The following is a 288,358-nucleotide window of genomic DNA, read 5'->3' on the forward strand; positions in this document are numbered from 1 at the left end:
GGAGTCAGCTTCTCCCTGTCCTCCCTACTTGTGCTTTCCGCTGCTATCTCTGTCTCTCTCAAGTAAATAAATAAATAAATAAATAAATGAATAAATAAAGTCTTTAAAAGTAAATAAATTATCAAGGATTATATACCTTTAAAATCAGTCTATATCCATCGAAAGAGACAGAAGGGGTATCTATATTTAACTTCTTAAATGTTTTCATTAAAAACAGAGTATATTAGTATCTGCAAGGTTGTCCATTTCATCAAGTGGGAGCACCCCTAAAAGCAAATGAGGAGGCCTTGTTTCAAAACTCTAATCTCTTCTGATGCCATATTTTCAAAGTCGTCTAAGAGGCATTGTAGAGAGATAAATTACCAATGACTTTATAAGGAATGATTTATAGAGTGTAGACAGATGTCTTTACAATGATTATCCTTCTGAATGCATCTGTTCAGTGTATTTCTTGCATTTCCAACAAAAAGGTGGCATTTGGGGCTGTAATTCTGTCATTTAATCACATGGAAATATGCCAATTCTTATTAACATCTTGACATTTTATTGCCATAAACTTATCATAAGTTCTTTTATTGTAAAATGGATTTAAATTCATGGAGTTGAGCTTTTAGTTACATATCCATTAAATGCCTGATCCTTTGCTCCTTACCTCAGCACAACTTTCAGTCAAGTAAATCAACTGTTGGCCAGAATACGAATTATAGATTAGGCCCTGAAAGGTTAACAGTTTGTTGTTTGGGATGCAATTGAAAAGCTAGAGAAAACAAAAAGAATAAATGTGTGTTAAACTCTTTCATATTAACTTCTACACCAGGTAACTGACATGCCAAGCTCCTTATATTTAGACATTACCCAGTGGAGGTGCAATGGATTCTTATTACCACAATATAGTCCTTCTGTTGCTTAACAGAAGGTGCTCACCTTTCAATTGCTACAAAATTAAAGGTTTAGCCTGGAAACCTATCTCTAGACAGAACGAAAACCATTATCTGAGACTGTAACAAAGCTCATCAAAAAGCGGAAAATGCTCCAGAGATATTCTCAGGAACATCAGGATATACTATAAGGAAAATGTCACCATGATATTTTGTCTGTGTTGCAAATGATTAGAGGACTATGAACTTAGTCCTAATCCAATATGTAATAGACTCATTGAATGCACCTCAATGAATGTATAACAAGATATCTTCTACCTAAAAGATCATCAAAATCTCTTCTAGGGCGAATTATATTTTCTCAACAATTTGTACTAATATTATCTTGGATAATTTAAAATAACATATTAAAATGCAGTATAGCACACTTACTTTTCTTACTCAGTGTCAAAGACAAAATAAGTTTGACACAAAGCTAGCAATTGATACTTATTCACAAATAAGTATGGTGAGGGAACCCTTGTGTTGCAGAGGTTCAGAGGTACTAGCAAGGAGAATACATTTTAAAATAAAAAAAAGAAATTTTGACAAAGGCTCTTCTAATTGCAGCAATTACTCTATTACGGTGGGATTTGGAGAAGGGCGGTATTGGAGGGATTTCAAACTGGTATTCAGGTATACTTGGTAGTCTTTGGCTGGCTGTATTGGGAGCAGTTGGGAGACATTTCAAAGGAGAAAGTGTTGTTCATTTTTGCTGGGGGAGGGGAGGGATTCGGATTTCTATGGCCAACCATTTCTTGTACCAAGTCAGGGTCATAGGGTGTTTCTGGAGGTCAAACTGTCATATCTGAGTATGCACTGACTGCCTTGAAGTTAGAAATTCATGACCATGTCTCTCTAAACCTGTTAATGGCAAGGGAACTTGCAATTAAATCAGATATAGAAAATCTTCTTAAAATCTACAACCAACAGGTGTTATACATATTGTGGTTATTGGAAGAAAACTTAAAAAGCATGGTTTTAAAATGTCTAACTCTTTAACTATTTTTATTTGCTATAAGCTAAAAATAGAAAATACATTTTGTCATGTACAAAAACTTTATTTTTACTCTTCACTAACAAAGGAAGATGGCCTACTATAGAATTACCATTTCAATCACCATTGGAAGAATTAAAATACAGCAAACTCGTTTCTTGAACAGCCCTTTCAAGTTTTCACATTCTTCTCACTTTTCCTTAGTGAGCAAAACTTTTGTTGTTGTTGTTTGTTTGAGTCAGGAAATTATAATCAGTGAGACAACAAATTCTTAGTGGCAAGACAGTTTGCTAGGTGATCTGAAAAATGGGAGTGGTCTCAGCTGTCTAGATACTTAAAATCTACCTAAAGACATACATGCACACACAAAAATAAGGAACAGTGAAAAGCAGAATGGGGCTAAATGTTACATGACTGTTCCAGCAAGATAGATGAGTTGAGAGTCCATGATAACCCCAAAGCATGAGTGACTGTGAGCTTGAAAGGTACATCACTGAGTGTAAGGTGGCTTGAAGTGGCTGTATGAAGTGGGTTATGAAGAGCCCAGTGACATCCTATGGAATCTCCTCAATGAGATTCCACTTACTAAGTGATTGTCTTGATAAACATGTGAATAAATAAAGGAATTGTTAGCTCGAATAATGTTGACATTCCAAGAGGACAGAGCAGGATGCTGGGGCGAGGGCTAAGAAGATGACATTTTTGTTTGAGACACATTAATCTGACTTATACTGCATCATGACATTGAATGGGACGATACTGTGGATGCTAAATAGATGAGGCTTTAACCAGGAGTTAAGGTTTATCTGTAGAATGTCTTTGTCCGTCAGAGCCTGGTTTTCTTTCATTTCACACTACTTGCCTCTTCTGATGATCCCCTCCATTGCCCAATCTTCAATTGTTAGTTATTCTATGTGCTCACAGGCTCCCATGTATATATCTCTGTCTGGTACCATTCTTTTTAACACTTAGATCTATAGGTAAGCACACAGTAGACCGTTCTATCTGAATGTCCTATAAATATTTCAAACCCAACCTATCCAAAAATATATATGGTATTTCTCTGTATGCTGTTTTTTTCTCCTCCTTTCTTTCTTATTTCAGTAAATGACAGACACTACCTAGTATTTGCCCTTGACTTTTGATTTGTCCTCACTCTCCAATCCAATGCATTATCAAATTTTGCCAATTCTATCTCCAACCTATGCTCCAAATCCATTAATTTTTTTCCGATCCCTCTGCCACAAATGTAGGCAGGGCTCTATTCATCTCTTGTATTGGTGACCATAGCAGGCTCTCAGCCTTTGAATCAGTCCTTCTACCTTCAATCTTGTCCCTCCCTAGTCCTTCTTCACACAACAGCCAGGATGATGTCCAATAACACATATCTCCTATCATATGCCTAGATTAATTTCAGAAATATTAAATATGGGATGTAAAATTTCCACAAATAAATTCATGAATACAGATAAGGATGATTATATAGAACTCACCCAAATTAGCCAGAATGGTCTTATCATTGCCCTTTAAGCCCTCCTTCCTTTATACTTGTTCAATTTTCCATTGTAATGCTTTTTTCTCCCAGATTTACTCATCAAATACTCTACTTTTTCCACCGGAATTTTTAATTATATTAACAACATTTAAAAAAATCACAATAATAGCATCACCTCAAATTTTATGTTTAATTCCCAAATGCTTTTCAAAAAATATAACCTGAATTAGTCATGAAAGACATCATGATGTGATACCTCAGAGATATTGAGTTTCCTGTACAAGGTCATACAGCTATTAAACGCCCACTCCTCCATTTCCCACCTCTCACCATGAGCTTTCTCTGGAGCTCTCTCTTCCCACTGGTTATAGCATTTTGTTTTTATTTTTTTTAATGGCACTTGATAATATGAACCCTTTACATTTCATACAGTGCTTTTCTGCTTGCAAAACAATTTTCTCATGCTAAATTCTAAGTTCGCTTTTTAAATACATATTTTATATTAAAATAGTTATAGATTTACAGAAAACTTATAGACAATATAGAGCTCTCATATGTACCACACTTAGTTCTCTTTATTATTAATATCTTAAAATTAATATCATACAATATTCACAATAAATGAACGCACATCAGTACATTATTATTAACTAAAGCTATGGTTCACTAAAACTTTCCATTTTTAAAAAATTTCCTTAGATTTTAACCTAATGTCCTTTTTTGTCCCATGATCCTATCCAGGATATCACATGGCATTTGGTGCTCATTTTTCTTTAGGCTCCATTTGGTTGTTTTAGTTTCTGAGAATTCCCTTTTTGTTGATATTGATGTTTTGAAAATATTGATCTGATTATTTCATAGAATGTACTTTGGCTGTGATTTGTCTGATGTTTTCCTCATGATTATTCTTGGCATTATGGTTTTTTGGAAGAAGAACACACAGGTAAAGTGCCATCTTATCACATCACAGCAAGTGTACCTACTATCAATATGACATCACTGTTGATGTTAATCTTGATCTCTTGGCTGAGTTTTTGTCATTGTTTGTCAAGCAGCTATAAAATGACTAATTTTCCCTTTCCATGCTGTCCTCTTTGAATGAAAGTCATTACGAAGAGCCCACACTTAAGGAGTAGGGAGTTATGCTGCACCTGCTTGAGTGCACAGCATCTACACAAATTATTTGAAGTTCTGCTGCAGGGGAGATTTGTCTATTGTTATTTATTTATTTATTTATTTATTTATTTATTTATTCATTCATTCAATTATTTATTTATGTCAGTATGGATTCATGAACATTTACTTTATACTTTGGATTGTAATCCATACTCGTTCATTTTTCACTCAAATTTTTCCAGCTTTGAGCATTGGAAGCTCTTTCAGTTGGCTCTCATTTCTCTTTTACTCCTACAACTGCTTGCAGAAGCTATATTATTCATTCCTTCCACTAGTATACTGTTGCTCTTCCTTAGTTTTGTGTAATATAAAAAAGTATAGACTATGTAACCAAGTTAAATCACCTTCATCCCCCAGTCTCCCCTCTCCTGTATCAGTCTCCAAATACAAAGGAAAGTAATATAAAGTAGCCCTTTACAGTTTAGGTGTTGCATTAGTTTTTATTATATTTTCTCAGTCTTCCTTTTTTTCGTATTAGCAAATCTTTGCCCTTGGATGTTGGAGTGTGTTATATATATATATATTTCTTTATTCTCCATAAACATCTGAGTGCTGATAAGTATTTGACCCCTAGGAGCATTTATTGATGTAAAAGTACAGAGAAATGAGTGGTGATACTAAGACGGAAATGAGACCCTTTGTGAATTTTATTGCAATGAACTGAGTTGGGGATCATATCATTAACTCATTCCTCAACAACACAGAATAAAATCGGTGATTTTCAAGCATTAGTATGTATCAGCACTATCTGGAAATCTTGGTAAAATAAAATTGCTGGGCTCCATCTCCAGAAGTTCTGATTCAATAGATTTTGTGTGAACCCAAGGATTTGCATATCTTATAAGTTCCTAGGTATATTGATTTGCTAGGGCTGCCATAACAAGATATCACACACTGGGTCGTTTCAACAGCATAAATTTATTTTTTTATAGTTCTGGAGGGTGGAAATCTCAGCTCAAGGTATTAGTGGAGTTAGTTTTTTCTGAGGCCCTTCTCATTGGTTTGAAGATAGATACATTTTTGCTGTTCCTTCGCATGTTCTTTTCTCTGTGCATGCAGCTTTCTCATTTCATTTTCTTATTAGGACACCATTAGATTGGATATGGGCCCATTCTCATGGCTTCATTTTAATTTAATACCTCCTTAAAGTCTCTATCTCCCCAAACAGTCACATTCTGAGGTACTTGGGGATTGTGTCAATACATGAATATTGGCAGGACATAATTTGGCCCATACCAGCTTATACTGATGCTAATGTTGAGAATCATTGGCTTAAGTCATCAGGGAAAGCCAAAGATGTGTGAAGAAAAGTTGACAATGGTGTAGATAAGTTATGATTACAATACCAGTGAAGATAAGACAGAAGACAACTTCCAAATAAGAAGTCTCATCTTGTACAGCATGGTTTAGGAATGGCAATCACACACCAGATGGATTGGGAAAAAGAAGCTGAGCTGTTGTCAGGAAAATGCTTTGTTTTTCACCTTCCATAGACTCCAAGTCACTAGCAAGATTGTATGCATGTGACAGATGTTCAAAGGTCCTAGAAGCTCAGAGCCTTCAAAAGTCTTTTATTGATTTACTGGTTCACGGCTTAATGTATTCTTTTCTGTTTCTTCCTTATAGCTTTCTGTAGATTACTCTTAAAGGTGTTTATGAATGGGGGACACTGAGCTTTCCAGACTTAATTACAATGACATTCAAGTTAGGAGGATTATATGTATCATGCCAATTAAAGAACACTTCATTTCATAGGGGTTTTCAGCATAATTGTAGCAGAGGTCTCTCCAGGGAGGTAAACAAGTATTTCTGCCAATTCCTAATGGATCAGAATTCATTTTTTTAGTTCACTCTCTGAAATTATTGGCCCTTGAGAATACATGTCAAATCCTGGGATCTCCAATTTAGCATTCTATCTTGCTCAGGGTTCAAGTGTCATACCTCTTCCTCACAGGAACAAGGCCAGATCCATTAAAGTCAGGCTCTAGGTCACTCAGAATAAACAAGAGCCACTGTTGCAAATTCTTTTTTTTTTGCCCTGACCCTGTGAATTTCTTTTCATTTCTCAGATACTCCATTATACAGTTAAAAGAAGATAATTGTGTGTATGCATGTGTGTGTGTGTGTGTGCATTTTCGTTTACTTTTTTATTTGCATTTGCTATTAATTTCATCCAACAAACAGATATTCTTACTAGAAGCTTCTCTGGATATCTAGTTTGTTAGTTTACTAAAAATGTCCTTATTTTCTTTACATTACTTTTATCATTGCCAAGTTTCTTGAAAGTAGTGTTTGTGCTTGCTGATTTGTCTTATTATCTCTGAGTTGATTCAGTCTTAAGTAAACTTAGAAGGGATCTTAGTGATATTTCAAGCTACACATATGATAATTTCAGAGATTGGCAGAAAATCCAGCATCACTGAGGCCAGGGCAAAAGAGGGTATTTCAGAAGAAGCATTTGAGAAACTTTTACAAGGGTCAAAGTGAAATCAATGAGAACTAATTTTATTGACTTCCTGATTTCCATTTCAAGTGTGCATGTGCACATGTGGACTTGTGTGATGTGCAGGCATGCTCATGGCAGGTGGAAGGAGAGGAATAATATGCCACCTAAACACTCTTCAGAGGCATTGCACATTCATCTTTCTTTGACAAGTTCCATATTCAATCAATCACAAAATATTAAAATTTAAACTTCTAGTAAGTTCTCAATCTAATGTTGATTCTTTGCCACAATTAACATCAACCTTACCAGAAACTATTGCCTTATCCCAGGTTTTTGCTTTTTCTCTTACATCAAGGGTCAGCACAATATCTCTGATTTGCCTGTTTTTCACTAAGCTTAAAATATATACCATCTGCCCCTGTTAAAAAAAAAAAGAAAAAAGAAAAAGTTTGCAGACACCTGGCATAGATCAAAAGTGTTCCTTAAATGCTTATATTGGCCCCATTTCTTGTCACCCCTAACTATTCAGTTTGTGGTCTACCACCTTAACACTGGATTCTTAGCTCTTTATCATGATCCGTGACACAATCGCTTGCGGGTAGCTACCCTCATCTGTGGCTGTATCTCATACTTCTCTCTTCTGCTTATTCTATAGTCTAATTCTAAACAATCTGGAGTCTGTGAAGCCATCATGCTCTCCATATGCACAATTCCTCAGCCTAAAATGTGCTTCTTCTTTTGCTCAATGTATAACATTCCTAAGTCTTTTAACAATCATCTCAAGCATTGTTTCTTCTTTAAAGTCTATGGATTTTTCTGTAAGGATAGTAAAGTGAAGTGGTCAAGAGCATGGACTCTGGTGCCACAGTGCCTGAGGTTGACTCTTGGTTTCACTATTCACTAGCTGTGTTACCTTGGGCAAGTAATTAAAAACCTCTAGTTTACAGTTAAAATAAGTAACTTCTAGTTACTTATTTTTCAAAATAAGTGTGCTCCAGATAAAGCAAACTAAAAAATAAATGCATTCGGTTTTAATTTTCTCTTCCTCTTTGCCATCAAATTAAATTCAGATATAGAAAATTAAATCACTGCATTGAGAAAACTACTTGAAAAAAGCAAACATATGTATCTTTGCAAAAACACAATAAGGACAAAGATAAGAAAAGAAACATGAAAAATATAAAAGAAGAAATTTCAAAATGTGACAATCTGTCAGGTAGATTCAGGTCACATAGAGAAGTCTTCAATTACCTCAAGTGAAAAATCTGTCTGAAGCATTACTTCCTCCCACAGATATGTTCTCAGTTTTCCATTTGAACAGTTGACCTTTCATTAATTTTTAAGCCTTGTGCTATGTTTATACTGCTATCTTCTCACATCATTTCTGACTGCTTTTAGACTCAAAATATTCACAGTCATATGATGGATTTAGTAGACAGTTGAATTGCTTTTTCCCTGTCATCTTAACCAATCTAAATTATTAAATATACTTTAATACCAAAATAATTAAGGAATTTTTCAGGAGTTCAGTTTCACAGAATCATTCTCTCTTCCTCTCACTTCATCATTACCATCATCAAAGTGTGTGTGTGTTTATATAAGTGTGTGGTGTGTATTATGATAAGAATTTATTTTTATGAGACAATATTTAATTATACATCAAGCCAAAGTGACAACAGAAGATATCAAAGACAGCTATAAAAGGTTATGTAATTGTGAGTAAAATTGAGCTCTTTTACTATTAAGCCTCAGTTATTTTTAAGTAACCAAAGACCTGATAAACATAGGAAATTATTTTTTAACCACAGAATTCTTAAACAACTTAAAAGGTAAAGAAAAACTTTTGTTTACGATTTCTGGTAAGAATTTATATTGTTGACTTTGCTAATATTTTTAAGCTGACCTAAAAAGATTTGTTGGTGACATCCCAACTTTGTTTGAAATAACTTTTTTCTTTAGCTGTTAAAAAAAGTGACATATAGTTACATACCCATATAAAATCTCACATAGACACCTACAAATGTATACATATGGTGACAATCACCAGAAGACATTACCTCTCTGGCTTTTTTGTGCAAGCTTAACAATTTTGTTTTTCAGTGCACTTGATCATGGGCCATGTCTGGCTGCTAAGCATTACTTTCCTTAAAGGAAATAAAAATTTCTTTGTTGTCTGTCTTTCAAATTTATGAACTGATGTAGCATCATTAGTATTATATAAATGATTTTTCCTGATGTGTATATAAATCATATTTTCCTGCCCATTGTTCTGTTTATAGGTTAGCATAAAAATCTATTAAGATGTACTGAAGTACCTCTCTGATCCCAGGACTTCAAATTCCTTCTTTTCAGTTGTTGACTTCCAATTTGGAACTTGGTTTCTTTCCTTTTAAACTGACATAAAAGAATAAGAACAGAGCTCCCACTCAGAAACATAAAAACCAGTAAGAAAACAGAGGGGAAATATCTCAGATATGGTGTTACAACCACATTTAGCAGAATTTGCGTTATTAGCTAGTGGTTTAAAAACATATTCCACTAATTTCTGTGGGAAACTAAGGGAATGAATCTGCAAAGAAATGAAAAGACTATCTTTAAAGCTTCTATATAAAACTTCAAATTTTTAAATAAAAAGGAAAGTGAAATATGTGATAGGTAATATGCTTCATCATGTTCTTTATTGTTGATACAAAGAACTCCAGTGAAGAATGTCATTAATTGTCAGACCATTAATACTATAATATCACTTAGCAGCTTTTTGTTAGCTTCATCCAAAGTGATTAGTTGTTTCTTCCCACTGCCAGCTAGGTGAATAGTTTATAAGAATGTGTGGCTAGGTGAGACTCCTTAAAAGACTCGTACTAAGAATACAAGACTTTGTACTCTGATTTACAGTGGCTGTAATAGGGTCACATATGGACAAAGGTCCTTTTGACAAAACTGACCCAAACATGTACATAATAGGCTAATAGAATAAATCTGGGTTCTCCAGAAAACAAAGCAAAATTAAGATAAAAAAAGGAGGAAAATATATTTTCACATATTCATTTGAAACCTTAGAATTATACTAGGCCTTTTCTGTATATTTGTCTTTTGTTTAAACATCATAATAAATTAGACTGTTAGCTTTCTCTCCAACTGCATGTTGTTGAAAAAAACCTCACCATTTTCAGCTTTAGTTTCCTTATCTGCCAAATGGGTTAATAATGTCTGTATTAGGAAGTTGCTGTAATGTTTAGTAAAATGCTAAAATTCAATGAGTGGTACATAAGACACCCTCAGAATGGTAGTTCTAATTATGACGACTGCTGCAGATAATTAAGTAGAGGTAGTTTATAGTGTAAATACATTTTATAATTTAGCAAATGGCACATAAAGAAAACATTTAGTGGAATTAGCCAAGTTCTCAACACTCTTCCCCACCTTCACATGACTTTGACATTTCCTATGCACTACTCTAGTATTAGAGAATTTAGCCACTAGAATTTAACTTCTTCTTCAAATTCTTACCCAAAAGCTTCACTCTCAATACAGCTCATCAGGATCAGTTGATCCCTGGGAATCCCTGGAGGCACCTTCAGTTATAGCTTTGTGGGCAGGTGTATTAGCTCAGGCTGTCATAACAAAACACCACAGACCATACGGCTTAAATAAACAACAGAAATGTATTTTCTCACATTTTTGAAGGCTTGGAGTCCAAAATTCAGGTCTTAACAGGTTTGGTTTCTTGTGAGGCATTTCTTTGTGGCTTATAGATGGCTACCTTCTTCCTGTGTCCCTACACGGCTTCTCTGCACGTACTGGGATTGCTTTTCTTCCAAAGATTGTGAAAAATAATGGTAAGAGCCAGGATTAGAACTTGGCAATTTTCATTCATAAATTTATTCAGCCATGTTTTCAAAGTCCGCTAGGTATATTAAGCTAAGTCAAGAAATAAAATGAATTGAATGAATACAACTTATATGAACTTCTAACTTGAACACTGGAGAGTGAAAAGAAAATGTATCATTTATTGCATTCTTCTCACATTAAAAAAAAGGAAAGAAAGAAAAGAAAAGAAAATTTTAACCTGGATAAATACCAGACATGGTTTGGATAAGAATCCTGCACATTCCTCAAATCTGTGCCAGCTCTGAGTTTAAATTGTGATTCCCAGAACAAGTGTGTATTGCCTCAATGTATTCTGATTCAGTCTGCATCCTTTAAAAAATAAAATAAATAAAATAAATAAAAATTCCTTTTAAGAAATACCATTTCTTTAATTACTATAAAAGACCTAAGCCAACTTACATACTCAGTAGCATTTTGAGTTAATGGATCACTAGAACCTAGAAGATATATTCTGTAAAATATATAATATGTTATACATAATATGATAGCATTCTTACCTAGGAGAGTATGTGCTGACACTCTTAAAATTAAAAAAAATCACATCCTTTTGCTTCATTTTGATGAAAACACAGTTTTAGTGAAAAAGCCAATGAGAAAACAGAAAAGGAGGAACATTATGTAAGCCATTGTTTCAGCACATTTTCAAACTATTGTTTATTGACAAACAGAACGGTTTAAATGAATCCTTTTGGAAAGATACTGAATTTGGATGATAAATATTTATTTTGCAAATGAAACTAGTTTAGCAAAAATTGTACTTGAACAAATGGCAAATTATAATAGGATAGAGACATAACTTGTGATTACTATGGAATCAGATGCTTTACTCCCCAAATCAAAAACAATATGACCTTAGAAAATACAAGTCTGAGAGTTTGTTTTTTTTAATAAGGAAGTACAGAGAAGTATAGGAATAATTAGCATTAACAGTTTGAAGACTGCAAGATGATTTTACTTTGAGTTAGACATTTCTAGCCCAATTTCCTGTTAGAAGACAGAAAGATTATTGTGGTTAGAAATTGAGTTCCATCTTTATATTAAACTCTATAATAAATGAAAATACATAACTTATTTTCCCTGGTTGTTAGGTGGCTCAGTATTTAGAGATCCTTAACAAATTGTGACCATCTAATTTCACAGTTGTAACTTAAAACTTTTAAATGTAGCTACTTTTCCCAGATTCATTCATTCTTATATCCAACCAACACACATTTATTTGCTGTTGCTTTTTGAGATGGCGTAGTTGACATTATATCACATTTCTAGAATAAGAGTTGCAAACTCTCATGCCTATAGAAGCTGGACAAGTAAATGAGTTGAAGTGGACCAGTACTGAACAAGGCTCTCTGAAGTTTAAGTACCTAGGAAAAACGACAACCTAAGGTTCAATAAGGTTATATAGGCACAGATATTTTAGATTTACCATTTTTTAAAGCGAGACTGGAAATGTGAAATTTTCTTTTTAAATATTCTGATTTTTAAGTCTCAACAAACAATTTTGTTTTAAAAATTATGTGCAAGCCAAACAAAATATGCTTATGGGCCTGATATGGCCTATGTGCTTCAAGATTTTTTCCACTAATACAGAAATTTATAAATATCATTGTAAACTTTAACTGTTAATCCAACGGCAATCAACAAACAATTGGCAATCAATACATGATACTCAGATTTGTTGTTGGTCCTAGAGTCGAGGGGGAGATTTCTTGGTTTTCTGTTTTAATTTGGATACTCAGTCTTTCTGTCCCTGACATCCATCAAATCAATCTTAAGTTTGCCTGATGGTAGCCAGTTAGAAAGGAAGAACGTTACATTATTTAATGCAGATCAGACTAAAAAAGGCAAGTATTCTGAGAAGAAAAAGGGATAATATTATTTAGGTAAAAAAATTACTAATGTATACATGATATATGAATATATATGTGCACATATACCAAATAGCAGAGAAGAGTCATAGGAATTAGACCAATGATGAGCAAACATTATGTTTACAAGAATCATCTTGAATGCTTATAAAAATTTGGTATGTGGTTCCCCTCCACAAGATACAGATTCTATAGTTTGGAGACAGGGCACAGGGCCATGATTTTTAAACACACTTCCATGTGATTTGAGGCTCATGTTACAAGGCTGACATTTTAAACACTGTGCTGTACTGAAAAACTAGTAAAGAATAAAATATTAATTTGCTACAAGGTTAACATTTCCAATGAGTGTAGTCAGAGTGCTAGTCTCCTTTATTTTACCTTCCAAAAGAATGGATATTGACTACGGAACCATCCTCCTTCCAGTGAGTGCTCTATGAAGTGGAAGATTAAGTAAACGTTTATTTCACATCTGTGAGGCAGAAGGCTGTGCTTATTGGCTGAGTTGTGCACTTACACCTTACAAATAATAATAATAGAGGAGCGGTTATAATTAAAAGAGGTCCAGTAGAAATCTTTAAAATGAATTTAGATGTGGATCCTAAGTTCTGAGATTTAAAAAGAAAAGAAGGGATACCTGGCTGGCTCAGCGGTTGGGTATCTGCCTGTGGCCCAGGGCGTGACACCGGGGATCCTGGGATCGCGTCCCACATCGGGGTCCCCGCAGGGATCCTGCTTCTCCTTCTGCCTGTATCTCTGCCTCTCACTCTATGTCTCTCATGAATAAATGAATACAATCTAAACAACAACAACAAAAAAAAAAAAAAAAAAAAGAAAGAAAGAAAGTAAGAAGAAAAGAAAGGAAAGAAAAGAAAAATCCTTTAAAAAAAAAGAGAGAAGGAGAGAGTAGTGGATTTCAAATACAGCTGAATATTAAAATTATTAAAATTCTAAACATGCAATATCAAGGTTCCAGATCCAGGTATTTTGATTCAGTAAGTTTGCAGTTAGGCCTCAAAATATGCAGTTATAAGAACAATTTTTAAATCTTCACATCCTTAAGCATTTTCACAGAAGGGGATCATTATCATTATCCTCATTCTGTTGAAGCTAAAGATGAAGAAATAGGCCACCTTGCAGATGCCACCGCTCGGGGCGCTGCCCAGCCAGGGGCACCCCCACCCCGTTCTTCCGCGACGCCCTGAGCCCTGAGCCCTGAGCCCTTGGCTTGTGCCTCCTTCGAGCTGTTTGCAAAGTTCCGAGGACAACAGGGAACTTCCTGCTCTGCGCAGTGCGGAGAAAGGCCTGGGTGACCAGGTCTCCTGCTTTCACGGGATCCTTCCGGCCTTTGTGCGCTTGACGGGCCTTGACGGCACTGGCGGCAGGTGCATCTGTGGGGAGAAGTTTGATGACGGGCATTTCGCCCTGAGGCACATGGGTCCTGGCACCTGGCACACGGCAAAGGCTGGCCCAGCACAGCAGGTCCCCGTCTGCACGGCTACGACTGGGTGCTCGCAGGGCGCGCCTGTGCTCTCGCACAAGGAGGGCGGCCGGGAGGTTGTGCAAGCCACGGAGGCAGCGGGTCTAGGGATGGCAAGGCCGGCCAGAGCACCACTGCTGACTGTGGACAGATCTGACATTTGACTTGTGTTTTATCTGACTTCCAGACCTTTCCTTCCGTAGCTCAGACGGCCCCTTCATCCCCATCCCCATCCCCATCTGCTTGCAGTAACTTATATTCTCTGTGCTCTCCCAGCACTTCTGTGGGATCCCTGGTTTGGTTACGCCCCTCCAAGTCTATCTAGCTGGATTACAGAATTAAGTTTATGATTATGAAATAAAAACTAAACAGTAAGAACAACAAAAGGGAGAAACAAATTAAGCTACTTGTAAGGTATTCAGTTTTAGCTGTTAGAAAAAAGTACATGACTTTATTATAAATGTAATAACTATAAATATTTAAATCAGGTATTGGATACCTGTGGCTATGGGAGATCTTTTAAAACATTGAATACATTTTATCATGTTAGTCACAGATTAGTAGTTAAATTGTCAAGATCATTTTACAGGAAAGAACTAATATTTAATAACTATCCTGGCATACACACATTAATTTTCCTCAGATAATCCTCACAACTTTTTGGGTTGTTCCCACTCATCACAATTTCATACCTGAAAATGTAAGTCTCCAAAGGACTAGGGACTTGCCCAAGGTTATACTGCTAGTCAACTATTTTTTTCCCATTTATTTGAGACAGAGAGAGAGAGCACAAGCAGGGGGAGTGGCAGGCAGAGGAAAAGGGAGAAGTAGGCTCCCCATGGAGCAGGGAGTCTGACGTGGGGCTCGATTCCAGGGCCCAGGGATCATGACCTGAGCTGAAGGCAGATGCTTGACTGACTGAGCCACCCAGGCACCCTGCTAATCAACTATTAAACCAAATTGCAAACACAGAATCCCCAACTATGAATCCTATAATTTTCTTCTACATTGTCTCTCTCCAAACTGAAATATTCCATAATAAGCATGTCTCTCCTCATCCAACTTCTTCCCATAGCACCACAACTATTTGTCTGGAACTGCAGGGATAGGTGATTTGTGAGCTTGAAAATCTTCAGTAACTTCCCACTTCTCGTAGAACTAATTCAAAATTTCTGGGCAGAGTACAAAAGGTCTTATGTAACTTGTTCCCAGTATTGCCTTCAGCCTCCCCTTGTTCCCTCTCCAGCTATGTGTCAATCAGATTTACCTGCTTTCCTAGATGCCTCCATCGCAAAGTTCTCTCTCTGGAATACCTTTAACAATCTTACCTCCCTAGTTCATTCTGAGTCTTTGCTGGGGTGGAGGTGGCAAGGGGGTGGGGGGAAGCCTGCCATAAGCACCCTCTTTCTGACAATGACAAAACCAATTTTTCCTCCTTTGTGATATCACTATATTCCATGAATACCCCCCGATCTAACCATATGTTACATGTCAGTGTCTGTGATTGAATTGTAAGCAATCCAAAACAAGATCCTAGTTTTATTTATCTTTGTGTTCTTGTACCCAAGTATTAGTTGGGGCACATTAAGCTTACTTGAATAAACAAAAGTGTGATTATAAAATAGTTAAGTCTTTTTGCCTTGTAATAAATTTAAATTCACCATGGATATGTCCTACATTTAAAATATAAACTTCTAAATTAACTATATATGGATGAAATTATAGTTCATTTTCATATTTTCATTAGCATGCCAAGGTATTTTCCTAATGAATAATTTAAAACGTTTTTGAAAAATCCTCCTTATCAAGGGCCAAGAGATTATTTATTATTAGCTAAATATGGCTTTGCCTGATATTTAAAATTAACAGTGGGTATATCAGCATTATTAACATGCAGGTATTTAAAAACCAAGAAGTAGATTACATCATGCATCTATAAATTTTCTCCCTAAACCATATTAAAAATATATCTTCATAAATATTTATAACTTGCATTCCTTTTTTATTACTAGCAAAATATGGAGGACAGAAAGTGTCATAGTTGAAAGAGGCCCAAAAACATTACTTGAATGACATGTTCTTGAGCAGAATGAGTAGAGTTACTAGAATGAATTTCTGTTCATTCCTCTGTGGAATGAATAAAAAGATAGTTTAATAAGTTTGTGTTTCGCCTTCATAAACAAATCTAGACCCTAATAAAAATGCGTCCTCTGAACTATATTATGCACACCTTGTATGCTTGTATATTTTTCTGGAGATGTGCATGGGGACTAACTAAAATCCTTCAAAACCCCTAAATCTGCGTTGATTATAGAAGGTTATGATGACTGAGGTTTGCTTTTGACATGCTTGGAGACCTTGTGGTATTCTATTTTCATTAGTAACAAACCTGCAATTTATAAGCAGGCACACTGGAACTCTAACACACTTTGTTTCATTAATTGTGTGTATACACACACACACACGCATATATTTTTCTAAGTATACTTGTAACTAGGTCATTCCTTTTTCACATACATATTTCTAAAACTCCCTCCCCAATTCTCTCTTCTATTTTCAAATCTTCATACCAGTTAGCCATTTTTTTTTAATACCCAAGTATGGGTTTGAAAACAAACAGTCCATGTGAGTTTTATATGTCTATGTAACACTGGGAAACTGCCTTATAAAAACTATATTATTAATAAAGCCTGGTGGAGTGGTTTACTGGGGTAATGCATTATTTCTAATCTCCTACCCTTATGTTTCAAGACAAAATCTTGACTGATGTCCCTGAAATCGCCTCTCCCAAGGCCATTTACAGCTACGACCTAGAAGTGATGAGTTCCATGAGGATTCTGATAATGCCAAAAGCAGAGGCTGGGTTTGCTCGGTCTTGATAAATGTGCCCAGATATTTGAGCTATTGGACTTCAGCAATGTACCATTCTGCAAAATCTGAGAAAACAAAACAATTTTAGAAGATAGCTATAAACACTTTCTAGGTACATCAGACCTTCCCAGACCCTTTCCAGTAGCATCTCAAATTAATTTAAACATCTTAGTTCAAAACCCTAGGCTACTGTATTGCTTTATGTGATAAATCATAGGAAAAGCCTAAAAATGCCGACTTTACAATGGAGAAAGTAAATCTTTGAACTGAAAAAAAAAAGAGGAAAACTCAAATGGCAATTTTAAATTTCATTTAAAAATAGAATAGTGTGCTTCAAGTATGCATACTTCATATAAGATTTTTCGCACCTTAAACAAATATGTTTAATTTATTTCCTTCTTTACTCTTTCACTAAAGGTGGGAGAATAAAAGCAATCCTAACTCATCCTCTGTGTATATAGATTACAGTGAAGTCATCCTTGGGTTATGAATTCTAACATCCTCTGCTGTCTATCCATTTCACCCGAATATCTAGCACTGAAACCAGAGATATTGGTTTCTTTTTCTTCATCATTGCGGGCCTTGCGTGTGCTCTCGTCCCTAGGTGGAAACTTCTCTGCAAGTTCAGAGCCGGAAGCACATGTCATCGTACAGGAGGCGCTATCTTGCTTTGCCTTCATTTTTGCCATAATTGTGTGGTATCCCAATGTTAAATTGTATTCTGCTCCTGAGTCTTTTAAGATAGTAATTTCCAGGGGCACCGGGTGTATCACTCAGTTGAGTGTCCAACTCCTGACTCTGGTTCTGGTGGTGATCTCAGGCTCATGGGAGGGAGCCCTGCCTTAGGCTCCATGCTCAGCGGGGAGTCTGCTTGAGAACTCTCCCTCTCCCTCTCCCTCCCCCTCTCCCTCTCCCTCCCCCTCCCCCTCCCCCTCTCCCTCTCCCTCTGTCTCCACCCTCTCCCTGCTCCCCTGTGTGCACATGTGCTCTCTCTCTAAAATTAATAATATTTTTAAAATAGAGAACAATTTCCTTTCTTATATGAATCTTTCATTTCCATCCAAACGTTGATGGTTTACTCTTTAAGCCATTCCACGTGAAGCATCTTAAGTCCTCTTTGAAAGTAAGCTTCCCATAAATCATTTAATACCTTTGAAGAAAACAACTTTTACATAGCCTATGCTGAAGTACTAGAGAGCTTTTGAATACTCTTCTGCCCCCAAATATTTTTCCTGGTGGCAACCAAAATTCCACCATTTTGAAACAAATGGTCACAAAAAGCAATACTTTCCTTCTTCAGCCATTCCGTGTGCATCAACTCATCAGATTAATTTCCTTAAGTGACGAAAGGGAGCAGGCAGCCAAGAAAGTGAATGCTTTTGTGGGGTAGGATAAAATGCAGAAATTACCAAACCAAACAACAAAACACAGAATAGTAGGGATATACTGGCATAGAAAGACACACTCCTACCTTTTTTGAAAATTGGCCGCTAGGTCAGTTGTCTCAGTCACTTAAGCGTCTGCCTTTGACTCAGGTCATGATCTTAGGGTGCTGGGATCCACAGCCCCGCATTGGGCTCCCTGCTCAGTGGGGTGTCTGCTTCTCCCTCTCCCTCTGTGCTCTCTCTCTCTTGCTCACTCTATGAAATAAATAAATAAATTTTTTTTCAAAAAACAAAATTGACCCCAACCCCACTACAATATAATGTCTTCCAGAAAGTACAGAAACAATGACTTACTTATGCTTTGTAGGCCAAGCAGAATGAAGATCACAGTGTAGCACCATGTTGAAATCTCTGCTTTATCTAATCATTTATCTTCACGAAGGCAGATCCATCAGCCTTTGCCTCCATGTTGCATTATGTGAAGCTATTTCAGACCAATAAGCAATGTGTTAATAATTTTTACCAGTTGTGGCAGCTCTTTAAAATTTTTCTTCAAGAGACCCACATGCATATTATTTTAGTGTTCAAAAGTGCTAGGTATGGTTAAAAATTTTAAATTTAGACAGCTTAATGTACTATATGTTTTAGATCATTATTCCAAAAAGTGAGCTTATTTATTTTTCATCTTTTGTTCACTGTTTTTTATTACTATTTTACTACTGGCCTTGGAGAATTTTATTTATTTAGTGGAGTTATTGTCTCATGTGTACCCAAATGTTTTTTCCAGATTGACTGTTGACTCTAGACTGCTCTTTGTTTTGGAGCTATTTTATTGCTGGAGTTACGTATCCAAAGTTTATAGATAAAGTCTGAATACTTGTCCAATTTCTATTTCCCTAGTAAAGCTTGACTGTGTACAGTTACAATTAATAATACATGAGGCTTTTCTTTGGACTCGACAGTATGGAGGACTAACTCAGTCCCTGGAGTACTATTTCATACAATGAAACACTCACTTTGCTTGATGCCCTGGTGACTCAAAGAATTAATACGTTTCTGAAGTGCCAAATTTAATCTCAGATATTAGGTCATGTTTTGGGAGACTATACTTTAATAAAAAAAGTTTAGGGCATAATAAGGAAATAATAAGTTTATGAAAGACAAAATGTTCTCTCTACAAAAAGTATTTTTTCCAAGAGATATTTGTCAAAAAGCAGTGACAAATTTATCAATCATGGAGTGCTCTAGGGCTAGTTCCATACTTACTGTTAAAAATACTTTTTGCAAGCTATAATTACAAAAAAAAACTAATAGGCAATTTTAGTTTAAGGAAGGTAGTTGAAATAAGAAGAGTTACCTGTTATTCAAGACTTCCCTGCTGTACACCAACATGGGAGCTTGTGAACACATCTCCCATTCCTTGAGGAACAAGCACAGCACTCTACCGGAAAATCAGAAAGTAAAGACCTTGTTCAATGCAAAGGAGACTATGAGTAAATGTTGGAAGAAAATAGTATAAACTTACACCAATTCAGTAATTTCTCTCATAGGATTATCTCTATTTAAAAACATGAGTTAAGTAAAGCATGAAATATTGAAGCATGCAACAATAAAACCTTATTCATCAATGATATGAAACAATTGGTAAAACTGATTTATTTTTTTTCTAAAATTATTTCTATTAATCGTGTAAGATTAACTGGAATTGAAAATTATACTCCAGGTATTTCCATAGTCCACAGAATCTTCACCATAATAAAGACCTCTACCTTATTTTTTCTACAGTATTTTACATATTTCATATGTAATCAAGATTATTATTAATCCTAGGGGTTTATTTTTTTATATGTGAAAATATCCATCTGAAGTTTCACAGTGGGAAATAATGAAATATAAATGGGTATGAACACAACATAAAATTTGCCAAATAAGAATGCTGAACCCAGAGTTGATTAAAAGCTGAAGGGGTGCTGGGCTACCAAAGGGGAAACCTTATCTTGAGTGACATCTAGTGGTCTACTGGAGAATGCCATTTTTAAAAATTGAAGCTTTTGAAGATTAGGCAGTTGTACAGATTAGGGAATCATTACAGATGAGGCAAATTAGTTATTTTGTCATATCATATGCTACATTTGTGTAAAAATTATACGCATACACTGAAAAATAACTTTGTATGATCAATAAGATTGTTTTAAGTAACAATGGAGGTGTAGAAAATTCTGTAAATGGAAAAAAGAAATATTTAATTAAAAATATACCTATAAATTCAATGCTGACATAATATGTCATTACTGAAAAAGTGTTTTCAATACTTTTAAGAGTCACTGAGAATTGGGGTCTTCCTACTTTGTGTAAATATAAAAATTTATACTCTACCTTTTTTGCTTTGAAACCTCAATGTTGGGATCCTTTAAACTTTTTTGTTTTGTTTTGTTTCTAAATTAAGAAGTTAAATTATTGGGCAGCCTGGGTGGCTCAGTGGTTTAGTGCCGTCTTCAGCCCAGGGTGTGATCCTGGAGACCCAGGATCAAGTCCCAGTTGGGCTCCCTGCATGGAGCCTGCTTCTCCCTCTGCCTGTGTCTCTGCCTCTCTCTCTACCTGTGTCTTTCATGAATAAATAAATAAAATATTAAAAAAAGAAGTTAAATTATTTTGTCAGAAACATGTATTTCCATTGTGTATCTTCCATTTCTTTGTAATTATTTGAGGAACAAAGATACACTATATTTTGTTAATAGTATCTTAAGGGGACATTGAAAGATTTTCCCATTGCTCCCTATCATTTTTTAATAATATGCAAAATATGTCTATTATTTATGACTTTTCAATTGCCTTATTTCTAATTAGCTCCCTTGCCTTTGAGGGTGTAGTGATCATGTACTGTTGTTGATTTTTCCATCTCTTTTCAAATCAAAACATATGTTAGTAAAACATTATTTGGTGCTTGACCTTCAATTTGTCCTAGTACTTCTTTGTATGAGCTTCTCTCAGTTCTGTTCTTTGTATGCTTTCTGTAACCTTGTTCAGCTCATCAGAATTTTCCTTTTTTGTGTCATTTACTTCATATTCCTTTTCTGAATTCTAAATTACCTCGCATTGTTCTTATCACCGTAATGCTCTCTGTCTGTTTTAGTATTTCTCACTAATCCTAAGCATTTTTATAAGAGAGAACAATTTTGTGATCTCTAATTATTTTCCTTAATAAATCCTTTGTGCTTTTATTCAAATAATGTTTACTTATTTTCCATATTCATTTTCCTACAGTTCCTACAGTTATAATAGAGTAATCCAAGAATGTAATTTTATTACCTCACTTTTAGAATTTTGATATTCACTTTTAGAGGGATTTCCCTAATTAGTTTTCCCACCATTTTTGGAAATAAACAAGCATTTACTGAACTCTTGGTTCAAGTTCTTTTGGAGTAACTGAAGAAAAATAGCTTGTTTTCTATTTCTCTACTCTTCTAATGAAATCATCACATGCAAAGCAACAACACATAAGACAATACATAATCAAGTACTAAATTTGGGGGTGTCGGTTTAAATGCAAAAAATTCAGAGCAAGTAAAGAGCAATGAGGTTTGTGAAGAAGGTAGAACTTATTTTAAATTATTTGAAAAGAAACTCAAAATACGTTGTATAATTTATTTTTCTCATTATTACCTATATTTTCTCATATAAAAATGGTTTCTCTAATAAACTGATTCAATAGTATTAATTTTTATATTTTTATCAGTTACTACATAAATAATAAACTTATATTTAGAATCATTAAAATTAGTTGAGAAAAGATTTGGAAAAATCTATTGTCATTTTCTAGCATCTTTTAACATCTGGTGTGATGCCTTTAAGATTCTTTGCCAGAGGCTACATAAAACAAAAATACAAATATTACATTTGTTGATGATTAGGATTCCACTTTAAAAGTTGATAGTTGATAGAAGGGAGGAAATTAGTGAGCTCAGAGAATCCAGGGAAGGCCTAAGAGCAAGGGAAGAAAATATAGATATGTCTTGAAAAAAGGTATAATGCACAACTTTAAAATCCAGAAGAATACATGGGAGAGTAAAAAAATAATAAAACCATAAAAATATATTTGAAATCATGAAAAAAATGTATCAGGAAAAAAAGAACATATGGTGGTAGATAATATATAGGGTGATTATTGCTTTCCACAAGGAGATATTGACTGTTATTGAGAGGTTGAATACCTTGATCAAAGTACTGTAAACATGCCATAAATCATGGTATGTATTGGAGAAAGGAAAATCAATAGACTGAGAGATCACTAAATGAGTGACACATACACTTGCTCTGAAATCTAGGTAGGCTTAACTAAGATGTGGCGTGGCAAGATTAGAGAAGCAGAGGTCAAGAGCAGAGACATTTCAAGAGGGGAAAGAAATGCCTAGTAAGTTGCTGAGGCTAATTGAAATGGTATCAACAAGGGTTTTTATTTGAAGCCATAAAACACAATTCTAGCTGAAAAATTAGGAGTTAATTAAAAGGCTACAGTGAAGCTACAGAATTATTTGGAGGACTGGGGAAGTAGACCCAAGACAAAACTTGAAGGAATGATATCTAAAAACTGGCCTTCAAAGAAACCTCACTTCTGCTGCTACTATGTGAGTACTAGCGGAAATGATTTCCTTTATTGCCTTGTTCCAGTGAAATAGATTCATTGAAGACAGAGACAGAGATAGACATTCTTCTGACCCTAATTGCAGTTTAAAAGGCTGGCAATTTTGCAAAATTGTCTAAAGGTGTTGACAAACATTTTTTAGAAGCTGGTTTGATCCCTTAAATGTCAAAAGAAAGTAAAAGCCAACTTAGAATTCTATATCCTTCAAAAATAGCCTTCAAAAATTAAAAAAAATAATAAGTGCATTTCTAGAGAAAAATAATCTGAGGGAGTTTTTACCAGCTGATAAGCACTAAAAAAAGTAAACACTAATTGGAATTCTTTAAGCAGAAGGAACACAATCTCATAGAAAAGTAGAATTGGCAAGAATGAATGAAAAGCAAGAGAGCAAATAGGAAAGCAAATATACTAGAATATTAACTGTATGTTGATCCTAAAGAATAATTTTAATGTCTTATGATGTTTAAAAATATCAAAAAAGCTACTACAGAATTTTGAAGAGTGGCTTTAGCATTTTATATTACCATCATGAGTGTATGAAAGGTTCAGTTTCTCCCCATCCTAGTCAGCATTTGGTGTTAACTAGTTTTTGTTTTTACCATTTTCATAACTGTGTAGTTATATGTCATTGTGGTTTTCATCTTTATTTCCCTAATGGTTGGTGCTATTGAGTGAACACCTTTCTGCTGCTTTCTTGTCACCTGCGTACTCTTTTCATTGGAGTATCTGTTCATGTAATTTGATATTTTCTAATTGGATTGTTTGTTTCTTTACTTTTGAATTTTGAAAGTTCTTTATAATTTCTAAATACAAGATCTTTGTTGGTTATATAGTTTGTAATATTTTCTCCCAGTCTGTAGCTTGTCTTCCCATTCTCTTCACAAGATTTTGCCTAGCAAAAGTTTTAAATTTTGATGATGTTCAAATTATCTTTTTTCCCCCTTATTATGGAAAACAATTTTGTTGTCAAGTTTAAGATCTTTTCTCTTAGCCTGAGTTCCTCAAGTTTTATCTGTATCTTTTTTCCCCTAAAAGTTATAGTTTGATATTTAACTCTGTGATCAATTCTGAGTGAATTTTTGGTAGTGTGTGAATATACTATCAATGCATACAATAATCGGATCAAATTCAACAGCATTATACCGAGTGACAAAAGCCAATCTTAAGTGGTCACAAAATGTGTGATTCCATTTTTATAAAATTCTTGAACTGACAAGATTATAGAGATACTAAGTAGATTAGTGTCTACCAAGAATTAAAGACTGAGAGGTGGAAGGAGAGAAGGATGTGGCTATCAAAAAGGATCCTTGTGGTAATGGAATAGTTCTATCTCCTGACTCCAGGGGTGGTTACATAAATCTACACATGTGATAAATTTGCATAGAACTAAATGCACACACACATAAGCATATGTAAATAAGTACATGCATATGTAATAAAATCAGAATAAAGTCACTGGACTATACCAATGTCGATTTTTAGAGACACTGTTTAAAATAAATAAATACATAAAATTTAAATCATTCTTTATATATTGTCTTAGTCCATTTGGGCTGCTGTAACAGAATAACATAGACTGGGTGGCTTATAAAAAAGAGAAATATATTTCTCATAGTTCTGGAGACTGGGAAGTCCAAGACCAAGATGATGCAGATTGAGTGTCTGCTGAGGACCCATTTCCTAGTTCACAGAATGTCTTACAATGACAAATGGGCAAGGAAGCTCTCTGAGGTCTTTTTAATAAGGGCATTAATTTCATTTTTTTAAAAATATTTTTTAAATTTATTTATTCATAAGAGACACAGAGAGAGGCAGAGACCCAGGCAGAGTGAGAAGCAGCTGCTGGGAGCCTGATGCAGGACTCGATCCCAGGACTCCGGGATCATGACCTAAGCCTAGGGCAGACAGTCAACTGCTGAACCACCCAGGTTCCCCCACTAATCTTATTTGTGAGGGCTTCAGCCTCATGATTTACTAATCTTTCAAATGCCCTGCCACCAAATATCATCACATTGGGGATTTGATTTCGATGAATGAATTTTGGGGAACACAAGCATTCAGTCAGGAAGACAAAGAAATCTAGCAAAGGAAGCATTTCTTAAAATCAAATTAAAACAATAATATTTCATTGCTCCTTATTTATAAGTTACTAACCAACTAGTAAAGTTGGGGTTAAGGATTTCTGAATGGAATGTGGGATACCTACATGGAAAGGCAGCTGATTACACAACTCCTTCCTTCTACTTGCCCAATGACTGGTTCTGACTGTGAGTGGCAGGAGTTTTAGAGAAAGAAAAAATTAAGTCTTGTGATATCGGAATAGTTGGAAGAGCAAAGATGATTTGAAAGGAGTATATATTAAATATAAGAATTGTGCAAATGAAGTTGTGCCAACTTTTATTTGAAGGGTGGTAAGTAAACTCTTACTAGTGAACACAGTTCATATTGAGAGCAGTGTGAAATTAAGTTTGCAAGGGATTGTTGAAGACAGGTACTGGGGTATACTATTTTTAGCAATTCTCTCTTACCAGCATACTGTTTTAGGCAAAGTCTCAAGGATTTATTAAATGGTGGGCATGATGGAATCGAATGTTGAAAAAAAATTTTTCCGATGTCAAGCAAAGTTGTTACTTCACTATATCACTTTCCTCTTTGTATCACGTCAGATATTACCTGTCTTCTCACTAGAACCTCAGAGATCTTCTCTATCTTCAGGGTACAGTGCAGGAAATTGGTGCAGAAGAATGTGTGTATGGGAGGATAACACCCTTTCTTTGTAAATTTCATGCTCCCAGGACTAAAAGCTCCTCTCCGTAGAAAGTCTGCTTTCATAAACGGATTAGAGTATACCTTTCATCTTCTAGAGCTCCATGGGCTGCATCTCTTCTTTCAGAATCTTAATATTATTGGTATCTGTTGAATTCTGGTCACTGAGTATATTTGTCTCAGTCTCCACCAAGAGTCTGTAGCTTTTTACAAGTGATTCTTCATTTTATTCTCAACTATCCCCACCTACCAATTAAAAAAAATCACTTATCAAGATTATTTTTAAACACAATATCCCTTTTCTATTATCCCTGGACATCTAGTGGAAAGATCACAGAACAGAAAGGACTTCATGCTTGTCTTCACATTCCCCTCCCCCTACTTCTTCCTGAACCCCCCTTCCCCACCCATGGGTAATAGGATTGTCTAAAGTCATTTCAACAGTTGGATCTTGAAAAGTTTTGTGAGTTTAGGGTTTTTTTTTGTTGTTGTTGTTGTTTTTTTTTTTTTTTTTTACATTATTTTATTTGCTATATAAAAGGAGAAGAAAAAAAGGAAAGAACATCCTTTTGATTCTAATACTCACAATAGACATCTTATTTCTAAAAAGTGAGGCTCTATTTAATAAAACCCATGCAAGGTAGAACTCTAGAACTCTGCTAACATTGCGAAAGTTATTCAATGTATATCACTCTTGATTTAATTCCAAATCTGAGATAAAAATGACTTAATAACTTGAACTACATTTCTCTTAATACACATGCTGAACGATTCCAAACTGCAACAACCTCCCTCGTTTATAAACAAGCAGGGATGTAGTCATCAAACGAGTCAGTCAAACATCTTTGAGGTTATCCTCATTGTTTAGTATAATCCATAGTGGTTTGGATGAAGAAAAGCATACCTGTTACATTTTGGTTGATGTTGTGTTGTGGACGGGTAGAATGCAATACATGTTTTGACGAACAACAAATGTTATAACCAAAATTAAATTCGGTAAAATGGAGATGTGTTTCAAAACTATAATGATATTCAATAGGATAAGTTCAAATCAATGCACTTGCAAAGGAGAAGGAAACAGAAGATAGGAACCTTTAGATACCACAAGACATGCAGAGCAGGCTCAGTGCGGGTGCTAGTGTTTCTTTCATTTATTCCTTTACTTACTATTGTGCGTGTGTGTGTACGTGTGTCTGTGCTTGGTGAGGGGGATCACACAAATTAGATTGAAGCTTGTTTCTTAGAGCCAGATGTTCCATGTTCCACTCTGATATTGTCTAGCTTTTTTTTTTTAAAAGATTTTATCTATCTATCTATCTATCTATCTATCTATCTATCTATCATCATCATCATCATCATCTATCTGAGAGAGAGAGAGAGAGTGGAGAGTGGTGGACGGAGAGCAGAGGGAAAGAGACAAATTGACTCCATGTCGAGCATGGAGCCCAATGAGGGGCTCATCCCACAACCCTGAGATCCGGACCTGAGCTGCAACCAAGAGTTGGAGGCTTAACGGACTAAGTCACCCAGATGCCCCTGCCATTTTCTAGCTTTGTGAACTTTGGCCAGTTAATAGTTTTCTGCTTCACTTACTCCATCTGTAAAACTATACTAATGGTTTTATCTTGTACAATTGTTGTAAATATTGAATTAACCAAATATTACATAAAAATATGTAGGAATCTCCAGTTCCTAGTATTGGGTTTGTCTTTGTTACCCTGCTTTACTATTACTGTCTACAAGGTCAACAACATTCATAGATAAAACTACTAGATGTTTTTAAGTCCATATTTTTTCTGGAACTGTTGATCATTCCTTCCAACTCTTGGCTACACTGACATCGCAATCGACAGTGTTTTTTCTCTCTTTTTAAAAGTATTTTATTTATTTATTCATGAGAAACACAGAGAGAGAGGCAGAGACACAGACAGAGGGAGAAGCAGGCTCCTCATGGGGAGCTGGATGAGGGCTTGATCCCGGGACCTCAGGGTCATGCCTTGAGCAGAAGGCAGATGCTCAACCACTAAGCCACCCAGGTGCCTCTACAGTGTTTTCTCTTATATGTCTGCCCATAACTCTGTTCATCCCATTCATAGGCTCTTATTCCTTCACTAAAACTGCATATATTTACTGTGTATTTATTATGAGCTGGGATTTCTGAAGACTACTGATAAAAGATCCTAGCCTCTGCCCTAAAGAGGCAGCTTCTATAGTGAAATATATGGAAAAAATGAGCAAAGATCTCTTGCCCAAACCAGAGAGACAGGCAGGATAGAGTAAGGAATGGGTCCATGCAGACAAGACAGCTGCACTGTAAAAAAAAATATTGGTGATTAACTAGTGATTAGTGATTATTAGGTGAGGAGGATGGCAAAGTGTTGTTCTGGTATAAAAAGAGATAGTGTAAAAGTTTAGTGTGAGTTTGAGGGACTGAAAAAGATTCCACAGAACTAAATTTAAATATTGTATTGTGATCAAGTGTGGATGAGAGTAGCAAAATCAAGGACATAAGATTGTGTGGGTAAGTCGGTACCAGTCATTCAGAATGATTTTTCACCATTTTGAAACTGTTATTTTATGCAAAAAGCAATGTGGAAAAATTGAAAGGTTTTACACACCATCATTGTTTCTGACTTGGATTTTTGCAATCATTTTCTGACTCACTTCCCTGCTTCCTACCATAGCAAAGTGATAAATATAAGAACTCAGTCTTGACCATGTTGCTCTGCTATTACATAGTTTTTAGTAGATCTTTAGTGTCTAAATCCTCTGTGCATCCTTCTTTGAAAATACTGTATAGTGGGACACCTGGGTGGCTCAGCAGTTGAGCATCTGCCTTTGGCCCAGGGTGTGATCCCAGTTTGGGGATTAAGTCCCACATCGGGTTCCCTGTGGGGATCCTGCTTCTCCCTCTGCCTGTCTCTACTTCTCTCTCTCTCTCTCTGTCTCTCATGAGTAAATAAAATCTTTAAAAAAAAAAAAAGAAAACACTATATAGAGGATGCTCTATGTATCCTCTGCATCTGCTTTTCCCACTCAAGACCATGGACCTCTTAAAGGGGATTATTAACCAGTGTATCATTTGCATCTAGCTTGACGTCCAACACATGGTAGTTGCTTATATGTAACAATGAATTCACCACTGGGGATGATTAAAATTTGAATTACAGAAATGGATGAAATAGTTTTAAGATCTTTTCAAAGCCATGACTGCACAACTCAAATGATTTATAATCAAAGTGTGATTTTTGTACCAGCAGCATCAGCATCATTGAAGAACTTGCTAAAAAGGCAAATATTGTGCCCTTTCCCAGGCCTACTGAATCAGAAACTCTAGGGGAGTGCCTGGTGACCTATGTTTTAATAAGCCCTCCAAATGACTCTGATGCTCTGGAAAGCTTAAGAATCATTGTCTATACCACTGATGTATCACTGGAGAGTGGGATTGTTTTACAACAAATTGGCCATAGCTATAACACTGCTGTTGCCTTCATTGGTCATTCTGCTTCAAAGTATAGATTGTGATGCTTCTTTTATTCTGCTGATGCTAATTGGGATGTATTCTGTGGGCTTATTAAGAAAGTCTTTTTTATACATTTTAAATTTGCAGGTTGAGTTAATTTATTTGCTCTCTTCCGTTATTATTCTTTACAAAACTTCAGGCCGAGTTAAACAGCTGATAAAGATTCAGAACCTGTTACCTTAACTCAGTTATTTATCGAACTATCTGTGCAAATGAATGAAGAAATTTGTTATAGAATGGTTTGAGAACTATTAATTAGCAACAAAACATATAAGGAATCAGAAATGACAATTTGGGACCCCGAAAGTAGAAGAAAACACACTCTGTTTTATTAACTCATGCATTCCTTTGACATCTGGATCAGTGAGTCAGATATAACATAAGTCATAACAATGATTTTATATTTTCATAACTAGCTAGGTATTTCTGGGTTTTATTCTTTGCTTTTTTTTTCTACTTAGGACAACAATGTGACTTCTTGTCCTCTTGATTGCTTTAGGGACATTGTTTAGAAAGCTAAATATGTTTAGATTAGATTAACAGAACAGTGTCATATTGAATGTAATGGTCAATGTCCAGTAACAAATTTTTATTTCACGGTGATTGTTACAGTTAGATAATTTCTATTCTGAAAAGTCTTTTCAAAATATGATTGACAAAGTACTTAAGGTTTCTGTTCAGTGAATATAAAACCAAAACAAACAACAACAAAGACAGCAGCCCAGATACTTTACTCTGTATATTGGTATTTACTTTTTAAAATATACTAAACTATAATGATTTAAATTAGATTTAATTTTAATGCTCAAAAAAAAAAAAAGAAATATTGGAGCACCTGGGTGACTCAATGACTTAGGTGTTCGACTCTTGATTCTGGCTCAGGTAATGATCTCAAGGTCCTGGGACTGAGCTCCGCATTGGGCTCTGTGCTCAGTGCAGAATCTATGTGTCTCTCTCCCTCTGTTCCTCCCCGTATGTGCTCACTCTTTTTCACTAAAATAAATAAAATCTTTAAAAAAACAAATTTTAAAACATAGGTTGTTCACAAATCACCCAGATGGACTCAAAGCATTTAGACTGGAAGATATCATAAAAATCTGCTTAAAAAAAAAAAAAGATTTTATTTATTTATTTATTTATTTATTTATTTATTTATTTATTTATGAGAGAGATAGAGCACAAGCAGAGGGAAGGAGAAGCAGATTCCTTGCTGTGCATGGAGCCTGACTTGGGGCTCTATCCCAGGACCCTGGATCATGACCTGAGCGGAAGGCAGACGCTTAACTGACTAAGCCACCCAGGTACTCCTCTCTTAGTGTTCTTAGAGAGCATATCAAACTTGAGTGTATAATATGTAATATATGATATATGATATATGATATATGATATATAATATACATACACTCACACATTTGGGTAACATTTCCCTTGAATTAATTGTTGGTTAAAACCATTGCACCAGCCAACCACTTTCAGTGGCCATATTCTCCATTGATAAGGTAAACTTTGAAGCTTGATGGTACAGAGCAAATAATGTGTGGCTACAGCAAATTACCTGTTTTTCAGATTTTCAGAGCTGGCCTAGAAGAGCTCATAGGGTTATTTGCTATCTAGACTAGATTATTTTACTTCTACTTAATGTTACTCCAGTGTAGAATCTCTAAATCAATTTTTAGAATTCCATGGATGCCAGGTAAAAACCAAACACTAAGATATAGACAGTATATTAAATATAGCCTCTCAGGATAGACTCATTGCTGATCAAATTAAAAAAACAAAGATTTGGCAGCAAATTCTGTCTTGTTTTATGTGTGCATGTGGAATGAAGGCCTAGAAGATTCAAATTAGATTAATTACAGAAAACTGGAATCTTATCTGAGACATAGCAGAAATGTTGGGACTCCACTTTTATATTATTTCAAGAACTTTCTTGCATGGATGTAAACATTGTTGAGACTTTGTGTCTAATAAAATTAGCATGAAAACGCCTCCAGAGAGCTGACCAGTCATATTTGTAGATTTTCTTTCTCATGACATACGTGTCACACAATATTTTTACTAAGGCATTTAAAAAACTAAGAATTCATTTTCAGAGCATTTTAAAGTTTACAGCAACATTGAAGGGAAGATTAGAAGATTTTCCATACACTCTCTCCTCCCACACATCAAAAGCCTCTCCCATTATCAACTTTCCCCACAAGAGTGATACATTCATTACAATGAATGAATCTACGCTGACCCATGATCATCACCCAGAGTCCATAGATTACCTTAGTGTTCATTCCTGAGTTGCACATTTTATGGGTATAGGCAAGTGTATAATGATATGTATCAATCACTACCATGTCATACAGAGTATTTTCACTGCCCTAAAAATCTTCTGTGCTCTGCCTATTCATCTCTCTCCACCCCTAATTCCTGGCAACTTTTAATATTTTTGTCTCCAAGTTTTGCCTTCTCCAGAATGTCATATAGTTGGAATCATATGGTTTACAAATTTTAAGATTGGCTTCTTTCACTTAGTAGTATGCATTTTAGTTTCCTTGATGTGTTTTCATGACTTGATATCTCATTTCTCTTTATTTCTGAATAATGTTCCGTTACCTGGAAGTCCCACAGTTTATTTATCCATTCACCTACTAATAGGTCTCCTGATTGCTTCCAAGTTTTGGCAAATATGAATGAAGCTGTTAAAACATACATGGGTGGGCTTTTGTATGGACAAAGAACATCAACTCTTTTCAGTAAATACCAAGGAGCACAATCATTGGATTGTATGGAAGAGTATATTTAATTTTCTGATAAACCACCAAACTGTCTTCCAAAGTGACTGTGTTTTTTTACATTCTCATCAACAATGTGTGGGACTTGATGTTGCTCCACATCCTCTTCAGCATTTGGTGGTGTTGGTGTTCCAGATTTGGAGCATAATAATAGGTGTGTAGTGGTGCTTTAATGAACATTTCCCTGATGACAGATGATGTGGAGCATTCTTCCATATGCTTATTTGCCATCTGTATGTCTACTTTTGTGAGGTGCCTATTAAAGCTTTTATGCTATCTTTGAGTTGGATTGTTTGTTTTATTATTGCTGAGTTCCAAAAGTTCTTTTTATATTTTGGATAACAGTCTTTTATTGCCAGTATTTTTTGCAAATATTTTCTCCTAGTCTGTGACTCAGTCCTCTCATTCACTTGACAGTATCTTTCACAGAGCATAAGTTTTTATTTTTTTTAATTTATTTATGATAGTCACAGAGAGAGAGAGAGGCAGAGACACAGGCAGAGGGAGAAGCAGGCTCCATGCACCGGGAGCCCGATGTGGGATTCGATCCCGGGTCTCCAGGATCGCGCCCTGGGCCAAAGGCAGGCGCTAAACCGCTGCGCCACCCAGGGATCCTAAGTTTTTAATTTTAATTCAATTTCTAGATTATAAATTTTTTCTTTATGGATTGTGCCTTTAGTGTTTCATCTAAAAAAGTCATCACCATAAGCCACAGTCATCTAAGTGTTTTCCTATGTTAACATCTAGAAGTTGTATAGTTTTCCATTTTAAAATTAGGTCTGTAATACATTTGAGTTAATTTTTGTGAAGGGTATAAGATCTGTATCTGGATTGATTGTTTTTGTTTTTTGTTTTTTTTGTTTTTTGTTTGTTGTTTTTTGGCATGCAGAGGTCCAATTGTTGTGGTGCCATTTGTTGAAGAGATTTTCTTTGCTCCATTGTACTACCTCTGCTTCTTTGTCAAAGATCAGTTGATTATATTTACATGAGTTTATTTCGGGGCTCTATTCTGTTTCATCGATCTATTTCTTTATTCTTTTGCCAATACCACAGTGTCTTGATTATACTAGATCATTTTTAAAAAACATGTTTCAACATAGTTAATATTACTCCTATATTTTATTACTACTCTTGAAAACTAGCATCCCAGAAGGTTGGAAAGGAATCTACCAAATACTTTCTTAGATGATAAAAGTCACCTGCCACCTGCCACATGGAGGTCACAGAAAATAAGGTGAATTTTTGAAATTCACCTAGGTTTGTCCCAGTTTTATCTTCACTTAAATCCAGCTACTTTTTTTTTGGACAAAAGTTCATGGACTATGTGCTAGAGGTGATTTCAGGTTTTTGCATCATGAATAGTTATACTCAAAATGAACTTTTGCCTTATACCCTTGGGAGAATTACTTAGACTCTTTAAGTCATAGGTTCATAATGATTATATCGATGTAATGATACTATCACATTTATAGAGTTAAAACAAATATTAATTGAGGTAATATATAATATTATAAACATCAATAGGATGTGATGCAGATTAAATGAAAGAATGCACATAAGTGATCACCCTAGTGTCTTGCATGTGGCCAGGACTCAATAAATACCTGTGATAATAAATATCTTTCTTGTTTTTTTTTTTTAGGATTTTATTTATTCATTCATGAGAGACACAGAGAGATAGAGGCAGAGACACAGGCAGAAGGAGAAGCAGGCTCCACGCAGAAAGCCCGATGCGGGACTCAATCCCAGGACTCCAGGATCACGCCCTGGGCCGAAGGCAGGCGCTAAACCGCTGAGCCACCCAGGGATCCTCAAATATCTTTCTTGTTAAATGTTAATCTTATTTTAGCACTTTAGACATCTTTATTTTAATTATTGGATATATTATCCAAATGCTTTTTAGAAATAAGATCTTTATTTTGTGTTCTTCTCAATTTAAATCATATAAATTGCTCAGTTTAAACCAGGCATATTTTATTCACAATATGCTGGCATCTGCACTAACCTTATGTTTGCAGAAAGGAAAATGAGGCCGGCCAAGAGAAGGATGATCTCCCAACCTCAGTCACATTGTTTTAATCACCAGGACAATAGTCACATTTCAGAAATGTGAAGATTTTTGCTTTTCCCTATAAATTATTACTAATATTACTAACAACAAACTTCTACCATTTAACACAAATTCAAAGGTTTTCAAGGCATTTTCACATATGATTTTATTTGATTCTCTTAAGAACTTTGTGATTCCAAGTTTACAGATGCTTTTCTGGGTGCATCTCTGGGTGAGTGGCCCAGAGATGAACAGGTAATAACCAGTGCAGCTAACATGAAAACCCTTATCTTCAGATTCCCTGCCTGGATTTCTTTCTACTATTACTTTCACTTCTCCTGTAAGAGGGGATTCCTGGCATCATCTAAGGACAGATTGAATGGGCTTCATTTTCTGAATGGTAAAGTAATCTGAGAATGATAGTCTTAACAAAATTGCAAACTTTCACAGTTTTCTCCAAAAGATACCTTTGTAGTTACACCTGATATCCTCAGATTGTCTTTGAATTGAAGGAAGGATATAGTAAGAATATACAAATTTACTGGGTTAAACTGCTGTGGTCATTTAAATCCTTAAGAAATTGTTAAAATGCTTATATTTCTAATATTTAATTGGAAACATATGTACACATATATGTGTATGTATATTTACTTTTAAATAAAAGCACAATGTAAGAAAAAGTATGCATATCTTTGAGTCTTCTTAAAAGATTTTTCAAACTTAATTAAGTTTGGCTGCTTCTGTAATTTATCCTCTTGCCTGCTCTGATACAGAAGCAGTTTTTCCCTCTCCACAGATTCCTTTGCTAAAACTAGTTGTTTCAAAGCAGAAAGATGAGGTTAGGGGTGTGCATATGTAAATTATAAAAGATAATTCTTGTTTCTAATTCATTTTAAATAACTGGCAGTGAAAATGCAAACAAAGGTACAGCTTAAACAGTTTGGATTGAATTTTATATGACACATAAACAGCTCATTGAGTGATTCAATCACAAGTTAGCCTATTGAAATTCTTAATTACAATCACTTCTAATGAAACATGGTCATTGGAGCTTAGATGTATTCCATCGATTGGAAAGGAGTGGAAGGAATTTAAACATTATGTAGGTTATGTGCTTTTTCCTCCTCTGCTTATATTTTTGCATGAATCACAATGCAGACATCTATAAACTGATTTTTGCCCTCAAAGTCGTTCAATAAACCAATTCTTTAAATAGCAGGGCTTCAAAGATACTCATCAACAATGATTCCATCAAATAACCTTTGAAAGAATAAACTATATAATAAGAATTAAAAGTTTCAACAATACCCATTAGGGTATCCTACTGCACCATTGATTCTACTATTATCAATAGTTTTCAGTTAGCTGAACTCTTGAGTATTTATTGGAAAGCACTAATAAACTACAATCAATTTTCTTTTCAACCTCACAAGGAGAGCTTGAATGAATTAAATGTTTTCTCTTCTTCCAACCCCCCTGTCCACTTCTTTCCATTTTGGACATATAGTAGGAATATCTTGAACATTATTTTTCTTTTCCCCTCAAGATAAAACAAGGAAGAACATATTAATAATCTTTGTCTGTTACAGAAATATTAACTTTCCCCCCATGCTTTAGATTATGATTGCACCAATGAAACTCTAGGGCTATGCATCCCTTTATTTCAGGTTCAAAAAAAAAAAAAAACAATAGGATCAGACTGTCAAATGCATTTGCTGTTTCTCATTAATTAATTCAATTCACCTCAATTTTATTGAGATGCCATTCTGTACTTTATTTTAAATAGATATAGATAGTTAGAGGGCTTATGTGCCCAAGCTCAAGTGCTCTCAGGTACCTGGTAATGCAGAGCAATATTGCTTGAAACCAATGATCCTAATCCTTTAATCTTTTGTTCAAAGCTATTCTGTCACCATTTAAAAATAAAACAAATTTATTAAATGTGATAAAATATTTTATTAAAATTATAAGAAGAGAGGTGTATAGATGTTATGGGAAATTGTTGATCTTATTTTCAATTCTAATTTGTTCTAAAATAATAATATGACTTTTAAGCACTAAACAAAATACTAAAAACACTTTTATAAAATACAAAAGAATTGGAGCAGAATCAGTTGAGCATTATTCTTACGTCTTGAATTATTCATCTTGCTTGAAGAATGTAGTTGTTGTTAAAGACTTCAATTATTCTCTGCTGAAGTCTAAGTGATGCCATTTTGTTGTATGTGAAGTACAGATTTTCTAGATTTACCTGGAGATCTTTCTATGAAAGTCAATTTTAAAACATGTTAACAAAAATGTTTCTATATTGTATGGGTAACTGTAAAACATTTTATTATTCTCATTATTATTATTATTATTATTATTTATTTTTAAGTAGGATCCATACCCAGTGTGGATGGAGCTCAGTGTGGGGCTTGAACTCATGACCCTGAGATCAATACCTGAGCTGAGGTCAACAATCGAATGCTTAACTGACTGAGCCATCCAGGTGCCTTTAAAGCACTTTATTATTAACAAATAGAAAACCTGACTGATGGCCATCAAACAAGGTACAGAATCAGTCAAAATCCTACCTAATACTTCTTGAAAGATAGACATTGGGTTCAAGCATCATTTTTGGGATTTGGATAGGTTGATTTTCACTTACTTTTCTGAGTTTAGAGAGCTCATCCTTTCCCAAATATTTATCCAGTGAATTTATTAGAATCTTGAAGTAAATTGGAGTTGCTCACTAAACTATCAAATACAAAATGTGAACAAATACAAAATGCATGTCTTTGAGGCCCAGAACATTGCCTGGTGCTCAGGCAATTCTTATTGGTAGCTATTGGCTTTGACCCTTCAAAACAGTGGTTATCAATGATACTTAAGAATTTGTGTGAGTGTGTGTGTTTTGAAGTGGTATGTTTAAAATAACATGTAACAAAGTATAATAGACTACAATTTAGAGTGTTTCTCCTCAGTAGGACACATTCAGTGGTATGGTAGCAAAAGTTTAACAACCAACGGCTCTACTTACCTCTTCCCTCAGACTGCCTGTTTTATGCTCAGAGTCCTGACCTACTGATCATATAGCAATTGATTGCTTATATGGATGTACAAGTAATAGATATGGATTACTTATATGAATATATATATCGCAATTAAAAGGTAGAACATCAGATGTAGTTATCAACATGAGCATATATTTAGAATGCCATTATGTATGCTTATATGAAAGCTGGTCTCTACTTAATGAGAGAAATAATACAATTTTTTTAATAACCTCTGAAGTATAATTACATGAAATTGATATAATTTATCAAATAAGTTAACAACTAACTCCAAAGAAAACTTTCAAGGACTTTAAACACACAGGACAAGGTTTACCACTGAGAATTTACTCATTGAAATTGAGAAACTTCATCTACTTTCCATAAATAAATATCACTGTGGTGACAGACAGAAAAGTAAATTTCTATCTAAACTGAAATAAGTCTTTAGGAAAACTGTCATTTGGTAAAATGTCAAGCAGTTCATTTAAAACGAACATAGTCTATGAGATGGTAATGTGTGAAAAGTTGTCAACAATTTCTTTAAAGACAAATTTATTAGTCTTTGGTTCTTCCTAAACCTTCTTTGTCCGTCTCAGCCACACAGACTGCTTCTGACCCTAGGGAAGAATATTAAGATGGCTACAACATCTTGAGTTTTCCAAGGAATAACTACTATAACAAATGAATGCCTGCAGTTAACCCCTCTCACAGTATATGTGCAGAAGGTCTTAATCACAGCTGTTAAAAGGTAATGATTTTGCCTCACACTTTTCAGGCCATGCCCTGCATATGGTCCCTTTTAATCTGTGTTGGCTAGCAACTCATGAACCACTGTAGCATCAGAATGATGAGTCTGTGTTGAGAAGGGGCAAAAGTAATAGTAACTAATCATCCATTTACTATCTTTAAATAAAAAGAAAATAAAGCTGAATATTCAATCTACTCCCAAATCCATTTGGCTGAAACTTACATTCAGGTATATTAACTCTTCTTTCTCTGCGGGATGTGTATGCATGTGCGCTTGCTCTGTGTACTTGTATTTGTCAGCATTTTTTTAAAATGACAAACTCAAAACAAATATCTCACAATAAATATCTCTGCTTCTTTACTTGTTTGCCTTGTTTCCCCACTTCACCCACAATAAACCCATGAACATTTTTTTTGCCTATTACTTGAAGTAGAAAATTAAAATCATAGATTTTTCTCCCCTATGGCTTCCAAGACAGTAATACCTCTGGTCTTAAAAATTGTCTTAGAGGATGTGTTGGAAATATTAGTTTTGTAAGTTAAAGCAATTGTCAGTATGTAATATTTTGAAAGCAAAGGGTCTAGAATAGTGCAACTTTGCCTCATCAACCAAGAAGCAGGCAACTTTTGCTAGTCTTCTCTTTATGCTTGGATTTAAGCAAATTAGCAAACTGTCACCACTATAAATCATTCATGATGGTTTCATAAAAAATGTTTATATTTTATATGAATAGATTAGATGTATTATAAGTAATATACAAAGACATAATTTCCTTGTGTATATTTTGTTTGATATCTTATAAAATACACTTATATTTTCATTGATTCTACAAATATATAACTCCTGTAAATTATGAGACTAGAGTAATAGATCACAAGGTTGTCCAATGGACCCTTCACACAGCCTGGTGTATAGAGACATGTGTAAATGAATAGTACAGGACATTGTGAAATGTGCTGTCAAAGAGTATATAAAAGTATTGGGCAGTATAAGAAGGCATGATGGCCACAGATGAGGTGGCACTAGAGCTGAGATTTTAAAGGGTATCTAGTTTTGATTTGTATTTCCCTGATGGCAAACGATATGGAGCATTTTCTCATGTCACACCAGTGAGAATGGTGAAAATTAACTAGACAGGAAACAACAAATGTTGGAGAGGATGTGGAGAAAGGGGAACCCTCTTGCACTATTGGTGGGAATGTGAACTGGTATAGCCACTCTGGAAAACTGTGTGGAGGTTCCTCAAGAAGGTAAAAATAGAGCTACCCTATGACCCAGCAATTGCACTGCTGGGGATTTACCCCAAAGATACAGATTCTGTGAAAAGCCGAGACACCTGCACCCCGATATTCATAGCAGCAATGTCCACAATAGCCAAACTGGAAGGAGCCTCAGTGTCCATTGACAGATGAATGGATAAAGAAGATGTGGTTTATGTATACAATAGAATATTACTCAGCCATTAGAAACAACAAATACCCACCATTTGCTTCAACATGGATGGAACTGGAGGGTATTATGCTGAGTGAAATAAGTCAGAGAAGGACAAACATCATATGGATTCACTCATATGGGGAATATAAGAAATAGTGAAAGTGATTATAGGGAAAAGGAGGGAAACTGAGTGGGAAAAATTAGAGAGGGGGACAGAACATGAGAGACTCCTAACTCTGGGAAACAAACAGGGGGCAGTGGTAGGGGAAGTGGGCAGGGGCTTGGGGTAACTGGGTGATGGGCACTGAGGAGGGCATTTGATGGGATGAGCACTGGGTGTTATACTATATGTTGGAAAATTGAATTTAATTTAAAAAATGTAAAAAAAATAAAAATGAAGGCAAAAACAAATGTAAAGGGTATCTAGTGTACCTCCATGTAGTCAAGTTAAAAAAAAAGAAAGAAAAGAAAAAACAAACAAACGTGCGTATCTCATACAGAAATTTTAGTTAGTTATCATCATTGGAGCCTGGGTTGAAAAAGACAGGCAGACAATCTGGAAAGAGAGGTTTCAATATAATTTCTATTTTGGACATAACACTATGGTCATTGGAGAACCAAAAAAAATTTCAATGAGAAAATTTATGTAATTAATTATCTTTATTTTAGAAAGAAATTTTAACACACAAAGTAAGTTTGCAATGGCAGAAAGAGTAGTTAATAAACTATTTTGATAGCCCAGAAGAGAGATCAACGTAGGTAGAACCCACAGAGATGAAGAAGAGTCTAGTGTAAGAGGTAAAAATACTGAAACTTATGAAAGAAGATGTGAGATCATAGCAAATGTCATCTTGCTTTCACTAGCAGGTAGAAATGGAAAACACTCAGTAACTCACACACTCACACTCACACACCTCCACACAATCAGGGTGCTGAAGAGGGGAATGAGGAAATTTGAAAATTTGAACAAAATTATTTTTGTTTCATTTTTCCCTCTAGAGAATACAGCTTTTTGTTCTAAAGTTTTATTCAAGCGTATGAGTGTTTATCATTAGTTTCCTATGTGCACAGATATGTTCTAGGTGTTGAGATTTAGAAACAGAAACAGAATTCCTAGTGAGGTTGGAATTGTCATCCTAGTAGGATGTCATTGACATTGCTTCACTTTAAGCCTGATTTTAGAAGGCTTTGCTCTGCAATAACAAAATAGACCTCCTTGTGACTTTTCCCCAAGAGAATAGTGATTTCATGGTAATTATAGAATAAAAAGTATCCTTAAATCCACTGTTGCATGTGAAAGATCTGGGAAGCAAATACTTAAAAGTCAGACAAAATAAAAGCAGAAATAATAATGTCATGATATTATTTAATACCTCAAAATTATCTTTGAAAATTTCACTTGTTAGGAAAGACAATTGTAAGGGAAACTGTACTAAAATTTCCCCCACCAGGTAGAAAGCATCTAGAAAATAAATCACCTAAATTCAGTAGTTTCACTGTAAATATTCAACTTAGGAGCAACTATGTTAAAAACATGCAAGCAAAATTCTAATCCATTTCTACTACAATTAATTAAATATGAATAAAACAATGTGCATATATGTATACAGTGTTATTTGATATATCTGTATGCACGTTTATAGACACACACACATGTACTCTGTTTTCTGATCCTAGATTTATGACAGATTTTTTTTTCAACTACATCAAATACAAAAGAAAAAAAAGTCATTTTTACAGACCTCAGGCCAGTGACCCAGGTGAAAAGAGAAATGAAACAAAGCTTCCTTGATGGAAGAATAAGAGCTTTCTCATCATTCTTGGACAAGCTTTAAGCCATTTAAAAAAATGATTTACTTTATGAGAAAAAAAAAAAACCTCCAAATTACTCAGTGGAGAAAACTCAATTTGGAAACTGGAATTTGGGGAGACAGACACCCAGAGGTATTTTGAATCATTATACATGACATGTCTAGATGTTAAGAAATTACAAGGAAATTTTAAAGTGTATATAGAATTCCCAACACTACTCCTTATTTCTCACTTGTTTTCATTGGTGAAATATATCTTTTCAAACATATTGTGGAGGCTTTTATATATCCTTGTAGCTAAATGTGATTTTGTTGCTACGAACTGTCAATGAGTACTTATGTAGACATGCCAAATGTCCTATAAATCTCATCCTATTTATTCTATTAACTACCTGACTTATTGAATCTGGAATCATTAGTGGATTTGTTCATAGGTCTTTACTCATTCTCTTGTCCTCTATACAGTATGTTCAAAGTTTGCTCCCATTCTCTGAAGAGTATCTACTTGTCTGCCACTTCTGTTCTCATGTTTCCAAATGAGTCAGCTGCCAATACCTAACCTAGGAAGATTCACTCATGTTGAAATGGGGCAAACCATGAACTGACCACCCAGGGGACCAGATGGTGCAAGCTAATCACTCATCACAATAGCAGAGTTTTTAAAATCCTTAGTGAAAAAAATTCTGGAATGGTACTTTGTACATATTTACACATGTTCGTAAAATAAAATACATGCAATGCCATGTAATTGGCATGCAGGGAAGTGTTTTCAGAACATGAACACAATGGAAAATGGAGGTTGTTCTTCAAAATGAAAGGGATCCCATTTCTGCTTGCCCCGATTTCTCTTCAGTCTTTCTTGATCCTAATGTTGCTTAGGTAAGTTTTGCCAAGAGAGTTTTGAAGTAAAACATGAGGCATGAGCACAGACATTTTGTGCACCACGGAATAGATTTTCAGATTAGTTTTGGATGAATGCTTTTTAACATGAATACTATATTTAGGTGCTTAGGACAAAAGGTCATTCCATAAGTACTGCTTGATATAGTGATTTGTGTCACTTTTAGAGAATTCAGAATTATCTTTCTATCTCAAATGACTTAATTTTGCCTGGCAATTCTACTATTAGACAAAAGGAAATTATACCCTTCTCATTATATCTTTAAGAGGCTAAAATTCACCACAGTCATGTTTTGTTCTATTTTATGTAAGCCCTGCATAGTTTAAATGCAACCATTCATTATAATTTTAGTTAGCATTTATTTAAAATCTTGTGCATATTTTTATATTTCGTGCAATGCCAATGATAATGACTGATAAGAAATCTAAATTGGGATCAAAGTGTATTCATTTAAAAATTGTTTTTAAATAATAAAGAAAACAATAGTGACAATATGAGTTTTAGAATAAATTTTGAAAGGACCACTCAAAGTAAAATAAAGTTAACAAGTGTTTTTGAATGAAAATAAAAGCATTTGAGCTTCTTTCATAAAAGGAGTTATGAGACCAATATGTCACCATGTCATTTATTTCTTTTATATGAGAGCTTCCTCTGTGATTTTGAAGAGGCTGGAACGAATAGAAAATTGAAGTACTTTTTAAGTCAATGTATTAAAAAAACAAGCTTCCTGAATCTACAAGAAAAGAGCTATAGATCTGGTGCGCAATACTGAGTTGGCTACTTGTAACTAGACTGTGATAAATCAAAAATTTGTGTGTATCTATGTCTCTTTTAAGTTTTTTTTTTTAAGATTTTATTTATTTATTCATTAGAGACACAGAAGCAGAGACACAGGTAGAGGGAGAAGCAGGCTGTATGCAGGGAGCCCAACGTGGGACTCGATTCCAGGATCACGCCCTGGGTTGAAGGCAGTGCTAAACCACTGAGCCACCTGGGCTGTCCTCCTAAGTTTTACTGGATGAGCTTCTCAACTGAGTAAATGGGTAGTCATCAATATAAGCTGGCTTTAGATACATGGTATTTGTTATTCATGCATATGTTTTAGTGTTTCACAAAGTACCTTGAAGTTAGTAAGTAGTCAATGAGTTTTTGTTTAATCAAATTACAAATCAAAGCCTTTTTCCTGGGGGACCTAGTGGCTCAGTCAGTTAAGTGTCTGGCTCTTGATCTCAGCTCAGGCCTTGATCTCAGGGTGGTTCAAGCATTGGGCCCCATGCTGGGTGTGGAGCCTATTTCAAAACAAAACAAAACAAAACAAAACAAAACAAAACAAAACAACACCCTTTTCTATTTTTAAATGCTGATCAAATCACACACAGACTTTAATTTTGTCCAGTGAACTCTTTAACTCTTATAAGGGTTTTTATACTGTAGCTGTGTGTGTATGTGTGTGTGTGTGCACATGTGCACAAAAATCTAAAATTTTACTTGCTATTTATGCTACATTATAGAATGTTCAATATCTAAAATTATATTCTCATAACACTTTATTTCAGGAAATTATTTTAAGGATCTAGATAAAATGCTTTTAAAATAACATTTAGTGTTTCCTGCTATGTTTTAAAAAATTAAGGTTGATAACAACTAAGGTACAAATTAAGGTTGATAAGCAACTAGCCAATGACAGTATCAGGTATCCTGATTTACAGTATTCATGATTATGCCAACATGTAAGTCTATATAATTCTTTTAATTAATTGAAGAATTAATGCTTTACTTCCTCTTTCTTTTTTTTTAAGATTTTATTCATTTATTCATGAGAGACACAGAGAGAGAGAGAGAGAGAAAGAGAGAGAGAGAGAGAGAGGCAGAGACACAGGCAGAGGGAGAAGCAGGCTCCATGCAGGGAGCCTGACGTTGGACTCGATCCCAGGTCTCCAGGATCAGGCCCTGAGCTAAAGATGGTGCTAAACCGCTGAGCCACCCAGGCTGCCTAACTTCCACTTTCTGACAATCATCTTATCTAGGTTTTCCTCCCAGGAGGTTGGAGTAATTCTAACTGATTCTTTTCCCCATCACATACACTATGAATATTCATGCTAAAGAGAGAACTAACTATTAAAACATAGCATGAATTATTTAATGCTGCCCAAAACTGCATTAGCTTCATGGAATATTTCTAATTCATCAAGGCTTTGAACATCCACCTAAGGTCAGTTATCCATTCATAATACATGATTCTAAAAATAATATTCTCAAAGGTATGCGATTTTCACTTGAAAAAGTCAATATAAATCTAACTGTAATGAATAGTATGATTGCATCCAGGTCAGAAAAAGGTATTTCTTCACTCTCTGAAGTTTTGGAATAGAATGGTGACTCCTGGACACAACTCTTGTGGAAGAAACAAGGTTAGATAGATTTGTAATTCTTACAAATGTGTAGGTTAGATAGATTTAAGTAATTCTTGTTTTGGGATGCCATCCTCACACCCATGATGTTTCCTAGCAGTTGGGAATTGGCAGGAATTATGTTCCATGCTGATGTTTTGATGGCACTAGTGTCACATCACATCATGACATGGTGGGAAAATACCAGTGGGACAGAAGTGACGAGCTTTGTAAAATACAGTTAGGGAAATTCTTCTCCCTTGGTTTTTAGTCAGAACACTAAATTAGACTATGCTAGAAACCTTCTCTTCCCTCTAGAATTAGTGTGGTACAGTGGAAAGAACACAGATCTAAAGTAGACTCATTTATGTAATTTTGTACAAATTAATGAATGTCTGTAAATTCTTGATTTCGTCTGGAATATAGCTACATCCTCGGAATAATAGGTATATGAAGTGAATTAATACATATTAGTCACTTAATAAACCTCCGGTAAGGCATTGTGACTTTTAGGAATTAGACACTTGGGTTCAAATAGTCTAGAGTATTTTGGTAATTTAGGAGAAGTTACTCTCAGCTATGAAATGAGGATAATAATAGCATCACGTAATGTGGTATTTGGTGGTGTGGATTAGAGTCTGTGCATGTATATATGTAATGTTTAGCATATATATATATATATATATATTTTTTTTTTTTTGCATAGTAAAAGCATACCATAGCCCTCAATTCAGGTTTGTTTTTATTCCATAATGATTGTTAGCTGGTTATTCTTATTTTTTTTTTCTTATGACTTATCTGGTGATGATGAGATTAAATAACTGGATTGTCAGGTAACATTTCAGTTTTAGGAGGAAGAAAATAGTTCTTTCCTCTGACAAGTTAATAACAAATATTAGGGGGTGCATAATAATTATCTAGGATGAATATTTGAAATTTCTACTTTATTTTAAATTTTAAATTATTTTATAGTAATGGTTATTCTAGATTATTGAATAATTATCCAAATATGTGCCTTAGTCTTTAAGAGATAATAAAAAATATGAAGACTGTTTTTGAACTTTTTATAGGACTAGGTTATAAGAAGAGTCTATGACAAATGGCAGTCACTGCTAATTCCTTAGCTAATCTCAATTTTATTAAAAAAAAAAGAAAAAGGAAAATTGTGTACATAGCACTTTGGTGGCAATATTACCAAATCAACTGTAGGTATGCATTCAGAGGAATGAGGCATAAAATCCAACTCATTTCTTCATTCCAAACTACTTACTGAGTGACTACTATGGGTCAGATATTTTTCTAAACTCTGAGCATGTAGCAGTGAACAAAATATACAAAGATCTTTGCCTTTAGAGATTTTCTTGAAGAAAACAATAAATACAATAAATAATGAAATACAGTGTAGGTTAGATAGATTTAAGTAATTAAGAGACAAATATAGTAAGAATGGCTGATAGAATGTGACATAGCAGAGGAGGGCTGAAATCTTAGAGTGCTGGGGAAACCTCCTGACAAGGTGACATTTGACAGAGACTTGAAGGAGGTAAGGGAGTGAGTGATGTGAATCTCAGAAAAGTGTGCTCCAGGTAGAGAGAGGGTTGCCAGTGCTAAACCTGCAGGGAGAGTGTCTGATGGCCTTTCCTACAGAATATACTTAGGACCACAGCCTTGGTAAGAGGAGTCTTCAAGCTGCCAGCCTTTGCTATCCACCAGTTTGACAAGTAACTGCTCATTGGTATTGGAAGCTTCAGTCTGGAAATTACAGTTTACTGTAACCTTCCAGGATATGAGCTCACATGGGGGCCATTTGCTTCAGCAACACCAAGGAATTCCTTCCTTCCTTTCTTCCTTCTTTTCTTTTTCTTTCTTTCTTTCTTCTTTCTTTCTTTCTTTCTTTCTTTCTTTCTTTCTTTCTTTCTTTCTTTCTTTCTTTCTTTCTTTCTTTCTTCCTCTCTCTCTCTCTCTCTCTCTCTTTCTTTCTTTCTTTCTTCTTCTTGGCTTTACCTGTTGTTTGTTTGTTTGTTTATTTATAATTAATTAATTAATTAATTTATTTATTTATTTTTCCTGTTGTTGCTTAATTGCTCTATACAGAGGTTCTACTACTCAAAACAGACGAGGCATGATCATGTTCTTGAGATTCTCTTATTGTTTATATGATCCTCCTTTCCACACACCAAGAATATTGCCTTTGTATGGGAGGTAAGCAGGAAAAAGAAACAGAAATAGCTCACAAGTAACAAGGGAGTAAGATTGAAGGCTGTTTCGACTTGTTATTAATGTAGTGATACAAGGATTATTCGATATAGTCTTATGTATCATTATTATAAAGAAGGAAGAAAGATATGAACATTTTGTCTTATATAGAGTAAAATAACTCACAAAACTGCAAAGCAATAGAGAATTATCAGTGCAAGGGGACTCCCTTTCAGGTAAAATGCTTATTAAGAAATTTTTCTGATATTATTATAATTAATATTCCATTTACTATGTTCCACAATTCCCACTCTTTACCAAATATGCTAATGATCTGCATAATACAGAAGTTTCAAATATGTTTCTTTAAACAGAGAATAAGTTCAAGTTGAAAAATAATATTTGGGTAAAAGCTTCGGAAGGATAGAAATAAAAACTCTTTGTGGCTATCTCTGGGTGGCAGGATTAGGAATGATTTTCTTCCTCTGCCTTTCTCGTCAAATTTCTCCATAATGGATATTTTTTAAAAGCATAAAAACAAATAATTCAAAAACTTTGTGTCAGAAATGTGAATGTTTAAGTAAGATTTAAATGTAAAGAAAAAATTAAAGTCATCTACATTATCCTACTCCAGATGGTATTCAGCTTGTGTCTTTTTTTGCGCACAGCCTTTGAAAGTTATGACTTTAACATAAAATAATGATAATAATAATTGTCATAACAACAGCAACCTCATGAGTTCTAGCTGGGTTATTTGAAAGCGAATGGCGGCAATGCTGGGTTTGTGCAATTTAACCGAGCAGTTCAGCAACCATTGTTATCACTGCAACAAGCAGATGTCACTGCAGACTGTGTGAAAATGTCAGAGAAAATGAAGCAAATCCAAGTAGTAGTCAAAATGAAATCTCACCCTTAAAGTGGCTTCTTTCCCACCCCGAAGATTGTCAATTTGAAGACTCTTTTGTTCGTTTGCAGCATTTACTCTGACTGCAACTCATAGTCTGAAAATATTTCCATTTATCTCGACCTGGAATTACAGCTTCCTTCTCAGGCTCATTAGGTTCTGAGGGGTCTCACCAAAGCCTGTTAACTGCAGAGTCTGATAAAAGGAGCTTGAAACCTGTTCAGGTGCCCATGGAGCCCCAGGGGTGGGGATGGGGTTGGGGGGGATGTTATTAAGTTGCAGAACTGAGTATGACATATTTTCTGGATAAATGGGTAGAGTAATGCATGTGCTGATCTCAGCTCTGCAGGAATAAAGTGCTTTTAGTTCAATCTGTTTTTCACCACCACTACAAACAAGCCTTCTAAGGACTTTTTCATTAAAAGTAAAGCCAACAATCTCTGAACTTAAGCTTGGAATTTGAGAGTGCAATCCTCTAAAATCAGACACTTTATAATACAAGAATGGAATCCTTTTTCTGGGACTAATTTTCTACCCACTCAGGGTAGAGAGTATTTAAGTTTCCACAGTGAAATACTACTACCTGGAAATAGACTCCTATTTTCTTTTTCCAAGTAAAAAGAGCTTAATAAAATGTTCTTAGGGTACATATTCTTTAAATTATAATTTTAAAACTAAACCCAATCTGTAATGTATGCATGTATCATTCATATTAATTTATTTTATCAATAACTAATTTGATCTCATAAAATATAATTTAGGTGCAATATCTACATACACCATATCTGTCAATTTATTATGATAACTCCAATCAAATTTTGAGGGTGCTAAAAATGTCATAAGTTGTAACTCTGGAGTGAAAGCAAAATATAATCTGAGGACAGATGAAATACAAAACTACAGCAAATCAAGGTATTTATAGAGTTCATGGAAGGTGAAGCTATAAAAATATGGAAAGAAAATTCATCTTCTCTCCATCAAATCATTTTTTCATAAGAAATTGATTAATTATAGATGCAATTTTTTAAAAATCAATTCTCTCACAGAATATTTCAGTGCAATAGTGTTGGAAAGAAAGAGCTGTAGAAAGCCCTGGACCCAGCCTGTCAGTTCCATTGTGCCCACTGTGGGTTCTTTGGCCACTCATCCAACCTCTCAGCATCCTCTTCTGCAAAATGTACCTCCTGGCTGTGTGCGACATCATCTGATCATAGGTGTACACATGGTTTGCAAACTGCTGATACTTTAAAATTTTTAAAATATGAAATATCATATGTCTAGTCTTTACCCCACTGAAAAAGAGAATGAGTTCGTGTCTTGGTAGTTGTGTACTAGGTTGGAGAATGTATGGCGTGGTCTACCTGCAAATCTGGCAGTGCCAGCTCAGTCTGTGGACCTTGAAGCTATGAAGAAGTTGTGTGTCCCTCGGACATCTCCCAAGGGGTCTTACTAGTATCTGAATTCATGACCTGTAGAGTTAAAAATAAAAAAAGAAAAGAAAAAAACAAAAGAAAAAAGAAGGAAAGGAAGGAAGAAAGAAAAAAGAAAGAAAGACAAGGCAAGGATTTTCGATAGCAATGAAGAAAGAGAAGTCTGGTTTTATAATAAAGGGCTTAGGTTCACTAAAACAAAGCATTTGAGTCGAGAGGAAGGAATGATTTCTCTCTTGTAATGAGGAAACCTAGTCCCCAGAAACTGGAGGGCAGGATGGGAATGAATATTTCTGATTCCTCAGTTTTTCCATCCTCCTTACCTCCCTTACCTTATAAATTAGCAGATTTGCATACATAAAATATACCTCAAAAAACTCAATAAAAGCATGGTTTAAAAATACGCAGCTAATTATATGAGAATGTTCATTTCTTTTCCCTATAAGGCAAATGAATATTTATCAAGTTAAATTCCAAGATACTTATTATCTCGCTTGCAATTTGAATATAATTACATCGGAAGGCAATTGTTCTGATGGGTGTAGGCAGAGATTAAAAGATTTGTATGCACTTCTTAAAAATGCAAAGTAATCATCACTTTTTTTTTGTCATTAACAAAGTAGCTCAACCCTTTCCTTCAGCTGAAAAATAAGTTAGCATTAAAGCATAGCAGTTCTAAAGATATTACATAATAAATGAAAGTGGGCGAATAAAAACTAGGTTGCAAGTATTTTTTGGAACCTAAATTTATAAACATGAGAAGAAATACCTGAGATATTTAAAGGGCTTTTTAATTTATTATATTAAACCTCAGATTTAAAAATAACTGCTCTCAAATTATTTCATTAATGTATAATCTAGGTAAATAATAATCAAAATGAACAGGACTTATGAAATAGAAAATAAGCTGCAATTGTCTTTAAATTAATGAAATTTAATTACGCTAAGGCAAATAAAATCAAGGTTTCATACATCTGCATGCATAAAACTTCCATAATCATACAAGGTTTTTTCTCACACTGCATTTTATAACAGCATCAAAATGAACTTCTCCACATATGTACCTTATTTTCTAATCTATAGCTAAACTTCCAGAAGATATAGATTTTGTATTGTATTTCTTTTTGATTCCAAACTATCAAAAGGGTCTTAAAGCTATTTGGTATCCAATAAATATGTTTACTGCTAGCAATAGAAAAGATGAGTTAGAAAATTTGAAAAATTATAACACACATTAGGTAGGAAACTGGATTTGATTAAACTACAGAACAAATAGCTGACCTATTATGTATGTTTTGTCGCATATAAAATCTATTTTATTGTATTCTTGTTCTTTCATATATCTCCCTGCCTGCTATCACAAATATTTTCAACATCTTTCCAGATGAAATATGGAATCTAGAAAATCAAAAAACTGTTTGACTCCAAGTATACTGAGCCTACTTTCATGTTTGACCAAAATACTTTGATAATTTTAAGCAGCAAAACTAAAATGTGGGGTGGTGATATTAGACCAAAACTCATATAACAACTGCCACTGAAGTAGTGGGACAGTCAAAATCTAAAAAAGGCTAATAAATTTTAACTGAGATGAGTTCTAGAGAACTTTATGGCCAAATAGGAATAGAAATACATTACTGCTTAGAAATGAGTTATGCATTTTGTAAAAATACTATATGTACATGTAGTTTGGTTTGAATTAGGGGAAAAGAAAACAATCTTTTGGACTCTGGAGCCCTTTTATGAAAGTTCTAATTAATTTTGATAAAGCCCTTTTAATATGGCAAGGAGTTCCACTTGGGCTTATCAATTTAAGAGTTATACTTGCACTCAGTGGACTAGAATCTGCCCTAAGCTAGTTATGCATAACACCTGCTAAAGTTAATAGATGTTCCACATGAGTAGCTGATTTGCCAGAGAGTCATGTGGAATTAACTAATAATGAAATTTGGCTGACAATATCTTTAGTACTTTCATTTAAAGAGTATTTATTACCTTGTACTGCCTCCTTTTATAATTAACTATTTTTGATGTGTACTCACCTTATTTCAGATGTGTCATCATTCTTTTTCTTAGATGCCATATAATCAGGCAAAGAAAATATTTTTAAAGTTTTTGTCGTCCAATATTCATTACAAGTCATGCAGTGGTGTATTATCACACACACACACACACACACACACACACACTCAGAGCATATGTTTAAGAAAACTCCTAAGGAGGGCACTTGATGGGATGAGCACTGGGTATTATACTATATGTTGGCAAATTTAATTTAAATAAAATGTTAAAAAAAGAAAACTCATAAATGGATGGATAATATATTATTTTTGGAAATCCTTTTGGGATCTCACAGACTAAATGAGCTGTCTTCTTTCAAAGAAATATCATTATCGATTTAATAAAGTACTAAAATCGTAAAAGCTGTTGTTCTCAGTAAAAAAAAAAAAAAAAGAAAATTGCTACACAGAATGGCAGGCGTGACTATTCTCAACTTAGTCACTCTTCCCAAACTAGTTTCCTTGTCTGTGTTCACATTTTGATTCACATGATTTGTCCTTCTTAGAAGACCTTTCCAAAATCTCTGTCAAACAGGATCTTTAGTTTGGGTCCCACCTCACATTTTTGGTGCAGTCTTTCCTCACCCCAGAAATTACTCTTTCCATCAAATTGTTACCTTACTTACTCTGGGTACTTTTCTCATAACGAACAAGGATTATATTCCCTGTTTGTGTGCCTTGTTTTCTTACTCAAACTGTAAGCTCCTGAAGTATCAGAGGAGTATTTGTAGTTAGACTTTCTTCCTAGGCTCTTATGCAGTGACTTGTACTTGTTTAGAGATGGACTAATGAAAAGTAATTTTTTAATATTGATGCAAAATGAATCCATATGAATGTGAATCCTAGATAAGGTATTAGTGTGATGAACTTGCTTTGCCCAGCAACACCAAGTTCCATTTCCCTATACGAGCATACTTTCTATAGGGAGGAGAATACTACCAGGAATATTTGTGGTGTGTCACTCGTTTATTGAAAACAAAGCTAGTTACTAAGATATATATTCTGTTATTTCTACTATGACAGTCCAGTGATTTCAGATGGAAATTTGCCAGATATTATTCTTTTTGTACCACTTTTTAGGATCCATATTTGTGTCATTTTATTTGATAATAATTGGCATTAATTTTGTATATGTGCTCTATATTCAACATATTAGAGGGTAACATGAAGCCAGAGTTATCATTCTCCCCACCTCCCACAGGAATTTTCAACTTGTTTGGCAAGATAGAAAAATTAACATCTAAGGACATATTACAATTATTTGAAACACAAAGATAGTGGGGATTTGTGCATGTGTCTATAAATAGTTCAGGGAAATGATGTTATATGCTGAGAGAGACAAGAAAAAGATTTTTTAAAAGGCATACTGGATTTCAGATGCAGATGAGGGATCTGAATAGAAATATCCTAGGCAGATGTTACATAGCCTCTAAAGAGAGGATTATATCAATGGGGATAGAAATAGAAGAGTCCTCAGCATATTGGTGATAGTTAAATCCACTTGAGTATACACACTGCCATAACAAATGTAATTGAAGAAGATTAGAGAGTCAAGCACTGTAAGTTCTGAGACAACCACTCTCAACAAGCAAGACAGGATTTAAGAAAAAGTAATCTAAGCTAAGAGAATGGGCAGAGAACAGAGATCTAGAAACTGATAGAGAACTTCAAAGTAATTGGTCAGGAGATATTCGCAGGTTCTGTCAATAGCCCTCTCCCACTATTTGTTATCTTCTTAAATTCTGTCCTTTCAAGCACTGCATATATGTTATCTTCATCGCAGATCTCTCTTCTGACTTCTAGACTTTCATGTTCAGGCACTTTTATGAAATCCTGTCCTGGACCTCCACAAGCTTTCAAACTTTGGTGAGTTGCTTAGCTAGAGCAAAGATAGCTACTTGTCTCTTGTTCCTTAGTAATAAAATATTCAGAGTATATCTGGACACGTGACCAGCAAGAGTAAAGTCAACATTCCCCGGGCCCTCTTGCAGAAAAGTTTGGTCTTGTGACCAAGTATTGGACTGTGGGATGGAAGGAGAAATTTTGTGTAACTTCCCAGAAATGTCTTTAAACAACATAGGCAAAACTTCCCTTACCTTATTGTTTTTCCTTCCAACTATTTTCATACATAGATGAAGTGTATATTTTATTTTGTTTTGTTTTCTTAGATTTTATTTATTTGTTTGACAGAGGGAGAGAGAGAGAGAGCAAGCACAAGCATGGGGAGTAGCAGGCAGAGGGAGAGGCTCATCAACAGGGAGCAGGGAGCCTGATGTGGGATCTCTGGATCCTGACCTGAGCTTAAGGCAAATGGTTAACTGACTGATACACCCAGGCACCCCTGAAATGCACATTTTATAGCTGGACATGGAGCTAGATAAAATATACTATATATGAGTTAGATCTGGAAGCTTAGGAAATGCAAGCAGAGCAACAAGATCAAAGGAGTCTTAATCTCCCACCCTCATGAAAAACTAAGCCAGCCATGGACATATAATTGGTTTTTGATGTGAAACAAGCTCTTGTCTTATTTAAATTACTATTATGATGAGCCTTCTGTCATTACCCACCAAAAATAATTCTAATTAATACAGTATATTTATCACAAATCTCTTTTTACTCTTATATTCCCTGTTTGTGAATAACATCATCAGCAAGTAGCCACTAAAAACAGAACCTTTCCTTTCTCCCTCACCCCTCATGACACCAACACAGGTGTGGCCTCTCCTGCCACTGCCTTAGTTATGCTCTTGTCATTTTTTTTGCCAGGATTATCCAAAATTTGTCACTTCACATGTCCAGTTTTACTCCTCCTCATTCCAATGTCTGTGCTTTGCAACTCAAGTGTTCTTTTTTACAAATTAAAAGTCTTATCTTGTCATTCCTTTGTTTAAATTCGTTTAATGAATTCATTTAACAAATTTCCATTCATTATCTATCAGTTGCTTCCTGATGTGCCTCCTGCCATGTCTGTAATCTCATTGTTCAGATTTCCATACTGCTCCCACTCCCCAGGCTCCAACCATGTAGAGTCTCTTGAAGAAACTCATTTGGCTTTTTCATGCTTTCTTTGGAGCTATTTGTTTCTTTTATGTGAAACTTCCTTTCTCTCTATTATTTAGCAAACCTCTTCTTGCCTTTAAGTCTGTGTTTAATAATGTCTTTCTCTTAGAGGCTTTTGGTGAAGACTGGCCCTTTATTCATTCCTGGTACCCCATCACACTCTGGGTGAAGTTCTTTTTCAATGTGATCTCATTTCTCTATACATTCCCTAATGTAGGAACCATCACAGTGTAAAAGATTATTTACTCCTCCACCTCCTTCATCTGTTTCTAGGATTTTTTAGAGAAGGACCTTGTCTTTCATTTCTGATTACTAATGTCTAATGGTGCCTAACATTCATTCGTTTGCTCATGCAGCTGATATTTATTGAACAAAGCTATGAATATGTGAAAGATCACGAGTAAGAGTTCAGCAATTACTATCCAGTTTGAAGAGTAGAGATCACATCGTATCTTAGAGGCAAAACACATTCATTACATATGAAGTAGAAGATAAGAAATCTGCTATAAGCAGACCTTGGAGATAGTGCAGGCTCAGTTCTGGAACACTGGAATAAAGTGAATATTGCAATAAAGCAAGTCAAATGAATTTTTTGTTTGTTTGTTTCCCAGTGTGAACAAGTGTTACATTGTACTGTGGTCTATTAATTGTTCAATAGCATTATGTCTAAAAAACAATGTACATAACTTGAATTAAAAAAATATTCCACAAAAATGCCAACCATCCTGTGAGCTTTCAGTGAGTCAATCTTTTAGCTAGTGAGGGTCTTGCCTTGATGTTGGTGGCTGCTAGCTGATCAAGGTGGTGGCTGCTGAAGGCCGAGGTGGCTGTGGCAATTTCCAAAATTAAGACAACAGTAAAGTATGCTGCATCAGTTGACTTTTCCACTCATGAATGATTTCTCTATAACATGTGATGCTGTTTGATAGCATTTTCCCACAGTCAGAGTTTTTTACAAAATTGGAGTCAATCCTCTTAAATTCTGACACTGCTTGATCAACTAAGTTTATACAATATTTTAAATCCTTTGTTGTCATTTTAGCAATCTTCATAGCATCTTCACAGTGAGTAGACTCCATATCAAGAAACCACTTTTTTTTGCTTATCTATAAAAAGCAAACCCCATCCATTCATGTTTTATCAAGAGATTATAGCAATTCAGTCACATCTTTAGGCTCCATCTCTAATTTTAGTTCTCTTACTATTTCTACCACATCTGCAGTTCCTTCCTTCCCTGAAGTCTTGAACCCCTCCAAACCATCCATGAGGATTGGAATCAGCTTCTTCCAAACTCCTTATTCATGTTGGTATTTTTTACCTCTTCCTGTGAGTCACAAATGTTCTTCATGACGTCCTTTATAGAAGGTTTTCTATTCACTTTCCCAGACCCATTAAAGGAATCATTATCTACTCTATCTATGTCAGCTGTAGCCTTAAAAAATGTATTTCTTAAATAATAAGACCTGGAGGTCAAAATTACTCCTTGATCCGTGGGCTGCAGGATGGATGTTGTGTTAGCAGGCATGAAAAGTACATGCATCCATTTATTCATCTCTATCAGAGCTCTTGGGGGACCAGGTGCATTGCCAATGAGCAGGCATATTTTGAAAGGATTTTTTTTTTTCTGAGCAGTAGGCATTAAGAGTGGGTTTAACATATTCAGTAAGCCACGTAAAAGCATGTACTGTCTTCCAGGCTTTGTTATTGCATTGATAGAGCACAGACAGAGTAGACTGAGCCTAATTCTTAAAGGACTTAGGATTTTTGAATGGTAAATTAGCATTGGTTTCAACTTAAAGATCAGCTACCCTAGCCCTAACAAGAGAGTCAGCCTGTCCTTTGAAACTTTGAGGACAGGTATTGACTTCTCTTTAGCTATGACAGTCGTAGATGACATCTTCTTCTAGTAGAAGGCCATTGTGTCTACAATGAAAAATCTGTTATGTTTGGTGAGCCACCTTCATTAATGATCTTAGTCAAATATTCTGAACAGCTTGTTGTAGCTCCTACATCAGCACTTGCTGCTTCACCTTGCACTTTTATATTATGGAGACAGCTTCTGTCTTTGATTTTTATGAACTAATCTCTGCTAGCTTCAAATTTTTCTTCTGCAGCTTTCTTACCTCTCTCAGCCCTCACAGAATTGAAGAGTCGTGGATTAGGCTTTGTTTTAAGGGAATGATGTGGCAGGTTTGATCTTCTACCCAGACTACTCAAACTTTCATCATGCCAACAATAAGGCTATTTTGCTTTTTTATCATTTGTATGTTCACTAGAGGAATGCTTTTTTCACTTCCGTCAAGAATATTTCCTTTGCTTTCATAACTTGGTTAACCGGTGCAAGAGGCTTACCTTTTGGCCATGTCAACTTTTGAAATACCTTCCTCACTAAGCTTAATCATCTCTAGTTTTTGATTTAAAGTGAGAGACATATAACTTTTTTCACTTGAATACTTGGAGGCCGTTATAAAGTTATTGACTGGCCTAATTTCAATATTATGTCTTAGGGAATAGAGAGGCCCAAGGAGGGGAAAAAGATGAGGAGATAGCTGGTAGGTGGAGCAGTCGGTACACACAGAACATTTGTCCAGTAAGTTCACTGACTTATGTGGGTGTGGCTTATAGTGCTCCAAAACAATTATAGTAACCTCAAATGTTATTGATCACAGATCACTGTAACAAATATAATAATAATAATAAAAACTTTAAAGTGTTGTGAGAATTACCAAAAGTGACACAGAGACATGAAGTGATCAAATGCTATTGGAAGAATGGTCCTGATATAGTTTTTTCATTCAGGGTGGCTACAAACCTTCAATTTGCAAAAAGGTGAAGTATCTATGAAGTGCAATAGAACAAAGCACAATAAAATGAGGTATGCTAGGACAAAAAATAAGACTCAAAGAACTCATGGCCTGTTCAAGTTCAAGTTTATTAATTAGTAAGGTCATATGTGTACAGGAGATGCTGTATATAAACATATATATATATTTGCTGTATATATGTATATATAAATATATATATAAAACAAATGTGAATATATATATTTCAGAAACCTGAAGACTAATGCATGTCGAGTGAAAATTATCAGGTATACTGCGCAAATAATTTGATTAACCTAGTTAAAAGCCCATAGCATTCTTCTCACTGATGGTTTTTCTATATTAATAAAACTTTAAAGAACTTATCTCAGTGATACCCTTTTTTTGGTCAGTGACATTCTAATCACCATACGTGTGAAACCATGCATGAGTAGATTGAGAATTTAAGAAATCCAAATAACTGTGTAAATATACATAGGTACTTGTTTCATCATTTTTAAACTGCTTAATTTCATCTTTATTTTTCTCTAGATTTGAGGAGAGTAAAGCCTTTTAATTCAGCTTGAACCTTTTCTTAGTATCAAAAATATTTAGGGTTATATAAAAAGTGTAAGTATCAAATGATGTAGAAGGTTTCCTTGTCTGGCAAAAATCTGTTTGTTATAGTCTTACATTTACATCTATGCACATGGGCCCAGCCTTGGTCCTTGGGACTTGCGGGCATCCTAGTGTCAAGAGCACTTCAAGATCCCTCTCCTTACCCTTTAATCTTTTCTCTAGATGGAGAGATTTGACTACTTCTAACTTAATAAGAATGTTGTATTTGGTTTACTCTGTAGTTCTTCCAATTAGCTTTCTGAGCTCCTTTTTTTTTCTTTTTTTTTTTTTTTTGGTGTGGAGGAGCCTTTAATCTTGTGTAAACTTGTGGAGAAGTAGATGAAGAAAAAGAACACGCTTATTTAAAAAATATATTACAATGAACTGTCAGTACACTTGGCTTAAACCATCTCATACTTTAACTATGTGGAACTTAGTTCAATTATATGATATATAACATAGCTTCTAAATGAGCATCATTTTATTGGAAATTGGCTAGAGTTTGAAATGAAGGGAAGTTCTATAATGAGACCAATGGGAAGAGAATTGTAATAGTCTTAAGTTTAAATACAGCATTCCTCGATAGTTCTAAAGCCTCTCCTTCAAAATTAATGCAGATTAAGATAGTTCCATTAAAGGTATCCCTTGCTTTCTGAACGTTTGCATTATGCCACTTTGCTTAATGAAAGACCTACATTATCCCTGTTTTCGATAACCTAAATAAATCTGAAGAGAATTTTTACTTTTATGAACAAAGCCATTACCATAATAATATAGATCTTTCTCATAAAAGTGAAAATCCTCTTCAGATTTCCTTAGGTTATTGAAAACAGGTACTAATATAGGTTTTTCATAAAAGCAAAGTGGAATAATGTGAACTCCAGAAAGCAGGAGATACTTTCTGTTTTCTACCATTTTGGCTTATAAAAAGTTTTATAAGAGCATGCTACTTTCAGAAAGTGGGGAAAACCTGTCTTTTTAAGACCTGCATGTACATATATGAACGTGCCCATATTTATATATTTCTTTTGAAGTATTAGGTGTTAGAGTTACAGTTTACATTTATCTTTGTAATCAGTAAACTGGAGTAATCTGATGCCTACAGAGTGTAGCCACTTACCTATGGCAACTTCATTAACTCTTTATAAGTACTAATATATAGTACTCCATTGTTCTGAGAATATCAAAGTAACTCTAACAATATCTCACAAACTTGTTTGATACAGAAAGGGCTTATATCATTATCCATTTGCCTCCAGGGACAGTTAATAATTTATATGTCAGGGCTTTAAGAAAACAACTACTTGATTTCTTGAATTATATTAACTCTTTCTTAAAATAGTTATAATGGCAGTATATAAATAAAATGCCAATTTGATAACCAGAAACATTTAACTTATTGGAGGTAGCTCAAAAAAGTATATAAATTCATAAGAACCAATAGGATTAGGAGCTTCAGCAATTGGTTAATTATATTTGCTGTAAACCATCCCATTTATTAACTAATAGAACTGTCTAGTAATTTATGAAAAAATAAATCAATATTTAAATACATTTTTCAGAGAAAATAAATGGAAATACACAGCTCTCAATACAAAGAATAAAGTCAATACCAGAGATTTGCTGATGCCAGGGAGAATCAGTGAATCTTGTACTTGAGTCCAGGTCTTATTGGATCTAGCTCAAGATAGGGCATGCATCCTCAGTTTGGCACGTGGTTGCCAGGTCTTACAATTACACTCTGAGGAGCTATTCCACCATGAAAAGTGACTCGTAAAGCTCCGCTTGTAGGCCAGGTGAATGGCAAAGACATCTGACATCAATCAAAGTCACGTATGGGAGAAATAAATCACTGGTGAAATATTGAAGTCTAGTCCTGTGTTATACAGAGTTGCAGGTTCCAAATTAATACTACAGTATGGTGCAGAAACTGAAGCCAAGAAATTAACATAAAACAGAATATTTACATCCCTAGGGTTCTTGAGGATAAGCAAAATCATCTGTCCAAAACCTTTCACAACTCAGGGATAACAGCATTCTCACAGAAAACAGGTCTCATTGAACAAGAGCTAACAATATCACTTAGGACAAAGATGACAAAAACTGATTAAAAAAATGAAAGGACAAGTGGTTAATGAAAATAAAAATATTAAGGTATACCTCCACAGAATTGGAGATGAAGGAACCGTTTGAAAACATGACAACATAGACATGCTTTAGATGACTCAAGAGATTAAATAAGACACGTGAATCAATAAGAAGAATAGGAGAACATGAAATAAAACAAGTAGCTTTGAAAAAAACTAAGAAAAGTAAATTGTATTTTAGAAACATTGTCATCATTGTAATAAAAAAAAAAACAGTAAGTCAATTACAATGAAAAAAATAATTAACGTCCTCAGTGGCCATATTACCCAGATTTAAATACAGGGAGACACAGATGTGGAAAATGCTCAAGACAGATCAAAAATATAATAATCAAAAAACAAAAAAGGTCTACTACATGTGTCTTAGAACTTTCAAGCATAAAGAAAAGGAGGGGAGAAGTAATACTTAAAGAGGTTTTTTCTGATCATTTAAAATGCTTAAAGAAAGAAACATGGATTCAAAAGGAAGTAGCACAGCCTGCCCCCCAAATTTAAATAAGCATCAATCTTCTACCCAGTCATATAAAGAAGAACTTAAAATATAGAAGAGCACTCTTTAAACCAACTTTAGGAAAAAAGGTGGATTTTCTAAAAAGAGATTGGGATTTGTTTTTTGTATATTTTTTATTGGAGTTCGATTTACCAGCATAGCATAACACTCACTGCTCATCCTCTCAAGTGTCCCCCTCAGTGCCCATCACCCAGTCACCCCATCCCCCCACCCACCTCCCTTTCCACTACCCCTTGTTCATTTCCCAGAGTTAGGAGTCTCTCATGTCTGTCACCCTAACTGATATTTCCCACTCATTTTCTCTCCTTTCCCCTTTATTCCCCTTCACTATTTTATATATTCCCCAAATGAATGAGACCATATAATGTTTGTCCTTCTCCAATTGACTTACTTCACTCAGCATAATACCCTCCAGTTCCATCCACTTTGAAGCAAATGGTGGGTATTCATCATTTCTGATGGCTGAGTAATATTTCACTGTATACATACACCACATCGTCTTCATTCATCTGTTAATGGACACCGAGGCTCCTTCCACAGTTTGGCTATTATGGACATTGCTGCGAGAAACATCGGGGTGCAGGTGTCCCAGCGTTTCACTGCATCTGTATCTTTGGGGTAAATCCCCAGCAGGGCATTTGCTGGGTCGTAGGGCAGGTCTAGTTTTAACTATTTGAGGAACCTCCACACAGTTTTCCAGAGTGGCTGCACCAGTTCACATTCCCACCAACAGTGTAAGAGGGTTCCCTTTTCTCCGCATCCTCTCCAACATTTGTTGTTTCCTGCCTTGTTAATTTTCCCCATGCTCACTGGTGTGAGGTGGTATCTCATTGTGGTTTGGATTTGTATTTCCCTGATGACAAGTGATGCGGAGCATTTTCTCATGTGCGTGTTGGCCATGTCTATGTCTTCCTCTGTGAGATTTCTGTTCATGTCTTTTGCCCATTTCATGATTGGATTGTTTGTTTCTTTGCTGTTGAGTTTACTAAGTTCTTTATAGAGCTTGGATACTAGCCCTTTATCTGATACGTCATTTGCAAATATCTTCTCTCATTCTGTAGGTTGTCTTTTAGTTTTGTTGACTCTTTCTTTTGCTGTGCAGAAGCTCTTTATCTTTTTTTTTTAATTTTTATTTATTTATGATAGTCACAGAGAGAGAGAGAGAGAGAGAGAGAGAGAGAGGGGCAGAGACACAGGCAGAGGGAGAATCAGGCTCCATGCACCGGGAGCCCGACGTGGGACTCGATCCCGGGTCTCCAGGATCGTGCCCTGGGCCAAAGGCAGGCGCCAAACGGCTGCGCCACCCAGGGATCCCCAGAAGCTCTTTATCTTGATGAAGTCCCAAAAGTTCATTTCTGCTTTTGCTTCCCTTGCCTTAATAGATGTATCTTGCATGAAGTTGCTGTGGCTAAGTTCAAAAAGGGTGTTGTTGCCTGTGTTCTCAAGGATTTTGATGGAATCTTGTCTCACATTTAGATCTTTCATCCATGTTGAGTTTATCTTTGTGTCTGGTCTTAGTTTCATTCTTCTGATGTGGCTGTTCAATTTCCCAGCACCATTTATTGAAGAGACTGTCTTTTTTTCCAGTAGATAGTCTTTCCTGCTTTGTCGATAATTAGTTGACCATAGAGTTACAGGCCCATTTCTGGATTCTCTATTCTGTTCCATGGATCTATGTGTCTGGTTTTGTGCCAGTACCAAATGTCTTGATGATCACAGCTTTGTATTAAAACTTGAAATCTGCCATTGTGATGCCCCTGGCTCTGGTTTTCTTTTTCAATATTCCCCTGGGTATTCAGGGGTCTTTTCTGATTCCACACAAATCTTGAGATGATTTGTTTCAAGTCTGTGAAGAAAGTCCATGGTATTTTGATAGGGATTGCATTAAATGTGTAAATTCTCTGGGTAGCATTGACATTTTCTCAGTATTAATTCTTCCAATCCATGAGGATGGAATATTTTTCCATCTCTTTGTGTCTTCCTCAATTTCTTTCAGAGTGTTCTGTAGTTTTTAGGGTAGAGATCCTTTCCCTCTTTGGTTAGGTTTATTCCTAGGTATCTTATGCTTTTGGGTGCAATTGTAAATGGGATTGATTCCTTAATTTCTCTTTCTCAAGTCTCATTATTAGTGTATAGAAATGCCACTGATTTCTGGGCACTGATTTTGTATCCTGCCACGCTGCCAAATTGCTGTATGAGTTCTAGCAATCTTGAGGTGGAGTCTTTTGGGTTCTCTATGTAGAGTATCATGTCATCTGCAAAGAGGGAGAGTTTGACTTCTTCTTTGCCAATTTGAATGCCTTTAATGTCTTTTTGTTGTCTGATTGCTGAGGCTAGGACTTCCAGTACTATGTTGAATAGCAGTGGGGAGAGTGGACATCCCTGTCTTATTCCTGATCTTAGGGGAAAGGCTTCCAGTGCTTCCCCATTGAGAATGATATTTGCTGTGGGCTTTTCATAGATGGCTTTTAAGATGTCGAGGAAAGTTCCCTCTATCTCTACACTCTGAAGAGTTTTGATCAGGAATGGATGCTGTATTTTGTCAAATGCTTTCTCTGCATCTAATGAGAAGATCATATGGTTCTTTTTTTTTTTTCTGTTGCTGATATGATCAATCACATTGATTGCTTTATGAGTGTTGAACCAGCCTTGCATCTCAGGGATAAATCCCACATGGTCATGGTGAACAATCTTCTTAATGTATTGTTGGGTCCTATTGGCTAGTATCATGTTGAGAATTTTCGCATCCATGTTCATCAGGGATATTGGTCTATAATTCTCCTTTTTGGTGGGGTCTTTGTCTGGTTTTGGAATTAAGGTGATGCTGGCCTCATAGAACGAGTTTGGAAACATTCTGTCCCTTTCTATCTTTTGGGACAGCTTTAGAAAAATAAGTATAGTTTCTTCTTTAAACAGTTGATAGAATTCCCCTGGGAGGCCATCTGGCCCTGGACTTTTGTGTCTTGGGAGGTTTTGATGACTGCTTCAAATTCCTTCTTGGTTATTGGCCTGTTCAGGCTTTCTCTTTCTTCCTGTTTCAGTTTTGGTAGTTTGAGGTTTTTGAGAAATGTGTCCATTTCTTCTAAATTGCCTAATTTATTGGCATATAGCTGCTCATATTATGTTTTTAAAATAATTTGTATTTCCTTGGTATTGGTTGTGAGCTCTCCTTTTTCATTCATGATTTTACTAATTTGAGTCTTTTCTCTCTCTTTTTAAAAAAGATTTTATTTATTTATTCATGAGAGAAGAGGGACAGAGGCAGAGACATAGGCAGAGAGAGAAGCAGGCCCCATACAGGGTGCCTGATGCGGGACTCAGTCCCAGGAATCAAGGATCATGCCCTGGGTTGAAGGCAGGTGCCCAAGACCTGAGCCACCCAGGCATCCCTCTGTTTTGTTTTTAATAAGGCTGGCTAATGGTTTATCTATCTTATTAATTCTTTCAAAGAACCAATTCCTGGTTTTGTTGATCTGTTCCACAGTTCTTCTGGTCTCTATTTCATTGAATTCTGCTCAAATCTTTATTAACTCTCTTCTGCTTGGTGTAGGATCTATTTGCTCTTCTTTCTCCAGTTCCTTTAGGTGCGAGGTTAGCTTGTGTATTTGAGTTTTTTTCCAATTTTTTCAGGGATGCTTGTATTGTGATATGTTTCCCTCTTAGGATTGCTTTTGCTGTATTCTAGAGATTTTGAATGGTTGTATCTTCATTCTCATTGGTTTCCATGAATCTTTTTAATTCTTCTCTAATTAATTTCCTGGTTGACCCTTTCATCTTTTAGCAGGATGATCTTTAACCTCCACGTATTTAAGTTTCTTCCAAATTTCTTCTTGTGATTGAGTTCAAGTTTCAAAGCATTATGGTTTGAAATATGCAGGGGACAATCCCAATCTTTTGGTATGGGTTGAGACCTGATTAGTGACCTAGTATGTGGTCTATTCTGGAGAAAATTCCCTGTGCACTTGAGAAGAATGTGTACAGTTATGTTTGGATGTAAAGTCCTGTAAATATCTGTGAAGTCCATCTGGTCCAGTGCATCATTTAAAGCTCTTGTTTCTTTGGAGATGTTGTTCTTAGAATATCTGTCATTTGCAGAAAGCACCGTGTTGAAGTCTCCCAGTATTAGTGTAGTATCTAAGTATGTCTTAACTTTGGTTATTAATTGATTGATATACTTGGCAGCTCCCACATTCGGGGCATAAATATTCATAATTGTTAGGTCCTCATGTTGGATAGATCTTTAGGTATGATATAGTGTCCCTCTTCATCTCTAACTACAGTCTTTGGCATAAACTCTAATTTATCTAATATGTGTTTGTGGATTGTTTCCTTGGACTTCCTCTTTCTTTTACAGAGTCCCCCTTCATATTTCTTGCAGAGCTGGTTTGGAGGTCACATATTCTTTCAATTTCTGCCTATCTTGGAAGCTCTTTATCTCTCCTTCTATTCTGTATGAGAGCCTTGCTGGATAAAGTATTCTTGGCTACAGATTCTTCTCATTTAGTACTGTGAATACATCCTGCCAGCCCTTTCTGTCCTGCCAGGTCTCTGTGGAGAGGTCTGCTGTTAATCTAATATTTCTCCCCATATAAGTGTGGGATCTCTTGTCTCTTAGTGCTTTAAGGATTTTCTCTTTATCTTTGGAATTTGTTAGTTTCACTATTAAATGTCGAGGTGTTCAATGTTTTCTATTGATTTTAGGTGGTGACCTCTCTATCTCCTGGATCTGAACTCCCCAAATTAGGGAAGTTCTCAGCTATGATTTGTTCAAATATGCTTTCTACCCCTCTGTCCCTCTCGGTGTCCTCTGGAACCCAGAGTATACATAGATTGTTCCTTCTGAGGCTGTCATTTATTTCCCTTAACCTTTCCTCATGGTTTTTTAATTGTTTTTCTCTTTTTTCCTCAGCTTCCTTCTTTGCCATCAACTTGTCTTCTATGTCACTCACTCTTTCTTCTACCTCATTAACCCTCATCGTTAGGACCTCCAGGTTGGATTGCATCTCATTTAATTGATTTTTAATTTCGGCCTGATTAGATCTAAATTCTGCTGTCATGAAGCCTCTTGATTCCTTTATGCTTTTTTCCAGAGCCACCAGTAGCTTTATAATTGTGCTTCTGAATTGGGTTTCTGACATCAAATTATAATCCAAATTCTGTAACTGCGGCAGAGAGTACTGTTTCTGATTCTTTCTTTTGTGATGAGTTCTTCTTTCTAGTCATTTTGCTCAGTTCAGAGTGGCTGTATGAGCTGGCTGTGTCAACCATGACCTTAGTAATTTTCACCCTAGATGATTCTGGTGAATTCAGAGACCAGAAATTGAAAAGAGAGATCAGAATGAAATAAAAGGACCACTAAAGTGAATAACAAATTAAAAAAAAAGTAGTAAAAAAATAAAAGGCCAGGAATCCTAAAGAAGAGGAGAAGAAAAAAAAAAAGAAAGAAAGAAACAGAAAAAAGAAATAAAGGGAGAAAAAAAGGGGGGGGGGAGACTGGGAGATGGTGGTGGTGACAAAGTTGTAGTGAAGTGAGAATGTAGTCTACCTGCGGGGTTCTAGAGGGTGATCCTCTTGGTTCTCTTTAAAACTCAGGTCAAATTTGTAGGTTTCCAGAATGATTTAAAAGTTATCTAGGTAAGTTGGTGGGGACAGGTGAGTTGAGGCACCTACTCCTCTGCCATCTTGCCCCACCCCTCCCCCCAGATTGGGAATTTGACATGAGGTAGACCTCAATAACAACAAATGACAAAAGAAAAGAGAATGTCTTGTGAAAAGGAAATGTGTCAATCTACAATATGAAATTCAATTACTCATTCAAGAATGGGTATGAAATAAGGTATTTTAAAAAAAACACACTGCATGATATCATTTGGATTTTAGGAGACTCTAAAGTCAGTATATTTATTTCATAATTAAATACAGTGTATATTTTCTTTACCTGATATGAAATACTAGAGTTTATAAATTTTATTTTTTTTTTTATTTTTTTTTTTGAGTTTATAAATTTTATTATCCATGTACCAAATCCTGCATGAATTCCTAAAAAGTGAATGAATAGATATGTTAAATCTGCGTGCCTAAGGGTAGTAGATAACTTGTAATGGATATTTTTGATGGATTGCTTTTAAAGGATTTATTTTTAGTATATTTCTTTAGCTGTCTTACCTTCTCATCCTTATTTCTTATTGTTTAAAACTGGTTTTAGGGATGCCTGGGTGGCTCAGTGGTTGAGCATTTGGTTCAGGGCATGATCCTGGGGTCCATTGAATCCCACATGGGCTTCTTGTGGGGAGCCTACTTCTCCTCTGTCTATGTCTCAGCCTCTTTCTGTCTATGTCTCTCATGAATAAAAAAATAGAACCTTTAAAATATGCAAAATAAAAAAAAAACTTGTTTTAGTTTATATTACATCAAATTATTAAATTCACTCATTAAATATTTTCCTCAGCTATATTTCTGAGTGAATAGTCTAGCTTTTGACCCAGACATCACTTTTATTTCATGACTCAATTATGAAACATGTTACAAGAGTATTAAAAACTTTTAGTAAAGAAATGTAGTGTGATAAAAACATTCAGTCCCACTCCTCTTGGTAAAATTAACTGGTAAAATTAGTACGTGGTCATTCTCATAAACTATTCTTTGGAAAGGCTGGATTATACCCAGGCCTAATTTGTCACTCTATTTTAGGTATGACTCTCCAGGAGGCACACCTATTCACATAGATCCAAGGTCACAAACTTAAAACTTGGTATAGGTGACAAATAGGTCCTATGAATGAATGAAAGAGGCTGACTGTAAAATACATTTTCTTTGCTCATTATTCACATTTATTATTAGAGAAAAAGGCACTAACATTTTTCTTGAGACCATGGCCTTCCTGGATCACCCTTTATTTCTCCACTCTTAAAGATTACTTCTTTTGTATACAAATTTAAATGCAAGAAGAGTGTTGACAAATAACAATTGACACAGAGCCACTGGTTAGGGTAACAGTAGGGGAGTAGTAGGATCTTTGAGGAAGTACATACCCCATAAAGGAAGGTACCACTATTTAGCTCTAACAAAGTGAGAGAATTACAGGAATGCAGATACAGATCCCAGTTATAACTTGAATGTGGAAGTGCTGATAGGACCCAACAAAACGTGTTTATTGACTTCTGGTTTGCATATCTTTCTTTAGGTCTTCAAGCAAAGCTTTAAGAGTTCTATTTCAGTAACTTACCCCAGAGGAATGTGGAGGCATCCCTAGGTTATACTATACTGGCCTGTAAGACATGATTTTATATTGAAGAATTCCAACTAACTTAGGTTTCTTGGTGCCTGGGTCCTGCCCATGGTGTTTTGTGTTTCCTCACTGTGGTAGTCAGATTAATACCCTTCCACAAATCCCCCAACAATGTCCACATCTTAATCCTTAGAATCTGTGAATATATTATGTTACATGGAAAGGAGAATTAAATTAGCAGGTTGAATCCAGTTTGCTAGTTAGATGACCTTAAAAAAAGGAGATGATCCTGGGTTACCGGGATCAAATGTCCTTAAATGTGGAATAGGGCAAAAGAAGAGTCAGTGTCAGAATGATGAGATTTGGTACTTTGGTGTCTTTGAGGATGGAGGGGTGTCACGATCCAAATAATGCAGGAAACTTCTCAGAGCTAGAAAAAGCAAGAAAATGCATTGTTTCTGAGAGCCTCTAGATATTTCATTTTAGATTAGTGAGACCCATTCCAAACTTCTGACATCTAGAGCTGTAAGTCAATAAATTTGTATGGTTTTAAATAACTATATTTGTGGTAATTTGTTACAGTAGCAATAGGAAACAAATACATTCACTGACATGAATTTGATCTTCCAGTTACTAACTTACCCTGACAATTGATCATTGACCTTTTCATGTGTTTCATCTGTTAGTCTGCATTATTGGAAACTGACTTGTCCAATTAGACATTTCTTTTTACCTACTCCTAATGGTCCTCAGTTATCTGAGATGGTCAGGTGTTGAGTTTAACTTGGATTTTGACCTCACTTCTGCCAATTATTGTCTCTTGGTTTCATATTTTTGATTTCATATTCTATAAAATGGCTACCTTATAGGCTTACTGGAGAGGAAAATTTAGATATTGCATGTAAAGTGAGTGCTTAGCATGGTGACTAACTTATAGTGAGATATAAAAAATCTAGCTGATTTTTTTTGTTATTTTGCCCTTAAATTTTCACACTGCTTTGTAAGGTGATATTACACACCTTAGTTACTACAATGCTGCCTCATTCTGGAATACACTCTGAGTCTTCGACACAGCCTTTACTCTGTTTCACACCATTCACGTTCATCCTTTTCTTCCATACTGACTTTTATATATAGGCCATCCTTTTGTGTTTCTGCTCCAGTATTGGCATATCTCAGTTGGCTCCATTCAGCAGTCAAAGGAAGCCCATGTCTGCCACCTTGACACTTTCTTATGTAAAGATCAGAGCATTAAAATGATCTTATCAGCATACGTATGAAACTGAATAAAGGAAATCTCATTTAAAATGGAGACAGGAGGCCAGAAGGGGCACTCTCCTTACCGTTGGTAGATGTACCTTGCATTCCCAACAAAAAGAACCCTACTTTATTGCTCCAGCAGGAGAAAGGAAGGATTTCTCTTTGCCGAGCAACAAGCGTAGCCAATAAGAAAATGTCTTAAATCAGTCATGACTTGAGAAACCATCATCACCCTCAACTTTTGCTTTCCCTTCCATGGATTTTCACTCAGAAGAGCCCCTCCTAACTTCCTCCCTTTGTCTATAAAAATATGTTCCTCTCTTTTGATCTCCAGGCTTGTTTTTGCTTTGTCATAGCATGCATGTCCTAAATTTTAATTGCTTTGTTATTCCCCATAAGCCCATTATCTGGTAAAATAACTGGCTCTTTTACTTTTGCGGTTAACAGTAGAAATTTATGTACTCAGAATGTTAAAGAATGATATACAATTCAACAATGTGTATACAATGAACCATCAGAGGTATCTGGATATTTTGCTTCCAAAACATTCATTACTTGTTCATTGTACCACTGTGGACTCAAGTTTTTGACAACCCTTGATAAAATTTTTGACAAAATACGTAATAGGATATCTAGTAGAGGAACCAAGGTCAGTCACTTCCATGTTTTTTCCCTGATTCTCCTTTTTTTAAAAAAAATAATAGAAGTGATAAGTAATAATAATAACACACCTTTACTGAATGCTTAGATTTTTCAAAATTACTACTCTAAGAGTTTGATTCATATTAACCCATTTAATACTTATTTAATACTTCTCTTTTGCAGAGGAGAAACTAAGTCACAGAGAGGTTAACTGCTTAGTACAAAGCCAACATAGTAAATTAAAAGTCCAGGATTGGAACCCAGGCATAAATTTCAGTGCTTGAACTTTTATTTATTTTTTTAAAATTATTTTTAAATAACCTCTATGCCTAATGTGGGACTTGAACCCACAATCCCAACACTTGCTTTGCATGCCCCACTCACTGGGCCAGCCAGGTGCCCCTCAGAGCTTAAACTGTTAAATGTTACATAATTCTAATAATATTCTCAAAATAATATTTATTACAAGTTTTTATGGACTGAATATGGACACAGAGAGGCAGAGACACAGGCAGAGGGAGAAGCAGGCTCCCTGTGGGGAGCCTGATGTGGGACTCAATCTGGGACTCTAGGATCACAACCTGAGCCGGAAGGCAGACGCTTAACTGCTGAGCCTCCCAGGCATTCCCCATGCAAAATTTATATTTAAAATAGTAACCTCCCATGTGATAATATTAGGAGTTTTTGGAGGTAATTAGGTCATAAAGGTGGAACCCCCATGAATGGGATCAGTACCCTTATACAAAGAGATATGAGACAGCTGGCTTATCTCTCTGCTCTCTGCCATGTGAGGATTCAACAAGATGGTTATCAGCAAAGCAGGAAATGGGCCCTCACCAGACATGGGATTGATCAACATCTTGATCTTGGACTTCCCAGTGCCCAGAACTATGAAAAATAGTTTATTATTTAAACTACAGAGTCTATGATAAATTGCTATAGCAGCCCAAACTGACTATGACACAGGAATTCAAAGTGATTGCATCTTACTATTTATTGAGGTATATGATTTTTATTTTCAGGCTTTTAAAAATAAGTCATCTCATCTAATTTTTATTTCAAGAGAAATACAGAGGCTCTATATTACAGAGTTAAAGAACAACAAACTCTAATGAGTATATTGAAATAGTATTATCATTATAAATAAGAAAAAAGAATAAGAGTATAAAGCAACACAACTACCTGACATAGTGGGATCTTGGTATTTTATTAGTTTTATTGAAATAAAGGTAAAATGTAAGCCTAGTAGCTATTAGAAAGGCTTAACAGCACAGATAAACATTAAGAAAAGTTAGGACTCCATTGGCTGATACCTTCTAACATTTTACTAACCTAACATTTTACTAACTACATAGAAAAGTTTTAAAAATCACTTTCCTTTTCTCTTTGAATAAGACACCAACACAGTTTTGAGTACAGATATTGTGAACAATTGGATTTATTCATCAATGACTCATTTCAGCTCTTGATTTTCTAAATGTTCTATTATTCAGTTTTCTACTAATTTCAAAAGGGAAAACTGTTTAAAATCCAAATTGAGCAGATTTTAGGCAGGTTTCATAGTTCAATCATGTATAGGGTAAAATGTACTTCCAATGTCAAATAAATGTATTTCCAACTGTCATCAAAGAGTTGTCCAGAAAATCACCAAGAACAACTATATATATGTATGTGTATATATATATATATATATATATATATATACACACACATATACACACACACATATATATATACATATATACATACATAAACATATATATACACATATACGTATACATATATATACATAAACACAAAAACATTTTATTTTATTTTTTTTTCACAAAAACATTTTAAAGATGACAGTCATCATGTTAACTTATGTAATGCTTCTAAATACCACTGTCTAGAAAAGTAGGATTTACTTTTGATGCAATATTAATACTGATAGAAAATTTGTAGAGCTATTTCCATAGAAAGAGATTTTGGTATGTGCACTTTGATAACCATGAAATGTGTCACTCTTTGTCATATGAAATAGATAATTACACAGTTAAAAAAAAGTCATATATAATGCCTTTAGGTAATAGAAGAAACAGTATATGCATGGAGATGCTTAGTTAGTTTATGGGATTCCTGCATTTCAGAAGTCCTTTTCTTAATCGCCATAGGATAGTACTGCATTTTATGGAGTTATGGCATTTATTTCTTTAAGGAATAACATCAAGAAATAGAAGCAAGGCCCTAAAATACAAAACATATCTACTCAACAGGGTGGAGATCAACCTTTCCTATGGACAATATTAAACCAATTATATTTTAAAACCAGAGTCCTTAATGTTAATTGCTAACATATTGAAAAGAATACAAACTTTGGAGTTAGATCTCTTTAATCATGGCCTTGACATTTAAGAATAGGCAAACATACAATCCACTTTAACTCCCAGAACATGATTTTCTGTGTATAAAATGAGTGTAGTAATATCTACAACAGCAGAAAATACGAATATTAAAATAAGTGTCTTCAAAAAAAGTCATGCCTGGGATCTAATACATACTGAAAAAAATGACTTTTTTATTTACAATAGAGAAATATTGTATAATATATTCTTGAAGAAATGCACATCATCTGGGCAGCCCTGGTGGCGCAGCGGTTTGGCGCCGCCTGCAGCCCAGGGTGTGATCCTGGAGACCTCGGATGGAGTCCCACCTCCGGCTCCCTGCATGGAGCCTGCTTCTCCCTCTGCTTGTGTCTCTGCCTCTCTGTCTCTCTGTGTCTCTATGAATAAGTAAATGAAATCTTAAAAAAAAAAAAAAAAAGAAATGCACATAATCATAAAATGAGTGGCAAAAAATAAATACAAAACGAATTTTTTCCACAGGAAATTTTGTTATATGTTAAGACTTTGAAATGTGTTTTAAATTATTAAAAAGATGTAATTTGTGCTTATCCATATAATTTATAAAAAGTAGAATGCACACACTTTATTTAACTGTGTCATAAGTCACCCTAAGTGGACAAGTGACGGCTGAATTGTTTCCTTGCAGTTCTCTATGAGGTACTATGTATATGAGTCAGTCAGTTTTTTGAAGACACTCTGTCGTGAATTCTACTGGAATTATATCAGAACCAGGTTGATTCTCTCCTTCTGATTATCTTAATCTTCTTTATATACGGTCTTAGAATCAAGCATCATAAGCTAGGCAGAAAGAGAATGGATTTGGTTTGATTTTAAATCCTTCATTTATGAATAAAAAATTGACACATTTTCCTCTGAGCTACGCCACAGGCATTCTTAAATTATCTTGGTGGATATGACCATAATATGTGCAATGGAGAGCAAAAGAGCAAATTTCACTAGAGCAAAATAATAATATTGAAAATGTATTAGGATTGGGAACATGCACATGGAGCTGGCCATGAGCCATTCCGGAGGCGGGGTAAGATGGCTGAAGAGTAGGGTCCCCAAGTCACCTGTCCCCACCAACTTACCTAGGTAACTTTCAAATCATCCTGAAAAACTACGAATTTGGTCTGAGATTTAAAGAGAGAACAGCTGGAATGCTACAGTGAGAAGAGTTCACGCTTCTATCAAGTACAGCTTGTTTTTGGCCACTCTGCACTGAGCAAAACGACTAGAAGGAAAAACTCACCACAAATGAAAATGTATTATGACTAAGGTTAAAAGCCTGGCAATGGGTCACATTATGGAGAGCTTTGTGGGCTAAAACGATGGGCTTAATTTAATAGGGCTGTCATAGAGAAATACTGATAAACCATATGCAGAGAATAACATGGTTAAAAGAATACTTGAATATTGATCCACTGGTGGGAAGCAGTATGGATTCTTAAAAGCTGTTTTCTCCATTCATTCTATTGTTTAATTATAAGAGTCCTAAAAATAATTGCTCCTTTCTGAAAATACACTTGCATTCTCTTAAGCCAAGGCAAAATTTACTCTTCTACCGAAAGACACTTCTAAAGTGCATTGATGTATGTAAGAAAAACATATCGAGGAAGAAAAAAAAAAGAATACTATTTTAAAGAGTAAACAGAAAAATAATGCCAGGTATAAATTACTTATATTTTACTTGAGTATGGCTGCATATTGTCATTGCAAACAATCGTCCTAACAACCTCAGAGAATTCAGTCTCAAATAAATTACATCTTGATAAGGTATCTACTCTGAATAATTCTGCATTTCTTTTTTGCTTGGTTATCCACAGAGATTCAATTCTGATACCTGAAATGGATAATAATTATGCTGAACATCCTATTGCCAATTCATATTTGCATGAATGGTAGCCTATAGAATTGTACAATAGTTCAATTCAGGGGGACAAAAGGACCTGGCAAGTGAGTCTCATGCTCAGATTACAGGAAGTCTCCTGTCTTTACAGGAAGGCTTCTAAGGGATTCTGTGCATCAAAAATCCATGAGTATCTATTTCCTACATAAAATGCTTCAAGCAGCTGCTTACTTTTTATGTATAACTTTCCTTTCCCATGTTCTTTCATTTTCTGATTACATTAGGGGAAATCCTTGATTAGGAGCCAGTGGTCTTTAACACCTGCTAATCTCCTTTTGAACAAAGAGAGTGTTTGCCAGGCCGGGCATCTGCAGGCAACAAAGGGCTAGAGTGGCACCAGGGGGGCAGGATACAGTGGGCATTCAAATATGCATATCCTGAATCTTTGAATCAAGAGGGTTTCCTTCATTGAACACTTGAGTGGGGTCTCCTGGCAGCTAAGGAAGCCCTGGAGATGTGTAATTAAAGGAATCCATTATGCCCTAAACACAGCGAGACTGTAGCTACTCTTAATTCCCATAGAAATGAGCCAGATCCTTGTACCCACTGCAGAGTGTGTGCTCATTCTCCAGGAAATGCCCGGCTGCCCCTCCACTGTGGGAAGGCAAGTGTGAAGGGGCTGTAGTATGTTTCCTTGCAGTGGAAAGCAGCTCATATATTGTTGAAAAGGATATAGTGTTGAAGCCAGCACCTGGGCTCTCCTAACATCCATGCCTGTCAAGCCTGGCTTAAAGTTTAATGAGGTCTTTTGGGAGAGGACATTCTACATATTTTTAGTACATGCCAATTCTAGTTCACAAATGAAATAAAACCCCCAGAACTGAGCTGCACCTTAGAAATGATTCCATGTACCTTTGTCATTTTCTCAGGAGGGAAATGTAGCCAAAATCAAGCTGTAGTTGCTGGAGGTTCTCAATTCTCGGTTTCCCAGATCTTTCATATTCATATCATCCCAAAATTCAATAAAAAATACTGATTGTTCTTGCATTATATGCTATACTCTCCGCTCCGGTTTGGGGATATAATGGAGAACAAGATAGAAATGGTCCATGACTCCATAGAACTTACTGGCTAACAGAAGATAAACAAGATTTAACCATTATAATAAGCAAAAAAGTTTCTATGTAAACAAAAAAATCAAATAAGGAAGAGTAAATAACATAGATTAACATCAAAGTTAGGCTTTTATTGCTAAAACAGTACATTTTTATTTTTTTAAAAAGATTTATTTATTTATTATAGACATAGAGAAGCAGAGACACAGGAGGAGGGAGAAGCAGGCTCCATGCTGCGAGCCGGACGCGGGACTTGATCGCGGGACTCCAGGATCCCGCTCTGGGCCAAAGGCAGGCGCTAAACCGCTGAGCCACCCAGGGATCCCCAAACAGTACATTTTTAAATTAAAATATAGAGCTACTTGTAAAATTTATGAAGCTATGCTGAAGAATTTGATTACTGAGACATAACATATCTTCTGGAAAGAATGTTATAAAACTTCAACAAAAATATTTTCCAACTTCAGATTTTTGTGGTTAAAGGGGCATGGGTTCATTAAAAATGTATAAATGAATGCATTAATTCAAACAAGTTTTCCTAGGTTGATTAAAATACTTTCACACCTTATAGGAGTAAGTATTCTTTAATTTTGCCTTTTTTAAAATTGTCTACATTGTGTTTCTTTTCTGTTAAATTTTTTACTATTGAGTAAAGAATTGCTTTCTGTAGGTGGTAAATATAATACTAAAATCATGCCTTAAAACAAAGCTGTAAAATACAATAGATGGATTGGTACTAGTTTAATCTTAGATCCAATGTATTTGATTATTGATTCATTTTTGAATAATAGTTTTAAAATATATTGGGGATGAGTAGAGTCTCAAGGCCTATTTAAATATCATATTAAAGCTCCAAATAACTTTCTTTAAAATATATGTACACCATTTTTCCCCAATAGGCTCCATATCCTGATCCAGAGAGATCTATAATTCTATAGCTTAGGTTTTGACACTGACCCTACCTTGTTTTTATAAATATATCAGATTATAAATAAAAAGAATTTAGCAAAACTATAGACTATTCTGAACAGAGTAGATAAAGTAAAATATCTTTGGTCATATAAAACAATAGACTCAAAATAGTAAGACTGAACATTCCAAAGGAAAACATATAAGGCTCTATATCTCTGTTAAAATAATCAAAACTATTTCTACTTATTTTCACTTGGGTATAACAACTCGAGTTCCAATTATAAGTATCAGTCCCATGTCTATAAAAGAGGATGGCAAAACCAGAAACATTAAGGTAACACTACAAAAGCTGATGAGATCTGGAAATAGTCACTGAAGCAACAATTTACTGCCCTACAGATTTCTAGCTTATAACAGAAACTTAGATGCACACATTCCTTCAAATACCCATAAGACTCTATCTGTGTAGAGGTCAAAATTAACAGCAATGAGAGAATTTTACCACTTGATTACAGGTTCTTAGAAACAAACTCCATAATAATTTATTGCTAGAACAATGCTCCAAAAATATTTGTTGAATAAATTAATATATTTTACTGGGAAGAAAATTACAAAATAAAGAGAAATGTTCAAATTACTATCTGAGAGAGACTAGAGCTGTCTGAGCTCACAGCTCTGGAAGTGCCTCAGTAGACACTAAATCATCATTTATTAGAACTGGAAGAAGAAATTCTTAAATTGGAGATGAGATACAGATAGATTATTTCTAAGTCTCTATTTAAATAGTTTAATATTCCTTTGTGAAGGGGACATTTCCTTTTCTTCAGGGAATATGATGGGCTAATATAGAAAAGCAGGAGTTCATTTTTCATCTAATAATTCTCATATTAAATACGGCAGTACTTCTATATCTTATAAACTTATGAACTTGCCAACACAACATACATTTAAATCAGAAAATCTTATCTTTTGGAACAGAGTGGTAAATTTCAATATTCTGTTTTTTGGAACTGTAGTAGTAATCACTACAATATCTCTCTAACTAATGGCTATGACTAACATACAATTACAAATTTATCGTCAGATGAAATTTCTGCAAGGACCCTAACTCTAGGAAATAATAAACAATAAACAATAAGCTCTATTAGATCTAGAGATTTTTGAGTCTAAAAGAAGATATTTAAAAATAAAACAAATGAAACTCACACAAATGTTAAAATATTTTTTTTTTACTCATGTAAAATCACAAAATAAGTTGAATTCAAAATTTTCTTCTGTTTTTTTCTGTTTGAATATTTCAACATGCAAAAAAACTAAAATGCAAGTATGTTTTTTTTAGTGGAGATCAATGAAATATGACTGGTATCACACTATTTGCAAATATGTCTTACATGTCAGCTTTCAATCCATGCAAATGTTTTATTTTGGTAGGAAGCATGGTTTGGGCCCATAGTTTATCACAATTTATGTATGTAACTGTGAGATTCTACTGCAAATCCTTTCAAAAAATGGTTTGGATCAATTCTATGCATAATAGAGAAAAGAAATGAAGAAATATTAAAGGAGAGGAGTCATCTTTCTGTAAAATTAACACATTTTACAGGCAGATAGCTAACCCAAATGATGATGATGAATAGCTTATCTAACATTTTTGAATGCCATCTGTAAGCTTATGCAAAGCTTATACAAAGAATGTGTTTTTATATTGCATTGTTATGTTTTTACTTTAACACTACTCAAAAAAGAGATAGAGTCCATATGTAACATTACATTAACATATGTAATGTTAAAAGAGTAACTACTAGATGGGATAAGGAAGGATAACTATGCTACCATATGTCTCTTAATACTTTCTGGTTTCCTATTTTTAATTATTGGACTTATTCATTAGAGATTCCATAAAGAAAAATTTACTATTTCTGAAAAAATACCATCTCTGCAACCTATAAAGCATAAAAATTTATTAAAAAGTTAAAATTTACTAAAAATTGTCAAAAAATTTAGGCTGCCATTTTATTTCAAGATGGCAGGTTGTAACTTGTGATACACAGTCTTCAAAACTCTTTTGATACTCAGTGTTTTGTTTTTGATGTTGTTATGTCACCTGACTTTTTAGGTAATCACTATAGAACTTTTATATAAACTCCAAAAACTAAATGATTGTGGTAAGAAGTAAGGACAATGAAAAATATTTGTTAACAAGCTGTTATATGCTTGGCAGTTAACCATACAAGTAAAACAAAAGAAGTAAAAACCTCAATTTTATTTGATAAATATTTACTGGCTTAACAGTTTTCTCATCTTAATTTGGATTCCCAATCAGAAAGAAGTGTGCTAGCTAATGAGTTGATACAAATTTCTGGTCTACTTTGCAATTATAGTTTTCAAAATGATTTAATATATAATTCTTCTGGATAATTAACCAATCATTTATTTTAACATTTTATTTGCATGAAGCTATTCATCAGAATCTACTCTTACTTGATAAACTGAAAATATGTTTCAAGTTTCTAAAGCTGATACTTGTATCACCGAAAAGAATAGACAGATAAGAAATAAAAATCTGAAGACAATAAATATATAGTACAGTGACATATTCTGGAATTCTCTTCTTTAATATCTATATGCCATTTAAAATGATTTGCTGTGCAAAGGATTATATATCATACTAGGAAATGATGATAACTTAGACAATGAACTCTGAAATCAAAAGAATAGCATGTGGTTTCCTTGGTGATAATTTACAGAGGGCTGTACAGTTTAAAAGGAAAACATATGCAGAGACGTAAATTTTATGGACATTTGTGCCTTCTGATCATATATCTTTTTAGTTTCCTCTCCAACCATTCCCACTGAACCTCTATTATAAAAATATGTACTCTTCCTGTCAAAATCATATTATGAATTCACAGAGAAATAACCAAACCTCTACTGAAATTTATAGCAGTGATGGCTGAAACATATGCCAAAGAATATTTAAAAAATATATAACCATGGTCAAAAATAAAATAAGATATATTTGTTTACCTAACATAGAACAGTGAGAAGCAGCAGAAGCCACAGATCTGCTGAACTGCGGATTAGAAAAAGGATGCAGAAACATCTTATAAATGGTGAGGAGAACCATGCTTCTGGGGAGAACTGGAACTAGTGTGGGTTCTCGTTGTCTATGAAGGACATTAAATGCCTACAATTATTCCTTAGGTTTACATCTAGCTTTAAGCTGCTGTTCCAGGAATAAGAAATTAAGAAAAGCCAGATGATCAGGACTATAGTCATACCATGCATAAGCTATAAAACTAAATCAAGAATAGCTCCATACAATGAGAGCCCTGTTTACCAACATAAAGTCAGAGTTTGAAATGGAAAACCATACTTGTATGTTACATTATACACTTGTATGGCAGAGGGAAGTATACTTCTAGATATGAAGGGGATGTCATAAATGTGAGGTTGGAGGGAAGGAGTTAATAAAAAAGAGGAAGAAGGAGAGAAGAGTGAGAAGGAACTCTCAAGATGAGCTTGCACTCTCCATTTCATAACATACTAAGAACACTAAAGGAACAAAAGCCAGAAAGTTCTATAAAGGGGTTGATTCATTCCAATGAATTAACTTCAATGAATTCATTTCAATGAGCAATCTGAAAAGGACATAAAATAAGTAGGATAGTGAACCCAGAAATATAAAAATAGAAATAATAGCTTAAAAAAAGAATCACAGTTTATAAAGCAATGAAAAGTAGACATAAATCAAGACCAGAAAGAATTGAAAAGAAGCAAATAGGAGATGATATAGATATAGTTATATCTATTTATATCTATCTTATCTGTATCTATATGTAGATACAATAAATTCTTTTTTATATGACAGAAGAGACACAGGTTAGGTTGGTCACAACTGAAAACAGAATTAATTATAAATAGAGATGAGAAAATTAAAACATGAAAATAAATTCGAGAAATGAAGAAAATGGATTGAGGTGTTCCAACAGATGTCTAATAAAAGCTCCAGAAGTAGAAAAGAAAACACAGAATGCAGAAGTGCTATTCAAAAAGAAAATGCCTGTAAGTTTTCAAGAATTGAAAAAAAAGTAAATCCTGAAAGAGAAAATATACATCCAGTATTGAAGAAAAAAAGTAAAACTACATCCAAACTCAGAAAGTTTGAATTGAAAATAAAGACTGTGATTAAAAAAAAAAAAAGTTACTCAGAAGGTAAAATGAAATTATCTATAGATGTTATTTATGCAATAGAATTTTATTAGTAAAAATTTTTTACAGAAAAAATGGATTAGTATTTTCAAATTGTTGAAGTAAAATAACTGTCAGTCAAGATAGTATTCTAAATTCTGTCACTCAAAAAAAAGGGCAGCATTTTCAGGTATAGTTTACCATTTACAGATTCTAGAAAAAGAACGAGTAAGGTATCTTGAATCTAGAAATTTAACTCGGAGGTAATGCAAACTAAAAATTAGTCAGAACAAGTTGGAAAATATGAATTTAATCATCATCAACATCATCATAAAATTAGTAGCTAATGAGTTAAAGGTAGATGAGATTCACATCTTTTGTTTTTTAAAGAGTTTATTTATTTATTCATGAGAGACACAGAGAAGCAGAGACACAGGCAGAAGGAGAAGCAGGTTCGCTGTGGAGAGCCCAATGCAGGACTCAATCCCAGGACCCCGGGATCACAACCTGAGCCAAAGGCAGACGCTCAACTGCTGAGCCACTCAGGTGACCCGAGGTTCACATCTTTTAAGAGAGGGGGATTGATGTACTGAGTATCCTTAAGTCCAACAAATTATGAAGGTAAATGTTTGATAAATTATTAAATGTAGTAGATAACATAATAGAAATAAAATCTGTAGTATCCAAATCAGTAAGAAAAAATCTGAGAGAAGTCTATAAAGGCATTTAAGAAAAAAATGATAAAAAGATGAAACATATTAGGGATAGTAGAAATGAGTGAAAATAGATCAGTAATCACAAGGTAAAAGGGCTTTAAGTTATTAATTAAATATTAATTAAAATATACAAATGATCAGAAGTTATTATATTTTATATTTTAGCAATATGATATTTGCAAAAAACATACCCTAAACAAATATGCAATTAATATGGAAAGAATAAAAAGGTAAAAGTGACAAATGCTTTCACCAGGCAAATGATAGCCAATATAAAGCTCTTATAGTTATATTACTATCAATAAAAAAATTGAATTTAAGGTAGAATCATAAAATTGTATGCAGCCAATGATACCATCAAAAATATATAAAAACTGATAGAAATAACAGAAAAAAATAGGTAATTTTATTCAACTTAAAAAGTGAAAGAAATACTACTGATGCATATTCATGGGCACTAAAATGGTAATAAAAGAATATTTTAAATCATTTTGTAATAAAAATGCAAATTTAGATGAAATACACAAATTTATTTTAAAAAATCTAAAAAATTGACACATGAAAAATTTTAAATCCAAATAACCCTCCATCTATAAAGACATTAAATTAATAACTAAAATTTTCAAACAAATAAAACTGGCCAGCAGGGTCCAAACAGGAAACACAAACCCTATTAGCAGTCTCCAAGCCAAGTTGCCTGCTCATTCTGGATATCCCACAATCTAATATATTAATAAATCCCCCTTTCAGTATTCTGTTGTCTATAATTAAGATACTTCACTGGTGCAATAGTGGAGGGATATAGCTATCCACAAAATTTTTACAAGAAAATTTGCCCTATCAGATATCAAGACTTGAACTATAGTATATAAAACAGGGTACTATTGCTTCAGGGAGTAAATGAAAGAGGTATCACAGACATGAATCCACAACTATATGGACGGTGTCCAAATGTGTAGGGATTGCAAGAAGAACAACAAAGGGAATTTTAAATCAATAGTTTGGGGTCCACTGGCTTTCTATGAGAAAATAAAGACATAAGATATTTTGGTACTTCAAAGCCATACACAGAGAAGTACACTACTTTCAAAGGGATGTCAATTAGGGGCACCTGGGGGCTCAGTCTGTTGAGTGTTGCTTTGGGCTCAGGTCATGATCTCAGGGCCTGGAATTGAGCATCTGCATCAGACTTCCTGCTCAGCAGGGAGTCTGCTTCTCTCTCTCTCTCCCTCCACCTCTCCCTACAGTTCTCTCTCTTACTCTCTCTCTCTCTCTCTCTCAAATAAATAAGTAAAATCTTAAAAAAAAAAAAAAAAAAAGGAATGTCAAACTTATAGCTGAGTACTCTTATGAGAAAAATGTAGGAGGAAGATTTTTCAGGTTAAGAAAAAAAAAAAGAAAGGATCCCTGGGTGGCGCAGCGTTTTGGCGCCTGCCTTTGGCCCAGGGCGCGATCCTGGAGACCTGGGATCGAATCCCACGTCGGGCTCCCGGTGCATGGAGCCTGCTTCTCCCTCTGCCTGTGTCTCTGCCTCTCTCTCTCTCTCTCTCTGTGTGACTATCACAAATAAATAAAAAAATTAAAAAAAAATACTATAAAAAGAAAAAAAAAAACCTTAAATAAGACCCTCCCCCACCAAAAAATAACACATATAGATAGCAAAACATGGATGATTTTATAATAATATAAAACATGCTAACAGCAAAATTACAGTTTTCTGTAGAACTGTACTGTAATAAAAATTGAAAATTATCTTTGAGAAAAGATAATTGTGATATTTTGACCAGCAATTAGTATACACAATTGTCTAAAGAATTCCAAAAATAAAGAGATAAGATGAAACCATCCTGTACCATAGAGTAAAAAAGATTTTCAAAGAAGAAATCGAAACTGCTGGTATGTACATAGAATGAAGTTCAAGCTCAAGAGTATTAAAAAAGATGGAAAATTTAGAAAGATCAAATCATCATGTCTAGACGTATGACTTACCCAGAGTTGATGACATGGTGAAATCGGAGCTTATTCAGTGCTTGGTGGGTATCCACATTGGCACAGACTTTTAATCCCGGTAGTGACTGGGCTTCTTTTTCCCTCTCAACTTCCCTTGCTTTGAAGTCCACTCTGTTAGAAATGCATGCACTTACCCCTGCTTTTGTTTGGTCAGTATCAGCATGGGATATGGCCCTGAATCTGTTGACTTTTAATCTAGACATGTCTTTAGATTTAAAGTGGGTGTTTTATGGACAATATATAGTCAGGTCTTGTTTTTTTTTACCTACTCTGATGGTCTCTTTTAACAGGGGCATTTAGACCATTGACGTTCAGAGTGATTATTGATATAGTTGGATTAATATCTACCATGCTTGTTATTGTTTTATTTTTGTTCTTGTTTGTAGGGTCTGTTTTTGTTTTTCACCTTTTCTCTGCTTATTGTGGTTTTTAATGAGCATATGATGATTCCATGTTCTTTCTTGTCTGAGCATAATCAGTTATACTTTTCTTTTTACTTTTTTTAGTGGTTGTCCTAACATTTGCAAAATACATTTGCAGCTAATCCAAAATATTATATCAAATAAAACTATACCACTTCATGGTTAGCACAAATATCTTAAAATAACAAAATATTTTTTCTCTCTTCTCCCATCCTTTGTAACTTATATATAAAAGCATAAATGAGCACATATGTGTATATATGCGAATAATATATATGCATAGAATATATATATAAACATACATAGTCAAATGCATTGCTGCTATTGTTAATTTGAATAAACTGTTATGTTAGATTAATAAGAAAATGAAGAGTTTTTACTTACCTTCAGGTATTTCTTCTTTGATGTTATTCCATACTTCATGTAGATCCGAGTTCCTGACCTATAATACAAGTCCTTCTCTCTAAAGAATTTTAAGTATTTTTTGCAAAGCAGGTCAACTGGCAACAAATTCCCTCAGTTTCTGTTTATTTGACAAAATCATTATTTCTTTGCTGTTGAGGGATAATTTTGCAGAGTACAGAATTCAACATCGGAGTTTTTGTTTTTGTTTTTGTTTTTCCCTCAGCACTTTGATTTGCATGGTTTCTGGGAAGTTAGATGTAATTCTTATCTTTTTTCTTTTGTAGGAAAGGTATTTATTCCTCTGACTTCCTTCAGGAATTTTTCTTTATTTTGAATTTCTTCAGTTTGGAAATGATATGCCTATTTAGTTTTACATATATATTTATGTGTGTATGTGTATGTATGTTGTATGCATGTGTATGTAGTATGTATGAGTGTATATGCATGTGTGTATGTATGTGTATGTGTATGTATATATGTGCATATATATATGTGTGTGTCCTTGGATACTCTGTTGTTTTGTGTCATTTTTGTTTTGTTTTGGTTTGGTTTTAGTTTTTGGGAATTCTATTGATATCCTCCTTTCGGTCAGAGATTCTTTCCTCAGCTGTATCCAGTGTACTTACTTAATAAGTCCATAAAAAGGCATTCTTCATTTCTGGTACAGTATTTTTTTATCTCTAGCATTTAATTTTGGTTCTTTAATAGGATTTCCATCTCTCTGCTTCATTGCCCATCTCGTCTTGCATGCTGTGTACTTTACCTAATAGAGCCCTTAGCGTATTAATCATAGTTGTTTCAAATTCCAGGTCGGATAATTCCAACATCCTTGTTATGTCTGGTTCTGATGCTTGTTCTTTTTCCTCAAAGTGTGTTTTTTGCTTTTGGTATGCCTTGTGATTTTTTTACATTTAATTAAAACAATTTTTAAATAGCCAAACATAAGGTATTGGGCAAAGAAACTGCTATAAATAGGCCTTTTAACAATGTGGTAGTTGGTGGGGAAGGAAAGCATTCTGTAATCCTTTGACTGTTAGGTCTCAGACTCCTAGTTAGCCTCTGCCTGTGGACTGTAAATCTCACAAGTGTTTCTCATCTTCACCACACTGAGGGGAGACAAGCAGCTAGAGTAGGTTGGAGCCTCTGTTCCAGGTAAGCTATGACTCCCTGTTTGCCTACATGTCTCTCCAGTCTTGGCAGCATTGGCTTGACCTGTGTCCCCTGTTCTTTTATGAATCCACGAAGAACTGTAGAGATTTAAGTCCACCAAGCTTTTTTTTTTTTTAATTTAAAAATTTTTTATTATTTGCTGTTAGGATGCAGTGGTGACTTCCAGGCTCCTTACGTATGGAATTGGAAACCAGATATGAGTAATAGCTATTAAAATTGGAAAACATTGCATGTGTCTGATGATCCTGAAGTCTAACTTTCATATTTATATCCTAGAGAAATCTTTCCTGATGTGTACAAGACTGTGTGTACAGAGATGTTCATTGTAGCATTATTTATAGTTAAAAAACCATAGGAATAACTTAAATGCCCATCAGTAAGAGAATGGGTGGAATACAGTTAGTGCATACTTGGAATACTTTGTACAAAAAAATTAAAAATAAAGTAGTTTTACATGCATCAAGTTGGCTATATTTCAAGAAAATAAGTGAATAAATCAAGCTGCATTAGGATTTCGCATTTTATAATATGTAAACAATCCCTCTTTGTATTTAAAGAAATATTTATACATAGACAAAATATAAATAAAAGGATTACAAAGTATTATATTAAATTATGACCGTCAACCTACCCCTCTCTCCTCATTCCTATGGAGAGATGGAATTAAAATTTTACTGGAAAGAAGGGGGTTAAAGATTATTTGCAATATTTTATTTTTAAGAAAAATTACATAAAGTCAAAATTGAGATAATCACTTAATTATGAAAGAAAGATACACAAGCTTTTAAAATGTTTTGTATTGTACTTTTCTGCTTAATAAAAATAAAATTCTCTCAGTTAATATATTCTAATTGTAGAAAATTTAAAATATGATAGCCACTGTGTTTGACTCTTGGCAGGCCTTTATAAAGTTTGGTTGAAATAAATGATATGGAAATTATCCCATATGTACAATACTGTGTTCTGTATTCCCCCCCCCACACACTTAATAGCATATTATGAGAAGTAGTGAAGAGTGGATTTTGGAGTTAGATTGCTTTTATTTGAACATCATATTGGTGGCTGGATAGTTTATTTAACATCTTTGTACCTCAGTTTCCTCAAAAGTAAAGTTAAGTAACCCCAAAGTGAGGTTGTGTAAAGATTACATGAAGTAATACATGTAAAATCCTTGGAACAATGCCTGGTACATAGGAAGTTTTGATATCCGTTAGACTTTGTTATTATTCTTCAGGACACTTAAAACTTTTTGAATATATAATATGAACAGCTGTATAATATTTTAATTTCATACTATTTTACAAGGTTTTATCTTTTACCACAACTTTTCTAATCCTGGTTAATAGTCTTAATATATGTTCCAATTAACTATGTTTATATCACTTTACTTTTAAAATGGAGGTTAAAGATGGTAGTAATTGTTGAACCTTTACATATTTAAGAATCTTTTTCTATTGGGCACCAAAGGAATAAGTAATTGGATCAAAACATTTTTTTCCTCAAATGTCTGAAAATATTTGTTGTTTGTGTTTAGTGAGAAATTCAGCGAAAATTTAAACAAGTTTTATTTTGTACTATTATACATAATTTTTGGTGGAAATATAAATTAAATAGAAGATATACATATGATACATGAGAAATGCATATTTTGTGTCTGAGTGAACTAAATTTTTATTGGCACTTAGTGGGAAATGATGAAAGCTTTATACCAGTCTTTTTCTTTCTCTTTAACTTTTTAAATTTTTAATTAAATTGTTTGGGTATTGCTTTTGTTGTTTTTTTCTTTTTTTTTCATGGATTATTTTTTTCCCAAGGAGTTCCTAACACATATTACACTCATGATTACTTCTTTTATGGTTATCTTCCTCATAACCGAAAGATCCATGAAAACAGAGATCGTCTTTTTCTCACTAGCAACTTTAAAGCTGAGCAACATTTTTGGAGCAAAGTAGGAGCTCCCCCTCAGTTTGTGCATGCATGCAGTTCCTGGCCTAGAAGGCTGTCTTTTCTCTAAGTTGTCATCATAACTCTTCTCCTTTGTTCTATAGAATGTTTGATAGTCTTTGCTAAGGACTGAATGTTTGTGTCTCTCCTTCCCCTAGATTTATATTTTGAAGTCCTAATGGTAATTAGAAGTGGGACCTTAAGGAGATAATTAGGTCATCAGAGTGGAGCCTTTATGAATGAGATTAGTGCCCTTCTAGGAAGAGTTACTAACTAGAGAGGTGATTTTTCTCTCTCCAATATGTGACAATGCAGCAAGAAAGTGTTCTCTGCAAATCAGGAAGGAAGTTTTTACCAGAGAGCTAAGCTGCTGGCACCTCCATCTTGGAATTCTCAGCCTCCAGAATAGTCAGAAATAAATCTCTAACATGTAAGTCACCACAGTCTATGATATTTTTGTTAGGACAGCCTGAACAGATTAAAACAAGCTCCATTTCAACATTTTTTTCATACTATATTAATGTGCACAGTGATGCATTCTTACAACATTATGAATTATTTCACCTTATCTTATTAGGCTTAATGAGGAAAAGCATCATTCACATAAGTTATATAATTAGATCATATATTGTTTGGAATAAATTCATATCAAAGAATGTTTTTTCAGTGACCTGCTCTACAAATTAAAACATGACTTATTCTTAGTAAACAAAATGAAACTAGCCAGACATATATTTATTTTTAGCTCAATTATAACCCAGTACTAACGGACATTGCTATCATGACTTCCTTCCCTTGTGTAGTCATGGTTTCCTTTAGTTCTTTGAATATATTTATAGTGGCTGCTTACAGGTCTTTGTATTTTAAATGTTGCATCCATTTGTTTTTACAGGCAGTTTCTAGTGCCTGTTTTTTCTGGTGTTCGGGGAATACTTGTTTCTTTGTATGTCTTAAAATTTTTTTGGTTGGAAGATAGACCTTTTAGATAATATAGTTGATCCTCATTTTTCACACATTCAATATTTGTGAATTTATCTTTTCACTAAAATTTATTTGTAACCTATACTCAAGACTCACCATGCTTTTGGGATCTTTCATAGATATACACAGAACAGTGAAAAATTTGAGTCACCCAATGTACATGTGCCCAATTGAGACCGAGCAAGGTGATTGATGCTCTCTCTTCGCTGTTTCCACTCTTATATTATAAACAAGTGTCTTTCTCAGAATTTGTTTAGAGCTGTGTTATTGTACTTTATGTTGGTGATTTTTGCTGTTTAAAATGGCTCCAAGCATAGTGCTGAAGGAGGCTGTGATGTTCCTTAAGGAGAAAAAACATGTGTTAGATGAACTTTGTTCATGTACGAGTTGTATGCTGTTGATTGTGAGTCCAATGTTTATGAATCAACAATATATATTAAATAAGGTGTCTTTAAACAGAAACACATATATGGTACGGTTGAACTGCATTGACAAAAATGTCATGACCAGAGGCTGAAAATGCAGGAACTTACTCCTGTATTTCTCCTTGGAGCAAAGGGTTCAGTATTCATTAATACAATGTTTGGGGTGACTTTGTAGAATATAACTACTATGAATAATGAGAATCAACAGATAATGTAGCAGCCTTGTGTTCTGACCTCCCCAACCTTCCCTCTCTCACTGGTTTGGTTATGTCTCAGGGCTCACATCCCCTGACCATACCCAACAGTTAAACCCACTATATTTGCTGGTTGATTGCAGTATTGTTTTCAACAATGCCTTCAGGTATAAATTGATTCACAGACTGATCCAGGTTTTAAAGGGATAGCATCTGAGGCCAATGGTTCCAATTTATAGAACCCAAGAAGGCTCCTTTTAGCTGTCTCTTTTATTCTTTCTTTCCACAGACTCACAGACCTACAGCTGATCCTCCATCTCCGAGGAGTCTGTCAATCTCCTTTTGACTGCCTTTCATTACAGCTTTCACTGTTTTTGAGTGTCCTTAGGGTTGATATTTTCCAAGTACCATTGTATAATTTACTTTAAGTCCACTTTTTTGGGGGAAGGATTGGGGCTCTCTTCTGTATTCTGCTTTTCTCCCCTGAGCAAGATTTCTGAGCCACTCCCTGGTCATGAGAACCATGGTATGTTTTTCTCTAAGCAACCTCCCACTTTAGGAACTGAGCACTTGGTAAATGGAGGGTGGGGGAGGCCTGGGCTTGCCTCTCTCAGTGTGTCACCCTAACTTCACTAGATGGGGCAAAGGTTTTCAGGACCCCACTATTCTCAGCAGTACTGTTCCCAGAATAGTGCTTGTCTACAAGTAGGAGCTGAATGGATGAAAGGAGCCCTAACCCTCAGCCACAGTGGCACAGAGCTTAGCTTCAGCAATGGGTAGCTGGGAGAGGATGAAAATTGCTGATGCCCTGCCCATCTTAGGAAGTTTGCCCTCTAACTGGGGGCTGGGAGTAGAGAGAGCCCTGTGTTTTTGGGTATACAAACTGAAGTGGAGTTTCTTTCTTGTTGAGCCAGGAGATTTGGGGGTGGGTATAGGACTTGTTTGGAACAATGCAGACTTTTGTAGTTCTTACCAAGTCTTAGAAGGTTTTCTTGAATAAATCTTTTTCATTTGTTATACTTCATTAAGGCTTACCTTAAAATATTTTTAAAAGCACATTGGAAAAAAAAATAAAATAAAAGCACATTGGAAATGAATGTTAAGATATAGAAATATAATGTAGTTTTTTTTTTTTTTACATTCCTCTAGCTATTTGGAGTTTTTTCTGGTTCTATATAAATCTTAGGAATATTTGTCCCAACTGAAAAATTTTGATGATATTTTGATAGGGATTGCATTGAATGTGTAGATTGCTCTGGGTAGCATAGACATTTTAACAATATTTATTCTCCCAATCCTCAAGAAGTTAAAAATAGAGCTACTTTATGACCCAGCAACTGTGCTACTGGGTATTTAACCCAAAGATACAGATGTAGTGAAACAAAGGGGCACCTGCACCCCAATTTACATGGCAACAATGTCCACAATAGCCAAACTGTGGAAGGAGCCTCGATGTCCTTTGACAAATGAATGGATTAAGAAGATGTGGTGTATAAAAACGATGGGCTATTACTCAGCCATCAGAAAAGCTGAATACTTACCATTTACATCTACATGGATGGAACTGGAGGGTATTATGCTGAGTGAAATAAGTCAATCTGAGAAAAACAATTATCATATAGTTTCACTTACATGCCGAATATAAGAAATAGTTCAAGAGACCATAAGGGAAGGAAAGGAAACAGAATGGGGAAAAATCAGAAAGACAAACCAAACTATGAGAGACTCCTAACTCTAGGAAATAAACTGAGGGTTGCTGAAGGGGAGGTTGGTGGGGCGATGGGGTAACTGGGTAATGGGCATCAAGAGGGCATATGAGGTGATGAGCAGTGGGTATTCTATGCAACTGATGAATTATTGAAAACTACATCTGAAACTAATGATGTAATATATGTTGGCAAATTGAATTTAAATTAAAAAAATTTGTAATTTACAATTTGGCTATTGTGGACATTGTTGCCATGAACATTGGGGTGCAGGTGCCTTGTATCCTTGGGGTAAATACCCAGGATTGGGTTCATTGGGGTGCAATTGCTGGGTTGTAGGGTAGCTCTTTTAACTCTTTGAGGAACCTCCACCCAGTTTTCCAGAGGGGCTGTACCAGTTCACATTCCCAACCCCAAACCCACATTGCACCAACAGTGCAAGAGGGTTTCCCTTTCTCCACATCGTTTCCAACATCTGTTGTTTCCTGTCTTGTTAATTTTCGCCATTCTCACTGGTGTGAGGTGGTATTTCATTGTGGTTTTGATTTATATTTCCCTGATGGCCAGTAATGCAGAGCATTATTTCATTTGCTTGTTGGCCACATGTAGGTCTTCTTTGGAGAAATTTCTGTTCATGTCTTTTGCCCATTTCTTGATTGGATTGCTTATTTTTGGGGTGTTGAGTTTGATTAAGTTCTTCATAGATCTTGGATACTAGCCCTCTTTCTGATATGTCATTTGCAAATATCTTCTCCCATTCTGACAATAACTTTGTAAGATAGGTGATATTATTATTTCCATTTTACACATGAAGAAATTGGAACACAGAATGGTTGATTAACTTGTCTGAAGTCATATGGAAAGCAAATGGCAGTTGGAACTCTGAACAACCATGAGTAGTCCTTTCCATACCAGTATACTTTCAGTATATGTCACTTGTGCTTGATTCTGCTTGTGTTTGGTTTGTGACACTTATAACCAAAATTCTCCTAATGTATGCCTCACACACAGTATTTAAAATGCCTTCAAAAAATAACAGGAGTAATCATAGCAGCAGTCTTTCTATCACTGGTGATTATTATTACTTTTTATTATTTAAATTGTGTTATTTACTCTATAGCATGGTGATATGTGTCAATATGTAAGACACTCTGAACTGCTTATAAGCAAGTTTTTATTATGTATATTTACAATGGAATTGAGTGATAAACCAACAACTACTGTATGATAACAAAAAGGTTAAAAAAGTGACACAAAATAACTCAAAAATCTGACTTAAGATATAAGCATATGTGTAAAGTAACTGAATAGTTTATGAAAAACTGTCAACATGTAGTCAGTGTAAGAATTGAATTAACTAAGTTTTAAATTTAAAACTGTTTTCAACAAGTAATTTTGTTTAGTTTTTATTTCTTCTTTATGTTTTCCTTAAATTAATGCAGAAATTCTTATATTTAGGGAGAAATGTACTATAAATTATTGCCCTAAATGTGACAACACATTTGCAAGTTATTAATGTGCTTATTAGAGAAACATTCTGTATTTCCTTTGAAAATCTCATAGTGCTTTTTTCTTGTTAAGAAAATCTTCAACCTTTTGCCTCAAGCATTGTTTTTCTGGGTGATATAATCCCAAAGAGCACTGGTGATGAACAATTTTAATAGAGAGAATAAAAATACCTTTTATAAAGGACATACTCCAACAGAAATAATTTCTTTTCTAACAGACAATATTTTTTCTCAGCCTCTTTGGTTTTATCTTCAACATCAAGACTGTAAATCTCACTTTGCCTTTCATCCTCTCCATTTATGGTTGTGTAGAGCTCTTGGTCAATCCAGTTAGAGTGACAGATAGATTACCAGCTAAAAGCTGCAAAAAGATTATCATGCATATGCACATACATGCACTAAAACACTATAAAGTTAGAGATGTCTAGAAGATAAGAATTTTAAATCACTTTTTTCCCTTTGTTTTATTTTCATTCTTTCAAATATTGGATTACTAACATCTCTGAGGATGTGAAGGTGGCTTATTTACAGGTATATCGAAATAGAAAACAATCATAAGATATAGAATCAGGCCAAAGTCACTACTCTTTTTTTTTCAAAGTCACTACTCTTTATGATGAATGAATGAGGAAGAATGAGTAGAATGGAATATATTTGTAAATTGTGAAGTATATTTGCATCCATAGGCAATATTAAGGACATTCCTTATCAAAAATATCAGTGAGGATTACCTCACTCTACTTTCACTGTTCTATTTTCCCCTTGCCAGCTTGATTCAATTTTTACTGTAATTCCTATTTATCTATCTATCTATCTATCTATCTATCTACCTATTTTTCCTTTAATAGTACCCTCTCCTCATAGAATATTCAAGAGAACTTTAAAGTCTTTAAATAATTCTTATAAAATTAAAATGGACTAAAAAATTTGAAGAATTTTAGGCTATCTCGAACAAAGACCTAAATAAGCATTCAAATAACTTGACATTCTTTACAGAGATATAATCTTTAACCGTTATTTCAAAATTTACAAATTTGTATATATTTGTTCTACATCTGGAACTTTCGTAAAAATGAGAGTTTTAAGATTATGAGAGCCAAGCTTTTGAATAGCTGTGTAATGAAACAAGTGGCTGAGTAGATATCTTTGAAACACCTCAGTTTTTAAAGTATTATCAGTGAAAGGGGTCACAAGCAAAATATATTAGCAGGATACATTTAAGATATATATATATATAGTAGGATAAATAAAGAAAACGTTCTGGTAGAACAGGAGTCTACATTTGGCAAGAGGCATTTATGTAATAAAGTGACAAGAATATAAGGCCTTGGGAGGGTGAACCAGACTTTGTGGCTTGTATAATTTAGTCACATAAACCTAGATCCAAAACATGTGCCACAGAGTATCCATGTAATTCAATTATTCTCTGTATCTCTTCCTCATTGTGAAATATAAAGATACCATGAATACTCAATATTTACTGGTTTGGTTAAGTATATAGTAATAGCATTTTAATTTGGTTTTACATATGCTGCTTTTAACAAATACAAGGCAATAGATCAAATTATATAGCTAACTCTGTTGTATCCCTTGAAAGGATATTAATAATAGATCCTATGTTTAAGGAAAAAAAAAAGAGAAAAGAAAAAGCCTAAGGTAGGAAAATTCTGTGAATAGACTCCAGTCGAGCCATTATTTGAATAATCTCACAGAGAACAGTTCCAACTCATGTGGAGACCTGCAGATAAAATATATAGAATTCTGGTTACTCTGAACTATGCCAGGGAGCTTCATTAAGGATAGGGTTCAAAATAAAGGTGTTATAGTCTAAACATGTGAAATGTATACGTGCACTTACCTCACCCCAGCGGAAATAAGTAATGAGGGCTGATTACTTGTGTATTTATAGTTCTGAGTCATACTGCAGTGGAATTAGTGTGTACATTTGATGATATTCTTGTCTTGGTGACTGATTCTAATATGATGGAAAATACACTAGACAAGGGGTATATTTAAAGTAACATCAGGTAAAAATTGAAATTCTGATCCCCTAGTAATGATAATGAAAAATTACTCAATCAACAATTAAACCGGGATCCTCTTGTTTGCAGAACTGCCTGCAGCCACGTTTACTTACAGAGGCTATGGTAGCAAATCAATAGAGAGCAATGCCCCATTTCTTCTGCATTGCTGGCTAATGAGGTGTTCCAACAAAGCGAATTTTCCCAGTGAAGTTTACCCTTTCAAAAAAAAAAAAAAAGTGTTTCTGAAAACCACCCTCTAGCCTGTGGTCTACAGATTGTCATCTGCAAGTTTGAAAAGTTTATTTCTAAGTTCAAAGTAAGTGTTTTTGAAATCTTTCTAAATAGTTATATTTACTTTTTTTTTTTTTTTCCTAAAAGAGCTATGGCCTCTAGAGAATAAAGAATTCAAAGGTATTAAACTCATAACTGTTCTCAGTTCTCAGGTTTAATCTAGATAATACCCACACACAAGGAAAAGAAGTTCTTATGTTTTCTCTTATTGGGATTTTTTTTTTTTTTTTCCCAAAGAGGACACTGGAGAATCAGCTGTCTGACCCTAGAGCTATGCTTGGAAGTATTTCTAGAGACCATTTTGGTTTATAAAGCTGGATAGTCCATACAGCTTCCTTAATCTAACCTCATTTTAGGATGGGGAAAGTGAGCAGCATTACTATATCCTACATTAAGGCTGGAAAACATGGCCTGCAGGTCAAATTCAGTCTTTCTTGTTTCTATAAATAAAGCTTTATTGGAACATCATCATGTCCCTTAGTTATATATTATCAATGGCTGTTTTCATGCTACAACTCTAGAGTTGATTAGTTGTAACAGAGACCAAACACAGAGATATCTGGTCCACAAATCCTAAAATACTGTTAGTCCCTTTTGGAAAACATTTGCTAAGTGCAGCCTTAAGTCAGCCCATTCACTGTCCAATATTTTTCCCATTTTTCCTAATACACAGTTTTTGTTTGCTGAATTTGCCTCATACATATGTACAAATAACATACAGAGGCCTGTGGAACCTGACAAAGGGATTCATGTATTAGTGCTTTGTCTACATGTCTGCTTCCACAGGGCAAAAAATATGAAAATCAGATTGCTTTAAACCAGAGTACTCTTAGAGAGCATATTCCTTTAAAGATACACTATGTCACATTGCTCCAGCCCAAATTAATGAGGTGGGAAGGATACAGAAAGAATATATCTCCCTTTAATCTTCTTCCTACAGTGCATGTTTAGATCATTTAGTCTACTGGAGGAAGAAAATATATGAATTAGTTGCTCATAAACCTTGCTACATTATTATTACAATAAGAAATTTGATAATAATTTTTGATGTGATGTATTTATTTATGAGTAAGTATAAATTGCACCTGCTTTAGAATTGAAAACTCATATAAATTCACTTATGACTAGAAATTAAAGGATGACTACCCAGTAAGTGTCCTCCCCCACCATGGCACAGCCATCTATATAGAAGCCTGGGTAATGAGCAAACTTCTGATCAAATTCAAAACACTTCAGACAAGGTTTCTCATGCTCAAAATACTGCTTTTAATTGGTTCTTAACTAAATTAATTAAGCTGGTATGACTCACTCTCCAGTCACAACTCAACTTGAAAAACACAAAGGAATGTGGCTGGGATAACAAAAAGCTAAGAGTCCTGAATTGCTCCTGATTTTCATATTAACAAGGGAGTTCAGACTAGAGAGAAAAAGGTTAATTTGTTTTTTAATAGGCTTTTGAAAGATGTGATCAGGTCTAGTGTGATAATTTATGGTTAATCATATGTTTAGAGGCAAAAGGGATTAATCTTTTAATATTAGAGCCGTTTTTGTCTAACATAAAACAAAGTTCTCTTCATAGTAACTTTAAAAGTCAGGTCAGACTTTCTTTTTGAACAAAGCTGCCAAATTGACATGAAAAATGAAATTTTGTCAGAGCGGCAACATGGTAAGAATGACAGACTTACTCCTTGAAAAACCTTATTCACACTCTATGTCCTCCATTTTGCTGTAGTTTATCTATCATCTATCTATCTATCTATCTATCTATCTATCTATCTATCTATCTATCATCTATCTATCTATCATCTATCTATTTATCATTTTGCTGTATCTTAAACACTATTTCCACTGTCTTATCTGTTGGTGGTACTGAACACGGACTGTGTTCTGGACCTTCCCAAGCCAAAGGAGAAAGAAAACAATGTGTCTCTGTCCTCTCGGTCAGTCATTATCCCTAAAATTGTAATTCTTCAGACAGAAGTTTTGTAAACTCAGTCGCAGTTACTTTACCACATTGGGATCTTGCAAGAAGCACTCACGAAGTAACATACCGTTGTGCAAAGACAGCGTATGACAATATACGTCCACAAACCATGTTGAAGTCTCTTATGGGGTTTTGTTTCCCCCTCAGAAAGATATATTAAAGTGCTAAGCCCCAGTGGCTCAGAATATGACCTTATTTGCAAATAGGGTCTTTACGGAGGTAAAGTTCAAGTTAGATGAGGCCAGTACAGTGAGCTGTCATCTGATATTTCTGGAATCCTCGTGGAAAGGGGAAATGTGGTCACAGACAAACATGCACACAGGAGAGAGAATAGGGAGGCACACAGGGAGCAGACGGCCATGTGACTGGAGGGAGGTATCTATAAGCCAAGGAATGCCAAGGATTACTCCAAATAGCAGAAACTGGAAGAGGCAAGGAAGGATGCTCCCCTAGGCTGTAAAGCTCTGCTGACACCTTGATTTCAGACCTCTAGCCTCTAGGACTGTGAAGCAATAAATTTCTGTTGTTTTAAGTCACTTGGTTTTTGACACTTTGTTACAGCAGCCCCAGGACACTAAGACAGGACATTAAGCACCATTTATTTCGTGGGCAGTGAAAAACTTCAGTAAAAGAGTGAGAAAGATAGAAACAATGCTATATTCTGTGAGATAAATCCACATCTTGAAAATTTAAAAATCGGTCTTATGTGGCTCGAGCAGCAGCACCGTTTCAGAGATGTGAGACCATCCCACTGTGTACATGTCCTCATCTTGATCCACCTTGATGAAACCTGACACTTTTGGTGTCATTTCTGTCATAGACACGTGCATCTCTCCTTCTTTTCTTTTCTTTAAGATTTTATTTATTCATTAGAGACCCAGAGAGAGGCAAAGACACAGGCAGAGGGACAGGCAGGCTCCTTGTGACTGGATCCTGGGACCCTGGGATCACGCTCTGAGCCAAAGGCAGATGCTCAACCACTGAGCCACCCAGGGCCCCTGACACGTACGTCTCTTATGAGTAGGTGGGATGTGTGAAAGCTCAGGCACACTGCTGCACTTCCCCTCTTGTTAAATGCCAGTGACTGACAGGGTGGCTACAGACACAGACATAGTTAAGAATCTGATCACAAAAGCTCCACTTGAAAGATCTTCCAGATATAAGTTGTGTCCTGAAGAAACAATATTAGGAGAAATTATTTATTGTTAATAGGGACTTTTAAGATGTGAAAGAACCTTTAAACTTGCCCTGTCTACACACCTTTGCTGAACACCACAGGGCTTTTTATGTAATGAAAAATGTAACTTCCTTTGGCAACCACTGCTCCAGTACTTCCCCTCTTAGCACTACTAGGACCACTGGACTGTGCCTGTATACACTGCTCCAGCCAGCCTCTGAGTTGGCTGATCTCCTGGGTCTCCCCCTCTCCCACAAACAGGCCTGACCCAGTTTAGATTTCACATTCTTGGCTCTGTAAATTTATTTTATTTTCTGCTCATTTAATTGTGTGAGTCTTCAACCATATCAAATGAGTCAAATAATCATGGCCAAAGTCTTTTCCTTTAGCTGCTGTGTCATCTGATCACATCCTGATTGTCTTGAGCATATACCAGTTTCAAGTTACCCTCACTACCAAAGAAGGAAAAACACATTTTTTTTTATCCTCAAGTGACAAATAAATATGATCTGTTATAAACTTAATTCCTGCATTTCACTTCTGAGGAAATTTACTAATGATCCCAATTTTCTTAGTTGCAATCTCACCTTTGTATCTTCTTCTTGTGTCCTATTTTTGAAAATCTCCCCTTTTTAGGTCCCTATAATAACTGATTAAATGACATCTTAGACATGTGCTAAGGGAAAGTATACAGATTTCATCCCAGTGGGACTAACTGCTAGCTTTATCCATTTCCAAGGCCAGAGACCACACACACATCATTACATTTGTACATAGAACCCAGCTAAATGTCTCCTATATTTAGTGTAATCCTGGTATTTTTCTAGAAGGACTATGGAGTCACACTCACAATTAGATTTTGTAACCCAAAATAAAGCATCCTATTTTGTTTTACATAAACAGTACTGACAGGAGAGATATCATATCAATAGCTTTCTTGTCCTCTTTGTTGAAAAAAAAAATCACTTGCTTGTTTTCTATGATCCAAAACAAAGGCATGGGTAGAAAATCTTTTAAAATAAAACACATTGCTGGTTAAAATCTAGTTGAATACACTGGGGCATTCAAAATCACCTTAATCAGAGAATTGAGAAGAAAAAAATCAAGTTTAGATAATTTGGAATTGTGTTATAACCAAACCAGCTTTCCTTGTTACTCAGTGCTCAGTATTCTGCTTTTGTATCATCACACAAGTTATCCGTCTCATAGGTATTAAAAGCCTCTTTTTTTAAATTGAGGTAAATTGGTAGCATGGTAACATGTGATACGTTTTAGGTGTACACCGTTATAATTTGATATTTGTATACACTACAGAGAGATCACCGCCATAAGTCTAGTTACCTTCCATCACCATAAAATTGAACCCCTTCACCTATTTTGCCTACCTCCCCCCAAATCTATTCCCCTCTGGTAACTACCAATCTTTTCTGTTTTATATATTTGTTTTGTTTTTTAGATTCTACTTATAAGTTGAAATCATACATGATTTGTCTTTTTCTACTTGACTTATTTCACTTAGCATAATATCCTTAGGGTTCAACCATATTGTTGCAAATGGCAAGGCCTCATTCTTCTTTGTGGCTGAGTAGTAGTTCATCATGTGTATATATATTGTTAGGCACCCTCCTTTATCTTCTGAACTTACTGTTCAACCTTGCCCTGGCTTTTGCTGGTTTTTGGACCTTTGTGATTTTCAATGTTAGGTCTTGTTAGGTCCCAGTTGTTGAGAGAGTGCCAAGTGCTTTCAGTGTTCCAAAGGGAAGGATTTCAGACACTGCCTAGTTTCAGGCTAATTGTAAGCAGGCTTCTCCGCAGCAGTTTTAAAGTATAAATATATACAGTCTTAGAAGTCTGCAGTTGTAAACCCTGCTCACTTCCAGACCAGGAGAGCTAGAAGTGTCTCCTGGATGACAGTTGCAAAGATGGTGGCTTTTGTGGTGTGTATAAGCCCCATTCTGGGAAGTCTCAGCAAGCTGCAGAGAGGCTGAAGGCGGAAACTAATCTGGTGCCTTCCCTGCCCATGTTCTCCGGGCGGGGAGGGTGCCTCTCTAGCCTCTGGATGTGTAGTTGACCTGAGGGCTGTCCTTCAGCCTGAAACTCCAGGACAAGAAATAGGCCTTTTTCACATGAAGATTGAGGGTATGTTTCAGTCTGGTGTTTGTTCAGTTGCCCTGGTGGCAATCTACAAAGGACTTCTCTGTGATTGTTTCAGACTCTTGAAGTCTAGAAAGACAATCGTCTCTCACCCTCACAGCCAGGTGCTAATAGGTCATGCCCAGTGTGGGCTGCAGGTGCCTGCTGGCTGCGGTGAAGTGGGCGAGGCTGAAGCTGTGGTGTGTGTGGGGGGGGAGACGGGTGGGGATGATGCTCCCATTAAAGCTCGTGATCTAGAAGGATGGTGCAAAAAAAATAACATCCACCAGCACCGGAACCAACAAGGCAGAAGGAAGATGTAAAAATGATGCCCGCTCTTGCCTCCAGCCCTGGAGATAGTCCCAACAGATTCCTACCTCTCCAGCAGACACATTAAGAATAACAAGTGAGCATCTTTGCATATGTTTTAAGCCCCTTCTAACTGTTGCTTTTGCACTGGGTCCCAGGGCAAGTGGGTCTTTGTGTGAGCCGGTTAAGGATATATTTTCCATTCCCCATGCATTATGATTCTCTTGGAAATAAGCCTCGTAAATTTTTAAGTTCAGATCCACGGAGGTTCGTTCATCTCTCTGGTGCAGCTCCTGAGGGTTGGGATGCCTAATGTAGGTCACAAATTCATTGCTTCCCAGGGACAAGATCCACAGTATGGGAATCCTCCCAATTGAGGGTTGCAGAGCCTGGACTGGGGTTTCTTGCAAGACTGTGTCTCCATCCTTCCTACCTGTCTCAGTGTAACCCTTTTAACATTTGCTGCCAAGGTGCTGTTCAGCTAGCTTTCAGGTTCTTTTCAGAGGGGATTGTTTGACGTGCAGCTGTAGATTTCTGTTCATGGGACAAAGTGACCTCAGGATCTTTCTTATCCATCATCTTCACCAAATCTCCCCAAAAGCTTTCAATTATCTGTCATTTGAAACAATCTATGGATATTTATCTTTATTAATTTATGTATTAACTCCAATCTCCCCTTTACTCGTTAAGCTGTGGGCTTTTAAATTCTGTAGCATACTGACCCCATAAATCCATAGTTTGTGAGAACTTTCACTGCCATTCTGCAATCCAGGGGTACCGCTTTGAAATTTGCAGACTCCCTAGACCTCCAGATAATACCATGATAGGTAAAGTCAGCTGATTGCTCAGGCCAGGCCTTGCTTGGGAGTTAACAGTCTCACAGATTCCCCATGACCCAGTGTTACTATTCAGATGCTCACTTTTTCGGTGTATACACGTGTGATAAGTCCCTCATTCTCAGTGATCACACCTAAAAGAAATTGATTTGTAAAGCCAGAATGCTAATAATTTATTATTGGGTAGGAGAACATGGCATCGGCTCACCAAAGTCCCTTCCAAGTAAAAAGGTTTATTCAGATAAATGAAGAGGTTGCCTAGTGAATACTGTATTATAAAAAAATGAAGTTTACTACTTTAAAAGGATTTCTTTATCCTAACTGAAAACAGTTTGCCTCCACTGTAGAAGAATTTTAGTTTAAAGGAAAGGGATCCTTCATTAGGAATACTACCGCACTTTGATGATATCAAGAAAACTAACAAAGCTCTAAGTCCTTACACTTCCATATCTCCCCCTTTGGTTGCATTTGACATTACATACCTCCATTTTCTTTCAAGACACATTGAACATTTATTTTGTCATCTTAAATTTTTAAAATTATGATAAGAAAACACATTAATTTTATTAAGAAGTTTTGTCAAAATTATAGCATGAATTATTTCTTTGGTTTCTCAAACACTCGATTCTAAATGTTGTGTCATTTGCTTATCCACACTTTTATATTCATTTATTCAAAAAAAAAGCATAAGAGTCTTGTTTGTTTCAAAGAGAATATATCTTTCTTCTTTTCAAACTTCAATTATTTCCTTCAATAATTTCTTGAATAATTATTAGAAGTACTTTTGTAATTCAAATTTGGACTCATTTTTTTTTAATTTTTTTATGTTGGAGTTCAATTTGCCAACATATAGCATAACACCCAGTGTTCATCCCGCCAAGTGCCCCCTTCAGTGCCCATCACCCAGTCACCCCAATGCCCTGCCCACCTCCTCTTCCACTACCCCTTGTTCATTTCCCAGAGTTAGGTGTCTCTCATGTTTTGTCACCCTCACTGATATTCTCACTCATTTTCTCTCCTTTTCCTTTATTCCCTTTCACTAATTTTTATATTCCCCAAATGAATGAGACCATATGTTTGCCCTTTTCCGATTGACTTATTTCACTCAGCATAATACCCTCCAGTTCCATCCACGTCAAAGCAAATGGTGGGTATTTGTCGTTTCTAATGGCTGAGGAATATTCCATTGTATACATAAACCACATCTTCTTTATCCATTCATCTTTCGATGGACACCGAGGCTCTTTCCACAGTTTGGCTATTGTGGACATTACTGCTATAAACATTGGGGTGCAGGTGTCCTGGCGTTTCACTGCATCTGTATCTTTGGAGTAAATCCCCAGCAGGGCAATGGCTGGGTCATAGGGCAGGTCTAGTTTTAACTCTTTGAGAAACCTCCACACAGTTTTCCAGAGTGGCTGCACCAGTTCACATTCCCACCAACAGTGCAAGACGGTTCCCCTTTCTCCACATCGTCTCCAAAATTTGCTGTTTCCTATCTTGTTAATTTGCCCCATTCTCACTGGTGTGAGGTGGGATCTCATTGTGGTTTGGATTTGTATTTCCCTGATGGCAAACGATGCAGAGCATTTTCTCATGTGCGTGTTGGCCATGTCTATGTCTTCCTCTGTGAGATTTCTCTTCATGTCTTTTGCCCATTTCATGATTGGATTGTTTGTTTCTTTGCTGTTGAGTTTAATAAGTTCTTTATAGATCTTGGAAACTAGCCCTTTATCTGATAGGTCATTTGCAAATATCTTCTCCCAATCTGAAGGTTGTCTTTTAGTTTTGTTGACTGTTTCTTTTGTTGTGCAGAAACATTTTATCTTGATGAAGTCCCAGTAGTTCATTTTTGCTTTTGTTTCTTTTGCCTTCATGGATGTATCTTGCAAGAAGTTACTGTGGCCGAGTTCAAAAAGGGTGTTGCCTGTGATCTTCTCTAGGATTTTGATGGAATCTTGTCTCACATTTAGATCTTTCATCCATTTTGAGTTTATCTTTGTGTATGGTGCAAGAGAGTGGTCTAGTTTCATTCTTCTGCATGTGGATGTCCAATTTTTCCAGCACCATTTATTGAAGAGATGTCTTTTTTCCAGTGGATAGTCTTTCGTACTTTGTTGAATATTAGTTGACCATGAAGTTGAGGGTCCACTTCTGGATTTTCTATTCTGTTCCATTGATCTATGTGTCTGTATTTGTGCCAGTACCACACTGTCTTGATGACCACAGCTTCGTAGTACAACCTGAAATCTGGCATTGTGATGCGCCCAGCTATGTTTTTTTTTTTTTTTTTAAATTCCCCTGGCTATTTGGGGTCTTTTCTGATTCCACACAAATCTGAAGATTATTTGTCCCAACTCTCTGAAGAAAGTCCATGGTATTTTGACAGGGATCGCATTAAATGTGTAAATTGCCCTGGGTAACATTCACATTTTCACAATATTAATTCTTCCAATCAATGAGCATGTAATATTTTTCCATCTTTTTGTTCCTTCCTTAATTTCTTTCAGAAGTGTTCTGTAGTTTTTAGGGTAGAGATCCTTTTCCTCTTTGGTTAGGTTTATTCCTAGGTATCTTATACATTTTGGTGCAATTGTAAATGGGATTGACTCCTTAATTTCTCCTTCTTCAGTCTCATTGTTAGTGTAGAGAAATGCCACTGATTTCTGGGCATTGATTGTGTATCCTGCCACATTGCTGAATTGCTGTATGAGTTCTAGCAATCTTGGGGTGGAGTCTTTTGGGTTTTCTATGTAGAGTATCATGTCATCTGCAAAAAAGGGAGAGTTTGACTTCTTCTTTGCCAATTTGAATGCCTTTGATTTCTTTTTGTAGTCTGATTGCTGAGACTAGGAATTCTAATACTGTGTTGAATAGCAGTGGTGAGAGTGGACATCCCTGTCGTGTTCCTGATCTTAGGGGAAAGGCTCCCAGTGCTTCCCCATTGAGAATGATATTTGCTGTGGGCTTTTTGTAGATGGCTTTTAAGATGCTAAGGAATGTTCCCTCTATCCCTACACTCTGAAGAGTTTTGATCAGGAATGGATGCTGTATTTTGTCAAATGCTTTCTCTGCATCTACTGAGAGGATCATATGATTCTTGTGTTTTCTCTTGTTGATATGATCAATCACATTGATTCCTTTATGAGTGTTGAACCAGCCTTGCATCCCGGGGATAAGTCCCACTTGGTCATGGTGAATAATCTTCTTAATGTATTGTTGGATCCTACTGGCTAGTACCTTGTTGAGAATTTTTGCATCCATGTTCATCAGGGATATTGGTCTGTAATTCTCCTTTTTGGTGGAGTCTTTGTCTGGCTTTGGAATTAAGGTGATGCTGGTCTCATAGAATGAGTTTGGAAGTACTCCATCTTTCTAGCTTTCCGAACAGCTTTAGTAGAACAGGTATGGTTTCTTCTTTAAACCTTTGACAGAATTCCCCTGGGAAGCCATCTGGCCCTGGACTTTTGTGTCTTGGGAAATTTTTGATGACTGCTTCAATTTCCTCCCTGGTTATCGGCCTGCTCAGATCTTTTATTTCTTCCTGTTCCTGTTTTGGTAGTTTCTGGCTTTCCAGGAATACATCCATTTCTTCTAGATTGCCTAATTTATATTGGCAATATGTTTTTAAAGTCGTTTGCATTTCCTTGGTGTTGGTAGTGATCTCTCCTTTCTCATTCATGATTTTATTAATTTGAGTCTTTTCTCTCTTCTTTTTAATAAGTCTGGCTAATGGTTTATCTATCTTATTACTTCTTTCAAAGAACCAACTCCTGGTTTTGTTGATCTGTTCCACAGTTGTTCTGGTCTCGATTTCATTGAGTTCTGCTCAAATCTTTATTAATTCTCTTCTGCTAGGTGTAGGATCTATTTGCTGTTTTTTATTCTCCAGCTCCTTTAGGTGCAAGGTTAGCTTTTGTATTTGAGTGCTTTCCAGTTTTTGGATGGATGCTTATATTGCGATGTATTTGCCCCTCGGGACTGCTTTTGCTGTATCTCAAAGATTTTGAATGGTTGTATCTTCATTCTCATTAGTTTCCATGAATCTTTTTAATTCTTCTCTAATTTCCTGGTTGACCGTTTCATCTTTTAGCCAGATGGTCCTTAACCTCCACATGTTTGAAACCCTTCCAAACTTCTTGTGATTTAGTTCTAGTTTCAAAGCATTATGGTCTGAAAATATGCAGGGGATGATCCCAATCTTTTGATATGGGTTCAGACCTGATTTGTGACCCAGTATGTGGTCTATTCTGGAGAAAGTTCCCTGTGCACTTGAGAAGTTGTGTATTCACTTGCGTTTGGATGCAAAGTTCTGTAAACATCTGTGAAGTCCATCTGGTCCAGTGTATCATTTAAAGCTCTTGTTTCTTTGAAGATGTTGTGCTTAGAATATCTGTCGATTGTGGAAAACGCTGTGTTCAAGTTACCAAGTATAAGTGTATTATTATCTAAGTATGTCTTAACTTTGGTTATTAATTGATTGATATACTTGGCAGCTCCCACATTCGGGGCATATATATTCATGATTGTTAAGTCCTCTTGTTGGATAGATCCTTTAAGTATGATATAGTGTCCCTCTTCATCTCTTACTACAGTCTTTGGGATAAACTTTATTTGCTATGAGGATGGCTACCCCTGCTTTCTTTCGAGGACCATTTGAATGGTAAATCATTCTCCAACCTTTTATTTTCAGGCTGGAGGTGTCATTAGGTCTAAAATGAGTCTCTTGTAGACAGCAAATAGATGGGTCTTGCTTTTTTATCCAGTCTGAAACCCTGCGCCTTTTGATGGGGTCATTAAGCCCATTCATGTTCAGAGTTACTATTGAGAGATATGAATTTAGTGTCATCATGATACCTATTCAGTCCCTGTGTTTGTGGATTGTTTCCTCGGACTTCCTCTTTCTTTTACAGAGTCCCCCTTCATATTTCTTGCAGAGCTGGTTTGGAGGTCACATATTCTTTCAATTCCTGCCTATCTTGGAAGCTCTTTATCTCTCCTTCTATTCTGTAGGAGAGCCTTGCTGGATAATGTCTTCTTGGCTGCACGTTCTTCTCATTTAGGACCCTGAATATATCCTGCCAGCCCTTTCTGGCCTGCCAGGTCTCTGTGGAGAGGTCTGCTGTTATCCTAATGCTTCTCCCCATAAAGTTTAGGGATCTCTTGTCTCTTGCTGCTTTAGGGATCTTCTCTTTATCTTTGGAATTCGCAAGTTTCACTATTAAATGTCGAGGTGTTCAATGGTTTTTATTGATTTTAGGGGTGATCGCTCTATCTCCTGGATCTGAATGACTGTTTCTCTTCCCAAGTTAGGGAAGTTCTCAGCTATGATTTTTCAAATACACTTTCTGGTCCTCTGTCTCTTTTGGTGCCCTCTGGAACCCCAATTAAACATAGATTTTTCCTTCTGAAGCTGTCATTTATTTCCCTTAACCATTCCTCATTATCTTTTAATTGTTTTTCTCTTTTTTCCTCAGCTTCCTTCCTTGCCATCAATTTGTCTTCTACATCACTCACTCTTTCTTCTATCTTGTTAACCCTCGTCGTTAGGACCTCCAGTTTGGATTGCATCTCATTTAATTGATTTTTAATTTTGGCCTGATTAGATCTAAATTCTGCAGTCATGAAGTCTCTTGATTCCTTTATGCTTTTTTCTAGAGCCACCAGTAGCTGTATAATTGTGCTTCTGAATTGGCTTTCTGACATTGAATTGTAATCCAAATTTTGTAACTCTGTGGGAGAGAGGACTGTTTCTGATTCTCTTTCTTTTGTGGTGAGTTTTTCCTTCTAGTCATTTTGCTCAGTGCAGAGTGGCCAAAAACAAATTGTACTGGGAAAAGGAGAAAAAGATAGAAAAAAAAAAAGTGTGTGTGTGTGGGGAACAAACAGAAAACAAAATACAAGGAGGAGTATCCTCTGATTCTATATACTGTAAATCCCTCGACTTCCCCTGTAACTTTCCAGTGCAGCTGGCCAATAACTTGTTTTTCCCCCGTCCTTCCAGATGGTGTTCTGGGGAAGGGGCCTGCTGTGCTGATTCTCAGGTGTGTGCACCTGGGGGAGCTGCCACTCCCCTTGCCAGGTGCAGGGTTCAGTGGGAGCTGCTTATTCTGTGAGGCCACTGCTCAGTCCCAGGTACAAGGTGACACCAGGAGGAACAGCAACAGTGGCGGCAGCCAGCTCTCCAGCTCTGGAGTCAGCTCCTGCAGTAAGTACCGCAGATCCCAGTCTCCTAGTCTGCAGGGTCTGGATGCTCTAGGGGCGGGGGACGCTGATCTGCACAGCTCAGGGCGCTGGCAGGAGGAGTGTCCTTGCTCTCCTCTGGGCGCAGTTCCTCTGTTAGTGCCCTTGGGAGCCTGAGGGCATCCCTGCCCCTCCTGGGATCCTGCCTGAGCTCCCTGCAAACATTTTTCTGTCTGGGAAGATTGGTAGAGTTCCGGCTTCTCTTGGACTGGGTTTCCCTATCCTGGGGGCAGTTGCTCCCCCCTTAGCCCGGCTCCTTGTGGGAGCCCCTCTCTCTGGATGCTTTTTTATGTCTTTATTTTTTTCCGTCTTCCTACCTTGATAGAAGCACGAACTCTTCTCATTGTAACATTCCAGCTGTTCTTTCTTTAAATCTTAGGCCGAATTCATAAATTTTCAGGATGATTTGAAATTTATCTAGGTAAATTGGTGGGGACAGGTGACTTGGGGACCCAACTCTTTTGCCATCTTGCTTGGACTCAATTTTTAAAGCCTATTCTGGTCAATTATGATATTCTAAAGAACATCTAACTTGATTGTAGGTCCCTGTTCTATTTTGTGTTTTAAGATTTTATTTATTTATTCATGAAAGACAGAGAGAGGCAGAGACACAAAGGGAGAGGCAGGCTCCTTGTTGGGAACCCGATGTGGGACTCGATGCCAGTACTCCGGGATCACGACCTGAGCCAAAAGCAGACGCTCAACCACTGAGCCACCCAGGTGCCCCTGTAGATCCCTGTTTTAAACTTTTGCATCATGGAGGATGTTTCTGGAAATCTCAGCTCTCAGTTGCCTGTCATTAACAGCAAGAGAAAATGAATGCTTCAATGAACCCTCAGAGACTGTTCTAAAATGGAATATGGATTTATCTACTGGTTCTATTCCTAGAGTTAAGACAAAGAGGTCAACAATATTATGAGGTTAATCAGCTTTAAAACATGAGCTAAATATTCCAAAACATGACAGCATACATCACCATAAAAATCACAGAGAATGTAAATTTTCTCAAGGATACAGAATCTGATTATTCTCCTAATCTTCTTACCCTTTTAGTTCTCATAATGGTGATTAGTTTTCAGTATTATATTTATGTTTTAATATATTTTAAGGAAGATGGAATATATCAAATTTTATCTCTCAAAGTCATACTAATTCTTCACAAATATAAATAGATCACCTATAAGGGCATATTCGACCTGTTTGCAACACTGTTGCAAACAAGATTGTTAAAAAGACAAGTAGGAATTGTCTCTCTTGACCTTGATAGGATTGTAAGCAGATCGTCCCTCTTTTCTGAAGTGTTATATGATAGTTTACTCTCCTCAGTCTAAGAGTTGAGTCACTGTATTTTCCAATCCAGGGGAAAGAACTGGACATGCTGCTGAAGAAAAAATCAAGGTTGGCTCAAATATCAGATAAGCACCTACAAAGTATAGTCTATCACTCTACGCAGTATGAGGTCTAAACTTAGAAAGTAGACTTTTAGATCCTACATTGTAGTTGATTTCAAACTATGGATTTCTAAGGACGTTATTCTAATGAGGTCGTGAGGGCTATAATAACATAGAATTAATCCGATTATATTGAGATTATACTTTCTAAAAGTAACACATAAAACAATTATATTACACGATGGGTGCAAGAAATAATGTATAGGTATGTTCTGTCTTTTTTAATGAAGCCTAGTACACAAATAAGTACACTTATTAATGAAGATAAATGAAGTAATCAGTTCTACAAAGACATTCCTGGCCAAACTCAAACAATAAGAATCTTAAGTACATTGAAATATTATTCAATTTAGAAAATTTTATTCATGTATATATTTTTTAGAAATACATCTAATTCATAAATGTAATTTACAAATGAATACAGAACTTGTCTGAGACATTCCTGGGCTATTTCTCCTTTGCAGTCATACAAACCTCTGATTCTTACAGAACAACTAATAATTTGTTTCTGTTTGTTTTATGTTTTTTTGGGGAAATCATTGGTATTTATAAATACAAGTACCAAAAAACTTAAAAATAATAAATATTTCAAAAAGAGAAATAATCATTAACCTTGCAAAATTCTTGTGAAATATTTTTGCCCCAATTGCTCCTAATCTGAAATTTCACGTGTCTGGTAGAGAAAAATGCCAACTGGGCCTGCCTCAGCAAAGGTAATGGGACTATGATTGAACTTCTTTTGTGCCAATCATGTATGCCCTAAAAAAAAATTAGCAAAAGAAGTGAGGACATTCCCTCTTTTAAGCAATCTCTAACTTGTGTTAGCAACGAGTGCTAGAACATCCCTCTGTGTGTGCCCATAGAACAAATAATGATAGACTCTTGGATATTTAAAGGAAGAAATTGATCTCCACAGTAAGGAAGATACATTCAGAAAGTATATTTTATTTTGTTTGGCATTGTCTTGAGATGGGTAATAGAGAAGATGCCAAGTTCTGTCTCTTGGTCTTTGAAATTTCTTTCTAATTGGTTTCAAAGGCTAATCCAAGCCTTCAAAATGATGGTATTCATTCATTTACTCTCAACATTCATGGGATGCTTATTTTGTGCTCAAGACTGGCCTATGCACCAGAGATAATAGTGAGTAAACCCCTCCATGCTTAAAATAAAATAATCTAAGCTTCTCAAAAACATCACACCTATGAATCAATTTAGTCATTAAACAGCCACAGGGACTGTATAATGTGGCACACAGGAAGCATGAGCCTGTGTTTGTGTCCGTGGAAGGGAGCTTTCACTCCAGACTCAGTCTGGAGCAAAGTCTCCTTGTGCAAACAGCTGGCAGGGGAGAAACCTCCCTTTGCAGTAGCAAAAGCAGATGATAGAGGCCATGATCAAGAGAGACCCAGAGAGCGGAGCAGAAGGAGGATGCGGATGGAGGGACAAGCGTTTCTTCAGGAGTACCTGGTGCTCCACCTTCTGCTGAGCATATCACAGGGAGGCAAAGAGTCAGCATTGAGTTACTACTGGTCTGTGCCTCCTATGAATATGTAGCAGTAGTACAAACACAGGCTGAGGATTTTCTGTAAATCACAGGGGCAAGCACTAGTGCAGACGAATCCGAGAGAAGAGTGGCGAAGGGATGCTACAAAAACAGCAGCAGGACCCGGTAACGGGACTCAGGAAAATACCGTTCACAGACCCACAAAGCAGATGAAGGGTTTTCTCTAGTTTTTTAGGGGATAGAGTTAACATTAACTTCACTGTTTTCACATTTGTTATTTGGTTTCTGAATACAGTGAAGTTTATGCTACTTAAGGTCTATTTTAAGCTGTGTAGCATTCCTACTCCAGAGGTCAGCTCCTTAATTTCATTAATACTTTTATCATATTCACAAACACTTCTCAAATAATTCTGCATTAGTTTTCACCATCATCCTGGGATTCTGTATTGTGGAAAACAAAACGGTATCAGGTAAATACAAGTATATGCATATGTATGTAGGTAGTAACCAACCTGGAAACAGACCGAATGACCATCTGTAAGAAAAGATGAACAACTGAAGTAACTGGTCTGTGAGTTAACCAGAAAGTAGTCAGGCGAAAAAAGCAAGGTGTAGGAGAGTGAAAAATATACACATTTGTGTAAAATGCCCAGTGGACCCCAAACCCATTGTACGTTTATGTGTATGCATGCAAGCATTTACAAAACATCCCTATTATGTAAGATTAAGCATGAAGAGAATAAGGAAAGGTCCATACTATGAGGATAACAAATTCCTGAGAGAGGCAGGGGTATAGAATGGTGCTGTTTTGAAGATAAAAGAACAAAAAAGCAAAGCCAAAAAAAGAGAAGGGAGAAGAAAAAGATTGTTCTTTAAAAAAAATATGGAGAGTACAACATTGTTTATGTAGTTACACATCATATTATGTTCCATGTGTATGAAGAACCTTAATTATAATATCAAAATTCAAAAAATGATGATTCTGTTTCAGACTGTTAAAAATATTAAATGGCACACAGGTTTCTTTTTTTACTTGTTTGTTTTATAGCTCTTGAGGTTTGAGCCTCATTCCAAAAAGAACATTTATTCAATTACTTTTGTTTATTTACAATGTAAATAGTATAGTCCAATCCCAATTTTTAAATGTAATTTGAGATAATTTCCAAAACAAATTTTCTGAATAATATTATGATACTCATAGAAAACAATAATATATTCAGACAAATATTTATATGTAAACTCTCCTAACATTTTCTAAATCTAATTTCCATAAGTTCTGAAGCATAACATAAAATTAAAATATAAAAGTTTTAATGTCCAAATATTAAATACATGTAAGGATGTTATCAGTACTACTATTTAGCATCTGACTGTATTTTATAACCTTTAAAATTTGTTTTACAAAATTAGCAATAAAGCATTATATATATATGTAATATATATGTGTGTGTACATATATATAAAATATAAACCTTATAATATCAAATATGTATATTTATATATGTATTTTATATATATATAATATAAACCTTATATATATAAAATGTAAACCTTAATTATAATATCAAATATATTATAATTAAGGTTTACACACACACACATTATATATATGTAGCTGTTTCCTGGTTTAAGTCTTGATTAAGTAAAGCAAAGATTTACTGTTCCATGTACAGCGCAGGGAAATGTCCTTTTAATGTTGAATCATTAAGGAATAGGAATGAAGTTATTATTTTTTTTCTGGAAGTCCTTTGATATTTTACTCTAATTGAATGAAGTAGATGAAGTATTTGTAATTGGCATATTATTTTATATAAGGGTTTTTTTAAAAGCTTAAAAAATTGGGGCACCTGGGTGACTCAGCCGTTGAGCATCTGCCTTTGGCTCACATGATCCTGCGGTCCTGAAATCGAGTCCCGCATCCGGCTCCCCAGAGGGAGCCTGCTTCTCCCTCCGCCTATGTCTCTGCCTCTCTCTCTATGTCTCTCATGAATAAATAAATAAAATCTTTTTTTAAAAAGCTTGAAAAATTTAAAAAAAAAAAAAAGCTTGAAAAATTTAACTCCCGAAAAATATAAATAATCTCCAGTGATATGTTGAATGGTTAGCAAAACTTTTTTTTTTTTCACTTTGTAAGAGATACATTTTGGCCAAACCCTAGAGATTCACAATTTTAAAGGTCCAAATTAATCAAGTGTGTTTGCAAACTTAAGTTACTATAAGAGTAAAAATTGTAGCTTTCTCTACACCCAGTATAGTCTAGTGAAAAAAAAAAAAAACTGGACTAACAACAAAATGTAAACTTCAAATGGAAGCAAGTACACTGGATAGAGCCCTGAAAAGTACATAAGAAAACTGAATTGGCACATTGTACTTCAAATTACCTTGATTCGGGTTTTTGTAAATTTCCTGATTTTTTTTAAGATTGATTGATTGATTGGTTGATTGATTGATTTATGATAGCCATATAGAGAGAGAGACAGAGGCAGAGACACAGGAGGAGGGAGAAGCAGGCTCCAGGCAGGAAGCCCGATGCGGGACTTGATTCCGGGACTCCAGGATCGCGCCCTGGGCCAAAGGCAGGCGCTAAACTGCTGAGCCACCCAGGGATCCCCCCATTCCCTGATTCTTAAAGAACTTAATACTAACTAATATTTATTGAGTGCTTTGTATGCCAGTCACTTAAAATAATTTTGTGAAATAGGAACTATTATTATAAGCATTGTATAGATGAAGAAAATAAAGCACTAAAAGATTAGGTACATCATCAAGAAATTCAATGGATGAAAAGAAAAAGAAATTCAATGGATGTAAAGTTTCAGTTATGCTAGATGAAAAAGTTCTAGAGATCTGCTTTACAACATAGTGGCTATAATTAACAGTATAATATTATACACTTCAGAATTTGTTCAGAGGGTAGATTTCATATTGTGTTTCTGCCACAAAAACAAAAGCAAACAGAAACAAAGGGACATAAGGAGACTCTGGGAGGTGTTGGTTAAGCTTGATTAGAGTGATGGTATTATGGGTGTTTGCATATGCTCAAACTCATCAAATTGTAGACAATAAATAATTGAAGTTCTTTGTATATTAATTACACCTTCATAAAGTCATTAAAAAAAAGAAGAGAAACTTCTTTAAGTCACTTAACTAGGATATGTAGAAATGAATTCAAAACCAGACGGATTATGCTCTTTACCATTACATTAGGGTTTCTCAACCTCCATACCACTGACATTTTGATTCAAATAATTTTGTTGTTGTTGTTGTTGTTGTTGTTGAGGTTGTTGTGCATTGTAGGATGTTCAGTAGCATTCTTGTCCTATACTTACTAGATGCCACCCCATGATAAAAATCATGATAATCAACAAAGTCTCTAGATATTGTCAAATGTTCCCTAGGGACAAATCTCCCCTAGTTGAGAAGCACTGGGTTACACTATTCAGAACATTAGGAATCATGACTTAATAGAGGAGGATAAATGAAAATCAGGGTTCTATTTAGAAGGGCAGAAGAAAATACAGATATTGGGTAAGTAATTTAAAGTATCCACTCACCATATAATAATTGCCTATTGGCCTTTGTCCTCTAGAATGAACATTTTTTTGAGGTTTTATTTTGCTTCTTGCTTTTCTTATTTCTAGTACCAGAAATATACTAGGGATTGTTATTGAATGGATAGATATATAAGTCATCCATTGTGGAAGGGATTTCTTTAGCACTCTTTCCATTCTACCCAACAATCATTCTATAATTCTGTCATTCTATTCTATAACATTCCATTGTCAGATGTCCCGTAGGGGAAAAAATTGCCTAGGCTGAGATCCATTGCACCGAACAGAGCCTCTTACTTGCTAATACATATGTATTCATTTTCATTGACTTGATTATTTAAAACTTGTATTAGACCAATTATTTGGGTTCTCTAACAAGAGTGAAGTATCAAGATAAGAAATATGGAACTGCTATCTCCTTTTTTCCCTCATAGCACTATGACATCCTCATACCTCATCATACCCACTCTCAAATTCTGGGTTCCAGGTAATCTAAGCTATGTGTTCTCTGAATGCAAGTCCTTGTTATTTTTATCTCTTTAGTCAGAAAGGTTCCTCTTCCCATCTTTATCTAGCTAACCCTATTGCTTCCTAGGACTCTTCACTCAGGATTGACATCTTAGTAACTCAACACTTCACTATAGCTTCTCATATGATTCTATATATCTTATGTATACCTCCAGCATAGCTTTATCACAAAATATATTTGTGTAGGTTTTTTCTTTTCCTTTTAAACTATAAGTTTATTAAGAGACAAGTGTATCATTATGTATACTCCCACTTCCCAGGACATAGTAAATCTCTACTTGTTGAATGGATGAAGATTAAAATAGAATAATTGGCAATTGATGAAGGCCAATTATTGAATGATTTACTCCCTCAAGAAAATTTTTTAAAAAGTTTTAAAATATAAGTTTAGATTAGCATCTGTCCCATAACTTTTTGTTGAGTTACTAGATGACTACATGACAACTGAGAACTCTGAAAAAAAATTAACACACTTAGAAATGCTACATAGTGTAAAAAAATTTTTGAGTGTCAAATCCCAACTTTGGTGCTTCTAACTGCTGTGTGACCTTGATCCACATCCTCTAAAATCTTTGAATGTTATTATCTTTATATATCAACACCTATGGGATTACATTAAGAATTAAGTGAGATATGTGCACAAATAGCTAATGTAGTCCCTAGTCTATGGGCAGGAAGACCACATTATTTCTTATACAAATCAAAATATTTGAAAGTGAAAGAGACTAGGGCAAAAAAAAAAAAAAAAAAAAGTCAAGCACTGTTTAGAACCCACTCAAGACACAGGATACTAATAAAAAGTAGTAGATTCTTTGTGGCCTATTCTGAGAGAAGTAGCAATGTACAGTATGCAGCATTGTGATTATAGCATGTAACCATACTGTTAAAAACATATTTTATGGTTCCTTACCCTGCCCATGTTATATTTTTTAACTGTTATAGCACTAAATTTACCTGAAATAAAAATGAATTCTCAGCTACTCTTTCTGTCATTTTGAAGATTGTTGTATTTGCCCTTAATGTAATCTGGCCTTCTTGAACAAATACATACATTGGTTCCACAGCTGTGTAGAACACAGTATATCCCTGGTGATTCTACTAAGAAAAACAGCTTCCGTTTTACCTCTGTTTAAATATGTGTTACATTGAGAAGGATGCTTTACGACATGATTACAAAAGCTCCGATTTTCATGGGCAGATGGCCCTGTGATTGAAATATATATATATATATATATATGAAAATAATTATTTGATTATATACTGCATTAAGTGGACACCCTGGTTTACACTGCACTATTTCATCAGTAACTACTCTTTAGATAATTTATATCCATGGTTAAAAATGACATCAACCAGAAGCTGAGAGGTCAGCCTGGATAATCACAACTTTATGTTTAAAATAAAAAACAACTTTTCTATAGAAAAATGTGACTAAATTTAATTATTCTTCAAAAGAACACTATTATACTTCTTTTACCATTTATAACTTTATGTAACCATCACAACACACTTTTATCTATGTGTAAGATATGTATCTGTGTTTAGGCAGTACTGACTCAAGTGAGCTAGAATCTAAGTGCATGGACCCAGATGGAGTTTATATTCAGAATGTTTCTCTTTAATTTTTATATATATATATATATATATATATATATATATATATATATATATATATTTGTTATATTTTGCTAAATTATTCTAGTGACTTGGATTTTCAAAGAAAATTTACAAATGGCTCTAAGCACATTTAAAGAGAAAAATTCTTCTGAAAGCTATCAAACAGCTCTTGATCGGTTCTCCTTACAAATGTAAGACTACCTTCACAACTCTATCACCTCTAGGTGATAATATGGAATATCCTCTATATGGATAATAACTGAGGGAAGATCATTGATATTTAAAAATGTTTAAATGTGTTATATGGTGCCATTATAGATGTGTTCTAATCCTGTGCATTTAAGGATGATGACACCAATCACAGCTCAGGAAATCTCCTGTTCACATGGGTATTGACCATCAAAATCTCCATTTACTTATCTGGCCAAGGTGTGAAAAGAAAGTGGTACTTGTCCCTCCTTCTTTACAATGTGGCAGACAAAGGTTTAAGATGAGTTATTCCAAATATGAATGTTTTTCTCTAAGAGGGTGAATTGAAGAAGGGAGAAATGGATCAAAAGGAGAAATTATATACAATCTGGAAATATTTAAACCATAGAAAGCTAATTATATGGCAAACAATTTAATTTTTAGTGCAAAAAAGCATCTGCTAATATTTCAATTTCAGTGCGACTCTCTAACCCTGCAACTCAAAACAGATCCCACTTCTGACTTTAGATACCCAATCCCAAATCTCTTGTTCTTCACAAGTGAAACTCCCAGGTAGAGTGGCTGGAATGAATGAATAAATAAGTCTCTGGCATATCATAAGTAAAATTAACATATACTATTATTTGAATAGAAAGTAGATCAAAGGTGACATGTAACTCTCAAATATGTTATAATTCTAGTTTTATAAACCTCTTATGAAGGAAAGCTTAGTTTCTACATATTGTAAAATCTCAAGAGTTGGTAAATGGATACCATGTTGTTAACATCACTTGTGACAGGATAACAATAAGTAAAGGATGGCATTATATCAATAGCAATAAAAGTAATGAAATTAAATAGCAGGGAAATATCAGACTAATGATCAAATGAATAAAGAAATATTATTTATTATTTGAATTTTTGTTAAGTGATATTGAACTTTCATTGTTTTCCTGTCACAAATAGAAATTTAATTCTTATAGTAGTTTCCTCCTTATAGACGGGGAATATGTTCTAAGACCCCCAGCGGATGCCTGAAATTGTGGATGGTACCAAATATAAATATATATTATCATATATACATGATATGTATGGATGTGATAACTTCTAATTAATATTAAGCATGTATTTTTTCAAGTACAGGACACTAAAGCAATCTCTTAAAAAGTGCATTGTAAAATAAAATCACTTACAATAACTGTTGTAATCTATCGGCATTTTCTCTGGGTAAATTTCTCAGGGTTGAGGAGTGAAAAAAAAAAACAGAATTGGAGAAAATAATCCTAAACCTATTATTATAGTACATAGTTTATTTCAGGTACCAATATAAGTTTTTTCCTTTGGTCCTTTTAATTAGTCTATAATATAAATACTATTATTATTCTTCCCATTTACCAATGAGAAAACCTAGGTCCAGGTGCGTTCAATGATTGCCCAAGGTTACAGAGCCAAGAAGTGACTGAGATTAGAAGCATGGATGGTCAAAGTTGACATAGAACTCTAAAAATTTACTATAATTCTGACTCTGGTTCCAGAATCTGTTTTTTTTTTTTTTTTTTTTTTAAGATTTTACTTATTTATGAGAGAGAGAGAGACATAGGCAGAGGGAGAAGCGGGCTCCCCAGGGAGCACAATGTGGGGCTCAATCCCAGGATCCCGGGATCATGACATGAGCCGAAGGCAGACAGACGCTCAACCACTGAGCCACCCAGGCAACCCAATCATACTGCTGTTTTGATTGTAACTAGAATATCTTATAATTATTTGTCCTATCCTTCTAAGTTAATACCACTCTTCTGCCTTCATTTTTTGTTCCAATGGAAACTATCAATAAGAGGACTTCTTTTCTATCATCTATGTATGAACGGAGCTAAGTAAAGCTCTCCATAGGCAACTCTCTCTAAAGCGAAATCCTTGAAAGATATGGAATATTTATCCTCTTTATTGAAGAAAGTATAATCTGTAACTTGTGTGCAAGGCTCTCTGAAGCAAACAACAGCATTGACACTGCGCTCCAAGTCAATAATTTGAGTTAAATAAGATTCTTTTCCCCCCAATATTTTGTTATGAAATAGCTAATTATATGATACACAAACAAATTACGAAGCAAAAGAAATAAAGCAAACGTGAACCCATCACTCAAGAAATAGGACATTTTAGTGCTGTTATTTAAGACCACACAGAATTTCTTATACAATTTCAAATAAGATTCTCTCATGCTGTTTAAAAAAATGTGCTGTGAAGCTGAATTGCTTAAAATATTTTAAAAATATTTTGATGTTTATATTTAATTTAATTAGCATTAATATTTAACTACTTATTTAAAAATATTTTTAAAAGTAGATGAGAGTCTATTAGCCTAAGTATCTTACATCCCTTTCTTTCTTGGCAGATGAGATAAACAAGTAAGCATAAAAGAAATTTCATACTATTTAAGGGACTCTAATCATACTTAATTAAAAACTTTTTAAAGTAAACTGAGAGTTGGGTCCTTGCTTATTTTTTTAAATTGAAATATGGTTAAACAATGGTACAGTAGTTTCAGGTGTTTACAACATAGGTTGATTCAACAAATCTATCCGTTATGTTCTCACAAGTGTGCAGCTACCATGTGTGACCATATCACACTATTACAGCATCATTGCCTATATACCCTTTTCTCTTCACAACTTATTCTTTTCGTAACTGGAAGCCTATACCTTCCACTCTAGTTCATCCACTTTTCCCAACCTCCCACCCTCTTCCTCTTTGACAACCATCAGTTTGTGTTCTTTGTAGTTGCAGGTCTGTTTCTGCTTTTTTGTTCATTTTGTTTTTTAGAGTCCACATATAAGTGGAATTATGTCGCATCTTTTATCTGTCTGACTTATTTCACTTAGCTTAATAACATCTAGGTCCATCTATATTGTTGCAAAGGGCAAGGTCTTTTTCATGGCCGAGTAATATTCCATTGTGTGTGTGTATGATTTGTATGTTTTCATCTATGGACAAACACTCAGGTTGGATAATGCCACAATAAGCACAGGGGTGCATATAACTTTTCAAATAAGTGTTTTTGTTTTGGGTAAGATAATTATTGGTCTTTGAATGAGGGAAAAATCTGGCAAATACATAATTTTTAGAACAACACAATTCATCACCAAAATCTAAATATATAGTAAAGATTATCTTGATACATGTGGGCTTTACTGATGGAAACCAATCTCCTCAGCTCTTCTAATAGAGAGATAGAAGTAGAGATAATAGAGAGAAAAAGGAATGTGTGTCTTTTTTTTCCTCTAAGAGTTTATCAAAGCAGGATTTAATGGAGGATCTTTGTTTTGGTTTTACCTTTCAGTGTAGCATTGTTAAAGACAAAAAATATTCTTTAATAATGGGAAAGTCTTTTTTGTACAAGTAGAAATATCTTCACAATGTTCTGTAATCAGCTCAGCTCCCTATAAGTTAAAATATTGTGATTTGTCTCACACCATCAGTCCTTATACATTGCTAAAATTAGCCAAAATAATTTGAGTCTATTAAATTGTTTTAAAAACTATTAGTGACTGTTTCCATGTAAATAAGTACTTTATATTCTAACACCTTATTGAATATCTAAGTTACATGTGCAAGAAAAAAAGAGTAAAAACACTTGCCTTGTCTGCAAAACGTTCTTTAAGTCCTCATAAGCCTATGAGTCAACTAACTTCAAATTTTATTTCAAAGACTTTTAAAGTTGCAGAGCCAAAATAGGTATTTTTGCTACACTGTTATTCATCCAGCACTAAGTCAGTTTCTATCTTGACATGATATTCAAAGTTTATTTTAGAAATATAATAAATGTCTCCTAAAATATGCCTTATTCCTTTATATAATCATATATCACAAAAAGCAAATCATGTATGCCAGAGCAAAATAGATTAATAAAAAAAATTGGTTATGGCATGGTGAGCTAAAATAGCATCTTATAGCAAATATTAGTGTTGTTCATCATTATTAAAGAAGGATAATCTTCATAAATGATTTCTTATAAATGTTTGATGCTTTCTCATTTTAAAGGGAAGTCTGAGAAAAAGATGTTTCCTTCTTATTTTCAAGCAAAATTAATTTATACACTATCACTCTCTCTAAATTTAGTACTATGCTATAATCTTTTGAAAATTTCCTTCCCTGTTTCTCAGAATTCATGCATCTTAATTTGTTTCTTTTCTGTGCTCATGAATAATATAAATGATAGTCCCCCTTTATCTTCAAATATTTATAAAATTTAAACACAAGCCAATATATATGATGTAAACTTTTGAAAAAGTGCACAATAATGATTTTCTGAAGCTATGTTTTAAATGTGGCCAAAAAGAAGTGATTTAAAAACAAATACAAGCAAAGCGACACTGAAACACCTGTTTCTGAAATGGAATTCTCATCATCCGTGTAGATTTAATCCATGTAGGTTCACTTATTCATGTGAACAAAAATGCCTTCCTTTAGCCTCTACTTCATATGTTGGGTTATAGGTATGAGGTTCTTCAGTTGACAATCTTCTTGGTTCTCTCTGTATCTACAGTGCCTCTTAAGAGTCCCAAGGAGAGAATTCTGCTAAGTCAGTGTTCACTGCACCAACAGAAAAGGTAGTAATTTAAACAGGGAATATGTATTTCCAAAGTTAATATTCTCAGGCATGCCCCAGCTAATGCAAAATGCTGATGAGTTTCCAATCATGTGGAGTTAATTTCTGGAGAGAGGCTAGAGAGTGACATCAGGTTTCATGAGGAAATCAGCTAAGTAATGACCATACATGAAACCTTTTCCTCAATTTAGCACTGCAATGGCCTTTGATTATCACTTATAGCTCTGCTCAGGCAAGGAAAGTAATATATCCAGAAACGAAGCTATAAATATGGTGAATGAGATAAATCAGTCAAAGATAAGCAATGTATAAGGTTATTGCACTTTTCTGCTTTAGGCTTGAGTTTTTTCACCATGAATAACAATGATAATTTAATTATTAGCTTATTGATAATTATCAGATATTGGAAAATCCCACTTAAAGAAAAGGATTTTTCCTATTATATGGATATTCTTTATCTTCCTTAAAATGACCATTCACCTGAGGTAAGGGATACTAAGACTCATATATCTCCACAAGGGAACATAGAAGTAAGTACTTCAGGAATTAGAGTTAGGATGTCTCACCACTTCAGAAATTTCATATAGTTTCAGGATTTTATAACCATTTGTTGTTGGAAGACATTACTCAAAAAATGTTAGTTTTCCTATGATGTTTTAATTTATCAATACTTAATTTTTGTCACTATATATAAAGAAAAGAAATTAATACCCTTAGAAATTAAAGATATTTTATAAATAGATATTTCGGGTCTTGGGGAAATTTTTAAACCAGAAAATTGATTTTCAAAATAATATTTTTAATCTGAGTTTAGATATAGCCCCTTTTCATATAATTTTCCTGTGTTGAAGTTTAGATATGCTAAAGTTTTGTAACTAAACAACAATAGGATTTTAGTTGGTATTATATAGTATGTAACCTTTGCAGGTTGGCTTCTTTCACTTAGTAATATGCATTTAAGTTTCCACAAAAAGCTGCAGCTTGGGACGCCTGGGTGGCTCAGTGGTTGAGCTTCTGCCCTCCACTCAGAGCATCCTGGAGTTCCGGGATAGTGTCCCACGTCGGGGTCCCTGCAGGGAGTCTGCTTCTCCCTCTGCCTGTGTCTTTGCCTCTCTCTGTGTCTTTCATGAATAAAGAAAGAAATATATATATTTTTAAAGTTGTAGCTTGATGGCAAGTGATGCAGAGCATTTTCTCATGTGCATGTTGGCCATGTCTATGTCTTCCTCTGTGAGATTTCTCTTCATGTCTTTTGCCCATTTCATGATTGGATTGTTTGTTTCTTTGGTGTTGAGTTTAATAAGTTCTTTATAGATCTTGGAAACTAGCCCTTTATCTGATACGTCATTTGCAAATATCTTCTCCCATTCTGTAGGTTGTCTTTGAGTTTTGTTGACTGTATCCTTTGCTGTGCAAAAGCTTCTTATCTTGATGAAGTCCCAATAGTTCATTTTTGCTTTTGTTTCTTTTGCCTTCATGGATGTATCTTGCAAGAAGTTACTGTGGCCGAGTTCAAAAAGGGTGTTGCCTTTGTTCTTCTCTAGGATTTTGATGGAATCTTGTCTCACATTTAGATCTTTCATCCATTTTGAGTATATCTTTGTGTATGGTGCAAGAGAGTGGTCTAGTTTCATTCTTCTGCATGTGGATGTCCAATTTTCCCAGCACCATCTATTGAAGAGACTGTCTTTCTTCCAATGGATAGTCTTTCCTCCTTTATCGAATATTAGTTGACCATAAAGTTCAGGGTCCACTTCTGGGTTCTCTATTCTGTTCCATTGATCTATGTGTCTGTTTTTGTGCCAGTACCACACTGTCTTGATGACCACAGCTTTGTAGTACAACCTGAAATCTGGCATTGTGATGCCCCCAGATATGGTTTTCTTTTTTAAAATTCCCCTGGCTATTCAGGGTCTTTTCTGATTCCAGACAAATCTTAAAATAATTTGTTCTAACTCTCTGAAGAAAGTCCATGGTATTTTGATAGGGATTGCATTAAACGTGTACATTGCCCTGGGTAACATTGACATTTTCACAATATTAATTCTGCCAATCCATGAGCATGGAATATTTTTCCATCTCTTTGTGTCTTCCTCAATTTCTTTCAGAAGTGTTCTATAGTTTTTATGGTATAGATCCTTTACCTCTTTGGTTAGGTTTATTCCTAGGTATCTTATGCTTTTGGGTGCAATTGTAAATGGGATTGACTCCTTAATTTCTCTTTCTTCAGTCTCATTGTTAGTGTATAGAAATGCCACTGATCACTTGCCATCAGGGAAATACAAATCAAAACCACAATGAGATACCACCTCACACCAGTGAGAATGGGGCAAATTAACAAGGCAGGAAACAACAAATGTTGGAGAGGATGTGGAGAAAAGGGAACCCTCTTACACTGTTGGTGGGGATGTGAACTGGTGCAGCCACTCTGGAAAACTGTGTGGAGGTTCCTCAAAGAGTTAAAAATAGACCTGCCCTACGACCCAGCAATTGCACTGTTGGGGATTTACCCCAAAGATACAGATGCGATGAAACGCCGGGACACCTGCACCCCGATGTTTCTAGCAGCAATGTCCACAATAGCCAAACTGTGGAAGGAGCCTCGGTGTCCATCGAAAGATGAATGGATAAAGAAGATGTGGTTTATGTATACAATGGAATATTCCTCAGCCATTAGAAATGACAAATACCCACCATTTGCTTCAACGTGGATGGAACTGGAAGGTATTATGCTGAGTGAAATAAGTCAATCGGAGAAGGACAAACATGATATGTTCTCATTCATTTGGGGAATATAAATAATAGTGAAAGGGAATATAAGTGAAGGGAGAAGAAATGTGTGGGAAATATCAGAAAGGGAGACAGAACGTAAAGACTGCTAACTCTGGGAAACGAACTAGGGGTGGTAGAAGGGGAGGCGGGCGGGGGGTGGGAGTGAATGGGTGACGGGCACTGGGGGTTATTCTTTATGTTGGTAAATTGAACACCAATAAAAAAAAAGAAAAAAAAAGTTGTAGCTTGATAGCTCATTTCTTTTTAATGCTGAATACTATTCCGTTGTTTGTATGTACCAGTTTATTTATCCTTTTATTTACTAACAAAAATCTTGGTTGCTGCCATGCTTTAACAATTATGAATAAAGGGCTTATAGACCTTCATGTGCAGCTTTTTGTCTGGACATACATTTTCTGGGTAAGTGCCCAGCAATTGTGCCCAGGAGCACAATTGCTGAATCACGTAGCAAGAGTATGTTCTATTATGGAAGAAGCTGCCAAACCGTTTTCCTAAATGCCCCCCCCCCCCACACACACAATGAACAAGAGTTCCTGTTAATCCACATCCCCACCAGTATTTGGTGTTGTCGGTGTTCTGGATTTGGGCTATTTTAGAAGGGTGAGGTAATATTTTCTTGTTGTTTTAATTTGCATTTCCCTGATGACGTATAATGTGGGTTATCTTTTCATTTGCTTATTTGCTATCTGCAGATCTTTGTTGAGGTGTCTCTTTCCTTGGCCCATTTTTTAATTGCTTTTTTTTTTCATTTTTGAATCTTGAGTTTTTAGTATATATTAGAAAAGAATCCTTTATCAGCAGTATCTTTAGCAAGTATTTTCTTCCAGTCTGGGACTTTGTCTTTGCATTCTCTTGTCTTTGACAGAGCAGACTTTTTTAATTTTAAAGAAGTCTAGCTTATCAATGATTTCTTTCATGAATTGTGCTTTTGGTGTTGTATCTAAAGGTCATCATCACACCCAAAGTCATCTAAGTTTTCTCCTATGTTGTCTTCTACGAGTTTCCTAGTTTTACATTTTACATTGAAGTCTATGATCCATTTTGAGCAACATTTCTTTTTCATACACATGAAAGGGACAAGCTTCACATAGTCAGTGACAATGCTTTAAAATAATTATAAGAGACTAAAGAATTATGAACATTTACTTTTAAAGAGCAATGATATTCTTTAAATATGTATAGTATGCATTTCCAAAAAGAGAATTCTAACAAGATTTACCTATATCACAGAGACAGAAATACTGGTAAAATTGTGTTACTTAACAGAAGAATTGTAAGTTTATCCAGTCATTGGGAAGCTATTATTTCTCTTCCTGAAATTCTGCATCCAAGGGGATTTGTAATATCTATAGATGATCAGAGTAATAAATAAAGACAGTGAAACACTGACAATTTAGATCTAAAAACCTACTTCCTATAGAAAAAAACTATAATCTCTATCAAATGATTAGTTTGCTAACTACCTCATACTATTCGAGAAGGAAATCTTTACAATTGTTGGCCATAAATATTTTGAAAATTCTATAACTTCTTTGAAAATTTTCCCAGCAGGAAACAGATTTATCTTTACCGTATTTGAAAAATGAAAAGGCTAAAAGGCAAACGTACTATTTCTTATGTACCTAAATTATTAAATGTAAATGTGAAAGCAATTGAAATCTCAAAGATAATTCCATTTCCTCTTTCTTCATCATCATACACTTTATTTATATGCAGTTATATAACACTTATGAGAGAAAATATTTTTATTTTTATTTTATTTTATTTTATTATTTTTTTATTGGAGTTCAATTTGCCAACATATAGCATAACACCCAGTGCTCATCCCCCCAAGTGCCCCCCTCATGAGAAAATATTTTTATAAAGCAACAGTAGCTACAATATTTATAGAGGTGGCACATGGACTGGTCAGAGTGACTTCTGGGAAGTAGATGATGTATCAGGAGCCTTATTTTTAATTAAAAGAAACGATGAATCTCTTTAAAAATCCCACAATATCTTTCATAATTAATTATAAATTTCGGCTGCCTTGTCCCAATAGCCCACATTTCACATAATTTTTTTGGAATGTTATGAGCATAACCAGTAAGATGTTCTAAGTAGTGGCATTATTTATTTTTTAATTTATAAGAAAATGTTATAAATATATTTTCACATTTAAATATATACAAAATATGCACATTAAAGATTTTGTGTTAATGAAGAATCCATTTTTTTCTATATGTCCTATTTTTATGGACTTCATGTGGCAAATTGCCCAATTCTTTTTTAAGAGTTATTTATTTACTTGAGATAGAGAGCATGAGTGGTGGGAATGGCAGAGGGAGAGGGACCAGCAGACTCCCCGCTAAGCAGGGAGCCAGACATGGGACTCCATTCCAGGACACTGAGATCATGACCTGAGCCAAAGGCAAACTTTAACATACTGAGCTACTCATGTGCCCCCAAAATTGCTCAATTCTTAAGAGTAGACTTTTAGGAAAATAATAACAAACTAAGAAACATTCAGAAAAAGGTAATCAGAATAGAATATTTTGTGGTTATATCACATGAGAAATTATGGAGTAGTAAAGACCACCAGTGCTTTCCAAGATACAGAAAAAGGACTGATGGGTACAAGTTAAAAGGAGACATTTTTTTTCATGTAACATACAGATAAATTTTTTTTAAGAAGTTTGATTTTTTTAAAATTTAAGTTCAATTGATTAACATAATGTATTATTGGTTTCAGAAGGAGGGATCAGTGATTCTTCAATTGTGCATAACACCCAGTGCTCATTACAAAACGTGTCCTCCTTAAAGCCCATCACCCAGTTACTCCACCCCTTTCTCCCCCTCCCTTCCAGCAACCTTCAGTTCATTTCCTATGGTTTAGAGTCTCTTATAGTTTGTCTCCCTCTCTGATTATGTCTTATTTTATATTTTCCTCCCTTCCTCTATGCTTCTCTGTTTTGTTTCTTAAATTCCATATGGGAGTTAAATCATATGATATTTGTCTTTCTCTGATTGACTTTTTTTGCTTGCTATAATACCCTCTAGTTCCATCCGTGTCATTGCAAATGGTAAGATTTCATTTTTTGGTGGCTGATTAATATTCCATTATATGTATATACCACATCTTCTTTATCCATTCATTAGATAAACTTTTTAAAAGTTGTATCTCCCTATAAATATCTTGAAAAAGTTATAAACTACCCATTAATAAAAGTGTTTGTGTATGAGCTAGATAACCATTTTTTTAGAAATGGTATAGGATTGATTTACTAACTAATGGTTGCATTAGGTGACCTCTAGGATTCTTCAAAATGCTAAGACTGGATCACTTAAATTTCATATATTCTAAAGATATTTTTTGGGGCAGCCGGGTGGCTCAGTGGTTTAGCGCTGCCTTCAGCCCAGGGCCTGATCCTGGACACCTGGGATCAAGTCCCAAGACTGGCTCCCTGCATGGAGCCTGCTTCTCCCTCTGCCTGTGTTTCTGCCTTTCCCTCTCTCTCTCTCTGTGTCTCTCATGAATAAATAAATAAAAATCTTAAAAAAATAAAAATATTTTTTGGAGATCCATTAATGTGTCTAAAACTGAAACACAAGTTTCAGACAAGATTAATGGACTATTAAATCATGTCCTATGGTATCTTTAAGCCCCGTGTTTTTTTAGGTTTATATTTAATTAAAAATTAAAGGCCATTTTTTGCTATTAAACCTGCTCTTCAATCAAAAAAACCTTGGAAAAAGGTAAGATTATTCACTTCTCTTGTTAAATGTTCAGCATCCATTAAACTTTTCATACTACTAGCCACTTGCTTCCAAAGTTCTAATTCTAGAGATCCATTTCATTTGCATAATACTTTTTCATTTTCAGAACAGTTTATGGTAATACTTTTACATTTAGGTAACTTCAAAGGCCATTACAATTTTAAACAGATATATAATCTATACATATAAACACAGTTTTTTCACATCCTCTTGTTAGGGTGATGTTTATAAAATAAATTCTTTATTGTGAACGGAGGAATTTGCAACTTTTATAATTTTTTTTTTCAATTTTGACTTGTATTCACACCTGGGGTTACATTGTGCTTAGTGTAATATGATCACTTGAGTAGTTACCAATGTTTTATATACAAAAGAAGATTCTGAAAATTTCTGTAATAATATTTTTAAGAGATTAGAGGGGATCCCTGGGTAGCTCAGCGGCTTGGCGCCTGCCTTTGGCCCCGGGTGTGATCCTGGAGACCCAGGATCAAGTCCCATGTCGGGCTCCCTGCATGGAGCCTGCTTCTCCCTCTGCCTGTGTCTCTGCCTCTGTGTGTGTGTGTGTGTTTCTCATGAAACACCTCCCCTTCCACCAGCCCTAGTTCGTTTCCCAGAGTTAGGAGTCTCTCATGTTGTCTCCCTTCCTGATATTTCCCACTCATTATTTGTCCCTTCCCTTTCATTCCCTTTCAGTATTTTTTTATTCCCCATATAATGTTTGTCCTTCTCCGATTGACTCACTTCACTCAGCATAATACCCTCCAGTTCCATCCACGTCGAAGCAAATGGTGGGTATTTGTCATTTCTAATGGCTGAGTAATATTCCATTGTATACATAAACTCTCTTTTTTAACAGGTTTAAAATTGAATTGTAAACAATTTGGAAATGAAAGAAAAAGTGCAACCAGCAGGATTAAATTTTTCAAAAGTCATAAAAGTCATTTGAATGTGTTAAAAAGTTTGAGTATTAAATTAGGAATATAGGAAATATTTCTCCCTTTCGGGAAATGCATAATTTAGCTGGAAAGACAAACTGTATGGTCCAAATTAAATATTATTCAGTTGGAGGTAATCTAGACCTCCGAATTTCAGAAAAAGAAAGCAGACATTCTGTGATATCAGTTAGCTTAGAAAAGGGGAATAATTGCTGCAAAATATAGTATTTAATATTTAAATAAATGTTCCTGGCTACTATCTTTTTTTAACATCATTTTTTAAAAGATTTTATTTACTTATTCATGAGAGACACAGAGAGAGAAGCAGAGACACAGGCAGAGGGAGAAGCAGGCTCCCTGCGGGGGTCCCCACCCGAGACTTGATCCCAGAGCGGGGATCGCGCTGAGCCCAAGGTAGGTGTAACCGCTGAGCCACCCACGCGTCCCTACCGTTAATTTGTAGCAGGGAAAAGAATTAACTGTTTTTTAATATTAAGGACTCGCGGTATTACTGCCTACCTAATTCTTTTTGTTTTCAGAGCATTACAAATAGCTCTCAGTCAACAGCTATTCTTATAAGTGCCAAATATTTTTCATCTTCGGTGTTTCGGAATTTGGGTCATTCAAAGGTTTTACATGGACTTCACGAACAATCTGACCAGGAGAGGGAGCCATTCTCTACAATCTAAAATTGAACCGGTAGAGGAGGCTCAGGAAAGTAACTGTCAAGAATTTTAAAGTCCGTTTATCAGTCCCTTTTTAAATTAAAATAAATGAGTGAATGAATGAACCACCTAAATAAGTTTAACTTTTTTATGTTTTAAAACAAGTTAAAAATCACGTTTATTGTAACTCCCTTTGATGCAGTAAAGAAATGAACACCTTTCATAATTTGCATTGTTTTTAATCTTGTCTCAAATTTATGAAATTGTCAGTAATACTAAAAACATGTATTTATAGCTATTATACCAATATTTACTCCCTTTCATACTATTGTTATATCTGTTTATTGTTTAGGAAAAATAAAAATTCCCACTACATAACATTTGGGGGCAGATTTATCTACATGGCCCTCATTTACGATATGTGATCAAATGAAAAGTTTTGTGTTCTATCTCCTAAAAATCTATGGAGTTTCTTCTCCATAACTATGAGACTATATTGGAAATTCTCTTTTGATAGGATGTAAAGTGTTTAATAAATTGTTTCTTTAAAACATGAAATACAAATAGGAAATCTCTGTTTGCCTAGATACTGACATATTAATAACATTAATGTGGTATTTAAAGTTCACATATAGAGGACGCCTGGGTGGCTCAGGGGTTAAGCTTCTGCCTTCAGCTCAGGGCTTGATCCTGGAGTCCCTGGATTGAGACCCCCATCAAGCTCCCTGCATGGAGCCTGCTTCTCCCTCTGCCTGTGTCTCTGCCTCTCTCTATGTGTCTCTTAGGAATAAATAAATAAAATCTTAAAAAAAAAACAAATTTAAAATAACTCTATAGCTAGAAGTCTCCACATTCATAGTCCAAAAGTTCAATTTGCTTCTCATTATGTGGTATGAATTAACACCTGAATTAACCAGAGAAAAATATCTCATTGAAAAGAGATATTTTTTACATTGAAAAGATATTTCATTAGAGATTGTAAATGATTCCTCACCTTTTCACAGTTCTTACTAGAACTGCTATTTAACACAGGTTCGCTTTACCAGAGTTATGATAGCCACACACCCGGGCCCTCATTTATATCAAACTCGACAGTCTAGATTAGTATTTCAGCAAATACGCAGGGATATTTACCTTGGCCAGGTACTGTGCTAGTAGTGATAATCACCAGATATAGCACCTGCCCAAACAAGCCACCACAACCACATCTTTAATGTGGTTTATGCAGCAAGAAGCCAGCAGTTAGTGTTTCCTAGGAAGTCAAGAGTCTATACTGTGGCCACTTAAAGTGTGTTCCCCTAGCCACTAGCACTAGCCTCCCTCAGGAGCTTGTTATAGCTCCAGACTCTAGGGCCCAGTCCCAGAGCACTGAACGATAATCTGCATTTTAATAGGATCTGCCGGTTCCTCGGTTCCTCAGATATGCGTTAAATTTTGAGAAGCACAGGTACATACCATCTCTTTGCAGAGGTTTCTCTGGGATGCAGGGGACCCCTGGACTTTTAGTGTCTCTAGTAATAAATATTTGTGATTTGAAACAATAGTTTTGAAAAAATGCAAGAAAGTTTTCTAGTTCTTAGATGTCCTGACAGTGCCTGGAAACTACTATAAATCAGGACTTGAGGGTGTAACAAGAGTGTTTGTGCAGGTTTACAGTGTGAATTTGATTCTGAAGTCACTGGATAGTTATTTTCTAGTTGTCATTTTTGACAGAAATACGTCTAAGAGTACCATCTATGTATTTTTTCGTGCTTTTTCTCATATGTCCATAAAACATTTCAATTAAATTGTTAATTGGAACAAAAGGTAGCTTTTGTACCTGTGGTATAATATGAAGTGAAAATATATTGGTAAGGTTAAGAAACCCAGTACATACATGTTGACACAACAAAGCAATGAGTTAAACGTCACTAGCTACTCCTTATGAACAGGGGAGGAGATTCATTCAGCCTGTGGAATATCATCCCCAAACCTGCCCCCGTACCTCAGCTGACAGGGTAATCACCCTCGAGTTCAGCAATTTTGGGGGCTTTGTTTGTACTTGGCCAAATTATATCTTCAATGTCACAAGCAATCTCAACTTTATTATGATATAAAATGAGTAAATGATGTAGGACTAGCAAGAAAATGGAAGCTTATGGCTTTGGATAGAGCTGACTTTGTGTCACTTGCAATATGAAGGATAATCTTAACCAGGGCATCCCTCCTCAAAGACTCATGTCTCATTGTGGCAGAGAAGCAGGGCTGTCGGTGGCAAGAAGTAGGGGGAAGGTAGAGGTTTCATGGCCTAAAGTGTCTTGAGGTTAAATACTCTTCTGTGTCATGTGTGTCGTGTGTGTGTGTGTGTGTGTGTGTGTACACAAAACTAATGTTCCCTCTTTCCCTGTCTTTTGTCCATGATCACAATTCACAATCTCCAGAGAATCAGTCACTTTAATTATAGATGTGAAAACTGAGGTTGAACGAGGCTAGGAAACTTGCCTCCAGTTAGTTTGCAGCAGGACTGGTAATTCAATCAAAGGTTCATCAAGGCCCAGCTTTTCCCCACACTTTCCTCAAAGACTGCATTAAAAAATATTCGGGTTTTATTTTGCCTTCGAGGCATCCCTCTTAACATAACTTTGCAATCGAGAAGATCAGGAAAATGTACCATCCATTAAGCACTCTGGGCATTTGGACTAATTTGACTGAATAAAGTTTTTAAGTGTCTACCATATTCAAGACTATTTGAAGTGGTAGGATACCTAGATGAGAAGATGTTCCCCTATTTCCACCGAGGTGGAGGTGTTACATATGCTTAAGCGAAGGGTTGTTACCAGGCTGCATGAACCGACCAGTTCTCTCTAGCAGGAGGCTACAGCAGCCTGTCATAAGCCTCAGGGGGAGAATGCACCTCTCTCCGCCTTCTTCACACCTATACCTAGAGGGCTGTACACTCCCCGAGGAATTACACAATCTCTGGGCACATAAACAGGTCTCCCTGACTTAAATGTGGTTCCTGCAAAATAGCAGACCAAAGTCACTTGCCAACTTTAGAACCTGCTGGTGCTGGAATTTGAAAGGAACAGACCATCAAACTATTGAAATTCTGATCATGGTATTGTCTTGTTGAAATTCCCTCATAAAACAGACTATTTCGTCAAACATGAGCATCACTTTATGCCTTTTATTTTGCCAAGCATTGTGCTTTGCAGAATTTTTTAAAAGCGACCTCAGCAATTTAAGATGTGCACATTATTTTTCAAAACTTGGTTTAAAACTGCAAATTAGAAAAAAAAAAAACCCTCAGTGTTTGGAATCTCTAATCTTATCTCTTTCCTCTGTTGACAAAATCATCAGTAGCAAGCACCAGCTCCCCAGTCAAATATACACATAAATCCTACTGTTTTTACAAGAGCATAAAATTATCCTTCTTATAGAGAAAATCATAAACCTTTTATTATATAATTTTCTTCCTTCACCAAAGTCAACTAGAGAATGAGAGGAAGTTGGCATTATTAGGGATTTTTATCTCTAAAAAGTGCCTCTATCTAGAATTTTGTTATTTTAAGTCATTCAGATGCACAAATGAAGAATGAAGCACAGATCATTTTTACACTCTTTTAGCATAAAGGATGAGTGGTTAGCCATACAGGGAAAGGAAAGAGAGGAATTGATAAAGAAAAAAGGCAGAAACAGTATAAAAGGATTACAGATGTCATAGCCATTTTTATGCTATGTATCTAATTTCAAAAGTCAGCAGTGCTCATGTACATTGCGATAGTATGGAATTCTATTGTAGATGCCACTATTATTTCTGTACAAGTCTAGTTTCTCATTTCCCTGACTGTCCACCCTCCTACAAGTTTCTCACTAGTCAAATCCATTTGAGAAATTGCCACATAAAGGTCTTTCTAAAAACATAATTTGTCACATAGCAAGAGTGTAAAACTAATCTGTGCCTGATTTTTCATTTGTGCATCTGAATGACTTAAAACAACAAAATTCTGGATGGAGATACTGAAACTTCTTTAGCATGTGCTGATGCACTTTTTTAGAGTTAAAAATCCCTAATAATGCCAAACTTCCTGTTTTAAAGTAGCTCTTCCCTGTTGCTTGTCGATGGGATAAATTCCACTTTGGCTTAGGCTTTAAAATTATCCACAAACTTGCTTAAGCTTCTCTTTCAAGCTTCGTGTCTTCTTTTTATTTCCCAAAGCCTCCCTCTCCACCTGCTTGCTTCAAGGTAGGACCTGGGACCTCACTTCTCTTGGGTTTTTCAACATTTCTCAAACAAGGTCTCATTTAAAAACTCAATTTTTTTTTCTCTATCTGGAGTGCATTTCCTTCTCCTCACATAGCAAACATCTAGTTTTCTATGCAAACCTTGACTTTTCAAGTCAAGCTTGTAAGAAAGGATCCTTGGTGAAGTCATGACATGTCTGATACCCCACAACATCTGTTCAGACAATTGCAACAGTTACTACATGGTGATTGTATAATGATTTACCAATTGTCTCCTCTACTTCTCATACTGGATCAGAAATTCTGGGTCTAGTCTACTTTTCTATTTCCAATTTCGACTACTAAACACAGTACCAGGCATATGGTCGTTTCTCAATAACTAATTGCTCAAGGGAAAGTGAATGAATGACCCTAATCAGATCGGGGAAGGACACTCATAAAATTAAACAGTGCACTCTTTCCAATTCATTAGCACAATACTTTGTGACTCAAATTATTCTTCTAATTTTATTTAAAGGTGCTACAGTTAATGTTTATTGGCTTTTTCTCATGTATGGTGTTTATTTCTTCTTTTATCCTAAAAACAGTGCTATTAAAATGTCTTCTTTCCTTTTAGATTCCTACTAGAGGGTCAGTGAGAACTTTTTCTGCTATTGTAAAATAAATGTCACATCAGTTCCTAGATTACTATATGCCTCCCTATAAAATTTTACAAAATTAGATTAATAAAACTCTATTGATGCCATAAAATATCCTGTTACATCTCCCCAAATTGTTCTACTCTAAGCACATGTTTTGAATTATCACCATGTATCATGTTGAAATTTCAAAAGAATTTAATTGAAATTATAAAGTTTTAACCTGTTTCGTTTGATTGCTGTTATAATAATATAAAGCTGATTTGCTTTGCAAAAGCTTATTGATCTGGTCATGTAATGAAGGGAAACACTAAACTTGTGGTTCATTCACCATTAGTGTAGATTTTAGAAAACTGGAGAACCTGCACTTTTTCATCAATACACTATGATTCACCTATCTGACATAAATCCAGGTTAAATTTTCTTAGAAACTTTTGGAATAAGATTGCTGTAGTAACTAAAGAAAATCATGACCACGAGTAACCACTATTGTGCCTGACTGAACACCACACCCTTAAAAAGTGTTTAGACAGATGTGGTATCTCTGTTGAGTAGAAATGTTAAAAAGAGACATCTTTTTCTTGTTCTCAATACTGAGATAGAGGGGGTGTTCAATATTTCCCCATTAGATGTGATGTGAGCTGCAGGTTGTTATATGACTCCCTACTTTTTGATCTGGAAATTCTAATAGCTTTTATCATGAATCAGTGTTGAATTTTGTTAAATGATGCTTTCTGTATCTACTGATATCATTATATGATTTTTAAAAATAGATAGATTACATTAATTCATTTCTGAGTGTTAAACCATTTTACAATCCTGGAATAAGACCTATCTGGTCATGATGTATTATCCTTTTTTACATTGTTGGATACAATTTACTAGTATTATGTTCATGAGGACTATCCAGTCTGCATTTGTCTTTGATGGTCATAGGCTTGACTTTTGTTTCAGGGTTATGTGGGCTTCAAAAGAGCAAGTCAGGTAGTGTTCTCTCCTTTTATAGTCTCCCAAAAGCTTCGCATGATACCATATTATATCTTCCTGATGCCTTATATAATTCATCAGTGAAGCTATCTATCTCTAGAATTTTCTTTGTATTTTTTTTAACTAAAAATTGTCAACAAAAGATATAGGGCTACTTAGATTTTCTATTTTTTTATTTGGATTTGGTAAGTTGTGATTTTTAAGGAATATGTGCATTTTACCTGTCAATTTTATTGGCACAATATTGTTATAATATTTTAAATATTAATATCATCAGTAATGATGTTCCCTCTTATTATGATATTGGTTACTGTGTGTGTTTTTCTCCTTTTTTATTTTTCATGATCAATTTTCCAAGGAATATAACAAATTTATTAACCATGTCAAAGAACTAATTTTGACTATTGATTTTATTTTAGTTAATATTTATCTATTTTATCTATCTATCTTTTTCAAATGGCAGCATGATTTGGTATCTTTTCCTTTTTGTAATAGAAGCATTTAAAAAAAAATATTTCTCTACAAACATTGCCTACCTGAGATTCCATAAGTTTGAAATACTGAGCTTTCATTATTATTTGTTTAGAAATATCATTTAAACACTCATTGGGTTTTATTCTACAAAACTATGACTTACTTAGGAGTAGATTGTTTAAAATCTGGTATTTGAAGATTTGCCAGATATTTTTTTGTCACTGATTTCTAATTTAATAGCATCATGGTCAAAGAACATACTCTATGTGATTTTGATTCTTTTAAACTTCTGAGAGTTGATTTATTGCCCATTCTTGGTGTATAATCCATATGCAATTGCAAAGAACCCATTTCCTGCTGTTTGGATATGTAATAATTTATAAATATCCATTAATGTGGCCTAAGCTTTTTTTCTATTGTGATTTCAGTGGAAGTCTAAATTGTCTCAGAACTCTTGGTTCTGGTATGGACTTTTTCCCAAGAGGAAATACCAGCAAGCCAGTTATCCCTGGTCAGCCTGAGAAGGGGTCAGTGTCATCACTTTCATTGTTTCTTCAATAAAGGAACATGGCCTATGGAGCCCCTTCAGTAAAATATATCTATCTCTAGAAATTAGAACAGAGGTGTGTGGGAAAAAATGTGAGAAAAAAAATCTATTGGTGTTTCCTAGTCTAATTGCTTCATGTCAAATATGCTCCTCTGTTTTAAAAGTCTATATATCATGAGTGCTAAATTTAATCAGCCTCACAAAAGATAGGAAGGAAATTGGAAGTTACTTCAACTGCAATGAGGTTTGATTAGTAATTCAGGACTAGCTGGATAAAATTATAGAATAGTATCTGTAAGAAATATTTGTCTATTATTTTTACCCTCCTCAACACGTACATACGGACACACACACACACACACACACATACACCACACACTCATATCTTCTTAACCTCCACATTAATAAGAGTCCAGAAATCACTAATTTCTGAATATAAAACAACACATTTATAAAGATATCATTTTATTCCTTTTAAAATTATCTTTGCATAAAAAGGTTAAAAATAATTTCCATTTAAATCTTTAATTCAATGGTCTCATGAAAGCACATTTTGTATTTTTTCTTTAATGAAAAGGCAAAAATAAAAAACCTGAAGAAAACACTTCACAAGGCTTCCCGTCAACTTATTTTTTCCTTCTTTGTTGTTTCAAGGATTAGCAAATGAGAGTGTAGAAATATTTCAACATATAACTAAATCATAGAAGTTTTTGCATTACTTTACAAAATAGATCTGTTGCTTCCCAAGGAGTTTATTTGCCAAAGTCTTTCTCCTGTAAAGTGCTGCAGTGGCCTTGAAGCTGTGTGAGAACTCTGTAACCAGAAGTGTTGTTGTTTGCTGCTGCAATATCAATTCATTAAGGTCCTTTAGAAACTGGGGTGTGGGTGTCTTCATTATTGAGTATTTTTTGTGTAAAAAATGTTTTTGAAAGACTGTTTCTTATGACAGAAGAGCCATTAAAATGAGATTTTCCAAGTGGGATAATTTTAGCAGAGAGCAGTGTTTGTTTTTTTTTAACTTGGATAGTTATAATAACATGTACATGTTTTTGCTTTACCATTTTTCATCTGTTTAGTTGTTATATTGATTTGTATGAGTTTATTGTCTCCTAAACTCCTATAATTAGGTAGATGAAAATCAACTCAGAGAAACAAGCTGGGAAAATTCTATACAAAGCAGTCATCATTTAAATGTTTTGGTGCTAATACCATTGAGGTATATACTTTTTTCTTTTGGAGTTAGTCTTACAGAATATCCAGAGTGGTAAAATTATGGGATTTTCCCCCAGCTTTGTTGATATAAAATTGACCTATAACATTATGTCATTTCATAAGTTTAAAGTGTAAAATATATGATTTAATTAACATATGTTGGAAAAGGTTTACCACAGCATGGTTTGTTAATACATCCTTTACCTCACACAATTATTGTTTGGCTGCTGTTGTTGCTGTTACGGTGAAAGCTCTACTTTCATGACAATCTTCTAGTATGTAATACAGTATTTGTTACTGGAGTCACTGTGCTGTACATTAGATCCCTGGATCTTACTCATCTTTTTTTAAAAGATTTTATTTAAATTCAAGTTAGTTAACATATAGTGAATTAGTTTCAGGGAAAGAATTTAGTGATTCATCAGTTGTATATAATACCCAGTATTTCTTACATCAAGTGCCTCCTTAATGCCTATCACCCAATAACCCCATCCTACCACCGACCTCCCTTCTAGCAGCCCTGTTTGTTTTTTTATAGTTAAGAGTCTTTTATGGTTTACCCCCTTCTCTGTTTTTATCTTATTTTATTTTTCCTTCCTTTCCCCTCTGTTCATCAGTTTTGTTTCTTAACTTCTACATAGGAATGAAATCATATGGTATTTGTCTTTCTCTGACTGACTTATTTTGCTTAGCATGACACATTCTAATTCTGTGCATATCATTGCAAATGGCAAGATTTCATTCTTTTTGATGGCTAAGTCATATTCACTACACACATACACCACCTCTTCTTTATCCATTCATCTAGGCTCTTTCCATATTTTGGCCATTGTGGACGTTGCTGCTACAAGCATTGGGTTGCATGTGTCCTTTTGAATCACTATTTTTGTATCCTTTGGATAAATACCTAAGAGTGCAATTGCTGGGTTGTAGGATAGTTCTATTTTTAACTTTTTAACATCCATACTGTTTTCCAGAGTGGCTGCACCAGTTTGCATTCTTACCAACAATGTAGGAGGGTTTCCCTTTCTTTGCATCTTCACCAACATCTGTTGTTTCCTGACTTGTTTATTTTAGCCATTCTGAGGGGCATACTGTGGTATCTCATTGTGGTTTATATTTGTATTTCCCCAATGATGAGTGATATTGAGCATTTTTTCATGTATCTTTCAACTATCTGGATGTCTTTTTTGGGGAAATGTCTGTTTATGACTTCTGCCCATTTCTTTACTGGATTTGTTTGTTTTGTTTTTTGGGGCGTTGAGTTTGTTAAGTTCTTTATAGATTTTGGATACTAGCCCTTTATCTGATATATCATTTGTGGATATTTTTTCCCATTCTGTAGGTTGCCTTTTAGTTTTGTTGTTTCATTTGCTGTGCAGAAGCTTTTTATCTTGATGAAGTCCCAAGACTTCATTTTTGCTTTTGTTTCCCTTGCCTCAGGAGACGTGTCTAGTAAGAAGTTGCTGCAGCTGAGATAAAAGAGGTTGCTGCCTGTGTTCTCCAGGATTTTGATAGATTCCTGTTTCACATTTAGTTCTTTCATCCATTTTGAATTTATGTTTTTGTATGGTGTAAGAAAGTGGTCCAGTTTCATTCTTCTGCATGTTGCACAGTCCAGTTTTCCCAACACCATCTGTTGAAGAGATTGTCTCTTTTCCATTGGATATTCTTTCATTCTTTGTCAAAGATTAGTTGGCCATATAGTTGTGGGTCCCTTTCTGAGTTCTCTATTCTGTTCCACTGATCCATGTTGAGTTTTACTCATCTTATAGCTGGAAATGTGCACCCTTTAACCAACATCTCCCCCACTCTCCCTACCCCTCAGTCCCTGGCAACCACTATTCTATTGAGTAGTAAAGAATATTTTTTAAGATTTTTAGTTATTTCAGAGATAGAGAGGCATGAGTGGGGGGAAAAACAGAGGGACACCTGAGAGGGAGAGGAAGAAGCACACTTTCCACTGAGCATGGAGTCTGATGCAAGACTCAATCCCAGGATCATGAGATCATGATCTGATCCAAAATTAGACGTTTAACCAACTGAGCCATTCAGGGGCCAAAAATAGTAAAATTGTAAAAGTGTTTAGAATTACAAGTTTGCTGCTATCTCACCAGGATTAATGTTGCATTCCAAAAGTAGTCTGGTTTCAAGAGACAGTTTGGAGACCCACCGAGACAGCCAAACTTTTGGAGTTAGCCTTGAGTGGCTGTGAAACATTTAGTGTATTCTTGTTTGCAAGTACTTTCATTAATGGGAGCAAATCTAAACAGCTTCCAACAATCATGTCATGAACTTGTTTAAACTTTGTAAGGAAAAAATATATTAGACTAAAGGCTGACTTTTGGCTTACTGAATTTGGCTGGCTAATCTCTTTCTTAACCACTTGAAATAATTTGTGCTACTTATTGTGCCACGTTGTATATTATGTAATTATGTTATTATTACATTAAAGAAAAGCAGACTGCACAAATGTGGTAATAACTGTTTTCAAACATAAATATGTGTATCTAGAGAAGATTTTGTGTTTGTAACAATACAGAAATAATTTCCTTTTTACCGAGATAGTCTTGAAAGTTATTATCTCCCTGAAAAAATTGTCTATAGTGCATATTTAGCAAATTTAGATATTCATTTGAAGCATTTCTTCTAGTGTGTGTGTTTTTGAACAAGTGAAACCCAGTGAAATAAGCACAGCAACCATACCCACTTTGCATATGATGAAACTGAAGACTAATTTGTTCATTATGCAAGTAAAACTAACATTTTATTACATATTTATATAAATTTATATTACTTAACATTTAGACCAACATTATGCATACATACATATGTGTACATATGTGTAAGAACAAAATAGACTAAGCCTGATCTCTGTCCAATATAACTTATATGAGTCCAAATACAGAAATATGTATTCCTCCATTGCTATTTCAGATGACCAGATTATGTATGGTTTGGAAGAATGTAGTTCAATTTAGAAGCACAAAGAAGCTAACTTAAAACTTACAATGAAATACATCACTTAAATTACCAGATAATGGGGAGATGTCTAACAAAAGTGTTACAGTGGTCATGGATAGTATGGCTTGCTAAAGACATTCCCAAGATATTTTTTTCTTCTGCAATGAAGGGTTCATTTTTGTGTAAATCAGCATTTATTCCTGTAGAAAGAGAAATGCATAGATGCATGAAGATAATGTAAATTTAACCAAAAAGGAGTTTTTGTAATCAGAGTTAGCAGGAGTAGGAAAACAGATGAGAAGTAGGAGCCATACAATTTTCAAGCCTAGATGCAGAAGCAATAAGAAGGGACTCCTACTCAAAAGCATTAATTTGGTTGCCATTTAGGTCTAAGCACATTAAGATTAGAGTCAAATGAGTGTATCTACTCTTATATCCTTGAATTTTCCCTGGATGGAATGACAACTCAGATTCATGGCAATAACCTCCTAGCTGATTTTGGCCTAGAGTCTTTCTAGTTCATTACCTTCCTTAGTGTTTTAAGTCTAGGGAAAACCAATTTCACTTCTATTAAAGAAATTCTTGCTATATGCCTCTTTGTCTCTCTCTTTCATTTTTTTGTAAGATTTTTTTCTTCTGCCTTATTTGAACATATTTCAAAAGACAACATCCCTTTTGCTTTATACTGCACTGCTTTGAAAGAGGTTGTATTTATACTATTATACAATAAATTACTGCAAGATTTCTGGATTATACAGTGCTATTCACAATGAAACTTTAACACTCAAAGGCTTTTGATTGGTTATTTACATTCACATTTAATTGGAATATTAGCATAATTGAGAAAGTTGTTTCTAGATTGTCAAAAATAATTATCTTACATGTATACTTTCCTCAAGTTATAGAAAATCAAAATCAGAGCATTAGCACCTTATTGCCAATTGCCAGTACTTTTCTACATATCCTACATCCTTGTCAGTTATTAAATCAGTGTGCTTCCTTTTCCCAGGGTAGACTGATACTATTGCACAGGTGATGTGAACAGTTGAAGCAACTGCTTGAATTTTGCCTGAATTTCTTAAATAATCCAAGTAGAAATAGAAAGTTTGCTTGAAGCACTATTGTTATCCTTCTCTTCACAAGTTGAGTCATCCCTAAGCCTGTCAATCAAATGTCCTCTCTGTTATATGGTTCCACTCCCTTAAACACCATTGCTCAAAATGTCTAGACCTCATACATTTTCTTATTTTATTCTCAAAAACACTTTTTAAATACATAGTGCTTGCTTTAGATAGTGTATGTGTGTATATGTGTGTATACACATATGAAATGAACTCTAACAACATATTGTTAGTAAATAAAACATCTTATTGCACATTTCTATATAAAATTTTCCCACCTTTCATACCAGATGATTAAATTTTCTCCACTGAATAAGTCATAATGAAAATAAACACGAAGGTATAGGGTATTGTGCATTTGTAAGTAAACATTAGAATCTCCATACAAGCACCTCCCAAGTAGTCACCTTTAAAGGTTGTGTGTTTATTCAGAAGTCACTAGTACTTTTCAAAAAGAGCATTTTGAATTTTTCTTGGAGAATTGGCCTGAATGTCTGTGATAGATTTGTTGAATTTCTGTGTCTTTACTCATAAAGAATATATTCATGTCATCACTGTCCTAAAACTCATCAAACATTCTTCCTTGTCAAAAATAGAAATTTGAGCCTGGCACCCCAGAGGGCCCTTATGTTCTCCATCCTGATCACAAACTCAGCTCTCCTTCCAAAATAATTACTATGGTGATTTTTTTTTTTTTTTTTGAGAGTGAGAGAATGAGCAAGAGAGCATGAGCAGGGATGCGGGCAGAGGGAGAGAGAGAGGATCTTTAAGCAGGTTCCACCCACAGCATGGAGCCTGATGCAGAATTCAATCTCCTGACCCTGAGATCATGACCTGAGTGGAAATCAAGAGTCTGGTACTTAACCCACTGAGCAACCCAGCCGCCCTCCACTCTGCTGATTTTTATCATCAGAAATGTTCTTGCCTTTCTTTATGATTTTTTATCATTCAAGTGTGCATTTTAGACATTATTGTTTAGTCATGCCCATTTAAATAATAATACATATTTTAAGTCTCTTTTAAGCTACAGGGACGTTTTCTACCTTTTTATTTGTCTTAAATTTTTTAATGTTAATCTTTAGGCCATTTGACCTGTAGAGTTTCTCACAATCTGGATGTTGTAGACTGCATGCTTTTTGTACAGTACAAAATGCTACTTTGTCCTCTGTACTTCTTGAAAACTGACCACTAGGTCCAGAGACCTGGTCAGGCATAAGTTTGATCCCTTTGGCAAGACTGTGGGTGGTGGTATGTGTGTATATGTATTTGTTTTTGTTTTTCAGGAGGCATATCTTAACTGGTTTGGATTCTTTTTGATGTTAGCATCAGTTGCCGACCAATGCCTAGATCCTTTATTTGATTGAAGGTTGCAGAATGGTGATAATGTTTTCATTTCATTTTCATTTACTAACTAGAATAATTTTATAAAGAAATGCTTTCCCTCACCTATTATTTGGTTGTACATTAGTAGGAAAAGCAGGATGAATGCTTGATTCCTTATTCCTATTTACCTAAAGTAGATGTGAGTGAATGTTTATAATTTAGTCAGCCTCTTGGTGACTAAAATCCCAAGGGCAGGAAGCTGGGCTTACCTCGTAGAGAAGGAGAAAACACATGGAAGCAGGGTTTGGGGGGAAACTTAACCAAGTACCAGAGGTGTGAGAGAGGCCATCCTGGAGCACACCCGGCCCACCCTCAACTGTCAGCTGACCTCCACTATATGAATGATGTCCAAAAGACCAGCTGAGTCCAAATTGTTAATCCAAAGAATTATGAGCTAATAAAATGATTACTTTAAGCCATTAAGTTTTCAGGTGCAGTTTCAGGCAGTGCAATAAATACCTAACACAATATATTTAAGATAAAATGTCTTGTGAGTTCATACTATTTTCCGTTCAAATTTGACTCTAGGCTCTAAACTCAAACTCGTTTCGAATATATCTGGATCTTCTTTCTTCCACACTAAGAAAAATGGTTCTGAAGGACACAGGAGATGATAATTGTTTGTTTTATTCGACATTGCCCATACAGCAGACTCAGAAAAGCAACAATAATACTATTATTATCAATCATGATTACTGAAAAACATTTTGATGTTTTTAATTTTAATTTAATTTAATTTAATGTTTTTAACATTTTAATGCTTTTCCACATGCTTTCCTTATTCTCCTGTGTATGTTAATGTTTTATTATATTTACATCATCAATTATATTCATTAAATACTATACTCTCTCCTATTTAATCTTCACCTAACCTTAGTTTTACATCTACGTGTGTATGTCTTACTTCTCTCATGTCTTTACATCAGTGTTTCTCCAGTCATTTTTCGACAGTTCATTTAGCTTTCAGAAGCTCATTCTCTACAAGCTTTATTCACATGTATTAGGAGAAAAACAAGGGAACTATAATCCCTGAGTTTTTGTGTGCTGATAACAGATTAGGACTTTCATAACTGGAGGTCAGCTTTACTGGATATAAATAGCTTATCACATTTTCTTTCTTTGAGAACCTTATATATTTATGCTATTTTCTTCTGAAATAAAGTTAGAAAGCCTAATAATCTAATTTTCTTTTCCACAAGTCACATTTTCCCCTTAGATATCCAAAAGATTTGTTTTCCTTTTGTTTAAATTCCAGAAAATCTGCTAGGTTGTGTGATGATGTCCCATACATCCATACATATACTGATGCTTATCAAGCCACCCCAAAACTTAATAGCCGAAACAACAACCATGTTACTAAACTTACAGATTTTGTGAGAAAGAAATTTGGAAAGGATTCAGAGGAGATAGCTCTTCTTTACTCCATGATGTTTTAGGACAGAAAACAGATGACTAAAATACCTTTTTCACTTATATCTGGTGGCTGGACATAGATGACTAGGGCCAGGATTGACTGGAAATGTTGGTGGAACATCTACATGTTCTCCCTAAGGACGAGGGTTTCAGTGCTTTGGATATCTTACATGAAGACAGAGGACTCTGTTAATCTCAGTGAATAAAAGGAAGGTGTAAGATTTAATACATTTTCTCATACTCAATGGTCAAAGCAATTACAAACCTGCCCAAATTGAAGATGGGAGATGTTTACCCAACTTGATGGGTGCTATCTTAATCTGTTGGGGCTGCTATAACAAATCACCATATTCCAGGTGGCTTTTAAATAATAGAAAATTATTTCTTACAGTTCTAGAGCCTAGGAAGTCTAGGACAGGCAGATTCAGTGTCTGGTGAGAGCCTGCTTCCTAGTTCGTAGTTCCTAGACCATCATTTGTGGTTGTGTCCTCAAATGGCAGAAAAAAAGAGGGCTATTTCTGTGGTCTCTTTTATAAATCCTATTCATGAGGGTTTTGCCTTCATGACCTAATCATGTTCCAAAGGCCCCCACTTCCAAATATCATCACACTGGGGATTAAGTTTACCCATTGGAATTTTGCAAGGGCACAATCATTTAGTCTATAGCAGGAAAAATGTCAAAAAAAATTATAGCCATGTTTTAAAAACAACTAATCTACCCTCTGTCTAAAACATTACATACTTTTTCTATCATTTAGACATTCATTTATAGAACTGCCTATAAATTCCATCTCTAATGATATTAGGCTCAGGTTCAAGGTTGACTTATCAATTTAGAAGAGCTCTTAGTGTGAATAAGGCTCCTGAGATTCAGTTTCTCTTGATTTTTACTTGCTTATCTACAATATTTTTTGTTTTCTCTCAAATCCTTATCTCTTCATTATTTTTTTTATTTTTACTTTTTTTTTCTTTTTAGCTTATATTTCTAATAGGGCTGTATTTGTTGTGTTTATTTCCTTTTTTGTACATTCTAGTTTAGTTTTCATATATAAAATGTTTTATTTCTAATTCATTTTTGAGTCTGCTACCTCATTTTTAAAGTTTTCTCATTTAAAAATGTTATGTTTTATGCATTACATCATTTTTCTTGATATTTTTCAGCTTATTTTGAAACAGTACAATATAGTTTTAGTATGTCTTTTGGGAGCCTTTCTGGTTCCCTTTCATTTGCTGTAGAGAACTTATTTTCTTCCTTATTTCTCTTTGCCTTACAGTACTTGGGTTGGATTTAATACTGACTTCTTTTGTTCATATTACATAATTTTATTTATTTTATTTTTTAAGATTTATTTATTTAAGAGAAAGAGAGAGAAGGGGGAGGGACAGAGGAAGGGAGAGAGTCATTGTTTTTTTATTTAAATTCAATTGATTACTATATAAAACTAGATCATTAGTTTCAGAGGTAGCAGTTATTTATCAGTTGCATATAATGCCCAGCATTCATCATATCACATGCTGTTTTTAGTACCCTTACCCAGTAACACCTCCCTCTTCCCTGCCCTCCAGCAACCCTCAGTTTGTTTCCTATAGTTAACAGTCTCTTATGGTTTCTCTCCCTCTCTGATTTTGTCTTATTTTTCCCTCTCTTCCACTATGATCCTCTGTTTTGTTTCTTAAATTCTGCATATGGGTGAAACCGTATGATAATTGTCTTTCCCTGATTGATTTATGTTGCTTAGCATAATAGAGGGAGAGAGAGTCTTAAGCAGACTCTATGTTGAGTGCAGAGACCGATGCAGGGCATGATCTCACCACCCTGAGATCACCACCTGAGCCAAAACCAAGAGCTGTTCGCACTACAGACTGTGCCACACAGGTGCCCTTATATGTAATTTTAGCTTACCTAAATTCTAAGAATGCTTGAATCAGATAGATTTTCTACCTTTACTTGAGTTTTGGATAGTGTTAAAAATGATAATGGCTTATTTTATGACATTTCCTGGCTCTGTCCCAAGCTCTAGTTTTTTATCAATAAGATCTTTTCATTACTTCATCTCTGCTGTTCCTATCCTGCTCGATTTCTTTCTACTCTAAATAGTTTCTACTAACTGTGGGCCCCCTTCTAGAAGAGAACACTGACTAGTCAGTTTCGAGAGTTCACAGGATATATGATGCTCAGCTAGCCTCAGAACTTTCCATGGACACATGCATACACATTCATTGGAATGAACAACAGCCCTTTCAGTTTTGGCCTCCAAATTCCAGGTGGTCGTATATGCTTTCCAGTACAAACTTGTTGCTTTTTGGAGGTTTTATGTTCTCATTTTCATCAGTCACCCATTGATTCCATTTGTTTTCTTTTGCACAAATGGACATAATGCATAGTTGTTATATATTGCCAATTTAATGCTACCTACTTACAATTTGTGGTTCTTAGGAATATCTTTTCATCTAGTTTTGTTATAAATTTTGATTAGATGTATTTAATATAATGTAGTCACTATGCTTATATTTGGAGATTAGGGAAGATCAAAAACTATGCTACCTTCACTGCTGTCATTTTCCAAAAGATCCTGAAGACCATATCTTTTTTTTTTTTTTTTTTAAGATTTTATTTATTTAATTGACAGAGAGAGGGTGCACATAAGCAGGGGGAGTGGCAGGCAGAGGGAGAGGGAGAAGCAGGCTTTCTATGGAGAAGGGAGCCTGAGGCGAGACTCTATCCCGGGATCCTGGGATTATGACCTGAGCCAAAGGCAGTCACTTGTTAAACTGACCAAGCCACCCAGGCACCCCCTGAAGACCATTTCAAAGGGTGTTTTCTAAATATTATTTCAGAAAGGGCAACATAACGATCACCTTTGAAAGGAGATCACTAAATGTATGTCTGGTATGTTAAAATCTGGCTTAATAATTGTAATCACAGATCATATTACAGGTATTTCTAATGAAAAAATGATGAAAGTAGTGTGGAGCTCAATGTCATTTATAATTGTAATCTTGGGGGAAAAAAAAACCCTACTTTCCTGCATACAGTCATTTCGTTTTCTAAAAAAGTCAGTAAGATGACTCTCTTAATTTGCAGAGTCTCCTTTTAATACAAGCTTTATATTGAATATGATGTAAAAAACATACATATCTTTAGACTAAGCAAATATGTAACAGCTTCTTGGGCACAGGAAATAATGTATTTTGAGAGGTACTAAGACCATTAGAGTATAAAATTGAAAGAGTTTCATGTTATCTTAAAGAATAATGTGAATCTTTTTCTCACTGCATAATTCTCTAGCCAAACTAGGAAATTGCTTGTAACCATGATCTATCCTTTGATCCACAAGGCTCCACACATGGCATTTCCACTTTGTCTTCAGATTAACTTTCTGGAATGTTTCTCCTTTTTGCTACGTTGTGGAAATTTGTAAAGACAGATTTTCTATACCCCTAGCTTATTCTGGGGGAGGTAGTATAATTATATTATTCATTATCGGTTCATTAATAATCAAATCCCTATAACAAAGATACTTTCCTCTTTGAATGTTAAGGTAATGGCTGCTAGTTGCATTCCCTATTCATTTCTAGAAGTTACTAAAAATCTACACATGGATATTTATCTTGTGTGATAACCTTGAGTAAAGACAAACACTAGTTAGAGGAATTTAATGTGCTTTTAAAGGTATTATTTCTCATAGTGAACCATAATTTACCACAGATTTTACAGATATAAACAGATACAGATATGTACAGATATGTACAGATACATATATATGTATATATAAATATAAATAACTGAAATATATCAATAGATAGATGATGATGATGGTAGATAGATAGATAGATGATAGATAGATAGATAGATGATAGATAGATACATCACTAAAAACTAAGCAATAAAGAGAGGAATTCTACATGGTCTCTCACCAAGCTACCAACCTATACATTCAGTATTCCCTCCTTGTACAAAATCAGTGTGCCCATCTACGATGACCCTTCCATTTGTAATGGATCATGACTACTCTTCACTCAAGGAAATCAATTCTGAAGTTGTTTCTTCCCCAGTGTCACCAATTTTCCCTTCTATTTTCTCAGTTTCATAAGCATTACAAATATGCTATAGTAATTCCAATTTTAAAAAATGTTCTTTCTCACTTCTTACCTAAGCTATTGTCTCAATTTCATTTCTCAGCTCTACCTATAGCAAAACTCCTCAACAAAACTGTGTATATTCATTATTTCCACTGTCTGATTTCCCATTTTCTCATGAATTCATTTGGTTCTCATTATTCCACTGAAATTGTTCTCCAATCACATTCACATTATCATGTTTAATGGTCACTTTCTCAGGACCTATTTTCTTTTTTTAATATTTTATTTATTTATTTATGAGAGACACAGAGAGAGAGAGAGAGGCAGAGACGTAGGCAGAGGGAGAAGCAGGCTCCATGCGGGGAGCCCGATGCAGAACTTGATCCCAGGACCTGAGGATCATGCCCTGAGCAGAAGGCAGACGCTCAACTGCTGAGCCATGCAGGCGTCATATCTCAGCACCTATTTTAATTCATCTACCAGCAACATGTTATTTTTTTCAACTTCCTTTAAATGTTGATATTTATTTATTAATTTTAATTTTATTTAAATTCAACTAATTAACATATAATGTATTATTGGTTTTAGAGGCATATGTCAGTGATTCATCAATCTTATATCCAGTGCTCATTATATCACATGCCCTCCTTAATGCTAATCACCCAGCTACCCCATTCCCCCAACCCCCTCCCCTCCCTGACCCTCAATTTGTTTTCTGTGATTAAGAGTCTCTTATGGTTTGTTTCCCTCTCTGATTTTGTTTTTATATTTTCCTCCCTTCCCATATAATCCTCTTCTATTTCTTAAATTCCACATATGAGTGAGATCATATGATATTTGTCTTTCTCTGATTGAGTTATTTTGTTCTTATCCTTCTAACCTCTTAAATGTTGGAATCAATTCATAGAAGCTTATATTTTTTATTTAAATTTGCCATTTTTAGGTTATCTAAACTACTTTTGGGCTTAACAGACTTTCTGTATGCCAAAGACCACCTCCCCCTCTGCCCAAGTTTATATCTCTAGCACAGTACTGCTTGGTGACTCCCATACACAATGGCATATTCAACATTGAAATTTTAGAAGCCTCAGAATCAGCATATTCAAATTTTGAATTCTTTACATAACTCACTTTTAAAATCTACCCATCCCTGGGTCTTTCTTGACTTTGTACATAGTGTCTGTGCTCTAACATGGACTCAAGCCAAAAGCCTGGTTACTGTTCTTGACCTCTCTCACACACATACCACATCCAATCTACCTGTAAATCCAGAATCTGGGTACATCTCTTCCTCACCACTCATATTCTACTCTCAGCAATTACCATATTTTGCATATGTTACTGAAATAGCTTCCTAGTAATACTCCTGCTTCCAGTTTTCAGTCCTTATTCTCTGTCCTCCCAAGGGCCGATGGAATAAGCATCATTTATTTAGTTGGTTAGTTATTCTTTTATTAATTCTCACTTTTTTAGCCTCTATGTTGAGTAATTAATAAAGAAATAAATTTAAAGTGGGGTAGAGAGGCCAGTAAAAAAAAAATAGCCAGTAAAAAAATATGGGAGTGACAGAAGAAAAAATATGTATGTAATTTCCTTGAGTAACTGAGGTACACCAGAAGATAATGGGAAAAGAAAGGGAGAATGTATTACAGTGAGATTACATTAACAAAATTATACAGAATTTAATACTGTATGTTTTTTTTTTAACAATCATATGATTTTCAACACATTACTTTTTTCTGAGCTATATTTTAATTGTGAAAGGTAGAATTCTATGATGGCCCGTGATTCCCATGCTCTGATGTATATCTAACTTCTCCCTCTAATCAGACACTAATCTAGGTGCTGCAGTGAAAAGATTTTGTGGCTGTAATTGAGATCCCAAATCAGGTGATTGAAAATAAGAAGTCCATCTGGTGGGCCTAACCAGATCTGGTTAGCCCTTAGAATAGACAGGGCTCTTCCAGGCATTGAAGATTTGATTCATAAGGGGAATTTTCTATTGCTAGCTTTGAAGATTGAGGGGCCACATGCCAAGGGATGAGGATGGCATGTAGGAACTAAGAATGAACCCCCCCAACAGCTGACTGCCTGTAAGGAAATGGGGACCCCAGTCCTGCAATCACCTGACACAACCACAGGACTTTGAATTCTGGATGAGAATGCAATCTGACCTAAGCACTAGTTTCAGCTTTGCAAAACCAAGAGCAGAAAACCTAGTCATGCTGTACCCAACCTTCTGACATACAAAGCTGTGGGGTGGCAAATATATATTGTTTTTAGCACATAAATTTGTGGTAATTTGCTATGCAGCAATTAAAAATGACTACATTATTCTCTAAAATGAGGATTTCATTTTATTATTTTATTTTTTTAAATATTTTATTTATTTAGTTGGCAGAAAGAGAGAGAGAGAGCACAAGCAAGGGGAGTATTAGGTAGAGGGAGAGTGTAAAGCAGACTCCCCACTGAGTGGGGAGCCTGACATAGGGCTCAATTCCAGGACCTTGAGATCATGACCAGAGCCAAAGGCAGACGTTTAACTGACTGAGCCACCCAGGTGCCCCTAAAATGAGGATTTTAGTACGATCATTTTTATGAGACCAAAAGGGGGTAGAAATTATTTTTTAAAAGGAATTTACATAGTACTTCTAAGTTTGAAAAAAGGAAATTGTAGAGAGAGATATCAGTAAGGCACAGGTGCTACGATGAAATATTGGAATAAGAAAGAGGAAGTGGTAGTTATGCTCTAAGGATGTTGATATGCACCATGGAGTTTCTGGGAATAAAGAACTACAGGAGCATGAATCTACATCCACCATTTAAATTCTATTTTAAGATGCATTTTTTTTAGTGGAAATTTCCTAAAATGCTTAATAAGCATACCTCTTGCAATATATTTTAAATTTTGTTTACAAAATCAAAAAGAACTACTGCTTTACTGAATACTGACTCCACAGTAGGAACTATACTAGATACTTAGAATTTCACACTTAATCTTCCCAACAAAAGCTAAGATTTAATAATAACAATCAAGGCAAAATTTGTCTTATGAGTACCACCACCAGTTATGCCATATATTTTAGTGTTCAAAGGAAAAGTGTCCTCCAATAAAATAAAAATTAAAAACTGTTCATTATAGCACACATTATAGCCCCGTTTTATGTGTAATCAATGAAATACTCTAATTTTATTATTTCTCACAGGTTGTACTACTATCATAACTTCTTAAAATTTTAATTCTTTTCCTTTGTTATGTCAGCAGACACTACAGGAGCATAATTTTTCTCGTGAGATTAAAGTTTATTTTCTTTTTTTAAGATTTTATTTATTTATTCATGAGACACAGAGATGAAGAGAGGCAGAGACACAGGCAGAGGGAGAAGCAAGCTCCATGCAGGGAACCCGATGTGGGACTGGATCCTGGGTCTCCAGGACCACGCCCTGGGCGGAAGGCAGCACTAAACTGCTGAGCCACCTGGGCTGCCCGAGATTAAGGTTTTTATTTTTAGCTCATCTCCATTAAGGATTTTAATTTTGGGGGATCCCCGAGTGGCGCAGCGGTTTGGCGCCTACCTTTGGCCCAGGGTGCGATCCTGGAGACCCGGGATCGAATCCCACGTCGGGCTCCCGGTGCATGGAGCCTGCTTCTCCCTCTGCCTGTGTCTCTGCCTCTCTTCCTCTCTGTGTCTCTCATGAATAAATAAATAAAATCTTAAAAAAAAGAAGAATTTTAATTTTTTTCCTGTGTGATCATGCGTATCTTAGGTAGTAGAATTGTTTTACAGAATTTGCTGCCATCCGTTTTTCTCTGGCATCCTACAGTTTTCGCAAGTCCACAGTTAAATGATTAATTTCTGAATTTAGGAGACCAGCAACATGGTATATAAATTGGATTCAGTATCAGAGTGTAACAAAAGGCAGGGGCTTTGATATATTTTTTTAAGATTTTATTTATTTATTTATTCATGAGAGAGAGAGAGAGAGAGAGAGAGAGAGAGAGGCAGAGACACAGGCAGAGAGAGAAGCAGGCTCCATGCACCGGGAGCCCGACGTGGGACTCGATCCCGGGTCTCCAGGATCACGCCCTGGGCCAAAGGCAGGCGCTGAACCGCCGGGCCACCCAGGGATCCCCGGCTTTGATATTTTTATCTTTTCCTACCTTTGGTAAACACAATGATCTAGACAGATGCAAAGTTTTGTTTTTGCTTCTTTTCTTTTTTGTTTTGTTTTGTTTTGTTTTTTTCATCTCTTCCTTGGATAAATGGAGTACAAATTTACCTTCTGTGTTTGGACTGGCCAAAACATATTTGATTTTCTTGGATATTGAAAGTTGAGCCCATCACCCCTACTGCTTATACCTGGTCCAGTACTGTTTGTGTTTATGTAACATCACTTTGCAGGATTCCCGCTCTGACTTTAAGGCCTCTCATTTTCTTATACTCATAGGTATCTTCTTTTGAGCACAATTCTATATGTTAATGGAGGGCAGTCCTCTCTCATCCATCTCACCATGTTGCTGGGACAGGAAATTGATATACGATATGGTCAAAGGAAATACAGTAAAAAGAGAATTTTTAAATTTAATTTTATTTACATAATAAAATTTTATTTATATATATTCACTTTGGCTTTTACTCTGATAAAATTTTCTCATTTTAACAATTTTAGCTATGCCTGCAATTGAGAGATTTATACATCAAGCTGGAACCACTTTAGGAAAGACTAAAGACCTAGGAAATGCTGAGAGGCTTAGAATTCCTTGAATTCTCATCTCACTGAACTAAGTAATAATACTGTGTGGCTGGAATCTTGACTTCCTCTATGTATAAGGCAGTCTCACTCTAAAAATATGGTGTCCCTAAAAGAGCTGTTAAAGTCTCAGAGTGGGCTTGATGGTCTCAAAAAAAAAAAAATTGTTGAGCATACATACAAAAATAAATCCTATTATTAGATAAGACAAAATTCAGATATGTGGCAAATACAATTTCCTGAAACATTTTTACAGAGGAAGCTACTTATGCCATTACGAAAGGCTGTTCCCCAGTCATTTATTCTTATTTATTCTCTATCAATATTTTGGTTTTCAGTTTTAAATGTAGTTAAAATATCCCATGCATCCTGCTATCTGGTTTCCGTCACACTAATGCTATGTTTGACTAATGACTACTTGTATAACTTCTTGTTTTACAATATCCTTCCTAATCCTAAATCACTCTCAAAGCCAGTAATAGGTTCTGATGTCATGTCACTCAGCATAAAGCTCCTCATGTATTTTTGATACCACTCAGACTATGGCAAGATAACTCTCAACATAAAATTGTTCCTATGAACTTTCTAAGGCAGGAACTTTTACAACAATATTTTCATAAATCTTTTTTAATCCATGCTGACTTCTGATGAATAACAATGCCCCTAACCCTTAGCAGTATCACCATTCTGTAAAGTTTACCTAATACAATCTTGCATAAACTATTCCCCAGTTATTTGGATTTTTAGCCTTCATAAGTTTTCAAATCCTTTATTTTAAGCACATATTTATATTAAATTATAATAGCTAACTCTGTAATTCCCTTGTATTTAAACTGATGTTGTCCAGTGGACCAAGATACTTTTATGCTGCACCTTACCACTAGGTTTAAAAACTCCTGAAGGGGCCATATATTCTTAGCATTTAAAAAAAAATTTACTCAAAGTGTCTAATTATGGCTAGCACTTAGTAGATTTATAATATGTTTCAAGATAAATGTTGTAAGATCCTAACTTGTTTGTCAAATATGTATAACAGGTATAATGAATCTGGAATACATAATATTGAACTAGGAGAATCATCAATTTATAATTATAAAAGTGGAATATTGCAACATGGCTTTGTAGATTTAAAGGACCATACTGGGAGAATCCCTGGGTGGCTCAGCAGTTTAGCACCTGCCTTAGGCCCAGGGCATGATCTTGGAGTCCCGGGATTGAGTGCTGCCTTGGGCTCCCTGCATGGAGCCTGCTTCTCCTTCTGCCTGTGTCTTTCATGAATGAATAAATAAAATCTTCTAAAAAAATAAAGGACCATAATGCTCCTAATGGAGTCATTGATTTTATGATGATAAAACATTTTAACTATTTCAATGGATTTCCACATCCACCAACCTGGTCAACTAGTTCAAAATCTTGTGTTATTCTGTCTTATAATGATAGCTCTGGTGATAAGAATTATTCTGGCATATAAAGCTTCAAGAAATTGGCCCAACACTCATCAATAGATAATATGAGGAATCCAAAAAGTCTGAACATTGGGATTGAATTTATCAACAGATAAGGCTAAGATTCAGACTCACAGGAAGGTAGAATTAAGGAGATCTCATAATGGGTCAGGAGTTTGGGAAAGGTCTCTAATTTCTAGAAAGAAGGGATTATATATCAAACAGAGCTATCAGTCCAGAAGAAATTATCACAAAAAGAGAATCAAACCAGAGTTTATTTAGCAGAGAGAATACCAGATCTAGGTACTGAGCAAGATAAAAGATCAACTTAACAGCTGACATAAGACTGATATGCCTCCTAGATTGCTTGTAGAGTCTAGGATTGAGGAAGAGTCTGTAGACTGGTTTTAAATTAAATCATCTGGAAAACAAGACACAGAAGGTCCACAATGAGTACTAGAGTCTTGTCATGTGATTGGCAAATGTTATGATCCTACAGAAAAGGTCTTTGTAGGGTGAAGTATGCACAGATTTCTGGAATCTGCTTATAAGAAATGGCTCACAGGTTTCCTTTTCTACCTGCCCCTTACCATCTCCCAAACCAACAATTTTCTTAAGAAAAAGACAGAATATATGAATAAAACAATATCAGCAGGCTGGCTATAAATGCGTGTTAGCTATAAAAGCATTTGAAGTTTTTAGCCTGCCAATGTATATAATTCTTAAAATACTGTTCCTAATCAAATTTGCTTTCAGATATGCACAAATCAGTAAAATTGCTTTAGGCCTCTGGATAAATTGTAAATTTTACAGGTAACTCTAAATATTAAGCAGCACACTAGAAAATTATTTGCATTAATCTACTGAAGTATAAATGGTTCATCTAATTAAACATTCATAAGGGAGAGTGTTGATAAAACCTCATTGACTTACCTCAATGTATTTTCTTAAACATACACTTTTTTTTGCTCAACTTAAATGTAAGTGTGAAATAATAAATAGAAGTTAAAAATAGGATTTATTCAGAAATTATAGAAGGCAAGTGTTTATAATCACTAGATTTTGTTGTGTATGAACCCGGAAAAGTAACCTAAAAATGCCTCCTTTTCATTCATACACTGCAGGAAAGGCATGTGCTCAATGTTGGGTAAGTTAAATTAGAAAGTTGATCAGAATTATATTATTTCCTCGTATAAACATACAAGTTTTATTTCAAAAAAGCATATCCTTAAAAAACACACAATTCACCAATCAAAATAACATGTCAATATATATTTTTAAATTTATTTTAAAAATAAAAGATATTTATTCCCCAGAACTGGACAAATATGTTAATATTATTTATGTGTAAAATCTATTTTTTTTTATTTATTCATGATAGGCACACAGTGAGAGAGAGAGAGGCAGAGACACAGACAGAGGGAGAAGCAGGCTCCATGCACCGGGAGCCCGACGTGGGATTCGATCCCGGGTCTCCAGGATCGCGCCCTGGGCCAAAGGCAGGCGCCAAACCGCTGAGCCACCCAGGGATCCCTATTTATGTGTAAAATCTATTAATTTACCCTCCAATCTAACATTTTTACATATAAGCTTCCACTCATTTTAGTCAATTTAAATTTCAAAACAGATGAAAATGTAACCAGGTAAGGTATAAATCAATCTAGTTATCTAAATATCCATGCATCCCTAGCCCATTCTCTTTCAGTTGTCTTATTATTTCTTAAAATTGGTCTGTCATTTTTACTGAATCATTCTATATAGATTTTGTTTAGCATAGTCTTTGCCTATATTAAACAAACAACCTGTGATTATATTTCTATTATTTTACTCAAGTAATTAAAAAAAAGAGAAACCTTTTGAAAAAATGTTCACAGTTTCAGCTGTTTAACTGAAAATAGTAACAACAATATACACAAACAGGACATTACAAATATTCATCCCCAAAGTTTACACTTTTCTTTAAAAAAATAATGCATAAATGGTGAAGAAAATAAAGATAAATTGTATTGAGTCCACATATTTAAAAATATATATTTACCATTATGCATCTGTTATTAAATACAGAACCAAATATCAATAATAACCAATAGATATTGTTAACTAATTGAATATAATAAATAACAAAGAAGTGAGCAGCAGAGATTTATATGTATAATCAGAAATTAAAATATTTTGACATTGAAGATGTTAATTAAAGTGCAATAACTGCCACACCTTAACATAAGCTGAGTCATTGGAATCAAGGACTTATCAACGAGACTTTTTCCTAATTCTGAGCCTGGATACATCTTTATCCTTTTGAAATCAGGGCAATGCTTAGGGGACCTTATTAAAGAGAATAAAATTGCAAAAATAATTAGTATGCCTGTGTTCACTTTATAAACTGAAATGTGTAGAAGTGGCCTTTAGCTAGAGACTCCAACACTTTAAATGCAAAGAAAAAGCATTTCTAGGTGGAGAGAGGCTTTTATAGTAAGTATGGATTGAAGAAACAAAACTGATAGTTGTTGAAAAGGAATAGGAGCTCAATGAAATATTCTATGCAGAAATGAGGTGAGCTGCTCACCAGTCGTGATTACTCTGGGCTTGCATGTCCTTCTTGTCCTGGCTTAGCTGGGTTGCAAATTTGTGTGAACTTAATTAAGCCCATATCAAAGATTTCCTAGACTATTCTACAATATGCTCTGAGTTGTGTTCCTCCTGCAATGTCCCAAATATTCCACTGCTTCAAAAGCCAATGCCAACACGACCATGATGATTAGCAGGTGAGAACATTACTATTGCTGCTGGCTGGGAATTAGTGCCATTATTAGCTCTGACAGGGGTTGAGGAGCTAGTACTTATGCCCAATCAATGCCAGTGGGTAATCCAGATTAACAAAAACCGTACTCACTTCCTAAGTGCCATTTGTGTTTCACATACTTCAACAACATCCACTTCTTTTCTCGTGATCCTTTCCTTCTCTCTCATTTTATTTTCATTTATGCGTGTAAAATTCTTCTTTCTTACCTTTCCTCTCAGATCACTTCCTGTGCAATGAGGAAATTACAAGGCCTACCTCTGCAGACCCTCCGTTTGTAATGTTTTCTTCATATGAGAAATTTAATATCAAACCTGCTCTGTTGGACATTGACTTCCATTTCAGACTCTACTAAATAGCTTGGGCAGTTGACCTGCTATACTTTCAAAATGTTATGTTAAGTTACAGTTAGTTAGGTGACATTAAAAGCAAGTGTAAATATCATCTGCCAATTACTATTTTGGAAGCTAAGGAAGGCAAAGAGGAAAGTGCTAGTATTGTCATGGAAATTAGTAAAATATAACCAGAAAAAAATCTCAAATTCTGTGAAGCCAAAACTCAAAAACACCACCTTTAAAGGAAATAAACTATTTTTTAGGAATAGAGTGACACAACAACAACAACAAAAACCTAAACTCTTGGTAGGAAAAAAAGAAAACCTAAGGCTTAAAAAAATCAGATGAACACTAACTGTTAATATAACTTTATGCTGTAGAAAAGTCTGCTTTATAATGAAAAAAAGGAAACGTATAGGTTGCCAAGACTGAAGTATTTGAAAGTGATTTCATATCTTTGAATATTAAATACTTTAATAACATCACTATATGAAGATACAATTAACCTCTCCTGACATCAGTGGCAGAGCTTTTTAAGGGATCTGAGGCATGAAAATAGAAATTGCAATTTAAAACTGACTCCAAATAAATTGAGTAGTTTGTATTAGTGACATTTTAAAAATAATGTTGCTTGTCTAACTATTTCCACTCATTTTGAAAATATTGCAAATGTGTGAACTAGTTATCTAAATTACCATCTAAAATATAATTTGGAAGAATAATAAAGTGTTCTTTTGTTTGTTTTTCTCCTTGACTCAAGTTAATTGTCCTAAACACTTTAAAATCTATTTATTTAGATATTTAAAACCATCTTCTTGCCCTGTTTTACATATTTAACATTCCATTTTTAGACATTGCAATAATTTATTATAATCATATTGCTATATAATGTGCACTTTGGGTATTTCCCTTTAACTATGGGGAAACCTATGGATTATTGTGTTGTTCCAAAGAATTCAAACCAGATATTGTGAATAATTTATTAATTTTCTACACTAAAACTGTAAGAATAAACCTAAAGAAAAGCAATAGTCACAAAACAAAGATAAACAAAAAGCAAGAACCTAAAATGTTCAATTCTCTCACCCAGTGTACATTCATTTGATTGTGTAAAATCTAAATTTGATTTGTTTGATTTAAACTGTGATTCATTAGAGATAAACTTCAACCAGAATATTTAATACTTATTCAGACAGTGTCTGAAACTGGTCTGTTGGCTTGCTTGCTAACCTTCCCATTTATTACTACTTTCTAAACTACAGTGGCTGAAGCAAATCTCTCTCCATCTCTATTTCTATCTCTATTTCTGTTCTTGCTAGAAATGCACTGTAACGATCATATATCCTACCTAATTTAGTGTTCATTTAGTGAAACTAAGGATCCAAGATTTTTTTAAAAATAATCTGCCCAAGTGTAATGCAACACACTCTTGGGTGAGTCACATCCAGAACTTAGGGCTCTAGAGTCCTATTCATTACGAAGTTGCTCCTTAATTACTAGTTATACATCAATCTCTAAGTAATTTTTAGATTATATATGAATGAGCTATGAACCATGAAAGAAACATGAATAAAGTTTAGAGTGATAATAAAACTCACAGCAAAGTACATTTTTCACACACTTAATGGTATGCACAATGCATACCCTGCCATAAGGCAATTGGGTATAAACAGTAAGAAAATATCATTTAAAAAGCACAATTTAGTCTCAATAGACCACAATAGTCAAGTGGTCAATTGCATTATTTTATCTCTTTAATTTTGTTAAGGCCTGAGTCTTAACCCTGATTCCAGTTTACCATTACCTGTGTTCAGTCAAGCTACACGTCAAAAGATTTCAAGAGGCGCAAACATACACAACCTTCACAGGAACATTTTGAAGGGAACCTCTAGATAACAGAATAAAGCAATCTATTCAAAAGCACCTTAGGGGTGGGAGAAGCCTCTGAAAATCCAGGACCATGGACTAAGTCTTATGGGGGAGTTAGAGCAGTCTCCAGCAGTGAACTATTTTCATCAAAAAGTAGTACAAAAAGTTTCTAACTTGAAAGAAAAAGTTGCTTGTTGCTTCAAGTAACAGAGCTATACCCACTGGGACCGCTGAGCTGAAGGTTAATGTAAAAGCACAATGATAAGCAAGGCAGCAAGAAGGAATTAAACTTGAAAAATACTAGAGCACAAAGAGGAGGCAAAGGGAAGGGAGGTTGAACCAGTGTGAATCACGCTTGCCTGGATCGCCAGGTCTTCAGGGTCGGAGATCAGTGCCGAAATGCATGCTTTGCTCATCTCACACTTTGATCCCCCTTAAAGTTAGAACTTCGAGGAAACAACAAATGGCAAGGTACAGGAAGACTACTGTCTGAAACTTGCTTCCCATTACTCTGGCCAGTTTTTATGTGCTGCAAGAAGATGTTAGTTTATTAGGAGTGTTAAACAACAAAAATTCAAAAATTTCAAAAGACCTAATTGCCTTTATTCATGGATTGGTGAATGGAGCAGCATCTTATCTAGCAAGTAGCAGAAAGCTTCAAAGGGTAACAAAGGGTTTTAAAGGTAAGAAGGGAACAGATGAAAGGAAATCATAGCAAAGAAGCCATTGTTTTAGGTAAGGTCACCGGCCTTTGGGGAATGGAAGGAGGCTATCAATACATTGCTTAGTGCTGACCAGGGAATTCCCATGTTGAGCCATTAAAGGTTATGGTGCGGAGGTGGGGTGGGAGCGGTTGAAGCTGCAATTAGGTTAGAGTGAATTGAATCTTGGTTTGCTGAGTGGTAGCTTTAACCTAAGTGGTTCCATATTGGTCCCATGGCTTTCTTTTTAACAGAAGAAACATCATTTCTTGCAGTTTGTTTGCTGCAACTTAAATAATTTGCCTGACTCTTTAGCAAGTGTCTCTAGTTTAGGGAAAAGTTGATCTTAAATGAACAGAGAGCTACAAAATAAACTGTAACAGTACAATTGTAGTATAACTATTATGGTGTTCAATGAGAGGAAAAGATTATTTGGGCAGTTTTTGACTGGTAATCAGAAATGTCTAAAAAGAAGAGGTAAAATACTGAAGATTAAGGATGAGCACTTCAGCAGAAATCATTTTAATTTATCATATTCTCTATAGTGATGCTTTTGTGTTTGTAACCTATTAATGAGTCATAAAATCAATTTAATGGATCACAACCAGCATTTAAATAGAAACTGGAATAGAATAAAAATATGACAGAAACTATCAAAGTGCATGATTTATAGTAAGGGTAAGTATCATGTGATGAAGTGTGTGTGTGTGTGTGTGTGTGTGTGTGTATTTTAGGTTCTCTGTGCCATTTGAGTCAAAAAACAACAAAAATTTATCAGCCTCAAATAAAAAAAATCCACAAATTTGAAAATCACTACCCTCTCCCCAAGATACAAATTGAAAAGGACTAATGTCCTTGAAGATGCAAACAATCCTTTACGTGGTAAAGTCGTATAACCCACCAGATCTTTACTTCTCAAAACCACTTTATTGTCTCTATGGAAGAGTCCTCCCTTCTTATCTTATTTCTGTTTTTCATTTTCTCTCACATACACAAACACGACACCTCAGTCACAGCTCTCACGAAGAATATTCCACATTATACTGATGAATGCTAATTAGTTCAAAAATTTTAATAGTTTGCTTTTTCCTCATAATTATATAAAATTGGTACATCTTTTTTCAGTTTTTCAGAAGTAATCTTTAAATATGATGACAAACTGCCTTCTACTCATTTTTCCTACTTTAATTTAATATAGCTACATCAAATACATACCTACCGATCTACATACCAACCACAGAAACTAGAGGAGATCTTTGGAAAATCATTATTATTAACAAGCTCCAAGACCATCCCTGTACCTATTTTCTATTCATAGATAAATGGGCAAAATAGCAGCATTCCATCTGTTGATTCCACTGGGTTTCAAATATGCCATCTGGCCCACTCTCCATAATTTTTTTTTTTTTACTCTCCATAATTTTATTCATCTTTTCCAACTACTTAAGTGAGTGCACAAGAAATCCTGAATCTTCCCGATTCCATGAGAAGTATTTATTGAAGAGTTATTCATTAAAGTCATGTTTTTATGAATCTTTTTCTGAATCGGGTTATTTTTAGGAGGTACTCCCCTCTGGGTCAATTTATTTTGATAGAATGAGAGTCACCACTGTTTAACACACATCACATGGAAGAACAGGCTTGCTCCCATCTCCATGCAATTAAAGAATGCAATACCAGTGCCATTGAAGTTGGAAACTCCTATGCGAATTTTAGGAGGAAGAAATGGTACACACACATATATAGCTATATGTCAGCATTTTGCCATATAAAATTATTCTACAACAGTAATCAAAACTAGACTTTTAAAAAGATTTCCAGTATAAAATTTCCAATCTGCATTGAATAGTGGCTTTACAAAAGATAAGCTATTCAGTTTTGTTATTTTTTACTGGTTGTTTTTATTTTCTCACTATCATAGCTTAATGAATAAAAGCAATAGTGAAACTTAATAGTCCTTTAGCCAGAAGAGTTTTCTATCCAAATTACTCATGGAGCAACAAATATGCTATGTGAGGGAAGTGTACAGTGGTAAGACTCAGAAAGCATAGCTCAGAGAGGCTTAAGTGATTCGGTGTGACTCAAGATTGATGCAAGCAATAATATGGATTAAGGTGCAGGTGGAGGTATCAAAGAGGGCAATGAACTTGTTTAATGGAGTGTGTTTTTCTTATATTACTAATGAGAGTGCTGTTATCTGCTGGTGCACATTTAAACTTTATGTTCTCTTTTGTTTCCTTATTCACAGAATTACAGTTTCTTAGAAAAATCACTGCACCTTAATATCAATGTTTGAGTCCATTTTTTTCTAGGGATTTAAGTACATGAATCTCTTTGAATAACCAGGACCATAACAGGAGACTAAACGTACCTATCAGATTCTTCAACAATTTCATGTCACGAGTTAAGGTTTTGTTATTCGTTTTATGGTGGCAAAATATACATAACATGCAATTTCCCATTTTAACCATATTTAAGTATACAGTTCAGTGGCATTACGTACATAAACACTGTTGTGCAATCTTCACCATCATCCACAACATTTTTAAAGTTCCCAAACTGAAATTCCATACTCATTAAACATAACTCTCCATTCCTTCCTCCTACTAGGTCCTGGCAACCACCACTCTACTGTGTGTTTCTGTAAATTTGACTATTCTAGATACTTTGTATAAGTGGAACTATGGTTTGACTTTTAGTGACTGGCTTGTTTCACATAGTACACTGTCTTCAAGGTCCAGTTCTATTGTATTATGTGTCAGATTTTTAAAAATCAAATAATATTCCATTATATGTATATATCACACTTTATTTATCCAGTGAACACTTGGATTGCTTTCGCCATTAATCTGTGAATAATGGTGCTATGAACCTCGGTGTATGAAGATCTATTCAAGTCTGTTTTCATTTCTTTTGGTTATATATCCAGAAGTGGAATTGCTGGATCATATGATAATTACATTTCTAATTGAATTGAACAACAGTGAGACTGACTCCTACCACATATATCCATTTGCTTATTTGTTTAATTTTAGTGTGTGTGTATATATATATATATAGTGATTTCAGAGTTATTGACCAGTACCTTTATGGGAAACAATTTTATCAACAGACTGCAGTACTTAGATACAGTTTCTTTTGCTTTTATAGATGCTTCTCATTTTCAAAGACATTTAGGTCAGCATCTTTATCCCCCATCTCCTTCAGGGAGGTTGTACATGTCTGTAAATAGAGATGGAGACTTTTCATACACTCCATGTTCCATCCTGGGATCCCCAGCTTTCCAAGTGTTTTGTTTTAATTAGTAGATTTACTTTAAGGTTTACCCCTTGTACTGTAAAGTTTTATAAGTTTTGACAAATGCATAGTTATATATCCAACTCTACAGTATTGTACAGTATGGTTTCACCATCCTAAAATAACTTCTGTAGTTCATCTACTCAATCCTCCCTCTCTGCCTGAACCACTGGCATCCAGTGATCTGTTCACTATTTCTTTGGTTTTGCCTTTTTCAGGTCTTATAAAGGGTGTGTACTGGGAAGATTAGTAGACTAGTTCTTTTTATTGTTCTTTTTTTTCTCTTAGCTATATGTATTTAAAATGACTCTATGTCTTTGCGTGGTTTGATAGCTCCTTTCTTTTTATCACTAAATACGATCCTATTCTATGCAAGCTTTTGTATGAACATGAGTTTTCAAATCGTTTGGGTACATATCTAGGAGCACAACAGTGGGATCATATGGTGAGATTATTTTTAGCTTGTAAGAAACTGCCCAACTTTCTTCCAAAATGGCTAGACCATTCACATCCTAACAGCAATAAATGAGAATTCTATTGAACTTTGGTTTTCAACCAGCAATTTGAAAGTTAAAGAGGAATCATTGGATAAAGTAATAAAACTGTATCCTGCAGTTAAACAATATGTTAAACACCCTCAGTGATTTCTTATGTCACAAATGTTAGTAATGCTATAGTAGCAAAGGTGAGGTTTTCACCATATATGTGGCTGTCCTCTCTGCACGTTAATTCTTCATCTGTGAAAAGAGAAGTGTAGCATCTCTCTTCCAAGCATTTTGAAAAGTTAAGTGAAATAATGTTAGCTGAAGACAAATGAAAGCATTGTTTTTCACCAAAATCTAGGGCTAATCTCTCTTGACATTTACTATGACTCTGCACTTCACTGACTTCTTACCCTGCACAATGGACTTTTCTCAAGTAACTTTCACACTATTTTAGTTACATTCCTAACTCTGGACTGTTAGTTTTTGGCAAATGCTCTCCTTTCACTTAGCAGAATAGACTCTCTGTCTCTCTCTGTCTCTGTCTCTCTCTCTCTCTCTCTATATATATAGTGAATAGATACAGTGATTTATATATATTAAATATATTTTATTTATATATGTATGTATTTATGTATGTACTATATATGTACACACATGTGTGTATATATATGTATGTGTTATATATTTATATACAGATTTGTATATATTAAACACTACTAGGCTAGGCTGGGTCTAGTACACACACCTGGAGTTCTCTTTCTCACGAATACTCTTTATTTATGACCAAAAAGAAGCTGCCTGTCTGTGTATCCAGAAACTGAGTGACAATTATCCCCTCTGCATTTACTATTTTACCAAACTCCAACACTGTCTTAACTATTTCTACACACATTCACACACATAGAGTCTCTCTCAGGATTTCTTAAAATTATTCCTGGTATTTCTGAGTATTCTGGGATTGGAACAAAGGAATTAAGAATAATTCCATTTCTTCTGTTTCTCTTCCATACTCCCAGGGAGTTGAGACATGTTGAGGATGCAGATAAATGAGGAGACTAGATCTCCTATCCTCCAGCTTTTCCATGTTCCCTTCTAGCCTCTAAGAGCCATGCCTCTGTAGCAACTTCTTTTCCCTTCTCCCTGCACACTTGTGCCTGGCAAGACTATCTCCAGTATTAACATTTTCTATCAAATATCTTGAGCTACCTGTTACTGACTTATGATTAATGCATTTGTAAAAAATTACTCTTTTGTATTTTATTCTTTTTTAAAAAAATATTTTATTTATTTATTCATGAGACACACACAGAGAGAGAGAAGCAGAGACACTAGCAGAGAGAGAAGCAGACTCCATGCAAAGGGAGCCTGGCATGGGATTTGATCCAAGGACTCCAGGATCATGCCCTGAGCTGCAGGCAGCACTAAACCACTGAGCCACCCAGGCTGCCCATGTATTTTATTCAATGAAGCCAGAAAAAGTGGGAGGAATAATTGCCACAAAACACTTTCAATGTCATCATTGTCATCATCATCATTATTATAATTTCATCACAAATATTTATGTATCACAAATATTCTCCACAAATATTTATTAAATCACAACTATTGTAGGGATTGGAATACAATGGTAAGAGAACACAAGAGATCTGATTTTTAGAAGTATGGATACATAAATAGCAACCAAATAAAAATGCTCTTGAAACTCTTAATCACACAGTCTCCATGCACCCTGGCTATCGGCACTTTCTCACCATATTCACTCTTGAAACACAAAAATCAATTCTAGTTCTCTAATCTACGTGCTGAGTCACTGTTAATATCATAATTACAGCAACTGCCTTATATGACATCGTTAACCATGTCTTAGTATCTGACATCATTACCAGATCTGAAGAGTTGAGTTTTTTCAGATAGCTATCCCCTGCTTGAGTTTTCTGAGGCATTAATATTGTATAGTCAGAGTGAGTTTTGATAAAATCCTTGGTGGCCACTTCTGAGTTTTGATGTCAATGGTTTCTATCAGTGTTCTTAGCTGTAGGCAACAGAATCTCTTGTGTTCTTCTGTCTTTAATGTCCTTCCTTTCCTCCCCCCTCCCCCACCCCTCTTCCTCAGTCTTTCTCAATCTCTCTCTCAGTTCTGTCCTCGGTATCCTAACACTTCTACCTTTTTCAGACGCTGGAATGAGAATCTGGCTGAGGGAAAAAAATATTGACATTATATAATCTGTAACAATACTCATATTTTACTTCTATGGTACTGGCTTCAACATGTGGAGGGTGTTGATGAGTGTTTGCTTTGTTTTGATGATCCTCTGATAGTAAGCTGAAGCTGCAGTTTGGTAAATGTCACTGCTCTCTGGGGTCTTGAATACCAGGATGCAGCTGGTTGTTGAACTCTCTCTGAAGTGATTGAATGAAGGAAGACAAATCTGGCTTTCCATGGGGCATTCTCTGATGACATCAACCAAACTGAAAATTCTTCAGCAAAGTATTTATAGAACAAAGTTCCTGGTGCTGATTTTGATATATTGGACCACCTTAGGGAGAATTTTACTTTTATTTTTTACTCTGGGAACCAACATTATAAATTATTCCAAAACTATTTCCTCTCTATCTACCATACTGTTTGGAATGTGTTCTGGAATGGGCAAAGTGACTGTTTCACCCTTCTTTGCATATTTGATGGAGTTGCCTGAATCTCTCCTAACTTAATGAATTTTCCATACTATGAAACTCATACAACGGTGCCTAACACAGAAGATGCGCTCATTAAATATTAGGTATTTTGGTAAGAGGTGGAACTTATCTCTTACTTGAGATTGAAAATGCCATATGATTGCTTTTCAATCTTTCTCTGCATCCAGGATGCATCAAGAACCTCGACTTTTACACCAGAAATACCCTCTACGGTTTCTGAATTGAAATATACTGACAGAAGAATGTTAAACAACCAACAAAACAACAAAAGGACAGCAAAGAATGAGTTTTGATGGGCAATGGTGGCTGTAAAAGAGACTCATGCTAATTTATGGAGCAACAGGAGCCACGTTCCCAGAGGCATTCTATAATGTCCATAGCAGCTTCATTCTCCAGTATGCAGTGCTAGGGATCTCTTCTGTTTTGTGGCATGATTTCGGCTAAGGTCCTGACTGCAGTCTAGCATATCCTTTTTCCTGCTCTTTTTCTGTACCTAGCACTCCAGGCTTAAACTATCCTTCTAATCTATTCATACTGTTTTTAAAAATGTATTTTCTACTTAAATAATAATCAGAGTCAGATTCTGTTGCCTACAGCTAAGAATACTGATAGAAACCATTGACATCAAAACTCAGAAGTGGCCACAAAGGATTTTATCAAATTTCACTCTGACTCAAGCATGGGAGAGCTATCTGAAAAAAAACAAACAAACAAAAAAAAAAAAACAACAACAACAACACAACTCTATTTACTCTTCAGATTTGGTAATGATGTCAGATACTAAGGCATGGTTAATTAAGGTGTGGATTTGGTGGATGAGGCCATGGAGAGTCAGATCCTGAATGTTGCCTGTGGAGATTGCTTTCCCAGTTTGATAGGGAAATGCCCAAGGTCCAAAGGCTACTCTCTTTCTTTCTTTTTTTTTTTTTTTTTGAGATTTTATTTATTTATTCATGAGAAACACACAGAGAGAGAGACAGAGAGACAGAGAGAGAGGCAGAGACACAGGCAGAGGGAGAAGCAGCCTTCCTACCGGGAGCCTGATGTGGGACTCCATCCTGGATCCCAGGATCACGCCCTGGGCCCAAGGCAGACATTCAACTGCTGAGCCACCCAGGCATTCCCAAAGGCTACTTTCTGATTGATTTTTAACAATGCATCCTTGAAAAACACTGATGGTTTTTAAAAATCCACTCAATAATATCCCGGATAATGGTCTTTGTCTCTAATGACTTTAAAGAATTCTATTTTTGAATGGTGAGCTCCCAAATCCACCAGTTTATTTATTTTTGTAACTCTGATCCTTCTTGAGGGATCATGGTTCCACATTGATCTCTTTACCCCCAAGTAGAAATGTTCTAATTAGGCACCCACTTGAAAATATATGCCAGTTTCTTTTTATGTAAGCCACTTCCTCCATAAATCTTTAGGAGGAAGGGCACTTTCAGAGCTTGGGTTTCAAAATAAAGCTTTTTGTTCGGATGGTCATACAGAATACATGTCTCCATATACCGACACATACTCAGAATCAGAAGTTCTCTCGGATTCACTATGTGGAATAAGACATAAAAGTGTTCTGGGATCCTGTAATTTAAAATTCTGTACTGAAATCTTGGTAATATCTCTTAATAAATGAAATATACATACCTCCACGTGGAGAAGAGAAATTTCCTCCACCTTGTGTATGCAAATCATTATTTTCTTGAAATAGAAGTAATCTTAGCAGCGAAATGAGGCTGGTCTTCACTTGCTACCATGAGGAATAATTATTTGAGCTAGATAATCCCCAATTTTTTGTAGGCAAACAAATTCTTCAGAAAGTTGACTTAATCGGGATCCCTGGGTGGCTCAGCAGTTTAGCGCAGCCTTTGGCCCAGTGAGTGATCCTGGAGTCCCAGGATCAAGTTCTGCATCGGGGTCCCTGCATGGAGCTTGCTTCTCCCTCTGCCTGTATCTCTGCCTCCCTCTCTCTCTCTCTCTCATAAATAAATAAATAAAATCTTTTTTTAAAAAGTTGACTTATTCGACAAACTATGGATACATCTATAGTAACTTTCTAGTGTACAGCTGAATTTACAGTGGATAACATATTTTACCAATATTATTTAGTTGACAAGACAGACATTGAATTAGATTCAGTATCATTCAGGTAAAAGTTCTAAAAATTTCTGTGTGACACATAGCCAGACCCTCAAGTTGGCACGATACTAACTTTTTCTTTTCAGAAAGGTCATCTCCTTATTCATGGATTTTTTTTTTCCATTTTTCATTTGAACCTTAACAACTTTTAGAAGGGAGGTGAAGTCTACTCTAAGCTTAGTTGAATGTCGAAATATATGCCTCCGTTATTTTCCAGTACAACATAGATCTGCTTTTAGGCACATTTCAAAGAGCATAATCTCTTTAATGCATAAATTCACCACTATTTATTACTTAACAAGACTTGACTGAACTGAAGCCCTTTCTTCAAATAAGACTTTATATCACTCTGTAATAAACGTGAGTATGGCTTTGGTTGGAGTCAAAGTGGGGAACCCTGATCTCAGCTACTGAGACCCTAACCAACCATAGATCCAGAGAAGAGTGTTTGGAACATACTACTGTGAGTAATTTAATTTGGTTTGGTGCATTAAGGCCCCCAAAGAATGTATACAAGGGCCATGCTGCTTCAAATCCCCACCACCTAGAATTTACCTTATTTCATTGCATTTGTTGTATAGCATGGACCATTGGATGGTTTTATGAAAAATAGAATCCCTTAAAACTCATCACTGCATTTATTATAATTATGATGTTAAGATTTGGTCACAATACCATATAACTCCTCCTAATACACAGGAAACTTTATTTCATATGTTATCGATAAGAGTATTCATAGCCACATGAAATCAGTTTTCATCTTTGGAACACTGGGACACATGTTATAGGTTCCTTATATTCATTGATTGTTAACATGCTCAAGGAGAAATTTGTGGCTAAAATCTGCAAGTGTACCGTGACTTCTGGCCACATTTTGTGTGCTAATCATTGATTTTGTGTGCTCTAGTTGTGTCTTTGTTTTTTTTTTTTTTTTTTTTTTTTTTAGGCTTTGACATGATATTAACATGTTTAACATGTTGCATTTCTTAAGCAAAAAATTCTGATTATATTGTTGGTATTTTTTAATGCTGCCTGAAATCCACTTTTTTGAATAAGACAGGATACGTTTATTAAAATTTTGAAATATACTCTCTTTTTCCTCACACATATGAATCTTAAGTGTGCATTTAATTTGGAGACTTCTAAAGCTTTTCTATTGCCTTCTCAATATTTATCTTCAATAAATCCACGTATTCCTATACTGTCTTTCACACATATACTCTAAATAAGGTACTAACAGTTTTTCAAATATTTGATATGCTTATGAACAGTTAATTGTAAACTATCCTTTATCCTCAAAAACAATTTAGGTAGAAACATTTGTCTTCTACTATTATTAAGTCATATACTTTCTAGGTTACCAGTTTGGTGCAAAAATGCTGAACTCAAAATGCTTCTAAAACCTTAACAACTACCCAGAATAAATAGATGATAAAGGCAGCCACTACTGCTTTGGCACTTCATTAGCAGAAAACTAAATAGGAGAGCTTTTTGAAAATGTTTTCAGAAGCTAGGCAGATACAGCAATGAGAGCTATTTGTGCATGCAGATATCAGATATGTAAATTGGGTTGAACTTCTTTTGAATCTATCAACTTATCTTCTCTGAGGTTAACCAGGACTTTTGTAAAGCTTTGCTATAATAATTGGTATATCTGAAATAATAACTAAGTCTCCTAGGTATAGTCTGTTGGAAGCAACAACCTCAACACTGGAGGTAAGAGAAATTTAACTTTATCACTTCTTGCCATGTTTCAGGGCAACAGAATAGTTTCTGTGCCATCAATTGATAGATCAAATTAACCTATAGCACTCAGGTGCCCTTAAATAGTTAAATGGTTTTATTAGGAAATACTCTTCTTATAGCATCAGGCTCAATATAACTATACAGTTTAAAATAAATATTTCCCAATGTTAAAAAAAATTATCTGCTTAATAGTCAGAGAGCCTAGCAGATCCCCAGGGATAATTAGACAGAATCACACTATGGAAACTGGGAGGCACATCAAGCAGATAATTTCTAATACATTTTAAGCAGTGGCTCTTCACTTTTGCCCTGTAATTATTTCTCACACAATATGATCCATCCCAGGGCAGAATTTTTGAATATAAACATAACTTTCAGTGGGAACCACTAATGAAGGAGCAATGCTTAGTGTTATCCAGAACAAGGACATGCATAAATCATAGTCTCAAAATGCAAAAACAGAATGAACTACTCTATTATTCAAGAGTTATAGTCCTCAATACATCAGTATCCCCCAAACTAATGACTTCAAGTAGACTTTTATTCTAGCTAAAACTTTCTAACCCACAAAAGCAATATGAATACATTTATTATTTCCAAATTTCCTTGAGATATTTTCTAATTAACTGTATAATTTGGGGCAACATACTAATAGTATTTCTATCAAACAAACAGCCAGCATTTTATTCAAACCAGATCTTCTCCCAAAATGATTTATACATTGAATCATTTTTATAAATCAGTCTAATGTTTTATATATAATAATTGTGTTCATCTTTAATTTACTTATAATTCTGCCATAGGACAAAATCTGTAGGCAGATTTCATAGACTTAAGATCCAACATAATGTTTACAAACCAACCAGATAACTATTGATAAAAAAAGAAAATTAAAAAATTTTTTTCCTCTTATACCTAGAGCCAAGACCAACACAGGAAATTAAGACCTTTATTATGTTTTAGTTTTTTCCAGGTTTGCTCACTACGGACTCAGGGAAGTGTGTGCGTGTGTGTGTGTGTGTGTGTGTGTGGTAGAAAAAGGCTTCCGACCTGACCTTTCATCTCCCTTAGACTCATGATTTTGTCTTTTTTTCCCACAAATGTGCATATCCTGCTAATGCCATTGCTAGAAGTCACTAGGGTTTGGCATATCCATCTGGGTAAATGCTACTCGGGATCCCTTCATCCTTCAGGACTGTACTTTATTTCTGACCTCCAATTGTTTTCTGTACTTTCCCTCCAGCTCATCAATTTAAAACAAAAGCATGTCTTATCTTCATGTTTTATTTAATATTTTTGGTGTCTGAGCTGGGAGGACTTGTTCTCTACATCTTGCTAACATAATTCCAAAAACTTCCTTTCAATTATGTTTTCTGAACTGCAATGATTTTTTAATGTGCTTTAGCCCTTTTCCTCTACAGAAGACTTGATAAGGTGAAACAGAGGTCATAACTATTTGTCCTTACTAGTTAGACATATCTAGAGCTGCAACTTCCCTATTTCTTAAAGAGGAATTTGAGCTAAATATTATAGAGAAATTTAAAAAGTGTCTTTTATTGCTAGGTCAAACTCTTCTAACAGGAATGGAGAATAACCATAATAGTATTTAATTACAGCCTTTGTTTGAATTGTAGAGATCTAGCCCAGTTTTTGTTGGTAGATATCCAACAACTGGATCTCTTGCTAGTGGCTTTGTGAAGGGAAACAAGGCAAAAGAAAACAAACTCAAAATAATGAGGTTTTCTGTGAATTTCTTCCTATAAGAATGGCATAACTTTGACAAAAAAAAAAAAGGATGTGTGGTGTGTAGTTCAATTTGGGCCTTTATAGCACAATAAATACCTATATATAGGTATTTATAGGAATTTCTATACCTGTGTAGGTGTATATAGGAAAACTATGTATATATTATTTCATTTCAGTCAACTAGACAAAGTCAGCAAGGGAAATATCATTTTGGAAATATGGGGTATACAAACACACTTTAAAAATATTTTGCAAGTTTATTTAAAAAATTGCAGAGCACAATAGTGGATCAATAGAGGAATAGAAATATGAAAGCAAATTTTTGTTCTTCCTTCCCTTCTGAAACTAATCTTACCACAAAAAACATGTGTCTTCATCTCTTTTGCTAGGCCTTTCTATTTGATTTAACAATGAAAGAAGATTAAATTATCCACTTTCATTTTATTGAACGATAAATGTGAAAAATTTGCACAACTGTTGTTGGATCTGGTTGCTTTCCTAAACACACGTGGCTTTCTCTTAGCCCTATTCCCTCTCTTGCCCCTGGAAGGAAATAGATTGAATGGTTATATTTATAAATTTATAAAGTATAACCTGGGCAAGAATGACATGGCAGCTCTCTTCTTGGAAGTGTTTCTAGATGTCACAAGTTCGAGTTCACAGTTCTGCTTTATTCTTTCATCTCTTCAATTTTATCTTGGCACTCTTTGTTACTTTTCTATAACTTGATGGGTTAAAACAATAGGATTATTTAACAAGCTGAATTATTTCTCAAAAGAAGTTCTGATTTTCAGAATAATCTCTACTGGAAATAAAGATTATATTTTCGTTTCCACCTTTAATTTTTGCTTTTTTTCTTACATTTCTTAGAGGGGTGCTGCTTATAGGAAGTTGCCTCAGAGATACCAGTAAAACTGTATAAACTTTTCTCTAGTTTCTTATTAAATTTTAAGTGCTTGATGCTTCTTCTATAGTATGTCCTTAGACATAATATCAAATCTATCTCTACCAGAGTCAGAGGTAATGTTAGTGTAAAAACAAATAGCAGACCTAGTTAAGAGAAAAGTCCTGAAAAATGCTAAAACCTAGTATGCTTTGCAAGTCATATGAAGTGATCACCAGGCTTTTTATGACTGATAGTTTGTGTTTTGATGCACTCAATTTCAAATATGGCTAAATATATTCAGCTTTCCCCATGACTATCATATCACATTTCTTGTAATGGTCTCAATTTTGTTTATGTTCAGATAACAAACCATAGGCTCAGAAATAATTTTAGGGAGTAGTGTATCTTGCTTTGTTTTCCACCAAGAACTGGAGACACTGAATCATTTCTTCAAGATTACACAGCCAACTAGAGACAAAGATAAAATTCATTTCAGTTTTAATAAGAAAATCAAAATCTTCAGATGTTTAAGTACTTCTACAACAAAGGAAGTTACTATTATCAAATAATATGATAATGGCTTACATTTGTTGAACACCTACTGTATGCTAAATGTAGCTTTTATCATTTTACAGACATTCATATCATAACAACCCTACTGGAGATACACTTAAAATATTCATTTTCTGCATGATAAAAATAGACTTCAAAAGTTTAAGTAACTTACCCCATTATTGTGTAGTGTGTAAGTGGAGCAGCTGGAATTTGAAACCAGGCTTAACTAATATAAAGTTTATACTTTTCATCCACTTGAAGTGCATCTGTCTCTCAAAGTGTAAATGATTATCAATTTTCATTGTAGATCTACATTCACTTTTTAAAAATTTTCCAATCTTTCCATACCATCTTACTGTCATAAGTAAGATGTAAGCAATAATTTTAGATGATATTACAAAGGAAAGAAATGCTAAAAGTAACCAGTGTTCAAATACAGATACTCAACAGTTTCCTTTACTTGTAATATATAAGTGTGTGCTCAGAATCTCATACAGATGTAGAATCAAAAGTCAATAATCAAAATAAAATCTTAATGATGACAACTTTGCATCATGCCTTCTATGCATTTTCACAAAATGTTTGAAATAGTACCTATTTTTGGAGATCTGTAAAAACAGGTATATATATATATGTATTCATGTATGACACAAGGTACACACAAAAAATTAAAATACTAATTATCACTATATGTATCTTCTAACATCTAGGCATTTTATAAATATAAATTTGTAATATAAAATTCACTTTAAAAATTTAAGTACTAAGAGATAATATTATTTATTCACATAATTTCACAGGTAAAAAATTGAGGGGCACATAAATATTAAATTGTCCATATTTACCCAGGCAGAAAGTGAATTCAATCTAAGCAGCCTGACCTCAGAGTCCATGGCTCCTCACCCTTATTGTTTTATCGCCTTAGTAAAGAGTTTTGAGTCTTGCTCTACTTAGATAAAACAATAGAATTCTTTGAATAGGTTAACACTAACTACCTTACAAAACCAATTAAGTAAGCATTATTGCTTAAAATTTAGAGTAGCAAAAAACAAACCCACTGAGAATTTCATTAATTGTTGGGCATTATGATGTACAGGTTACAGATATAGAAAACACTACAAATACAGCATTAGATTATTTCTAGATCAGTACTGTTCAGTAGTACTGAGTAGTACTTTCTGCAGTAGGGAGATTCCATATTTGAGTTGTTCAATACAGTAGCCACATGTGACAATTGAGCACTTGAAATGTGGCTAGTGTGAGAAGCTGACTTTTAAAGTTCATGTAATTTTAGTGAATTTTACTTTAACCAAAATAGCCTGGTGTAGCTAGAAGCTATGGTATTGAACAGCTCACACTAAGAAAATGCCTTAAAAGCAGGGCTTTCAGTTCTTTCTGTGACTAGAGTGAAAAAAAGAAGTACTTTACATCACAATGACATTGTTACAATTGTCTAAGTGAACATTTCCATGTGCAGTAGCTACCGTGATTTTTTTCAAAATAATAATTTCTAAAAAACAGTTGCTCTTGTTAGCTTTTCCTTTTTCTTTTATTAAAGATTTTATTTATTATTTATTCATGAGAGACACACAGAGAGAGGCAGAGGGAGAGGCAGAGGGAAAAGCGGCTCCCAGGATCAAGACCTGAGCCAAACGCAGACGCTCAACCACTGAGCCACCCAGATGCCCCTGATATTAGACTTTCTATTCTATTGTTCAAAATTTGGATTCCCCAAGTCGATTCTGTAGCATCCTGGCCATTTGAGAGCTGCATTTTGACAACTCTTTAGGCAAGAGTATGTACATGTAAAGACATCACTTCCATTCTTGTTTTCTGAAGAGAGCACTAAAAGTCACTCCCAATCATAGACACAAATGACACTAAACACCATACTCCTGTATTTCCTTTTAGTGAGGCCAATGATTAAAAAAAAAAAAAAAAAAAAAAAGAAGGAGCACCTTGAGTCTTGAAAGGAGAAAGAATCTGAGCAGTTGAATTTAGTTTTGGTTTTCAGTGAGAGCTGACTCTGATGCTCAGAGTCTTTAGGACCCTTTAGGATGCTTGGGTCTACAGATACACGAGGATGAGGGAGAGTGGAAAGGAACTTCCCCTGTCCAGGCCAGAAGCATAGGAAGTGTACTCAGGAATACCTGCATCTATAGTTCATCACCGTGAACTATAGGAAGAAGGCAGAAGGGGGGATCCAAGCTAGGAGGGGAATGAGGCAGGGAACAGAATCAGTCTTTCCTACCCTGAATACAAAAGAGGCTGCTCCATGTCTCAAAATGCATAGATGCACATGGTAACATAGGCACATGCATACACACAGGCACATGCTCCTTGGCAAATAATCTCACCCTCAAAATAACAAAGGGACTTAGGAAAATTCTCAAGTCACTGCTGGCATATGGCAAATCTAATGTTTATTGATGATGAGTGCTAATTAAATTTCTTCCTAAAATAGATATAAACGTATTGACAAATTAGGGGGTCCCTGCGTGGCTCAGTGGTTGAGCATCTGCCTTGGGCTCAGGTCGTTATCCTGGGATGGGATCCCTGGGTCCTGGGATGGAGTCCTGAATCAGGCTCCCTACAGGGAGCCTGCTTCTCCCTCTGCCTTTGTCTCTGCCTCTCTCTGTGTCTCTCATGAATAAATAAAATATTTTTTTAAAAAACAGTATTGACAAAATGAATGTTTCAGGCTGTCTCGTGTTATCACTTGCTTTTTGGATGAAGATTGGAGATTTCACAAACTATGAACTTAAGTTTATGCTTTTTGTAGTACTGTTATATAAGAATAATTTGTCTTAATTAGGATGTAAATAAAATATATGCAGCATATTATTGAAACAATGATCTCATTTTACCTTTGTGGCAAGAAGTTTACATTTTTATTTTTTCCTGTTCTACTTATATATATTTCATTTAAGATTACTATTATGAAGTCTTGTTTGTTTGAGTATGAAATCTAATCAATGTAATCTAAAAGCAGAAAACTGAAAGCCAAATCAACTTTACAATATTTTTCTAAATCAGTGTTAATGCTTTACTCCTTTTCCTTTCTAAATTTCTTTTTGAGGTTATCAAAATATTATCTTTTCTGTTTATTTATATTCTTAACTCAACTGAAAATTTATCTATTTTTCTAAAGACTTGTCATGAATTATACTCTAAATGCATTGCCTGATCCTACATTTTAATTTCTAAACAGTTTGTGAGAAGTTTTTGTAAATTTATTTTACAGTATTCAATATTAGAGAAGATTAGCAAATATATGTCAAGTGGGTGGATGTTTATACCAGACAAATACAGATGAAAATGGGTTGGCTCATCCTCCAATAACCTTTGTTCATTTTTTTCCCTGAATATATTGTTTCTTAAAATATTTATTGAGACTTTTCTCTGATTAAAATTTACCACTTTCTTATGTAAAACAATGCAGACAGAAGATAGAAGAAAAAGAGGATATAATGACTTTGGATCATATCCTGTGGATTTTCTTTGAGTTCCCAATCTTAGTATGTCTGCTGTGAAGTAAGTGTCATATAGTTGTTTGTATAGTTTATGATCTTTACACTTTCACAGTGAAGACACCTTTAATGCTAATTGTGATGTCATTTGTTTGTAACAGAAAAAAACAAACAAACCAAAGATTGTTTTATTTGTTCATTGATACCAATGGCTTCTTAAAATAATTTTCTTTTGTTTGTAATTTTAAAAACTATTTTTAAATTAAAAATGATATATGTCTATTATCGAATATTTTACATTACAGAAAAGTGGGGGGAAATTTCTATTTCTGAGGCTGACAACTGTCGTCAACTTTGAAGGCCTCCTTTTCATACTTTCTATGCCATAAATATATATATATATGTGTATAAATATATATGAAATAGCATAGTCATGACCATGGTATAGATATGATTTTTTCACTAATTAAATTAGGGTTTTATTTTTTATATAATTGCAAGTTTATTTCATATGGCTTTATATTTGTATAAGAGTGTTATTTTAAAAAAATATGTTTAGGGACGCCTGGGTGGCTCAGTGGTTGAGCATCTGCCTTCAGCTCAGGGCGTGATCCTGGAGTCCTGGGATCCAGTCCCACATCAGGCTCCCTGCATGGAGCCTGCTTCTCCCTCTGTCTGTGTCTCTGTCTCTGTGTGTCTCTCAGGAATAAATAAATAAAATATTTTAAAAAATAAATAAATAAAAAATTTAAAAATCTGTTTAACTCCAAACCTCTTTCAATAAATACAAAGTAACATTCTAAATGATAAGAAAATAAAAAAGCAAGCAAATACATTTCTATGCCTTCATGGTTTTTATATACTTATAATAGTTTGTAAGCTATTTTAAAAATTATTATTGTTTTTTAATTTGACTATAGTTGACAGACAATGTTATATTAGTTTCAGGTGTAAAACATAGTGATTCAACAACTGTATATCTTAAAATTATGTTCACAAGTGTAGCTATCATCTGTCACCATACAGTATTATTATAATGTCATTATATTCCTTATTCTGTATGACTATATTCCTTATGCTGCAACTTTTATTCACATAATTTACTCATTCAATAATTGGAAACCTGTATCTCTCACTCTCCTTCATCTATTTTGCCCATTGTTCTTCTACCCCCTACTCTGGCAGCCATCAGTTTGTTCTCTGTATTTTTAGGTCTGATTCTGCTTTTGATGTTTGTTCATTCATTTGCTCTGTTTTTTAAATTCCACATAAAAGTGGAATTATATGTATTTTTCTTTCTCTGACTGATTTATTTCTCTTAGTATAATACCCTCTTGGGTTCATCCATGTTGTTGCAAATTAAAAAATATATATATTTTACCCTTTTTATGCCTGCATAATATTTCCTCAGACTCACACGCACACATACATACATTCATACATCACTCCTTTTTCATTCATCTATTGATGGACACTTGGGTTGCTTCCCTATTGTGGCTGTTGTGAATAATGCTACAATGAACATAGAGGTGCATGTCTTTTCACATTAATGTTTTCCTTGTTTGGGGAGCAAGGGGCAGGGGTGGCTAAATATCTAGAATTGAAATTATTGGATCAAATGGTATTTCTATTTTTAGTGTTTTGAGAGATCTCCATACTGTTTTCCACAGTGGCTATACTGATTTACATTCCCACCAATGGGGCAAAAGGGTTCCATTTTCTCCACATTCTTGCCAACTTGTTACTTCTTACATGTTTTATTCTAACCGTTCTAACAGGTGTAAGGTGATATCTCATTGTGGTTTTGATTTGCAATCTCTTATGATTAGTGATGTTGAGCATCTTTTTATATATCTGTTGATCATCTATATGTCTTCTATGGAAAAAATGTCTATTCAGATCCTCTGCCCATTTTTAATTAGATTACTATTTTATTATTACTTTTTAGTATGAAGTTACATAAATTGCTTATATAGTTAGGATATTAACCCTTTATTAGAGATCCATTTGCAAATATCTTCTACCATTCAGCTGGTTGCCTTTTCATTTTGTTGGTTGTTTCTTTCATTGTGCAAAAGCTTTTTATTTTGGTGTAATCCCAACAGTTTTTTTCTTTTTCTTTTTTTTTTCTTTTCTTTTTTTTTTTTTTTGCTTTTGTTTCCCTTGCCTTATAAGACCTATTTAGAAAAATATTGCTTATGGCTCATGTCATGAGATTACTGCCTATATTCTCTTCCAGAAAGTTTATGCTTTCAGGTCTCACATTTAGGTCTTTGATTCATGTTGAGATTATTTTTGTGTATAGCATAAGAAAATGGTCCAGTTTCATTCTTTTTCATGTAGCTGTCCAGTTTTCCCAGCATCATTTATTTTTTTTTTTTTTTTTTTTTTTTTTTTTTTTTTTTTTTTTTTTCCCAGCATCATTTATTGAAGAAACTATCTTTTCCCTCAGTGCATATTCTTGCCTCTTTGTCATAGATTAACAGCATGGGTTTATATCTGGAGTCTCTAGACTATTCTACTGAGCTGTGTGTCTGGTTTATTTTGACAGTACCATACTGCTTTAATTGCTACAGCTTGTAGTATATCTTGAAATCTGGAACTGTGTTAACTCCAGCTTTATTTTTCTTTCTCAAGATTGCTTTGGCTATTTGCTGTCTTTTGTGTTTCCATACAAATTTTAGGATTATTCTACTTTAGTTCTGTGAGAAATTCTGTTTGTATTTTGATAGGAATTGCACTGAATCTGTAAACTACTTTGAATAGTATTAACATTTTAACAATATTAATTCTACAAATCCATGAGAATGGAATAACTTTCCCTTTGTGTCATCTTCAATTTATTTCATCAGTATTTTATAATTTTCAGAGTGCAATTGCTTTCACCCCCTTGGTTAAATTTATTTATAGGTATTTTATTCTTTTTGGCATAATTGTAAATGGAGTTGTTTTCTTAATTTCTCTTTCTGCTACTTTGTTGTTAGTGTATAGAAACACAATCAATTTCTGTATAGTAATTTTATATATTGCAACTATACTGAATTCATTGATTACTTCTAACAGTTTTTTGATAGTCTTTAAGTTTGTTTGTTTGTTTTATGTGTAATTCATGTCATCTGTAAATAGTGACATTTTAACTTCTTCTATTCCAATATAGATGCCTTTTATTATTTCTTTCTCTTGTCTGATTGTTATAGCTAAGACTTGCAGTACTATGCTAAATAAAGGTGGCAAGAGTGGACATCTTACTCTTGTTCCAGATCTTAGAGGAAAAGCTCTTAGTCTATTGTGATTGAGGATGATATGAACTGTGGGTATTTTTTTATATATGTCTTTATGTTAAAGTATGTTTCTCTAAATCCACTTTGTTGAGAGGTTTTTATCATGAATAGATGTTGAAATTTGCCAAGTGGTTTTTCTGCATCTATTTAGGTGGTTATTATCTTTTATCCTGTTTTTATAATGTGATGTATTACATTAATTTGTGAATCTTGTACCAGCCTGTATCCCCACATAAATCCCATTTGATCCTGATGAATGATCATTTTAACATATTGTCGAATGAGTTTTGCTAATATTTCATTGGGTAAAAGTTTTTTTTGTTTGTTTTGTTCTGTTTCCATTTTTTAGGGGAGGAAAAGGTATAGAAATGGTGATATCTCATTGGATATTTTGGTAGAACTTACCAAATCTATTTTGATTTCAGTTCTTGTGCACATTTTATGAAAATTTACCTAAGCAATATACGAGAGGATATACATATGTAAATATGTATATATGTGTATATATGCATATATGTATTTACTGCATGTGATAACTTTATATGTACATATTAAGATAAGAAGATTAAGAGTTTAATCTTTCTAGCAAATAAAGATATGATTCTTTCTATATTCTGTAGAAACCCTAACTAAAATTCTCAAAGACTCTAAGCATTTTATGGACTAGAAAGAGTAGAATATCACAAGGCAGGCTATTCTACTTTTGGTAGGTTATAGTTATTAAAAAGTAGTTTCTTATGTTGAACAAAATTTTATTCTCCTGTAACATCTACAAAGTAATACTAATTATCATTTCAGGGATGAAAAGGAATAATTTGTCTTGAAAATGATATATTTTCAACCATAGTTTCTAAAAATAAAGAGCTTTATTGATCTTCTAATGAGATCATAATACATTGTATAAATGAAATAAATAATAATATGAAGTATCTGTAATAAAGTCACAATCAATAACAATATGAAGTATCTGTAATAAAGTCACAATCATCCATAATCTCACAATCCAGACAAAAATTGTTAATATTTTTGTATAACGTGTCAGCATTTTAATGCATATACATTGCCACATCGTAAATAATGTTTTTAATCTACATGTCACTTTATATCTGCTTTATCCAGTTATGCAATGATATCTTAACATTAGAAATATACATATATATATATAATCAAAGTTTTATTGGATGCATTTATCTATCATTGAAGGATAAAATTACTTAATTCATTGTTAACAGATATACTCACTTTTTACTATATTTTGCTATTCTAATAATACTGGAATGAAAATAATTATCTTTTTTAAAAAAGATTTTATTTATTTATTCATGAGAGACACACAGAGTGAGTAGAGACATAGGCAGAGGGAGAAGCAGGCTCGCCATGGGAAGTCTGATACGGGACTCCATCCCAGGATCCTAGGATCACAATCTGAGCCAAAGGGGGACATTCAATTACTGAGCCACCCAGGCACCCAAAAATTATTTTATGTACAAATTTATGTCCTTGTGAACATCATTCTATTTACAACATTTAACAGCTTTGTATTATTTCTTTAGAAAAAATTTCTATAAGTGGATTTGCTGGATCAAGTTATTTTGCATATGTTTAAGAATTTTGGTGTATATTGGATGCTCTTATATATAACCTCTGGATCCTGAGAATGGAGGAATTTTCCACACTGTGACCAACTATAAAATCTGAACAAAGGACCTTTACTTTGATATTTCTGGGGAGCTAACACGGTTGTGGAGTTATATACTTTAATTGAAGAAATAATGCCAAATTTACCACTTTTCCTGAAGTCTAACCCCTATCCCATTTTAATAAGCCAGAATTAGCTTGAAACTAAAACTCAAAAAAAGAAAAATTTATAGGCAAATTTCACTAATGAGCATAAATGTAAAAATGCAGATTATCAGTAAATATTAGAAGAACATCAGAATTAATGCACTCAGAAGTATAGTTTTTAATGTTTGAAAAGAACAATCATTTAAAAATGCACATATTATTTATTAAATAAATCAATATCTATTTATTTTTTATTTTTATTTTTTTTTATAGTTCAATTTGCCAACATATAACATAACACCCAGTCTCATCCCGCCAAGTGCCACCCTCAGTGCCCATCACCCAGTCACCCCAACCCCCTGCCCACCTCCCCTTCCACTACCCCTTGTTCATTTTGCAGTTAGGTGTCTCTCATGTTTTGTCACCCTCATTGATATTTTCAATCATTTACTCTCCTTTCCCTTTATTCCCTTTCACTAATTTTTATATTCCCCAAATGAATGAGACTATATAATGTTTGTCCTTTTCCGATTGATTTATGGCACTCCGCATAATACCCTCCAGGTCCCTCCACGTCGAAGCAAAAGTGGGTATTTGTCGTTTCTAATGGCTGAGTAATATTCCATTGTATACATATATACCAAATCTTCTTTACCCATTCACCAGTCAATGGACACCAAGGCTCCTTCCACAGTTTGGCTATTGTGGACATTGCTGCTATAAACATCGGGGTGCAGGTGTCCCGGCGTTTCACTGCATCTGTATCTTTGGGGTATATCCCCAGCAGGGCAATTGCTGGGTCGTAGGGCAGGTCTATTTTTAACTCTTTGAGGAACCTCCACACAGTTTTCCAGAGTGGCTGCACCAGGTCACATTCCCACCAACAGTGTAAGAGGGTTCCCTTTTCTCCGCATCCTCTCCAACATTTGTTGTTTCCTGCCTTGTTAATTTTCACCATTCTCCCTGGTGTGAGGTGGGATCTCATTGTGGTTTTGATTTGTATTTCCCTGATGGCAAGTGATGCAGAGCATTTTCTCACGTGCATGTTGGCCATGTCTATGTCTTCCTCTGTGAGATTTCTCTTCATGTCTTTTGCCCATTTCATGATGGGATTGTTTGTTTCTTTGGTGTTGAGTTTCATAAGTTCTTTATAGATCTTGGAAACTAGCCCTTTATCTGATAGGTCATTTGCAAATATCTTCTCCCATTCTGTAGGCTGTCTTTTAGTTTTTAGTTTTGTTGACTGTTTCTTTTGCTGTGAGAAGCTTTTTATCTTGATGAAGTCCCAAATTCATTTTTGCTTTTGTTTCCCTTGCCTTCGTGGATGTACCTTGCAAGAAGTTTCTGTGGCCAAGTTCCAAAAGGGTTGTTGCCTGTGTTCTCCTCTAGGATTTTGATGGAACCTTGTCTAACATTTAGATCTTTCATCCATTTTGAGTGTATCTTTGTGTATGGTGTAAGAGAATGGTCCAATTACATTCTTCTGCATGTGGATGTCCATTTTTCCCAGCACCATTTATTGAAGAGACTGTCTTTTTTCCAGTGGATAGTCTTTCCTGCTTTATCGAATATTAGTTGACCATGAAGTTGAGGGTCCACTTCTGGAATCTATTCTGTTGATCTATGTGTCTTTTTTTGTGTGCCAGTACCACACTGTCTTGATGACCACAGCTTTGTAGTACAACCTGAAATCTGGCATTGTGAACCCCAGGTATGGTTTTCTTTATTAATATTCCCCTGGCTATTCGAGGTCTTTTCTGATTCCACATAAATCTGAAGATGATTTGTTCCAACTCTCTGAAGAAACTCCATGGTATTTTGATAGGGATTGCATTAAATGTGTAAATTGCCCTGGGTAACATTGACATTTTCACAATATTAATTCTTCCAATCCTTGAGCATGGAATATTTTTCCATCTTTTTGTTCCTTCCTCAAATTCTTTCAGAAGGGTTCTGTAGTTTTTAGGGTAGAGATCCTTTACCTCTTTGGTTAAGTTTATTCCTAGGTATCTTATGCTTTTGGGTGAAATTGTAAATGGGATGACCTTTAATTTCTTTTTCTTCAGTCTCATTGCTAGTGTATAGAAATGCCACTGATTTCTGGGCATTGATTTTTGTATCCTGCCACACTGCCAAATTGCTGTATGAGTTATAGCAATCTCGGGGTGGAGTCTTTTGGGTATTCTATGTACAGTATGATGTCATCTGCAAAGAGGGAGAGTTTGACTTCTTCTTTGCCAATTTGAATGCCTTTGATTTCTTTTTGTTGTCTGATTGCTGAGGCTAGGACTTCCAGTACTATGTTGAATAGCAGTGGAGAGAGTGGACATCCCTGTCTTGTTCCTGATCTTAGGGGAAAGGCTCCCAGTGCTTCCCCATGGAGAATGATATTTGCTGTGGGCTTTTCGTAGATGGCTTTTAAGATGTCGAGGAATGTTCCCTCTATCCCTACACTCTGAAGAGTTTTGATCAGGAATGGATGCTGTATTTTGTCAAATGCTTTCTCTGCATCTATTGAGAGGATCATATGGTTCTTGTTTTTTCTCTTGTTGATATGATCAATCACATTGATTGCTTTATGAGTGTTGAACCAGCCTTGCATCCCAGGGATAAGTCCCACTTGGTCTTGGTGAATAATCTTCTTAATGTATTGTTGGATCCTATTGGCTAGTATCTTGTTGAGAATTTTTGCATCCATGTTCATCTTGGATATTGGTCTGTAATTCTTCTTTTTGGTGGGGTCTTTGTCTGGTTTTGGAATTAAGGTGATGCTGGCCTCATAGAACGAATTTGGAAGTACTCCATCTTTCTATCTTTCCGAACAGCTTTAGTAGAATAGGTATGGTTTCTTCTTTAAACGTTTGATAGAATTCCCCTGGGAAGCCATCTGGCCCTGGACTTTTGTGTCTTGGGAGGTTTTTGATGACTGCTTCAATTTCCTCCCTGGTTATTGTCCTGTTCAGGTTTTCTATTTCCTCCTGTTCCATTTTTGGTAGTTTATGGTTTTCCAGAAATGTGTTCATTTCTTCTAGATTGCCTAATTTATTGGCATATAGCTGCTCATAAGTTTTTAAAATCATTTGTATTTCTTTTGTATTTTTGGTGATCTCTCCTTTCTCATTTCTGGTTTTATTAATTTGAGTCTTTTCTCTCTTCTTTTTTTTTTTCTCTGTTCTTTTTAATAAGGCTGGCTAATGGTTTATCTATCTTATTAATTCTTTCAAAGATCCAATTCCTGGTTTTGTTGATCTGTTCCACAGTTCTGGTCTCTATTTCATTGAGTCTGCTCAAACTTTTATTAATTCTCTTCTCTTAGGTGTAGGATCTGTTTGTTGTTTTTCCTCCAGCTCCTTTAGGTGCAAGGTTAGTTTTTGTATTTGAGTTCTTTCCAATTTTTGGATGGATGCTTGTATGTGATGTATTTCCCCCTCAGGACTGCTTTTGCTGTATCCCAAAGATTTTGAATGGTTGTATCTTCATTCTCATTGTTTTCCATGAATCTTTTTACTTCTTCCCTAATTTCCTGGTTGACCTTTTCATCTTTTAGCAGGATGGTCTTTAACCTCCACATATTTAATTTTTTTCCAAATTTCTTCCTGTGATTTAGTTCTAATTTCAAAGCATTATGGTCTGAAAATATGCAGGGGATGATCCCAATCCTTTGGCATCAGTTCAGACCTGATTTGTGACCCAGTATGTGGTCTATTCTGGAGAAAGTTCCATGTGCTCCTGAGAAGAATGTGTATTCAGTTGCGTTTGGATGTAAAGTTCTGTAATAGCTGTGAAATCCATCTGGTCCAGTGTATCATTTAAAGCTCTTGTTTGTTTGAAGAAACTGTGCTTAGAAGATCTGTCGATTGTAGAAAGCGCTAAATTCAAGTCACCAAGTATAGGTGTATTATTATCTTAGTATGTCTTAATTTTGCTTATTAATTGATTGATATATTTGGCAGCTCCCACATTCGGGGCATAAATAATCATGATTGTTAGGTACTCTTTGTTGGATAGATCCTTTAAGTATGATGTAGTGTCCTTCTTCATCTCTTACTATAGTCTTTGGGTTAAACCTTAATTTATCTGATATAAGGATGGCTACCCCTGCTTTCTTTTGAGGACCATTTGAATGGTAAATGGTTCTCCAACCTTTCATTTTCAGGCTGGAGGTGTCCTTATGTTTAAAATGAGTCTCTTGTAGACATCAAATAGATGGGTCCTGTTTTTTTATCCAGTCTGAAACCCTGCGCCTTTTAATGGGGTCATTAAGCCCATTCACTTTCAGAGTTACTATTGAAAGATATGAATTTAGGGTCATCATGAAACCTATTCAGTCCCTGTTTTTGTGGATTGTTTCTTTGGATTTCCTCTTTCTTTTAGAGAGTCCCTCTTCATATTTCTTGCAGAGCTGGTTTGGTGGTCACATATTCTTTCAGTTTCTGCCTATCTTGGAAGCTCTTTATCTCTCCTTCTATTCTGAATGAGAGCCTTGCTGGATAGAGTATTCTTGGCTGCATGTTCTTCTCATTTAGGACCCTGAATATATCTTGCCCACCCTTTCTAGACTGCCAAGTCTCTGTGGAGAGGTCTGATGTTATCCTAATACTTCTCCCCATAAAGATTAGAGATCTTCTCTTTATCTTTGGAATTTGCAAGTTTCACTATTAAATGTTGAGGTGTTCAATGGTTTTTATTGATTTTAGCAGGGGATTTCTCTATCTCCTGGAGATGAATGCCTGTTTCCCTTCCCAAGTTAAGGAAGTTCTCAGCTATGAATTGTTCAAATACACTTTCTGGTCCTCTGTCTCTTTCAGTGCCCTCTGGAACCCCAATTAAACATAGATTTTTCCTTCTGAGGCTGTCATTTATTTCCCTTAACCTATCCTCATGATATTTTTATTGTTTTTCTCTTTTTTCCTCAGCTTCCTTCCTTGCCATCAATTTGTCTTCTATGTTACTCACTCTTTCTTCTACCTTGTTAACCTTGGTCTTTAGGACCTCCAATTTGGATAGCATTTCATTTAATTAATATTTAATTTCGGCCTGATTTGATCTAAATTTTGGAGTCATGAAGTCTCTTGAATCCTTTATGCTTTTTTCTAGAGCCACCCATAGCTTTATAATTGTGCTTCTGAATTGGCTTTCTGACATTGAATTGTAATCCAAATTTTGTAACTCTGTGGGAGAGAGGACTTTTTCTGATTCTTTCTTTTGTGGTGAGTTTTTCCTTCTAGTTTTCCTTTCCTTTTGCTCAGTGCAGAGTGGCCAAAAACAAGTTGTACTGGAAAAAAGGAGAAAAAGAGAGAAAAAAGGGGGGGGGGGCTGGAAAGCAGGGGGAAACAAACAGAAAACAAAAAGCAAGGGGAAGTATCCTCTGTTTCTATATACTGTAAATCCTTTCACTTCCCCTGGAAGTTTCCAGTGCTGCTTGGTCACTAACTTGCTTTTCCCCTGTCCTTCTAGCTTGTCTTCTTGGGGAGGGGTCTGCTGTGCTGATTCTCAGTTGTGCACCTGGGGGAGCTGCGTAGCCCCCTGCCAGGTGCACGGCTCAGTGGCAGCTGCTTTTCCTGTGAGGCCCCTGCTCAGTTCCAGGTACAAGATGACACCAGGAGGAACAATAACAGTGGCAGCGGCCAGCTCTCCAGCTCTGGCGTCAGCTCCCACAGTAACTACCGCAGCTCCCAGTCCCCAGGGGCCTGGATGATCCGGGGTGGGGGCGCTCATCTGCACAGTTCTGGGCCGCCTGGCGGCAGGAGCCCCCTAGCTGTCCTGTGTCCTCCTGGCCTCTGCCTGTCCCGGGGGTCCACCAGATCCTGGGTTGTGTCCCCAGCACCCTGGGCTCTAGGCCCTACACCTCTGGAATCGGGGACCAGGGCGCGCAGCCCCCTTCCGGTGGAGCCACAGCTGGAGCCACCGCTGGAGCTGCCGCCGAGCTGCTTCTGGGGCCCAGGAGGCGTGTGCTGTAGCCCTTTCAGGAGCTGCGTCCCCGGTGTGTGGGGCGTCTCCCCTGGGCGCAGCTCCTCTGTTAGTGCCCCTGGGAGCCTGAGAGCATCCCCGCCCTCCTGGGATCCTGCCCGAGCTCCCTGCAAGCGCCTTTCCATCGGGGAAGGTTGGTGCAGCTCCTGCTTCTCCTGGCCTGAGCTTTCCTGTCCTGGGGGCACTCGTGGCCCCCCTTAGCCCGGCTCCTCGCGGGCCCCCCCCCCACCTTGGATGCTTTTTTTTTTCTTCTGTCTTCCTACCTTGATAGAAGCGCAAACTCTACTCATTGTAGCATTCCAGCTGGTCTCTCTTTAAATCTCAGACCGAATTCGTAGATTTTCAGGATGATTTGAAGGTTATCTAGGTAAGTTGGTCGGGACAGGTGACTTGGGGACCCTACTCTTCTGCCATCTTGCCCCGCTCTCTCAATATCTATTTATTATCAAAACTCTTAGCAAACTACTACCAAAAGGCTTTTTAATAGAGCCATTTAAAAGATAGGTATAAAATAGCAGTTACAAATATAAAATTAAAAAAAATTGACTTTTCTTTGTGATCTGGCAACAAGATAAATACATAGCTACAGCTACTATTCAGCATTGCAAAGGTAATTCTTGAGAGTGAAATGAAAAAAAAAAGACTTTCACAGGTATTGAAAAGAACTCTAATTTTTTATATATGTAAACAAATTTTTAAATGAGAAAAATCATTAGATTTAATGTGGCTTTACATAAAATCCAAGTACAGAATCAATTGTATTCTTATTTATTAGCAATAAATGTTAGACAATAAAATATTATAAAAGGTACCATTTAAAACAGTAAGAAAATATTTAAAAATAAAAGACTAGCCAATATGCCTGGGGAATCTGTAATAGAAAATTATAAAACAGGAGGTGCCTAGGTGGCTCAATTGGTTGTCTGCCTTCAGCTGGGGTCTTGGGATTGAGCCTCACATCTGGCTCCCTGCTCAGCAGGGAGCCCATTTCTCCCTCCCCTTCAGCCTCCCCTGCCCCTGCACTGTGCTCTTGCTCTATCTCACATTAAATAAATAAATAAATAAATAAATAAATAAATAAATAAATCTTTAAAAAAAGAAAATTATAAAACATTATTTAGATACATTAAACACATAAATGCAGGAATATGGATGTTTATGCATTAGAAGATATGATACTACAAAGATACCAGTTTAATATGATACTAACCTAAGTGTCCACTTTTGTTTTGAAAATGACAAATCAACTTAAAAAGATTACCTAGACATGAAAAGGATTAAAAGTATGTAAGAAAATCTTTAAGAATAAAATGTAAGGACTTACTCCACCAGACATTAAGATTTACAAAACACAATACTGAAGTTTGACTCTAGAAAAAAAGAGACGAGTGGAATATGGAGAATGAAAACAAAACTCTGTGTGTGTGTGTGTATGTGTGTGTACTGCCCAATCATTATAAAGGTGTCAGTGTAGAGCAGTGAGAAAAAGAAAATATTTTCAGTAAATAGAATTTACTTAACTACTTAAATTGAGGGAAAAAAAAGAAAGAAACAGTGTAACTAGCCCTAATTCCCAAGGTGCATAAATAAATTCCTGGTGGACTATAGATCTAATTGAGTAAGGAAAAACAAAATTTATAATAATTACTATATCTAGATAATATTAAAATACTCAATGACCTTGGATTAAGAAAGTATACCTTAAGCAGAATACAAAGAACTTAAACTGTAAAACAAACAAACAAAAAGATGTAAATTGGACTATATAACAATTGTGAACTTTTGTTTCCCAAAAGACTATTAATATAATGAAGATTCACAGATTAGGTCTGGCAACATATACAACCAACCAAGATATTTTATTCAGATATATAGAGAAAATTCTAATGTATCAATAAAGAAGAGATAGACAACCCAATAGAAAAATGGAGATGAAACTTGACTAAAGAAGATATCCTGGGGAATTCTGGGTGGCTTAGCTGTTTAGCACCTGCCTTTGGCCCAGAGCATGATCCTGGAGTCCCGGGATCCAGTCCCACAGTGGGCTCCCTGCATGGAGCCTGCATGGCCTGTGTCTCTGCCTCTCTCTTTCTCTCTCTCTCTCACTCTCTCTCTGTGCCTCTCATGAATAAATAAATAAAATCTTTAAAAAAAGAAGATATCCAAAGGGCAAATAAACATGAATACTTGTTTAGTATTATCAATTACAAGGGAAATGCAATGTAACACCTCAACCAAGTATCACTACACACATATCAAGGGTGTCTAAAAGTTTAAAATTTTAACATATATATGATGTATCAGAGTTTGTCATATGCTGTAGAGAGGAATGTAAATCAGAGAGCCATTTTGCTAAGCAACTTGGAATTACCTACTTAAGGAAAGTGAATGCTTGTGTTATGAACAAGAAATTCTACTCCTATGAATATATCAAAAAGACGTGTGCCCCAATTCACCAGAAGATATATGCAAGTATATTCATGGCAGCTATATTAATAGATGCCAACTCTCCAAATAATTTAAATGGTCACCAGCAGCAGAATGTATGTATAAAAGTTGATACATTATACAAAGGAACTCTATACAATAATAAAAACAAATGAAGAACCTAAGGTGATGGAAATGTTCTAAAATTAGATTCCAATGGTGGTTGTACAACTCCATAAATATACTAAAATTCATTGAACTGCACACTACAAACAAATGAGTTTTACAATATTTAAATTGTGTCATGGTGAAGCTGTTTTAAAAATTCATTCTTGAGAAAAAATACCTGTGAACTGGTACCAGAGATAGAGATGATTAAAAATGTAAACTGTTTTAAACATAGATTTTATTGGAGCTGTTTTGTAGTTTATTCAACTTAAAAATCAGCAATCACTAGACAAGTGTTTTTAAATGTATAAAATCTAATGATATTAGTGGCTCCTTTTTATTCTCAAAAATGTCCTGGCCTGAACAATAAATTATTTTGTCACTCAAATCAGAGTTTTTTGTCTCTACAGCTTTAAATAATAGTTAGGCTCTTCCAAACAAAACTCACTTTTACAATTTTCCCTCCAAAAGAGAATGTAAAAATGTAATGTATTAGTTGATGTTAGTATGATACATCATTATTTTAAAAATTGTTTTCCAACATTTGTACATACCTTCCAAAGAAAGCTGAAATGTCAATGAAAATTATGTAAGTCTGATATTTATAATAAGATAAGTGAAACTCAGACTTTAAAATCCCAACTGGTGAGTCATGGTTGCAGTCTGCTGCCTCACCTACCACATCACGGGAAATTTGTGTCTGTTATCCTAGATCTTATAGCATTGGTATTAATAAAGTATAAGTATAAATTCTTTTCAGAAACAAGAGACACTATTGAGAGTTTTTTTTATTGTTCTTAACAATAACCCTAATCTGACCCCTTACAATGTCACCAAAAGAAATTCTATCACCTGCCTTAAGAACTCAGGTTTGGCTGTCTTTTTATTTATTTTAGTTTTTTGTCACCCTCATTTCAGACTGTAGAACTCAGGCTTTATTTTTTTACAGGCTTTTGCTTTTTAAAATGTATTAGCTTTGGGTTATATATTCTCTTTCCCTTTTACACTTGTCTACCATTAAAAATAATCATTTTAATCCAAAATTTCACGATGAGTTGAAAAACAGTACCTTGTCTTGGATGTTAGGTGTGTGCACACCCTAAACTATATAAATTGTCATTGTGTCTGCATGATTGACTTCCAAGCTAAATAAACTCAGTGAGTTTTATTCTTTTATCAGTATTCAACCTCTTATTGAAATTATGTCTATTCATTCTTGCCTAAAATAACTTTAGATCTTGGTGATTCTCCCATAATCTTCCAAAAAATAAGAACTAAAATTATTATTTATGAATGAGCATTCATTATTTATTGAAAAGTCCTATGTATTCTGTAATTTCCATGTGTGAATTTGACTATAAAAATGTAAATAAGTTCAGCAATTCCTAATCTATTCTACTTTGAATAGAATGCATCGTCAATTTTTTTTTTTTTTTAGAAACGTGAACATAATAAAATGAAGGATCTCTATTCTAGTCCTCATAGAAGAGACTTTAAGTTTCTTTTACCAGTGTTACAGGAGAAAATCAAAAAGCTTCAAAAATAATTTATTATTTGACCTTAAGGTTACCATTAGTCTTATTTTTTCAAGTGTTTATGACCCCCTCCTTCCAGTTAGTATTTAACTAACTAATTTAATGCATGCTTTCCTAGTATGTGGGGGAAAAAAACAATTGAAGCATAAACTGCTTTTCACATATTCTCACTTTTATTTTGTTCTTTAGTATGCTATAAAATATGAGCAAACCATCATTCACTTGTCAATTATTAAAGTGAGAATTTGTTTTACTATTACATGAAGAAATCAGAATTTCCTCAAATGAATACTTTCCTTCTCACTAAGTTGCTACAAAAATGTGAAATATAAACTAGGCTGTGTCACAAAACAATTTCTACATAAAAGATTATATAAAAGGGACTATTCTACTGTATAAATATCAATTTATTTTTTTCATTTCTAATGAGTTTGACCTTGATATAAATGTGAGCCCCCAAATCTATTTCCTTCCTGACTCTGCACTCTGGCAGAACTTATTCAAGCATAAGTCTTCATAAAGAAACTCTGCTTGGGTCATCTCTGTGGAAATATGAAATAAAATGAGATGGTTTACCAATTTAAGGTAGTCTATGACTTGTGCAATGTGTGTAATATTTAAAGAGATGAGGAGAGTTAAAGAAGCTGTTGGTTTCAAATGGTCTTCAGGGAGAAGAAATAGCTATGATATACTTTGGTCTTGAGTCTGATTCTAAAAGTTTTATGATAATGTGCTATCTAAGACATTGCCACATGTGACAGTTTTTCAACGAGAAGAATAAAGGCACCAGGGTAGGCAGTTCCCATCAGGATGAATTCCTATGTGCAATGACCTGTTAGCACGACATTTTATGTTTTGAAGCTATCCTTATTTTCATTTCATCATTTATTTACTAGTTTGACTCTATGGTTCTGCTTTGCTTTTATTTTTACCACACATACTAATAAAAATGCATGCAACATCACAATTTTATAAATGTCTCTATCATAAAGAGAATAAATAATATGACTTCTCTGAACTCTAGGCAAGGAGGTTATTTTAGGCATATACGTAAAAAGAAAAAAATGATATATAAGGAAAGTCAATTTTAGACAAAGAATAATTCTTTTTTACGGCTTGAAAATCCAAAAAAAAGGTACCATATATAAACACATAATTTCCCACAGAAAGAATACAAATGGCATTAAAGAATCACCTCACTAATAATTAATACAATGAAAAAAATTATTCAAGACAGTTATGTGGATTCTCAAATTTAAAGGGATTAAATACAGTTAAAGATCGAGAATAAGAGTGAGAGACGCAGACAGGTAGACAGAGACAGAAAGACAACACTCTGGGTTGGAGCGGTACAGGATATAGACTACTAGTCCACCTTCAGAAATTCATCAGGAAGTATTCAGTATCAGGAAGAAAGTATTCAGTGATATACATATATATTTAGCTTTATCATAGCCTTGCTTTTAAGAGTAAAATAAACATTAAAAAATAAAGATCCAGTAAAGGACAAATTATTTTGCATACATGAAGAAAAATTTTTATTTAACACATTTTTCTCTGCCTACCATATTTTGGAGATTGTGCATTAAAACCATGCTTCAAAAATATACAAGGGAGTTATGCTCATTCAGTAGTATTAATGAAATTAAAAGCAATTTAGCTCTTTTTCTATGGACATTAGATTATCCCATGGTTAATTTGGTTAATTTCTGAATTACAAAATTATGAATGCTTTTCATGTTCTTTATGTACTTCTAAGTTTTCTAATCTTGACAATTTATATATTACTTTCATAATTAGAAAAGATTTTTTAATAATATAACTTTTTTTGGGATATCACTTGTTCATTATCTTCTTTAGATACCATGTGAATTTTTTCTTTACACAATTTGCACTCTTTGAAAAATGAATTATCTTTGGGAAGGTATCTAGTAGTGCAAGCTCATAAAAATTATACTAAATTAAGTAATTTGGAAATACTTTCTTTTAATTCATAAGTTAATTTGCTGGAAATTTATTGAAACTTAACAAGATTATATCAGCTTTATAAAACTGTTGGCTTACCTATAAAACATGGAGGACAATTAAAATTTTGGAAATCTAGTTTTTCTTAATTCAATCAAGTAAATATTGTTGTATACCCACCAACTAGTCAAATGGATGATCTGGATATTTAACTTCATTTAAGTATAATTGAAACAAATTTGAGGGCAAAAGCTTCTTGGGTCCAGGCTTCCAAGCATAAAGTTATCTTCCATCACATAATTTTCCTGTACTATGCATGCAAAATGGAAATGATTGACTTTTTAATTGTTGTTGTTATTTGGCTGTTGTAAATGAAGCACACTTCCCCAGATTCATACACATACCTACTCACTGCTCTTTCAAAATTAAGGAGCATAATATAATTTTGTTGAAAGACTACTTGCAACTTTGAAGAAACTATTTCAGATTCATCCCTAATTAGTTATAAGTAAACCCTAGATAAGACCAGTCTAGATAGCCAGGCCCTTGCCATACTGTCAGGTAGCTGACCAAGACACTTAACAGCACAGCTGAAATCAACAGAGGTTGTCCCAGATCAGCAAAACTGCCCAGAGAACTTGTAGACTCATGAGAAATAATGTTTTTTTGTTGGTGGTGTTTTTGTTGTTTTAAGACATTAAAGTTTTAGAGTAGGTTGTTATAAGCAGTAGCTGATAACAGTTGTATAAAATAAAAGACATGTTTCTAAATTCCTAAAATTTTGTATTTAATTATCTTTCTAGTTTTAATTCAGTATGGTTGCAAGATATCCTATAAAATTTTAGGATATCTATTTTCATATTCAATCTTTAAAAAGCTATATTAAATATCCTAGTGTTAGACCCTAACAGAATGTATATGGGGTGAAATAATACAGCCATTGTTAGTTATAGTGGCTATGATCATGAATATAAGAAAAGTAAAATGGAAGGTGTTTGCTTAATGAAGACTATCATGACATACAAATAATACTATGTTATCCAGAAATGAACAAAATTTAACCTTGGATGTTTCCATCTTCCTACTAATGTCAACTAGGCCTCTAGGTTAAGGATGGGAAAAGCATTAAAGTTCTCTTTCATGTCCTCTTTCCTGGCCTCCCCTTAGTGGTTTTTTCTCAGGTCAGAAGAGTTTTTCAATAAGCACTGAGTCCCAAATTATTGATTTCACTATAGGAGATGAATATGTCCCAGGTCACTGCTGTGATTTTATTGATTTTTCTGAAGTTAAGAGGTAGACTGACATTATAAATATAACAAGTAGACTATTTGGAGAATAAATTTTCCTTTGTTAAGAACAATGATAAAAAAGCATAGCTACACATCCTCAACATTTTATCAGTTGATATTTTAAAACATTCTAATAATGCCTTATCTACCTAATTATTAGGTAGAAGCCTACTTTTTGTTTCATTGAGTAAAAGCAGATGGCTCCAAATTAGTGAATAGGTTCCCAAATCTTTTATATTTATATTATATCAAAATATGTTCCTAATGGGTATGTGTGGGGACTTCTAACTCCCCAAGGCTACCTTCTGTAAATTTGAATGTAGATGCAGTAAACTTGAGAAAGGAAATGAGGTAGACCACTGTATTCTATAACAATGAAACCTATGTTTGGGTAGAATGGTGGAGTATCCATACATGTCAGCATGATTATTGCTTGTCACAGCCTTCAACTTTCAGCTTGTCCTGTGGCTGGCATATATAGGGAGTATTAGAGCAATTTATCTGGGTCAAAGCAAATTTAGTAAAAACTCATTAAAATGCAAATATATTACTTGAGAAAGGTAACACATTAAATCACAGAACATATTAATAATTTAACATGTATTATGCTATCCTAAGGTTCTCATAATTGGTCTGTTGACACAGCACTTAGAAGATATATTCACTTGCATTTTAAATAATAGACTTCTCAAATTCAAGATTATTCTCACTCAATTCTTGATCTCCATTCTTTGCAAAGTCTCTCCTTGTAATGGACTGAATGTTTGTTGAAGACCTTATCTTTGGTGTGATGATATTAGGAGTAGGGCCTTGGGAGGTAATTGGGTTTAGATGGGGTCAGAGGGTGGAGCCTCCATAATAGAATTAGTGCCCTTATAAAAAGAAGAGATACCAGAGCATCCTCCTTCAACATATGAGGACACAACTATCAAGATGGTTGTGGATACAGAAGGAAGCCATCACAAGCCAGGAAAAAGGCACTCAGCAAAACACCCCACCTCTTGCTGACACCCTGATCTTGAACTTCCAGCCTCTGGAACTGAGAAAATAAACTTCTATTGTTTAAGATACCACTCATATAACCCAGTTTCTTAAACCAAGAAGCTGGAAGTCATCTTTCATTCCATTATAGTTTCCATGTATCACATCTAAACCAAAAGCAAGTTGTTTTAGACATCTTTCTTATTATTTTACTGATGAAAACCATACAATTGCTTGTCCTGTGATAATCAATCTAAACTACTCATTTTAACATGTCTGCTTCTCCAAATCTTCTCCTACTACTTCCCTATTGACACATATTCTGGTCACACTAATCTTTCTGCTTCACACATCACAAAGTCCATTTTTAACTAGGGTTTCTGTGCTGGCTGTTTCTGTGCCTGGTAGGCTTTTCTTCAATACTTTCTGGTGGTTATGCCATTTTAACATTCATGCCTCAACACACAGTCCTGATATCCAGAGCAAGCTTCTCTGATGATTCTAGCTAAAGTAGGTCTCAATATCATATCAGTAATCCTCTATATTCTGTTTCCTTCTGGGAATTCATTGCTGTCCTAGAGACTATTCATTTTTGTTTGATTGTATGTATTACTTCTGCCTCGATTTACAAATAAAACCAACAGGATGTGAACATTATTTATCATATGTGTTCCTATATCCTTAATGTATACCACAGCACATTAGTATAATATAAATGACTCAAAAAGATACTTTGACCAAATATATGTATGAATTCAATACAAAATCATAATTCCAATCAAAGAAACAAAAAAGCCACAGACTTTTGAATAAAGCCTAAGAAGATCAAATAGGGATTTTCCTTAAAGCATATTTGTAAATTGTTTAACCTCTTTGGTATTTTCTGAAAAGAAACCAATTAGTGGCAATATCTATAAAATATACCATAAATTAAATTTTTCATCTGAATATATTTATATATTTTAGCAAAATATATTAAAAATTTAATTATGGCAAATTTTAAAAGAAAGATATTTTCTTCATTAATAATCCCCCCGACACATACACATACAGATTAGGAAAATATAGTGCCTCTTCAATATTAATTCTTATTCAATCGCACATTCATTTCATAAGCATAAATATTAAGTAATGATTATTATGAGGAAAAAAAGTAGATTTCATATTAGGAAGCAAAGATATAGTCATATATGATATATATATCATAACTACAATCACCATCTTAATTATGAGTTTTATTTACATTCATATTTTAATAATATAAACAAACTTTATGAAGGTAGCCATGAATACTCAAAGGATTACTTGAAATTTATATATGTAAATATATGTTTATATATGATACAGTTCTCAAGGAAATGTAGACTAGATAGAGGCAGATGAGTACAGTAAATGAGTACAGTACAGTGGCGCTAGACACACAAAGATAGATATGTACATGGGTTGATGTGGAACCTTATAGGAGGAGGTTCCCAATAGTTAAAATGCTGTGGGAAGAGGGGGGAAAGGGAGGAGTAATTTGTAAGCTGGATCTTAAAAAATGACTAGATGTTAGCAAGACAAAGAAAGAAAGTGATTCTATGAAAGGGGTCAATGTGAAAGGCAAAAGGACACAAGAAACATATAAGAGAACAAGAAGAAAAAGTGGACAGGAATCCAGATAGTGCCTTGTTTTCTTAAATTCTTCATTCATTGCTCTTCCATTTTTCCCTAAGCAAATACCCTGCTGTTGTGCCCAAGATCGCGAATCCGAGAAACCGCCGAGGAGCCGACGCCGATGCAAGCGCCCGAGGGTTGATTTGCAAGCGGAGCCCGGGTCCCAGTGTCCTCCACGCAGCGGAGCAGGGCCTCGGCCCAGGCTAAGAAGCACAGCAGTGGTACAGGGGCCCGTGGCCCATGGGGTTGTAACACACACGGAAAGTCGCACAGTCTTGTCGGTCCGTCCGCAGGTGGCAGTTGAATCACAATCTACCCTATAGCAACCATTTGAACTGGCCTATTATTCTGGTTAGAATTGGCGCGCAGGTTTGGCGGGCAAAAGACGGGTTTTTTACCTTTGGGGGGGCGGGTAAAAGTCAGAGGTCCCGCATTCCTATGCGTGCTGGTTTCTGATAAGGGTATGTTTAATAACTAAACTAGGGTGAAGGAGCGCCTGAAACAACAGGCAGGTCGCGTGGGGGGTTTTACATGAGGTGGCGGGTGTAGCACAAAAGGGAGTTTGTCCTGCTCTGCTTGCCCAGGGGCAGGGGATTTTTGTTAGATTTCCTGGATCCCACATTGTACCATGCAGGATGCTCCATTCATAGTGAGGAGCTGGAACTTCGTACTAGAAGCAAGAACAATAGATTTTATGATGCTTTGTGTTTTAGGATACATTACTCTGATATTTCTGTGAAGGAATAAATTGAAAGATTTAGGGCTGCAGGCAGGTGGGTGTTTTAATCCCTGCAGAAGTTGATAATGGTCTGCATTAGGGCAGTGGTAATAAAACAGGCCGAATGAGACAGACTTAAGAAATACTTAAGAAAAACATTAGCAGATTTTACAAGTAAGAGAAGTAATTGTCAGCCATATGAAGTGAGCAAGAGGGTTTATTAACCTTTGCCTTTTAGCAGCTTCTTAATAGCTTGAAAAGCAAAGTCACTACAAAACTACATGATCTGTAATGTCTAGGTGCTTCAGCTCAACTCCCAAACCAGAGAAAAAGTTCTTTTTCCCCTCTTTCTCTGTTGCCCTTGTACTGTCTCTGAGCCCTACAGACTTTGCTCCCTGGAGAGAGCTCCTCTGACACTTTCTGAAAACTTTTGGATTTGTGTCTGATACTATGGGTCAAAAGAGGAGGGGAAAGAAGAAAAGAAAGCTCCCATCCAAATCCTGTTATTTTCTTTAGTCTGCTTCTCTCACAGCAAATATGCCATGAGGCTAAAGGAGAGAAGAAGAGATATCTGAATATTTTGCATCTGCACAGCTTGGATTTTTATGTACTGTCCCAGCAGAATAAAGAAAGGGTTATTTCATCTAGCCTCTGCCCTTGGGCTGAATTCCAACAAAAAAATCCAAGATAGTGTAGGATTTTTATAAAGAATATTGTGTAATCACCATCTTACAATATGAGTTTTATTTACAATCATATTTTTGATAATGTAAACAATCTTTATGAAGATAGACATGAATGCTCAATATATTACATGAAATTAATTAATTAATATTTAAATTCAAGTTACTTAAAATATATACTATAGTATTGGTTTCAGGAGTAGAATTTAGTGATTCATCACTTACATCACTTACATACAACACCCATTGCTCATTACAAGTGACCCATTGACCCATTCCTCCAGCTCCCCTCCCCTCCGGTAATCCTGTTTGTTTCTATATTTAGGAATCTTAAAAAAAAATACCAAACAGATCAATGTATTTAATATGTTCATAATATAAATCCATATATTTAATATCTTGATAAAATGAGTTCATTTTTTTAATTATTTATTTTTCTTCTTTTTTAAATTTAACTTTAATTAACATATAGTGTATTATTAGTTTCAGAGGTACAGTTTAGTGACTCATCAGTTGAATACAACACCCAGTGTTCATTACATCACATGCCCTCCTTAATGCCATCACCCAGTTATCCCATTCACCCACCCACCTCCCCTCCAGCAGCCCTCAGTTTGTTCCCTATAGTTAAGAGTGAACTCATAGGGTATTTGTCTTTGACTGACTTATTCATTTAGCATAAAACCCTCTAGTTCCATCCACATCATGCAAATGGCAAGATTTCATTCTTGTGATAACTGAATAATATGCCAGATAAACCACCTCTTCTTTAACCATTCATCAGTCATGGATATTTGAGCTTTCTCCATTGTTTGGCTATTGTTGATAATGCTGCTGTAAACATTGGGTGTGTGTGTCCCTTTGAATCAGTATGTTTGTAGCCTTTGGGTGAATACCCAGTAGTGCAATTGCTGGGTCATAGGGTAGCTCTATTTTTAACTTCTTGAGGAGCCTCCACACTGTTTTCCACAGTGGCTGCATCAGTTTACATTCCCATCGATAGGGCAAGAGGGTTCTCCCTTCTCCACATCCTTACCAACATCTGCTGTTTCTTGTGTTGTTAATTAGCCATTCTGACAGGTGTGATGTGATATCTGATTATGGTTTTGATTTGTATTTCCTGGATGATGAGTGATGTTGAGCATATTTTTATATATCTGTTAACCATTTGGATGTCTTCTTTGGAAAAATGTCTAATCATGTCTTCTGCCCATTTTTTAACTGGATTATTTGTTTTTTGGATATCCAGTCTGATAATTTCTTTATAGATCTTGGATATTACCCTTGATCCAATATGTCATTTGCAAATATCTTCTCCCATTCAGTTGGTTGCCTTTTAGTTTTGTTGATTGTTTCCTTTGCGATGCAGAAGGTTTTATCTTGATAAAGTTCCAATAATTTTTTTTTTGCTTTTGTTTTCCTAGCCTCCAGAGACATGTCTAGTAAGAAGTTGCTGTGGCCAAGATCAAAGAGGTTGCTGTCTGTTTTCTCCTTTAGGATTTTAATGATTTCCTGTCTTACATTTAGGTCTCTCATCCATTTTGAATTTATTTTTGTGCATGGTGTAAAAGAATGGTCCAATTTCATTTTTTTTTTCATGTAGCTGTCCAGTTTTCCCAGCACCGTTTGTTGAAGAGATTTTTTTTCCATTGGATATTCTGTCCTGTTTTGTCAAAGATTAGTTGGCCATTGACCATTGACCATTAGGGCCCATTTCTGGGTTCTCTATTCTGTTCCGTGGATCTATATGTCTGCTTTTGTGCCAGTACCACACTGTCTTCATGGTTACATGAAGCTTTGTAATATAGCTTGGAGTCCAGAATTGTGATGCCTCTAGCTTTGCTGTTTCTTTTCAAGATTGCTTTGGCTATTTGGTTTTGTGGTTCCATACACAGTCTAGATTGTTGTAGCTCTGTGAAAAATGCTGGTGTTATTTTGATTGGGATTGCATTGAATGTGTAGATTGGTTTGGGTAGTATAGACACTTTAACAATATTTTTTCTTCCAATCCATGAGCATGGAATGTTTTTCCATTTCTTTGTGTCTTCAATTTCTTTCATAAGTGTTCTATAGTTTTCAGCATACAGATCCTTTACCTCTTTGGTTAGGTTTATTCATAGGTATCTTATGGTTTTGGGTGCAATTGTAAATGGGATCAATTCCTTGATTTCACTTTCTACTGCTTCATTATTGGTGGATAGATATACAACAAATTTTGGTTCATGTGTTGATTTTGAATCTTGTGACTTGGTTGAATTCTCATATAAGTTCTAGTAATTTTTTTTTAGTGGAGTCTTTTGGGTTTTCTTCATTGTCTGTGAAAAGTGAAAGTTGGACTTCTTCCTTGCTGATCTGGATGCCTTTTATTTCTTTTTGTTGTCTGATTGATGAACGTAGGAGTTCTAGTACTATGTTGACTAACAGTGATGAGAGTGGACATTGTTATTGTGTTTCTTACCTTAGGGAGAAAGTCTCTCAGGTTTTCCCCATTAAGGATGATACTAGTTGTGGGTCTTTTGTATTTGGTCTTTATGATGTGAAGTACGTTCCTTCTATCCCTACTTTCTTGAAGGTTTTTATAAAAAGGACGCTGTGTTTTGTCAATGCTTTTTCTCAATCTATTGAGGAGATCATATAGTTTTTATCCTTTCTTTTAGTTATGTAGTGTATCACATTGACTAATCTGTAGATATTGAACCACCTCTGCAACCCAGGAATAAATCCCACTTTGTTGAAGTGAATCAAAATAAGTAAAGTCACAAATGAAAGAAGAAAGATCACAACCAACACCACAGAAACACAAAAAATTGTAAGATAATATCATGAACAATTATATGCCAAGAAATTGAACAATTTGGAAGAAATGTATAAATTCCTAGAAACACATAAACTACCAAAACTGAAACAGGAAGAAATAGAAAACTTGAACAGACCCATAACCAAAGAAATTGAATCAATTATCAAAAATCTCCCAAAAACAAGAGTCCAGAGACGATGGCTTCCCAGGGGAATTCTACCAAACATTTAAGAAGAATTAATACTTATTCTTCTGAAACTGTTCCAAAAAATAGTAATGGAAGGAAAACTTCCAAACTCATTCTATGAGGCTAGTGCTACATGGACCCCCAAACCAAAGAGCCCACTAAAAGGGAGAATTACAGATCAATATCCCTGATGAATATGGATGTAAAAATTCTCAACAAGATACTAGCTAGTCAAATTCAACAGTGCATTAAAAGAATGCGCTGCTCTCCTGCTCCCTCCTTATCTCCCTGACTTCCCTCCACAAAAAGGAGTCCCTCCCCTTCCAGCACTGCAGCTTTTCTCTCCCTCATTTCATGGCTGCAAAATTCACATCTGCCATGTTCTTTCTCCAATTGTACAGATTGTTTTCTTAATCCTTGGACAATTTCTTAGTTGTTCAAAATGACTTGATGCTGATCTAGCTGTGTTTGAGGGACAAGGCAAGCTCGGGGTCCTTCTACTATTCCATCTTAACTAAGTAACTCCACTTTTTTTAAAAAAAGATTTTATTTATTTATTTATTCATAAGAGACACACAGAGAGGCAGAGACACAGGCAGAGGGAGAAGCAGGCTCCTCACAGGGAACCCAATGCAAGACTCTTTCCCGGGCCCTGGGATCACACCCTGAGCTGAAGGCAGACGCTCAACTATTGAGTCACCCAGGCCTTTCAGTAATTCTATTTTTAATTTTTTAAGAAACCTCCATACTTTTTTCCATAGTGGCTACACTAATTTACATTCCCATCTACAGTGCATGAGAGTTTCTTTTTCTCTGGGTCCTCACCAGCACTTGTTATCTCCAGTGTTTTTGACTTCAGCTATTCTGACAGGTGTAAAATGATATGTCTTTGTGATTTTAATTTCTCTGATGATTAGCGATGTTGAGCATTTTTTCATGTGTCTGTTGGTTGTATGTAAGCCTTTGGAAAAATGTCTATTTAGGTCCTCTGCCCATTTTTAATTGGATTATTATTACTATTTTTTGGGTTGAGTTGTATAAATTCATAATGTATTTTGGATATTAGCCTGTTATCAGATATATCATTCACAAATATCTTTTTCCATTCAATAGGTTGCCTTTTTGTTTTGTTGATGGTTTCCTTCACCGTACCAAAGTGTAATGTACTTTGCTGTGATTCCAATAGTTTTATTTTGTTTTTGTTTCCTTTGCCTTTGTAGACATATCTAGAAAAATATTTCTATGGTCAATGTCAAAAATATCACTGCCTATGTTTGCTTCTAGGAATTTTGTGGTTCCAGGTCTCACCTTTAGGTCTTTAATCTATTTTGAATTTATTCTTGTGTATGGTAGAAGAGTTCCATTTTTATTCTTTTACATGTACCTGTTCAGTTTTCCCACCACAATGTGTTGGAGATTATCTTTTCCCATTGTTATGACATGAAAAATCATCATTGTATTTCAACTATAAGAACATTAATGACTAACATCCGAAAAACCCACCCATTAGCTAAAATTGTTAACAACTCATTCATTGATCTCCCGCACCATCAAATATCTCAGCTTGATGAAACTTCGGGTCCCTGCTTGGAGTGTGTCTGATTCTACAGATTCTAACAGGTTTATTTTTAGCCATACATTATACATCAGATACATCACATCAACAGCCTTCTCATCAGTTACTCACATCTGTCGAGACGTCAACTACGGTTGAATCATCTGTTATATACATGCAAACGGAGCCTCCATATTCTTTATCTGCCTTTTTATACACGTAGGATGAGGACTATACTATGGCTCTTATGTATTCATAGAAACATGAAATATTGGAATAATTCTCTTATTTGCAACTATAGCCACAGCATTCATAGGTTATGTCCTACCATGAAGACAAATATCCTTTTGAGGAGCAACTGTCATCACAAACCTACACTCAGCAATCCCCTACATCGGGACTAACCTGTTAGAATGAATCTGAGGTGGCTTCTCAGTTGACAAAGCAACCCTAACACGATTCTTCACATTCCACTTCATTCTCCCATTCATTATCGCAGGACTAGCAATAGTCCATTTCCTATTTCTACACGAAACTGGATCCAATAACCCTTCAGGAATTTCATTTGACTCAGACAAAATCCCATTCCACCCTTACTATACAATCAAAGATATCCTAGGAGCCCTACTCTTAGTTCTAGTACTAATATCACTAGTTTTATTTACACCAGATCTATTAGGAGACCCGGACAACTACATCCCTGCAAACCCCTTCAACACTCCCCCACACATCAAGCCCAAATGATATTTCCTATTTGCCTACGCCATTCTACAATCAATCCCCAACAAACTAGGAGGTGTATTTGTCCTAATATTCTCTATCCTAATCCTAGCAATTATTCCCTTACTCCACACCTCCAAACAACACGGAATAATATTTCGTCCTCTTAGTCAATGCCTATTTTGATTACTAACAGCTGATCTACTCACACTAACATGAATTGGAGGGCAACCAGTAGAACACCCCTTTATTATTATCGGCCAAGTAGCCTCCATCCTATACTTTACTACCCTCTTAGTCCTGCTGCCAACTATCAGCATTATCAAAAACAATCTCCTAAAATGAAGAGTCTTTATAGTATATTAATTATCTTGGTCTTGTAAACCAAAAATGGAGACTAATCACCCTCCTTAAGACTCAAGGAAGAAGCACCAGCTCCACCATCAGCACCCAAATCTGAAATTCTTCTTAAACTATTCCCTGATAATAACCTCCTCTATTCATATATTGCAATAACCCTACTGTGCTATGTCAGTAAGTCCAAAAAAAATTTTCCCTCCTACGTAGGCGTGCATTACTGGTTTGCCTCATGCATATAAACATGTACATATTATTATTACTATTGCATATAGACATGAATTTTAATTCCTACCTAACTCCTATTTCCTAAGGGAATTACTTTACTGCATGTCACTTAGTCCAATAAGGGCTTAATCACCATGACTTGAGAAACCATCAATTCTTGCATGAAGTGTCCCTCTTCTCGCGCCGGGCCTATTTTCATGTGGGAGTTTCTAGCCGGAAACTATACCTGGCATCTGGTTCTTACTTCAGGGACATGTCTCCTCTTAATTCCAATCCTACTAATCCTCTCAAATGGGACATCTCAATGGACTAATGACTAATCAGCCCATGATCACACATAACTGTGGTGTCATCCATTTGGTATCTTTATTTTTTGGGGGGAGAACTTGGTATCACTCAGCTATGACCGTAACGGCCAGCGACTCAGTCAAGTAACTTGTAGTCAGAGAATATGACCGTCAGGGTCCCGACGCAGTCAAGTAACTTGTAGCTGGGCTTATTCATTATCATTTATCAACTTTGCTATTCAGTCAATGGTTACAGGACATGCAGATTTACGTGCACACATACACACGTACACATGTATACACCTACTGCCTATACGCAAGACATGAAATTAACTATACCAAACCCCGGGTACCCCCCATAAACTTATATTATTTACAATATACCTATTTGTGTCCAACCAAACCTCCAAAACAGGACTAAGTAAATGTAACAGTCATAAGCCATGTCTAAATTTCATACGATTATATTATAACCCTAGTTAATTTAACAAAATAATTTCATACGCCTAAATCTGCAATCTATCTATATAGATAGGACTTCCTTGACTCCACCCCCTCCATTTAATTCACAAAAAAATTCAAACCCATATTCTCACAACACAATGTATAACACCATAAAAACACCTGTTAATGTAGCTTAATAAATAAAACAAGGCACTAAGAATGCCAAGATGAGTCATAAGACTCCATAAATACAAAGGTTTCGTCTTAGCCTTCCTATTAGTCCTTAGTAAGCTTACACATGCAATTCTCCACGCCCCAGTGAGAATGCCCTCAAAATCACTAACGATTTAAAGGAGCGGGTATCAAGCACACGCTAAAGTAGCTCATAACACCTTGCTAAGCCACACCTCCACGGGATACAGCAGTGATAAAAATTAAGCGATGAAAGGAAAGTTTGACTAAGCTATATTAAAGAGGGTTGGTAAATTTAGGGCCATTTTTTGTCCTAGATTAATTGACCTTATAAATATGGGTCTATTCCTGGGCTGCCTATCCTATTCCATTTATCCATGTGTCTATTTTTGTGCCAATACCATATTGTTTTGATTACTACAGCTTTGTAGTATATCTTGAAATCTGGAATTGTGATATTCTGGCTTTGTTATTCTTTTTCAAGATTGCTTTGGTTATTTGGGGTTTTTTTCTGGTTTCATACAATTATTTATTCTAGTTCTGTGAAAACTGCTGTTTGTATTTTTATAGAGATTGAATCAAATCTGTAGGTTTTCCTTGAGTAGTATGGACATTTTAACAATATTAATTCTTCCAATCCATGAGCACAGAATATCTTTCCACTTGTTTCATCTTCAATTTCTTTCATCAATATTTTATAGTTCTTGGAGTTTAAATATTTCACTTGCTTGGATATTTTACTATTTTTCTTAATTTCTCTTTCTTCATTATTAGTATATAGAAATGAAACAGATTTTTTAAATTAATTTTGTATCCTATGACTTTACTGAATTCATTTATAAATTCAAGTATTTTTTGGTGGAGACTTTAGGGTTTTCCATGTAGTATTATATCATCTGTAAATAGTGACAATTTTTCTTCTTCCTTTCCAGTTTGGGTGTCTGTTATTTATTTTTCTTGTCTGATTTCTGTGATTAGGACTTCCAGTACTATGTTGAATAAAAGTGGTAAGAGTATACTTCTTTGTCTTACTCCTGACTTTAGAAAAGAAGCTCTCTCTTTTTCACCATTGAGTATGATGTTCGTTGTTTTTCATATATGGAATTTATTATGTATAAGTGTGTATCCTATAAACCCACTTTGTTAAAAGTTTTTATCATGAATGGATGTTATATTTTGCCAAATGTTTTTTCTGCATCTATTGAAACAAACATAAGGGTTTATAATTTCCTGTTAATATCATGTATCATGTTGATTTATTTGCAAATATTGAACCACTTTGCATCCCTGGAATGAATCCCATTTAATCATGGTGAATGATTTTTTAAAAAATATTGTTAGATTCAGTTTGCTAATATTTTATAGAGGACTTCTGCATTTGTGTTCAGAAATACTGGCCTGTAGTTTTCCCTTCTTCGTAGTGTCTTTATCTGGTTTTGGTATCAGTGTAAGGTTGAACTTGTAGAATGAATTTAAAAATTTTCCTTTTTCTTCCTCCTCCTCCTCCTCCTCCTCCTCCTCCTCCTCCTCCTCCTCCTTCTTCTTCTTCTTCTTCTTCTTCTTCTTCTTTGAATAGTTTGAGAAGAATAGGCATTTACTCTTCTTTAAATGTTTGGTATGGGATCCCTGGGTGGCGCAGCGGTTTAGCGCCTGCCTTTGGCCCAGGGCGTGATCCTGGAGACCCGGGATCGAATCCCACATCGGGCTCCCTGCGTGGAGCCTGCTTCTTCCTCTGCCTATGTCTCTACCTCTCTCTCTGTGTGTGTGACTATCATAAATAAATAAAAAAAAATTTAAAAAAAAATGTTTGGTAGAATTCACCTGTGAAACCATCTGGTGTTAGATTTTTGTTTGTTGGGAATTTTTTGACTGCTGATTCAATTTTATTACTACTAATCAGTGTGTTCAAATTTTCTTTCTTACTCTTATGGTTTTGAGAGGTTATATGTTTCTAGGAATTTATCATTTTTTCTAAGTTGTTCAGTTTGTTGGCATATAATTTTTATAACATTTTCTTATAATTCATTGTATTTCTGTGGTGTTGATTATTATTTCTCCTTCTTCACTTCTGATTTTATTCAAATCTTCTCCTTTCTTTCTTTTTGATGAGTCTAACTAAAGGTTTATCAATTTTGTTAATCTTTTCAAAGAACGAACTGTTTCATTGATCTCTTCTATTGTTATTGTTGCTTTTCTCTATTTCATTTATTTCTGCTCTAATTTTTATTATTCCCTTCCTTCTACTGACTTTGAGTTTTGCTTGTTCTTTTTATAGCTCCTTAAGATGAAAAGTTAAATTGCTTTTTTGAGACTTTTCTTGCTTCTTGATGTCGGCCTGTGTTGCTATAATCTTCCATCCCAAAATAGCTTTTGCTTTATCCCGAAGATTTTTAAGCATTGTGTTTTCATTTTCATTTTTTCCATGTATTTTTTTTACCTCATGTTTGATTTCTTGGTTGACCCATACATTGCTTAATAGCGTATTACTTATTTTCCATGTATTTTTGTCCTTTCTAGAGTTTTTTCTTGTGATTAATTTCTAGTTTTATACCATTGTGGTCAGAAAAGATGCATGATATAATCCAATCTTTTTGAATTGTTGAGACATTTTATGGACTAACATGTAATTCTGGAGAATGTTCCATGTGCACTCAAAAAGAATGTATATTCCACTGGTTTTGGATGAAATGTCTTAATATGTCTGTTAAGTCTATTTGGTACAGTGTATCATCCAAAGTCACTGTTTCCTTGTTGATTTTCAGTCTGATGATCTATCCAATGATGTAAGTGGGGTATTATAAATCCTCTACCATTATTGTATTACCATCTGTTTCTTCCTTTTGTCTGTTAATAGTTGCTTTAAATACTTAAGTCCTCCCACAGCAGGTGCATAAATATATACAATTTTCTATATCCTCTTGTTGGATCAAACCCTTTATGATTACATAATGTCCTCTTTTGTCTCCTGTTACAGAGTCTATTGTAGAAATTTTAGAGTATTAATTGAAATTTTGTCTGCAAAAATTAATAGGCAAAATATTTGTTCTTCATTTATGCTTATATGATACCTAATTTTTTAAATCAAAAACATTCCATCAATCTGAGTGATTTGTATTATATAAAGGCAATATCTGAATGCCTAACCCCCTCTATATGTGGAATAGGAAGCTGAGAAATAACAAAACATGCCTGTTTTTACATATACGCACCACCACCACCAGCCTGCCAGTGTATGAAAGTTTTTCCATTACTTAAGATATTATGTGAATATACTGAGAAATATAATGCCAAAACTTAAGTGCTTTGTAGATCATATAGGTCTGTATAAATGTAAGCTATTATTATCATACAAGTCATGGAATATTATAATCAAGTGTCAACATAAAAGAACATAAATGAAAGAAAGTTAAAAATAATTTGATTATTTATCTAAAAAGGTGTTTAAAAAGAAAAAAAGTTCCACTTAAAGACATAGAAACTATCTCTAATAATAAAATGCTATACCTATTACCAGGCAGAGAGAAAGACAGAGACTTGTTACAATCTATTTATTTATTTATTTGTTTATTTATTTGTTTTTTTGTTTGTTTTTTGTTTTGTTTTGTTTCTTGTATTTTGGGCTTTTTGTTTTGTTTTGTTTTTGTTTCAATCTATTTAAATAAATATCTTGCCAATGAGGATTAGTATACATATTTTTATTAGCTTTCAAATAGCATTTCAATTTATCATAATGTAGCAAATTTCAGGGACTTTGGGGATGTGATAGATACTAATTTATATTACTTTTTTTCTAATTTATATTCTTAATATCCTCTGTGTTTTAAATGTAAATGTAATGCTAATATGCTAGAATCTGTTCTACTTAGGTATATTTTTAATAATTAACGGCATTCAAAAAATAACATTCAAAAATTATAAGCTTTCATAATAGATTACTATGCAACAAAGAACAATATGATCTCTTAAGCAATATTTCTGTGTAAAGTTCCATCGATAATACATTTCAAAACACTGTAATATAAAAATGAACAAAGAAAAAAATTCATCATCATCTCTTGGGTATTGTACAATGCAAATTTTATCAGTTCTTTTCTAAGGCAAAACACAAACCTCTCACCTATAAAACATAATAAATTAACATAAAAGATACACTAGAGTCTAAAGACAAAATGGAAGAGAGAGTATTACTCACTGGGAAGTCCAAACACAATGCAAGAACTTGAATTATCTTCACTCTGTTATTCCTGTGCAACAAATGAACCATGAAAAACATTGCAAATTTATCATGCATATTCTCTCCATTTGTACTTGTTATATGAGAAAATTAATTCTTATATGAGTAAATGTAATCCCCTCAAAATGGTAAAATTCAATACATTGGGTCTATTTTTTCCATTACTATGTAGTACAAATTTGAAGGCTGTTTTGTTCAGGAAAATATTCTAAAATAAAATTATAAACATAATTTTTATTTTTTTAAATGCACAAATGACAATGAAATGATAAGTAGCTTTTTACTATGTCAAGAGAGGGAAAATAGTTTGGTTTTACATATAGCTGTGGTCTAAAGAGGGGAATAAAAAGATGTTTTATATTAGGAAAAAATGCAGTCCAATAAATATCTAACATCTCTATTATTGAAAATTTCAGCAAGGTTGATATTCTAATTCACTTGTTCCATCTCAAGAAATCTTTGTTCATGAGGCAATCATGTTTCCACTTTAAGTAGACTACACATAATAAAATTTCTCAATATGAGACACAATATATGCTAGATAAAATCCAAAAATTCAAGCCTAAAAATGCATGCTGTTAGAAAAATAAATTATAAGGATCTCTCAAATTATAAGAAAATGCAATTCAAGAGACATAAAGCACAAGATTGCTTTGTTTTAGGAGCGTCTATTTACCCTTACGTGGCCTGGAGCTATTGTTTTAACTGGCTATGTATCATACAGAAGTGGGACAATGCCTGAATAGGATTTTGAATCAGAAAACTCTTCATAAAATTGGAATTCTGAAACAGTTGCACTGCCATTTAGATAGAGATAAAAAATCCTAAAATGCAGAAAGAGATGTTTGGAACATTTATTTTGCTTTTTGAAAAAAATTTCTCAGGATTTCCTAAACATAGCTTTTGGTCAAGCATATTTGAAATCAGAATTTACTCTGTTATGTATTGCTCAAGCAATAAGCTAAAGATTTACCTGAAATCACTCCTAGGCAAGTTGCCCCCACCTACCTGAGAGAAGCAATACAAATAGTCTCAGGAAAAAAAGAACTTTAAATGAAGCCTTCAAATAATTTCCAACATTCATTTTTAAGAATAGATGATTAATAAAAATCATAGGTAAACAATAAAATAGATATCCTGAGTGAGTTCACTGAAACAAAAATTTTATAATCAGAGCAAAAGCACTGTAACTATTGGAATTGCCAGACGTATAATATAAAAATAATATATTTTATATGCGTAGAGAAATCTAAAAATTGAAAGTATGAGAGACTATCAAAATGGTTTAGATAGATTTGAAAAAGAAGCAAATGCATAAAAATCTAAAATGAATTTTATGTGCATTAAGTATAACATATATGTAATATATTCATATTAATATATTCATATTCATGTATATATGAATGAAAAATTTAATAATTCTGTGCAAGACTTGCTGTTTCTGATATTGATAGAGTAAATTTTCAGAATGAACCTAAAACTATGACTCCTAGCTAACAAAATATTTATTTAAAATCATGGAAGGGCTTCCTGGGTATCTCAGTCTGATGAGTGTCTGCCTTCAGTTCAGGTCATGATCCCTTAGTCCCTGGATCAAGTCCTGCATTGGGCTTCCTGCTCAGCGGGGTGTCTGCTTCTCTCTCCCTCTCTGCTCCTTCTCCCAGTTGTCCCCCCCCCCACTCATTCTCTCTCTAAAATAAATAGAATATTTTAAAAAATAAAATCATTGAAGAGTTGAAAAGATCACAAAGAATTACTGGGTCAAGTTGAAGTCAAGTTCAAAACCCAGAGAGATGAACAACTAAGAAAATTTCTGTCTCTGAGAATAATTGTTGAGATTATAAAATTTGAATATGATATTGGGGGAGTAAAATAAAAGCCCATGCTCACGGAAATGGTGATTCTTTAAAGAGAACCATCCCTTTCTGAAGATCAGAGTCAGCTGGGAGTTGACCAACCTTCATGAGGAACTTACAGCCAAAATACAGCTCAACTGGATCTTCTGAGAAATCTCAAGCCCTAAAATTAATTTAAGGCAATCTTCTACAAGCAATGACCATAGTCAAATGGCAAAGACATCATTTTACTTAGGGTTCAAATTATACCTTCAAATTGCCATGAATATAATCAAAGCAATCAAGGCACTCAAGAAAGAAAAAATTTAGTATAAGTTTAACTATAGAAACAGACACACACCCAAAAATAAAAATAAAAAATAAAAATAAAAATAAATAAAAAATAAATTAAAATAATAAAAAAATAAACACACAAAAAGATTTGGGATATTAAACTATCACATAGCATATTAAAAAATTAAATACATAGTATATTAAAAATTTAATATATATATGTAACAGGTATAAACATATAAAGTTCATGTAAAGAACTATTTTAACATAAATGGCTATATTTGCAAGGGATAGGGAACTTAAATTTAAATCAAATAGATCATCTAGAAGTAAAAACACATTAAAACTAAAATACTATATGGTTTCACAACTATTAAGACAAAACTGAAAACATGATTAAAAAACTGTATCTTCTTCCATGTCTCTTGTACATTATATATATAATCTCTCCATGATTCATTCTGGAAAGTTCTTCCATCCTATAATTCCATTTTCTAATTTTTTTCTAGCTCTGACTATTCTATTAATCTCATTGTCAGTTTCTTAATTTCTGTTATTTATAATTGTCAAGTCTACAAATTTCCTTTTTTTTTTACAAGGTCTCTATTGAGTTTTTAAATTCCTCTTGTATTTTCTTTAACATATTAAGCATAGTCTTATTTTTAAAAATCTACATCTGATGCCTTCCTCATCTAGATTTCCTGAGTATGTCCCTAATATCAAATTATCTTACTTTAAATGCATGATTATTTTTTGTTGAGTGCTAGACATTGTAGGGGAAATAGTAGAGAAAAATTGAACTCTGAAAGAATTTGAGTTCTTCCTAGGGCATTTTTATTTTCTTTTGCCAAATAGCTAAGGCCAACCACAACCTAAACAACTTAATCCAATTTAGTTTTGAGATAGTTTGAAGGTGTGCTACTCTTTTAGTAAGGGTTGGTTTGTTTCCAGTTGACTTGTACATGTAAGGTGTAGCACTTTGCTTTTCCTTGATAGTGCCTATTTTCATCAGTGATCCTACTGCCTGGTAGGTCCTGAACTCCATTTTTTACCCTCTTACTCTTGTGAGTCTCTCCAAACTTTCTCTCAAATGCTAAGCCAAATAAGACAAACAAGGCTTTCATGTTTAGAAAAAGTTTTGTCTCTCATTCTCTCTCTCAGATCCTGATTCTGTAACTCCTTTTTATCCCAGTAGCCGTTTAACTTCCAACACAAATTTTCCACATTTTCTATTTGGTCTCATCATGTGGGTTTGTCCAAGTTACCTAATTGACTGTTATAAAAAAGAAAACTCTGGAAACTTTTATTTGAACCTGAAAATTAGATACTATTCCTAACATTTCTCTGCAGTTGAAGTATGTCTTGCATGACTATATTTTAAGGCCATAAATGTCTGTAGGTTAAAAGTGTTCTATCTTTTTACCACAAGTTTGTTTATTTTAGTCACTGCATTCATCCAAAAAAATAATATTGCTAATATAAATTGATGATTCAGTTGAAATATGGACAAGTTCTACTAACTTTAACCATTGACATTGCTCTCCAGGTCTACTGATTGGTTTTAACAGAAAAATGTGTGCTCCAACATCTTCTGCTGACCTCTTCATTTTCTTAAAAACCAATTTACTTGCAGATAGGGACAGAAAGGCAGGGTGTGCATACTGGTGAGAATTATGAAACAAAGATTAATGAACGGTGCTTGTCAAAGATTTGCTGAAGTCAAGTATTTTGCACAGGCTGCCTGATACAGCAGTCATGCATTCATTCAGTCTATAGAGTTTAGGACATAAAAATGGAATCATGCCAGATGAGTGAGCTGAAGAAATGTGAATGCTTGAATGGTAGCAATGTATCCCACATACTTCACCTTAATAAAGCCTGGCAAGTCTCCCTCTTAGACCTCATTTTCCCCTCTGTCAGCTGAATATGGGTAACATTCTAAAAGGGAAGGGATAGAAGTGGTATGCAAAATACTTCAGATTTTAATTTACTCTTAACCTCCTGTTTGACTTTCTAAGCATGCTTGTCATGGTGCCAAGAGGCAATTTAAGAAAAATTAATCTGCATTTAAAAGACTAACTTTAGGTACATTTAAAATGGTATAATAAAGCATAGTTATAATTCATAACACCAGTATAATAAACTTTGAGTGTTTGTTGATATCCAATGAATCATTTTGAGAAATTTGGAAAGCTAGATTTTAAGTTTTCATTGTAGCAGGCTGTTCTTTTTGATATACATGAGGAGAACTATATCCTAATTGGCTTTTAACTAAAATATTAGTGGCTTATTTGAGCATCAAGCCATCCATACATCAGTAATCAGTTATTACTCCAATATTCAAGCCCTAAAGGATTTATAATATACTCCATGATACCATTTCCCTTCATTGGCCAAAAGGAACAGCAAGAATGTTGGGCAACAACAAAATATTTCTACATAGAGCAAGGCACTTGTTTAGAGTAGAAAACAGTTTCAAGATAAATCCAGTTCTCCATCTAAGAATCATCCCTGCCTTAGGGTTTCTCCATTTCAAAATATTTATTTGCTGCCTGTAAAGACACATTTAATTTCTGTTTTATTATTTTACTTAAATTTAAAAAGTACCATGTTCTTAAATACAACTATATAGTCTATCATTTTGATGATAAATAAATATTTTTTTGTTTCAGTCTTACATAGACTTAAGGCATTAAAGGTTTAAAGATTTAATGACACTTAAAGATTTAAAGTTAAATTTAAATCACATTAAAAGTATTTGTGACAAGAATAAAATTTTAATTGTTCCTGAGACAATTTTAAAACACTCCTTTTAAAGCACTCATGATTTCAGAATCTGTTTTTTTTTTTATTTTATTTAATGAGGAGATGACAAATTTAGTAAAATTAGAAAACAACCATAGAATGTAAAAGTATGGAAAAAAATAGTAGCTATTAAAATGATAATGGCACTGAACTATTGTGAGTTGTGGCTGATGAGGGACTAGATAGTGCTCACAGGAAATTTCCTGGCAAGATAAGAAAAATCTTTCATCTTGAACTCTAAGAAATAACTATCTTGCTAATCATCATCATCACCATCATTATCATCATCATCTCCATCCAATAATGATAATTTCTTTCCATTTTTCTCAACCACCCTTTTGTAACTTGCTTCAGTTACAAAAAGTTGTTATAAAAACTTGACCTGGAAAAGAGAATGTAGCTACTACTGAGGGAGTGATAGCAAGATGCTAATAGGTAAATAAGATAAAAAGGTTGGCTGATAAACTGTGAGAGGAACCACAATGTCCTACGACATATGAATGGATAAAGAAGATGTGGTACATGTATACAACTGAATATTACTCAGCCATCAGAAAGGACGAATACCTACCATTTGCTTTGAAGTCAATAGGAAAAGGACAGTCATCATATGGTTTCACTTATTTGTGGAATAAAAGAAATAGTGAAAGGGAGTAGAAGGGAAAGGAGGGAAAATGAGTGGTGAAAAATTAAAGAAGACAATCCATGAGAAAGGATGGGCTGAGCACTGGGTGTTATACTATATGTTGGCAAATTGAATTTAAACAAATAAATAAATAAACAAACAAACAAACTTGGCAGGTTGGTCACAAAGAAAGTTTAAGTAATCTGTTTACTATAGAACCTAAAGCATGTATTAAATACATGAGTGTAGATTATTAACCTCTTGGAGAAATTATAGGATACAAACAATATTTAATAAGTTTTTCATGACCAGAGTGTAATAGGAAGATTCCTAAGATGCCTTCCCCCAAAAGTCCAGGGCCATGTTTTCCCCATTATTAAATTAAACACTTTTAGGTTTTGTTAGGAAAAGTTTTGTAGTTGTAATTAAGATTCCAAATCAGTTGTCATTAATGTAGGGAGATAATCCAAGGAGCCTGACATGGTCAGGTGAGGTCTTTAAAAGCAGTTTTTTTCTAGCTAATTGCAGAAAAGGAAGTTGGAGATTTGAAGCACCCCATTGTTGACTTGAGGATAGAGATAGCTATGTGGCAAGGAATACGTGTGGCCTCTAGGAGCTGAGAATGGCTGTTGTATGTTAGCCAGCAAGTAGACAAGAACCTTGTCTCTTCAACATCAAGGAACTGAATTCTGGCAAGGAAAATAATCTTGGAAGCAAAAGTTTTCCCCAGAGTCTCCAGATGAGAATTCAGACTGAACTGACCATTGCTTTTATTCCAATCTTATAATACCCTGAGCTGAGAACCCAGCCATGCATGGTGGACTTCTAACCTGCAGAACTTTGAATTCAATCACATAACTATTATCAAGGATGCCAGAGGGAGTATAACCTAGCAGTACTTCTATTTAGAAGAGGAAACAATTTTGAGGATAAAAATAGAAGTTTCTGTCTTAGTATAACCTCCATGTGTTCAAGCCATTATTGAGTTAATACTTTTAAATTATTAATTCTCATAATTCTCTTTGTTTCTTTAATAATAACCAATGTATGTTACCCAAAACATTTTTGTGAAATCTATATGTAATATTCTGTTTCTAAAATGATTTTCAAGGGGTATATACATATATGGATAATATGCTGATAATTTAACTACTGGGTTGCTGACATAAAATTTTTAAAGCCTTCTCAGCACCACATAGGAATGAGTATCTCTATAATGCTTTCTTTAACTTACTAAATTATAGCTATTACCAAAATTCTATTTTATAAACTGAGCTATAGATTCCAGAATATTTGAAGGAATATGAGTGACACTCTATCCTAACCATATATTTAAATTAAGAAAATGATATTCAGAGATATCATATAAAGACCGTTAGAAAATTTTTTTCTAATTTTCTAAAAAAATTAAAATTTTTTAAATATCCCATGAAAACCTAGAAGAGATAGATAAAAGTACAAGGAATGATACTGTGAACTGTCACCTAACTGTCATTAATTTTCAATTATCAATTCATGGCCAATTAAAGATGTATTTTCAGTGGATCATAACACTCCATTTTTCCAAGATATTACAAGTTTAGAGTAATATTTTATTTAGTCAAGGGGGATTATCCAATACTTACAAGAGTACTGTCATTGACTACATGTTTTCAAATTTAATGGTTTAACAGTTCAAGGTACAAATCCTAAAATAGTAACCTTATATATTACCTGTTAATACTGTACACAAGAAATAAAATGACTTGTCTTTATTTTTTTTAAAACTTGCATTAAATATTTTGAACTATATTGTTATTTTGAATATTCCTTGGTTTGCTTGGGAGTTCTAATTATTTTCAATGCCAAAGTCCACACTTTATTGTCTCAAAGAAAAGATTTTTCTAATATCCGCAGAAAATAAACAGTTGGATGTGATGCTGTCTTAACTCTCAAGGAGTTAACTATCAAGATAATACAGTTAAAAAAAACATTATAGAGAATTTTGTAAATTCAATAAGAGAAGCTCAGAGATTATGGGAACTCAGAGGAGTAACAGAATATATACATTTAGGTAAGAGAGGAAAGGCTGTAAAATGTAGTATTTAATATGAGCTATAAAAAATTGGCAAATATTCAACAATATGAATGAAAAAATCATAGGATTTTCTGGTGACCAACATTAAATGGACATTTAAAAACTTTTCATAAATATTGTGAAATACAGGAACCATAAATTTACTAAATCCATTAATGACCCGGCACTTGCAATTTAGGAACATGATGATACACAAAGGACAGTAAATCTCAGAAAGATAGTGCAAAGTTATGTGCTGAAAGAACATTTTGGAAATGCAGTTCAATATAGACAACATAGCTAATGATGAAGGAGCCTCTAATCGGACTGGAAACCGAGATACATTGCCAAATATTTTATCCAAAAAACCTGACAACCTAAATTTTAAACAAACAAAAAACCAATATAAATGTACACAATATGTTTACACTGATTCATTCATTTATTTGATAATCTATCATGAATACCTACTACCATCAGGGAAAGACTCTCATGTGAATTGGAAAAAAGGAGCAACTCTATTGTGTTTCAAATCCCAAGAATGAAATTAAAAGTGATTTGTTTGATTTCAAGAAATGTGAAAACAGAGAAAGGAACTGCTTTTATTCCTTACTCACTTAATGGTAATACTGTTCATCAAGTCTTTCCACTTTAAGCCTGTCAAATGTATCTCAGATATGTCTCTAAAAATCTGTTCTCTCCTCTTTCCTCTCATTGCTGCTGCTCAGTTCAGGCCCTCATATCTGTCACTTGAAATATTGTAAAACAGCCTTTTAGCAGATCTCTATACAACCAGTTTATCTAGTTCCCTTTGGCTCATCATGCTGCCACTTCAGTTATCATGCTTAAAATGCAAATATGTCATCTAATTATCAGTATTAGAACTGTATTGGGACATACACTCCAGAGGCATATAGAATAAAATGCAAACAATTGGCAAGGCCTAAAAGATAGCCATACATTTTGCAGCATAACTTTGATCTATATTTTTCAACTTCATTTTCTACAACTCTGGACCATCTTCCCACTTGATCTCTTACATTGCAGTCCACGAAACTTTTTACCATACTCTAGGCACATTAGGCTCTTTTATAGTCATACAGCTTAGTACAGTTTGCCCCATTCCTGGAATTGTCTCCCTCCCAGATTATTTATTATTATTATTATTTGTATTGAAGGCCCAGCTTAAGTATCACCTCTTCACTATGATACTTTTTTGTAATGCCCCAAAAACACTGTTTTATCTTCTGTCACTCCTTAGAACCATATACATACGCAAATAAAGCTATTTTATTTTTTATATTTTATTATAATCTCTTGGCATCTGGGTCTTCTATCTTACTCTAACAGGTAAAATAAGTTCAAACTTCATTTCCATCTATCTTTTTTTTTTTCTTTTTTTCCTTGACACCGAACATAGGGCCTGGTATAATGGAAGTAATAACATATGCTTGTTAAGTAATTGAACACATATGTTGAAAATGATGCTGTATCAAAATTCAATTTTTATATGTAAATTTGAGTTTTCGTTTTTGTTATTCTTTTGTTAATCAAGTTTATTTCTATATTCTAGTGTTACCTATAGTAGCAAAGAGAAATGAAGCAAATTTTGTGAATAAAACTCATTTATAATCATATATTTTCTTAACTATGGGTGGCATTTTGCCTGTTGCAGTAAAATACTCCCTCTTCTCCCCCCAATTGTGATTTATGCCTTCTTACTATGCCATTATAAGTGCAAGGTTTACATATATGTTCTGTATTTTTACCCTTGGAGACAGTAATTGAAAAAAATCTATGGTGTTATTGTGGAAAAATCTCCACAAAAGATCAAACTAAATTCAGAAATTGGTGAAATATGAGAATTTTTAATGTACTTTTCCTAGAAAGTCCTTCATGCATTAGTAACTTTTATAATTAGAAACTTTTAGGATAGCGTGGTGGCTCAGCGGTTTAGGTCTGCCTTCAGCCCAGGGCGTGATCCTGGAGAACCGGGATCGAGTGCCCCGTTGGGCTCCCTGCAAGGAGCCTGCTTCTCCCTCTGCCTGTGTCTCTGCCTCTCTCTCTCTGTGTCTCTCATGAATAAATAAATAAAATCTTTTAAAAAAAAGAAACGTTTAGTAGATTTTGCTATTTATTTTATATCCTACAATTGAAGACTTAGATTTCTCTATCTTTGGGAAAGTGAGAGATACTTATTCATGATTGGTAGAAAACTGGGCAATTTATTAAATTATTTCTGAAACTCATTCTTATTAGTACCAGCTTTCCTCAGAAAAGTTCTAGAAACATAATTGGTGCCTTCTACCCAGCCCCCCCCCGCAAAAACAAACAAACAAACAAACAAACTAAAATTCCTTTACTTTTCAACTCTTAAAATTCACATAAGGCTGAGAGTTTATACTGTGAAGATGCAAGGTGGTGGTTAATAGAGTGAAGAGAGAGGTAAATATATTATCTCTCTTCCAAACTCTTACTTCTAAACCAAATCCTCTCAATTTTGGAGCTAGGAAAGAAAAGTTAGGAAGGACAAAACAGTGGTAATATGAGATAAATTGTATGAAAATTGATAAAGTCTCACCAAAAGTGGTTATGTAACCTTAGTAATAGAATAAAGAGATCTAAAACTATCCAGAGCCCTCCTGAATACCATTCCACTATGACTCAAATATCCTATCTCAAATATCTAGGTTTTTTTATTGGTTTCAAAAGTGTTTGTGATATTTATTATAGTTTATTCAACAAACATTGAATTAGACATATTTTTAACCATTGTCTAAATCAGTTTACATTTTTCCCAAATCTTTCCAAATGACAGTGCATTTTTCTTTTGAATAGTAGCATAATGCACAAAACACAAAAGTATACCTATAAGAATAAATGGATTTTATGTTATACCAATTTTCTCTCTTAAGTTAAATGTCATCAAATAGGTAACTTGATTAAACTAATAATCTTTCAACATATTTAAAAATAAATTTTAAAAAATTTAAAATATGTCTTTAGAAAGCATTACTGACCTGAAAGTAACAATACATTGTATGTTAATTAACTGGATTTAAATAAAAATTTTTAAAGTATTACTGAAAAAAATAGCATTAACTCAAACTTTTAAGACACAGCTATATCTCAAAAATTTTAATGAAACAACCATTTCAAAAAAAAAAAGAAACAACCATTTCTGTTATACATGCTTCTTTTCACTTCTTATCCATATATGACCATACATTATCATAATTATAATCATACAGCAAATTTTGGTTACTGAATTTAGCATTATATTTTCCATGTTGTAATACATGATAAAATATTTGATATATTATAATTTACTTTAAGTATATTCTGCAACTGTCATTGCATTTTAATTTTCAAGTATTTCAAGTAGAATCTTTTCCTTAGGATTTTTTTAAATTCCTAAAGTAAAGTTGGAAGGAAAAATAAAATACCTCTGAGGAGTGTAAATTTCAAATATTTGAATTTGGTCTCAAGAGATTTCTTTTATATATAAACTGAAGAAAATTTATGAATAATATATATATATAGCACTTGATATATTGAACTACATTAGTTGATGTAATATGCAATGTAAACTCATATAGTTTGTATTATAATTATTACATTAAACAATTATATTAGTTTTACAACTAACATATGAAAGTATATATTCACTTGAGTAAAGAAAATGGTACAAAGTCACAAAGATCTTTTTCCGTAATCCTGAATGAGTTATTTAAATTCTGAAACTTTGTGGTCAACTTTGAATATAAGAATGACAATGACTACTTTTCAGGGACTTTTCTTTATTTTGAGGATTAAGTCCTTTAAAAGTATAAAAAGGCCCTACTCTGTTTAGTATGTAATATAAGATTAAGACATAAAAAATTGGGCACACTGTTAATAGCTTTATGTATATAGATTGTGCACCCTTTTTTTCCAGATTTTAGTTAACTGGTAGGCAATTTTCACTCTTGCTTAAGCATGCACTTTCAAAATTCATCAAGGAAAAAAAGAGAGAGGCAAACCATAAAATAGTACTATCTGCACATCTCTAAAATAATGAGAGGAATTATTAGTCCATATTTTTTACCTTCTTATTTTGAAATAATTATAGTTCACAAAGATAATACAGAGATCAAAGATAGTTAGAGAGGTCCCATGTAGTGTTCACCCAGTTTCCCTTCATTGCATTACATCTTACATGCTACAGCACAAAACCCAAACTGGAAAATTGACTTTATCATTTAGAAAATTGGCCTTCCTTTTCTCACATACGTAGACTGGCAAAACTACCAAGGTACAGAACTCATACATTACAGGAGATTTCCTTTTTGCTATATAGTTACTATATAGCCACACCCACCCTTTCCCTATCCATTTGTTATGACTCCTGGCAACCTCTAATATGCTCTACAGATTCATACATTGTTATTCATACATGCCTTATACGTGGAATCCTACAGTTTGCAGCCTTTGAGACTGTTTTTTTACTCAGCATAGTGCCTTTGAGATCTGTGCAAGTCATTGCAGGTATTAATCCTTTTCTATCCCTGGATCATAATTTACTGTGTGTATGTACTACAGTTCATTTAACTATTCACCTGCTAAAGGACATCTATTGTTTCTGGTTCTTGACTGTCACAAAAATGTGTAATGAACAATTGTGTATATTTGTGTGTACATAAGTTTTCATATCTCTGGGATAACCATCTAGAAATACAATTGCGGAGTCATATGGGAAATGTATGCTAGAGTGGCTATACCATTTTACATTCCTGCTTGTAGTGTATACATGATCCAGTTTCTCCATATTTTTGCGAGCATTTGGCATTGTCACTACCTTTATTTTAACTATTCTAAGTGGATATATAGTTGTGCAGGAGAATTTACATAGTAGATATGAAATTGCTATCTCGGGTTTGTCCTTGGCTGATATCTTTGAACTTGGACTTATAGTCAATTCCCACTATTCCTTACAAAGAATGGCTCATTTGTACCTAAATTCTCTGTAAAAGAGTCTGGTTTATGTTGAGTTCCTGCTTTCCTTCTGGAAGTCTGGAATTTTGTTTTTTTAAAAGATTTATTTGTTTATTTGCAAGGTTTTTTTTTTTTTCATCCTCTTAACATGGCAAAAGTGATGAAATCTAACTTGATATATTTGCTTATGCATAATTCCTTTGATATTATGTCTAAGAATACCTCACCAAATCCTATGTGCCAAGGATATCTTCATGTTTTCCTATAAAAATTTTATATTGAATTCTGTCTTCTGTTTTAAGTTAAATTTGTATAATGTGTGAGGCTTAAGTCAAGGTTTTTAGTAAATGGATATCTGATTGCTTGATCTCCATTTGTTAAAAGTACCAACTTTCTTCCATTTAATGACTTCACATCTTTTTCAAAAACCAGTTGGTTATAACTAAATAATGCTACTTCTAAATTTTCTCTTTGGCTCTATTGATCTATGTTTCTTTCTTCCACCAGTACTATGCAGTCTTGATTACTGTAGTTATACAAAGTTATGCAAAGTGATTTCTTCTTTTCTTTTTTCCTTTTTCATAATTGAAGTTTTAGCTTTTCTTGTTCTTTGACCTTGGACAAAGCTAGCTTTTTGTTTTGTTTTTGCTTATTTATATGTATTTATATTTTAAGATTTTATTTATTGATTAATGAGAGACACAAAGAGAGGCAGAAGGAGAAGCAGGATCCTCATGGGGAGCCTGATGTGGGACTCAATCCCAGGACCCCAGGATAACGACATGAACGGAAGGTAGACACTGAACCGCTGAGCCACCAGGCATCCCCAAAGCTAGCTTTTAGAATAATCTTGCCAAATTTACAAAATATCTTAGTGAAGATTTTAATAAGAATTTTGTTAAAACTGTATAACAATCTGAGGAGAATTGACATCTTTAATATGTTTAGTCTTCCAATGGATAGACACAATCCATCTCTCCATTTATTTATTTCTCCTTTGGTTTCTTTTATCAAAATTTTCTAGTTTTCAATGTATAGGTTATACGCATGCTTTGTTAGATCTACATCGAAGTATCCTTTTTTTGAGTGATCGTAAATTATGTTGTATTTCTGGTGTCTATATATTCATTGCTAGTATATAGAAATACAATTTGTGTGTGTTTTTCTCATATCTTGCAAACATACTGTACTCACTAATTAGGTCTAGGAATTATTTTCATGGATTCCTTGGGATTTTCTACACAAACCATTATATCATGAATGAATAGGAACAAATTTATTCCTTCATTTCTGATTGGAGTGCCCTTAGTTTCCTATACTTGCTGCTTTCAATTTTTCTTCTTTGTCTTTAGTTTTCAGAAGCTTTACTATGATACATTTTGGGATGGATTTCTTTGTGTTTACAATATGTTGGGTTTGTTCAGCTTTTTGAATCTGTTGATTTGTGTCTTTTGCCAAATTTAGAAAATTGTCAGCCATTATTTCTTTGAATAATTTTTCAACCTCATCTTCTTTCTCTTCTCCTAATAGAATATGATTACATGATTGATATATATTTTTAAAATTGTCCCACAGATTCCTGAGGCTCTGTTCATTTTAATTGCACTTCATTTCCTATTTGTGGTTAAGACTAGGTGATTTCTATTGTTCTAATATTTTAAGTTCACTGATTCTTTTCCCAGCCACATCCATTCTGCTTTGAATTCCACCACTGTGGGTGGTTTTGTTTGTTTATTTTGTTGATAATAGTATTTTGGGGTAAAATCTATATTTGGTTATTATTTGTGTCTTCTATTTATTTGCTGATACTTTCTAATTCTTTGAGAGACATTCTCCTTTTTATTAGTTTTAAGCTTGTTCATAATTGCCTGTTGAAATAATTTTATGATACCTGTTTTATCATCCTTGTCAGATAATTCCACCATATCTGCCATGCATGTCAGTGTTGATATCTATTCATTGACTTTACTCATTCAAGCTGACATTTTTCTGGTTCTTTATATGACAGCTGATTTTCAGTTGAAAACTGGACATTTTGGGTATTATGTTATGAGACTCTGGATCTCATTTAACTTTTTTGTTTGTTTATATTAGCTAGTTTTCCAACACTGCTTCAGGAGGGGAAGGAGGGTGGGTATCGCCTCCTTACTTCCAGGTAACTATGGAATTCTAGATTCTTTTCTTGGCCTGCACTTCTTGGCCTCCTCACCTAGAGATGAGAAGGTTCCTCATTATTGGTGAACAGGGGTGGAGTGGAATTTTCAGCTGTCAGTATGCCTCAATAGAAACCAGCCTGGCTGAAAGGGGCAAGAAGATCTTGTTACTCCTCCTCACATAATCTCCACTGTCACTGATGGAAGAGGGAGGGCTCATTAATGTGGGCTGGTGGTAAAAACTTGTCTCTCCATAAGGCTTCTCCTGATGCCACCCCAGAAAGGTGTGTGCCTTGTCTTCAGAGTGGAGATGGAGTACAGACTCTCCATCTAATCTTCATTTACACTTAAAAGAGGGGGATGAAAAATTCTGACTCTCAGGGGATCTGGGTGGCTCAGTACATTAAGTATCTGCCTTTGGCTGAGGTCATGATCCTAGGGTCCTGGGATGGAGCCCCAGGTGGCATCAGTCTCCCTATTCAGTGGGGAGTCTGTTCTTCCTCTCTTTGCTGCTCTCTCACTTGCTCTCTCTCAAATAAAATAAAATAAAATAAAATAAAATAAAATAAAATAAAATAAAACAAAACTTAAAAAAGAAAAATTCTGGCTCCCTACTTGGGCTTCTCTGACATAACCCCTGCAGGGAAGATGGGTGCCTCATTACAGTCTTGTGGAGATGGAAGGCATGGCTCCCCACTTAGCCTTTGCTGCTGGGGTGAGGATGGAACCACAGATTTTTCTGTGGTATTTGGTTGAAATGGGAGATTTCTTATCTAAATTATGTCTGTCTTATTCGGATGCCTTTTTTCCTGGTCCTTTACTTAAAAAGAACAAGCTTTGTTTTCTATTTTGTTTATTTTATTTTATTTTTTTTTAGGATTTTATTTATTTACTCATGAGAGACAGAGAGAAGCAGAGACATAGGCAGAGGGAGAAGCAGGCTTCATGCTGGGAACCTGATGCATGATTCAATCCCAGGACTCAGGATAACGCCTTGAGCCAAAGGCCAACGGCTCAACTGCTAAGCCACCCAGGCTTCCCTAGTTTGTTTATTTTCTGTGACAGTTGTCATTCCAGGGTTGGTAGCTTCTGCAGCACTAAGTTTTGGGGAAATGTGGCAAAAAAGAAAACTCAGTGATCTTACCACCGTGTCATTTCTTAGATCTCTCCTCATTTCAGAGTCTCCTTAAGTTTGTTTTATACATAATGTCTAGGGTTTTTTAGTTGCATTTGGTGGGAAGAATAAGAAAAAGACAAAAAACCCACCCTACTTCTACTCTATCTTTCCAGAAGCAAAAGTACCAAATCTATAGGATTTTAGTAAAGAATAAATAAGAAATTTCATCAAGAGACTAGAACAGTGACCATTACTTAGAAACATTTAATAATTACTAGTATCCTCCTCTCATATCTGTATAAATATTCTGAAAATTAATTAAAAGAGTGATTACATAAAATAAGGAATTAAGTTTCCTCACTGATAATATGATATATATTAAATTCACACATTAGTTAATCATCATCTATCAATAACTTGCATAGAGTTTGTGAGAAAGTGAGGAGTTTTGGAATACAATCTACTAAATGAAAGTCATATTTCTTCTGTACAGCACTTGCATGGATTTAATTATTTTGAAATCTTTGGTACAAGCTCCCAATTTATATTTCTTAAACATAATTACTAAGAAGGAATTGCATCAACTGGTTTCACTGCCCTATTGCTTTCCCATCTGTCCTTGACATTTAAATGGATTTTCTGAGGATGAAAGAACATAATAAAAAAAGAAAAAGAGAAAAAGTGATAAGAGCATAAATAGAGGTCAAAATTACTGAATTCTTTCTCCCATTTAACAGCTTGAAACTTTAGAGAGTCTAGAATTGTAGATATACTTGCTAGTTAAGCTGTTCCATATCAAGCTTTATCCATAATGGCACAAAATGAAAAACCAGATACTGGATAAACCATGATCAATTTAACAGTCTTCATCCCTTTTCTTCTTTACATGGGGAATCATAGTACAGGTTATTACCTCTACTATCTTTCAGGGACTTTACACAAACATCCTTGACAAAAAATTTGCAAATTTGTGTTACCTAGTTTTCCTACTGTTTTATCCCTACCTTCTGCTTACACAGGGCTGCCTTGTTTTTTTTTTAATGTGTGTCTTTTCACTTTTATTATATTAAATGTTACTATTTCCAAAGCCTTTGCACAGAGCTCTGTGTTCTTAGGAGGGACAGCACTATATAAATTCAACGAGTGAAGCCAAGATTGAAATCCAATAAAGGAGAACCTCTAGAAATTATTAAATACTTCACTGACAGAGAAATTAAACCTTGATATACCATTTCCTTATCTTTTCACTGCAGTGGAATCAGTGAAATCAATATATCTGAAATGAACCGCATATGGTCCATTCAGAAGAATGGCTCTGGCAAAAAAGGGAACAGCTTTTAAAACTTGTCAAGACTGCTCATTCCTTTCAAACAGTGGGACAGAGTTGTAGCAAACTGTTGTTGTTGTTGCTGCTGTTGTTGTTCCTAGGTTGTAAAGTGAATGCTGTTAATTTCGATGGACCCACAAATAGATGCTAATGGACCCCAGTATTCAAAATTGAAAATTCCATGACACAGTCACAGTATCATAAAAAGTCATGCTTGTTTCACGTGTGGAACTTGGAGGTATCGGCATCAAACAAGTTGTAATAAATATGACAGATAAAGAATTGGTTTATTTGCAATTTAGCTAGAAGGCACTAGTATCCAATCTCCAATTAACATTATGATCAGCTTAACACAGGATATATGACCATCAATAGTTAACAGACAACAGTACACACAGATGGCTGGTGATTCTTTAACATTTCTTTTATTCTGGCCACACTCATCTATTTTAAGTTTAAGGAATAAATATGTGATTATGTACATGTTCCTAGAGATGAATACCAAACTGAAAGATGGAACAATTAGAGAATAATACACCGGACACGTGCCAGGTACCGCATAAAGTACTTTTGCATACATTTTGTCATCAAATACCCCAAGTTCCACTACATGTTAGGCAGTGATGGCCTATTCTAGACTTGTAATCACAGCTCCAGACATGTGTTCAACCTCGGAGGAGATGCTCCATCTATAGGCCTCCTCAAAAGTACGGTATTAAGTGGTTGTGAGTGGTACCAGGTGTTTTCACTGCATTACTCTTATTTATATGTGATTTGTTTAGGAGTAAACCCCTCATCCAGTCAAAACGTGGGCTGCCAACAAAAAAAGATATTCCGGGCCAAACAAATTCTTTCTTTCAGGACAAATGGAAACAATCTTTTGGTGGCTGGCTGTGTATGCTTGGTTCAGTCAGAAAACAAAAACCACTCAGAGATTTGGATAGAGAGAATACAGAGAATTTTTGCATATGTCACTTCAAAGATGAGAAGAAGCAATAAGTTTATCATTCCCTAAGACTAGGAGAAAAAGGAACAACTTTGAATTATTAAGATTTAGAAAACTAGTTAAGGGGCCCTGCAGATCTGAATCTCTAGTTTCTGAGTAGAAGATGCTGGGCAATGCTGTCGAGGTTTCTGACCTTGGAGGAGAAAACTGAATTGTCTGGTACCCAGGCCAGACCTTTAAAAAGGGAGCACAGGCTTCTGGTATTGATATAGGGTAAGATCAGGCTGGGTCTGTACATGAGGAAAAAACTGTGAACTGGATTTGCTATCTCCTAGAAGAAGGAACTGCTGCTTCTTGGATTAATCATTATTAAGAGTAATGATCACAGAAGCAAGCAGAAAGAAAGCAATTGAGAAGGAGCAACTCTCTTCTTCTTCCTCTAGCCTTCTGCTCTTCTAGCACTCTCTACTGACAAGCCAACAAGGAGCCAGCAAAGCAGATACTTGGCTTGTAGAATCTGAGCTCCAGCATCACAGAGCAGATTATACAAGGATAGGTTTGAATCTGAGAAATTAAAAAAAAAAAAAAAGTCTTAGTAACTATTATAGTCTGCTTCTTTGGCTACTCAGCTTTCATATATGCTCTTCTATATATATTTAACTTTCCTACAACAACAAAACAACTTATGCTTCTACTTGATAAGATACAACTATCATTCATTCAATTGAAGATGTTCTTATACTCTACTGAAATAAAAAGGTGTAATATTCCAACAATTTTTGTATATGAGTCTGGAAGACTGTCACATTATCCATCTCTGATTTATGTTAATTTTCCCTCAATTTCAGTCATAGTCACATCTACATATTTTGTTCCTTGAATTATACTCCTGTTACCTGAGTGGTAAACTGTGTTACTACATTATACATGTAACCTTCTACAAAGTTTGAATAAAGTAATGAGGAGAAGAAAAAAATAGAAAAAGAAAATTGTATACACACATACACATACACATGAATACATACATACAATATGCAAGAAGAAAATATGTAAATATCAATACCAATATAAATATAAAGCAAGGAATTCCTCATTTCTGTAACTGATCTTGAAAGAATAGTTGATATTTATAATTTCAGTCTTACATTAGTTACTCCACTTTTTTTTCACCCTTAAGCCATGGGCTTTAGGCCATAGTCAATGTTTTATAACTTCCTTTTTCTAGAACTCTTTCCAGGTATTTTTTTGCCTTCAACTGATTAGGTCACTTTTTTTCTTAGTATGATACTCTTGAACTTTCATTCTTGAAGGGGTTAAAATCTTAGTAATCCTTATTTTTTTCTTTAAAATTTTCCACTAACTTGATTATCAGACATAGAAGTACTATAAGACATCTTCCCAAATTTTCTTCATTCTATACATAATCTTTGCTGTCCCCATTTTCTGGCAGCAACCAACTTCCCTCTTGTTAATCTGTATTCATCACTCCAGTGATTAGAGTAACCATCTGTTTGTTCAGTGGCATGGAGCAAAAAAGGACCAGATGACAGTATCAAGTTTTAATTTAATGAAACCATGGATGTATCTTTGGTGGAAATCTTTCTCCCTTCAAAGAAGAACCTCCAAAACATAAGAGATCAAAGTTGAGGGAACAGGAAGCAAAAACTCTATGATTTTGCTAGTGAGAGGACCCACTCCCACGCTTTGATTCCTAGGGCAATGTATTCTGAAAATAAGAGACAGAAAATGTATTGGCCAGTGATTAAAGCATATGCTGCACCAAAAAGATAAAACTCCATCTTTTCAAATGTTTGTGATTTTCCCCCAAACTGGCACTCTAATAGAGTCTTCATTAGCCTTCCCATCAATGGATTAGGAAAGCTGCTGATAAAACCAATGAACTCCATGAGTAAGAGCCCTTTGCTGGTCTTCTTTTGCTATTAAATACACTTTTTTTGACCAAAATCAATGATATACAAAATATCATATCATGATACAAATACCATTTATGGTATGATAAGCCATACCATAAATCCATGGATGGTGGTAGTGGCAGAAAAATTAAGTGTAAACAAGGCAAATCCATATCCAGAATACATGTCTATTTCCATAAGGACAAAACTCAGCTTCCTCCTTGATAAAAGTGTTCCAGTGTAATGAGCCTGTTATCAGGTGTTTGGTAATTCCATGGAATGTTTCCCTACTAGATTTTAGTATTGGTCTTCACTCTTGGTAGATACGGCCCTCAGCAGTAGCTAATAAGTTTAGCATTATTATGATGAAGAACATCCATGTAAATGAGACTACGGTAAGCTTTATTCCTGCCACTATGGTTGTCATGGACATAGCAAGAATTTGGTGTCTAGATAAAGAGATTGACTGAAGTCCATGAATGTGTCATTTTGTCAACCTAAGAATGTCTTCTGAAGTGGATGACCTTTAAGGAGCATTCAGATATGACACAATTGTTTTCAGACTCTGTACTCACTCTGACAGACCCATCCACACATCTCTAACCCAGACCTCAATCATCAATTTTCCAATCCTATTCTTTACAGGTTTCTAACTGTCCAGGAAAACCATTAGTAGCTACCCATAAATTAATATAGATTTGGGGTTTTTTAGGCCATAATTTGGTTTAGACAAAGTGAACAGTCAATGTAATACTTAAAGTTCTGGACACTAGAATATTTTCCTTCAAACTTTCCTTGAAGTTTCCTAAGGCCAGCTCTGAATTAAGCTTTAATGGCTGATTGGTTAACCAGGCCTGGATACTTTACCTCTTAGTCAGTAGGTCAGAGGGAACTCCCCAAAAAGCCATAGGAGAAAAAGAACCAATATGACAGAAATTATTGCTAAAAATGTTTGAGCCTATACTCATTCAATTTACATGTGCCTTCTAGACTTCCTCAAGCATAAGTCTTTATATTTATTTTTGTTGATTGATTGCTGCTGCAAATACCCAAACTTAAGACTTGGTCAGTCAGATGACATCATTTCCTAATAAGAAGCACAAATCATACAATTACTTACACTATAGTTAAGTGTTCAATGTCTTCCAGGGCTCAACAGCAAGCAAGGAGCTATGTCTTAAAGGGGAGAACAGCTATTTGTGAAAGTGGACAAGGGTTTCTTGAAAACCACACAGGACTCTTCTTTTTTTTTTTTAAGACGTTATTTTGTTTTTTTTTTAATTTTTATTTATTTATGATAGTCACAGAGAGAGAGAGAGAGAGAGAGAGAGAGAGAGGCAGAGGGAGAAGCAGGCTCCATGCACCGGGAGCCCGATGTGGGATTCGATCCCGGGTCTCCAGGATCGCGCCCTGGGCCAAAGGCAGGCGCTAAACCGCTGCGCCACCCAGGGATCCCAAAGACCTTATTTATTCATGCATGAGACATGGGGAGAGAGAGAGAGAGAGAGAGAGAGGCAGAGACAGAGACACAGACAGAGGGAGAAGCAGTATCCCTGCAGGGAGCCTGATGCAGGACTCTATCCCTGGACCCTGAGATCATGCCCTGAGCTGAAGACAGACGCTCAACCCCTGAGCCACCCAGACATCCCTGTGATTCTTCTATTAGTCCTTATTAGAAGCTTCATACAGAATCCCCATTTGCCACAGACACTTTAAGCAATATTGGATTATTTGTTTATAAGGAAAAGTAGGAAAGTAGCTGGACACCAGTCCACAATTGCTGCTAAGTCATCTCTTGCTTTGGTTCCCACTAAAAACTGCCAGTCTTACAGGCTACTTGGTAAATGGTTCAAATTATCATATCTAAGTAAGGTATATGATGCTCCCAAAGCCAAAAAGACCCACCAAGCACTGTAGTCTTTTTTTTTTTTTTTTTTTTAATGCTGGTAGCAGTACAAAGTGAACAATTTGTCTTTCAATGTGAAGGGAATATTACAACAAACCCCACATCTTCGTACTGAGTTTTAGGAACTAGACTGTATGTTCATTTATAGAGACACCATGAAAATTAACCATCAATAGATCCCCCTGGATCAAAACTTTCTAATTACCATGTTATCTTTGGTGTTATTTTCAGTGGGAAAAATAAGAAAAAAAAAAAAAGAAAAGAAAATGTTAAGCTCTACCCACCCAGTATCTAGCGAATATCTGGCATTGAGTTATCCCTAACAAATTAGAAAGCTCATTTCTAAAAAAAAAAAAAAAAAAAAAAAAAAAAGAAAAAATAGAATGCTAATTTCTATTGCATTGTCTCTCCCATCATGCTTGTTCTACAGAAGACAGCTAACAGACAGGATTTCAAGAATGCTGATGCTTTACTCATTAATATATTTCTTAATATCTTAATCAATGAAAGGGTTCTCTGAATCCTATGAGGGCAGGTATTGGGAGAGGAGGTATGTGTATCATACATGAAAAGTCCACAGCAATATTCCTTATGCTTCAATTACTTGAATTTCTTTTTCTTAATTATTCCAGAAAAGTTGTGGCATCTCAACCTCATTAAATTCAGAGCATGGTTTTGTTCAAACATTAGTCAACTAACCAAGTAAACTCCTATAGCCACTTCCAGGTGCAGTTACACATTAATCCAGGACCCTTGGTAAGCACATTCATATCAATAAATGCAACTCCATTTAGTGTTATTTCTTCTTACTTCATCTATCATCCTTAGAATATATTCTCATGCATATTTCACATATTTCTTCTGATAAGAATTAGTGAAATCTTGAAATTATTTTGACACATAGGCTATTTCCTCCCTGAGCATTTTTTTGTACTCACCCGTATGGAACATGATGTAATCTGTAATTTATCCCTCTTTATAGACCTAGTGACAACAATGTGTTTAAGGGCTTATTCTTAAGTAAAATTAGCATCTATTTGCAATAAAACTGATGTAAATAATGTTAGTATGGGATATTTAAACAGAGAAAGACTCCTGAGACAAGTGGAAGGAAGCTGCTTCCATTAGCAAGATAAGCTAAGAGTAACTGAGAAGTTCAAGTTCTCTAGTTTCATCTGGGTCCAACTAGCCTTCCCCATTCCAGGCTTTAGATACTCAGCCCTTTACAGTCGTTGTCATAATACTCATGTGAGAGAACTGCAAAACAGTGAATTTAACTCACATTGCAATTCTGCAACCCAAACAATGAAATTTGTGTTTAGTTTTAGCCATATCGGCTCGGTCTGTTTTATGGGAGTCATAGGTCTATATGTTTCCCAATGGTCACTTGACCTGAGAAATAAAGATGTGAGCATATCATTTTGTTTCTGTAAGCACTTCTATGCACTCAGAAAATCTGCATCATGGACCTTTTGGTCAGCAGTACTTCCATAATTGAAAAGTGCAACAGTTATTTGGTCTGCTGAGGCTCTTGCTTCAGTAAGCATTTCACGATAAGATGTGTGATAATTGGTTTAACTATGATGATAATGCATACTAGAGGTTACTAGCATTCCATTTCCCATTGCCAAAAACAAACACACACAACACTTCAACACTTCATTAAAGACCAATAATACGACTCATACAAGTCCCAAATCATATCTGATGATTTCTTTGCTGCAAAAAATTTCCTATCAGTTATGAGACAGAAACCACATCAGTTATTTGAATAAGAAAACTGAATATAAGGAATTTTTAACTAGGTATAATATTTTTAATTAGTTAACCAAAAAGTAATAACACTTTTCATAGAGGTTACAATTGTAGGAAATAACTATTACCTCTGGGACTATAAGAACAAAAGAAAGAGGTTGTAATTATCAAAGTTAGAAGCTTGAAGAAGCCTCTGGCTTGGAGACACATATCTCTAAGGCAGTAATGCCAGCTACTTGGGTGCTGTCTTTGATGGAGGAGTAGTTAAACTGGTTATGCGATTGTTAGAAAATCTGCATACTGGATTCAGTTGCTCCTAAAGATGAAAACTGCAGGCCTGGTGAACAAGAATAGAGAGGATGACACTTATAGGAACAGCAAGAAGATAGAAAGAAAACAACAAACAAAAGGAAAGAGCAAGTCTCTACTTTTTTTCCAGCATTGCTTCCTCTTTCCAATGTTTTACATTGACACAGTCTCTTATGAAATAACTGGCAAAGAATAAATGTGCTTTATAGAGTTTAAGCCTGAGAATCACAAAACAGAGAGAGACGTGGGCATTTGGACAATAAATTGAAAAGTGGTGCCTTATGCTGAGTGAAATAAGTCAATCGGAGAAGGACAAACATTATATGGTCTCATTCATTTAGGGAATATAAATAATAGTGAAAGGGAATAGAAGGGAAGGGAGAAGAAATGTGTGGGAAATATCAGAAAGGGAGACAGAACATGAAGACTCCTAACTCTGGGAACCAAAGAGGGGTGGTGGAAGGGGAGGAAGGCGGGGGGGTAGGGGTGAATGGGTGACGGGCACTGAGGGGGGCACTTGACGGGATAACCACTGGGTGTTATCTGTATGTTGGCAAATTGAACCCCAATAAAAATAAATGTATTTATTTATTTATTTTTAATTTTTAATAATAAATTTATTTTTATTGGTGTATTTATTTATTTTTGATTTTTTAATAATAAATTTATTTTTATTGGTGTATTTATTTATTTATTTTTGATTTTTTTAATAGTAAATTTATTTTTTATTGGTGTTCAATTTGCCAACATACAGAATAACACCCAGTGCTCATCCCGTCAAGTGCCCCCCTCAGTGCCCGTCACCCATTCACCCCCACCCCCCACTCTCCTCCCCTTCCACCATCCCTAGTTCGTTTCCCAGAGTTAGGAGTCTTCATATTATTGAAAATAAATAAATAAATAAATAAGTAAATAAATAAATAAATAATAAAAAAATAAAAATAAATAAAAATAAATTCATCTCCCAGATTAAAAAAAAAACAAAAAAGAAAAGTGGTGCCTTAGAAAATAATCAGTTGGAAGAACAGCCAACTTAATAGTAGAGCATTACAGGGAAGATGCTGGACTCTCTCTGCAATTGATAATTTCCCTAGGCCAATTGTACATATCTTGCTAATTTCACAGGCATGTGTATACTTATAATAATACAGATCTACAATTCTAGAAATTGGAATCCACTTATCATTATTTTAAAAATTCCATTAATTATTACAAGTAGTATTTTTTTTTTTTCATAGTACTGGAAGTTTGGGTGTAATGAATTCATTCGTGGTCACATTCTATTTTCTGATTGAATTATTCATACACATAGTAACTTCACTACATTTTTTTCTATTTTATTTCTAATGTATGAAATGGAGATTTTGAGGCCAAAGCCACCTGACTAATCCAAAATAATTGCACCAGATTATTTCTTTGGGGAATGTGGATGCCCAATCCACTTAGAGTTACATTTTACCTGAGGCAGGTATAATGCTTAGTAGAAATTAATTGACTTTATTTACAGAACTTTTTCTCATGAATTTGGTTTCTGTAAGTGTGTCTGAAAGGACTGATTATCTGAGGGTTTGTTGTCAAGTAAGCTTTCCAAATCACAGGGTGGGGAACCAAATCCTCGAAGAAGAAGTGATCAACCTGAGGCAGAATATTATTCTGAACAACCGGCACTATTCCTAACAAGCAACTATAACTACATTCTATCTGCAGCAAAGCATTAATGTGGTAATAAGGTAAAATTTCAGATGTTTTAGTTTGTAATGCTTAACCATATTTTTTGTTTACTACAGTTGAATTATTATAGACTCTATCTACATCATTATGCATTTAAAATTTTAAAAGCCAGAATGCATTTAATTGCATGCTGGCATTGCATAATGTATTTGATGTTAATATTGCTAAATAAATGTTTCTAGAGAAAATTATAAAATAATTGTATAGTTTCTCTAGTCCGCATCTGTAACACTTCATGCTTGTGTGTCATTTTATTTTATCCCAAATGCAACTCTTCCATCATCAAGTTATAAAAATCATATCTAAGCAGTGCATTTGCTTTACTCACCTGTCATACATTCTTGTATCTAAATGGCACTATGAAACTTTCTATAAATTAATGCATCATTAATTCTATTACTACCTAGCGGGGTCAAACCTTCTTAAAAGATATGTGAATATTATATGATGTAGTTATTTCTTTACAATTCCTTAAGATTTAGAATGATCTACTTAAAAGGACCACTGTGTGGTTGTGATATATGAAGATACAACAATAAATCTATAATAAATTGTTAAAATTATAAATAGTCATAGTTTCTGGGTTCTATATTCTGTTCCATGGATCTATGTGTCTGGTTTTGTGCCAGTACCACACTGTCTTGATGATCACAGCTTTGTAGTACAACCTGAAATCTGTCATTGTGAAGCCCCCGGCTCTGGTTTTCTTTTTTAATATTCCCCTGGCTATTCAGGGTCTTTTCTGATTCCACACAAATCTGAGGATTATTTGTTCCAACTCTCTGAAGAAAGTCCGTGGTATTTTGATAGGGATTGCATTAAATGTGTAAATCGCCCTGGGTAGCATTGATATTTTCACAGTATTGATTCTGTCAATCCACGAACATGGAATATTTTTCCATCTCTTTGTGTCTTCCTCAATTTCTTTCAGAAGTGTTCTGTAGTTTTTAGGGTAGAGATCCTTTTCCTCTTTGGTGAGGTTTATTCCTAGGTATCTTATGCTTTTGGGTGCAATTGTAAATGGGATTGACTCCTTAATTTCTCTTTCTTCAGTCTCATGGTTAGTGTATAGAAATGCCAGTGATTTCTGGGCATTGATTTTGTATCCTGCCACACTGCCGAATTGCTGTATGAGTTCTAGAAATCTTGGGGTGGAGGCTTTTGGGTTTTCTATGTAGAGTATCATGTCATCGGCGAAGAGGGAGAGTTTGACTTCTTCTTTGCCAATTTGAATGCCTTTGATTTCTTTTTGTTGTCTGATTGCTGAGGCTAGGACTTCCAGTACTATGTTGAATAGCAGTGGAGAGAGTGGACATCCTTGTCTTGTTCCTGATCTTAGGGGAAAGGCTCCCAGTGCTTCCCCATGGAGAATGATATTTGCTGTGGGCTTTTCATAGATGGCTTTTAAGATGCTGAGGAATGTTCCCTCTATCCCTACACTCTGAAGAGTTTTGATCAGGAATGGATGCTGTGTTTTGTCAAATGCTTTCTCTGCATCTATTGAGAGGATCATATGGTTCTTGTTTTTTCTCTTGTTGATATGATCAATCACATTGATTGCTTTATGAGTGTTGAACCAGCCTTGCATCCCGGGGATAAGTCCCACTTGGTCTTGGTGAATAATCTTCTTAATATACTGTTGGATCCTATTGGCTAGTATCTTGTTGAGAATTTTTGCATCCATGTTCATCTTGGATATTGGTCTGTAATTCTCCTTTTTGGTGGGGTCTTTGTCTGGTTTTGGAATTAAGGTGATGCTGGCCTCATAGAACGAGTTTGGAAGTACTCCATCTTTCTATCTTTCCAAACAGCTTTAGTAGGTTAGGTATGGTTTCTTCTTTAAACGTTTGATAGAATTCCCCTGGGAAACCATCTGGCCCTGGACTTTTGTGTCTTGGGAGGTTTTTGATGACTGCTTCAATTTCCTCCCTGGTTATTGGCCTGTTCAGGTTTTCTATTTCTTCCTGTTCCAGTTTTGGTAATTTGTAGTTTTCCAGAAATGCATCCATTTCTTCTAGATTGCCTAATTTATTGGTATATAGCTGCTCATAAGTTTTTAAAATAGTTTGCATTTCCTTGGTGTTGGTAGTGATCTCTCCTTTTCATTCATGATTTTATTAATTTGAGTCTTCTCTCTCTTCTTCTTAATAAGGCTGGCTAATGGTTTATCTATCTTATTAATTCTTTCAAAGAACCAACTCCTGGTTTTGTTGATCTGTTCCACAGTTCTTCTGGTCTCTATTTACTTGATTTCTGCTCAAATCTTTATCAACTCTCTTCTGCTAGGTGTAGGATCTATGGATCTGCTGTTTTTTTCTCCAGCTCCTTTAGGTGCAAGGTTAGCTTTTGTGTTTGAGTTCTTTCCAATTTTTGAATGGATGCTTGTATTGCAATGTATTTCCCACTCAGGACTGCTTTTGCTGTATCCCAAAGATTTTGAATGGTTGTACCTTTATTCTCATTAGTTTCCATGAATCTTTTTAATTCTTCTCTAATTTCCTGGTTGACTCTTTCATCTTTTAGCAGGATGGTCCTTAACCTCCATGTGTTTGAAATCCTTCCAAACTTCTTCTTGCGGTTTAGTTCTAGTTTCAAAGCATTATGGTCTGAAAATATGCAGGGGATGATCCCAATCTTTTGGTATCAGTTCAGACCTGATTTGTGACCCAGTATGTGGTCTATTCTGGAGAAAGTTCCATGTGCTCTTGAGAAGAATGTGTATTCAGTTGCGTTTGGATGTAAACTTCTGTAATATTTGTGAAATCCATCTGGTCCAGTGTATCATTTAACGCTCTTTTTCTTTGGAGATACTGTGTTTAGAAGATCTATCAATTGTAGAAAACGCCGTATTCAAGTCTCCAAGTATAAGTGTATTATTATCTGAGCACGTCTTAACTTTGCTTATTAATTGATTGATATACTTGGCAGCTCCCACATTCAGGGCATAAATATTCATTATTGTTAGGTCCTCTTGTTCGATAGATCTTTTAAGTATGATATAGTGTCCCTCTTCATTTCTTACTACAGTCTTTGGGATAAAATTTTATTTATTTGATATGAGGATGTCTACCTCTGCTTTCTTTTGAACACCATTTGAATGGTAAACGGTTCTCCAACCTTTTGTTTTCAGGCTGGAGGTGTTCTTAGGTGTAAACTGAGTCTCTTGTAGACAGCAAATAGATGGGTCTTGCTTTTTTATCCAGTCTGAAACCCTACGTCTTTTGATGGGATCATTAAGCCCATTCATGTTCAAAGTTACTATTGAAAGATGAATTTAGGGTCATCATGATACCTATTCAGTCCCTGTTTTTGTGGATTGTTCCCTTGGACTTCCTCTTTCTATTACAGAATCCCCCTTAGTATTTCTTGCAGAGCTGGCTTGGTGTTCACATATTGTTTCAGTTTCTGCCTATCTTGGAAGCTCTTTATCTCTCCTTCTATTCTGAATGAGAGCCTTGCTGGATAAAGTATTCTTGGATGCAGGTTCTTCTCATTTAGGACCCTGAATATATCCTGCCATCCCTTTCTGGCCTGCCAGGACTCTGCCAGGAGAGGTCTGCTGTTAACCTAATACTTCTACCCATAAAGTTTAGGGATCTCTTGCCTCCTGCTGCTTTAAGGATCTTTTCCTTATCTTTGGAATTTGTAAGTTTCACTACTAAATGTCAGGGTGTTGAACAGTTTTTATTGATTTTAGGGGGGAAATCTCTCTAAATCCTGGATCTGAATGCCTCTTTCCCTTCCCAAGTTAGGAAAGTTCTCAGCTAGGATTTTTTCAAATACACTTTCTGGTCCTTTGTCTCTTTCGGCATCCTATGGAACCCCAATTAAGCATAGACTTTTCCTTCTGAGGCTGTCATTTATTTCCCTTAACCTATCCTCATGATCTTTTAATTGTTTTTCTCTTTTTTCCTCAGCTTCCTTCCTTGCTATCAACTGGTCTTCTATGTCACTCACTCTTTCTTCTACCTCGTTAACCCTCGTCGTTAGGGCCTCCAGTTTGGATTGCATCTCATTTAATTGATTTTTAATTTCGGCCTGATTAGATCTAAATTCTGCAGTCATGAAGTCTCTTGAATCCTTTATGCTTTTTTATAGAGCCACCAGTAGCTTTATAATTGTGCTTCTGTATTGGCTTTCTGACGTTGAATTGTAATCCAAATTTTGTAACTCTGTGGGAGAGAGGACTGTTTCTGATTCTTTTGTGGTGAGTTCTTCTTTCTAGTCATTTTGCTCTGTGCAGAGTGGCTAAAAACAGGTTGTACTAGAAAAAGGAAGAAAAAAAGAGAGAAAAAGGGAAAAAACAACCAAACAAAAACAAAAACAAAAAACAAGGCAGGGTATCCTCTGATTCTATATACTATAAACCCCTTGACTTCCCCTGGATATTTCCAGTGCTGGTTGGTAAAAAACTTGCTCTTGCCCTGTCCTCCCAGCTGGTCTTCTGGTGAAGGAGTCTGCTGTGCTGATTCTCAGGTGTGTGCACCTGAGGGAGCTACCCAGCCCCCTGCAAGGTTCAAGGCTCAGTGGGAGCTGTTTATCCTGTGAGGCCTCTTTTCCCTGGGGCCCGACCCTCCCAGGCACAGGGTGACACAAGGCGGAACAACAACAGTGGTGGTGGCCAGCTCTCCAGCCCTAGAGTCACCTCCTGCATTAACTACAGCAGCTCCCAGACTGCACTGGCCTGGATGCTCAGGGCCAGGGGGCACTGATCTTCACAGCTTAGCGATGCCAGGCGGCAGAAGCATCCTAGTTGTCTTGTGCCCTTTCTACCTTCGCCTCTCTGGGGGGAAGCGCAGATTTGTGGGCTGTGTCCCATGGTGCCCTTGGCTCCAGGGCCTGCACTGTTGGAATCACGCTCCGGCACCGTGCAGCCCCCTCCACCCAGAGCTGCCACCTGAGTTGCTCCCGAGGCCCCCCTGGGCTTGCGCCCTAGCCCTTTACCGAGCTCCAACGGTGGTGTGTGGGGGCTCTCCTCCAGGGCGCACTTCCTCTGTTAGTGACCCCGGGAACCTGAGGGCTCCACTGCTCCTCTGGGATCCTGCCTGAGTTCCCTGCAAGTGCCTTTCCATCCGGGAAGTTTTTTAAAGTTCCTGTTTCTCCAGGGCTGGCCTTTCCTGTCCTGAAGGCTCTCACTGCCCGGCCTTCTCCCAGCTCCTCACGGGGGTCCCTCTCTCACTGGATTCATATATATACATACATATATATATATATATATATATATATATATATATATATAATTTTTTCTGTCTTCCTATCTTGTTTGAAGTGCAAACTCTTCTCTCTGTAGTGTTCCAGCTGTTCTCTATAAATTTCAGTCCAAATTCATAGGTTTTCAGGATGATTTGAAAGTTACCTAGGTAAGTTGGTGGGAAGAAGTGACTTGGGGACCCTACTCTTCTGCCATCTTGCCCCCAACGACCTCAAATAAATAAATCTTTAAAAAAATTCAATAGTAAATTTGAGCTAGCAGAAGAAAATAAAGCTAATTTAATTTTAGATTGATGTATATTATGCAGAATAGACAGAAAAAATATGAAGAAAAATGAACAGTCTGAAAGATCTGTCAGATATCATCAAGACTAGCAACATATACATAATAAGAGTACCAGACAAGGATGCCTGAGTGGCTCAGCAGTTGAGCGTCTGCCTTTGGCTCAGGGAGTGATCCCAGAGTCCTGGGATGGAGTACCACATCCGGCTCCCTGCATGGAGCATGATTCTCCCTCTGCCTGTGTCTCTGCCTCTGTGTGTGTGTGTCATGAATAAATAAATAAAATCTTTAAAAAAATAAAAAAAAAGAGTTCCAGAGAAAAAATAAGCAGAAAAAAAAAAAAAAGAAAAACTATGAAAAAAAAATGATGGCCAAAAAATAATAGTCTTTTCATCAAATAGTGCATGGGCAACTAGATAGCCACATGCAAAAATAAATCTAAAAAATAAAATTGTATCCCTTCTTTACAGCATACAATTTTTAAAAAGTTTTTTTTTATTTTTATTTATTTATGATAGTCACACACACACAGAGAGAGAGAGGCAGAGACACAGGCAGAGGGAGAAGCAGGCTCCATGCACCGGAAGCCCGACCTGGGATTCGATCCCAGGTCTCCAGGATCATGCCCTGGGCCAAAGGCAGGCACCAAACCGCTGCACCACCCAGGGATCCCTAAAAAGTTTTTATTTACATTCCAGTTCATTAATATACAGTGTAATATTAGTTTCAGATGTACAATATAGTAATTCAACACTTACATAGAACCCCCTGTGTTCATTATAAGTGCACTCCTTAATCCCATCACCTATTTAACCCATCCCCCACCAACCTCTTTTTGGTACCCATCACTTTGTTCTCTATAGTTAAGTGTATGTCTTTTTGCTTTGTCTCTCACTTTTTTTTCTTTTGCCCATTTGTTTTGTTTCTTAAATTCTACATATAGTAAAATTGTATAGTATTTGTTTTTCTCTGGCTGATTTATTTCACTTAGCATAATTCTAGTTCCATTTATGTTGTTGCAATTGGCAATATTTCATTCTTTTTTATGGATGACTAATATTCCACTGTATATACACATACCACATTTTCTTTATCCATTCATCAGTCAATGGACACTTAGGCTATTTCCCTAATTTGGCTATGGTAGATAATGTTGCTATAAACATTGGGGTGCACATATTCCTTTGGGTTAGTATTTTTGTATTTTCTGGATAAATACCTAATAGACAACTATTGGGTGGTAGTTCTATTTTTAACTTTTTTTAAAGATTTTATTTATTTATTCATGAGAGACAGAGAGAAAGAGAGAGAGAGAGGCTCAGAGACACAGGCAGAGGGAGAAGCAGGCTCCATGCAAGAAGCCTGATGTGGGACTTGATCTCGGGTCTCCAGGATCACGCCCTAGGCTGAAGGTGGTGCTAAGCTAAACTGCTGAGCTGACCCGGCTGCCCTATTTTTAACTTTTTGAGGAACTTCAATACTGTTTTCCAGAGTGTCTGCTCCAGTTACAGAATACAAAAATAAGATCCAAAACTATAAAGATTTTAGAAGAAAACATAACAGTAAATCTTTCTGACTTTGGTAAAAACAAAGCAAAATAAAACAAAATTTCAAAACTTTTGAAAAAGCTTCTTGGGTATAGCACCAAAAGCTTAAATGATAAAAGACAAAATAATTTGAACCTCATCAAAATTAAAAACTCATATGCTTCCAAAAGCAGATGCATAGATCAATGGAACAGAATAGAGAACCCAGAAATGGACCTTCCCCTCTATGCTCAACTAATCTTTGATAAAGAAGGAAAGACTATCCAATGGAAAAAATGTCAGTCCTTTTCAACAAATGGTGCTGGGAAAATTGGACAGCCACATGCAGAAGAATGAAACTGGACTATTTTTCTTACACTGTGCACAAAAATAGCCTCAAAATGGATGAAAAACCTAAATGTGAGACAAGAATCCATCAAAATCCTAGAGAAGAACATAGGCAGCAACCTCTGTGACCTCGGCTGCAGCAACTTCTTGCTAGGAAGGGAAAGGCAAGGGAAACAAAAGCAAAGATGAACCAGTGGGACTTCATTGAGATAAAAAGCTTTCGTACAGCAAAGGAAACAGTTGACAAAACCAAAAGACAACTAATAGAATGGGAGAAGACATTTGCAAATGTCTTATCAGATAAAGGGCTGTTATACAAACCTATAAAGAATCTATCAAACTCAACACCCAAAGAACACATAATGCAATCAAGAAATGAGCATACATTTCTCCAAAGAAGACATACAAATGGCCAATAGGCATGAAAAAATGTTCAACATCACTCGGTATCAGGAGATACGAATCAAAACCACAATGAAACAATGCCTCACACTAGTCAGAATGGCTAAAATTAACAAGTCAGGAAACAGCAAATGTTAGTGAGCATGCAGAGAAAAGGGAATCATGTTACACTGTTGGTGGGAATGCAAGCTAGTGCAGCCACTCTGGAAAACAATACGGAGGTTCCTCAAACAGAAGAAAATAGAACTAATCTACAAGCCAGCATTTGCACTACCATGTATTTAGGCACAAATGTAGTGATCCCAAGGGGCACCTGCATCCCAACGTTTATAGCATCAGTGTCCACAATAGCCAAACTATGGAAAGAGCTCAGATGTCCACTGACAGATAAATAGATAAATAAGATGTGGTATATAAGTAGAGGGTATTATGCTAAGTGAAATAAGTCAATCAGAGAAAAACAATTATCATATGATCTCACTCATATATGGAATTTAAGAAACAAAACAGTGGATCATAAGGTAAGGGAAGGAAAGATAAAAACAAGATGAAATCAGATAGACAAACCATAAGAGACTCTTAATCATAAATGAACTGAGGGTTGCTGGAGGGGAGGGTGGTAGGGGAATGGGGTAACTGGTTGATGGACTTTGGGGAGAGCACATGATGTAATGACACTGGGTACTATGTAAGACTGATGAATCACTGAATCAACCTCTAAAACTAATAATTCACTGTATGATAATTAATTGAAGTTAAATTTAAAACACAAACATGTGCTTTAAAAGATATCATCAAGAAAGTGCAGTGACAACTGATAGAATTGGAAAAAATATTTGCAGAGCATATATTTGGTAAAGGACTTGTATCCAGACAGGTAATGTAATTTAAAAATGGGCAAAAGATCTGAATAAACATTTTCCCAAAGATATCCAAATAGCTTATAAGTACATGAAAAGTGTTATATGTGATTAGCCATTAGAAAAATACAACCAATACCACAATAAGAAATAGGATACTACTTCTTCCCCACTAGGATGGCTGTAATCAAAAAGACAAATAATGCCAAGTGTTGACAAGAATATAAAGAAATTGAGATCCTTATATGTTACTAGATAGAACAAGAACTACTGTAGCTACTTCGGAAGAGGATTTGGCTATTCTCAAAATGTGAAACATATGAGCTGCCATTTGACCCATTAAATACACTATGAGGTATATACCTAAAAGAAATTAAAACATACCTCTATGAAAACACGTACATAAATGTTCATAGCAGCATAATTCATAACAGTTAAAGAAGGAAAATAAACGAAATGTCCTTCAATTGATAAATGTATAAACAATATTTATAAAAATAACATTTTTGCCGATGTTATTTGGCAAAAAAAAAAAAAAGTAGGGATACCTGAGTGGCTAGCAGTTGAGCTGCCCTTCCACTCAGGGCGTGAACCCGAGGTTCCTGGATCTAATCCCACATCGGGCTCCCTGCATGGAGCCTGCTTCTCTCTCTGCCTGTCTCTCTGCCTCTCTCTCTTTCTCTGTGTGTATCTCTCATGAACAAATAAATAAAATCTTTAAAAAAAGGTAATGTAGTACATTCTAGAACACGAATGAATCTTGAAATTATGCTAAGTAAAAGAAACCAGACAATAATAGGCCTCATACTGTACAATTCATGTACAAATATAAATTGACAAATCTGTGGAGACTGAGGGTAGATTAGTGGTTGCCTAGGGCTGGAGAAATTGAAAAAAATGGAGAGAGACTGCTAATGTGTTCAGTTTCTTTTAGTGATGTTTGTCCAACTCTGTTTTTCCAAAAAGCCATTAAATTGTGCACATTAAGTAGGTGAAATGTATGGCATAAGAATTATATTTCAAACTGTTAAGAAAGTTCATCTGAAATCCTGTCATTTGTGACAACATGGTTAAAACCTTGAGGGCATCATGCTAAGCGAAGTAAGTCAAAGAAAGACAAATACTGTATGATCTCATTTATGTGTGGCATATAAAAACAAACAACAAAGTCATAGAAAAAGGGATCAGATTTGTGATTACCAGAGCTGGAGGTGGAGGAAGGGGAACTAGAAGAAAGGTGATCAAAAGGAGCAAACTTCCAGTTGTAAGATTAATTCATTACTAGGGATGTAATATACATCATGACTATAGTTAACACACCTGTATGATATACATAAAAAATGTTGAGTGTAATTCCTGAGATTTCTCATCACACAAAAAATGTTTTTTTTCTTTTTAATATATCTATGTGAGATGATGAATGCTAACTAAGCTTATGGTGATAATCATTTCATTATATGTAAGTCACACCATGATGGTCTATACCTTAAACAGTGAGGTCTATCAATTATATCTCAAACTGGAGTATGGAGGAGAGTACATCTACCTTAATTATAGAATGATAAAAATATCACTCCAGCTCTCTGAATAACATAAATGTAAACATTTTCTAGATGGTAAAATTAATAAACTAAAAAATAAATTGGTATTGTATGTATTTGATTTTAGGTATTATGTTTCTAGGATAGCTACACTATGTTACTGCCTAAACCCAGAAAATAGAGATTCTCTTGTGATCCTTTCCACCTTTAGATTAATTTGTTCTGCTCTTGAAGGCATTTATATCATACTAAGAAGATACTGATTTTGATTCAGTAACCTTGAGTCTCCAATATTTTGAAGTGTATCAGAACTAAAGTTTATATTTTACAGTTTTAAAATTTTGTCATTATGTCTAAATATTGGAAATATTAATATTAGAAAAAAGATTATTATTTTAAATCTGTGAAAATTAAAACTATGTTTAACTTATACTGAATTTATTTCAGAAGTTATAATTATATATAAAAACATTTAAAATTATATAATTTTATTCTGCTTTAAGAGACATACTTATAATCCTAAACACCTTGTAATAGTCTTATTGATATTTTATTCTTTTATAACATCTGGAAGGTAAAATAGCTGTTGAGACTATGAAATTAGAGAAATCTATTTTGGCATTAAGAAAAAGAGCACTAATGACTTTTACATTAAGCTTGAAAACATCATAGTCAGATCTTTTATAAACAGCTAAAATTGGTTCACATGAAAAATACCAGATAATAAGATGATATTTCTGAAATATTACTTTATTTCTGATTAAAAAAAAAACATAATAAAGTGGTTTACATGTGATTGTAAGTGTCAATAAGGACAATTATCTTCTTCCTTTGAATACTAAATTTAAAATTGAAGTTCATTTTAAATTCAGTCATTAAAGGAGACAGAATAAAATGATTTTTTTAAAAAAGTTATAATTCAGAAATAGAACTCCACAAATGAATTCCCTAACCAGAATTAACTTTTTTGAATAATTTCAATTATTCTAATAGAGGATTAGAATAGAATTTGAATAAAACCAGTATATTACATTTTCTATACCCATCAAAAAAAAAATGATCTAGAGACAATGACAGTTTTTTGATTCAGTGTAAATTTCTATTAAATTTTTAAAATATGGGGGTCTTTCAAATCTGTTTAATTAATCAAACTTTAGTGAATAATTAGTCAGTTGTTAAAAGTAATGTTCCCTGAAAATCTTAAAGGAGATGTAGTGTATGAAATTTTTATGAATTGTCCAAAAAGGAAAACTACTTTAAAATGTCTTACTAAAGTCAGAAGTGTTCAAAGTTTAAATATGTGAGTAACTAAAAAACAATACCCATCACTAAAAATTAATAATTATAATATAATTAAATATACATGCAAAATATGATATTTATATATTTTTAAATGTAAAATGTAGATGAATTGAAATAACATTTGACAAGATTTTTCAAAAAAATTGAAATGAGCTTTGACATCAAAATATTAAATATTAAAATAACATGCATTTTAGATGTTATATATCCACCACATTACAAACCAATTTTTTCAACCTTTTTAAAATTAAATGTATGTTTCCTCAATGAAAAAATAAGTGAAACCATGTGATGATAATATTGCTTATCAATAACGGTTTTAAATAATGCCATCTTTATCTAGATTGCAGTATTTATGCAATTGTATTCATATCTTGATTTTTATCATAATTATTTTATGACTGTGTTGTGAGAATGCTAAGATCTAATCTCACAAATTTCAAGTATTATTGACACATAAACACAGCATTTTTAATTATAATTATTAAGCTGTACATTAGATTCTCAGAACTTAGTTATCTTATAACAGAATGTTTGTATTCTTTGATCTAAATCTTTCCATCCCCACCTCCAACCTCTGGCAACTACCATTCTACTCTCTATGAAATCAGCTTTTTTTCTTCCTTCCTTCCTTCCTTCCTTCCTTTCTTTTTTCTTTCTTTCTTTCTTTCTTTCTTTCTTTCTTTCTTTCTTTCCTTTAAGAGTCCACATATAAGTGATAACATATAGTATTTGTCTTTTCTGTCTGGTTTTACTTAGCAAAATGTCTTCCAGTTTCAACTCTCTTGTAGTAAATGGACCACAGAACCAGGTGCTAGAGCCTAGGGAGATCATGGTTATTTCACTGAGCAAGGTGGTAGTAAATAGAAGTGGCAAAAAAGGATGGGAGTTATAGAGAGAAGGAACCTCAAATTCTGTCTTTGCCAAATACTAAACTCCCCATAGGAAGGGAGAAAATCTGAATAGCATGGAAAGGAACATCTATTAGAAAACTGATCTAAGCCATAATTCTGGATGTCACATATTACTGGGTGATGTAGAAGTTCCAAAAAGTAGAGTGGAGATTGCACTGAGCATACTGGGCATTCAAATAAAATACCAGAAAGAATGTATCTTAGGAGTAGCATTGTGGACTCAGGGCTACCATAGACCTATTCTGAAAATAACATTGGGGGAAAGAAAACACAAAAGAGTCAAGATGATCCACCTGCTTGCTATGATAAAAGTCAACATTCTTTAAAGTAAGACATCGATATAAACTCTCAACAATATAATATCCACAATAGCCAGCACACAATTGTTAGGCATGTGAAGAAGCAAGAGCACATGACCTGGGGAAAAAAGGCAGTAATAGTTCTAGAGATGATAAAGGCATTGAAATGAATAGTCAAGGAATTTATATATTTAGGAGCAGAAACATAATTGTGTTTTTATTTTCGTTTTCCAAAATAAAAATCTATCCTTCATTTCCAAGAAACTCAAAAGAACTTGAAGCAAAATAAACACAAAGAATCTACATACACATAACAATGTCACAGTTAAATTTTCTAAAAGAAAAATAATAAATCAGGGAGGAGGGGAAGAGGGAAAGAAAAAATCTTCAAAGAAAATTTCAAAAAGAAATATATATTACATAAAGGGAAATAAATACAACTGACTTCTGATCAGGAAAAAATGCAATTGGAAGCTAGTGGAACATTTTTAAAATGAAAGAAAAGCCTGTCAAACCTGAATTCTGCCCAGCAAAAATATCCTGTAAAATTATGGCAAAGTAAAAGTTATTTGTATACACAAAAGCTAAGAGGATCTGCTACCAGCCGATGTGCACTAAGAAATGTTAATGGAAATTCTTTGGGATGAAGAAATGTGAATCTAGACAAAACGTGTGATGGTTACTTTTATTGTCAACTTGACTAGGCTTTGATGTCCAGTTAGTTAATCACATACTAGGTTGGATGCTGTTATATAAGTATTTTGTAGATGTAACATTTACAATCAGTTTACTTTAGGTAAAGCAGATTATCCTCCATCATGTGGGTGAGCCTCACTTAACTACTTAAAAGCATTAAGAGCAAAAACTGAGTTTTCCCAAAGAAGTTGGGTACCTGTCTCAAGACTGATACATAAATATTCTGTCTGAGTTTCCAGCTTGCTTGCTTGTCCTGCAGCTTTCAGACTTTGCCAACCTCACAGTCACATGACCTAATTCTTCAAAATTCTCTATATCTCTGTATATGTACATATATACATATATATCTCAACAAGATATCTATAGCACATTGAATCTGTTTGAAAACATTGACTGATACAAAGCTCTTATATAGATGAAAAAATTCCATAAAGCGTAAATATGTTGACAAATGTAAAAAAAAAATTCTTTCTGTATATATTTTAAAAACATATGTATTGGGGCACCTGGGTGGTTCAGTTGGTTAAGCATCTGCCTTTGGCTCAGATCATGATCCTGGAGTTCTGGGATCCAGCCCCACATCAGGCTTCCTGCTCAGCAGGGAGTCTGCTTCTCCCTCTATCTATGCCCCTCCCCCTTCTTGTGCTCTCTCTCTCTTTCTCTCTCTCAAATAAATAAATAAGATCTTTAAAAAAAATAAAAACATGTATTGTTGACTGGTTCTATTTTAATTTTAGCTGTGTAAGCTCCTACAAGAGTGACCCTTGCTGAGATAAGAGCTATAACTTGAAGCAAAACCCCAATAAAAAATACAACCTGAAGCCTTCAGAAAATGAACAACAACAACAAAAAAGACAGATTATAGAGAAAAGATAAAATCTAGGAGTGGAATTCATTATAGGATGAGTTCTTGCTTTTACTACATTTAGCTCCAGGGTTAAAACTGATTTAAAAAACTTGCAGTGTTTGTAGTCTGAAGAATTGGAGAATAGAGTTCTGGTAAAATAAACCAAATGTAGAATGTGGGGTGGTCATGATGAGATAGCACCTCAACATGTTAAGATGACTATTATCAGAAAAAAGCACATGTTGGTGAGAGTGTAAAGAAAGGAGAAACTTTATACACTGCTAGTGGAATGTAAATTGATAAATTGATAGTCATTGTGGAAAATAGTATGGAGATTTTTCAGGAAATTAAAAATAGAACTACCATATGATCCAGAAATCCCTTATGATCCGGAATTCTATTTCAATAGAGCTGGAAAGTGGAGACAGTGGAATGATAGTAAAGAGAGTGCCAAAGAAGAGGAATCACTAACCCTGATAAAGGGTTAGTATCCAAAATATATAAACAACTTATACAACTCAACACACAAAACACAAATAATCCAAGAGATATAGGCAGAAGACATGAATAGACAATTTTCCAAAGTAGACTTACAGATGACTAATAGATACATGAAAAGATATTTAATATCACTCATCATCAAGACAATACAAATCAAAAGTACAGTAATATGTTACTTCACATCTGTTAGAGTGGCTAAAATCAACAGCACAAGAAACAACAGGTGTTAGCAAGGATGTGGAGAAAGGGGAATGCTGCTGCACTATGGGTAGGAATGAAAACTGGGGCAGCCACTCTGGAAAATAGTATGGAGTTTCCTCAAAAAGTTAAAAATAGAGCTACTCTATGATCCAACAATTGCACTACTGCGTATTTACCCAAAGAATCCAAAAGTACTAATTCAAAGGGATTTATGCATCCCGATGCTTATAGCAGCATTATCAACAATAGCCAAATTATGAAACAGCCCAAATGTCCATTAGCTGATGAATGGATAGGGAAGATGCAGTATATACATATATATGTGCATAGATATACATCTACATATATACAGTGGAATATTGCTCATCCATAAAAAGAATGAAATCTTGCAATTATGTGGATAGAGCTAGAGAGTACTATGTTAAGTAAAATAAGTCAATCAGAAAGAAACAAATAACACATGATTTCATTCATAGGTAGAATTTAAGAAACTAAAGGGACAAAAAGACAGTGAGAGGCAAAGCAAGAAACTGACTTTTTTTTTTTTTTTTTTTTTTTTTTTTAGAAACACTCTTAACTATAGAGAAGAAACTGATGGTTACTAGAAGGTGGGGGATGGAGATGGGTGAAATAGGTGATGGGAGAATAAGGAGGGCACTTGCTGTGATGAGCACTGGGTGTCGTATATAAGTGCTGAATCACTATATTCTATACCTGAAACTAGTATTACACTGTTTGTTAACGAACTGGAATTTAAATAAAAACTTAAAAGAAAAATGAGGTTTGAGCTCAAGGAGACAGAAATGCAGTTGGTATCTAATCAAATAAATTGACACTGTTCAGAAGAATATGGAAGAATCTATAGCATAGAATCTGCAAATATGTAGGATATAGTACAAAATATACAAAGAATTAAGAAGTTTTGATTCATTCTCAAAGGAAAAAAGAACTACAGATTATACAGAAAAAACAATCTGCCAATTCTGCGATGACCCAGATGTTTATAGGTAACATGAGGTCATTAAAGCAGTTATTTAACTATGCTCAATGAAGTAAAGAAACATCTCATACTGAATGAAAAGATGGAAAAGCTCAGCAGAAAAGTAGGAAGAATAAAAGGAACAAAGAAATTCTAAATGAAAGACAAGAAATGTAATGGCTGATATTGAACACTGTATAGTATTCAAAGCAAAATAGAGATGACAGAGGAGAGAACAACTTTCAAGATAGATCAATAGAAAGTATCCAATGGAAAGTAAAAAAAAAAAATAGAATGAAGATAAACAGAACCTCGGGGACTTATATGACAATATCAAAAAGTCTAAAAAGCATTGAATTTACCCAAAAGAAAAGAAGAGAATGGGGCAGCTTAAAAATGGAAACAAAACTCAACCAATAGATTTCTCAATTTGGTTAAAAATAAATTTACAAACTCAAATCTTAGGCATTTATACAAAAGAGATGGACAACTATGCTCTCAAAAAGACGTGTACAATAGTTCACAGCAGGTTTATTGTAGCCCCAACTTGGAAAGACTTAGATGTATATTAATAGGAAAGTAAATTAAAAATATATGATATGTCCATGCAGTGAAATATACTTAGCAATAAAAAGGAACAAAACTTACAAATACAATACAGCTGAATTTCATAGATATTATGATAAGTAAAAAGGACCGATAGAATTAATACATTCTGTATGTTTTCATCTATTTGAAGTTCTAGAAAGGTAATAATACTCTATCATAGAAAATTTAAGTACTGCTGGAAAAGGTGGGTGTAGGAATGTTTTTCATCTTGATATGGTATTGACTATATGAGTGTGCACATTTGTCAAAAGTCATCAAAGTATAACACCTATGATCTGTGAATTTCTTTGTAGAAAAATCAATAGAAAAAGTTCAGAAAAAAGTCAAGACAAAAAAATCAAAGGAAAATTTTTAAGAAAGAAAGATAAAACATCTGATAAAATAGTCATATTTGATTCTTGACAAACTGTAATAATGGAGAAATGTCATATTGATAATGTTAATCACTTTGTAATTTACACATTCTATTAGTTAAAGAAGATACTAATAGGTTTTATTATGCTTCCTAAAAGGACTCAGTTGAAAGTAGAGGGCTTTCTTTGGTAATTAGGTAGAGCACTGATGACAGTATCTTTGCTATTTAGAGTTGATTGTAGAGTCATGTGCAAATCATTTATGATACATACATAGGCACCACTCTATTAATTAACAAATTAATTAATTAATTTTTATTTAAGTAAAAATATTTTATTTATTTGAGAGCATGAGTGCATGTGTACACAAATGGGAAGAGGGGCAGAGGGAGAAGGAGAGGGGCAAGTAGACTCCCCACTGAGCAGAGAACCTGAGGCAGTCTCAATCCCAGGACCCTGAGATAGCGACTGAGCTGAAGGCAGATGCCCAACAGACTGAGGCACCCCACACCCCATTAATTTACTAAACAGATATTAATTAAATAGCCATTAAACGCTTGACAAAAAGCTAAGGATAAGGATACAAAGATCCACAAAGTTTCTGCCCTTTGAGAATCTCTATTAATATTAATAATATCGAGGGGCCCCTGTGCAATGCAGTTCATTAAGCATCCAACTCTTGCTTTTGACTCTGGTCCAATCTCAGGTTCTGAGATAGAGCCCCACATAAAGCCCATGTGAAGCTCCACCTCGAGCCCCATGTTCAGTGTGGAGTCTCTCCTTCCCCCTCTGCCCCTTCTGCTTGTGCTCTATCAAATAGATGGATAAATCCTGAAAAAAAAAAATTAATGAAGTTGAAAACCCTTTTTGACATTATACTCAACACCTTACATGTCCTCAATAAATGTTAATTGCATGTAAAACAGAATATTTCTACTTTTTTAGGTCACTTTGAGAATTTGACAAAAGCTACAGATATACATTCAGAAAAAAATATGTAGGTATATAATATTATCCTTACAGGGAATTTACCATTAGGGCATTCATGGTCTTCTGAAGTCATTTTATGAAACCCCACATCAGGGCTTACAAATTCTTATTATGTCAAAGACACTTGAAGAAGTAATGCATGTACATAAACATTCTAAACAAAAGAATGTGTTTTCAGAGAGCAGCTGATTAAAAGAAATACCTCCAGGAGGAGGAAGGTTACTGCTAAGTGGATTGGGTGGTCAAAATCTGCTTCAACTTGCTTATTGCCACATCTGGATTGATCAGTATGGAAAGTATTTCTTTTGATTTAAAACATAAATGTTTAGTTTCTTTGTGTTAACTTAAAAGTTAAAAGTTGCAGTGCATTTGAGAAATAGCATAACTTTGAATTTTGAAGTCAGACCTCTTTGGTTTTAAATCCTAGTTTTAAATCCTAGTTTTTAATAATTACTAGCTAAGGTTTTTTTCTTCTGTAAAATGAGGTTAATCATACCACCTACCTTAAGGTGATTTTTGAGGTTTAAATTAGCTAATATTTGTGAAGAACTAAAAATGACATATAGAAATACTAAAAGGTATATAAATGAATGCTAAATAGTATCTCATTGACTTTGTAATGAGATAAGGAAATCCTGAGATGTGAAGGTATCATCTGAGAGAGAGCAAAAGGAGTTGGTAAAATTATTGAGAAAGTCAGAGGATTGACAAATTTATGCCCAGATACTATTTTTACAGCTACAAAAATTGTTTTAACGAGCTATTGAAAGTAAAAGGAGGATTCTAAAAAATCTTTTTGTCTTTAAATCCTTATACATTTACTTCTACAACTCTCTGAACTACTAAAACACATATTTTTAAACCAGTTTTCTAGATGCTTTTTGTAAATGTCTCAGTTATGAAAGGCGCATAAGCTAAGCAGAATTTTCCTGCGCCCTTGCTAGGCTATTTTAAGGCTATAAGGAGACAATAGAATGGAGGCTGAAAAGGAAAAAGAATAGAAAACAAAAACAAACAAATCATAAACAAAAGAAAAAGAGCCTGTAGAGATTTACTGTTACTCAAATAGCTAAGTGAAGGCAGAACTAGGCTTGTATATGTGGGACTCAGAGGGCAAAAAATTTGCTACGCACTAAACATGGGATTTCTCAACCATTCCCACTGCAATTAAATGTCTCTGCATGTGCTCACTTTCTGTATCCTAGTAATTTCCTTTATCTCTTTCATTCAGCAAATGTTTATTGAGTACTTAGTATCTGCTAGGTGCTGTAAAAGAAATAAGTGTATGAAGATGCTTTGCATTCTGTCCCTGACCTTGGGTTGCCTGTAGGCTAAAGGCAGGGAGGCTTATATCAGGATATGAGTTACAGAGCTAGAAGTGCTCTAGCAAAGGCAGGAACAAATTGCCCAGGGAACAGAAAAGAAGGACTGAATAAATGATAACCAAAAGCAGAATGAAAAGTAGGTTGCTGCCATTTATCATTCTTTGTTATGCTTTTTTTTTTAAGCTATGAGGGTCTATACTTTTCATTTTTCAGTGTTTTCTCCCCTTTAATAGGAATACTTCTTGTATTTTTAAAAATCTCCTTCAGGATCCTATTCCAGAAAATTTCTTCATCATCCTTTCTTTAGAATCACTTCTTTGCTAAATTTCATTTTCATTTTTTTTAAATTGTAACGTGAATGTTAATAGCTAGGATTTTGTCTGATTTCTACATGAAATTATTTTCAGCCCTGGAAAATAACTGATCTGAACAACATAAAAAAGCCACCAGTCTACCTCCAATTAAAACAGTGAATAGAAATATTACAAATTTTAAAGTCACCTGAAGTAAAACATAATTATGTGAGATGAGGCTCTAAATAGACCAGATGTCTCAAATGGGCTTTTTAAAAATTAGCACAGTCTTCACTATTGAAACAGTATTGAATATAAGAAAAGACATTCAGATGCTAGTCCATAACAAAAGAAAAGATAATAATCTTTTAATGTCTGGATTCTCCTGAAGCTATAAATTATTCCATGCACACATGCATAAACATATGAAAAAATTAAAAGGCTAATTAAATAAAGAAGGATCAACTTGTTTCTGCTCAGCCATGTTTTCTATGTGAACCATTCTTTTGATAGAAAAGACTACTTTTCTATGACATAAACTACTTATCCGTGTTAGCTGTTTTTTACTTTTCCCATTTCAAAGTATGGATAAGAATTCTTAACTACTTCATACATATCATGAGGATTAATGATTCTAAGAAGCTTTCAAGATGGAATTTCTGTCAAGTATAAAGCATCATTAATAATAAAGGAAAAGGAAATTAAACCTTTGCATAAATATCCTTGCACATGATGACAAATTGATGTCCTGATGAACATAATTGGTATTTCATATTCCTAGCTGTAAGGCAGATTTTGTAGTGCACCATTATAATTCTACCCAGGTACACAAATGACACTCTTAATGAAGTTTAAACAACCTGCACTTAATACATGTGCATAATATGCACACACACAAACACATATACACATATCAAATCTTACGTGCTTTCCAAAAATTTACCAAAGAAAGAAATTAATCTCATAAATGGATATAATAAACTAAATACACTTCTATCTTCAAAATTCAAAAGCAACTTAAATTGGCCACAAATAATACACATGCTTTTTTTTTTATTTTTTATTTTTGGTGTTATCTAATAGTTTCATGTCTCTCAGAAATCTTTGAGAGTTTACCTGCAATAAATAACTATTCTGTCAAACCGTGAAATGTCATAATATGACTTTATGGGATATTATTTAAGATTTGAACTAAAACAAATACCCTCAGAAAATACGCAACAAGTGTTTTGCTAATAAGAAAAATAGCAATAGTCTTCAAGTCAGGTCCAATTCTGTGATCACCAAGGAGAGAGTCTTAAATTCTTGCCAGCATTTAAGAGACAATCTAATATGCAAAGACACACACAGACATTTGTATGAGAAGCACAATTAATTTTGATATGTTTAAATAAGAGGGTACTTCAATCAAAACATATATTCCAAAACAATTCTCTGTGATGCTTTTGATTCAGAAGTTTAGAGCTGATAACACTGATGAGAATGTGGATAGTAAAATATCAAAACTGGCAGCACACAGCTCTAATTTAGGAAAGAAATTAGATTTCCCTGCAAAATAAATCAGGAAAGGAAGTGGAGGCACAATGTGGTAGAACACAAAGACAATTCAAGCAACTCTTTCAAAACTGTGGAGCTGGAGTAGCATTTCTGCTTCACAAAGTGGATGATTTAAGAGAGCAAGCCCTCAGGCTTTAAATGGGGAGGGGTGGTAAAATAGTTGGGCAACCTGCTTTGAGATTCAAAGTATCCGTGCTGAGCATTACACATCACTCTTGCGTTTCTGTGGTTCCAGAGCTCTAAAATATTTACTTGTTCTAAAAATAGAGAACATTTTAATTAAAAGATGTTTGAAGAATAGTCAACAGATAGTGTTCCAGTGCTAAAAGTAAAAACAACATAGCATTAGTAACTTGAACGGACTAGTGGAGGAAGAGGCTCACTTACTCTCACATTTGTAACCATGTAACCTATTCATTGAGTTACTATTGGTTGCCAAGCCTCTTTCTAAGAGGATAACTTTGGCGAGATGACTTCCCTGAGTGTGGCATTCTAGTGGAGGAAGATAGACAATAGAGAAGAAATTTACAGCAAGGAGATGACATAGAATCTTCAAGGTACCGAGTATTGCTGAGAGAATAAAGCAGGGAAGATGGCCAGAAAATGCTCAGCTTGGAGATGAGTGTTGTTTGAAAAGGTGGTCATGGGAGAGTAACACAAATGGAAGAGGCTTGAAGGAGGGGAGAGAAATAGCTCCAGGGGTATCTGGGGGCATCATTCCGCTGGAGCTTGCTAGCACAATACCCAGGGGCCAGTGTGTCACAGCTGTTCTGGGAATGACAGGGAAAATGGGGGGGGGGGGAGGGAAGGAGTGAGGGGAGAGCAATAGGAAATGGAGATAGAAAGGAGAAGAATGGGATCAGATAGAGTCTTATAAGCCACTGAAAAACTTTGCTTTTACTCTGAGTGAAATGGAAGAGCATTGGATGCTTTCAAGCAGAAGGTGACATGGTGGGACTGGAAAGGATCCATAGAATAAGCTGCTTATATATTATCTATTTTATTCTCTATTATCTGTACATATACACAGTACTTAGATGATGACTTGTTAATTTACTTGTTAATTTACTTACTTGTTAATTTCCTTGCTAATTTTCAAAGTGTAAAATCACTTACATTAATCTTTACATGAAAGGGTCATAATATAGAGGAACCTGGGAGGCTCTATTGGTTTAGCTCTGACTCTTGATTTCGGCTCAGGTCATGATCTCAGGTTTGTGAGTTTGAGCCCCCCATCGGGCTCCTAGCTTAGCATGGAGTCTGCTTGTCACTCTCCCTCACTCTTTGCCCCTCTCTCTGTTGCCTCTATTTCAAATAAAGAAATCAATAAAATATTTTTTTTAAAAAAATATATAGTGTACAGTAGGCATATTGTCTTCTGAATTTAATCTGTTGTTTAAAATAATTCCAGTAAAACACACTATAACGCTGTGGAGTTAAGAGCATAGAGCTATGGCAGAAACTACTTCTTTTCTCTATAAATCCATTTTGTCTTTCATCCATAGTAGTAACACAGCTGCTGGGTACATTGCCATCCAGAATATGATTATATTGCACAGATTTCCTTGTAGATAGATGAGACTATGTCAGCAGTTTCTGGCCTATGTCATGTAAGTGGTAGTTTCCTATGGCCGTTTTTAAGATCTAGCCTAAAGAAAGAGTTGGCATATACAGTACATCATCCCTTATTCTTCACTTGACCTTCCATTCTGCTAAATGACAACAACATTTCATAGTTCTTGTGTTGCCCTTCAAACTTATCTCTGCATTTCAGCTTTCTCTTCCTGGACAGTTAATGGTTTACTGATAATACTGTGGTTAAGAGCATGGGTTCTGATGTGAAAATAATTAGATTCAAATCCTAGAGTTGCCATTGGCTTAGCTGTGTGAGCTTCAGCAAGCTCTTTAACTTGTGGTAAAGTTTTTTCATCTGTAAAATGGGGTTATCCTGAGAATGAAATCCACATATTTCTATAATATGTATAAGAGTACCTAGCAATATGGGATGCCTGGGTGGCTCAGTGTTTGAGCATCTGCCTTTGGCTCAGGGTGTGGTCCTGGGATCCAGGACTGAGTCCCACATCAGGCTCCTTGCAGGGAGTTGCTGCTCCCTCTGCCTGTATCTCTGCCTCTCTCTGTCTCTCATGAATAAATAAATAATTAAAAAAAAAAGTACCTAGCAATAGTATACTTCCAGCGCCATTTCTTACTCCTATCCCAGTGTTATAAATCAGACCTGAAATATAAACACTTTGAAAATCACTTACTTGATCAGTTACTTAATTCACAATTTCCTTTCTTCAGAAGTGGGAATAGGGAAACAGACCTGAAATATAAACACTTTGAAAATCACTTACTTGATCAGTTACTTAATTCACAATTTCCTTTCTTCAGAAGTGGGAATAGGGAAAGTTGACCTAGAAGAGTCTTTTTATTTGTTTTTGAATCCAGAATATCAAGATAGAACTGGTTTTTTCTATAAGGTTTAACCTAATTTCTGCTTTACATTCTAGTTCCCAGATAGCTGTTGTTTGCCTTTGTTGTTCGGAACCACCAGAGGGCCAGGCACATAATAGTTGCTCAGTAAGTATTTATTTTGTAAATCCATACAATTGGAAAGAAGTTAAAATCTATAAGACCTCAAGAACAGTCTTTAACTACAGTTTTGTTTCTAGACTACTAAATAAAGCCCCTCCAAAGCCAAACCTTTTGAAATTTAGAGGCAGCTACTTCAGGGAAGTGTTAGTATAAGGAGCCTTTTCCTCAGGTAAACACTACAAATGAATATATATGCAAAGGGAAAATAATTTTTATTTTAAACATCTTTATCCAGGTATCACTTCTAGTAGCCTATACTAAGGCTACTATTGAAAAACAGAAACAGACTTGGGGAGAAAAATGAAAAGGTCTTTTTTGATGATGCTAGACCCTAAGTTTCAATTACCCTGCCAAGGCAATGTTACTCTCAGGATATGGCCAACCTACTGGAATAGAACACAGAGGACTAGATGTCAATGTGTGCTTTCTTTCCTTTGAGCAAAATTACAGGAAGAAACTTTGGGTGTCTAGGAGAATATATTGTCTGTTTAGAAACTGTTTTTTGAGACCAAGTCTGCGCTTTTTGGAGGGAAATTAAAGGAAACCTTTTGATGAAGAATAGAGACATGTAAGATATAAGCAGTGCTACATCTGGTTATAAAGGTGTTATGCAGTCCTTGTCATATTTTGTTGTTATATCTGTACATTGGAATTATGCACAATTTTTTCTCTTTTCTTTGAAGTTCTCTGTACCTTCTAAATTTTCTATAATGAAAATACTTTTTTTTTAATTATAAAAAGTGAACAAATAGTAAATGGAAAGCAAGTCAACAGAAGCCATTCAACTAGAGAGGTAACACTAGATAACATTAAACTAGATAGGTAACACTATTGAAATTAGCATAAATGAGATGATAACTCTGTAAATGTTTTAAGAATTAGTAATGATTGGCTGGAGAAAAAAAGAGATGTAGTGAAATAATGAAAGGCTGTCATGTAATTCTGAATATTATAGAAAGAGTAAAAACCAAGAGGATACTTGGGACAGAGCCAAGAATTAATAAATAATAAAGGCGCATCTCTGGCAAAATAAAATCAAGAGGAAGAAATATTGGGGCCTGTGAAACAGTATGGCTTTTCAAATTATGGAGTTATAAATTACAAAATTTTAAATTGTAGATTAAAGAGATACTAAAGGGGACACCTGGGTGGCTCAGCCGTTGAGCCTCTGCCTTCAGCTCAGGGCGTGATCCTCAAGTCCCCGGATCGTGCCCACATCAGGCTTACTGCATGAAGCACATGTTGTGGCCAAGATTGCGAATCCGAGAAACCACTGAGGAGCCGACATCGATGCAAGTACACGAGGGTTTATTAACAAGCTCATGCTTGGGTCCAAGTGTACCGGACACAGCGGAGCAGGGACTTGGACCCCGAGGTGGGTTCCAGCTTAATTTTATGGGCTGGTCTAGGGGACCTCCAGAAGGGGTGGAGCAATTCCTCAAGTTCTGTTTACATTTTGATATGAGGCCTTCAAGGGCATTGAGCTCTGTTCTCATTCTAATTTGGGGCTTTCTAGGGCGTTAAACTGTAAGCTGTTTTTTTTCCTATAACTGAAGTAATGTAAATTTCAGCTCTTCTTCACAGGGGCCTGGGATGTCTGTACTTGCGCTAACACTGAACTTAAGGTGGAATGGCCTTAATTTTCTTGGCCTCCACAACTCCTTCTCCCTCTGCCTGTGTCTTTGCCTCTCTCTCTCTCTCTTTCATGAATAAATAAAATATTTTTTTAAAATATAGACACTAAAGAACCAAAAGTACAGAGGTATATACCAAGTATTTTAGCCTTGTCCCAACTACATAATCTAAGTGATCTCATCTATAGTGGAGTCTACTACTAAAAAGGTCCATGATAATTTAATTAGGTAATATATGGCAAATAATCAAAACTCATCAAAACTCTCTTAAATTTCACCTCTCTTGAAAAGGAATTCCAGAATTGTTTGGTTAGCACTAGAAATTAATGGAAAAAATAAAAAAAAAAGATTTTAAAAAATGCATGATTTTTGTAAAAATAGGTATATTATTTTTATCTTCTTTGATTTTTTCCATATTTGTGTTTTTTTAATAAAGATTTTTTAATTTTTAATTTTAATTTTAATTTTTCTTAATAAATTAATTTTTTATTGCTGTTCAATTTACCAACATACAGAATAACACCCAGTGCTCATCCCATCAAGTGCCCCCCTCAGTACCTGTCACCCATTCACCCCCACCCCCCGCCCTCCTCCCCTTCCATCACCCCTAGTTCGTTTCCCAGAGTTAGGAGTCTTTATGTTCTGTCTCCCTTTCTGATATTTCCCACACATTTCTTCTCCCTTCCCTTATATTCCCTTTCACTATTATTTATATTCCCCAAATGAATGAGAACATACACTGTCCTTCTCCGATTGAGTTACTTCACTCAGCATAATACCCTCCAGTTCCATCCACGTTGAAGCAAATGGTGGGTATTTGTCATTTCTAATGGCTGAGGAATATTCCATTGTATACATAGACCACATCTTCTTTATCCATTCATCTTTTGATGGACACCGAGGCTCCTTCCACAGTTTGGCTACTGTGGACATTGCTGCTAGAAACATCGGGGTGCAGGTGTCCCGGCGTTTCATTGCATCTGTATCTTTGGGGTAAATCCCCAACAGTGCAATTGCTGGGTCATAGGGCAGGTCTATTTTTAACTCTTTGAGGAACCTCCACACAGTTTTCCAGAGTGGCTACACCAGTTCACATTCCCGCCAACAGTGTAAGAGGGTTCCCTTTTCTCCGCATCCTCTCCAACATTTATGGTTTCCTGCCTTGTTAATTTTCCCCATTCTCACTGGTGTGAGGTGGGATCTCATTGTGGTTTTGATTTGTATTTCCCTGATGGCAAGTGATGCAGAGCATTTTCTCATGTGCTTGTTGGCCATGTCTATGTCTTCCTCTGTGAGATTTCTGTTCATGTCTTTTGCCCATTTCATGATTGGATTGTTTGTTTCTTTGCTGTTAAGTTTAATAACTTCTTTATAGATCTTGGAAACTAGCCCTTTATCTGATACGTCATTTGCAAATATCTTCTCCCATTCTGTAGGTTGTCTTTGAGTTTTGTTGACTGTATCCTTTGCTGTGCAAAAGCTTCTTATCTTGATGAAGTCCCAATAGTTCATTTTTGCTTTGTTTCTTTTGCCTTTGTGGATGTATCTTGCAAGAAGTTACTGTGGCCGAGTTCAAAAAGGGAGTTGCCTGTGTTCTCCTCTAGGATTGTGATGGAATCTTGTCTCACATTTAGATCTTTCATCCTTTTTGAGTTTATCTTTGTGTATGGTGCAAGAAGTGGTCTAGTTTCATTCTTCTGCATGTGGATGTCCAATTTTCCCAGCACCATTTATTGAAGAGACTGTCTTTCTTCCAATGGATAGTCTTTCCTCCTTTATCGAATATTAGTTGACCATAAAGGTCAGGGTCCACTTCTGAGTTCTCTATTCTGTTCCATTGATCTATGTGTCTGTTTTTGTGCCAGTACCACACTGTCTTGATGACCACAGCTTTGTAGTACAACCTGAAATCTGGCATTGTGATGCCCCCAGATATGGTTTTCTTTATTAAAATTCCCCTGGCTATTCGGGGTCTTTTCTGATTCCACACAAATCTTAAAATAATTTGTTCCAACTCTCTGAAGAAAGTCCATGGTATTTTGATAGGGATTGCATTAAACGTGTAAATTGCCCTGGGGAACATTGACATCTTCACAATATTAATTCTGCGAATCCATGAGCATGGAATATTTTTCCATCTCTTTGTGTCTTCCTCAATTTCTTTCAGAAGTTTTCTATAGTTTTTAGGGTATAGATCATTTACCTCCTTGGTTAGGTTTATTCCTAGGTATCTTATGCTTTTGGGTGCAATTGTAAATGGGATTGACTCCTTAATTTCCCTTTCTTCAGTCTCATTGTTAGTGTATAGAAATGCCATTGATTTCTGGGCATTGATTTTGTATCCTGCAATGCTACCAAATTGCTGTATGAGTTCTAGCAATCTTGGGGTGGAGGCTTTTGGGTTTTCTATGTAGAGTATCATGTCATCGGCGAAGAGGGAGAGTTTGACTTCTTCTTTGCCAATTTGAATGCCTTTAATGTCTTTTTGTTGTCTGATTGCTGAGGCTCGGACTTCCAGTACTATGTTGAATAGCAGTGGTAAGAGTGGACATCCCTGTCTTGTTCCTGATCTTAGGGGAAAGGCTCCCAGTGCTTCCCCATTGAGAATATTTGCTGTGGGCTTTTCGTAGATGGCTTTTAAGATGTCGAGGAAAGTTCCTCTATCCCTATACTCTGAAGAGTTTTGATCAGGAATGGATGCTGTATTTTGTCAAATGCTTTCTCTGCATCCAATGAGAGGATCATATGGTTCTTGGTTTTTCTCTTTCTGATATGACGAATCACATTGATTGTTTTACGAGTGTTGAACCAGCCTTGCATCCGGGGATAAATCCTACTTGGTCGTGGTGAATAATTTTCTTAATGTGCTGTTGGATCCTATTGGTTAGTATCTTGTTGAGAATTTTTGCATCCATGTTCATCAGGGATATTGGTCTGTAATTCTCCTTTTTGGTGGGGTCTTTGTCTGGTTTTGGAATTAAGGTGATGCTGGCCTCATAGAACGAGTTTGGAAGTACTCCATCTCTCTCTAACTTTCCAAACAGCTTTAGTAGAATAGGTATGGTTTCTTCTTTAAACATTTGATAGAATTCCCCTGGGAAGCCATCTGGCCCTGGACTCTTGTGTCTTGGGAGGTTTTTGATGACTGCTTCAATTTCCTCCCTGGTTATTGGCCTGTTCAGGTTTTCTATTTCTTCCTGTTCCAGTTTTGGTAGTTTGTGGCTTTCCAGGAATGCATCCATTTCTTCTAGATTGCCTAATTTATTGGCATATAGCTGTTGATAATATATTTTTAAAATCGTTTGTATTTCCTTGGTGTTGGTAGTGATCTCTCCTTTCTCATTCATGATTTTATTAATTTGAGTTTTCTCTCTCTTCTTTTTAATAAGGTTGGCTAATGGTTTATCTATCTTATTAATTCTTTCAAAGAACCAACTCCTGGTTCTGTTGATCTGTTCCACAGTTCTTCTGGTCTCGATTTCGTTGAGTTCTGCTCGAATTTTAATTAACTCTCTTCTTCTGCTGGGCGTGGGGTCCAACTGCTGTTTTTTTCCTAGCTCCTTTAGGTGTAAGGTTAGCTTTTGTATTTGAGTTCTTTCCAGTTTTTGAATGGATGCTTGTATTGCGATGTATTTCCCCCTCAGGACTGCTTTTGCTACATCCCAAAGGTTTTGAACAGTTGTATCTTCATTCTCATTAGTTTCCATGAATCTTTTTAATTCTTCCTTAATCTCCTGGTTGACACTTTCATCTTTTAGCAGGATGGTCCTTAACCTCCACGTGTTTGAGGTCCTTCCAAATTTCTTGTTATGATTTAGTTCTAATTTAAGGCTTTATGGTCTGAGAATATGCAGGGGACGATCCTAATCTTTTGGTATCGGTTCAGACCCGATTTGTGACCCAGTATGTGGTCTATTCTGGAGAAAGTTCCATGTGCACTTGAGAAGAATGTGTATTCAGTTGAGTTTGGATGTAAAGTTCTGTAGATATCTGTGAAATCCATCTGGTCCAGTATATCATTTAAAGCTCTCGTTTCTTTGGAGATGTTGTGCTTAGAAGACCTATCGAGGGTAGAAAGAGCTAGATTGAAGTCACCAAGTAGAAGTGTATTATTATCTAAGTATTTCTTCACTTTGGTTATTAATTGGTTTAAATATTTGGCAGCTCCCACATTCGGGGCATATATATTGAGGATTGTTAAGTCCTCTTGTTGGATAGATCCTTTAAGTATGAGATAGTGTCCCTCTTCATCTCTCACTACAGTCTTCGGGGTAAATTTTAGTTTATCTGATATAAAGATGGCTACCCCTGCTTTCTTTTGAGGACCATTCGAATGGTAAATGGTTCTCCAACCTTTTATTTTCAGGCTGTAGGTGTCCTTATGTCTAAACTGAGTCTCTTGTAGACAGCAAATAGATGGGTCCTACTTTTTTATCCAGTCTGAAACCCTGCGCCTTTTGATGGGGTCATTAAGACCGTTCACGTTCAGAGTTACTATTGAAAGATACGAATTTAGGGTCATCATGATATCTATTCAGTCCTTGTTTTTGTGGATTGTTCCACTGAACTTCTTAAAGGGGAATTTTAAGAGTCACCCTTAAAATTTCTTGCAGAGCTGGCTTGGTGTTCACATATTGTTTCAGTTTCTGCCTATCTTGGAAGCTCTTTATCTCTCCTTCCATTCTGAATGAGAGCCTTGCTGGATAAAGTATTCTTGGTTGCATGTTCTTCTCATTTAGGACCCTGAGTATATCCTGCTAGGCCTTTCTGGCCTGCCAGGTCTCTGTGGAGAGGTCTGCTGTTACCCTAATATTCCTCCCCATAAAAGTCAGGGATTTCTTGTCTCTTGCTGCTTTAAGGATCTTTTCTTTATCTTTGGAATTTGCAAGCTTCACTATTATATGTTGAGGTGTTGAACAGTTTTTATTGATTTTAGGGGGGGATCTCTCTATTTCCTGGATCTGAATGCCTGTTTCCCTTCCCAGATTAGAAAAGTTTTCAGCTATGATCTGTTCAAATACATATTCTGGCCCTCTGTTCCTTTCAGCGCCCTCGGGAACCCCAATTAAACGTAGATTTTTCTTCCTCAGGCTGTCGTTTATTTCCCTTAATCTGTCTTCATGGTCTTTTAATTGTCTGTCTCTTTATACCTCAGTTTCCCTCTTTGCCAACTTGTCTTCTATGTCACTCATTCGTTTTTCCACCTCATTAACCCTCGTCATTAGGACTTCTAGTTTGGATTGCATCTCATTCAATTGATTTTTAATTCTGCCTGATTGGATCTAAATTCTGCAGTCATGAAGTCTCTTGAGTCCTTTATGCTTTTTTCTAGAGCCACCAGTAGCTGCATAATAGTGCTTCTGAATTGGCTTTCTGACATTGAATTGTAATCCAGATTTTGTATCTCTGTGGGTGAGAGGACTGTTTCTGATTCTTTCTTTTGAGGTGAGGTTTTCCTTCTAGTCATTTTGCTCAGTGCAGAGTGGCCAAAAACAAGTTGTATTGGGAAAAGGAGAAAAAGAGAGAGAAGGAAAGAAAAGAGAAAAAGAAGAAAGAAAAAAAGGAAGAAAAAAAGGAAAAAAGAGAAGAAAAAGAGAAAGAAAAAGAAAGGTGGAAAAAAAAAAGGGCTGGGGCAAGCAATCAGAAATAAAAACAAAAAAACAAAAAACACGGGGGAGTATCTTCTGATTCTGTGTACTTTAAGTCCCTGGACTTCCCCTGGAACGTGTCCGTCTAGCTGGTCTTCTGGGGGAGGGGCCTGCTGTGCTGATTCTCAGGTGTGAGCACGTGAGGGAGCTGCTCTGCCCCTGCCTGGTGCAGGGCTCAGTGGGGGTTGTTCACCCCGTGAGGCCGCAGGAGGAACAACCGCAGTGGCGGGGCCAGCTCTGCAGCCCTGGAGTCAGCCCCCGCAGTAGCTCCGGAGCTCTCCGTCTGCAGGGCCTGGAGGCTCCGGGCGGGGCCGCTGATCTGCTCAGCTGGGGCAGGAGCGTCCTCGCTGTCCTGGGCCCTCCCGGCCTCTGCCTGTCCCGGGGGAGGCCGGATCCTGGGCTGTGTCCCGGCGCCCTGTGCTCCGGGGCCTGCGCTGGTGGATTCGCACTCCCGCCCCGCAGCCCCCTCCGCGGAGCCGCCCCCGAGCCCTCCGAGCCGCTCCCGCCCCGCAGCCCCCTCCGCGGAGCCGCCCCCGAGCCCCCCCGAGCTGCTCCCGCCCCGCAGCCCCCTCCGCGGAGCCGCCCCCGAGCCCCCCCGAGCTGCTCCCGCCCCGCAGCCCCCTCCGCGGAGCCGCCCCCGAGCCCCCCGAGCTGCTCCCGCCCCGCAGCCCCCTCCGCGGAGCCGCCCCCGAGCCCCCCGAGCTGCTCCGGGTCCCCCGTGCGCGCTGCAGCCCTTAGGGAGCTCGGCGCACTCTCCCGGGGCGCAGGTGTCTGTCAGTGTCCCCGGGAGCCCGAGGGCATCCCCGCCCTCCCGGGTCCTGCTCCACCTCCCCGCGAGCCCCTTTCCCCCGGGAAGGTCGGTGCAGCTCCTGCGTCTCCGGGACGGGGCTCTCCTGTCCTGGGGACACTCGCCCCGGCCTCAGCCCGGCTCCTCGCGGGTCCCTCCCCCTTGGAGCGCGACCTCTTCTCACTGTAGCACTCCAGCTGTTCTCTCTTTAAATCTCAGGCCGAATTCGTAGGTTTTCAGGATGATTTGAAGGTTATCTAGGTAATTTGGTGGGGACAGGTGACCTGGGGACCCTACTCTTCCGCCATCCTGCCTCCTCCTCTCCCTATCTTCTAACTTTGACAACTAACTTCTAGTAAGCTACATAATTATACGAATATAAAGAAAAAGTAAAGAATAACCATAAAAAGGAACTTACAAGCAATGGACACTGTATTAGAAGGCAGCTGTTAGAACACTAAACATAAACTGCTAATGTCCTTAGGACAGGTGGTGGCAAGAATAAAACTGAAGAGTATGTAAAATGTTGTTTGAAAATTAAACTCTAAAATCAGCACATTGTGGGTCCTCACTGAGATAGCCAGACATCACGTTAAAGAGACAGAAATGAACAAGAAGTGCTAATTCCAAGGAACCAACACTGATCCGGCCTCTGAACGTACCATCTGGGGAAACGGAGTTCTTTGAGAGAAATCAATTATCTAATTTCATGACAGTCTGTCAGCATGTATGTTGTCGTCAGAGTCTGGGACCAGAAAATCTTTGAATTACTGGGATAGGAGTTCTTGCTCAGATTTGAAGCTCAGCCAGTAACCTTCTGTCATGCCTTCCATGAAGGTTGCCTACAGGGAGAGAATGTGCTGATATGTAAGCTGAAAATATTTCTTTCACTCAGCATTTTTATTTATCATTTAAATTAATAAATTAGCGTTCTGCTTTTTTATGATCAGTCTCCTGTCATCTTTGCTCTGGTGGCATCTGTCATTCTAATATACTGTGTGACAAAGACAAGGTCAGGTATAAAATCTAGAAGATCAAGGGCTGAGCCCTTTATCATGCCAGCCTATTTTCCCCAGGATTCTTCCTCAACGACCCACTTTTATTTTAATTTTCTTAAAAGATTTTATTTATTTATTCATGAGAGACACAGAAGGAGAGAGGCAGAGACCCAGGCAGAGGGAGAAGCAGGCCCCAAGCAGGGAGCCTGATGCGGGAGTCGATCCAGCGACTCCAGGATCCAGGATAACATCCTAAGTGGAAGGCAGTCGCCCAACCACTGAGCCACCTAGGCGTCCCCTAACAAACCCAATGTATAAAAAATAAGCCTCAATTATTGTATTTTTCAACCTCAAACTTTTATTGCAGACATACCTTTGCAACCAAAAGGCCAACTACTTGCTCCAAATCGACTTTGAAAGCAAATACAAGAAAAAAAGAAAGAGAGAGAGAGAGAGAGATTCTTACATTGGTGAAGTGAATCAAATGAGAAAATGTTGTCAAACTATTATAGTAGCTTGTATTAAATCAAAAAGCATAGATGTGATAAGGTTTATATTTAGAAAATTAACTGAGGTGACAAATGGAGAAGAGGAAGAACCTAGAAGGAGGCCAATCAGGAGATGATAGGAGGAATCAGGACCCTTCATTAGCAGGGATGGAGAGAAGACTTGTATTTAGGAAACCCTTAATATGTGTTTCAGATTGGAACTACAAAAACTGACCAGCAGATTAAGCAGGAAAGCAATTTTGTAAAAATATATCAGGAACTGAAAAAGCTAGAAAACCATTAACAGATTCCCAGGTGAGCTTTCAGTAACAGTGCTATGAACCTGGCTACCAAATTGACCAAATGAGAAAACAGTCCTCTTCCACTGAAGCTGCGGACAGTCATGATATGTAGCAAGTAGTATTGCCAGGAACTAGGGTTTAGAGCCACTGCTACTTGCTTTGCAGGATCTTGACCATACAATTATTGCTAGGCACCTCTGACATGTTCTCTAATGAACACAATTGATTCTGTCTGGAACTTCCCTCCTCAGTTTGCTTATTTTTAAATCAGACCTTCAAACAAGTCTACTTAATTGTTGCAGACAAGGTACCAGACACAAAAATTGGGGAAGCTGGTTTTTCTTGTTTCTACTTTGGCAGAGGCAGGGGTCAAAAGAAATTTCCCCAAGGAGAGCACATGTGATAAAAAATGATGGGTGTTCCAGGAAACAATGATGCATTCTATTATAGGGAGACATTTTAGAATTCAGTTTTTATATTGATTGAAAGTGGTTTGTAAGATGTAGTGAAAGGTGAAGATTGAGGGAGAAGGAGCCAGAACAGCAAGACTGGCCCCACCAAGAAGAGCCTTCTCTGGGAACTACACTCAGTATCTCAGCTACCATAGCTTTGGACTGTGTCTGTGAGCAGATGTTCTTAATCTATTTTGTGCATCTGTTAGCAAGATGTGTCCTAAGGTATCATAAAAGCCTAAGAAAGGTTATTTTTTGGGGGTCTGGGAATGCTCAAATTTTGTTCCTAAAAATTAAGGATGAACACTGCTTTGCTTTATGCCACTTTGGCTTATGAAAGGTTTCCTAGGAATTCTGTACTTTTGAATACTGGGAGAAACCTGTAATATACTCCATTATATAATAGATAAATGATAAATACTTATTATTTCATAGGACTTGTGTATTTATTATTAATTTCTATTAGTTGCAAAACCAGATAGATATTAAAAACAACAAAAGCACTTCCTTAACTTTATGAATTTATTAAGGCTCTTTTTTTTTTCAATCTCAGAAACTATATTTAAAAAAAAAAAAAAGTCTTGGGATCCCTGGGTGGCGCAGCGGTTTAGCGCCTGCCTTTGGCTCCGGGCGTGATCCTGGAGACCCGGGATCGAATCCCATGTCGGGCTCCCTGCATGGAGCCTGCTTCTCCCTCTGCCTATGTCTCTGCCTCTCTCTCTCTCTCTCTGTGTGACTATCATAAATAAATAAAAATTAAAAAAAAAAAAGTCTTGATTTTTAGAGGAACAGTCTAAGTGTTTGGAAACCACACTGTGAGATTTCATTTTTTTTTTTTTAAGATTTCTTTATTTATTCATTCAGAGAAAGAGAGAGAGAGAGAGGCAGAGACACAGGCAGAGGGAAAAGCAGGCCCCGTGTAGGAAGCCCACGCGGGACTCGATTCGAGATCTCCAGGATCACACCGTGGCCTGCAGGCCGTGCTAACCCGCTGCACCACCAGGGCTACCCAGATTTCTTCAGTCTTGCTGCTCTATTTCCCACGTCAATGTTTTTTGGGTGTGCTAAAGTGATACAATAATCTCTGTCCTTCACAGACCCAGCCCTCTCCTGGATGGCTACACCGTTAATTATGGTGTTAATATGTCAGTCTGCCCTTACATAGATATCCTTACAGCATTTAACTTCTTCACAAAGCAATATCTCTAGTACCTGCCAGAACTTTCCTGTAATCCTCAGGAATACTTGTGTAAATGAATCTAGATCTAGACTTTAGATTACAAATGAATACATTTTTAAAAATAATACTCTATCCAGTGAATTATCCAAACATAAAATAATTCAAGTGTAAGAACAGGTCCCTGAAAAACTTGAAATTTTGGTGGTTGAGAATCACTCCTACTGGTTTCACAGGTTAAAAATGGGCCACCAATACTTCCACACGGAGATAGAGATGCCCTAAGACAATGGTGATGGTGCATGTCTGAAAGTCAGATGCTGAAAAGGGAAGTCCTTTCTGGGCCAAGAGGAACGAAGGAAGTCATACGACTGAGAGCTGAAATCTTTATTTTTTTGATAGCTGAAATCTTATAAAAGGTATCTTGAACAATTATTTTCTACTAGAAGTGAAATCTAGTTTTTTGGGTTTTGGTTTTTTTTTTGTTGTTGTTGTTGTTGTTCTTAGATTTTTAAGTTTTTCTTATTATTTAACATTCATAATTCCATACACTTAGTATTTAAAAATCTGTCAACACCGTAAGGCTAACCCCAATGTTGTCTTTAGAGAAGAGGTTGAATTTAACTGCTGAGTTCACTATAGTATCCTCGAAAAACTGCTTTTTCTGTCCCCTAGGTGGGTTGCCTAAGTTTCTCATTCACTTCAAAACAGTTGGCTTCAAAAGGATTGCCTTGAGTTAACCTGCAAATGTGAGTGACAGCTTCAAGGTACACCTTATGAATTAATACAGTTAATTAATCACTAAAATAATAGAGGTACCTATTAAACATCAATTAACTGTTTTTATTTTAAGAAATGTTCTATTCCTCCCTGAAAATATCAATTTTAATGAATGCACTTAAATCACCTTTAACCCATAATTTAAAGTAATCATTAACTCAAAGAGTAATATATATATGAGTTCTCTGACAGAAGATGGAAAAGTAAATTGATTTATCAAATAAAATGCTACAATTTCTGCCTGAGTTTTGCTCCAGGAAGCAAACTTATTCTTCCAATTTAGCTATTGTTATCTAGGTATTAGGAGGATGACAATCAGATTGAATCACTCTAAGATTGAATCACTCTCCACCCCTCTGCCCCAGGGGCTTTTGCATTTTAAATGGACAGATTTTTACAGAGAATATGACACAGCATAATGAAAAAAAAATCAAATCATGACAAAGAGATGTTTTGAACTCAGATACATTTTTATTATTTATTTATTTACTTATTTATCTATTTCTTTATTTATTTATAGATTCCATCCATTTATTCATGAGAGACCCAGAGAGGTGGAGACACAGGCAGAGGGAGAAGCGGCTGCGCTTGGGAGCCGGATGCGGGACTCGATCCTGGCACCCTGGGGTCATGTGAGCCCCGAGGTGTCCCTCAGATACCTTTGTAGACTGTTAAATCTTACTTAACCATCTGAAAGTCTATCCTAGTCTGCTTGGGCTACTGTAAGAGAATACCACAGACTGGGTGGCTCACAAAAGAGACTTCTATTTCTCACAGTGCTAGAGGCTTGGAAATTCAAGATTAAGGCACCCACAGAATTGGTATCTAGGAAGAGCCAGCTTCCCAGTTTGTCTGAGGCAGTCTTCCAGCTGTCACCTCACAGAGCAGAAGGGCAAGGAAGGTCCCTGGAGCCCCTTTTATATGGACACTAATCTCATTCATGAAAGCTCAGCCCTCATGACCCAATTATCTCTCAGAGCCCACCTCCTGATATCATCGCATTGAGAAATAGGTGTCAACAAATGAATATGGGGATTCACAAATACCTGTTCCACAGAGGACTATTTTCCAGATCACCCCTGCCCTTGATGGTCCTTCTTTGTTCATATGTTCTCTATACATGTGTATTCTGGATCATGGGAAATTTAGTTTTAGGATAATTTTCTAAAGCCACAGAGTGTTTGGAAGAATAAGCAATGTCCTTTTACCATAAACAAATCAGATTATTATTTGGCTTAATATTTCTTTTTAAATAAAAAAATAAGGAAAGGATTTCCTCAAAAATTTTTCTTTTTAAATAAAAAATAAGAAAAAAAATAATTTTATTAAAGGTTTGCATTTTAAACTGTTCATGTGAAAATAAATACTTCTTATCTTATTTAAGTTGACACTTACTCTGATGACTAGGTAAATGGAAATATTCCTTCCTTTGTCTCATACTCTTTCATTTCATTATGTGATACTGATGACAAGCTTTTCACCTAGATTGCAGTGAACAGGCTTGAGCATCGCCTGCCAGAAGTGATTAATACCAATCAAACAGAGTTTGTTCAGTTGGAAAGACTGGCAGAAAACATTTATCATCTTCTCAAGGAATTAGAGTTCCAGATTGGCTCCGTGCTTGAGATAAAGAGGATACAAATGCATTTGCTCCAGTGTTCACCTTGTTATCATGTTTTTTGAGCCTATTTTCCCAAGCAATGAAAGGGACTGCGCCCACCCTTCTCAATGGCCTTCGGGCTTAAATTGCAAATATTGACAATCTTTCAGTAATAATTCTAATGTCCAAATCTTAAAATCTGGAACAAAAACCAACTAACACCGTCTAGGACAAATGTCAACCTCAAACTCCTTCTTAGATCTCCTTTTAGATAATGAAATATAAATTAGATGCTACCAACCTCGCATGTTGAGGCATTCCTTTATGCTTCCCTAGTGTTGCATTTTAGCATAAAACAAGTGTACTTTACTCTTTGTATCCCTCCCAGGGAAGGATGTTAGGAGAGTTCCTGTCAATACCACAGCTGCCTTCTGTGTGAAGGGGTGAAACTGGGCAGCAGAGACAGACCCAGGAAGGACAGAATGAGAGCAGAGAAGAGCAGGAATGGAAGAGCTGCCTCCTGTCTCTCCAACACAATCCCCCCACCGCCCAAATGACTTGTTCCAAGCTACACGCTCAGTCCTCGCTCCAAGTTCCCAAATGTTCACACCCCTCTTCCCTTGCTGTGCACCTTCCATCTTCATCCCCGGTTACTTCTATGCGGTCCTCTTAGGGCCTGTGGATAATGTAGTTTATCTCCTCCTCTAATTTCTCTCCAATCTAATGTTTTGGTATAAACTCTGCCTGGCTTTCCTCAAAACATTTCTCTTTCATTTTTAAGAGTCTATTTCGCAGTTAAAAATGAACATTACAATAAGCATTTCTGCTATAATCATTTTTTCTGAAGGCTATGTGGTGGCTTCCCACTGACTAGAGAGAGATCATCGACAGGAGAAGAAAAGCACATGTGGAAAGCACACAACCATCATTTTGTGGTTTGTTCTTTCCTTCACACAGCAAACATTTAACCAGCATTTGCCTTTTATGGCCAGGCCCTCAGGGGGCTCACTGACTAATGGGTTGGACAGAACAACAAAAAATTTCAATCCTTATGATACCTGGCACCAAAATAAGTGTGTGTACACAATGTATATATAAGAGGCCCAAGGAGAATATTTGGAAGGCCACTTGATCTGACTTTGAGAGAAGAACAGGAATGAAGGGATTTCCATCTAGACCAATAGAACTATGGGAGCAAACAGGGGCATAAACAAGCAGGGTGCACTTGGAGAATGAAGAGTGGTTCAGTTTGCCCACCGATGACAGATGGTGAGAGGGAAACAGAAAGCAGAAGTCAGATCATAGAAAGGTCTGGACATTAACCGGAACAAGTGAAGCCATTACCAAACCAAAGAAAGATTTGTTTTTAATATTTTATTATTTATTCATGAGACAGAGAGAGAGGCAGAGACACAGGCAGAGGGAGAAGCAGGCTCCCTGTGGGGAGCCCGATGCAGGACTCGATCCCAGGACCCCTGGATCACGACCTGAGCCCAAGGCAGATGCTCAACCACTGAGCCACCCTCAGAAAGATTTAAAACAGAAAGTAAGACAATTGGATTTACAAATCACAAGGTTAATCACAGTAAGTGTATAGGATGGTTTGGAGGGAAAAGAAACAGAAGACAGGATACTGCATTTATCTAACAGAGAAGTTATGAGAGCCTTCAGGCAATGGAAACAGACATTTCTGTTCAGGTTTTCTTTTTCTTTTTTTTTTTAATTTTTATTTATTTAGGATAGTCACACACACACACACAGAGAGGCGGAGACACAGGCAGAGGGAGAAGCAGGCTCCATGCACCAGGAGCCTGCTGTGGGATTCGATCCCAGGTCTCCAGGATCACGGCCTGGGCCAAAGGCAGGCGCTAAACCGCTGCGCCACCCAGGGATCCCCAGTTCAGGTTTTCAATATAGAAACCCTATCAAACAGTATTTATACATAACACTATTTCTTTCTAATTATCTACAGCCCAGATTCTGTAGTCAGCATCAAGTGATGTTGTTCTCTTGACATTCCTACTCTAAAACATGTCATGGTTGCAATTTTGGGGGAAATACCCTTTTTCCCATTATGGAGGGAGTGATCATGTACTGACATGTACCACAGGAGCAAACTTGGCAAACAGTTAATAAATTCAAGCCAAATCTTGTTTTATCCTTTGATGACATTAAAACACAAAAATGCATAACAAGTAGTTTTACCTAAAAATGCTGCTTTGACTTGATGAATATAGCTTTTAAAAAACAGGCTAAAAAGTGCTATGTAACCTAATTCTTTGACCTAGACACATGAAACGATCTTAAAATCCAGTTTGTGTCCTTTCAGTGAGCTTGGGATTCCTGCTAGTGACAGAAGCCATAAACAGTTTCTAACTAATAAGATTTTAGAAAAGGTTATAAGTAGGAGACAGTGAAGGTAGAAGGTCACGGTTACTACTTCAAGTGCTTACTAAAAAACATGTGTTTCCTGAAGCTGTTTACTCAAGTCAGAACCTTTATTAACTGTGTTCTTTTCTTCTGGAAGATAGGATTCAACTATAAATTATTTGGATAGGCTACAATCTCCACATTAATTTAGCAAGGCTTTTATCCCCCTACACTGAAGTGTTTTTCTTAATACAACTCAAAAGGCATCAAGTACCTTATCCAACCTATTCACCAACTGTAAATGGGATTTGACATTACGAGGTCAGCATTGCTTTTCCTCATAGATGACTAACAAATTTACAGAGACATAAGTTCACTGTTCTCACATGGATCACTGCGCAACAGACCAGTGGTTTTTGATCATAACATTTAGGTTTCAGTTATTAAATGAAAGCGGAAACTCGAGATGTGACAAATTGCTTGGCACATAAACAATGATCCAGAGAGATACCTAGAAGGAAAGCCAACATGGCTTTAGGTTTCAAGACAGAAGCTTGGCCAAAATGATGAAATTGCATTATTTTGTGAAATTTTATGAAATTCAACAATTAGAATAAACTAAATATGATATACAATCTTAACATTACATTCATTTATATGAATTTCTTCTCTGAGATTATAATGAATTTCAGTTTTTCTTTAAATGTCCACAAAGCTAATATTCACAGCATAAATATAAATATTTATAAAATTATAGTTTATTTTGTCATGTACTAACCTTTTAATTAAATTCAAAACCTGAGAATGAAAACTGATTGCCTTATTACTAGAAAAACTAGATTCAAAAAAAAAAAAAAAACTAGATTCAATGTGAATCTCCAGGAAAAAGGTGATTCATAGTTTATTGGCTATGTCTACATTAAGTTACAGATTGAAATGAAGAAACTACTCATGTAGTCCAAGGTGTCCAAATACAGCAAGATTTGACTTGGGACAAATGATTTAGAAATAGTTTGTTCATGGGAAAAATCAGTAGTGGCATATTGTGTCACAAGCCACAGTTTCAACTTTTGCTTCCTAAATCAGAGAAACTTGCAAGTGACTGGTCTAGACAGATGCCTTCTCTTATTTATACATCCATCATGGTAATTGCTCTCCCTTTCTTTCCTTAGACAACAAGTTTTCCATGCTTAAAAATAGTAACTTCACCTCTCCTTCACCCCTCACTTCTACTTCATTGCTCTGCCTTTATCCCCATAGGTGGAAAATGTGTTTTCAATATCTTTGGTTATAAACCTGAAAGCATTCTGCCATTGAAAGCATAGATACTCGTAGAATCAATGTTATAATGCTTGTTGAGCAGAAGTGAAAAAGCACTAAAGAGATCCTTTTTCCAATGCATAATTCATATATCAATTCAAAAAAAATGTATTAAGAACACAGTGTATGCCAGGTCCTTGAGATAGGAGAAGCAAGAAACAAAATAAAACTTCTAGAAGTGTCCTTTCTAGTAGGGGTCAAAGACAAAAGATAATTACAATACAGCTGTTGGGTACTATACATCCATTCTTCCCTTTTCTAATCAAACTTTAATTTTCTTGAATTATCCATAAATCCTCCAAAAGGCTAGTGATCCAAAGTATGCCTTCACGAGCCCAAGCCAGTGCTCTTCAATTGGCAGTGGTGTTGCCAATCAGGAGATATTAGAAAATTTCTGAAGACATTATTCACTGTTATAACTGGGGGATGCATGTAATGCATAAAATCCAAGAGTGTTGCTAATAATCTATGATGCACAAAGTATGGAATCTTCTGGTCTGAAATATCAGTGCTCTCACCATTGAGAATCCCCAGTCTAAATTGAGGGTAGTAACCTTATGATTTAGTAATTCGGGAATGAGATTATAGTTTTCTTCTAGCAACTGCCATTGGTCCAGTTGGTTTAATCAGAATAATGGGGAAAAGGCTTTCTCTCTCATCCTTTAGACTTGAATAAGGAGACATTTTGCTTCATTATTTCTTGCAATTATGTTGGATTCATTGGACAGTACAGAGAATAAAGCCAACACAAGGAAGCATGCAAAAACCCATTTATTTGCCCCAAGAAAGAACCAGAGACTTGACAATAACATATTTTGTGGGGCTTTATGTGAAATAATTCATTTACTCATTATCTAAGTTAATTTGTATCAGGCTTTTGCTTGTTTGTTTCATTTTTAAAGGTCTTCTAAGCAAAGGTAATATTAAAGTATACTTATATAATGGGACTTTAAGGGGGCACAAAGACATATAACTAGGAAATCCTAGAACAGTCTCAAATGGTTTCTCCAAGAAGGAGGTGTTTGAGTTAATCTTAGCCAGATAAAGGTGTGGTATAGGAAGCGTATTACAGGTAAAGTGTGCTGAAACCTGAAAATAAGAGATGACATGACTCACTGAAAGAATTATAAACAGTTTAGTGTGGATAGAATGAGGGATGCATGGGTTATGGGTGAGCAAGAATTACAAGAGCATAACTCTCAAGAAGTGGCTGGTGACTGATTCTGAAGGACCCCGTGTGTCAAGCCAAAGACCTCAAAAATTTTATTTTTTTTAAGATTTTATTTATTTATTCATGAGACACACACACACACACAGAGAATCAGAGACACAGGGAGAGGGAGAAGCTGGCTCCATGCAAGAAGCCCAACGTGGGGCTTGATCTCGGATCTCGGCATCACACCCTGAGCCAAACAGAGTCAGACGCTCAACTGCTGAGCCACCCAGGCATCCAGGGCTCAAATAGTTTACTGAAACTATAAGTAACCACTAAAAGATTATAAGCCTTAGGTGATAGAATTATATTTGTGTCCTTGTGATAGAGTTATATTTGTATTGTCAAAAGATCACTGTAACGATGCTGTGAAGACTAGAATGGAGAGAGAAAAATAATGAATGGAGCCAACCCTATCAGGGGCTGTTACAGTAACTAATAGCAGATATTGAAAGATGGGAATAACATGATGACAGAAGTAGAGAAAAAGAGATAGATAACATTAAATATTAAATCATATCAAAAAAAGGTTAGATTAGAGAGGATTCACTAGTTCTCTGGAAGAAGAAATGAGAGAAAGATAACGATATTGAGAATCATGATCCAAGAAACTTAATGGAAATGGTATACTCAGTGCAGAGCACAAGAGTGCTCATACTTGTGAAGTGGGTGATTGGTTAAGTTGTTGACCTATTGAAGTTGAGACAGAGGGAAATAGTTTTCTGTGGCAGGACTCTAGAGATTTGTAATGAAAGTCTTGCAGGGGCTAGCACATGAGAAATAACCCTGACATTTCTTAAAATCAGAGAGAAAAAAATGGTCTCCCAAAGATGTCCATACCTATTCTCTGTGTTCTCTTTATTAGACAGAATTCTCTAAAGAAATTGAACCAGTAGAATGTGTGTGTGTGTGTGTGTGTGTGTGTGTTTTGTCTATGAGAGAAAGAGAAATTGATTATAAGGAATAAGTTCATGTAATTATGGAGGCTGACAAATTCTAAGATCTGCGAAGTGAGTTGGCAAGCTGAAAATCCAGCAGAGCCAAAGGTTTAGTTGTAGTCTGAACTAAAGGCCTGAGAAACAGAAGAACTGATAGCACAGTTCCAGTTCAAAGGCTGGCTGTCTCAAGAACCAGGAAGAGCTGATGTTTCAGTTCAAGTCTGAAGGCAAGAAAAAAGTTGTTGTTCTAATTTGAAAGCAGCCAAGCCAGAGGGACTCTCCCTTACTCAGGAGAGGGTCAGCATTTTTGTTCTATTCAGTCCTTCCGATGACTGAATGATGGCCACCCACATTAGTAGGAGGGCAATCTGCCTTACCCAGTCTACTGATGATAATCTCATTCAAAACCTTCCTCACAGAAACATCCAGAAAAATATTTGACAAATACCAAATATTTGAGTTCCTAGTGGCTCAGTGAAGTTGACACATGAAACTACCATCACAGTAACCCCACCTGGCAAAGCTGAATTTCCAGATATAATTGTTAGAGTCTTGAGAATATCCTGGATCATGTGAGTGAACCCAATATAATTACCAGGGTTTGTGTAAGAAGGAGTCAAAGGGTCAAAGAGAAGAGATGTGATAATAGAAGCAGAGTTTGGAGAGATGTACTTAGAAGGAAGGGAAGGGAAGTGCCCCATGAGCAAAGTAAAGCAGATGTGCTATAAACACTGAAAAAGGCAAGGGAATTGATTCTTCCCTAGTACCTACAGAAGGAGATGGAAGAAATGACCCCACTGACACCGTGATTGAGGACTGCTGACCTCCAAAACTGTTAGAAAATAAATTTGTATTGTTTTAAGCCACTCAGTTTGTTGTAATTTGTTACACAAGCAATAAGATACTAATGTATGCTTTGAACATTTGGATGGAACAGTCAACAGGAAAAATACATATTATAATATTCATATTTCTATCACAAAATTAATTTAAGCACATTTGGAAGTACTTTTGTTGAACTTGAGGGAAAGAGAGTTTATAAACACCTTGTCTGTATTCTCTCACTTAATACAACAATCTCTTGAGTTAGGACTATAATTTTCTCTATTTCATGGATGTTGAATTGAAGCAGGGAAGTTAAGGAGTTGACACAATGTCACATGATTGGAAGAAATGGAATCTTCAAGAAACGAATGAAAAACTATTTGTCTTATGGTTTTCAGAGTATTGAGGTGAGGATAAGTTCACATATTCCTTTTAGTTTACAATCTTGGCCTTCTGCTAACATTCTGTATTACAACTGTGTGATGAAGGGGAAAGTGGTGCCTGAGGGATTTCTAGAGCACAGTCTAGGGTTGGCAAGGCTTAAGGGCAAGTCATAGAGTATTAGACAAGTTGCATTTTCCCAAAGTTGTCTACCTTTTTTGCTGTTGTTAATATATGATTCAAATTTTTCTCTTTTGAATTTCCTCTTACCCATACATGTTTTACTATGAGTGTTAATATGTGACATTGATTTACAAACTACAGATAATTAAATTTTAATAATTTTATATTGGTTTTTAACTGTCCATCACTCCTACATTTATTTCTCATGTTTAGTTACTGAGTTCTAAAATAAACAACTTTGTGAGATCCTAGTATAATCAGGTTATTGCTGTATTCAGGTTGCTTATATTTATTTTTGGTGTAATGCATACAGCCATCAGTCACCAATGCATATCCATAAGATTTCTGATTACTCAAGAGTTTTAACCATAAAATAATACATGCCTTCCTATTTTACATAGTCTTATATGTAAAGGATGCTTATATATTTCTGTCTTGTTCAATAAATTCTATAGATTAAATGCCTTCTCCCACCAGAATCTCTGTCTTTAAAATGTGAAGAATTTTGTACTTTATGCTACATAGCTTTTGAAACCAAATTTATCTAAATAATATCATTTGTGGAATTAGGTTCAAAGGTGATAATCTAACAGAAGCTAAGAGAATTTCTCTGTAAAAGGATAAATAGTAATTTTAGTTTTTGGCTTTGTAGGCCTTATGATCTCTATCACAACTACTTGACTCAGCTACTGTAGCATGGAAGCAGCCTTTGACAGTACATAAACAATGGGAGGGGTTATGGCACAATAAAACTTTTTTTTTTTTTTTTCCAAGATGGGCTACAGGACACATCCATAGCCTACCCCTGAGTTTCAGAACCTCAATAAAGTTGAGAGAGCAGATAGTGTGGTTATTTGGAGAGGTGATGCAGGAGCATTGGTGAGGTTGGGCCAGGAGAATTTTTGCCCTGATAGTTTCCAGTTGTCTCTGTAGAGATATTTTTATTTCTTAGTGTTCCATGTTGTTTCTCTCACTAGTCTAGTTTGGGGCATTGAAAATGAATGCTTGAATAAATAAATAAAAGGGCATAAAAAAGGGTATTTTTAAGAGCTTTCAATAATCAGTATACTACTATGAGTTTGGAAATTTTAAATTTGGCATTAACAGACCTCTTTTCCTCCTCCATTTTGATGCAATTTCCCCTGAAGAGTTTCACTTTACATTCCAAATTGCAAATTAGATTTTTTTCATTGCAATAACTAGGACTTCACAATGAGTTTCAGTTTATCTTGCCTCTTAGAGAAAATGACTGACTACTACTGTGTATGCATCATACACTGACCCTTAAGAGAGAGAAAAATGAGAGAACCACATTCTACTTCATCCCATTAGGACTACAGCCCTGATTCTCCTGCCACTCCGTCACTTCGCAATGGAGTTCTCACTTGAAAAGAATTGAGGAAATGGTGTTGGGGATCTCTAGTAAACAAAAAGCAAGGGCAGAAAGTAAAGTAGCACCAAGACCAATGTTGGAGAATCTCATTCCTCCAGCCCTCCCAGGCTATCATCTGAAATATGAAACATGCATGATGATTCAGGACCATAGGAACAATCCCTAAAAGAAGATGCAAAAATATTCTGTTTTGGCACAATCACTTGCAAATAATTTCAGGAAACAATTTTGTTCTCCATTTGTACATTTCTTTGGCCAGAAAGTTGCTTGTGTTAGCCATCTTCCTAACTCTGATAGAGAAATAACATGTCAAGTATAATTGTAAATATATTTGAGGTTTATATAACTAAAACTATAAATAACTAAAACTTATAAATAAAACTATAAAGCTTCTAAAAGAAAATCCAATGCAAAATGGACCTACTGTTTAAAAAATAAGAAGAAAAAAAGGAAGATTAATAGATATGTGCTCCCATGGAATGAGGGCTTTCATGCATTTAGCGTGAAATTGGTATTCTGCCATTAAAAAGGGAGACATTTTGGAGACCTTTTCAGTTATAAGAGGAGGTATTGAAAAAAAATTTTTTTGAGGGGAGTGAAGGAGAGGATCACTATACTAAAGAGTTATTGGATATTATGTTATTCTCACCTGATTTAAAAAATACATTAATATCTGTCAATGAGTATGTTATAGAAATTTTAATAGAGGCACCTCTCATATGCTTACTATTATTGCTGCAGAGGACCATCTACTATTTACTAACCCAATCTTGTTATCAATGTTCCATTAAATGAAATTTTTTGGGAAAACTTTTCATTAAATCATATTTTTATAGAGCTAAAAGACTGCAAAAACATCTACTTTTATTTAGTAGTAGAAATGTTTAATATGGTACCTAATACATGATAGATACTCCCCAAAAAACTGAGCTTCTAATAGAGAGACAGTCTATTTATGTGAAAATTTGTTTGGACTGGGTACCAGGACATGTTCTATCTCTGCCACAGTAGAGACTTACTAAAATCTCTATATCTAAAAATCTTTTTGTCCTAAGAAAATATAGTTTTCATTAGATCATCTCATTACTAGATATTGTTATATCCCTTTCTATTTCTCCTGTCACTTTGGAGTTTCTCTATATTTTGAGCATACTATGGGCTGAATTATGTCCCTTCAATATTTATATGTTGAATCTCTAACTCAATGTGATGAGTTTTGGAGATGGTAACTTTGGGAGGTAATTAGGTTCAGATGTGGTCATGAGAGTGGGCTCCTATGATAAGATTATAAGAAAGTACTCATAAGAAGGCACTTCCTCTCCTTCTTTCTTGCCTTACCTTCTGAAGACACAGCAAAAAGACAGCCATCTACATAGGGAGCAAGAGGAGTCTCACTGGAAACTGAATCAACTGTCACCCTGATCTTCGACTCTAGCCTCCAGAACTATAAGAAATAAATGCCCCCTGTTTAAGCCACTCTTTATGATATTTTGTTATAGTAGCCTGAGCTAAGACAAGAGGAAACTACCCCTAACCTCACCGTCAGGACAAGTTGTAAATATGGATTTCAGCTCCAGCCCTTAGGGTGGGCACAAAGCCTGTTAGTAAATGTACTACCTCAGTGTAATGAATACCCCTCAGGTGTTCTTGTGGGGACTTAAAGATTTTTCTCATGCTTTTGAACCTGGAAGAACATAGCATCAAGAGATCAGAAGGCCACAATGAAACCATGTTGGGAAGGCTTCTTAAAAAATAAAGTCATGCCTACAGAAGAATTTCAAATTGGCGATAGGTGAGGTGAGAGACAGAGAGACAGAGAGAGAGGGATAGAGGGAGAGAGAGATAGAGAGATAGAGAGAGGCAGAGACAAACAGAGATATCTTGATAGCATTTGAGCCTATGTTTTAAACCGAAGTCAGAAATATCCCTGAATTGTTTTCTCTTACTCATTTTTTGTAGTCAAAGTCAGTTAAAGATGTTGTATATTATCTACTCCTAAAGGATTCTTACATGTTTCAATCTCTAGAGATTGAGTACTAAAATTCTATATTAGTTTGATCCATAATGATATTATTCATCATGAAATTATATGTAGAACTTCATATGCTAAGTGTTACTCCATTGCCACTAGTTAACTGGTAAGTATGCTAGATTCCCTTTCACATTATTTGAGCCCCAGTGTCTTCATTCATAAAATAGTGTACTTACATCTGTCTTTTTTTTTTTTTTTTTTTACTTACTACATCGGTCTTTAATGAAGACACTTGGAACCAATCTGACCCAGTCTACATTTCAATGTTAATGTCTTGAGAATCCATTCTCTGAACCATACCTATTATCTCCTAACATGTTATGTACATTCACCACTCATTTCACTGAATATAATTATTTTACACTGTTCAGTATGACCAGCTCATGTCTCTTTATCTGAAAAAGAACATTTGATATCTAAATTTGCTTCATTTTCAGTTGTCTTAACTCTCTTGAAAATTATCACATTGCCCCCATACTAATCTACACAGGCCTCTAATATGCCTCTTATTGTTTTGAAATGTAATGATTTGGTGGTTTTCTTTTCATGAATGTAGTTGTTATAAGTACTGGGGTATATGGTATTTTTTTGATATCTTTAGCATGCTACACACACACACACACACACACACACATGCTTTTTGAAGATGGCCTTTTATAGTAATTCATCCATTGCAGAAGTACTGAAAAGTATTTTTAAAATAGAAGAAAATAAGAGATGAATTAGAAAATTAAGATTTTAATTTTGTAGCTTCAGTTTTTTGACTTCAGAGTCTGACATATAGTTAGTATTCAAAAAAAGTTTGTGGTTTGAAAAAATAATCATTGAATGAGAGGAGAGACTCAGCTCAAGGAACCAAAATGATGCTACATATCCCTAGTAAAATATCATATTTACTAATTATTATTTATCAAATTACTCCAAGATTTAAAACAACCAACATTGGGGTGTCTGGGTGGCTCAATCACTTGGGCATTGGATTCTTGATTTTGGCTCAATGTTGTAAGATTGAACCCTACCTTCAACTCCACGGAGTCTGCTTGAGATTCTCTCCCACTGCCCCTACCTTGCCTCTGCCATCTTAAATAATAAATTAATAAATAAATAAATTAATTAATAAAATCTTTAAAAAAAACCCAGCATTTTAATGGCTTATTATTCTGTATGTCAGCAATTTGTACTGTTTTCAGTTGGATGGTTTTTCTGCAAGCATCTGGGTGTTGACTTGGAGAATAGTTGGTCTACAGGTTTCTTCCTGCTGTAATGGCTCATCTACTCTAGGTAGTTGTATCTTTCCAAAAAGATAGTTATATTAACTTCCATAACAAAGTACCACAGTCTGGGTAGTTTAAACAACAGAAACTTATTTTTTCTCACAGTTCTTTTTATTTTTTTAAAGATTTTATTCATTTATTCATGAGAGAGAGAGAGAGAGAGAGAGAGAGGCAGAGACACAGGCAGAGGGAGAAGCAGGTTCCATGCAGGGAGCCCAACGTGGGACTCGATCCCGGGTCTCCAGGATCACACCCCGGGCTGAAGGCGGCACTAAACCGCCAAACCACCCGGGCTGCCCTATTTATCACATTCTTGAAGCTGAAAGTCCAAGATCAAGATGTGGCAGGATTGATTTTTTTCTGAGGTCTTTCCCTGGCTTGGAGATGGCTGCCTTCTTGCTGTGTCCTCACATAGTCTTTCCCCTGTGCTTGTGCAATCCTAATGTCTATTTTTATGTGACCAACTTTCCTCTTTTTATTTGGATACCATTTAGGCCAGATGAGGGCCCACTTATATGACTTTATTTAACCATAATTACCCTTTAAAAACTTTATCTTCAACAATCACAATCTGAAGTACTGGAAGTTAGGACTTCAACATATCTGCACATAACATTAGCCAAAGCTACCTCAATGAGGATACCACTTTTTAAAAAAGCAAGCAATACTGTTTTTTAGGGGCCTTGGCATAGAATCCATGGACTTCTGCCATACTCAGTTGTTCAAAGCAAAACACAAAATAGGTCTATATTCGAGGATGGGAAAATACACCTAACAACAAAAGGATATGCATTGTGAAGACTCATTTCAATCATCTATGCAAATGATCGCTAATGGAAAAACTAATGAAAATAATTATTTTTAAAGCTTCTTGAAGCAATGTCCATAGAACATAGCCATGAAGAAAAAGAAATTCTAGTAGATGTAATAGTTAAAACTGAACAATAGCAAGGAAAATATTTTCTCAGAAGATCCAAACTTTTTATTCTTCTAAGAAATGATGCTAAGGGGCAGCCCCGGTGGCGCAGCGGTTTAGCGCCGCCTGCAGCCCGGGGTGTGATCCTGGAGACCCGGGATCGAGTCCCACATCGGGCTCGCTGCGTGGAGCCTGCTTCTCCCTCTGCCTGTGTCTCTGCCTGTCTCTCTCTCTCTCTATGTGTCTCTATGAATAAATAAATAAAATCTTTAAAAAAAAAAAAAAAGAAATGATGCTAAGTCCTTGACTTGCACCATTATACATAATCCTCAAGCTCATACTTAGAAATATGTACAATTATTAATTACATTTTATAAATAAAGAAACTAAGCTTTCTTGTGATTAAGTAATTGTTCATGTTTTAGGATTGCTAATTTATAAGCTGAACTATTAGATAATTCATCAAAATCACTTTATTTGTGAGCTATTTAGTATCAATGCCAAAGGTTCCAATAAAAGGAGACTTAATTTATTTTTGATATCTGTAAAGTTCATATAAAATAGGTCATTATAGGTTACTTTATGATTAATAATATCTTACTTACTCTACCTTGAATTTATCATCTATCTTATTTTAAGAAGATAATTTATCTTCACATAGCTAGGTTTGCTTTTTTTTTTAAAGAGACAGTTAATTTTTAGGATCAATTTCCATAGAGTTTACAATATCATATATTATAGTTATTTCTTTTAACACACAGTGAGATTGAAGTGTAACTTATTCTGAGCCACACAATGATTATGTATACAGAAGCAAATCTTTTTTAAAGCATACTTAAAAAAATTTGGACAGATAACTCTTGCTAAAGGAATGGCATTGAAGAAATAAAATTACAATAGTTTTGTCAGATAATTAATATAAATTCAAAATTAAGAATTAATTTATTTAAGGACATGTGCATAAAGGCCATTAAACCATGGGTTTATATAACTGAGAACAATCTTAAAAGAAAACCACAATTAATTTAAACAATGAGTTAGTACTTTTCATGTATCAAGCCACTAAAATATTTGAAAAGGATAGACTGAATGCTATTGAGTAAAATATGATATTGCAAATGAAAATCAGTAAGGTATTTTGGAAAGCAGTTATCTAGTATGCATCAGGAAGCATATGACCCAATAATGGCCCAACTGGAAAATATCCCTAAAGAAATAAAAATAAGACAAACAACAAACACAGTAACACACACACACATACCATTTCACAAGGATGTCTATCAATTTATGATTCTTAGTAGTAAAAAAAGATCTTAAGTTTTCAATATAAGATGTTGTTTAAGTGAATTATGTTTGAGCTAATATTTTTTTAATGAAGAATTTAAATAACAACATAATTACCATGGTCCTGATGTTGAGGAAAGAAGTAGGATATTATACATATCAGCCAGAGTAGGCCTTACTATGATACCATAACACACTGTCTCCAAATTTTGTGTTCTCAACACAGAAAATATTAAATTTTCACTTATACTATAGGTATAATTACAGGTCATCAAAGGGGCTAGCCAGTGGCCAAGTCACATGGTCTCACCACTTTAAAGTAGGCAAGGTACTATAAACATACCATGTATGCCCAGAGACACACGATGTTTCTTTACTAGCTATTAAATACACAGACACACGTGGGTACATGCATGGGCACAATACTATGCACACACAAACACAATGATCATGGCTAAGGACAAAAATAGCATCCATAGAAAACAAAGCTAGAAGAAAATCTTGGAAAGTTATATTAGTGAATGGATTTCAGATAATCATATTTGTCATCTATTTACCTTCCCATATATTTTTTTATTTTTTTTTATTTTTTTTTCCCATATATTTTTTTAAAGATTTATTTGAGAGGCAGAGAAAGAGAGAGCACCAGAGGGAGAGCACAAGTTAAGTGGGGAAAGGGGTAGAGGGAGACAGAGAAAGAAGGAATCCTAAAGCAGGCTCTCTACTTCCCTGAGCACTCAGCCCAACTCAGAGCTCAATCCCAGGACCCTGAGATCATGACCTGAGCTGAAACTAAGAGTCTGATGCTTAACGAAATTAGCCACACAGATACCTCTATCTTCCAGTATTTTCTATAATAAAATATATTTAATTAATAATGGAAAAATACACAATAAAGAGCTTGAATTATTAGATTTTTAAAGAATATTTAACCTCCATTTTTAAATTATTTGTCCATTGTGAATTATCAATTCTCTATTAAATACATTGTGTTCATTAAGATAAAAATTATATATTATTTCCCAAAGCATAGAAGTCTAGAAGAATATCAGTAATTATATTTTTATTATTATTAATACATTAAAACCTGGAAAGTCTTATCAATTTTTCTCTGTATTTTTCCAGGACAAATGTCAAATTGATTAATGTACTGAACATCTATTGTAATTTATTGCACAGCTCTGAAGAGCAGAGCTGACTAAGCTGACAAATTAGGAATAAAGTTTCACAAGAAGACCAGTAGTATAAATTATACTGTTACCAGTCACTGGGCATCAATGTTTTAAGAAAAAAAAATGTTTCTACTTTTTTGGGTAAATTCTAAAAAACTGTTTTATATAGTGATGGGTAGAAGATGATTTCTCCTTTTAAATAGAAATAACATATAGTAGCTAACTGGTGTCATTAGTCAAAGAACCTATTCATATAATCCAAACTAAATTGAATATTTTACTCATACATAGCCATCTAAGAGTTGCACCTCACTTCCAAATACTTATCCAGGAAGTTGCATATGCTAGTATAGTATAGTTCAGAATCATGCTAACTTTATGAGTTTGTC

Source organism: Canis lupus, chromosome 30, assembly GCF_048164855.1.
Source record: "Canis lupus baileyi chromosome 30, mCanLup2.hap1, whole genome shotgun sequence".
Classification (NCBI taxonomy): Eukaryota; Metazoa; Chordata; class Mammalia; order Carnivora; family Canidae; genus Canis; species Canis lupus.